At 38.8% G+C, this 237,789-nt stretch overlaps 3 protein-coding genes and 1 long non-coding RNA gene across 6 annotated transcripts; 2 read left to right on the top strand and 2 right to left on the bottom strand.

Annotated features, from left to right (window-relative positions):
* The first annotated feature begins 19,141 nt into the window (after positions 1-19,141).
* On the top strand, positions 19,142-47,106 carry GCSAM (germinal center associated signaling and motility). 2 transcript variants are annotated; one of them, XM_021007195.2, is made up of 6 exons: positions 19,143-19,412; positions 25,872-25,940; positions 31,383-31,423; positions 39,683-39,711; positions 40,290-40,591; positions 41,594-47,106. In XM_021007195.2, the coding sequence occupies exons 1-6, from the start codon at positions 19,330-19,332 to the stop codon at positions 41,595-41,597; spliced, it is 528 nt and encodes a 175-aa protein (XP_020862854.1). In that variant the 5' UTR covers positions 19,143-19,329; the 3' UTR covers positions 41,598-47,106. The 2 variants fall into 2 exon arrangements, with proteins under 2 accessions (XP_020862855.1, XP_020862854.1); XM_021007196.2 differs by lacking the exon at positions 25,872-25,940 and having other exon boundaries at positions 19,142-19,412; positions 40,290-47,106.
* A 5,580-nt stretch (positions 47,107-52,686) lies between these two features.
* CUNH3orf52 (chromosome unknown C3orf52 homolog) lies at positions 52,687-94,629 on the bottom strand. Of its 2 annotated transcripts, XM_021007105.2 has the most exons (6): positions 94,416-94,629; positions 81,880-82,009; positions 71,797-71,927; positions 65,906-65,976; positions 58,447-58,628; positions 52,687-54,711 (listed from the first exon to the last, which is right to left on the bottom strand). In XM_021007105.2, coding segments are annotated over exons 1-6 (624 nt in total). In that variant the 5' UTR covers positions 94,524-94,629; the 3' UTR covers positions 52,687-54,709. The 2 variants fall into 2 exon arrangements, with proteins under 2 accessions (XP_020862764.1, XP_020862765.1); XM_021007106.2 differs by lacking the exons at positions 52,687-54,711; positions 58,447-58,628 and adding an exon at positions 58,667-62,281.
* A 1-nt stretch (position 94,630) lies between these two features.
* Positions 94,631-103,374, top strand: LOC110222269 (uncharacterized). The gene is made up of 2 exons (XR_002328331.2): positions 94,631-95,018; positions 102,420-103,374. It is a non-coding gene; the product is annotated as an uncharacterized LOC110222269 (long non-coding RNA).
* An 8,169-nt stretch (positions 103,375-111,543) lies between these two features.
* Positions 111,544-201,182, bottom strand: TMPRSS7 (transmembrane serine protease 7). The gene is made up of 18 exons (XM_021007181.2): positions 201,135-201,182; positions 199,337-199,553; positions 184,429-184,559; positions 170,826-170,893; positions 169,491-169,678; positions 168,759-168,797; positions 168,377-168,605; positions 164,729-164,859; positions 163,122-163,234; positions 148,041-148,147; positions 139,746-139,882; positions 131,864-131,971; positions 129,351-129,461; positions 128,312-128,428; positions 126,426-126,600; positions 118,904-119,172; positions 114,109-114,245; positions 111,544-111,714 (listed from the first exon to the last, which is right to left on the bottom strand). The coding sequence occupies exons 1-18, from the start codon at positions 201,180-201,182 to the stop codon at positions 111,544-111,546; spliced, it is 2,496 nt and encodes an 831-aa protein (XP_020862840.1).
* Between the last annotated feature and the right edge of the window lie 36,607 nt (positions 201,183-237,789).

The raw sequence follows: 237,789 nt of genomic DNA, 5'->3' as shown, positions 1-237,789 counted from the left end.
CCTTTGTACATATAGGAATGTTCTATTAATGAGCTCAAATCTGAAGAAAAAGAAATACGGCATAATCGAAACCTACTTGAAAATTACCATTAAGATAGAATGTTTTCAGTTTTGTTTTCTTTACTATTTACCACAATGTGAACAGTTTATGTGTTAATTAATATAGTTTTGCCGATGTAATGTTTTAATTAATTTTCAATTGTAATTACCCATTGAAATACAAATTCTCTTAACATAATTTGATTGTTTTTTCTCCAGCAAAATGAGTTTGCCATTTGGGGGGGGGATGTCAGATGTATTGCTTTGTTTTTGAGTATTTGTTAACTACATAATTATATGAGCTATTGTATGCAAAGCAATGCATGTGATTTTAAATTGTCTTAAGTGTTCTAAAAGAAATATGAAAGGCAGTGTCATTTGAAGATAAAAGCTTATTTCTAAAATAAAAAAATAAAAATAAAGTGGAAAAAAAAAGTATGCTTCAATCTGCATTCAGACTCCATCAGTTCCTTCACTGGAGTTGCATAGCATTTTTTCTTATTACTTCTTTGGAATTGTCTTGGATCATTGTATTGCTAAGAATAGCTAAATCATTCGAAACTGATCACCTATACTGCTGTTACTGTGTACGCTATTTTGGTTCTGCTCCTTCCACTTTGCATCAGGCCATGAAAGTCCTGTTTTTTCTGGAATCTGCCTGCCTGCTCATGATTTCTTATAGCACAATAGTATTCCATCACAATCATATACCACAACTTGTTCAACCATTCCCCAATTGATGCCATCCACTCAGTTTTCAATTCTTTGCTACTGCTAAAAGAACTGCTATCAATATTTGTGTACATATGGGTCCTTTTGTTTTCTTTTTTTTTTTTATCTCTTTGAGATAGAGGCCTAGTGCCCTTTATGTGTAGTATTGAATTGCTCTCCAGAATGTTTGAATCAGTTCACAACTTTACCAATAATGCATTAATGTCTCGATTTTTCCATATTCCCTCCAACAATTGTCATTTTCCTTTTCTGTCATATTGGCCAATCTGATATGTATGTGGTGGTATGTCAGAGTTAATTTGCATTTCTTTAATCAATAGTAATTTAGAGCATTTTTTGTATGACTATAGATAGCATTGATTTCTTTGTCTGAAAACTTCCTGTTCATGTCATTTCACCACTTATCAATTGGGCAATGGCTCTTTTTTTTTATAAATTTGACCAATTCTCTATATTCTCTATATATTTGAGAAATAGGGCCTTTATTAGAGAAATCTGTTGTAAAAAATTTTATAGTTATGATTACTGTATTTCCCTCCCTCCTATTTTCTTCCTATTAATTCTACTCTCTCTCCTTTCACCCTGTCCATCATCAAAAGTGTTTTGCTTCTGACTACCACCTATCCCAATCCACCATCCCTTCTATCAGTGCCCCCACCCTTGTCTTATCCCTTTTCCCTTCTACTTTCCTGTAGAGTAAAATAAATTCTTATACCCAACTGAGTGTGTACGTTATTCTCTCTTTGAGCCAATTCCAGTGAGAGCAAGGTTCAAGAGCTAACTTCTTCCTGCTTCTCTTCCACTGTGAAAGCTCTTTCATACTTCTTTTATGTAAGATAATTTACCTTATTCTACCTCTCTCTTTCACCTTCTCCCAGGGGATTCCTCTTTCTTACCCCTTCATTATATTTTTTTTAAATAACCATCCCATCGTAGTTAACTCAAACCTGTGCCCTCTGTCTATGTGTAATCCTTCTAACTGAAACTATCTATAATCATACAAAAAATGCTATAAATCACTATTGATTAGAGAAATACAAATTAAAACAACTCTAAAGTATCACCTCATACCTATCAGATTGGCTAATATAACAGAAATGGAGAATGATAAATGTGGGGGAAGATGTGGGAAAATTGGGACACTTATGCATTGTTAGTGGAGTTGTGAAATAATCCAACCATTCTGGAGAGCAATTTGGAACTATGCCCAAAGGGCTATAAAACTGTGCATACCCTTTGATCCAACAATACCACTACTAGGTCTGTATCCCAAAGAGATCATAAAAAAGGGAAAAGGACCCACATGTACAAAAATATTTATAGCAGCTCTTTCTGTGATGGCAAAGAACTGGAAATTGAGAGCATGCCCATCAATTAGGGAATGGCTGAACAAGTTGTGGTATGTGATTGTAATGGAATACTATTGTTCCATAAGAAATGATAAGCAGGCAGATTTCAGAAAAACCTGGAAAGACTTATATGTACTGATGCTGAGTGAAGTGAGCAGAACCAGGAGACCATTGTACACAGTTAATAGCAACATTGTGCAATGACCAACTTTGATAGACTTAGGTCTTCTCAGCAACACAAAGATTTAAGAAAATTCCAAAAGGCTCGTGTTGGAAAATGCTATCCACATCTAGAGAAAGAAATGTGGAGTCTGAATGCAGATCAAAGCATACTATTTTCTCTCTCTCTTTTTCTTTCTCTAGATTTTTCCCTTTTGTTCTGATTCTTCCTTCACAACATGACTAATGTAGAAATATGTTTAATATGATTGTGCGTGTATAGCCTAAATCATATTGTATGCCATCTTGGGGAGGAGGGAAGGAAGAGAGGGGGGGAAATTTAGAACTCAAATATCATAAAAGTAAATGTTGAAAACTAAAAATTAATTAATTAATAAAAAGAAAGCAAGAACATGTGACCATGGTCTTCCATTCCCCAGCAGACATTCTGGTGTGCTGGTGCTTCTCTGGGACTGCCATGCAGGACTATGACCCAGATCTGTGTAATAGGCAATGAAACAGAATTCTACACCCAGCGCCAGCAAAAGGACCCCTGGAATCTCCTTCTGACCAGTTGTCAGACCCCTTTGCCATCTGAAGGCTAAAAAGTCCAGAAACCATTCCTACAGCCACTGATTCAGTTGCCCCCAAGGCTTGCTGCTGGTTTGCTGGGTCTTGCCCTGCAGGGGAGCAGATTTACCTGGAGTACACTCCATTGTCATTCCAGTGTAATAGACCTTTCCTGCCGACCTTCTCAGTTGTCTTGATCTGGAAAATTGTTTCAACCTTTCCTTTTGTGGGTTCTGCTACTCCAGAATTCATTCTGAAGCATTATTTAAAGTTGTTTGGAGGGGAAAATGGGAGAGCTCAGGTGATTCCTTGCCTTTTCTCCACTATCTTGACTCCACCCTCATGCCACAACTTTTTAAAAAATTAGTATTTTACTCAGAATATCTCAGCAATTCATCTTCCAAATTTTAGGAAGAACCAGAGTGTGAATTATGTAATCATTTTAATTTGCTTTGGTCTTTTGTCTCAGCTAATTTGCCACATATCACATATGTCTACCATCAATGGAACTCAACAGTATTGCTCACCAAGTTATCATTAATACCAGAAATTTGGCCCAAACAAAACTAACGTGCTATGACTGGCTGAGTGCATATCCATTGGATTCTAATCACAGTCCTTATAACAGTAAAGCATTATGGACTGCACAGCACTTATAATTTGTTTCACAGGTTTGGATCTGTACCCAGAAAGACATGTTCACATTATCCCTTTAGTCCCCTATCTGTTTTTGTAGCTAATGCATTTCTACCCTGTTTTGTTCCTGTGATCTATGCCTCAAATGGTGTCTCAGAGACATCTGTGAAACAACTCTAATCCCAACCACCACCATTTCAAAGGCTTTGTTAATCCTAGTATAGTTCTGGATTCCTTGATCGCTAAATGAATGAACTCAAGTTTTTTTTTTTTTCATCTTGGTAACAGAAAGTTACAAGATAAAGAAAATGCTGTAAGGGTCACTCTATTTCTGGACTGTTGTGGGTCCAGAGATTCCTCATCTGTTAAGTAATTAAATGGATTAGATGACCCTAGAGGTACCTTCTAGCCCAAGATCTGTGTTCCAATGATTTAATTCCTTTGAGAAAGGAGGAAATAGTTGCAGCCTAACTAAGGATCAATGTGGTGACCAGTCTGTAAGCCATTGTCCAGAAGGATTTTGAAAACAAGGGCCACAAAGAAATTAAAAGCTAAATATCCTGAGACAAAAGAAATTTGGACTTAAATTTGGGTCTGTTTGGGGTGGGGGGGAGTGGTCTTTTAAAAAAAATCTCTTTTCAGCACAGTTGTTCAAGTTAGTTTATTATTGTTCAGACTCTTCAGGAAGGGTCAAATAGGGATTTGGGGTATTCTTGGTAAAGATACTGGAATGGTTTGCCACTTCCCTCTCCAGCTCATTTGACAGATGAGGAAACTGAGGCAAACAGGATTAGTGACTTGCCCAGGGCACACAGTTAGCTTGAATTCAGACAGATGAGTCTTCCTGACTCCAAACCCAGCACTCTATCCCTGCACCACCTAGCTAACCACAAGTTAATTGTCAGGAAAAAAAATGGTGGTTGTTTTTTTCTCTTCCTGGAAGGTTTGTAAAGTTGCCACTGAAGTTTATTTTCCTTCACCCACTATAGATTAGATACTCCTATTGTCCCCTAGCACCACTGTAGTTCTTTCTCACAAATTCTAGGGTACATGCCTGACCATTAATAGCTATCATGAATTCTAGGATATCATGGACACTGTCTTCCATGATTTCTATTTCACCCTCCATTTCCTACTTTTTCATAAGAATTATATCATTGGATTGTAGATCTAGAACCAGAAATGACATCTGAACCATCTAGTCAACCCCCTCATGTTACAGATGAGAAAACTGTCAGAGAAACACAGAGTAAGAACATCCCTTATTCCTTTCTCTTCTCACTACCATCATTACCAACTATACCTTCCAGTTTCCATAAGAAGGCAACTTAGGATTCAAGAAACTGGCTCTCTGGTTTAGCAAATCCACTGACAGGTTGGTAGTCTAAGATAGGATTTGGTTTATAGACTCCTCTTTGAACTACAATACTCTGAGATATGACCCTTCTTTTCCCTTTTTTGAAAATTTCTGGGGCATCTGGGTGATACAGTGAATAGAGCACCAGCTCTGGAGTCAGGAGTATCTGAGTTCAAATCTGGCCTCAGACACATAACACTCACTAGCTGTGTGACTCTGAGCAAGTCATTTAACCCCAATTGCCTCACTGAAAAAAAAATTGCAATAGTTGACTTTTTACAATATTGTAACGTCTCTCTCCTCCATAAATTCTAAAAAATCAATGACAACAGCCCATCAAATACATATGTCAGAATCTTGCAATGTAGTTCATTCACCTTGGCCTGGTATCTTGACTCATCAAAGGCAGCTAGGCCATCTCTTGCAATTATTCTACTTATCTTGAGTTTGAATTTCATGGTGGCCATTTATGTCGTCTTTTCCCATTAGGATATCATTATTTTGGGCAAATGGAAGTAAAATAAGAGATAAAAAGTTCCATCTTCTTTCCGCCATTCATTCTAACCCACTGGTTAGACTCTCTATTGAAGATTTAAGTAAAGATATAGCCAAGAATCTCCCAGGAGAAGAAGGCCCGCGCTGAAGAAATCATGTGTCTACAAAAGTATCAAGTGCTGTCCATACTATGTGAAGCTGTAGCCCCACTACTTTTTAAGTGGCCATTAAACCTGGGCTCTGCCTAGCATCAGAGGAAAGTGGCATAGATTATAAGGATGCCTGGGTTCCAGCTGTCAATATCAGGCTGCCTCAACCCTTTGGACCTAACTTAATTTCCAGTAACTCACAGTCTTCTGAGAAAGTTCATCCAGTCTGTCCTGAGTATGTTGTGGGGCCTGTCCTTTGATGCAGGTCAGAAACAGTTCTTAGTAAGATATAGGTGAAGTCTCTATAAGACCAGAGGAATCAGCTGTGACAGGTTGGGGAAGCAGACAGGGCTGAGTTGCCTTATCATAAAAGTCAACAGAAGTTCACAAGCAGCCTCTAGAGCAAATGCTGATGCAGAGTTCTCTCTTGAGGCTAAAGCTGTTTGGCTTACTTCAAAAGTCACAGGCTTTTGAATTGTGACTCCTTGGCCCCAAATTCTGACATCTTTGGATGTTCCTTCAATGGTTACCTTGATTAACAAAGACTACCCTTTCCATATTTCATGCTTCAACTGGGAAGTCCTGTATGAACTGATGAAAGTGGAGTGAGCAGAACCAAGAGAATGACTTGCACAATAACAATATTTTAGAGAAAAACAGCTTTGAAAAACTTGAGAACTCTGATCAATGCAATGACCAGTTATGACTGCAGGAACCCAAAGATGAAGCATGCTACCCAATGACAGAGAAGTGATGGATTAAAAAATATGTAAAGTGATATAGACTTTTGGACATGGCCAATGTGGGAATTTGCTTTATGTATTTGTTACAAGGGTTTTCTCTTTTTTTTTTCCCCCAATGGAAAGGAGTGGAAGGGGAGAGAAAAAAAATTTTAAATGATAAAAAAATAAATTTAAAAATATAAGACACATCTCTTGTTTTATCCAAGAGGCAAGAGAGGGAAGTGATAGACTCAAATCTCATAGATACCCTGATGCTGTACTTAATATCTAATTCCACATAATTACTTACATGGAGACAGAATTCCAGTTTGAGCTCTAGTCCAAAAAAGTATTCAAGATATCATGAACTTTCCATTATTAGAGTCAAGAAGAAGTTGGATGACCCTCTGCCAAGAATTCTGGAGAAGAGATTGTGTGGGAGTATGGATTAGATGACCTCAAAAATGCTTTTGAACTCTGAAGGGTCTATGATTTTAAAAATATTAGTGCTTGCCAAAGCTGCGTAGGGGGTAATGGTAACAGCATAGAGGCAATTCCCATATTCCTACTCAGGAAAGTTTAAATGAAAGAATGAAAACAGAAGAGTACTATATGCTATCTCAAGAAAAGGCATTGGATCTTTGGTTTTTCCTAGCTGGAAGTTTTTCTCAGATTTTTCCCAAATTGTTCCATTTTGACTACCATCAACTTTCAGACCCATGTTATGTTTTGTCTTCCCCAATTAGATTGTAAAATCCTTGAAGGTATTTGTATCCCTAAAGTTTAACATAGTGCCTGGCACATAGTTAGCAATTAACAAATGGTTCTAGCTACCTATCATCTACTATCTATCTAACTATCTATCTATCTATCTATCTATCTATCTATCTATCTACCTATAATCAATAATCTATTAGAGTCTATTTATTTACCTATCATCTATCTACTATCTATTCATATCAATCTATCATCTATCTACCTATCATCTATCTATATATCATCTATCTATCTTTCTATCTACCATCTATTTGATGAAATCCATTTTTGTTCTGGAACATTCTTTTCTGCCTCTTGGAAGCAAAACATCTCTTTCCTGTGTGCCTTATGAGCCAAGCCTCCATCTCCACCAGATATGAAGGACATTCTGAAATTTCTGGGTTCTCTTCTCCCCAACCCTAATAGTGAAGTTGTCTTCTCTCTGGTTCCCTGAATGCTGAGAAATTGTCAAAGGCATAATGATAGAGATTCTAGGAAACTGTCCTCAGATGACACAGAGGCATAACAACCAGTTGGATGCTGATCTTGGATTTATAATCAAACTGATGTCCTTACTTCATAGGAAATCTCATTCCTTTATATATAAAAAAAAGTTTGGAAATTGTTTTTTCACCAAAAGGTTTGTTTAGGAAGAGCTTACTAGTTGAAACCTGTTTGTGCTTCGTTCTTGAGGAGGACCAATGATATCACAAGGATAAATCTAGCTGGGCTAAGGTCCTTCCACTCATCTCCTATGTCCTGTGATAATTCCTTTACCCTAGAACCACTGAAATTTAATTTTCTGAAATTGGATTGTCTAAGATCTCTATTTGATTCTTTTTTAATTTTTTAAACATTCAGTCTTTCTAGCAGATGATTATTTTTTTCTCAATTTGTTATCATTTGGGCTAGTTCATTTTAAAAATTATTATTTTTGTAACATGATTTTCCTTCTTCCTTTGATCAGCTTGGGTTTACAAATCTAGGGGTAGAATTTCAGAATTTATTGAAGTTGTTGGGAGACAGGTGGAGGTATTTGAGGTCACAAAGTCTCCTCAGCACTGCTCAAATTGCATTATGAATTTGATGCAAATCCTGCTCCATCCAATCCAATCCAGGTAAAAGGGTTAGACTGTTGGGGGTGGAGTAATGAAATGGACAGCTGGCAGAAAGAGAGAGCATCCTGTTCCCTGTGATTCCTGAGGGAGCCAAGTGGTGGTTCTAATGGATATGACTAAGGAAATATTAAGATTTTGCACTTGGAACATTCCATTTGAGATAGGGTAATGTTTTGGCCAGCCCTCGAGAATGAACAAAACCTCCTACTTCTTTCCTTCCTTCCCAGAGCAGCTTTTACTGGAAACAGCATCAGATTAGGCCATTCCCAGGATCTGTCAAGTTGGCTCCCCAAACACACAATTCTTCTCATAACCCCACTCCAAGAAACCGGATAAGACAGCCTTCTCTGCCTCAGGAAGCCAAATTCACTCTTGTGGTCTGAGAATGAACTCTCTTTATAGGACTGATTTTTTTTTTCCCTCCTCACATGTTCATTCTTGCCCTTCATCCCCAATGTGCATATCCCAGGTTGGGCCCTTTAGGTTTAAATCAGAGTAGAAGGTGTCCAAGGTTTATACTGTAGAGCCTGAAAATATGTCAGCGATAGATGTAGGCTATCTTCACCATATTTACAGACTCCATTGATCCCCCTGATAATATGTCTGTCAATTCTGGATACATGCAGTCCATTCACACCCCTCATGAATTAGTGTGCCTGTGTTTCCACAGATCTTCCAACATTGATTATTCCTACTTCCATGTATATATACATGAAAGTATATATATATAGATGCATATATACAGATGTATATATGTATAAATGTATGTATTTCTACTTTCTAATATATAGGACACTTACCAGCTGTGTAATCCTGAGTAAGTCATTTAAGGGTATTCTGTCTCAGTTTCTTCATCTGTAAAATCACATAATAATAGCACTGACCTCCTAAGGGTATGGTAAGGAAATGATATTTGTAAAGCACTTTGTAAATTTTAAAGCATTATATAAATGCAAGCTCTTGTTTTTTCAATAATTCATTGATCAGCATAGGTGAGATTTCTACACAACTTAAACTAGTTTGATAATAATATGTCTTGATTAGTGTAGAGAATATTATGTTCAGATACTCTACTGAGGCAGATCAACAACTTGTCTATGAATTTCTGATTTCAAAAGAGTTTCTTGGAACACTAAAAAGTTAAATGACTCAATTAGTACGTCTTCTGTTTAGGCCTTCCTAGTACAATGCTGGCCCACTATACACTTCAGCACACTGTCTCTGAGATCTCTACTAATGCGTAGTAATACCTGTAGTAGGATCAGAGTATTAACAGAAGGAAGAAGGACCTTCTAGATACTCTGGTACAACACCTTCATTTGACATATGAGGAAACCGAGGTCAAGAGAGATGAACTCATGTATTTGTTGTCATTCGCTTGTTTCAGTAAAGTCCAACTCTCATGTATAATGGGTATCATATTGCTTGCCTTCTCAATGGATACAGCAGCAGATAAATGCAGGGAGAGAATTGGGAACTCAAAAAAATTTTTAAATGAATGTTAAAAATTAATTAACTAATTTGCTGATTTTTTTTAAGTAGAGAGGTGAACAGACTGCCCAAAGTCACAAGGTAAGGAGCAAAGCCAAGGTCTAAACCCCTGTTTCCTGAATCCAAATCCAATATTTTACTGTATTATGCTTCATTAATAATTGTTGGATAGTATGAAATAGATTAATAAATGATAATAAAATTTGTAAGATATGTTATCACATATTCAATAACATTCTTATTCCTAACAATTGAGTGTTAAGTAGAAAAATAGCCAAAGTTCATTTCCAAATTCTTTTTAACACTTACATCCTCTACCTGAAACATTCCCAGCTCAATTTCCCCACCTAGTGACCCAATGAGGAATTTCAGCTTCTAAATTTTAACTGAATAATCTCCAGTACTGCTCTTGATTAGAAGGTAGCATCCAGAATATGCTTAGGAACGGCACTGATCTTGCACTCAAGGTACATTAGTTCAAATCCCAGCTTTGTGACCTATTGCCTGTGTGACATTGGCCAAATTACTTAACTTCTCTGGGACTTAGTTTCCTCATCTGTAAAGTAGGAATAATGTTGACATTATCTATCTCACCAGCATACAGTATGGAAAGTTATTTGAAAGATTTGAAGTGCTTTGTCAATATTGTTATTATTTCCTACTATGATCCAAGACTACTTGAGTTCAAGAACACTTCCAACAGCATGCATTGACCTTGTGAAACAATTGGCCAATCACAATGGTGAGATCCTGGGCTCCTTACCTAATTTGATATCATCTGTTGTTTCAGAACACTTGTCTGTGCTCGAGTAATAGAGACTAACCCCTTTTCTCTTCCTAGTTAGTTTTCGATGGTCACGTGGGCACGCACACAAATTCTCTCTCTTTCTCTCTCTCTCATTATTTAGTTTAACAAAAATCAATTTATTCCAACTTTGAAAAAGCATGAGCATACATACTATTATCCACATACACAGAATAGATATAGAACTTCTCAACTTTGTCCAGTTAGGAGATGTCTTCCTTAAAGCTCCTGTGGTAATTGAATGATTCTTCTGCTGGATCCCAGTCAGTTTCACAGTATGATTTTATCAGAGTCATAACTAGGGTAGGGTAGCTAGGTGGTGTGGTAAATAGAGCACTGGATCCAGAGACAGGAAGACTTGTCCTCCTGAGTTCAGATCCAGCCTCAGACGCTTATTAGCTCTGTGACCCTGGGCAAGTCACTTAATCCTGTTTGCCTCAATTCCTCATCTACAAAATGAGCTGGAGAGAGAAATGACAAACCATTCCAGTATCTTTGCCAAGAAAACCCTAAATGGGGGTCACAAAGAGTTGGACATGGCTGAAATGACTCAATAACAACAAATAACTAGGGTGAGGCAATTAGAATTTTGTTCCCTAGACTTTTAAAAGAGGGTGTCTAAATAAATATTTCAAACGATAATTTAAATATTTGGTATATTTATACTTTAACAGCATTTGTATTCTTCACGAATATAGAAACAATCTTGCTAAAGACCTAGGTAGTTAGCATATTTAATTAAAAAGTAAAGCTACCATATAGTGGGTTCTTCCTCCCAGCAGCCTCACTCCAAAAGAGCTCCTCCTCCCTCACCCAGCTTCACTCCTCAGTGGCCTTCTCTTCATCGTAAGTTTCCTATGAAGACAGAAGTCAAGGTCTCTCCTTGCCCAAAGGTTTTGGACTCTAGTGTCTCTCTTCACTGGGGAACAATTTTCTGGGGTTTTGCTTCTTGGGGTTGGTGTCCTAAGGTCTTCATTGACATTCCAGTGAATTGTCTTAATTACTTCTTGTATTATTTTTTAGCTGATTAACTTAAGAAATTGATTTGATATGTTTAATATGAATGTATATGTAGAGCCTATATCAGATTGCACACTGTCTTGGGGATGGGGAAGGGAAGGAAGGGGAAGAAAACCTAAAATTCAAAAGCTTATGGAAGTGAATGTTGAAAACTAAAATTGAGTAAGTTAATGAAATAAAAAAGAAAATAAAAAAGTAAATTATACTAAAAAATTAAAAATTTATTTGAGGGACTTGCCAAAAGCATGTTTTGTTCTGCTTGCTCTAAGAACTGAAATTTGCTGTTTATAATGATCTATTTCAGGATATTTGAGAGTTTCTCTGTCCTCAAATAATCCAAAATAATTCTCAGAATCACAGAACACCAGAATTACAGAACATAACAGATGACTCCTAGTCTTTTTTTTCTCAGTTAACAAGCATTATTTTTCTCTCTGTTACCACCCCCCTTCCTTTCTAGGAAAAAAAAAAGGCAGAAACCCCCAAACCCTTGTAATGAATAAATAATCAAGTAAAAACCATTTCCACCATAACCATGTCCAAAATTAGATGTCTCAGTATGCACCATGAATCCATCACCTCTGTTAGGAGCTAAGTGGTACCTGAGTTGAACCTTGAAGGAAGTTAAATGTTCTAGAAGGCAGAAGTGAGGAAGAGTCTAGTCCAAACCTGGGCAAAAGTACAGAGGCATGAGAAGAAACGTTGAGTTCAAGGAAATCTAAGAAGGCAGATGATAATAATAATACAGGGTTGAGGTTAGGACATTATGCAATGATGGTAGAAGAACAAGAAAATAAGAGAAGAAATTCAAGGGAGAGGACAGTGTATAGTGGAATTGATTACATAGTGCTAATTTGCCCACAGACCTGGGGAAGAGAGGGAAGGAAGAAAAGAGGTAATGAAGTAAGGGGCCCATGCACCTGTGAAGGGAGGGGGCTAGATATGGTTCAAGGACATATAGAGACCAGGGATAGAGAAGCAAGAGCAGGAGGAGGAACATACAGGCTAAAGGAAGAAGTTGGGGGAAGGCTGACACATGGGGGATGACATGGACGTAGACAGGAGAGGAGAGGTGACGTGTTGGGGCCTGGGGACAGACAGACGGTACTTGAGTGCTAAGTGACAGAAGACAGAAGAGCAAGCAGATGGGCTGGCTGAGTGGGTCAAAGATCTCCTCCCTCAGTGCTGGAAATCTCAAGCCAAGTCCCCAAATCAAGCCCCCAATCCTGTGTGGTCTGTCAGTTCTTCTGCTTTCATTTGGAGAGGTATTTTTTTAGGGTTTTGTTGGGGGGGGCGGTGGAGAGTGGGCGGTTAAGCTGAGGGAGCAAGAGCGGAGAGAGCGTAGTACTGTACAGTAATGTTAGCATAGGTGGGCTTTTCAGAATGCAAATGTCTTTCAGAATTCTTTACATAAAGTTGAATTTGTGTAATGCAAATTTATGTAAAGTGACAACTAGCTTACGCCATGCAGGTCAAACAGGCTGGTGAAGCACTTCTCTATACAGGAGGTTCCAAAGCCCTTCATAAGTAGCCTCCTCCCCACTATCTTCCAGTCTCCCTGTCTCATACTTTCAGATCCAGTGACACTGGTCTCCTGGTTGTTGCAGGAATAAGATGCTCTATCTCTTCGTTCTGAGTGTTTTCTTTGGCTGGCTCCCGTGCCTGGAATGCTCTCTCTCCTCATTTCTACCTCCTGACCTCCTCGGCTTCTTTAAGTCCCAACTAAAATCCCTCCTTCTGCAGGAAGCCTTCCCCAACTCCTCAATTCTCATGCCTTTCTTCTGTTATTTCCCATTTATCCAGTCTGTAGCTTATTTGTATATATTTACTTGCTTGTCTTCCCCATTAGATTATGAGATCCTTGAGAGTAGCAACTCTCTTTTGCCTGCTTTTATATCCCTAGAAATAGCAGAGTGCCTGGCACATACTAGGCACGTAATAAATATGTATTGACTGACATTTCTGTAATGTATTCCCGCCTCAAAGAATTCCTAGTTCTCTCCATCAAGTGACTTTTCTTTGGGGTTTAGTGGAGAAAGCATTGGACCTGAGTCAGGAAGCCCTGGGTTCAAATCCTGCCTCAGACACTGACTAGCTGTGTAAACCTGGACAAGTCACAATCTCTTTAGACTCAGTCTCTTTAACCGAAAAATGAAGGGGCTTTATTTGATGACCTCTAAAGTATGTTTCATCTCTAAATCTTCTTGTTCAGTCATTCTGGTTGTGTCCAACTCTTCATGACTCCATTTGAGGTTTTTTTGGCAAAGATACTGGAGCAGTTTGCCATTTCCTTCTCCAGCTCATTTTACAGATGAGGAAACTGAGGTAAATAGGGTTAAGTAACTTGTCCAGGGTCACACAGCTAGTAAGTGACTGAGGTCAGATTGGAACTCAGGAAGATGAGTTTTCTGAACTCCAAGACTGGCTCTCTAGCCACTATGACCCAATCTCTAAATCTATGTTCCTACAAAAGGCTTTTCCTGTTTCTTCCTCCCCTGTCCCATTATTAACCCTCTCTCCATCTTGAAATTGCTTTGTATAGAAAGAAAAAAAAAGCTTTATAGAGAAAAACAAATTTGAAAGACTTGAAACTAGAATAAAGGTGAAACACACCACTCACCTCCTGGCAGAGAAGAGATAATGAACTTAAAAGTGAATTTTAAAAACTGCATACAGACATCTTAGGACACGACCAATGTGGGAACTGGTTTTGCTGGACTATGTGCATAGGTATCAAAGGCTTTATTTTTTGTTTTGATGTTTATTTGATTTTGGAGCCTGGGTTTTCTTCTCAGTGGGAGTTAAGGGTGGTAGGGAGGACAGATTCCTAAAAGAACAAAAGCTACATTAAGAAAAAAAGAAATTACTTTATATTTGCTTGCTTCTATACATGTTCTACCCTCTAGAAGAATATAGTTCCTCGAGGTCAGGAACTTTTATTTTGTTCCAGGCATAGTGTCTTGTACATACTAGGTGCTTAATAAGGACTTGTTTAATTTATTGGATTTATTTAATATTTAAATTTGACCCCTGTGCAACCAGAAGCCAAACAAGTCATTTTTTTGTTGTTGTTCAGTCTTGTCTGGCTCTCCGTGACTCCATTTGGACTTTTCTTGGCAAAGATACTGGAGTGGTTTGCCTTTTACTTCTCCAGCTCATTTTACATATGAGAAAACTGAGGCAAACAAGGTTAAGTGACTTGCCCAGGTTCACTCATCTAGTAAGTATCTAAGGCCAGATTTGAACTCAGGAAAATGAGTCTTCCTTACTCCTAAGTCTAGTGCTCTATCCACTGTGCCACCTCACTTTCCCCTACAAATTCTGACAAATTAGTCATACTCAGGTGCTTTGATGGCCTGGTTAGACACTTGGTGAGTAAGTTACCAGACTTCTTTGCAGCTGAGTCAGTGGCTCTGAAGTCCTGACAACTGCTGACTAACAGTGTACCGCAGGAAATTATCAATAAAACCATCTTGAATACTGTGACAATGATGATGAGAGTGATATGGCCCTAGAGAAAGGTTTCCAAGATGGTAGAGAAAAAAGGGCACCAAACAGAGAAGTGGACCTAGATTCTAATCCCAGTTTTGCCATTTAACTAGCTGAGTGACCCGGACCTCGGTTTCTTTCTCTATAAAAAGGGATTGAACTAAGCCATGTGTAAAGGTCCCCCAAGTCCTATGAGCCTTTGTTTCCCATCTCATGCTTTATAATCAGCAGGATGATCATTTCTGAGAATTTGTCACTTCCTTTACCATTAGCCTCAAGGCTTTTCATGGCCCCTCCCTTTCCCATCCTCATCCCATCTTCTATCATAGGATCATAAACTTAGAGTGATGATGGATTTCCAAGGCCCTTTAGTCCCAATAGTCCAACTCTCCTCTGATGAGGACTTGAGAGGTCAAGTCAGAGAAGTAGGTAGTAAGTAAGAAAGCTAGGATTGGAACCCAACTCCTTTGACTTTGAATCCAGTGTTCTTTCCACTGAGTTTTTGATAAATTGGACCCTCTAGCGCCCCACCCCCAATTAATTAATTAATTTGGGAAATTGCATTCTTTGTCCCCACTACTGCCTATCCCCTAGGACTTAAGATGATCCAGCCAACAAAAAACAGTGCAATTTATCCCCTTTACTTTTTCGAAAGAAATATACATTTATCACGAGAACAATACACTATGATCAGGTAGGATTTATATCAGGAAAGCAGGGCTGGTTCACTATTAGGAAAACTACCAATGTAATTGATCATATCAATGACAAAACCAACAGAAACCATATGATTATCTCAATAGATGCAGAACAAATTTTTAACAAAATACAACCCCCATTCCTATTAAAAATCCTGGGGGCAGCTAGGTGGCACAGTGGTCCTGGAATCAGGAGGACCTGAGTTCAAATCTGGCCTGAGACACTTACAGTTGACCCTTACTAGCTGTGTGACCCTGGACAAGTCACTTAACCCCACTGCCTAGCCAAAAAAAAAACACTAGAGAGCACAGGAATAAATGGAGTCTTTCTTAAAATGATAAGTAGCATCTACCCAAAACCATTAGCAAGCATCCTATATAATGGAGATAAGCTAGAAGCATTTCCAATAAAATCAAAGGTGAAATAAGGATGTCCATTTTTACCATTGTTACTCAGTATGGTACTAGAAACTTTAGCTTTAGTAATAAGAGAAGAAAAAGAAATTGAAGAAATTACAATAGGCAAAGGAGAAACGAAACTATCACTCTTTGCTGATGATATGATGATAGACTTAGAGAATCCTAGAGAATCAAGTAAAAAAACTACTTGAAATAATAAACAAATTTAGCAAAGTTGCAGGATACAAAATAAACTCACATAAATTGTCAACATTTCTATATATTACCAACAAAGCCCAACAGCAAGAGATAGAAAGATAAATTCCATTTAAAGTTACTATAGACATTATAAAATATTTGGGAGTCTATCCCGCCCAAACAAACCCAGGAACTATATGAACACAGTTAGAAAACACTTCTCACACAAATAAAGTCAGATCTAAATGATTGGAAAAACATTAGTTGCTCATGGGTGGGCCGAGCTAATATAATAAAAATGACAATTCTACCTAAATTAATTTATTTATTCAGTGCCATACCAATCAAACTACCAAAAAATTAGTTCATGAAACTAGAAAAAAATAACAAAATTCATCTGGAAGAACAAAAGGTTCAGAATATCAAAGGGATTAATGAAAGGAAATGCTAGGGAAGGTGGCTTAGCCATACCAGATCTTAAATTGTCTTATAAAGCAGCAGCCATCAAAACTACTCAGTACTGGCTAAGAAACAGAGTAGTGGAGCAGTGGAATAGGTTAGGTATGCAAGACACAGTAGTCAATGACTATAGTAATCTATTGTTTGATAAACCCAAAGACTCCAGCTTCTAGGGTAAGAACTCAGTATTTGACAAAAATTGCTGGGAAAACTGGAAAAAAGTATGGCAGAAACTAGGTATAGACCAACATCTTACACTGTATACCAAAATAAAGTCAAAATGGGTTCATGATTTAGATATAAAGGCTGATACTATAAGCAAACTGGGAGAGCAAGGAATAGTTTACCTGTCAGATATATGGAGAATGGAAGAACTGATAACCAAACAAGAGATAGAGAACATTATTAAATGCAAAATGGACAATTTTGATTACATTAAATTGAAAATTTTTTGCAAAAAAAAAAAGAAAAATTTTTGCACAAACAAAGCCAATGCAACCAAGATTAGGAGTGAAGAAGAAAACTGAGAAAAAAATTTTACAACCAGTATCTCTGATAAAGGTCTCATTTCTAAAATATGTAGAGAACTGAGTCAAATTTATAAGAATACAAGCCATTCCCCAGTTGATAAATGGTCAAAGGATACGAACAGGAAGTTTTCAGATGAAGAAATTAAAGCTATCTATAGTCATATAAAAATGCTCTAAATCACTATTGATTATCAAAATAACAAAGCAAATCAAAACAACTCTGAGGTACCACATCATACCTATCTGACTGGCTATCATGATAAAACAGGAAAATTATAAATGCTGGAGAAGATGTGGGAAAATTGGAACACTAATGCATTGTCAGTGGAGTTGTGAACTGATCCAACCATTTTGGAGAGCAGTTTGGAACTATGCGCAAAGGGCTATAAAAATGTGCATACATTTTGACCCAGTAATACCACTTCTAGGTCTATATCCCAAAGAGATTATAAAAGAGGGGAAAGGACCGACATGTACAAAAATATTTATAGCAGTTCTTTCTGTGGTGGCAAAAAATTGAAAATTGAGGGGATGCCCATCAGTTGGGGAATGGCTGAATAAGTTGTCATATATGAATGTAATGGAATACTACTGTGCTTTGAGAAATTATGAAGAGGCAGACTTCAGAAAAACCTGGAAAGGCTTGAATGAACTGATTGTAAGTGGAGTGAGCAGAACCAGGAGAACACTGTTCACAATAACAGCCACAATGTGTGATGACTAACTTTGATAGATTTAGCTCTTCTTAGCAATGCAAGGATCCAAGACAATTCCAAAGGACCCATGATGGAAAATACTGTCCACATTCAGAAAAAGAACCATGGAGTCTGAATGCAGATTGAAGCATATTATTTGCTGTCTCTATTTTTTCTTTTCTTTTCTTTTTTGTTTGTTTCTTCTTCCTTGTGGTTTCTCCTACTGGTTCTAATTCTTCTTTGCAATATGACTAATGTGAAAATAAGCTCAATATGAATGTATATGTAGAGCCTATATCAAATTGCATTCCGTGTTGGAGTGGGGGAGGGGAGAGATGGAGAGAGTATTTGGAACTCAAAATCTTATGGAAGTGAATGTTGAAAACTAAAAATAAATTAATTAATTTTTAAAAAAGAAACATACAGCAAAGCTGAAAAAATAGATTTGGGATAAAGTTGTGTAGGCTCTAAAAGCTACCCAGAGGAGCCTAAATTTCATCTTAGAGGCAACAGGGAAGCACCAGAGCTTACTGAGTAGCAAATGACTTGGCCAGACCTTCCCTTAAGAAAAATCACTTTGGAGCAGAATCAGGAGAACATTGTACAACAGTAACAGCAACACCATGTGATGATCATCTCTGACAGACTTAGCTTTTCTCGGCAATCTAAGACAATTCCAAAGGATGCATGATGGAAAATGCTATCCACATCCAGAGAAAGAACTATGAAGCCTAAATGCAGATCGAAGCATACTATTTCCTTTTTTTTCTCATGGCTTTTCCCTTTTGTTCTGATTCTTTCACAGCATGATTAATGTGGAAATATGTTTAATATGATTGTACATAGCCTATATCAGCTGGCTTGCCATCTTGGGGAGGGGGGAAAGGAGGGATGAGGGAGGAGGGGCAGGGAGGGAGAAAAAATTTGGAACTCAAAAGCTTATAAAAATGAATGTTGAAAACTATCTTTACATGTAATTGGAAAAAATAAAATACTATTAAGTGGAAAAAAATAAACTGGGATTTGTCAGTGGTGGAAAAAGAAAAGAAAAATCACTTTGGTAGCCATGTGGAGGATGCACTAGAGCTGGGAAAGACTTGAGGCAGGGAGCCTAACTTGGATGTCATTGAAATCATCTAGGAGAGAGGTGATGAGGGTCTGGACTGTGAGATTTCACACTAGCTGGCACACTCTGCCTCCTCAGGGCTTACTGGAACATTGAGATGAGGACCACAAATTTCATTATCTCGCTCTCTAGCATTTCCGGAAGTCACATGTAGACCCAGGCACCCACGAAGTTGCACATGAATTCCTTTCTTCTCCTCCCTCTGTTTCCTCTTTATCATCCTCCTCCCCTTTCTAGAAAGCCGTTTTTCCTCTAGTGCCCTAGACTAGCAGTTCAATAATGATACTGCCCTCTTCACGTTAGGTTTTCCTCTGTCCTGAGGTCTGGTACAGGGCAGATGAAGAAAGAAGTGAAACAAGGAGCTGGGCTTAAGAATCCCAGCGAAAGGATGGGGAACTGTCTCCGAAGAAGAAGATTCAGGTGAGTCCAGGCAGGCTCAGGGTCTGTCCCGTGGGGGAACTGGGCAGGGAGCAACAAGGCAGCTGCCGTACAGGAAGAAACTTTGCAGATAGAAAGGCTTTACAACTTTCCATCTGGGATGGTATGAGTTGGGGATGTGGGTAGCAGAAGGAAGCCACATAGCCTAAGACAGACTTGGGCTCCCAATACGGTTCCATGTGTGGCTGAAGAACAAAAGATTGAGAGATGGAAGACACCTTATAGACCATCGAATCCAGTTTCTTCATTTTACAGAAAAGAAACATGGGGTCCCTGAAGACCAGGTGGCTTAGCCTACATCACAGAGCTAGTAAGTGTCTGAGATGAGATTACCTGTGTTTGAACCCTGAATCTGATGTTTGTATGACCTTGGGAATGTCACATAACCTCCTTGGACAGCCGCAGGCTCCTCTTTTGTAAAATGATAGGACTGGACCAGCTGACCCCTGAGGTCTCTTCCAGCTCTAGACCTATTCCCTACGATCCAAGTCTCACTGTATCCATTGCAGCAGCTATGTGGCTTAGAGGATAGAGCACTGGAGTCGAGAAGACTCATCTTCCTGAGTTCAAGTCCAGTGTCAGCTACTTATTAGCTGTGTGACCCTGGGCAAGTCACTTTTTGCCTCAATTTCTTCAACTATAAAATGGGGATAATAATAGCACCTACTTCACAAGGTTGTTGTGAAAATCAAATGAGATAATACTTTTAAAGCACTTAGGACAGTGTCTGGCACGTAGTAGGCTCTACATAAATGCTTATTCCCTCCCCTGCCTCCCCCCCCACCCACCCCTACACACACACTCCAGAAGGTACTCATTTTCTGTGGGACAAACTCACTTAAGCCTTTTTGTCTCTCAGTTTTCTTTGTTGATGCTTAGGAATTGCTGTACGTCATTTGGATGCTTGAAAAGAATAAACCCATGACTATGAAACATTCTGACGTATATGAAAACAGAATGTGCCAATTTTTCTTTTTCTTTCACAAGTGATTTCACTAGAATAAAAAAATCCCTATGTAGAACCTCCATCCACATAGGCAGGTCAGCAACTCACTTGAAATTTATCATCTTAGAGCATGGGTTCACAGATGGGCCATGAATAGACTTTAAGGGGTCTCTGAACTTGGATGGGAAAAAAATTCATCTTTATTTTCGCTAACATCTTGTCTCCTTCATAATCCTATGTCTTTTGTTTTACGTGTTTAAAAATGTAATTCTGAGAAGGGGGTTAGAAGTTTCAACAGACTGCCATAGGGTTCTATAGTATAAAAAAGGTGAGGATCCCTTGGTCTCAGAAAATTAGTTGCTTAGGAGACCGAGAAGTTTAGTGCAACTGGGGGGCAAGAGCAGAAGGCATTGGGAAGGTGGAGTGGGGTGGAGCATCACACAGATTTGTATCAGAGGCAAGACATAGAATGCCTACAGCACGTCTTGTGCCATACTAAGGATCGGGGGATACAAAAACAAAAATAAAAGAAGTCTTTTTCTAAAGTTGCTTTCATTCTATTTGGAGATCACACACACACACACACACACACACACACACACACACACACACACGCATGCACATACGTATGTGTGTGTATGTATGCACTGCAAAAGCTTTAGTACTTTGGGAAGTCTTAAGTTACTAAAACTTAATCTCTGCCACTGCCAGAGAACTTCAAGTTTAGCTTCTCTCTCTGAGGGTGAACAGAATGAGTGATGTTTCTACCCAGACACCCCCTTTTGGTGTTTGGGAGTTGAGAAAAGAAGGGTGAGGAGTAGTTCGGGGTACAGTCCAGGGCACTGAATGAGAGCTGTGTGCTTAGGAACAGTAGAGCTGCTGGAGGAACTGTTACGGTTCCAAATTTAATTAGATATCACCAGTATAGGTTTCTGGAAGAGGAGGTGAACTCACAAGAGTTCTTTCTCCAAAGTTTTGTTTTTGTTTTTTAAGTTGGCAAAAGGAAGTGGCTGGGGAGGAGCTTGAAATTATTGACCAAAACAACTGGGGACCCTGTGGGAGAACATCTGTCTCTAGTTCCTCTGAGGTCTAAGTGTCAGCAGCGAAATGATGAAAGATAGTTGGGAGACATAGATCAGAGAAGGAAGAATGGGACTAATTAAAAAGTCAGGGCTGGGAGATCCCTGGAAAGCCACATTATTGCAGGACAAAGCAAAGAAGTGATCATTTTCTCTTGAAATTCACAGCTTTTCCAGTATAGCGCTTTAGGCAAAGAATCAGCTGTTCTCTCTGCAACATTCTGCCCAATTAAAAAAAAAGAAAAAGAAGGAAAATATAATACACAGAAACCCAGTTTAAACATAGGAAATGTGTTTTTTAAATAAGACTTTTACCATCCTCAAGGGGTTTTCTGTCCTTCCCAGAATTCCATGTGTTGCCTTTATCTCAGTATTATTTTTGAAAAAAGGTAGGTCCCATGAGGCAGAATTTTGCATCTTTATTTTCTTCTAGCTAGACACTGCCCCTTCAAGCAGAGGTGGGTAGCCAAGGAAACTTTCTTCCTGAACTGGGTTTGGTTTCCAGCTCTGCTACTTAATCGCTGTGTGAACCAGGCTATGTGTGTCTCCACTTCTCTGGGTCTCCCCTTCCTTATCTGTAAAATGAGGATAAGACCTGTATTGCTTGCTTCACAGCTTTTTGAAGAATCAAATGAGATGATAAATGGAAAACAATTTGTAAATTGTAAAGCACTACATAAATGCAAGCTATTATTACCATTCTTCCCTAAATGGGAAGGTGACTTGATACAATTCAACATTCATTAAAATCTGATTATAAGCCAGGCACTGGTCTAGGCTGGGGACAAAAAGATAAAGATGGCATAGTTCTTGTCTTCAAGGAGTTTATATTGTCTTTGAGGGATAAAGGAAGTACACACATAAGTTAAACATAAAACGTGCAACATAAATACAAAGTTTATCAGTTATAAAGAGGGCTTGGGTATGTAATATGGCACTAACCCTAATTCATCTCAACTTGTATTCATGTTGGCAAGTCTGGGAATTTTCCCAGAAAGGGGGCCAGCCATAGCTGCTACAATGCTACAAGTTGCTCTTAAAACCATAGGGGTAACCCTGGGGTGGGGGAAAACACATCTACGCTCATCAATGCTAACTACTGAGCTCCCATTAATATACTTTCCACTTATACAAATCAGTCACGATGACATCATTAATTCAAGCATAAAACATTTGCTAAACAAAAAAACAAAAGCAAGAATAATACTCAACAGAAGTAACAGAAGTAAATCAAAACATGAGTCCTCCTACAAACCTGGGCCATATAATCCCACCAGTGGACAAGGGTTTTTGTTATTATTTTGTTTTGCTTTTAATTTGATGAGGAGAGGTAGAGTTGGTACTCACTTAGAAAAACCTGGCAGTGAGGAACATGAGTAGGAAAACCGATGTGTTTTAGACAACTCTTACCTCTGGACTTCAAGCCTGTGGTCTCTTTAAGGAGCTGTCTAGCTGCATGTCACCTACTTCTCTTCTGATCCTCTCTGCTCCGTTATTATTCTCAGGCTACTGAAACAGTGAAAAGCTCTTTCAGCTAGTTGCAGCTTTAAGCCTGGCATCTGCAGAGCTTCCCAGGTGCTTGTCCCTTTAGCTAGTGTGACACTCTTTCTGTGAAAAGCATTCATCTTTGATACTGGAATCTGTAAAGCTGTTTGGGTTTTGTTTTCCATTAGTTTTGAAGGCTTTCCCCTCTCCAGGGCAATAAAAGGCAAAAGAAGCATGCCTTTGAGGGGGTTTGTCCTCATGCTGTAGCTGTCACATGACAGCATGGAAGCTAGCTCTTCGTCCACAGCAGAAGATTCTCCTTTCCATACATCAGCTCTTTCAGACAGAGGAGCTTTCTTCCAAACAGATCAGCTCCTCATATAAACAGCAGACCCTCTAGTTAGCTGGGCTCTGCTTCCAACAACCTCTCAGCTTCAATAACTTCTGAGCTCTGTCTTTTCAACCTTCTGATGCTTCAACTTTTCTCATCAACTTCTCTCGTTAGTATCTCTTATCCTTTATTAAGCTTCTTCGGCTGCTGATTCCTGATTGGCCTCAAATCAGAACTGCTTAATATTCTTGTAATCCATATCTCATGGTCAGCTGAGTGGCACAACGGATAGAGTGAGGGACCTAGAGTCAGGAAGAACCTGGGCAAGGCTTAGGACAATTAAGGTTGCTTGGGCTGCTAGGTGGTGCAGTGGACAAGAGAGCTGGGCCTGGAGTTAGGAAGATTCATCTTCCTGAGTTCAAATCTGGCCTCAGACACTAGCTGTGTGACCCTGAGCAAGTCAATTAACCCTGTTTGCCTCAGTCTTCTCATCTGTAAAATAGGCTGGAGAAGGAAATGGCAAAATACTCCAGTATCTTGGGGTCATGAAGAGTCGGACGCAACTAAAAAAATGACACAGCCACAATCTCTTTCTTTCTCTCACACACACACATATACACATACACATAAACATGCACACATTCTTCAGTGAATACCTACAGATAATAATGGTGGTGATACACACAAAATATTTGTAATTTGATCACTATTACAGAATATGAATTGATATGAATTGATATGAATTGACCACCTCAGAAAGGTACCTTAGTACTCCTTAACTGGGGGTACTCCTAGACATAGACCTAAGAGGAAGCTTAGATGTTATCTTCTTCAACTCCCTCCTTTTACAAATGGGGAAACCATGGCCCATAAACATTGGGTGATTTGTCCAAGGGTACACAGACAGTAAATAAAAGAGGCAGGATTTGAACCCAGGTTGCCTCTGATTCCAGCTTAAGAACACTTTGCTTTACTATACTTTCTCAGAAGAAGGGTTTTCTCTCTAGAGATGCATTTGATTTGTGATTCATAAATAGGAAAGAAATTGGATATTTTGGTTTGGGGGGTTGTTTGTTTCTTCTTCTGTTTTGTTCTGGTTCAAGAGCTCCAAATGTAAATCCCACCTGAGGAGTTTTTTTGTTTTGTTTTGTTTCGTATTGTTTTTCTTCAAAGATCACACTAGAAGAAGGGCGGAGAAAGCTCCTTCCCTGGTTACTTGAGTCCTGTGGGCTAACATTGACCCTGCTTCATCGCTACCAGAGAATCTCCCCAGGGGTCCCTGCAAAAGTGAAGGGTCCAACTTTATCCCAGACAAGGCCCTGCATGTAACACTGTGGAGCTTTTGCAAGGAGAACATTTACTGCAAAAAGTATAGTCACAAATATACACATTTACCTCCCTGCTGGCACCACCTCAGTCTCTGGGGAGGGGATAGCTTACTTTGGTGCCCAGAGAGCACAGTCCCAGTTTCAAGTCCCCGGAGGCCTGGCTTTTCAGGGCTTCTATGGGGATCTGTCCGGCTGTACCACCTGCCTGCAGTCTGGCCCTAAGGTTGGCATGCCTCAAGCTCCCTATCCAACTGGATTACCACCCATCCCTGAAACTGAGGACAAATAGCAAAGAATAGAAACTAACATCTCTAGGACCATTTTTCAGAGCCGCAGGTATAAAAGGGAGGGGGAAGGATTTTCCTTTTCCTCCCCGGGCTTCAGCTCACAGCATCCAATATGAATCACTGGAAAAGAGCAAACTCAAAAAGATGGTGGAAAAAAGAGTTAATGGCTCAGTCTTTCCATTTTTAAAGATTCAGGCAGCCAATCAAAGGAAGCCACCCCTGCCCACAAGATAGGAGATAAAGAGTGCTCTGTCTTAGCCTGAGTTACACTTGGAACAAAGTCAGAGAGTCTCATTGGACTGCAATCCATTCTGCAGTCCTGCACTGAAGCAAACAGGGTGGGATTTATTAAGGTTTTGGTCTTTGGAATAGAGAGGAAGGCACTTTGCAAGGTTTAATGGATAAACTTCTGGACTTCACATCAGAGAGACCTAGGTTCTAAGTCATTTAATCTGTGTGTATCTCAGTTTCCTTATCTGTAAAATAGAAATAATAATAGCATCTGCCGAACAAGGCTGTGAAGATTGATCACATGAAATAATCTCATGGCAAACCTAGAGTTGGGAGGGACCTCAGAGGACATCTTGTCCCATGTCTGCATTTCACAGGTGAGAAAACTAAGGCCCAAAGAGGTTAAATGGCTTGTAATTTGTTACATTGAAAGATTTTAGTAGGGCTTGTGGGACAAAAACCAGAGTCAAGTTGGGACGACCCCAGAGCCCAACTGGAGGACGTAGAGGACAGGTTTGCTGCTGCTGAGGGCATCAATAAAAGACTAGGAGATTGGGACAGCTAGGTGGTGCAGTGGATAGAATACCAGACCTGAAGTCAGGAGGACCCAAGTTCAAATCCAGCCTCAGACATTTATTAGTTGTGTGACCCTGGGTAAGTCACCGTTAACCCTAGCTGCCTCAAAAATAAAAATTAGTGTGGGAGAGTGTAAAGAGGTGGGAAGGAGCGCTGAACCTGGTGTGTTTTATTGTAGCTGGCCAAAGGACACTCAAGAGGAACACAGGAAGCCAAGAACTGGAACCCTAGAACAGAAAAAGTTCAGGTGAGAAACAAACTGAGCAGTATTTGTTACCAAATTGAATGTCATGTTATAGAGCCAAAGTCTTGGGGCCCATTAATTCAAAGAATCCCTATGGAGGAGGCGTGGACTCCCTACCTCAAGTCTTTCCTCTCTCCAGTCCTTCCTTTACATAATTGTGAAACTAATACCTAAAGCACAGGCCTAGCCACTCACCAGCTCCCTATTGCCTACAGGATGGAATACTAAAGCCTTCATTTGGCATTTAAATCCTTTCCCAATCTAACTTCGGCTTACCCTTTCCTGATTCATCACACCTTCCTCCTCTTTAGGAACTCTCCTGGCTAGACAAGTTGGCCCTCTTGGTATTCCTGGAACGAGACATTGCATCTTCTGTGTTCTTGCCTCTGCACAGCCTGTGCCCCGTGCCTAGAATGCCCTCCTTCCTCTGCAGCTCTTAGAATCCCTGGATTTCTTTTTTTTTGGGGGGGGCAATTAGGGTTAAGTGACTTGCCCACGGTCACACAGCTGTAAGTGTCAAGAGACCAGATTTGAACTCAGGTCCTCCTGACTCCAGGGCCGGTGCTCTACCCACTGTGCCACCTACCTGTTCCCCTCCTCTCCCCAATTCCTTTGAAGCTGAGCTCAAGCGCCACTTTTTACATGAAGCCCTTTCTGATGCCTCACCCCCAACCAGTAGGCTAGTACCTAGATGGGCCTACAGTCAGGAAGATCTGAGTTCAAATCTAACCTCAGACACTTACTAGCTGTGTGACCCTGGGCAAGTCACTTAGCTACTGTTGATCTCAGTTTCCTCAATTGTAAAATAGAGATAATTGGCTATATATGTAACAAATATTATGTATTTGTTTATTATATCACAAAATGATAGTTTGTTGTAAGGATCAAATGAGATAATATTTATAAAGCGCTTAACACAGTGACTAGCATATAGTAAGTGCTTAATAAATGCTTATTCCTTTCTTCTCTTTTCCCCAAATTATCTCATATTTTCTCTCTACATTTTGTATCTACTTATGTGTTTTCTCCCCTAATTGCTTTGTTTTGTCTTTTCATTCCCCAATATACCATTTTTATCATATAGTAAGTGTTTAAGAAAAGGTTATTGATAATTGATTGTCCCCTTTGGACTCAGAAGTCACCTTCAAACAGTGACCAGCTAAAGACAAGGGAGAAAGCAAGAGAGATCTCATGTGCTTTGAGTGCTCTTCTCCTGCCAGGACCAAGTTGAACAGAAACACACACAATTAGACCAAGACACTTTAAATCTGTTGCTATTTTGCACACTCATTTCACATATCTTTGTACCCAATCTCGTCGTCAATCATTTCATCTGTAGCTCTTGGTTTCTGTTTTTTGAGGTGGCCACTTCCTTTCCCTCCTGCTTCACTGATACTATTTTGAGGTTTGTGGGAAGGGGCCTCTGATGTCAGTTACTCTGAATTGGACCAAACTCTTTCCATCCACCCCTTTCATAGTGGCCTGCATCTGAAATGCCAGAGGAGAATGGGACAACCTCCGAAGACAATACAGTCTTTGCTGACGATAGAGTCTATGGAGCAGCTTTTGCTGGTTGCTTTTTTTTAAAAAAGGAGGTGAAGGAAGAAAGGGCAATGAATCAAACATCCACAGACATTTAGCAAGCACAAATGTATGCATGGTGAGGGTTAGCCTAACAGTTTACAGACTCCCCAGGAAGATAGAACCTGTCACAGAATCAGCATTTCAGAGTTGCTAGGGACCTAGGGACCATCTAATCCAACCAATACCTGAAAAAGGATTTTCTTTACATACTTAGAGGTCATTGAGGCTTTTAAAAAGACCTACAGAGTCGCCAACACTTTCTGAGGAAGTCTACGCCACTGTTTAGACAACTGTAATTGTTCAGAGGGCTTCCTTACATGGAACCTAACCTGCTTCTACATACCATCTACTTTTTGCTCCTTAATTCTTCCTCTGGGGCCAAGTGAAGGGAGACTAATTCCTCTTCCGTATGACAATTATTCAAATGCTTTACAGGGTTGCAGTAAGAATTGAATGGGGTAATATATGTAAAGTGCTTTGCAAACATTAAACCAACTTATAAATGTTAGCTGTTATTATATGGGACCACTGGTGGATATAGTGCTGGGCTTGTAATCAAGAAGACTTGAGTTCAAATCCTGATTCAGACACTTACTAGCTGTGTCACCCTGGGTGAGTGACTTAACCTTGTTTGCCTCGGTTCCTCATTAATAAAATGAGCTGGAGAAAGAAATGGCAAACCACTCCAGTATCTTTGCCAAGAAAACCCCCAAAATGGGGTCACAAAAAGTCAGACATGATTGAGACAACTGAGTAACAATGAAAGAAAAGTCAACTTCTTCCCCTGGGCTCACTTAACTGACTCTAGCCCCTGGGGGGCGAATGCGGTATCAAGGTAACTACTGTTTGGTGAGTAATGCTCATGCAAATCCTCTATGTAGCAGGTAGTTATATAGTTATATGTCTACAAACTTTCCCACTTACTACTGGAAAAAAAAAACGGGTCTCAATTTTCTCATTTGTAAAATTAGAGAGTTGAATTAGATCACTTCCATGGCCCCTGGTTCTGCCTCTAAATCCATGTGTGATTCAGACCCCAGGTTGGGACTAAAGCCCCTAGCTCTGTCCAATAAGAGCCAGTAATCTCAAAGTAGTAAAGACCCTTCAATATCCCAGGGCCACCGTGGATTTGAACATCCCCTTCTAGGTTGGTTAATACAGTCTAACAAAAGAGGACATTCTTATGTATGTACAGCCATCTACTCTGCTTATCTGGAATGATTTCAGAGACCTAGAAAGAACTCTCCCCAAACACACACATAAAAAAACATATTTTTCATATACCAGATACCTGAAATTCCTGATTAAAATAAACCCTTTTATTCTGTAAATGGACAAAGCAAGCTTGAAATACAAATATAGTTGGAATACTAGCTCATTTGCTTAAATTCACTCTGAGGTATAAATGGTACATAATGTGTAGGTTCTTAAATGAGGACAAAAGAAATTCTTGAAGAGGAGATGTGGAAGAGCCACCATAGAGGACCTTAGAATCATAGATGCAGAGCTGGAAGGGACCTCTGAAGAAATTAGTCTAATTTATTCATTTTAAAAATGAAGAAAGCAGATCCCAGGGAGGTCAAGTGACTTTTCTCTTGTCATCAATTCAACAAGCATTTATTAAGCTCTTCCTATGTGCCAGGCACTGGAAATGCAAATACAGGCAAGAAGAAAGTTTCTGCCTTCAAGAACCTTACATTCTAATGTGAAAGACAACAGAGAAGAAAAGTAAGGGGTGGGGAGAAAATGCCCACTGGGACACGATAGAGAAAGTACATGGAGTAAGGACATCCAAAAGTGAAGTTCAAGAGTAATGAAGACATGGCTCTCCTAAGCATCCTTCACCCTTGTTGTGGTAAAAGACTAGTAGAATTTGTAGGGGGCAGCTAGGCGGCACAATGGATACAGCACTGGGCCTGCAGTCAGGGAGATTCATCTTCCTGAGTTCAAATCTAGCCTCAGACACTTACTAGCAATGTGACTCTGGGCAAGTCACTTAACCTCGTTTACCTCAGTTTCCTTATCTGTCAAATGAGCTAGAGAAGGAAATGACAAACCACTTTGGTATCTTTGCCAAGAAAATCCCAAATGGCGTCATGAAGAGTCACACATGACTGAAATGGCTGAACAAGAATTTGTAGGACAAAAGGAGACAAGTTTGTGTGGCTCCAGAACCCAACTGAAGGACAAATAAGGCCCTCCTGCTTCTGATAGTGTTGAAGAGTTCTATAAGAAGCTGGGAGCAGTGAAGGAATTATGAAGGAGCATAAGACAAGTTTAATATTAAAGAACAAAATGCACTTCTGGTATGTTTCACTGCAGATGGCCCGGGTCCCACAGAGTCTATGGAACAAGTATTTAATCTTGAAGAATAAGTGAAAGAGGTAGGAGGGTGATTCCAGATCACCTGACTCCCTGGCATGTCCTTTCTTCTAAACCACAATACATACGAAGAGAGATGCTGGAGAACTCAAGGGCAAATTTTGCATCTTTCACATTTTTTTTTCCCTTCTCTGTAAGGAAAAGGTTATCTTAAGTATCATTATGCGAGGGTGAGTTTGGGGATTCTGCTTTATGTCTGTTAAACCATAATGGTGACGCTAATAACATAACAATATAATTATATAAATATAAGTAAATAATAAAAGCACCTATCTCTCAAAGTGCTTGTGAAGGTAAAATGAGATATTTGTAAAGCACTTAGCTTTAGTGTGCCATACTAGGCACAATATAAATTATTATTATTATTATTATTTTATCAGTGGAAATTTTAGGCCAGGAAGGAGAGTTTTGCAACCCCAAGCTGAATGAATTGAGGAAGATATTTTTAGATGGTTGACAAGCTTTTTTGGCCCCTCAGCCCACATAGAAATGGCTAGCCACTTTGTCCACCAAAAATCCTGGCCCTAGAGGATAACAAAACTTTCAATTTAGGAAAGAAATTGAATAGTGTATGTAGTAACCTGACTAGTTGAGCTCTGCTAGAAGCTGGCAAAACAAAGACAAAAAGGAAATGGCCCCTTCCCTAAGGAATTTGACTTCTATAGGAAAAGTTTGTAGATTATCAGAATAATGGTGATGATGATGATGATGATGATGATGATGATGATGATGATGATGATAATTAATGTTTACCTAATGCTTTAAAGAGGCAGCAGAATATAAGGAGTAGAGAGCCAGCCTTGTAGCCAGGAATATCTGGGTTTAAGTCCTATCTTTAACACAACCTGGCTGTGTGATCCTAGTCAAGTCTCTTAACTTCTCAGCATTCTAACAAACTTTCTAAGACTCTAAGTCAAAGAAAAAGTGCTGACATGTTTTGGAAGAAAGTTTCTTCATCTGGCAGTTCACTGTTCTAGTGGAATCCAAGTCCAGGCCCTATCCATGTTTCAATGCCTTAAAAGTTTGTGAAACACGTTATTTCAATTGATGAAATCTTGTAACGTAAGCAATACAGCTATCCTCATTTCACAGATAGAGAAACAGAAGCTCCAAGAGGTAAGCTCACACACACACACACACACACACACACACACACACACACACAGAGTCCCATGGATAATAAGGTAGCATGCAAAGCCAGTTCATCTTGATTTCAAGTAGTGTTCTTTGTCCTCTCTACCATCTTGCCTCCAATGTGAAATCCATTCCATGACTTGACTTTTGCTCTGTTTGAGGGCCATGGACTCATTAATGCAGCTAGAGCTTTGGATATATTAAACAGATTGGATCCGATCTCTTACTATCATTATAAGAACCTTTTCAGATGTAGCAAATGTTGAGTTTTTCTTTCTTTTCGTACAAATAATACAAATATATATTTAGACAAATAAAATAAATAATTGTTTCTTTTCTTTTTAGGCAAGTAATAAAGAGAAGGAAGAAAGAGTTCCATGAGGAAAGTAAGTTCTTAATTCCTTTTTTGTAATATTGATACATTTCTTTTATAAAGATTAAATTAGCCTTTTTGGTGGTTCTTCCTATTGGTTCTAATTCTTACTTACAACATCACTAATGTAAAAATGTGTTTAATAGGAATGTATATGTATAGCCTATATCAGATTGTGCTCCATCTTGTGGAGGGAGATGGAAAGAGAGAGGGAGAAAAATTTAAAACTCAAAAGCTCATGGAAGTGATTGTTGATAATTCAAAATAAATTAATTTTAAAAAGATTAAATTGATAAAGGACAAATGTAAAATCCTACACATGGATCACAAAATTGACTAAATTAGTACATGATATGTCCAGACAAGCACTCAAATGCAAAAGATCTGTAGTTTTAGAGAAATTTGAGCTAAATATGAGTTAACAATCCTAAATTGCTCATCTGAACTTAGGCTACGTTTATAGAATATTTTCTAGGGCTAAGAAAGTACTCAGCACTCATCCCTGATCACACATCTGAAGCATTGTGATAAAAAAATTTAGGCATCATATTTTGTAAAGTATTTTGATAAATTAGAGTGTTTTCAAAAGAAGGTAACTAGGATGGTGAGGGGATAACAGACCATCAGAGGAGAAATTAAAGGACCTGGGAATATTTATCCTGGAAAAGTATTATGGGGGATGATGATGATGATGGTCAAAACTACAGAGATACTGACCTTTGAATAAATACAAAGAAAAACTTCTTAATAATTAGTGCTATCCAAAAATGAAATAGGTTGCCTCAGGTAGAAATATAGCTATCACTAGAGATCACCAAATAGATATTGGATGAGCACTTGTCAGGGATCTATCTATCTATCTATCTATCTATCTATCTATCTCCTTGCGATATATATAGATAGATAGATATAGATATATATATAGATATATATATATCTATATATATATCTATATATATAGATAGATAGATAGATAGATAGATATAGATATAGATATATATATAGATATATATCTATATCTATATCTATCTATCTATCTATCTATCTATCTATATATATATATAGATATATATATAGATATATATATCTATATATATATCTATATCTATCTATCTATCTATCTATCTATCTATCTCCTTGCGATATATATAGATAGATAGATAGATAGATAGATAGATAGATATAGATATATATATAGATATATCTATATATATATCTATATATATATCTATATATATATCTATATCTATCTATGTATATAAATATATATAACCTTTTCTTCTCATAAAAGAGCTCTGTAGGTAAGTAATGGACTAAATGACCTCTGAGTCCATTCCAGTGAGGAGATTTTGATTTTAAATTTCTAAGCCAGCTGAACCGTCCTGGTGTGTATCTGCATGTAGAAGGAGTTTGAAGGAACCTATTTTAGGTGCTAAGGAGAAGGTGGAATAGATCTTCAAATTAAAAAAAAAAAAAGATGCATTTGAGGGCAACGATGGAGAAAAAGGAGTATAATTGATCTTTGAGTCATCTGCATGGAGATGACAATTAAAATCATGAGAGTTGATAAAAGCATAGAGAAAGAACATGTATAGAGAAAAAAAGAGTTCTCAGTAAGGAGTCTTGGCATACATCTACAATTAAGGGGACATAATATTGATGACTCAGCAAAGTTGTCTGAGGTGTGGTTGGATAAGTAGGAGGAAAACTAAGAGAGAACAGTTTCACAAAATCCCAGAAAGGAGAGAGAATCTAGGAAGAAAAGGTGACCAACATTGTGAAATACAACAAAGAGGTCAAGAAGAATGAGGACTTTAAAAAAAGATCATTAGATTTGTCAGTTAAGAGGTCACTGATCACTTTGGAAAGAGCCAGTTCAGATGAATGATGATGCTGGAAGCCATACTGGAAAATGTTATACCATAAATTCATCACTTTGATCCACCACACATGCTCCTCACTTTTTCCTGACATCATAAAGGTACTTGTGGAATACTCTGGCTGTCCATCTACCATCATCCCTCATCCTCACCATGTGGCTAATCCATCTTGTCTTCCTCTTGTAACCCTGGTATGGCTAGCGTGGCTAAAATTCAAACCCAAGTCTTTTTACTTTAGAACCAGTATTCTTTCCACTATATGATCTATTAACTATGTGACATTGAATGTGTCATTTAACCTGAGTCTCAGTTTCCTCATCACAACTATATTAATATCAACTAAATCAATACTGTTATTACACTATGCTGCCTATAATTCTACTAAATGAAGTTTTTTCTTACAGATTCAGTTGGTATATATTTATGCTTGTATTTATATTTATGCATATGTGAATAACATGAATATGAATTCGTATATAGTAAAAAATACATATTTAATGTGTGAATATATTTATGTATATAATATGTGAATATATGTGTATAACTCAAGTTGTTCTTCAGGCCTGCATTGCCAATTGCCTATTGGACATTTTTAATTGGGTATACTACAGGCATCTAAAAATCAAAGTATCAAATAGAACTCATTATCCTTCCTCCCAACCATACCTCACCATCCCTAAACTCTCTGTCTTGAAGACAGCACAGTTCTTCTGGACTTCTAAGTTCAAAACCTCAGTGTTAACCTCAACAACTCCTTCTTTCTCACATCACATATGCAATCAATTGCCAAATTCTGTCATTTTCATTCTGAAGAATCTCTTACATCAGAGTTCTTCCTTCTCTTCACATACATACCTGATTAGCTCAAGCCCTCATCAACTCTTGACCAACTAAGAGGAACTGGTCTCTTAACTGGCCTTCCTACCTTAATCAAATTAATTCTTCACATGGATGCCAAAGTGATTTTTCTTAAGCTCAGATCTAACTATGTCACTAAGTCAATTCTGCTTCATTTAAATCCAATTCACGAATGAGTCAAGACACATCCCATGATGTCATTGGTGCTCTTTGAAAATGAAGGACAAACAACAACAACTGTGTCACTCTTTTACTCAATAAATTCTACTGGCCCCCTATTGTCTCTACAGTAAAATATAAATCCATTTTCTTCCTCCTCCTTCTCCTCCTCTTCTTCTTCTTCTTCTTCTTCTGTTCTCTACAGCATTTAGGGAGAGGGTTCTTCATTTTAATTTTTTTTCAGTTAACAAAAATATTTTTTCTCTTCCTCTCCCCATTGGACAAAAAGAATCTCATAACAAATATGCATAGCCAAGCAAAATAAATTACCAAGTTGGTCATGTCCAAAAAGTATTTCATCTGTTTGGTTTTTCAAATGCTTCACAATTTTCTCTAACTTATATTTCAAAACTTATTATACATTCTTCTCTTTCCTACATTCCATAGTCCAACTAAACTGGACTTCTTTACATTCCTTATATACAGTGCTCCACGTCTTGTATCCACGAAATTGTCCTGCCTGTACACCATGCCTAGAATGAACGAATGAATGATGAATGAATGAACACATATTATATGCAATGCACTGGGCTAAGGGCTGGAGATAGAGATAAGCAAGACAGTTCTTTGTGCTCCCAAGGAGCGCACATTCTAATAGGGAAAGCAACACAGATAGGAGGTTTCTTCTTTAAATTAGATGGAAAGGCTCTATTGTTCTTAGGGTACAGAAGCCAAATTTATGTTAACACATTTTTGTTAAACATCATTTCCATTGATAAGACCATATCTTCTCCTGATGTTGAATCATTTTATGGTGCCAAGGGCTATATTACTATGTAAAACTTCCTTTTCCAAGTCTTCATAGATGCCTCTGCTGTGGAGATAGGAACTAAAGCACCAGCAGAGAGGCATCAGATAGGTCACATTTCCACAGAGGTTGCATCTTGGGATAATACTATCTGAGCCAGGACAGAAATGGAACTGGTGGTCTTGGGGTGCAGTTATTCCTAGTCCTTCTAGGTTCTGGGTACCAGGTTGAATTAGACAGGATAGGCAGACATGTCTGGTTTGTGATCTACATTGCACAGACAAGATCACAGATCCATTAAAGTATTTGGATTTGTAGCAATGATTCCTTCCTTATCTCTTTCTTTCCTTTTTATTCTAGATTTTTTTTGTGGTTATTCATAAGTTCTTTATTTTACTCTGGACAATAATAAAATCTTTCTTTTTTTTCTCTTGTAACTAAAAATTACCCATCTCACCCCAACTGCAATATATTCTATTGGCTCACCACATTTTGTAAAATTATTTAGTTTATCAGAAGACATACAATTTTTCTTATTTCATTAGTACTAATCTCATCCCAGCCATAACACACACACAACATATACTCTTTACCCATTTCACCCTCTTTGCTCTGCTCTTTCCTTTCCTCCTTCTTTTCCTGTTCAAGTTTGTCTGTGTCATTCAATTATTTATTGAAACAACATGATTATTTTGGGTAATTTGTCGGACATGTTTCTTTTCTTCTTCTTCTTCTGTTTCTGATATTATGTACTCTAGGAAAATACTTCTGATTTTCACTAAGTCTATTGTTCTATTTATATTTCTTCCAAGGTGTTTCTTAACTACTATTTCATTATAATTTTTAATTCTTAGCACAGTGGCTGGTACATCATAGATTCTTAATAAGTATTTATTGATGGAATATTTATTGATTCTCCCTAGAATTTCTTATGAATACCCAGTTCTTTATTACATCTTATGATTTTTTTGGCTAATTTCATTTCTTCTTTTTTTTTTACATCAAGGTATTTATTATCTACTCTACTGTATCTTTAGAAAATTCTAATATTTTAGTTCTGATATTTCTGTGGTTTTTCTATGATATTTTTGTTCCAGCATTTTTGTCTCTTTTAATCCATCATTGTGTCAAAAAGCTTTTGTCTGTTAATTTTTTTAGTTTTTCTAAAAGTAGACTTCTTTTAGGGGTTTCTGCTAATTTTAGTTCTTTGGAATTCTACTCCTGCCTTTTGAGAGTGATACTCAGTAGCTATTCTGTCTTGTAACTTAAGTCTATTGTACTCCTTAAAATTCCATCTTTATTTTATATATCCTGGTAGCACAGTATTCTACACATGACAAAGAATTAATGTTTTTTTGATTTTAGTTTGGTGCCATTTAATTAAATTCATATCAACGAAAGATTGCTTTAAAGAGTATATGGCATTTTCCCACTAGTCCATGGAGATACTTCAGTTATTCAAGGGAGTAAGTAGTAGTGTTTGGCTACTCTGAAGACCATCTGCTAGTCTGGCATCTTGTGGCATTGTAAAGGCTGTCTACTAATTCAAAATCATGGTATCCTTACCTTGCCTTTATGTGTAATCCATAAAAAAAGGGGGGGGCTTTATTTGGTTCTTTATTGGATTTATTTATCCCTTATCTGATTATGTTATTACTCGATCACTGATATAAGATGAAAATAATTTTTCAAATTGGGCAGGTTAGAAAGTTCTTCATTGCCCTTCATATGTCCTTCCCCTCCCCCAATTTCTACCACTGGCATAAGGGGTTTGAAGTAATTCCCCAAATAGATCATTTGTATCTTCATCACTACATGTGCTATGCCGAGTATTAGAAACCACACCACAAATGGCTTTTAAGTAACCATATCTAACAATTGATGTCACTGGTATGGTTTGGTGTCAAACTCTAGCCACAATGCCAAACTACATCTTTAACCCTATCATTTGATGAAAAAAAAATTTCTTTCTGCTACAGTAGTATCAGAATCCTATAAACACTATATAATATAGATATATATCTATGTATAATTCTATAAATTCCTGAATAGTATATCATTTAGCTTCATTCATGATACTTTTTCTTTCCTTCTTTCCTTCCTTCTTTCCTTTCTTCCTTCCTTCTTCTTTCTTCCTTCTTTCCTTCCTTCTTTCCTTTCTTCCTTCCTTCATTCTTTTCTTCCTTCCTTGCTTGAGACTGAAGAGCTTTTCCATGATCATCTCTTAGTAAGGTTTGGTGACTGACTCTTTCAGCCAAAAGCAGTTCTCCTAAGTCTAGGTCTGCTTCTTTGGTTAATTGGTTTCCACTTCTCATGAAGTGGGGGTAGTGCCAAGAAAGGTAAAGGAAGAATGTTTTCCCTCCATTCAGATGGAAAAGCAAACTTTCCCCTCTAATCAGCTCTAATTAGCTTTTCTATCAATTTGATCTACCAAGCAGCAGATGGCAGTTCAGGTTCTGAAATGTGGATGTAACTTCTTGGACCCAGGCCCAAGGACTCTCTGATTCACTCAGAAGTCTGATCTTGACCTATCCCTGCTCTAAAGCAGGATCTATAGTAGAAATGATTTGCTTCTGTCTTGTAAGAAGCCAAAATCCACATTTCTATCTGCACTTTCAAAATCATATGCAGGATGGATTGGAGTGGACACAGAGAGACCAAATAGGAGGTCATTGCAATAGTCCAGGAAAGAAATGATCAGGACCTGAAATAAGGTGGTGGCTATACAAGAAAAGAGAAGGACTCAATGCAGAATATGTTGTGGAGGTAGAAACAATAAGATCTGGCAATTGATTGGATAGAGGATGAGGAATCACGGATAATGCAGAAATTACAGACTTGGAGACTTGGAAGGATGGTTGTACCATTAATAAAAATAAGGAAGATCAGAAGACAATTAGACTTGACTCTATTTTGGACATCATCATTAGCATCATATTAACTGGCATTTACATAGCACTTTATCTCAACTGATCTTTATAACAACCCTGTTAAGTAATTGTGGTTGTTATTATTATTCCATTTTACAGTGAGGAAACTGAGGCAAACAAAGTTCAAGGGACTTGGCCAGAGCCACACAGCTAGTAAATTTCTGATGCCTGATTTTGAACTCAGGTCTTCCTGACACCAGGTCCAGTACTCCATCTATTGTGACACCTAGCTGCCTAGGACAGTTTAAGTTTGAGGTGTTTATGGGATATTCAACTTGAAATGTCCAATAGTTATTTGGTGATTTGAAACTGGAACTTGGGAGAAACATGAGTTTGCAAAGAGATAATAATTCAAATCATGGGAACTGAGGAAGCCAAACAAGTGAAAGATTATAGAGAAATGAGAATGGACCTAGGACAGAGTCTTAGATTATGCCTTCAGTGAAGGAATGGGGTATGGATTAAGAGTCATCAAAGGACTGAGGAGTGGGCAGACAGATAGAAGGAGAGCCAAGAGAGGGCTATGTCACAAAAGAGCAGGGGGAAAAAAGATCCAGATGAAGAGAGAAAAGCCAACAATGCTAAATGTTACAGATGGGTCAAGAAGAAGGAGAACTGAGGAAAGGCCATTAGATTTGCCAGTTAAAGAAATTGAAATTCAAGTTGAGTGAGGAAACCAGACTGCAAAGGGTTGAGGAGTGAGAAGAGAGGGAATGGGGGCAATGATTGTAGACAGCCTGTTCTTGAAGTTTGTCTGAAAAGGGAGAAAAATACAACTTGAGGGCATGGAAAGGACTAGTGAAGGTTTCTTAAGGATGAAGAGGTTTGCACGTGTTTGTGGGCAGAAGGGAAGAACCAGTAGATAGGACAAGATTGGAGATGGCTGGGAGGGTGGGAAGATGAGGGAAAGGGAAATCTGTTAGAGAAGATGGGAGGGGATGGGATCAAGAATACATGGAGACAGGGCAGCTAGGTGGTGCAGTGGATAGAGCTCTGGCCTTGGAGTCAGGAGGACCTGACTTCAAATCTGGCCTCAGACACTTGACACTTACTAGCTGTGTGACTCTGGGCAAGTCACTTAACTCTGACTGCCTCAAAAAGCCAAAGGGGAAAAAAAAATATGTGGAGAGGCTTTGGCTTTGTTGAGAAGGATGGACTACCTCATTATCAGAGACTAAAGGAAGAAGGAGAGATTATGTCAATGGGGTTTTGAGATAAAGAGGAGGGGAGAAGAGGAAGTCACAGTGAATGTCCTCTGTTTTCTCAGTAAAGTAATAGAAGAGGTCATCGACTGAAAAAGTGGGGAGAGGGAGAAGGAAGTGTGGGAGCTTTGAATAGAGAAGGTTGGAACAGCTTCTACGGGGAGTGGGAATAAGAATCAATTAGGAAGTAAAAGAATTGCTTTGCCATGGTGAAGTTAAATAACATGGATTTGTAATGGACCCTGTCATGTCCATCGTGACTTCCTCCAGCTCTGTTCAGCAGCTCACGCCTGCAAAGAAATAGGGGTGGGTCCCCATAGAAGAGGCCTCTGCTCATTCTTTTCCTCATCTGTAGCTCCATGCCTGTTCCCCCCTCAATCCTGTACCCCTAGAGGCCTGACCTATATAGTGACTGCTTTACTTTTCTTCTCCTAGGTGAAGAAGTTTCACCTTCTTACTACCAGGTAAGGAGAAATTCATTTTGCTTTTCTGAAACAGACTTAGGAATGCAGACCCCACAGGCTTGTGCACCTCAGGGACACACCAGGGGATGGATATGTATATATATATTATATATATATATATATATATATATATATATATATATATATATATATATATATATAGGGTTGGCCCCCCCATGTGGCATCATCTGAAGGGCATAAAAGGAAACCCCTCTCCATTCCACCTACCAGTGAGTTTGAGAGAATTAGAAATCCACCCTTTTGCATGAAATGCTGTCCTCTCAAATTTGAGAAATGCAGAGCTTGGAAGGAGAACATCCTCAGCTGTTATCTGTCACAAATCTTCATTGAAATATTTATGGATAAAGCTTTCCTCTATAACAGCTAGCTGAGAGCAGAGCACCCTAATAAACTGGGCACCACTAGGACGGGGCAGGCCGGAGAGCTCAGCAGGGGAGGAGGAGGTGTAGTTTAGGGGGAGAAGAGGAGAAGGCATCGCCAGAGGGGGGTTGCACAGAAGCTGGAGGTGAGAGAGCACCTGAGGCAAATGTGGCCTTTTTTTTTTAACCAATTGGCAGGAAAGCCATGAAGACCACGAAAAGGAGCCACTCTATGCCCTCATCACGCACATGCCCCAACGAATGCCTTCCATAAACTCCACGGAGGATGACTATGAGAATGTTGGCCCCAAGCATAAGAGGACCAAACCGCCGGCTCCCAGGAATGAGACTGAATATGCCGTCCTGAGGGTCCCTTCTAGCCCCCAGCCTTCCCACAGCTTCCAGGACGAGGAATACGAACTTATCATGCCATTACCCATCCCACTTCAACCTGATGAATTGAAGGAACCTGAATATATAGGAATCTCTAAAAACAGAAAGTAAGGCAACTACCCATAACAATAACTATAATAACAGTAACAATCAATTCATCGAATTGGTAGAATGCTTCGTGGTTACAAAGTGCTTTCACAAACTTTCTCCTATTTGATGTTTGCAACAACTCCACATTAGGGCTGATATTGTGGGGCCCATTTTACAGATGAGGTAACAAACTCAGGGAGGCAGCATGGTGTAATATGCTATGAACCTGGAATCAGAAAAGTTTGGGTTCGTATCCCGCCTCAGACACTTATTAGCTGTGTCTGGACAAGTCTCTTAAATCTTCCTGTGCCTCAGATTCTTCATGTATAAGATGAGAAAGGTCAGATGAGATGTCCTTTAGAGTCCTTCTGGCTCTATATCTATGATGGAATGGCTGGCCCTAAAAAGCTCCCGAGGCTTGGTGCTCTTTCCACTACACCACACACTTTTGTTTGAAGCCATGAAATCCCAAGGAAGCCTTACCTGAAAGATGACATTCCCAGGCAATAACTTGGGGATCCATCTCTACAGATAGTAGAGGTCCTTCCGAACCCCTAACCTTCTTACCCAACCTTCCTCACTTGAGGGAGGGGCCTCCCTGTACAAGAAAGAGAGAGGTGGGAGGTGGGGAAGGATTCTAGGGTGATTGGTTAGTTCCGTGGTCAATCTGCCAATTTTTTTGCCTGTTTTGCCATTTTGTGGATGTGGAAACAGGAAAGAACTTTAGTAAGATTCTCAAAGATTTAATCCATTTGATGAATTCCTCCCTCTTCTCTCCCTTTCTCATTTCCTTCCTTCCTCATCAGTAATTCCTAACCCGTAATTTTAAAGCTGGAAGGATCCTTAGAGATCTACCCAGTAATTATCTTTCCAATTTATGTTTCAGTTAAGCATTTATTTTCCCTCCTTCTCAAACCCTCCCATTTAAAAGAAAAAGAAAAACAATACCCTTTAGCAAATAGATATAGTCAAGCAAAACAAATTCCTACATTGTCCATGTATAACCTTTCCTTTTACAGATGAAGAAACTGAGGCCCAGGGAATTAACATGACTTGCTTAAGCTCACACACTAGTGGAGCTGGAACTATAACTCTGTTCTCCTGACTCCTGGCCCAGCACTTTCTACACCCCATCTAGAGAATGTCTGAAGTGTGATGATATCCAAGAACCAAAAGAAAATCATGTACAGGAAAGTTTTTTAAAAACACTAATGAAAATGCTTGTATAGCTCCTGCCTACCTGATTAATCTTCTTTTATGGTAACTTAAGGTAAAATCTTCTGCCCTTAAGGTGTTTTGGAATTATGCTTGTTCTATTAATAGCAGCATCTTAGGTCAGCTTGGGATGAGAATGGAAGTATCTTGTGATATTTGCTCACATAGGCTGCTCTGAGGGTAGGAGTTGAAAGCTAGAGCAATGATAGAGATAAAATCCAATGCATCAGATGATTAAGTCCACTAACCAGAGCTTAAGGAAGAAGTAGAAAGATTCTCAGTCCTGTTGTTACACCAAACTGTCATTGAGCTGACTGACCAATTTAGGGATGATATATAGCCTGAAGGCTTTTTTTTTTTAACAAATTGGGTCATTCAGGAAGGTAGAAGGTGTGCTAGGGCCAAGTCTAACTGGTCAGCAGAGCAATTGTTAAAATTTTCAGTGTGAGCATTTACACCTCAGAAATCAGAAAATGCTAAAAATTATGGCTGATTTATTGTTTTGTCTGTTTTTAGACTTAAGTAAGTGATGGAGAAAATGTTATTAATGTCAATTAAACTTAAAAGTGTGTCATACTTATGTTTTTGTCAGAGAGGCAGTTATTAATCATTTACTAGCACACCAATAGTCCTGCTTATATTTATGTTTTTGTTGCAAAATGTAATTCATTTAAAATAATGCGCTGACTGGTAGGTCTATGTCCTAAAGATATCAAAAAGAAAAAAAAAGGAACAGTACCTATTTGTACAAAAATGTTTATGGAAGCTCTTTTTGTGGTGGCTAAGAAGTGGAAATTGAGGGGATGCCCATCAATTGAGGAATGGCTAAACAAACTGTGGCATATGATTGTGATGGAATAGTATTTTGCTATAAGAAATGACAAGCAGGATGGTTTCAGAAAAACCTGTAAAGACTCACATGAACTGATGCAAAGTGAAGTGAGCAGAAATAGGAGAACATTGTACACAGTAACAGCAATATTGTATGATGATCAGTTATTAATAACTTAGCTATTCTCAGCAATACAATAATCAAAGAGAATCCCAAAGGACTAATGATGAAGCTTACTGTCCACCTCCAGAGAAAGAATTGATATTGCTTGAACATAGACTGAAGCATGCTATTTTTCACTTTCTTTTGTTCTTTTTCTTTGAGTTTTGACAAATATGGAAATGTTTTACACGATTGCACATGTATAACATATCAGATTGCTTGCCATTTCAGGAAGGGGAAAGAGGAGGGGGGAGAAGAAGGGATACAATTTAGAACTCAAACTTTAAAAAACAAAAACAAATGTTTGGAGCCAAGATGGCAGAGTAAAGGCAGGAATTTACCTGACTTCTCCACCAAAACCCCTCCAAATACCTTTAAATAATGACTCTAAACAAATTCTATAGTGGCAGAACCCACAAAAAGATGGAGTGAAACAGTTTTCCAGCCCAAGACAATTTAGAAGGTTGGTAGGAAAGGTCTGCTGCACCAGGGTGCGAGAGGAGCGTAGTCCAGTGCAGGCCATGTCAGTGCAGACCAAGGCCCCAGCAAACCAGGAGCTGGCCTCAGGATAACTGAGTCAGTGGCAGCAGTAGTGGGTTCCAGACCTTTATGCCTACCGATGGTAAGGGAACTGGACAATGGGTCAGAAGGAGATTTACAGTTTTCTTTGCTGGGCCCAGGGGCAGGACTCTGTTGCATTGCTTCGACTTGGATCTGGGTCACAGTCCTGGGTCTTAGTCCCAGTGAGAGGAGGAGCATTAGCAGAACAAAGCTTTCAACCACAGGGGATCAGGGACCTGGTCACAGCTCCTGGGTAGAAAAGAGTGCTTATGGTTGCTCACAAACCAGTGTAACATACAAGGGAGTAGTAAATATACCTCTCCCTAAATCAAACCACCTTGGAGAAGCCACAAACTCACAGGTGCCCAGAATTACCTTTGAAAACAGCTGCACAAAAAACCTGAAGCTTGGGACAGTGCCCCCTGCACTTGGAAAGCAGAGCCCTGCTTTATCATAGAATTAAAAATCAAGAAATAGGCTAGAAAATGAGCAAATAATAGAAAAAAATTCTGACCATAGAAGGTTACTATGGTTACAAGGAAGATCAAAGCACACTCAGAAGAAGACAACAAAGTCAAAATTCTTGCATCCTAAACCTCAAAGGAAAATATGAATTGGTCTTAGGCCATGGAAGAGCTCAAAAAGAATTTTAAAAATCAAATAAGAGAAGTAGAGGAAAAACTGGGAAGAGAAATGAGAGTGATGAAAGAAAATCATGAAAAAAGAGTCAACAGATTGGTAAAAGAGACACACAAAATACTGAAAAGAACACCTTAAAAATAGAATAAACCAAATGGTAAGAGAGGCACAGAAATCCACTGAAGAGAAGAATGCCTTGAAAAGCAGAATTGAACAAATGGAAAAAGGTATACAAAAATTCACTGATAAGAACTCCTTAAAAAGTAGAATTGGCCGATTGGAAAAGAGATACAAAAGCTCACTGAAGAAAATAATTCCTTAAAAGTTAGAATTGGACAAATGAAAGCTAATGACTTTATGAGACTTCTAGAAACAAACAAAACTAAAAGAAAGAAAAAATACAAGACAATGTGAAATGTTTCATTGGAAAAACAACTGACTTGGAAAATACATTCAAGAAAGGTAATTTAAGAATTATTGGATTACCTGAAAGTCATGATCAAAAAAAAAGAGCCTAGATATCATCTTTCAACAAATTATCAAGGAAAACTGCCCTGATACTCTAGAACCAGAGGGTAAAATAGAAATTGAAAGAATCCACTAATCACCTTCTGAAAGAGATCCCAAAATGAAAACTACCAGAAATATTATAGCAACATTCCAGACTTCCCTGATCAAGGACAAAATACTGTAAGCAGTTAAAAAAAAAAACTTTTCCAATGTCATACAGCCACAGTCAGGATAACACAAGATTTATTAGCAGCTTCTACATTAAAGGGAAAGAAGGTTTACAATATGATATTCCAGAGAGCAAATGAGCTAGGGTTACAACCAAAAATCACCTACCCAGCAAAACTGAGTATAATCTTTCAGGGGGGAAATGGTTATTTGATGAAATAGAAGACTGTCAAGCATTCCTGATGAAAAGACCAGAGCTGAATAGAAAATTTGATTTTCAAATACAAGATGCAAAAGAAGCACAAAAAGGCAAGAGAAATCATAAGGGATTTGATAAGGTATAAACTGTTTACATTCCTACATGAGAAAATGATATTTATAACTTCTAAAAACTCTTATTATTAGGGCAGTTAGAAGTATATATAGATAGAAAGCAGAGATGTGAGTTGAATATGATGGTATAATTATCTAAAAAGTAAAATTAAGGAATGAGAAAGAAGAATGTACTAGGAGAAGGTGAAATGGAGAGGTAGAATGGGATAAATTATCTGACATAAAAGAGGCTTGAAAGAGATTTTACAATGGAAGGGAAAATGGGGGAAGTGGGGAGGGGAGCTCGTTTGAACTGACTCAAAGAGGGAAGAATGCACACATTCAATTGGGTGTGGAAATCTATCTTACCATACAGGAAGCTAGGAAGGGAAGGGGCTAAGAGAAGTGAGGAAAGGGGGAGAGCTGATGGAAGGGAGAGCAGTTTGGAGGAGGTAAAAGTCAGAAGCAAGACACTTTTGAGAATGGACAGGATAAAAGGAGAGTGAGAGACTAGGATAAATGGGAAAATAGGATGGAGGGAAATACGTAGTTGGTAATCACTGCTGTGAAAAAAATTACAGTAAGTTTCTCTAAGACTTCATTTCTCAAAAATATAGAAAACGGAATAAAATTTATAGAAATAAGAGACATTCCTCAATTGATAAGTGGTCAAAGGATATGAACAGGCAGTTTTCAGACAAGGTAATCAAAGCTGTCTGTAATCATATGAAAAAAGACTCTAAATCACTATTGATGAGAGAAATGCAAATTAAAACAACTCTGATTTACTACCTCACACCTGTCAGACTGGCAAACATGACAGAAAAGGAAAATAACAAATGTTGGAGGGGCGATGAGAAAATTAAAACACTAATTCACTATTGATGAAGTTGTATACTTATTCATCCATTCTGGAAAGCAATTTGGAACTATGCCCAAAGGGCCATAAAACCATGCATACCCTTTGATCTAACAATATCACTACTAGGTCTGTATCCCAAAGAGATCAAAAAACAAAAAGGAAAAGGACCTATCTGTGGAAAAATATTTGTAGCAGCTCTTTTAGTAATGGCAAAGAATTGGAAATTAAGGGGATGCCTATCAATTGGGGAATGGCTGAACAAGTTATGGTATATGAATGTAATGGAATACTATTGTGTTATAAGAAATGATGAGCAGGATGATCTCAGAAAAACATGGAAGAACTTGCATAACCTGATGCAAAGTGAAGTGAATAGAAACAGGAGAACATTGTACAGAGTAAACGTAATATTGTATGATGATCTACTATGAATAACTTAGCTATTCTCAGCAATACAATGATCCAAGACAATTCTGTAGGATTTATGATGAAAGGTGGTATCCATCTCCAGAGAAAGAACTGGTAGAGCCTGATTGCAGATCAAAAATACTTTTTCTTTATTTTCTTTCTTTTTCTTGTTTTTTTTTGTCTGTGCTTCCTTTCACAGAATGACTTACAAAATGGAAATGTGTTTTGCCTGACTTCACATGTGTAACCTATATTAAATTGCTTGCTTTCTCAGTGACAGAGGAGGGGAGGAAGGAAGAGAATTTGGAACTCAAAATATGAAAAAAAGAATGTTAAAATTGTTTTTGTGTGCAAATGGGAAAATAAAATATTAAACAAGATTAAAATAAATAAATAAAGCCAAATGTTTTAAAAAATTGTTTCAACATGTAATTGGGGGAAAATAAAATATAGATTTTTCAAAAATAAAATAATGTGCTGAACCCCCAGATAGGACCTTCAATAATTTATTAAATAGAAGAAAGTATTGAGTTAGGAATAGAACTATCAGCAGAATTACACTTCACTAAACACTAATGGACTTTGGACGGTTGGTTTATGGGCTTCAGCTGGAACCTGGGAATTTTGTGAACACAAAGGCTTGGAATCTTGTTCCTCATTCTTTTAACAACTCTTCCTAATTGATGTATGCCTTGCTTCTTTTTTAAAAATTTTATTTATTTTATTCTGAATTTAGGAAATAAAACAAACATTTCCATAAGTAGAATACAGAAAAAAAAGATGATTGTTCTTGAAACTGCAAATCTATTATGCACAACTTGATTTTCCTTTTAAATATATAGTAAAGTTATCATGTAACTTTCTTTTCTTTTTTCTTCCTTCTCCCAAGATGGCCACCATTAGGCACAAATATGTGTGTGTGTGTGTGTGTGGGGGGGTGTATGTGCGGCACTGTCTTTTGCCTGTCTTTGTATTCCCAGTGATTTAGCACAGTGCCTGACACTAAAGTGACTTCCTCAGAGGTAGTGTCAGAGCCAGGATCTAAACCTGACTGGGACTCAAGGCTTTCTTCGCTACAAAATGCTACCTCCCTTGTACTTCCATTAACACAGCCTTATTGTTGGCTCATGTTTAACTCGTAACCCGCTAAGACTCATCCAGGTACTGCGTAAATATTTGTCTAATTGAACCTGGGAGGCTCTGGGAAAGCTGTACTTTTCACACTTCTACAGCAGAGGGCAACTGAGACTGTACCATCTTGATCTTAGATTTCAAGCTAGAAGAGACCTTAGAAGCCATTTGGTCCAAGCCCCTCATTTTACAGATGTTCTCACACAGACATATATGTATGTGTAAAACCATTCTGCACATAATTCTATTTATCAATTCTTTCTCTGGACGAAGATAATGCCTTCCTTCATACGCTACATGCCTCACTTCTTGCCGGATAGGGATGAGCCCTGGGTAGAAGGTCAGCAAGGCAAATAAGGGCACTGCCCTGCAGAGGTAACGTACCATATTTACATTGTTCTCTTTTTTTCTGGCCTCTACTATTTACTCCCTCTGTGAGCTTAGGCAAGTAACGTTTCTGAGCCTCAGCTTGCTGATCTGCAATGAGGGAGTCGAACCAGATGCTGGTTAAAGTCACTTCCAACTCTCAGTCCTGAGAGCCCTTACTTACCCACTGAATTCCAACTACTCTTTAAAACTCAAATGCCACCTTCTCTAAGGAAGCCTGTCCTCTCCTTCCCTCATCCCTCAGCACTCCAATCATTGCTGATAACTTTTCTAATCAGATCTTATGTAACACTGTTCCGTAACTCTCTGATGCATTTTATTATCTATTATGACAGCTGTGTATGCTGAGGTCTCACCCCCTGCAGTGCTGTTATCTCCTTGGTGTCAGAGACTGTCTCTTGTTTAAACTTTCTGTCTTCACCAGTACTCAATGCAATGCTGTGCATACCATAGGTGTTTAATAAATATCTGTTGCATTGGACCATTCTACATGAATCAATGTCAACATATTGCCCACCTGCTCACTCACCTCTCTGTTCTGATTCAGTGGGGCAAAATCTCCACCAGTCCCTAAGCCTTTACCCAAGGCCACACCATGAAACTGATGGGGTACTTGGGTGCTTGTGTTTGGGCCCCAATTTCTCCCTGGCCTCAGAAACACTATCTCTGGCAGTTTTCCCCCAGCCCAAGGACGCTGTGCCTAGCAATTACTCATGAGCAGGCCTAGGCAAAACACTTATCTCTCTCCCTGGTGCAGTTACACAAAGCTGGGTGAGAGAGTGCTAGGTTGCTCCCAGCCCTAAGATCATGTCTCTGGAAGCCTCCCTATTCCTTAGTAAGCTCCTATCTTGTGAGAAAATTTTCCCTTGTCGCAGAGCATTTTCTAATCAGGACAGAGAGAAAGGGGTGTCTTGTCTGGCCCAAAGAGTTTTGTCCCTGGCTGGACCAGGGCCTCTTCCTCCCTCCAGATTCCTGAGATCCATGCCTCTGACATCTCCCTCCCTGTCTGGTCTCCTCTCCGCACTTTCTCATCCATAGCTCCCAAAGACACCTGGACCTTTAGATGACCTAATTAGTATCTCTGGCATTCCTTTCCCATATAAATCCCAGCTCCATCCTCAGTCTCTCACAGGTTCCTTAAGAATACTTGCCCACTGAACAGTGTAACAATAAATCTTCACCAACTTGACTGAAAGAATGCTTGGGTTCATGAATTCATTCCAGATGACCCTGTCCTCTACTCTGGTCTTTGAGGGGGTCTCAGCCTCTCAGACTGCAACAAAACTACTGTCTTTGCTGTTATTGGGGAACATCCCAGGACTGAGTTGCCTGTCTTTAATGTCTCAAGAGCCAAAAGTAAGATACATTTTTTGAAAGTTTCACTCTGTTTATACATTAGAGTTTTGGGGAGAAAGGGAACCAGCGATCGCACTCTTGACATTTATTTCCTATGTGATCTTGAGCAAGTTACTATTGCTAAATAGTAAATTTATTAATTTCCATAAAATGTGACCTAATTTACTGATAAGAACTTTTTTACTAAAATTTTATCAAATTTTAAATTGCTAAATAGTAAATTTACTAATTTGCATAAAATTAGACCTAATTTACTGATATGAAGACTTTCAAGATTGGCAGCCTCTATAATCCCTTCCTGCCCTACATCTAGGTCTGTGATCTTATGAATGATTGTTCCGCTCAAATATATGTTAGATCCAGTTCTACTGGCTTGGAAACCTGATTGGTAAATTCTCAGTGTAAGCATTTACACCTCAGAAATTGGCAAAATGCTACAAATCAGGGCTTGATTTTATTGTTTTGCCATCTAGAGAAAGTATAATGTAGATTAAAGCTCAAAGTGTGTACCTTGTATTTTGTTTTGTCTTGTTTTAAGAACTGGTTGTTAAACATTTGTCAACATACCACTGGTCATACCACAATATAACAAATATTGATTGTCCTCTTCAAAAATGAAGTACAAACAACAACCCATAGATAACATTTTCATTCTATTTATTGGTGACGTCTGAGAGATGATGGTTTAACCATGGAAAAATACCAAGTATCACAAGATGGTAGAGAAAGGTACAGGGGCCCAGGGAGAGAAATGATTTGCACAAGGTCACACAGTTAGTTGTTGGCCAAACTGGAACTAGAACTTGGCCCTCCCATTTTCCAATCCAATGCACTTTCCCTAGCAGGGTTTTAAGCACCATGGCTAACAAGTAAGGTAGTTAATTTTGGATAAGGAAAATCTTCCTAGTATCCTCCAAACCACATTTTTAACCATTAAAATTGGTTCATTTTTATCAGCTGAGAATAGTCTTATTATACAAATATGTAAAAAGTTTAAAAAACACACAAAATATTACAAAATAAAAGTACAGACTTCATTACCTAATAAATATGACAAAAAAAATAGTTGAAATTGGAAACAAGACAGCTTTTAAGTTGGAAACACATGACCCAGCAAATCATACAAGCTCTTTTCAGATATCTTTACCTAATCCATGACCATTCTATTTTACCCTTGAAGTAGTACCTCGTACTCTGCACAGAATATCAGTTCTGTTCTCTGCTCCACCTTCCAGATGAATAAAATGGAAGCTGAGTTTAAATGACTTTCTCAAGGTCATAAATATACCCCATACTGGCTTTTCATTTGGTTAGCAGCATGGTAAGTTGAAATAGCCTTGCATGTAGCTTTTCAAATTCCAACTCTCTTACTTGCTACCTATGTGGCCTTGACTAAGTTGCCCCTTCTCTGTGTCTCAGTTTCTTCATCTCCAGAATGATGGGCTGGACTAGATTAATCTCTAACTTTGGCTCTAGACCCTATAATCTCCACGCTAGGGTTCTTTCCCCAAGTTCTTATAAATGCAGCTATATGGCACACAGGCCTTCTTGTGGTTTCCTTTCTGGTCTCATACACCTATAGGTAACCACATGTTCACAAATAAATAAATCTTTGTTTTAAACAAAGTACAAAGAAAAGAACCGAAGCTAAGTGAAAACAAGGGAACCTACTGCCAATTTTAAAGTTTGGTCTAACATTTCCAAGCCCAGTTGGCTTGGGGGAAACCTACTATGTGCCAGAAGAGACCACTGAAGGTGAATCACAGAGACTGTACTGGCTTCCTAAGAAAATGAGGACCAGTGTATGTTGGTGTTCGTTTGATGGTGGAATTATTCCATTCCTGGCTCAATGTGAGAACCTAAGCTGATCACAAGATCCGTCTTGGGTTTTAATAATTTATTAAGAGAATGAGCACAACCCACACTTCTCTTCCTAAATTTGCTCCCAAGAATTCTCCAGACTCTTTGTACAACTATAGATTTAGCATCTCCATGCCACAAAGAGCAGCGGTTACTCTGCTGACCACTTACTCTCAGTCACTCTTGTCATAGGGGACCAAGTTTAAAGCCTTCATAACCTTGACATTTCTGGGCCGGGATGTTACTGTTGGGACATTTGGTTCCTTAATACCTACATTAACTGGCTTTTATTTAACTCTCTAAGGTTTTCAAAGCATTTTACAAATATCTCATTTTATCCTCCCAAGAACCCTGGAAGATACTGGCTATTATTATTCTCATTCTACAGGTGAAGACACTAAGGCAAACAGAGGTTAAATGCCTTGCCCAGGGTCACTTAGCTAGTAAGTATCTACAACTGTATTTGAACCTGGATCTTCCTGACTCCAAGTCCAGTGCTCTATTTACCTTACCACCTAAAGAGCCTTCACACTTGATTTTCAACCACTGGCCTGGGAGTCATGAGATCTGGGTTCTGCTTCTGGCTCTCCTACTAATTTGTTTTATAATCTAGGGCAAAGCCCTTGAACTTGGCTCTTCCTGAATCCAAGTCTGGTCTTGTTTTATTTGTTTGTTTGTTTGTTTGCTTGTTTGTTTTTAAGGCAATCAGGGTTAAGTGACTTGCTCAGGGTCACACAGCTAGTAAGTGTCTGAGGACAGATTTGAACTGAGGTCCTCCTGACTCCAGTCAGTGCTCTATCCATTGCACTACCCAGCCACTCCCCTTATTCTAATTGTGTGGGCATAAGACTGGGACAAAGCTCTAGGAGTCCCTCTCTTGATGAATGTGGTGGGGGTAATAAAGAGAATATCGCCTTCCCCTCTTCACAAAGGTGCTATCTATCTTACAGCCCAGTTTCTTTTGTGCCAGGCTTCAAGGACATGACTCCCAAAGGGGGCATAGATCAATGCGAGTAGCTTGCCAGTTCCGTTGCTCGTCCTGTGAGTGAGGAGAGGAGAAAATTGTGTATACTTGCTGAGCACAGCTCAGCAAGAAAGCCCTCAAATACTGCCACTGAATCAGAGATCTAAGCCTATTGCACCTTTACCATATTCTTAGAGGAATATGTTGTTGTTATTGAGTTGTTTTTCATTTGCGGCTAACTCTTTGTGACTTCATCGAGGGTTTTCTTGGCAAAGATACAGGAGTAGTTTGTTATTTCTTTCTTCTGCTCATTTTACAGATGAAGAAACTGCAGTGAACCAGGTTAAATGACTTGCCCAGGGTCACACAGCTACTCAGCGTCTGAGGCCACATTTGAACTGAGGAAGATTAGTCTTCATGACTCCATGTCTGGCGTTCTATTCACTACATCACCTAGCTGCCCCTAGAGGAATTTACCTGGCAGGGCCTTTGGTTCTAACATGTTCTTTGTAGCATGAGTATTCTCTTTCTCTGTGTCTCTGTTTCTATTTTTCCCTACCCTAATTCCAAACCTTCAAGAGCTAAAAAGAAAAAAAAAAGAGAGAACTGGGAATATCACATAGAATAATTTACTGCAAGAAATACTTTCTTAAATCATCCTCCCTTTAAAAAAACAAGTTTCATCTTCTAAAATTCACAAACTTTGCATTTTACATGTAAAACATACAAAAATATGACAAAGAAGAAAAATCCCATATAATTTAATTAAGGTGCTGTCCCTGAAATGACAACTCCAAATTAAAGTAATCATCTTCTTATGGATGAAAAAGAACATTCATATCCACACAATCTTGCAACGTATATAAATAGGGATAAGAGCTGGACCTGTGGTTTCATTGGTGTCGGTAAGTTCTGCTGTGAGTAAACTTCCTCCACCAGTGTATACTGGCACCTTGTCTGCAATTATAATCCTAGAGAATTGCCTACAGCACCATGAGGTTAAGTGACTTGCCCAGGGTTACTCAGCTAGTGTGTGTCAGGGTGGGACTTGAACCCAAATCTTACTGACTCCGAGGCCAGCCATCTATCCATCACACAATGCTGCTTTTAACATACATAAAAAGCTGCCCAAATTTGGCCTCAGTTTTGCAGACACTTCTAATTCAGGGAGAGTAGAGAAGAAATATACAAGCAAATAGTGAGATACACAAACTCTCATCCATCTCACTGACTTCTGCCTAAGGTTCAGTTAACTCTAAGACAATCAAGACCAGGTATCCTTCATTTTTTAACCATGAAACATTTCTTTATGGAAAACACTAAAGGAATCTCCTCAACAATATGAAATCACAGCATGATAAACTGGAGACCCTGTTTCTAGTGACAACCACCAGGTGGTGCTGCTGAGTCACAGATTAATAAGCTTATAAAGTGAATCTAGTGCAATAGAAGAATGCCTCTATTTTACAATGGTGGCAGTTTAACTTCTCAGGCCAATGCCAATGCCTCAGTATCTGGAGGTATTGAATAATCAATCATATGATGTATTTATGAGAGCCTTCAATCAACAATAGAAGATCTCATTTATCAAATCAAGTTTTTCGAAGCACTTTGCATACATTTGCCCGTGTGATCCCCACCACAACTCAGTATTGTTATTGTTCATTCATTTCCGTTGTGTCTGACTCTCCGTGACCCCATTTGGGGTTTTCTTGGCAGAGATACTGAAATAGTTTGCCATTTCCTTCTCCAGCTCATTTTACAGATGAAGGAACTCAGGCAAACAGGGTTAAGTGACTTGCCCAGGGTCACAGATCTAGTAAGTATCTGAGGCTGCATTTGAACTTAGGAAGAGGAGTCTTCCTGACTCTAGGCCCAACACTCTATCCACTGCACCACCTTACTGCCCTCAGTTCCCAAACAGGGTAAGCCATATACCAGAATCAATATATTGACATACAGTAGCAAAAGAAGGCTGTGTTTTAGAAAAAACAAACAACAAAAAAAGATACCATAAATTAGCATGGCAAACAGTGTACTAGGGCCTCCAATCTCACTTATGCTATCATAGCTTTATTACTCAGTGCTTTGCACTACCCCAAAGTAAAGCACACCTGTACTAGGAGGTAGAGCATATCATCCTCATCTGCTGTTCAGAAACCTACAGATAAGTAATTGATTCAGTTCTTCTCTTCATCACTAGGAAATTTCAAGCCTTCTTTCCACTATCAGGGGCCTGGTGGAGGAATGAGCTACCAATTGCCTACAAGGGTTGTTTCAAATGACAATTGGAAATGCAGCTGCCACACACTAGGGGAAAAAATGTGCATGAGAAATGCTCCTATTTGGTGAGGAGACAGGCCACTGAATACATGCACAAGTGTCTCCTTCCACTTCCACCCGCCTTTACAAGCTTGTACAGCCGGGGCTACTCAGGCGCTATTCTGCTATTCACCGGCACGCAACGTCCTGCTAGCTTCAGAAGATGACGTTTCCTTTATCCTCCATACAGCGGAAAGGGTATCTCTGTGGCTGTAATAATAGCCTATTCTTCTGCCCCAGAACAGGAAGAGTCAAGTGGACTGCTCAACTATGGTAGGATAAGGATTCCAAAGGACAATGTCAGAGTCTCTAGTTAATGCCATCTTCAGAATGATGGTGTTAGCAGATTTCTATCTCTAAAATGAAATGAGTTTTCTCTTTCCAGAAAAGTAACAGATACTTAGAAGACTATGGCCTTCAGAAACCAAGGGTCTGACTCCATTTCACTCTGAAAAAGAAAAAAAGTTCCATTATTAAAGTTCCACTATTATTTTTTTTAAAAGGAGTCAGGTTTTTAAAGGTATTTTCATTTTTTATTTACTCAGTTTTTCCTAACCTCAAATCTTGAACAAAAATTAAAAATTTCTTCTCCAATCCACACCCACACCTCTAGTATGCTGGGTGTCCCAAAAGTTTTAATGCTATTTTAAGATTTTTTTTTCAATGACAGAAAACTGCACTAAGACTTTTGGGACACCCTACGTATGTATATAGGAAACACAAGGAAATGGAGAACCAAACAATTCCCATGGACAATATTGGCTTGATCCACAGGGTCATGAAGAATCTGATATGACTGAACCACAACAACTATACACACACACACACACACACACACACACACACACACACACACACATACATACATACATACATATATATATATATATGTATGTATGTATGTATACATACACCTGTATAGTAATTTTCCTCAATAAAAAATATTTCATATTTATACAGTGCTTTGCACCTTATAAGGTATATTTGCAATAAAGCTGAGGTGGGTAGTGCAAGTATTAGCTCATTTTACAGATGAGAAAAGTAAAGTTAAGGGAAGTTGAGGAGCTTACCATTACCAGACTCTTAGTAAATTGTCAGAGGTGGGACACAACCCAAGTCTCCTTACTCCCAGCTCTGCCCTTCTTTCCACCAGGCTATATTGCCTCCTATAACCCTCATCATAATTTTTTTTCACCAAACTTCAGAGATACCCTTAATAACTTCTTTTTTTGTTACCCTAGAATTTTGTATTTCTTTTGCATAAGGCTTTCCAGACCTCCCCCAATTTTTTCTTTCCCCTCTGCTCCCATACATAAAATCTTAATTCATCTTTAATGCATAAATCTTTTGTCTCCTCAATAAGGCAATCACAAAATACTGCTCTTACATCCATAAATAACAATTAAATGGATTTTCTTCCTCTCAATGATCTCTCATGATTAAGCTCCAAATCACCTCATTTTTGGCTAAGAAGATTCACTACTCTGTGGACCAAGTAGGCTTTTTGCTGGCCAGCATCATGATGCTTGAATGTTGATCAAATTAACATGTTTGAGCATCTGCTACATGCAATCCGCTCTACTGGGCACTAGAATACAAATATGGATATAATGAGGAACCTACCCCTCAAGAAGCTTGCCATCTAAGATAAGGCACATACTCAGATCAATTACAAAAGAGAAAAAGAAATACCAAGGGTTTGATTATAAGCTCCTTGAGAGCAAGGGCTGTCATTTACCTTTCTTTGTGTGTCCAAATGTTAGTATAGTGCTGGGTACATAGTAGATGCTTGATAAGTGTTTGTTGACTGACTACTGACTGAAGATAGGTTCATAGGACCAAGGATTTAAAGCCAAGAATTTTTCTTATAGCCAGAGAAGTTTTGGTTAATGTATAATCCTAATAGGCCTGAATTATCAGGCTTTCCAATATATAATCAAAAGCCCCTGTTTCAATAATATATAAGTAGAAGATAGGAGTCATGCATCCATTTAGAAAAAAAAAAATTTTGACAAAATGGCAGTCGAAATTCAAGTTAGGGTGGAAGAGTCATGTGTTTATACGAGGAAGACGAATTTTAAATTTGTGGTAGAATAACCAGAGGAGAGGGTTGTAGGAAGAACTAGAAAAGGATTGTATAGAGTGATAAGAAAAAAAAAGTTTAATAGAATTATTGGAATGCAAAGAAAGAGGGACAGCTAGGTAGCCCAGTGGATAGAGTACTGGGACTGAAATCAGTCCTAGGTTCAAATCCTGCCTCAGACACTTATTAGCCAAGAAGACCCCAAAAAGGGTCATGAAGAGTTGGGCAAAATGAAAAACCAACTAAAAAACAAAGAGGTTGAAAGGCTTTGTTGTTCAGTCGTGTCTGACTCTTCATGACCCCATTTGGGGTTTTCTTGGCAAATATACTGAAGTGGTTTGCCATTTCCTTCTCCAGCTCATTTTACAGATGAGAAAACTGAGGCAAACAAGGTTAAGTGACTTGCCCAGGGTCATACAGCTAATAAGCATTACCCCTAGGCCTGGCACTCTATTCACTTCACCAACTAACTGCCCAAGTGAAAGGTCTACAGGTTATTAGAGCTGAAAGTAGCCTTCACCACCACCTCTCTTTCACATATGTAGGGACTAAGGACTAAAGGGGTTAAGTGACTAGCCCAAGATCACAAAGTTCATTAATCACAGAGCAAGAGCTTCATACCCTGGTCTCTTAGATCTCTGCACTCAGCTCTGTTAACTTTAAACACTGTCTAGAAGAGAAAGTCTATTTATGATTAATCAACTTGATTACTCACAGATGTGAGATTGTGTTAGTGTTTGGATTACTGAAGAATAAATTAAGTTTTTCTGTTCTTTTGTTTTTTGGCTAGGCAATGGAGTTAAGTGACTTGCCCAGGGTCACACAGCTAGTAAGTGTTTTATGTCTGAGGCTGGATTTGAACTCAGGTCCTCCTGAATCCAGGGCCCGTGCTCTATCCACTGCACCACCTAGCTGCCCTCAAATTAAGTTTTTCTGGTGCTGAGTTAATCCAAACCAGCTGGATTCTAGTGGTCTGACTGTGCATAGTGGCTTAATTTAAAGCACAGATACAACAAATTTTTGCCATGATATGATGACATTTCCACTTGGATGGCCTACTAGCACCTCAAAGATGATTTTGTCCAAAGCTGAATTCTTCACCCTTTTTAGAAAATAAAACATCTAACCCTCATCCTAACATTTGTATTTAAAGTACCACCATCTCTGCAGTCATCCAGGCTCCTAACTTTTCATTTCTTTCCTTCTCCCTCATCCCCGCACACCTAATCAGTGACAAATTTTGTATATTCTGTCTCTAAAATGTTTCTTACAACTGCTCCCTCTTTGCAACTAAGTCTAGTTCAAGTTCTCATTTCTTCATATCTTGTTGTTATTCATTCATTTTTCAGTGATCCCATTTGGGGTTTTCTTGGTAAAGATACTAGAGTGGTTTGCCATTTCCTTCTCCAACTCACTTTACAGAGGAGGAAACTGAGGCAAGCAGGGTTAAGTGACTTGCCCAGGATTACTAACATAGTAAGTGTCTGAGGCCAGATTTGAACTTAGGAAGATGATTCTTCCTGACTCCAGGCCTGGTACTCTGTGTACTATGGCACTCCCTTGCTGCTCATCTTCATATCTAGATTCACAACTTCATATCTAGATGACTATTATCATAACCTCCTGATTGGTTTTCCTATCTCTAGTTTCTTCTCTTTCCTCTTCCCACTGTTTGCTTAGAAAAGTTACTGAAGTTTTTAATCATAATGTAAGTGGCTTAACATAACATAAGTGGATAACATAAGTGGCTTGGTTCATGCCTTAGAATGTAGGACTAATTGAATAGAATGCAGGTCTCTGTGAGGCAGTCAGCTAGTCCAGCCCCTAGACAACTGGTCAGGAATACCCAAGTTCAAATATGACCTCAGATACTTACTAGCTGTGTGACCCTGGGTAAGTCACTTAACCTCTGCCTGCTTCAGCTATTTCATCTGTAAAGTGAGGATAATGATTATATCTATGCCCTATGGTTGTTGTGGGATAAAATGAGATATTTGTAAAGCTCTTTGCAAATCTTAAATCTTAATATTTAGGCCCAGCATCCATGTTTTTTCTCTGTATTTTTCCACACTTCTACTCTGTGATGCCTACTATACTTACAGGAGAGTGACAGAGAAGCTGGGTCAGTTCCCAGAGTTTCACAGCCTGATACACTCTGATCATGAAAATTTTGACGTAAAATGCCCAGCACCAACTCCTCACTCATCATATACTTCATGAAGATGTCATCCTCCAATGGAACTGCAAAGTGCAGGTGGTATGCCATAGTGGAATTGTCACTGCTGAACAACATTTCAAATACAGAGACAGTAAACACACAGAAAACACAACTCGACGATAAAAGAAAGGCCTTTTAATTTTTCTTATTTCTAAAAAGTTTTAAAGTTGAAAAAGTACTTTATAAACATAATGTCATTAGATTCCTCCCTGATTCCCCAATAAACCTTGTGAAATACATATTATAGCTATGAGTTTCCCCATTTTAAAGATGGGGAAACTAAGGTTTGGGGAGTAACTGACATTCTCATGATTATATAAACTGGAAAACTGTCCCAGGTTTCTCCCGATCCAAAGTCCAAAGCTTTCTCTACTACTCCATGATGCCTTCTAAGTAGCATATGCATGTGTGAAAGGAGATGTCAAAAATGCCTTTTCTTGAGAAGAAACCACATTCATTAGGGTATGAGCTGTATTATCCACGCTCCATCTCTGCCCTAGCTGGGTTGGAGTAGATGTGAAGTGACTTAGCTTACATCTCTATAATAAGTAAAATATATTGAGAGAAATTATTATTATACTGTTATATCAATAACCAATTATTAATTTGTGATTGAGGCTTTTCTCCTATTTCCTCATTAAGGCCCAGCTCTTATTAAAGTCAGTCTCTGAAGGACAGATTGATGAAATTATTCCTAACCCTCAAGAAAGAAGCTAGTCAGTCTCGGGCAGGACCCCACCTAATTAGAAGACCTAATTTCTGTTTAGAGTATAAACAAAATCCAGTCAGGGCAAGCCCTTCCCCCTGAGGGAAGGAATCCTTGTCCATGGCCCTCTCCACTAGAGTTTTGGGTAACCCAGCTCATAAAGAGAAAAAACTAATCAGAGAAGTCCAGATGGATATGGCTACCCCTTCCCTAGATTTCTGGAGGCTGCTGAGTCTCATGATCTAGTCCACCTCCTCATTAAATGTCTACCAATCAAGACTGATTTTCACTTGTCAGAAGTCACTTCCAGAAGGTATTTAAGGCATCTGTAGGTGTCCCTTGGTGTCTTTGGTTACCAGAGAAACCACTGACCATCAACTTATTGATTGCCAAATAGACTAATTAATAAATTGATTATTAATTATCCAGAAACTGTTTCTCAGAGTTTTTTGTTCATGTCAATATCACTCATACATATAATTAGCCACAATACCGCCAACTACAATCTCTTTCCCTCTCCATTTTTCCCTTAATGTACCTTTTTGAAAAACTTTTTAAAAATTATTTTTAGCATTGATTTTTTTAAATTTTGAGTTTTAAATTCTCTTCCTCTCTCCAGGCATTCCCCCACCCATTGGAAAGGCAAGCAATACGATATCAATCATACACTTTAACTTAATGTACCTTTTAACCTGATTCATAGTTAGAGTAAGTGTGCTGGAGGCAGGGCCCACAATGTGAGCCAATCCAGGCTAAACTAGGTCCATGTTACTGTAGGGTAATTCTTCCTTCTCCCCTGACAGATGTTGGAGGGGTATGGCTTGAGGATAGGGAGAAGGAAGTCCTCCAGAGGAAACGTATACTCTCAACTCAAAACAGTATGGCAGCACCCAACATACTGAGTAGTTTGTTTCAAAATAGGGAACTCCTTGCCAGTGTAATAATAGATTCCTATAGTTTTTCATATACTTTTCAGACTGGACTGGAGGCAAATAGGCAGTGCAGTACATTGGGAAGAGCTTTGGATTTGGAGTCAAAGGATCTGAGTTCTGACTCCCCAACTCTGCTACTTACCTGCCTATGTGACCTCTTAAAAGTTACTTAATTTCTCTGGGCTTCAGCCTCAACCTATAAAATAAGTGGGTTGACACCTTTACAGCCCCTTCTAGCTCTCAATCTATGGCCCTCTCACCTTGAACCAAGCTCAGCTTTGTAAGTGTTGGCCATATGCCTTAAGGCAAGCTTCTCACCCTTTCTTCAACTTATTTCCCTTGACTCTAAAATAAGAATACATGTATTAAAGTGCTCTGAGAGATACCGTGGGGATGAGCTAATTAATGGTTTGAAATCCTAGTTAAATGTGGCCTAAATATTTAACCTTAGCTGCGACTCCTCTCTTGTTCCATTGGTTCAAGTTGACTCAAACAGAATATTAGCAATAACAATTAAGAAAAGTACAGATACTCCCACTTGGGAGTATCCTCTCAGGGAAATATTTTGCAGAAATGCAAGCAATATCTAAATTCCTATTGGAAGGATTGGAGGCTTAAGATGAATAGGTAAATGGCATCCTCTAATGGTCACATTCCCATTGGCCTTTTACAAACAATGAGGGAGGCCTAAGAATCACAGCTTTAGGAGAAATAGTCCTCCAGCTCTTTTTTGTTGGGAGAGCTGGAAGCAGAAAACAGTATTTTACCTTGCTTTGTATCCTTGCTGCTTAGTATATAGTGCCTGTCACGTTGTGGGTGCTTAATCAATTTTTATTGACTCAAAAGCTTCAATTTGCATCTTTGTACTTTCTCACCCACTGCTCCTAAACTTTACTTTGCTTTGGACTTTGGAATCCAATTACTTGAGTTTCATATCTCATGAAACCTCTTCCTTCCTCTAATTAGTTTTAATAATAGTCAACCCTTTAAGAGGAGCTACCAGGACAATCATTCTTGGCTCATTTACCTCAAGGGCTGCCTGTAGGATCAGATGCAATAATGGTTGTGACATGATAAAGCAATGGGAACTGATGATACTGTTCTCTTTGTCAGGGGCTTGGCCAGCTGGGAGAGTCTTGTAGGCTGTGGAGTGGCTAGTTAACTAAAGAAATGGGAATAAGAAGCAACTCAAGACAGCCTGTTCAAACCTCCACCATCACCACGTGGCACCACCACCTCCACCTCCTTATCATCGTTCAGCTCCCTGGCCTTATCTTTAATTCTCCCAGTGGACAACAAATGTCCTATTGGAGAAGACTGGCATAATCAGAAAAGAGATCTAGATTCTAGTTTCAGCTCTGCTGCTAATTTGGCCCAACTTTGAGGAAGTCCCCTCCTTTCTCTGGGCCTCATTTCCTCATCTGGCCTTGGACTTGAGCTTTCACCCACTAAAGGTACAGGCTGAGTTATGAATAGGGTTGGGCAGTAACCAAGCAAAGCTATTACAAAGCAAGGCTTTCTACTTTGAAGATCCCTGCAGAAGCAAAAGGGGAAGATATAGCTGGGAGTGTCAGAGTACCTACTACTTTGGCATAATTCAAATTCCCCTAAGGCAAGGCCATTGGGTAGAGTTTCAGGAGGGCAGGACTGGCCAGAGAAGATGGAGGGCTTAAATACCAATGGTGATGGAGGATCAGAGATCAGAGATTTAAAGGCATAAGGGATCTTTGAGGTTATTTAATACCACACTCTCATTTTACAGATGAAGAATTAAGTCCAAGTGAGGTTACATGATTTCCCCAAAGTCACATAGGTAGTAAGCAAGTCAACAAGCATTTATCAAGGGTCTACTATGCACCAAGCAAACACTGGGGATACTAAGAAAAGCAAAGAGTCACAAAGGATGGACAGGCTTGGCGTGGGTTTTGATCTTCATCACTGGTGAGCACTTGAGTACTTGAGTTAGTGCGAATGAATTTACAGAAAATGAAGGTTTAACTTCCTTCTGCTTGAGTAGTAAAGGTACCATTTGGAGAGGTGGTGACTTTTTTCTTCCTCCATTTTCTTCTCTGAGAAAACCTAAAAATTGGGCAATTTATTCCAAAAAGCTTTCTTAACCAAAATGTATAAAATACTCTCATTCTTTTTTTTCCAACTCTAGTCCAATTCTTCTTCCCACCTACTCTAAATGTTGCCAGGAGAGATCTACAGCAGTATCTTCTATTCATTTTCATTCAGCACTGAAATCCATCCTCAGTTATCACCCAAAGCCCAGATAAGAAAAGAGCTTGGACCAGGGAATATCTGTGTACTTAAGTGACTCAGCTTTCTCAAGTCTTTCAGATGAAGGGTTTATAGGCACACCTACCCTTCATCCTCAAGTGGTTCTGGGGGGAAAAAATGCTGGGAATTAGCTAAGATTTTCACCAATTATGCAATTTGCATTTCAGACAACAGGGAGAATGTCACAGTAGAGTTTTGCAAAGCTAAAGTAGGGCTTGTTTTTGGGTTGTTTTAGGTCCAGACCCAGATGGGAAACTCCCACCTTTCACCCTTCAAGCTGATTAAAACCAGTAGGTTACATATAGTCTCAGAATTGCCTGAGGCAATAAAAGTTGACCAGTACATTGAGTCACACATCATTTGTCAAAGTCAGAACCTGAACACATCTTCCTAACTTTAGGACAGCCCTCTATCCACTGAATCATATTATAATGTACTAATAATGCTGGGTAGCTAGGTGGCAAAGTGGAAGGAGTTCTGGGCCTAGAGTTAGGTCTAATCTCCTAAATTCAAATCTGGTCTAAACACTTACTAGTCATGTGACCCTGGGCAAGTCACTTAACCCTGTTTGCCACATTTCCTTATCTGTAAAATGAGCTGGAGAAGGAAACGGCAAACCACTCCAGTATCCTTACCAAGAAAATTCTAAATGGGGTTACAAAGAGTGGGACATGACTGAACTTGACTGAACAACAACAATGCTGTGAAACCACATTGCTGAAGAAATGATCCAGTGTTGAGAACAATTGATTTGGAATCAGAGGACCTGGGTTTGAATCCTAGCTCTGCTACTCACCACCCATGTGACCTTAGACAAGTCATTTAACCTCATGAGGTCCTTTCCAGCTCTGAAACCTACACTAATCCTATGAAACATTATATGGAACAATCTGTCCTAGGAAGAGAACATCAGTGTAAAATCATCCTACACCATTTTGGTATAGATGTTATCTGGTCAAAATGAACATCAAGGGCAACCTTAGAGGGGAAAATAATAGAAGGAGAAATGATTAAAAAGTGCAGCATTTCAGGCTCAGAAGTTAAATGACTTGCCTATATTTGAACTACTAATAAATGTAGGAGGTGAAATTTGAATTCAGGTCTTTCAGGGTTCCCAAGTCAATTCTCTTCCCAACCTACCACAGTCTTTTCTATTGTAATCATTTGTGTATATTCCTCTACCCATCCCTGGACTGGAAAGTCCTGGAGAACAAGGACTATGTTGTTTATTATCAGCATGTCCTTAGCACCAAGCAAAGCGATTTTATTGTAAGTGCTGAATAAATGCCAGGGGGTATTTTTGGTGTTTTTTGGAAATTCCACTTATAAAAATTCTGAAGGACCCATGATGAAAAACGCTATCCACTTCCAGAGAAAGAACTGATGAAATCTGAATGCAGATTGAAGCATGCTGGGTTTTTTTTAACTTTTCTTTTTCTTTTTTTTTGGTTTGTGTTTTCTTTCACAACATGACTAATATGGAAATATTTGTGCATGAATGCACATGTGTAATTTTTATCAAATTGCTTGCCTTGTCAATGAAGGAGGAGGAGAAAATAAGGGGGAATTTAGAACTCAAAATTATAAAAAATGAAGGTTAAAATTGTTTTTACATGTAATTAGAAAAAGTAAAATATTAAAATTGAAGAAGAAATTCTACTTACAGGTGAAGGAACAAAATATTTTCCCAAGGTGACAGGAGATAAATGAAGTTTGGGTAAAAAAAAACCCAATAAGACAAAACAAGCATTTACTAAGCCCCTAGCATGTGCCATGCACTGTGCTCAGTGCTTTACAAATATAACTAACTTCATTTGATCTTCACAACAACCATAGGAAGTAGGTGCTATTATTACCCCTATTTTATAGTTGAGGAAACTGAGGCAGACCGAGGTTAAGTGACAGGGTCACCCAGCTAGTATGTGTCTATGGTCAGACTTGAACTTGAGTCTTCCTGACTTTAGACCCAGAACTCCATCTACTTCACTTCTTAGCCGTCTCTTATTATTTTTCAAAAAAGACAATATTTCACCTTGTAAGATAATATGAAAATGGGAATGGGGATTATAGCGGGTAGAACACTGATTTTTTATGCATAAGTGCCTCAGCTCCTATGTAGCTTCCCCTAGTAATACAATCCTTTTCTTCCAAAGTCCCTAGCAAAGTCTAGCAAAATAACAACAGTAGCAATATTTTTTCAGTATTCAAAGATTTACAAAGTGTTTTTTCTCTTGATCACATTATGAAGTACAGATGAGGAAACTGAGGTACAGAGAGATGACAGCTAGTGTGTGCCAGAGCTAGGTTTTAAAAATACTCCTTTGGGAATATCACATTGTCTCAATGCAATTGCCCATTCTGCCCATTTGGATTAGATTCTCAAGAAGGTTCTTTTCTGCCTTAAAAATCTTCTTTTCTTTTTCTCCTATGTCTTTATTTGTCATACCTTAGAGAAGGTCACAATTAGGGGCTATTGAAATATTGAGAAACTAGGACTTTTGCTAGTAAACTTTTTTGGGTCTCCATTAGTCCTCCAGGAAAGTGGAACGTCATTCCTATCCCTTCACGTAGGTCCCAGGTATGTTGAATATATTGGGTAAAGAAATGCCTGAGTTCCTCAAAAGCACATATAATTTCCAGAATTACATCATTATTATACTGCCTCCCCAGGGGTATTACTATTTCTGCCCTTCATAAGCACTTACATCTATTAGATGTGAATGATGAATGATCGTTCACATCCATCCCTTAACCAATGACGTTTCCAAAACACTTGGGCAATCGCATCAGTTTTGGACTGCAAGGGACCTCATAGTCTACCTTCCTGCCAAAGCATCATCTCAGATAATCTAGTACCTATTTCATATTTTTAAATTTCCCAGGAAAAACTCAAGAGTCTAGTCACAAGACCCTTGCAAAGAGGAAAACCTTCCTTTGGTTGAACTTTGAGGAAAAATAAACAATGCCACAGGGAGTAAGAAATAGGGACTAAATCTGTGATTTTTTTTTTTATTTTGGGTGAGGCAATCAGAGTTAAGGGAGTTGCCCAGGGTCACACAGATAATAAGTGTCAAGTGTCTGAGGCCAGATTTGAACTCAGGTCCTTCTGACTCTAAGACCAGAGCTCTATCCATTCCATCACCTAGCTGCCCCTATATCTGTAATTTTTATTGGTATAGGAAACTTCTAGATTTGGAACTCCTACCCATGTCAGTCTTCAAATTCTATTCATCTTCTTAAATTGCCTGGGGGCACTGAAAGTTTGGTTAAATGACTTGCGTAGGGTCACAGAACCAACATGTTTCAGAGGAAAATAGTTCTTCCTGACTCCAAGGCCAGGTCTTTATCTACTATGCCACCATGCCTTTATAGAAAGTCATTATGAGCCCAAAATTTCTAAAGACTTCTCCACATTCTTACCTGGAGTCAGCTATTTCAACTGATGCAAAATATCGACTCAGAGCTGGAGATGAACTGTATAGATTTGTGAGCTGTGGAGGGAAGAGAAATGTTGGATTATTTCCTCAACCTAAAATGCAAAACTATTTCTTCCCAAAGAAATTCTACTTTAGTCATGTATCCATGTATTTACAAATTTGTAAGCTAGGTGATACAGTGGACAGAGCAATGGATCTGAAATCAGGAAGATCCAAATTCAAATCCAGCCTCAGACACTTAGCTGTTTGACCCTGGGCAAGTCACTTAACCTTTCTCTGCTTTAGCTTCCTCATCTGTAAAAATAGGGATGATAATAATAGCTCTTACCTTTTACAAATCTTAAAGCACTATACAAATGCTAATATTGCTATTATTGTTATTCTACTATTATTGTTGTTATTGATATTATATAAGGTCAGAAAAAGATGTGACCCAAAAAGCAATTTTTAAAAAAATTTCATTTCCTACTGAATCCAATGGGATCAAATAATCAACCTGACATCCTTTATACAGCACAATGACATCTTATCAGAGTAGTCGTGTTGTTGATTAGAATTGAGAACATCCCATGACCGCAGGAAAAACAGAAATACAGAGATAGGGTGGAAAGTCACAAAAGGGTAGTGACACAGCTAACAAAAGACTTTAGTCTACCTCATTCTCCAGAACCTGAGTTACACTGCTTCTCTGGGGCCAGAAAAGGAGACAAGCCTTTGGATCAAATAATATTTTTTACTCTATTAGAAAAATTCCCTAAAATTTGAAGGAAAAGAACTGCATTATTTATATTTCCATCTTTTTTTTAGCACCAGAGCATTTTATAGATCACTACTTCAAAAAAAAAAGAAAAAAGAAAAAAACTGAGCTCAGTGTTTTTCAATACTTGCAGGCAAATCATTCATTCACATTTTATTTGGTCTAAATTTGCACTTAAGCCCATCCTGCTTGGTTCCTGGATCCAGCCTAAGCATTCCCTTAAACCTTAAACTTACTCTATGGCTATCCCCAAGTTTCTCCTGAATATTCTGCCTCTCAGACTTAAGTGGACCCATAGCCAAACCCTGGGAGCAATCATGATAAGACCAGCTTATGTTTATCTGGCCCTCTTAAGTACTTTCCTATACAGTCTGTCTCTTCTCTATCTCTATGAGGGACCAGGTTAGCTCCTAGACTTGCCCCAGCCTGCATCCATATCTCTGAGCTTTTCCTGGAATCATCATCCTAGATCCATAGAGGTACCTGTGGTTGAGATAGGGATAGCTGGATGAGATGGCCCTTATCACCACATGCTATAGATGCTCAGGGAGAACCTTGAAGAAACTACTTGGGGTGATAGAGCCCAAGGAGAAGAATCTGCCTCATACTCCATTCCCAGCCCAATACAGAATATACCAGGACGTTCCACTAACTTCCCAGAATAAGAGATCATCACAGTACCTGGAATTATTAAGGTCCTTTAGCTATCATATTTATAGCTGAAATCCAAGCATATTGGTTTCTTGGGAGGGGAGTAGTTGATAAACAGACATATAGGATAGGGGTAGGGTCTAGATGCATGATTTCACTGACCTAGGGAACTCCCAGATAAGGAAACTCTCTACCAATGAAGACTGGCAACTTTTCTGCAACTTATAGTGTTAGAAAGTTGCCCAGAACACCTAGACATTAAATGACTTGCCCAGGGTCACATAGCTAGTACACATGTCAGAGGCGGGTCTTGAACCCAGGTCTTCCTGGCTCTGAGGACAGCTCTCTAATACACAAGGCTAGTTCTCAAACATATACACATGTGTATGCAAATCAAACAAAACTCAGATACTAACTGAGAGTGTGAAGCAAGGAGAGTATTATTCACTCTGACTCAAAGGATAATTAGAAAACAACCCCAGGACTCTGGCTATCAGAGATTTCATCACCAGCTTTCCACTCAAGGCAGAAACAGGTTGGACTTTGCCTTAATACAGGGAGCACAAAGAAATGGTGGGGAAATTAAGTGGAACTAATTTTTTAATGTCTTATCTTTAAAATGGTGTACGTACCCGGTTGCATGTTTAGAATAGTGTCCAAAATGATATAAGAATCTTAGACCAAATCACTAATAGCAGAGGGAATAAAAACCTGGCAGGTAATTGGGAGAAAGTTAAGGAATATTGCATCTTGCAAAGCATATTAAACCATGAAGGAGGATACCTCCTATATTCCCCCCAAACTCCCATTAATCATCTGTCTCCAAGACTACCTAGACACTGGCATAAGAAGGGAAAGAAGGCAAATAATAATAATAATAATAACAATAATAATAATAATAATAATAATAATAATAATAATAATAATAAAAGCTCACTTAGAACTTTGCCCAAAGAGCTATAAAGCTGTGTATAACCTTTGACCCAGCGATACCAGTATGATTAGGTCTACATCCCAAGGAGGAAAGAAAGAAAGAAAGAAAGAAAGAAAGAGAGAGAGAGAGAGAGAGAGAGAGGGAGAGAGAGAGAGAGAGAGAAAGAAAGAAAGAAAGAAAGAAAGAAAGAAAGAAAGAAAGAAAGAAAGAAAGAAAGAAAGAAAGAAAGAAAGAAAGAAAGGAGGAAAGAAAGAAGGAAGAAAGAGAAAGAGGAAAAGAAGTAAAGAAAGAAAGAAAAAGGAAAAGAAAGAAACAAAAAAAGCTCTACATAGTTCTTTTTGTGGTAGCAAAGAATTGGAAATTGAGGGGATGTCCATCAATTGGGGAGTGGCTGAACAAGTTGTGGTATATGAATGTAATGGAATACTATTGTGGTGTAAGAAAGGATGAGCAGGATGCTCTCAAAGAAACCTGGAAGACCTTACAAAGCAAAGTGACCAGAACCAGGAGAAGAGTACCCACAATAACAGTAATATTGAACGACCTAGCTATTCTCAGCAATACAATGATCCAAGACAATTCTAAAGTACTTATGTTGAAAAATGCTATCCACCTCCAGAGAAAGAACTATGGAATCTGAATGCAGATTGAAGCAACCTTTTTTTAATTTTCTTTTTCTTTTTCTTTTTTTTTTGGGGGGGTCTGGGTTTTCTTTTGCAACGTGACTAATATGAAAATATGTTTTGCATGACTGCATATGTATAACCTATATCAAATTTCTAGCCTTTTCAATGAGGGAGAATAGGAAGGAGGGAGGGAGAGAATTTGAAACTCAAAAATTTTTTTAAATGAGTGTTAAAAATTGTTTTTACAAGTAATTGGGGAAAAAAAATTTTAAAGGAAAAAGCAGACATGGAATCATAGGTTAAAAGCTGAAAGGGACTTCAGAAGTCATCTAGTTCAACTTCCTTCATTTTACAGAAGAACAATGTGAGGCCCAGAGATGCAAAATAACTAGTCCAACATCACACAGCTAGTAAGTGGTAGGGCCAAGATTTGGTGCCCTCCACCCCCCACCCCGCCACCTCTGTCTTTGCCCCCTGACTCCAAATCTATAAAGCTTCCAACTCTACTGTTTTTACCTCTGAGGCTGGGTCTATAATGATTTCCCTAGATGTTCAGAAAAGTGAACAGGATCTAGTTCCCCTCTCTGCTCCTATTTCACTGTTGGGATGAAGAGACAAGTCTCTGGGTCTCAGATTTGTTTTCTTTTCCCATCTATAAACTAAGAATGATGATGAAACACCCCACCCATCATGCCCTTCACAGGGATGTGATGGTAATATGCCAGTTTTCTAGATCAGTGAGACAAGGTGTGACACATATTCATGTTTCTTTTGCCTTTAACCTGGAGGGTTATCAGTCCAGGGCAGGATTTTACTCTTAGAAGGTAAATACCATGGGTGTGTTTCCAGATTCAGTTCCTGCCTAGATTTTTTAGATAATACAAGCTTAAACTAAAGGAGTTAAGAATAGACAACACAAGGAGCATTTCATAGTAAAGACTATTAACAGAAAATATAAAATAATGAGAAAGAAAAACAAATTACTCAAAGACACAAATATTACTACAAAAGGAGCCGTGAAATGTCATCATTAGGAGCACAAGGGGGTTGGTCTATAGGGTAATCTAAAAGAAACCACCCTTTAAAGGAAGCCTCACATGGAGCCAAATGGAAGTCAAATGATAATTCAGTCTCACTACATTGCCAAATCCAGTCCAGTTTTTGTTTAATTTCTTAAATGACTATTCAGAAGTGGATAGTGGCCAAAACCATAGCTTCCAGGTAGACTCGATTCTCATAGAAGTGATGCATAAGGTACCTGATCCAATTCTGGAAATTCCTCAACTTAAGGGGACTAAATCGATATCTGTTTGAGTATTAGGTTAGATCAAGAGTGGGGAACCTTCGGCCTCCAGGCCACATGTGGCCCTCTAGGTCCTTAAGTGCGATCCTTTGACTGAATCTCAACTTTACAGAACAAATCCCCTTAATAAAAGGATTTGTTCTGTAAAACTTGGACTCAGTCAAAAGTTACATCCAACGACACAGAAAGCCCCCGAGGCCACAGGTTCCCTGTGAATGGGATGTCCCAGTGAAGACTTCTCAGTGTAATTAAGGTAATGAGTTCAGAAGGTAGTGTGAGAAATGAACTCTCAGAAGTGAAGGCTCCTCAAAGGGTCAAATAATTCTTGATTACTATTTTCAAAATCCTCCCCCACTCAGACCCTGGTTTTAAGCACTTAACAGAAAGAATAAGCCCTGCCCCACCCCCAACCTGAGCCCTTTGTCCTTGGCTTTGAATTTCTCGCCTTGAATGTAAGCCCCACCTCCTGGTTAAGGGGATAGGAAGAAACTCTGGAGCTTAGAATGTAAGCCCCACCTCCCGGTTAAGGGGATAGGAAGAAACTTTCAAGCTTACAATGTAAGCCCCACCTCCCAGTTAGAATGTAAGCCCACCCCCCAGTTAAGGGAGTAAGGGATAGTGGTGGGTGGAGACTTGTTTTCATGGTGGGCGGAGATTTGCTTTTATAAGGCGGGCCCTGTTAGGCGGTCTCTCTCTCCACATGTATCTGAGGAGCAGACAGCCATCTTGGGAGATTGTAATAAAGGTAACCTTTGCTTTCCACTTTGAGAAGTCTCTGAGTTTAATTTGGGTTGGGGTCGCTGTCCCACACACCTGCCTGTGGGTTAGATCAACAGATTAGAACTTCCAAATTATTATCAAGGAAGAAAGTAGTTGGATTGTAGAGTCTAAAATCCAATCGGCCCCCCACTGACCTCTGTGTAATTATAATAACCAAACCTGGCTCTAGAGAAGAGATAAGAAAATATACTTCCTCCTTTTTTCATAGAGGTGATGGTGGAGGGGGAAGGTTTATGGGTGGGAAAAATCACAAATATCATCAAACTCAGTTCCTATGTTATTTAATTTTACTGAACTGATTTTTTTTTCTTCTTTTGATCTTTAATTACAAGAGATGGCTTGCTGAGTAAGGAAGGGGAGGTGATATAAAAACAAAAGATATCAATACATTTTGTAAAAATCTGATTTCCCTCAGATGTTTAGACCTAGGCATTTTCTGGAATTGGTCCAGAAGTAGCAAGGGTTCTACGAGAACAAACTCTAGGCCAGTCCAATATCAGTCCCAATCCCAACCTACCAAGGCATCTGGCCAGTCTTGATGCATTTGTCTACAAGTCAATCACTATCATTCAGTATTCATCTAGTACTGAACAAAGGGGAGAGGAAAGAATGAAGAGAGATTATTGTGGGTGTTCATTACAATAATGACAAACATACTTAAATGGTATTTAAAAATCTATAAAAAGCACTTCCAAACTTTGATTTCTGCCAAATCAAAAGGAAACATGCAAGGCTAAAGCCAGTTTCAGAGTTACGCAGTTATGGAGCTGCTTCCTGTTAACTATTAACAACTAAATTACAGAGTATGAAAAGGTACAATTACCCTTTTACTGAGCTCATTAGATAATGTGTCCTCTTCAGCCATACACTCTTCTGGAATCTTCAGTGTGACCAAGAATGTTTTATTAGATGCTAATTCAAGTATTTCATTTTCATCCTCATCTATGTAGTTTGCTGAAATGGAAAAACAAAAAGAAAATCAAATCAAAATTGACATTGAAAATAAATTAAAAGAACCTGTATATTCTTATGGCTGTTGTGAAGAAGGAAGGTAAAGTACTGTGTTATGATGAAGGAACACTAAGCTAGGCCAGAGTTTGTATATAGAAAGGCTACCTAGAAACACAAGTAACAGAAATAGGCTTAAATCAAATGAATGACCCTAAAGGCCGCCAGGAAGGCTCACCTGTAAGTTCTCTTTGTAAATGTTAAGCCTTATCCATTTTGATTCTCAGATACCCCACACAACAGATTCTGGGATGAAAGGTATTAATTCAGCTTAGCTAATGGATGCCCACAGCACAGGCTGAATCAAAAAACTGTTCAAAGACATGGCAAAATCAGAGTAGAGTATCATAGGGCCAGGAGAGGAGAACCTGTATCTAAATGTTAAATGTCACTAAGATACTGGAGATATGAATTGGGCCAACCATTCTGAAAAATAATTCAGAACTTCACCCAAAAAGTCACTAAATTGTTCAAATCACTAAACTTTAAACAAGTGATACTACTAGTAGGCTTAGATTTTCCAAAAGATCAAATAAATAGGGAAATTAGGAAAAGACCTATATGTAAAAAACAAACAAGCAAACAAACAAACAAAAAAAGAAAACCCAAAACTTTTATATCAGCACTTTTTTGTTGCAGGAAAGAAATGGATGCCCATCAATGGGGGAATGATTGAGCAAACTAGGTTATAGGAATGTAATGGAATGTTACTGTGTCATATGAAAATAAAAGAGGTGGATTTAGAGAAACATGAGAAGATATCAGAGCAAAGTAAACTGAACCAGAAAAATAATTCACACAATAACTGCACTGTCAAGAAAAAATAGGGCAGCTAGCTTGGCACAGTGGATAGAGTGCCAGGTCTGGAGTCAGAAAGACTCATCTTCTTGAGTTCAAATCTGGCTCAGACACTTAGTAGCAGTGTGACCCCGGGCAACTATTTGCCTCAGTTCCTCATCTGTAAAATGATCTGGAGAAGGAAATGGCAAACCCGGTACCTCTGCCAAGAAAACCCCAAACAGGTTCATGAAGAGTCAGACACAACTGAAACAAGTTAACAACAAAGAAAAACAACTTTTAAAGATTTAAGAATTCGGATCAATTCAGTAAATCATCATGACTCTATAAGACTGATAATACATGAATCATACTTCCCACATGTTAACAGAGAAGTGATGGACTAAAAGTGCAGAATGAGACATACATTTTCTGACACAGCTAAGGTGTGGATCAGTTTTGCTGGAATATACTTATTTTTTACAAAAGAAGGCTTTTGGGTTTTTTCTGTGTTTTTGTTTTTTGTTGTTTCTTTTTTTGTGTTTTGCTTAGGGCAGCAGAGCTATGAGGGGAGAGGATAGTGATGGTGATTTAAAAAAAGAAAAAGAAAAGAAAGAAAAGAATCTTAATTAAATATTTGTAAATATATATAGTAGAGAAAGGAAAGTTCTGAAAGTGACAGGAACAGGCAGAATAGTATAGGAACTACAGTGGTAAATTTATTATGTACATAAAACAAGTTAGATATAATTCAGCCTCACAGTTTCATATGCAAAGCTCTTTTCTGTTGTTTGTATGTGGAAATGATCATATTTCTTAAAGGCTGTATATATTTATCATAAAAAAATTAATGTTATATGACTCACTTTTGTATCATTTGGGAGTCAGGATAAAGAAGTTACTTTGACCAACAAAATTAAAACTAGAATGTAGATGAAAGACTTTTATAAAATCTGTCCACTCCACTCCATCTCCCAACATACCTTTAAAAATGGAGAGGGTTGTTTGTTTGTTTGTTTTTAAACCAGTCTTTTCCTTGGACTGATACATGGAATTAGAATGTTGACAAAATACTTGCCAAACAGAAAAAAGACTTTGAACTTGGCCTCTGGCTCTGCAGTGTTTAGGAATTATATTCTTGTAGACAATGAGTTCTGTGTTTCTATTTATGTTCTAATGAGCTCTTGCTATTATCTAATTGTTTTTTAATCTGTTCAATTTAAAGGAAAAACAAACCTTAAATCTGGGAGCTGCCACTATGGTTGAATAACCAGTTATTCATCTTTAGCTCAACATTACCCTAGTGGAATAGGATACTATGGGGCACTGTCTCTTGGACAATGGGAAATAAATGGGTAATAGGAACTCAGCTTTTGCTTATAGGTGACCCCATGTAACAAAACCTAGCCATTAAACCTGGCAGTGAAGGCCTGAAGTGGCCATTAAAAAGGCAAGCTGCCCATAGTAGAATAAACCTCCGTGTAACAGAAATCTAGTAAAAAAAACCCCAAAAGAATATTTTATCTGTTCCTTAGGAAAATGGCAAATAGGAGACATAAAAAGGAAGAATGATAACTTTGTATCTTTCTTGAGTCACATTGCTCCTATAGGAAATGTAATGAACGTAGACTATGTGCAGGATTCTAATGGATTCCAAGGCAGTGTGATAGAATACACAGCATGCTGAACTTGGAGTCAGGAAGGCCTGTGTTCCAATCCCATCTCTGACCTTGGGCAACTTCATCTCTCTAAAACTCAATCTTCTGGGCATTAGACTCAAGGATACCTAAGGTCCTTTCCACTTCTAAGTCTACGAACCTTGAATGCTATGACTTCAAAGGTCAAATGCAAGCCCAAGGTTAAGGAGGAATCTCAAATAGGCCCTGATTACATGTCTTCTACACTGAGTGGACCACATTTATAGCACTTCATGCATTCATTCAGCAAATATTTATTAAATGTCTCCTATGTATTGGGAAATGTGCTAGACATCAGCACAAAGAATACAAGTTGGAAGACGTAATCCCTATCCTGTACGGACTCAAAATCTAGTAGACAAGATAGGCCACATGCACAAAAAGATGTTCAGTGCTAAGTGCCCAGAGAATGCTGTAATCAATAAATGCCACAGTAGTAAAGAGAAGAGGAAATGGGTGATTGGCAAAGATTTCATGGAGGAAAGGGAACCCCAGATAACAACAACAATAATGATGATGATGACAATGATAATAACAATAATAAAGCAGCTAGCATTTATATGGCACTTTAAGGCTTGCAAAGTACTTTACTTAAATTATCTCATTTGATAAGATGGACCTTAAAGGAAAGTTAGGCCTTAAACAAGCTGGGAGTAGAAAGGAGAGAGGGAGAAGGAATGGAGGGGAATGACATTCCAGAAAGGAGAAAGTTTGTGCAAAGGTATAAAGGCACTATTTCAAGACCAAAAAAAAAAAGACCAGTTTGTCTAAAGTAAGGATTCGTAGTGTCCTTAGTAGTGAGAAGTAGTAGTAATGGGAAATAAGATTAAAGACTTAGGTAGGGGCCAGACCAAGTAGTTTATCCTCTAGGCAATGAGGAAGTGCTAACAATTCATGAGCAGCAGGGTAAAATGTGCCAAGTGAAAATTACCTGGCAGGGGCATGTAGAATCCATTGAAAGGGGGGAAAGATTAGAGGTAGAGATAGATGCCATTTTGGAGTCCATTGCAAAAGTACAAACATGAGGTAATGAGAATCTCAACTAGTGTGCAGCAGAAATGGAAAAATAAGAATGGACATGATGAACCTTGCCAAGGAAGGAATGACAGGACTTGGCAACTGGCAGAATGTGGAGATGCTTAAAGAGGAGCCAAGGAAGATAAGAATGATGGCACCATGGACAGAAATTTAGAGACAGCAATTTTTAGAGTTGGAAGGAAGCTTGGAGATCGTCTGGTCCAATGCTTTCATTTTGTAGATGAAACTAAGATCTCAAGAAGTTAGAGGATTTATCCATGGTCACTCAGCTGAGATCAGAACCCAGGTCTCCATATTTAATGAGAGGGAAGGGTGGGGAATGGAAGAAGCCTAGGTTTGGGAGGAAAAAATGATGAATTTGGTTTTATACATGTTCATCTTTAAATGGTGATGGGAGTTCAAAGCTCAGATGTTTAGCAGACACTTGGAGATTGGGAACTAAAGTGCTTGGGAGCTAGATATATCTATATGGATACTATCTGTAGAGAGGTGTTAGTTGAAGGTGTAAGCATAGATGACATTTATGAGGAAGATAAGAGTGAAAAGAGCTGAGGAATGAGTCCAAAAGAAGACCAATGTTCTTGGTAGGTCGTGTCCTATGGAGGAAACAACATTGGATCTGGAGTTAGAGGATCCAAGTTCAAATCTAGCCTCTGATGCTTACCATGGGTGACCATATAAGATCCAGGATTCATATAGTACTATACGATCTCCTTTGATCCTAACAATAACAACAACAAAATTTAAGAAACCAAACTCTGAGGGATAAATGTTGCTATTATCCCCCATTTACAGATGAAGAAACTGAGGCTGAGTGAGGTTAAATGACTTGTCCAAGGTCATGATGCTAGACGGTATTGAACAAAGTATAAACTTCTTCACCTAACATTCAAAGCCTTCCCTTATCTAGTTCCAACATTACTTTCCAGGCTTATCTCACATGGCTCTTCTTCACATTCTATATAATACCTATAAACTTAATGTTGGTGCTGGTTTTGTGTATAGTCCCTTTTTTCTGTTCTTCCATGTCTTTATAAATGCTTATTTTATTTGGTATTTGTTAAAATCAGAATTTTTAAAAATGATTATAAAAGTGACCACCTGCTATCTCTTATTTTTATCCTGCTCTCTCCCATCTCTGCCTTGCTCATGCCAATCCCCATGATTGGCAGGACTCACTCCATCACCACAGAGACACATAAAATATATATTGAAATCTTTCATCTCCTGGGATGACATATTTAGAGTTGGAAGGAACTCCAGAGACAATATATACCTAACTCCTTATTTTACAAATGAGGAAACTGAGACCCAAAGATAACATTAGTTATCCAAGGTTCATCAAGGCTCAACTCAGGTAAGTTTTTAGCTGGAATTGTGTTTTATTTATACTTGTACTTACATATTTATAATTATATATATATATATATATGTATGTGTGTGTGTGTATGTATGTATATATGCATATATACATATATGTGTATGTGTTTTTTATCTGTCCCAAAAGCAGTTTTAATGTTAAAATTACACTAAGACTTTTGGGACACCCTGTATTCAAACTAGTAATACAGTTATTTGAATATATCTTATGTCTTCCACTATAATAATAAGATTTTTCAGGACAAAAACTGTGTCTTGTTGCATCTTTATATCCATAGTATCAGTGTGTCCAGTATATGACAGATGTTTCATAAATGTTTGCTGAATTTGATTTATAAAACTGTTGAAAGTGGCTGGGCACGATGGCACATGACTGCTACTATAGAGGCTGACACTGGTAGATCCCCTAGGCTCAGGAGTTCTGAGCCACAATAGGGTTAAGACAATCAAGTATCCACATATATCCAGCATTAAAGACTGGAGGACCACCAGATTGCCCAAGGAGGGGAAACTGGGTCAAAGCTCCCATGATGATCAGCAGTGAGATCAGGCCCATAAGTAGTTCCAGCACTTCCAGGATGGCTGAGCTTAGGAGAGCCAAGGAGACCGGAAAGAGACTATGTTCTCCCCTCAGTGCCTCACACATTGCCCTATACAGCAGGTGTTCGATAAATGTTTGTTGAAGAAAGGAAGGAAGGAAAGAAGGAGGGAGGGAGGGAAGGAAAAAAGGAGGGAAGAAAGGAAAGAAGGGAGGGAAAGAAGAGAGGGAGAGAAGGAAGGAAGGAAGGAAGGAAGGAAGGAAGGAAGGAAGGAAGGAAGGAAGGAAGGAAGGAAGGGAGAGAGGGAGGAAGGAATGGAGTAGTGAGAGGGGGGATAACTGGTAGGATGGTAGAACATGGTCCAAGAGAAGTTGGGGTAAGGATTAGCCTTGGAAAGGAGACCCAGCTTCCTGCAATAGAAGGGAAAGAAGAAAGTTGCATAATATTATTGGATGGAGAGGATGAGTAAAAATCATTACTCATTTATATAGCACTAAGATTTACAAAGGCCCTCAGAGGAAGATAACCTGATTCCCTTAGGTAATGTGATAGGCATGACTACAGAAACATCTACAATATGTGAGGCATTGTGCTGGGGGCTATGGAAGCAACAAAGATATATAGGACCTGGTCCCTGTTATCCAACATCTTAGCAATTTGGCATCAACCTCTGCCAACAGATTTTTCCCATGAGTCACCTTATACTAAGAACTTTAGACTTGTGAAACTTGTCTGTCTACTAATAAAGTGTGATGTCATAAGCTATCTTCTGAGACTCACTCCCTCTTCAGAAAGAAAACAGATCTATTTCTCATAGTATCACTTAAACGCGTCATAGAAAATAAAATCCCCAAACCATTCTTTGGGGTGAGGAAGGAAGCAAAGGTTGGGACATGTGACATCATCAAATCATTTTTATTCAACATCTGCCTACACTTTGAATTATATAGTGTTAATTCTCTGCAGTGATATGATCGATTCTATCCCTTATATAGACTGGGGAGGATTTATTTTGAGGCAATAAAACAATTGTCTCTTACATAAAGTAGAGATATGCTACACAGATGTTTCTCTAAATAGACTGAACATTCAACCATATGAAAATAAATGGATCTTCAAAACAAGAGGCCAGTGAGACTTTGCAGGCACCATTCCAAGACTACTATGTTTCCTCTCTTTATTTTCTCATGCTTTATAGGAGTATCTGACAGAAGAGAAGCAAGTGCCTCACATCTCTGCCTACTCCAATTTATCCTCTACATGCTCCAAAGTAAGTTTCCTAAAGCACAAATCTGACCATATTATTCCTATCATTTCCTCACTCAGTTAACTCCAGTGGCTCCCTATTACTTCTAGGATTAAAAAACAAAACAAAACAAAACCAACTACTCTGTTTGACATTTAAGGCTTTGCAGAATTGCCCCCTTCTTATCTTTCTAGTCTTCTTACATAGGATATTCCAAAAATCCTGGTACAGTTTTTTGTTGTTGTTGTTTTGTTTTTTGGTGAGGCAATTGGGGTTAAGTGACTTGCCCAGAGTCACACAGTTAGTAAATGTCATGTGGCTGAGGCTGGATTTGAACTCAAGTCCTCCGGACTCCAGAGCTGGTGCTCTATCCACTGTGCCACCTAGCTGCCCCTTGGTACAGTTTTAACTTCAAACTTCAATTGCTGAAAACTACACTAAGACTTTTGGAACACTCTGCACATTACTCACCTCCACATGCTCTTGGGTCCAGCTATACTAGCCTACATGCCATTCTTCATACATGGAGCTCTTCCTAAACCTCTATGCTGTTGCACCCTCTCGGTGATGCCTAGGAATGCTCTTCTTCCTCACGTCCAGTATCTTAGAATTCCCTACCTTCCTTCAAGACTTAGCTCACAGGGAATCTTCTGCAGAAGGTCTTTCCCAGTTCCCCAACTACTAAATACCTTCCCCTCTAGGATACAAAGTATATATGCAGGCATGTGTTATTCAGTGTTTGGCAACCATCTCTCAAAAGGGGGGGAAGTGTGTGAGTGAGAGTGTATGTGTGTGTGTGTGTGTGTGTGTATGTGTGTACACAACACACTTTTAAGTTTAAACAGCATTGCTAACATTTTCTCCATCACTTTTTTCAGGCTAGACAATCAATAAAACAATAAATCAAGTCCTGATTTCTAGCAGTGATTTTTGAGGTGTAAATCATTGCACTGAAAATGTAAAGACTGGCTGTCTAGATTCAGTGCATCCCTATCTATTTGGATCTTGTTTACTTACATAGGCATACATAGACTCTCCCATTAGAATGCAGGGTCCTTGAGGGCAGGGACTGTTTTTGCTTTTTCTTTGTACTCCTAGCACTTAGCATGATACCTAATACAAAATAAAGAGGACCAATGACATCAGCATGGTGATGTATTGACTTGCAAGTGAGTTGGATTTAAATGAGGCAGAACAGTGCAGACATCAGACTCGCTCTCTCCTCTGGAGTCATTGGAGTCCAGTGGCAAGATATAAGTCAAGATGACTGGAGATGGGGTCAGAATGCAGTGGAAGACCTTGGTCTTTTTAAACTAAGGTCTTTCCCAGGTCTCAGTTTGTCTGAGGCAACACCCATTCAGTGATTGAAGGCTAGGTTAGAATTGAGACAAAAGATGGCCTCGTTTGCTTTCCCAAAAGAAACAACAATCTGGGAGGAGAAGACCCTTAGAGATTCTGGCCTGAACAGAAAACAATTGCTATTTGACTCACTCTGAGACATCCAAAGAGTAAGCAAGTGAGGCTTGGGCTGGGACCTATTATTGGCCAATTAGGGAGAGCCAGAGTGATTTGGATTTAAAGCCATGGTAGTAGCTCCATTTGAATTACAATGGGCTCTTTCAAAGCCTTTTTTTTTTTCCAGAGCTGTAGTTCACCTACAGGAGGCAAAACAGTACATAGTAAACACTTTTTTAAAAAAATGCTGATTGATTGATTGAAATGCATCATGATTCCTAGGGAACGTCAGTGATTCTTAGGAAATCACAACACTTATTTTGAGTTGGAATAGAACTCAGCAACCATCCAACCATCCAACCAGCTTTACCATAACATGCCTAACCAGTAGCTAGCTACCTAGCTTCAGCTTGAAGATTCCTGGAAGGGGGATCCCATTCTAGGTACATCCCATTCTACTTTCAGACAGCTTCAATTGTTAGGAGGTTTTTCCTGAAATCAAGCCAAAATTTGCCTTTCTGCAACTTTTGTTCATTCCTCTAGCTCTGACCTCTGGGGCTAAACATAACAAATTAGATCATCTTCCTCATGAGGACCCTTTGAATGTCTGAAAACAGCTATTAGATCCCTAAGGAAAAACAGAATGTTTTTGTTACTCTCTCCAAAAAGTCTTTATTCCTTTCTACATTGATATTAAATTGATTAATGATTTAATATGTATTTATTCATCCTTCTTGTCTTTTTAATTCCTTGGTTTTTATAGTTTTGAAGTTTTCAAAATGGTTTCACCTATTACATAATCTTAACCTCTCAACCACCCTGTGAAGAAGGCAGGACAGATGTTATCATCCCGATTGTACAGATGAGGAAATAATTTCAGAAAGCTTAAGTGACATTTTCCAGGTTACACAAAGGTTGCAACAGGAGAATTTCTAACTCTTTCTCTGGTGCTCAAATAAATCAATCGCTCAAACGTATTCTCCATGATGATGCCAAGTCCCTAATTTCCTTTCTCCCCACTGTTCCCTCCCCATGGCATACTTTGCTTTGTTCTTCATTTTAAAATTTTATTTCCAGTTCTAAATTCTCTTCTTTCCTCTAGTCCCTTCCCCACCTATTGAGAACAGAAGAAATACCATACCCACTATACAAATGAAATCATGTAAAACATATTTTCACAAAAAAAATAGAAAGAAAAATAAAGTGGAAAAATTGTGCTTCAATCTTCATTCACAGTTCATCAGTTACCTCTCTAGAGATGGATAACGTTTTTCACAGTCGTTTGGATTTGTTGTGGGTTATTATGTTGATCAATGTTGCTAAGTCTTTCATAGCTGGTCATCATTACAATATTGCTATTACCATATATGCATTCGCCTAGTTCTACTCACTTCATTTTGCATTAATTCATATAAGTCTTTCCAAGTTTTTCCTGAAACCGATCCCTTTGCCATTTCTCACAGCACAATAGTATTCCATGAATATTCATGTACTATATCTTGTTCAATCATCCTCCATTTGACAGGTATCCTTTCACTTTCCCATTTCTTTGTCACCATAGAAAGAGCTGCTATAAATATTTTTGTATATATGAGTCCTTTTCCTTTTTTTTTTTTATCTCTTTGGGGGTAAAAACCTAGTTGTGGTATTTCTATGTCAAAAGCTATACATGAGCTCACGAATACACATACACATAGTGTGTGTATGGATATAGATACATCTCTACACATATATGAATCAAATTATCTTTTTTTTAAGATTCTTACCTTCATGGATAATCACGCTTATAAAAATTACTAGAATGAGGCCTATGAAGATAGAAACAATTGCCATCCACAGTTTATACTTCCCCTTTACAGGTTCATTACAGAATTTCCAGGGTTTTTGTCGTCTAGCCTAGAAAACAGAAGGGCATTATCAGCTAAGATTGAAGTAAACTTTTAAGAGTCTTCCAAAAATGTACCTATCTGCAAAAATGTTTATCAGACTTTCCCATAGTTTACACTTACCTAACAGAAAATTTTCACACATAGAATTTACATACTGCAGAATAAACTTATCTCTGATGAAGAGTACCAGGAGCCATAAGCACCATGCCAATACTAGGATTACCACCATCTCTCAGGCTCTTTATCCTTTGGGGATCATTCTTGCAGCCAAAGTCATAACTACAGCTAGGTAACCTGTGCTTTACCCTAGGACCCTGAAATATTGAGAGTACACAAATGTATACCAAGTGAGCTCCCTAACTCAACCTGCTGATAACTTGGGATCTTCAATCTTCCCCAACATGGATGTGTCGGGATACATGTCTCCCCACCTCCACCAGTTGATTTGAGGATACATTTAGTATTTCTTGCTTTGGGTACCAGTGTTGTTAGTTATGATTCTGCCGTAATCAAGAATGGAAAATGTTGGAGGACAGCAGCAACTTTAGGCTTGAACTATTTCCCTTGACTGAAAAACCCTCTCTTCTCTCCTGACTATCCAAATTCTATCTAAACTTCAAGGCTCAGCTCAAATTCCACCACCTTAAGGGCACATCCTTAACCACTCAGTCCTAAGAAAGCATCCCTTCTGAATTCCTACATCACAGAGCTGACTAGCTGTCCCCCACCTCTTTGAAGGTAGACTGTAGGCCATATTTCTTTGTATTCTTGCCTCACCTTCTCCTGAAGCCTAATGGAGTAGACATTTAATATTTCTTGACTCTTTAATAGAATATCAGAGGACCACCCCACCAGTGGCCTCTAAAATCCCTCTACAAGAAACTATCCACTGAGTTTACCTCATCTTGGCCTTTAGTCCCGAAGTGTAGCCTGAAGTATCATAAGGAATAAGAATGCTGGAACAGGGGACTAGAGTGGAATGGACACAGGGAAACTCTTCTGTACTAAGAATACTCCTTGGAGGTTAGTGTTATACCCCTGCTGTATAGGATTGCATAGAGGTCCTGTCATAGAAATCATTTTCTGAAGACATAAAGTGGTAGATTAGGTACATAATACACAATAGTAAATGACCATAGTAACCCAGTGTTTGGTAAGCCCTAAGAGCCAAGCTCTTGGGACAAGAACTCACTATTTCCCAAAAAGTTCCGGGAAAACTGGAAAACAGTATGGAAGAAAGTAGGTATAGACCAACATCTCATACAGTGTACCAAGATAAGGTCAAAATGGGTACGTGATTTAGACGTAAATGGTGATACCATAAGAAAATTAGGGGAGCTTGGAATAACTTACCTGTCAGATCTATGGAGAAGGAAAGAATTTATAACCAAACAAGATAGAGAGTATTACAAGATGTAAAATTTATATTTTTGATTATATTAAATCTAAAGGTTTTTGTACAAACAAAACCAATGTAATCATGATTAGAAGGAAAGCAGAAAGCCAGGGAAAATTTTTTCATATCAACTGTCTCCAATAAAGGCCTCATTTCTCAAATATATAGAGTCAAATTTATAAGAGTATAAGTCTGTCCCCAAATGACAAAGTGTCAAATGCTATAATCAGGCAGTTTTCAGATGAAGAAATCAAAGCTTTATATAGTCATATGAAAAATGCTCTAAATCACTATCGACTGGAGAAATGCAAATTAAAACAACTCTTGAGGTATCACCTCACACCTATCAGATTGGCTAATATGACAGAAAAGGAAAATGATAAATGTTAGAGGGTATGTCAGAAAATTGGGACACTATTGCTCTGTTGGTGGAGTTGTGAACTAATCCAACCACTCTAAAAAGCAATTTTGAACTATGCTCACAGGGCTATAAAACCATGAATACTCTTTGATTCAGAAATACTGCTACTAGGTTTATATTCCAAAGAGATCAAAAAAAGGGAAAAGGACTTATTTGTATAATATTTATAACGGCTCTTTTTGTGGTGGCAAAAAAAAATGGAAATTAAAGGTATGTCCATCAATTGGGGAATGACTGAACAAGTTGTGGTATATGATTGTAAATGAACACTATTGTGCTATAAGAAATGACAAAGGGAATGGTTTCAGGAAAAACCTGAAAAGACATGAACTGATACAGAGTGAAGTAAGCAGAGCCAGAAGAACATTGTATATAGTAACATCAACATTGTAAGATGATCAACTGCGAATGACTTGGCTATTCTCAGCAACACAAAAATCCAAGACAATTCCAAAGAACTCAATGGTGAAAAATGCTATCCACTTCCAGAGAAAGAACTGATGGAGTCTGAATGCAGATGGAAGCATACTATTTTTCACTTTCTTTATTTTTTTTGTGGATTTTTTTTGGTCTGTGCTTTCTTCCGCAACATGACTAATATAGAAATATGATTTGCATGATTGCACACATATGACCAATATCAAATTGCTTACCATCACAGAGAGGGGAGAGGGGAGGGTGGGAAAAAATTTGGAACTCAAAATTTAAAAAAAAAATGAATGCTAAAAATTGTTTTTATATATTTGGGAAAAATATTATTCAAAAAAAGAAATCACCTTCTAGATCAACACTACCTAAAACTATGGACAATTTGCTAGACAAGAGACCTCTCATAGTGGAAATTTTTGTGCCTGAGCCCTCATATCTTGTAGAATACATAGGAAGTCAGAATCTCAGATGTGGGAAGATGTTATTATTTTTCATACTTTAATAAGAAAGGCCTGGGGTCATTAAAATCAGAATAGACCCATAAGATCTTGGGCCGGGGAAGACCAAGATATTGAAGGTTATTTAGTTCATTTCTTTGATTCCAAATAATAACATACCTTCATTCTCTCAAGTACAGAAGAACCTCTATATATCTCTTTCAATTCTCCTGCAGAAATAACTAAGGGATTCACAAGTGTAGAACATTACACATCAAGTCAGATGTGTTTAGAAGTATCACCTGGTTTTGCTGATTTTTTTCCCTTCCTCTTTTTTCTTAAAAAAATATTTTACAAGAGATGGTTCTCTGTGAGGAAAGCAAAGAAGGAGGGAGATAGGTAGAAATCTAGGAGATATTAAAAATGTTAACAATAAAATTTATTTTTAATTGAAGAGTTTGTCTGGTTTTAAAGACATTCACTTAATAATTTCTGTTAGAAACCTTATTTTCTTTTGTCTTATTTTGTTTTACCTTGGTTTCTTTGATTGGGTTAGAGGCATAGCAGCTAGGTAGTATAGTGGATAGAGTGCTGAGCCTAAAGTCAGGAAGGCTCATATTATGAGCTCAAATTGGGCCTCAGACGCTTATTAGTGTGTGACCCTGGGAAAGTCAAAGTCAAACCCTGTTTGTTTCAGTTCCTTATCTGTAAAATGAGCTGGAGAAGGAAATGGTAAACCACTTCGGTATCTTTGCCAAGAACCCTAAATGATTTCACAAAGAGTCAAACATGAGTGAAAGGACACAGCAACAGATGTATGGACCTCAGATTTAATCAGTATAGGGAATTTCCATCGTGGAAACTCCCTTCACCAATATATGTCTATACTCCTGGCTAAATTAGTTTTAGACAGTTGCTAAGGGCACTAATGACTTGCCTAGAAATATATGACTAATATATGTCAGAGGTGGTACTTCAATCTGGGTCTTTTTGTAACTCTTACCAGACCTTACCCTTACCAACAGTAACTCTTCCTTATATTCAACTTAAATCCCTGATAATATAGCTTAAATTGTATGTTGCCCTCAGTTGTAACAGAGAAGAGCTGATAACTTGCTTTAATTTCATGATATTTTCAAATCTAGGAAGGTTTATTATTCAGTCTTTAAAGCCTTCACTTAACTAAATAAGCCTGTTGCTATTATTTTCAATTCTCTTTAAGTCACTCAACCTCTCTCTCCACACTGGAGATTGCACAGTCCTGGAACATGCAGAGGAGAAATAGCACTTCCTTCTTCCCTCTCACCCGGACTTTTTCTGTCTTAGCTTGCATTCTAAGCCAATGCAGTGGCCACAAGATGGTTTCCATTTTATTGGATTGAGGTGATGAGAAACAAGAAACCCTCCACCAAACTCACAAACTTTCAAAGTATTTCCCTCTACAAATTTGTGTAGACGTGTAGACTGGGTGTGCACCCTGTTGCTGGGAGAGTCATGTTTTATCATCTTGTCCTCTGAATGCCCCACAAAAGCCTTTAGTTAGACTCAAGTCTCAGAGAGCCCTGGATAGTCTAACAAAGGCTGACTAGGGAGGTAGGATTACCTTTTGGCTCAAACAAGCTATCCTGTTCTGTATGTACCACCTCAGGAGCAGACATTAAATGAGTGAGAGTTTCCTGACACATAGGAAAATATCTTCATTTCCACGTCAATCTTTCCGGGTTTCAACTGATTAGCCACTTCATTTCTTGTCCCCAGTATACAGTATTGTCTCCAGGTTTGACTCACTCTCTCAAGTTCTCCATCTCCTTCCCAACCATTTCTCTAGCCCTGGAGAAACCTCTACCCTAAGGTCCATTCTCCTGATTGGTGACTTCCTAGCCCAGACCACCATTTCATGAAGGGTACTAGCCATGGTCACATCACTCCTGGCTTGACTGTCTCTGGACTTCTCTACCTCTTCCCCATCCACCTTGCCTCCTCTGAGGTTCCCTCCTACCTACCATAGCTCCTCCCCCCTTCCAGCTCTGTTTATATGCTGTCTTTCCCCATTGGAATGTAAATCCTCTGAGGGTAGAGATTATCTTGTTTGCTTGTATCTATATCCCAGAACATACCATAGTGTCTGGCACAGACTAAGCATTTAATAAATGCTCTATCTATTCATTGATAAATCTATCTATAAATTTACAAATTCTGACATTTATGTGATGTGTGACTGTGACATTATATGATGATTTTTTAATATCAAAGACATTAGAATATCTATTTAAAAATGAATGCAGAACAGAGGGTTTTATTTCAGAGGATTTGGAATTAAGTGTATGTAAGGTGAGTTTTTGTTATTCTTTGAGTCTTCTTTCCCAGGATCCATAGCCATAATAATCCCTAGTTTCCAGTTGTTAGATATGAGTTTTCAAGATCATGGTTGAAAACAGTTTTTACTGCACAGTCGTGGTAGATATAGGGATGAAGTAATGTAAAATTGTGAGGCTGTTGGTGGCAATATGCCTTCTTTGTCTGTTGCCCTATAAAGCAAGTGGGCACTGGTCAGTGAGTGGGGACACCCTTAGGACTGAGTGCACAAGCTGGAATGCCGTGAGTGCCTTGATCTGTCCACATCAAGGATTGGGAGGGGGAATCTGTATGTTTGCCTCAACTGGCTCCATGGAGGCTTGAGGGGATTTAGGAGAGTGCACAAATGGTGCTGGTCTCGATTGACCCCATTGAGACAGAGGGGTTGTTGCCCCCCCCTTCATGCTGGCCCCTGCAAGAAGGGTTGCTAGGGAATGCTGTAGGAATTGGTGCTAGCATTATCAGCAAACTCCCTTTAAGAAGACTAGACTAGACTAAAGTAAGTTTATTTAACCCCTTATTATGACTCCATTCCTGTCTTCCTGTCTGACCAGATCAAAAGCAAACCTGCTAGTGAGAGAGGTGCTAGAAGCCTTCCTGTGTCTCCTACCTAAGAAATGGCATGGTGGGTGTGTTTACATGTCCAACAGTTTGATACAACTAGTCTAGATGAGAGAAAATAAGGGCCAAGATGATTATGGCATGGTTAGGGAACAGATTAATGCTAGAGATGTCATGATAAAATCAAGAAGAAATTGTAATTAAATGGATATTTGTCTGAGAGTGGAAAGGGATAAAAAATTAAATAAAAATTACAGTAACATTAGGCATACAGATGAACAGGAGAATAGTTGATGGTACCCTCAATAGGGTGAAGAAAATTTGGAAAATGAATGGGTTAGCAAAGAAGTTGAGTTGAGTTTTAGACATGTTGAGGCTGAGGTATCAATAGGAAACTGAAATGGAAGTCTCTAGGAGGAATGTTCAAATGTAAAACTGGGATTCAGACGAGAGATCAGGGCTAGCTACACACACACACACACACACACACACACACACACACACACACATACACGCACACACACACACACACATACATCGATTATGGAAAGATACTCACAAGAGCAGATGAGTAGAGAGAAGAGAGCCCTGGATGGAACTGTGGAATAGGAACGAGGTAATAATTTAAAAAAGGAGATACTGAAAAGGAGTGGTCAGACAGATGGGAAAACTAGAACAGAACAATGCAACAGAAAAAATAAAGGATGGAATAGAGCAGATGACAAAGTCAAAAAACTGCAGAAAGTTCAAGAAGATAAGAGTTGAGAAAAGACTGCCAGATTTGATAATTAGGGCAGTGAGGTGGAGTCATGAAGACTCATCTTCCTGAGTTTGATCCAGCCTGACACACTAGCTGTGTAACCCGTGGGCAAGTCACTTTAACTCTGCCTCAGTTTCCTCATCTGTAAAATGAGCTGGCAAAGGAAATGACAAACCACCCCAGTATCTCTGCAAAGAAAACCCCAAATGGGGTCACAAAGAGTTAGACAGGACTGCAAAATGATTGAATAATAACAATAAACTGAGAGAACCATATCAATAGCATGGTGGAGTCTGAAGCCAGGTTGCTTGAATATTGTCAGTGAAGAAAAACCCACTATTTCCTTTGGAAACCCCTTCCATTTTTAGACTGCTCTAAATGTTAGAATGCTTTTCCTGACACCAAGCCAAAATTTATCTTTGCGAAGCATTTGAGGAACTAAATGGAGGCCACGAATTAAGATATCTGTAAGAGTTTAACAGTGAGAGAGAAGAGACATCAGTCAATGGCTGGAGGAGAGGGCTGTGACAGAGGAAACAACCATATTTGCAAGCAATACAGAAGGGGCTGGTACATAAAAAGGGACTGAAAATGACAGTGGGTTGGACTACAGCAGGGGTGAGGAACCTGCAGCCTTGAGGCCCCATGTAGCCCTCTAGGTACTCAAGTGCAGCCCTTTGACTGAATATAAACTTCACAGAACAAAATTTGTTCTAGACTACATTAGAGAATCTTTGAAGAATCATCCAAGTCTAAATCTATGATTCTGTGGTTTTAGGAAGTTATAAACTTACTCATTCCAGCTATTCTGCCATTGTTCCAAAACCTTTTGGGAATTCCTCTTTTGGAATGGCCTTAAGAGGCAGTTTGAACACTCCATGAGACCAGCCAGACTCATCACTTTTTAATCATACCCTACTCTTGACCCAAAGCCATATTTCTTAGGGAAATCACCCACTTGTTTCATTAGCTCTATGTCTGCCTTTGGGTTGCCTAGAATACATCAAATCCACCCCTCAAAGACTGAAGATTTTGTACCATTGAGGTTATTCCAAAAGATATACTAAAGGCTTTTGGAACAGAATCAGAGAATTCTGGATCTGCATGGTTTCAGCAGTCATGAAATCCAACCCAAGGAAAGTCCACTGAAAGGGAATGCCCCCAGTAAGGCTTTGTCCAGCCTCTGGACTCCAATGAAGTAGGAACCATTGCTTCTTGGGGAAATCACTTCCATTTTTTGACCTAAGTATTAGGAAGTTCTTACCAACATCAGACCTCAATGGACTACTTTGCAGCTTTCACCCCTCACTCCTGGTTCTGCCCTCTGAGCCAGACAGATCAAATCTAACCCCTCATTACAAGACAGGCTTTCAAATACTTGGATAGAGTTATCATTTAAATCATCTCCAAAGAATTCCCAAAATACTTTGTGTCATGCGGATCTCAGAGGAGTGAACACATAACCTCTTAAGGTAAATAGTTTGGTGAATTTACTTACTTGGAAATAAAAGTTCACATATAAAAAGAAAAAAGGAAACCAGTCTCATGCCCTAAAAGTCATACTTCTTGCAGAGGTAGCTCAGAGGGTTGACTAGAAAAAGGAAATTACATATTTTATATCCCCTTAAGGCAGTGTTTCTTAAATAGTGTACCCTAAAGGAAATGAAGAAAAGTTCTAAGATGGTTAGTGGGATGGTCCTTGCAGTATAAACAAGTTGAAAGAGCATATCAGGACAGATAAGTAATGTACTCAGACTGGAAGCAAAAACATTAGCTCTCATGCCTACCTGAAAATACCAAGAATTACTATTTGGGATGGTAAACAGCAGGATATGCATTGCTTATTCAAAAGCTTCCCCCCCCCCCAATTAAATAAAAATACTAAAACTTTTATTGGTCTCTGTGTAACAGTCTAGAACATAGTAGGCATTTAGTAAATCTTTCCTTCCTTACTCTTTAATCTCCTTGCATTTAATTTTGATCATTTTGTATGTACATGTACATACACGCTTTCATACATACATATATACATACACGTATACACATGTTTTCTTCTCCGAAAGAATGCAAGGTGCCTTAGGGCAGTTATTGTCTTGCTTTTGTATTTGTATTCATTCCCAGCACCTAGCATGGTGCCTGGTATATAGTTGTTCAGTTGTTTGCATTGAGTCTGACTCTTTGTGACCCCATTTGGGGTTTTCTTGGAAAACATACTACAGTGGTTTGCCATTTCCTTCTCCAGTTCATTTTACAGACAAGGAAACTGAGGCAAACAGGGTTAAGTGACTTGCATATGGTCACAGAGCTATAAGTGTCTGAGATTGGATTTGAATTTGGAACATGAGTCTTCCTAACTCCAGGCCTGGCACTCTATGCACTGCGCCACCTACACTTCCCCACCTGACATATAGGCGCTTATAAATATTTGTTGATTGACAGAGGAAAGAGAGCCAGTGCTTACTGATAGCTAATATTTATTAACTACTTTAAATTTTGCAAAGCACATATGTGTATATATGTGTGTGTATATATATATATATATATATATATATATATATATATAATACATGTATATTATAATCTCATTTGAGCCTCACAATCTGGTAAAGAAAGGGCAATTATGCCTATTCTACAGATACTAAATCTGAGGCTGAAAGTGGTTAAATGACTTTCCAAGGATCATACATCTAGTAAGTGTCTGAGGTAAGATTCAATCTCGGGTCATCCTGACTCTTGAGTGTAACGCTCTTTCCATTTTGCCATGCTGCTTCTTTGGAGCCATAACGATAACAACAACAACAATAAACAATAATTTTAATAACAATAATGATATCAGCTGGTGTGTATAAAGTGCTTTGAGGTTTGCAGAGCACTTAACAAATTTTATTTTTTTGATCCTCATGACAACCCTAGGAGGTAGGTGCCATCCCATTTTACAGACTGAGAAATTCAATGACTTGCCCAAGATCACATAGCTAGTCACTGTCTGAAGTCACATTTGAATTCAGGCCTTCCTAAAACCAAGTCTAGCACTAATTGAGTCTCATGAGTTGCAGACTTTAATATTTATGACTTCAGGGTATGCAACAGGCTTATCCAACCAGGAGAGACTTGTCATTATTTGAGAAAACCCAGAACTGGATGATACAGTACTTCACCTTTTGTTGTTATTTACTCCTATTGTAATCTCACTAGAGGAAGAAATGTCCAGGAGTGTATCTAGTCTAAATTTCTTGTTGAAATGGTGATAGGTCAGTTTAAAAAACAATTGTTTGTTATATGAGATGGTTCTCTGTCGGAGTGGAGGGGTGTGGGAAAAGGATATTGGATGAAATACTGGTGATGTTGCAAAGATATCAATAATTTGTTTAAAAAAAAGAAAATGCTAAAAGGCAACGTCCTTAAAATTACATTATTATTATTTGCATTGTTGTCATCCTTAGGGTGACAGCATTTCAGAAAAAATGCCAGCTGAGAGGGTATGCTTGGCATATGGTAGACACTTGCTAAATATTTATTGATTGGTGTATTGATTGCTTGATTACAGACAGAATAGCTTTCAGTCATGGTTTCCTCTTTCAATTACACCAGGGCGTTCTTAACCTTTTTTTTTCTGTCTAGCAAAGCTTATGGACTTTCTTAGAATAATGCTTTTAAATAAAATATACAGGATTACAAAGGAAATAAATCAGTATATACTGAAATACAGTTACCAAAACATTGAAAAAAATAGTTTATAAGCCCCATGAAATCTACCCATGTATGTCTTTGGGACCTATAGACCCTAGATGAAGAATTCTTGCCGTCCTAGACCCACATAAGGAAAGGGACAGGAAGATCTTCTTTCCTTTCCCAATGTGATTTTCCAATCATAGGAATTATGATGGCTGTCACTGTTTTTTGCCATCACAGATTCCAGACTTCTCAGCTGCACCTGTAGGCAGTTATCGTGGAATCTTAAAGTTGGAAGGGGCATTGGAGGTACTCAGTCCAATATTATACATAAATCAGTTCTATAACATCTCTGGTAATTATTATTCCTAATTTTTAAAATGTGGGAAATAGGGGCAGCTAGGTGGCGAAGTGGATAGAGCACCGGCCCTGAAATCAGAAGGACCTGAGTTCAAATTCAGCCTCAGACCAAACACGTGACACTAGCTGTGTGACCCTGGGCATGTCACTTAACCCCTATTGCCTTAACAAAAAAATTGAAAAAAAAATTTTTTTAAGGGGGGAAATAGATACAAAGAAGTTAAGTGGCTTGTCCAAGCTCAAATACAGACAATAAATGTAGGTAAGCTAAATAAGAGCTATTTTAATTTAAGTGATTACAGCTTCTTAGATATTCTAGGACTGAAACTCATATCTCTGGAACACACACACACACACACACACACACACACCCATAAGACAAGAGAGAAAAAGAGAGAACACAAGTTTATATAGTGTTTGACATATACAGACACTCAGTAAATATTAGACTGAAGTTCCAGACAATCTTTTTTTCTAAGATCCAGAGTCCCAGTCCCAGTCACTGGCTTAGATTACTGAGATACCAAGGGCGTACTTGTAGCCACATGTAGTAATAGCTAGAACATTCTTAGAATTCCCATTATTTCAAATTCAAGAGGGAAGCCAATTTGTTCTTACACAAACTTTTTAACAGAATTATGTGTTCCTGGAAATATAAGCACCAGGGCATTAAATATATATATTGCTAAGGGAACTTCCACATTTGAACTCCCTACTTGAGGGTTCAGGAGTGGGGGTGGGGCAAGAATCAATGAAACAAAAAGTGATTCTTAGACCTATACGTGGAGAGCTCTCTAACAGCTCTATTTTTTGTCCTGTTTAAGAAGGCACTTGGCACAAAATTCCGTCACAGTTGTCTTATAACCAGTTATTGAAAACTAATGATGTATGAGACACAATTAAGATTGAACTCAAGAGAAATACAATTGCTGACTGAAAATTGCCAAGGACTAAGGTTAAAATGGTATACTTCAAATTCATTTCAATTCTTCTAAGCAAGTGAAAACTGCGTAGTAATCCCCTTCATAACTCTTACTCTTCCTCCCATCTCATCTTCTCTCCCTCTCTTCTTCTGGGAGATTGCGTGGGGAAGGAGATGTGGATTGGTCCAAGAATAGAAAGTGTTGACTGTCCTGCTCTAAGTGCTTTTACTAAAAGGTTGCTGACTGAAAGCTGGGGTAGGAGTCAAAGTAGGGGGATAGAATAGAAAAAAGAATCAACTCTTATCCCACAACCCTCTAGCTTCCCTTTTGGTTGTGGTTACTGGGTTATTTCTTGCAGTTGTTCAGTGTAAAAGATGATGATTTATTGTCTACTCTATTTACCATACTTACTTCTACTTACCATAGAAACGAAAATGTCATTTTCCAATCAAAGCCCAGAGAAATTTCCATGGTTTACTGATCCTGTTACAAACAATTATACTAAAATGGCAATTATCTGGCACCCATAGTTTCAAATACCCATTAAAAAAAAATCTGGTAGCTCTAACAGAGCATTGCAATAAAAGGAAAACATGTGTTTTAGTAACTGTGGACAGCTACATTTCAAAGCACATCTAATATATATCAGATCTGCCCTGTGGCATCGCCTTTATAGCCAAATAGACAATTATTCAACAGCTTTGAAGAAACATTAAAAATGTTCCAGGATGCTACCCCGAACACAATTCAACTACAGTATTGAGGAAGAAAAGGGTTTCCAAACATCAGAGCTCTGGTTCTTAAAACCTATTCTCCCTCTGTCTACTTAGGGAGATCAGCGGAGAAGAAGCCACTTCCTTGTCAATTTAAACCTGGAGGCTGTGGGACGGGTTAGATGTGGTCCCTGTTTAAAGAGTTCAAACTTTCTTTCTTGGGATTTCCAGTGGCACTATTCGAATACGCAAGATACTTTATATTCGTTTGTTTTTGGTCAACTTAGTAAGGTTAAACTTTTTTTTTAAGTACTTTATAGGAAATCTAGCCCTGAGTCTGTTACCTCCACAGCTTCATATAGCCGCGTTAGGCAAGGTCTTCCTACCTGGGCTGGCTCGGGGTACTCCACCTGCAGACTGGTCTCTAGAGGAACCGTCCCGTTCAGAGGCACTGCCTCATCGGGGTTTCGTTGGAGCCTGGAGAGTTCAATCATAGCATCAGCCGGGCGCCGGCAGTCTCCTCCACCCAGTGAGAGAGCAAAGGAAAGCTAAGGCCAGGCGGCGGCAGAGCAAGAGACCCCAAGAAAACTGAAGTCTCCGGCCGGAGGTCCGGCACTCACCTGTGCAGGTTCCCTCCCACCCCGCCCATGAAGAGTGACGTGTTGGAGGACGGGTGTGAGCAAGGCTGGGAGGGGCGAGTCATACAGACGAAACCTGGGGCCAAAGTCTCTGTCTTGGGAACTAAACCCGGGGCCACAGTCTCTGTCTCGGGAACTTTTACTGTGCCCATCCTGGTGAAGGGAGAGCTTGAAGATGTCGCCTCCTCCCGAGGACTATTTTTCTGGTTTTCTCAATGTGCCCCTAGCTCCAACCTAAGCCTGGACAGTCAGATTACCCGCCTGAACAGGCAGAGGGAAAGGCCTGGCGATGCTGAAAGAACCAGAAAAACTGCCCTGAGCAGAAGGAATCTGAATGTTTGTCTTCCTAAGGTAGGGTCACGGCATTCTGTAACTATGGACTTTGGCTTCATTTTGTCCCGTTGACAGTCTTTGTCAAGCAGTAATCAACAAGCACTTATGAAGCACCTACTATATGCCCAGAACTGGGCTAGGTGTTAGAGATAACAAAGATAAAATTCTCGATTACGTTTATCAGGCTTAACAACATACACACGTGTAACCATATGAGAGATAGGAACTGGATCTGCGATTTAATTGGCACAGGGAACTTCTATTTGAGGAAAGTCTTGCAACTAATGCAGGTTAGCGTCTTCTCAGCAACATACGGGTCTGAGAGAGTTAGGTAGGACAGACACTGAGCATTTAAGTGACTTGTAGTCACACAACCAATTTGTATTAAGTGGAACTTGAACTCAGGACTTTTTGAGGCTGAGGTTTATGCTTTCTATTCACTAAGGTACACTGCCTTTGCGAAGCATATATAAAGTTAGGTTTTGAAGAGAAGGCACCAACAGCAGCTGGGGTGATCAGAAAGGGCTTTATGTAGAAGCTAGCATTTCAGTCGGCCTTTAAAGGAAAGGAGGGATTCCAAGAGGCAGAGAAATGAGAAGGGAGTGACTACCTGGTGTGGGGAGGCAGTGTGTGCAAAGACATGGAAATAGCGTTGCAGTGTATAAGGAACTGATAAAAGGTCATTTTGATCCCAGTCTATAAAGGGGAATAATGTATATTGAAGCTGGAAAGGTCTGTTGAGGCAGATTATGAAGGGCTTTAAATGCCAAAAAGAGGAGTAGAGACAGTAGGGATTCACATAGTGACTGACATAGTGCAATCTATACTTTAGGAAAATCACTGACAGCCATATGAAGGATAAATTAGAATGGGGAAAGGCTTGAGGCAAGGCCACGGATTAGGAGACTATTGAAATAGTGTAGGCCAGCTATGATGAGGATTTGAACTGGAGAGACTGTCTTATGGGTGGAGAGAAGGGGACTAATGTGAGAGTTGTTATGTAGAAATGGTTTGGGTATGTGGGACCAGGGAGATCCAGGAATCAAGTATGACTCCAAGGGGGTCAACCTGGATGACCCTTGACTGCATGCTTATGTGGTAACCCTGATATGTATATAGTAATGTTCAAAAGATCTCACTTAGAGATCATCCAATTTAAGGGAGAAGGTAATGAGTTCTGCTTTGGATGTAGTTGAACAGGACAACCAGTTTGAAATGTCTAATAAGTAGTTTGTGATGCAGAATGGGACTTTAAGAGAGATTGGGACTAAATATATATAGAACTAGAGTCATCTACATAAAAGTAATTATTTTACTATGGGAGGTGGTGGTGCCACTGAAAGAGAGTGCTATATTTACACATAGAGAGAAAAGGGCCCAGGACAGAGCCTTGGGGTACACCCTCAGTTCGATGTGAAGCTCAAATTCTACTTTAGATGGTATGCTCAGTAAGTGGGTAGGGCAGCCTGGCACAGATACTGCCCTGCCTTGCTCTCTACCCACTCAGTACTTCTGCTCCAGACAGGAATGCTTTTATCTCCAGCAGTGGGGTAAGGTCCACCTATATTCTGACTTCACTTCTGTCCCTGGGTGGGTGGCATAGGAAGCCTGGATGATGAAGCCACGGCCATATCAATAAATCCAAAATCAATAAATTCCAGTCCCCTCACCAATGCCTTACACTCAGTTCCCCAATCTCGACTCTTCCTCACCTTGGTTTAAGGTCGTTGTTAAGTCAAGGGAATGTTTTTTTCTTTTTTTCCAAATTTCTTGAAGCTTAAGGTATTGATAGATTAAGCAATACTCCAACAAGTCAGTCTGAGTTCAAATCTGGCCTCAGACACTGAAACACTGCTGTACTTTAGTCAGATCATTTGTATCCTATCACTGAGGATGGGAGTTTAATGTCATAGATGTGGGTCTCATAGAGAAAAAAAAGGGCGGCGCTAGAAAAATGGGAAAAGGTCAAATTTCTTCTGGCTATCTTCTAGCTAGGATGTGATGCCACAGGCCTACTACAGGCCTACAGGTTTTCTGATGCTACTACCTCTCCCAATTTGGATTCTTTGATTCTCAACTTTGCCTGCAACCTTTCCCTTCTCATTTGTTAAAGATGCCTAAGCATTCCTTAATACTTGGGTATCATTGATATGTCAGGCTACCCAGGAGTCTAAATTTCCTCTTTCACCCTCAGTTTCGATCACCATGAGCCTATTTAAAGTCCTTTCCTTGCTCTGGCTCCCTGGTAAATACCCTTCTCTATCCGATTGCTATATATTCTTTTCCCAGGCTTCAGTCCATCTGGAAACTGACCAGCTTTGAGCTCAATATAAATAACTCTGATAGGATATACCAAATGCCAACAATGGAAGATGATTTTAAGAATAGTATGGTTACAGCCAGTTGTCATATTAGGGAATTCCATGTATTAAAAACCATTGTCAGAGACTAAGAATTTATAGTACTTAAGATACAGGATAGCCCTTCTAGATACCAGGTTTAAAAAGAAATTTTTGCCTCAACAGTAAATGATTCTATAGTGTTCTTCATTAACACTCATATTTATATAATGGCTTAAGTTGAAATTAACAGAACAATTTAAAATAAGCATGGTAAAGTGAAACAAGGTCTAGATTGAAGGTCAGGAGATGTGCCTTTTCCCTTTTCCCCTTCTAAGGCATTGTGTGACCTTGGACAATTCACTCTGAGGCCCTCTCTGAGCTTTACTTTCCTCATTGGAAAAATGAGGAGTTAGATCATATGACTCAAGATCCGGAGGGCACCACCCTTAGAAAGTCTCTCTGTATGCTTTCTTATTTGCCATATTCTACTTTTCTAGGTATATTCTTTGGGATCATTTCTTACTTACCTTTCTATCTGCCCTGGCACCCAATATAATACATTTGTTCTTGCTCAGTAGTGTCCAGCTCTTTATGACTCCATTTGGAATTTTCTTGACAAAGATACTGGAGTGGTTTGCCATTTCCTTCGCTAGCTCATTTGACAGATGAGGAAACCAAGAAAAATAGTATTAAGTGACTTGCCCAGGGTTGCATAGCTAGTTAGTGTCTGAGGCCAGATTTGAACTCAGGTTTTCGTGACTCCAGGGCACTTTATCCACTGTACCACCTAGCTACCCCATTCTATACATAGTAGGTATTTAATAAAATATCTGCTGAATGAACAAATAGATGAATCTTGTTGCTGCCCAAGCCCCAGCAATGAAAGATCCTATTAATGACTGTGCCTAATGAAAGATCCAATTAAGAACACCAGAGGCTCTTTTCCTTAAGCCAGCTGACCAAGATACCCATCTTAAGAATTTAGTTACACACCTGTAATTTAGAGAAAGAAGCCTTGTTCCTGTCCTGATTTCATCTTTGGTGGTTCCTTAGCTAAACCTAGTAACCTAGTCTGAGGAGTATTGCCCTGGACAATAAGACTCACCCCATTTGCATACCTTTTCCCTTAGATGTATGCCAAATCTATTCCCCATGAGTCATGGGGACTTTGTGGAAACCCCCCAGAATCCCCTAACCCTTTCCATGCAACCCCCTCTCCGTGCCACATGAGCTCCATAAACCAGATCCATAAATGCTTCCAGAGTTCTATAAACAAAGCCTTTCTGTCTTCTCTGAGCTCTGTAAACCAGGCCCTGAAATGTACCCACAACTCCATAAATACAACCCAACAATATCAGATTTACATCTCTTTGTTTTGATTACTGATGCTAAATGGAGCTGGTCTATAAACCTGGATTCCTAATCTCTTTCTTGTTCCTAATCACTAGCATTTATTTGATTTTCCCAATTTTTCTTGCCTTGTCACTAGTGAAGAAATCCATATCCAGCTACCATTCTCAAGCTCAGTGTGATGGGGCAGAGGAGGAGGGGAATCTAACTCCAAGAAAAAGATCCAGAGTGAATTAGAAGGAAGCATTCTACACTAGCATAGAGAAACACCAGTGTTAAGAGCAGGCAGTCAGATTATTTACTAATGTCAGTGACAATCTAATCTAATCCTGCCTTTTCTCCACATTAGAAAAGGATTATTTGCTAAAATCAATGACTACCTAATCCATCTCTGGTTTTTCTCCATGCTAGAACTGAATACTTCTTTTAAAAATTATATTTATATATATATGTATATGTGTGTGTATACATATGGCATATGTATATTCGTTTTTTGTTTAGATATTTATTAATTTATCTATTTTTCACCCACCCATTATTCTTTTATTTATTTGTTTGTTTATTAATAAAACTGAGTCTCCTCATTTTGCCCAGGCTGGAAATTCAAAGGCAATTCATAGGCTTTATACTACTCTGGCTGGCATGGAAGTTTTGACCTCTCCATTTCCAACCTGAGGTTAACAACCTTGTGGAATCACGTTCCAGAAGGCTCACCATATTAATGCCAAATTGAGCTCAGAAACTTGATTTTTCTTTTATAGGGTACCTTATTGTAAAATTTGGATTAAGTATTTGGCCATAGGCCATATGTAGTTAAGCTAATGTTAAGTTAAAAAAAAATACTGTGTGAAAAGGAAATAAAGAAATACAAAATAATATGAACATTTTAAAAAAAGAAACAAATTTGAGAATACTGAACATACTACATGTATAACAAAAGATATTTTAAAAACATAACCTTTGAAATTCCCTACTGGTATTCACCATCAGCCTGTGGTACATCTCTATCATCTAACTTGAAATGAAGAAGCTGAATGCTGGTTGATGATGGTGATGACAAAAGCTCATGACCACATACATTCATGTGTCAGACATACAATTCTTGCTGTATAGTTAAGACACACATATACAGGCATAACACACCTCTAACTTATTTGTCATACTGTATACTATATATGACACCTTATATACTATGACTAACCTATTATTAATATCATCACTAAATTAATATGAATTTATTAACTGTACAGCATTCTTGTCACGGAGGTGGATCATCATAGAGCTCTTCATCATCGTCTTCTGTGGCCGGAAAGAAAGAGAATGGGCAGGAGTGGTAGGGGTTGATGGAGTGGGTGGAGTGACACCAGAGGTGGAAGGAGTGGGTTCCAAAGGGATACTGGGTTTTAACTTCAGGAAATACTGCATATCAGGGCTGTCTTTATTATGAACCCCATGACATTGGCACAAAAGAGCGGGTTATCTCTATCCCTTGTGTTTTTAAAACCTGGGGTTCACTTCTCTTCTTGGTTGATGTATGTCCTCTGAGGCATTTTTTTCCTCCAATTATAGAACAGGTTCTTTAGCACTGAATATCTATCTATTCCATAGATATTCCCTAACCTTTCTTTTCAATTACTTTGTTCAGGGTTTCAGGAAACTCCCTAGCTGCCTTTTGATAGGCAGATGCTGCCTCTCCCAATTACTTTTGCATTGTGTAGAGTAAACCACTGTAAAAAAATTTTCAAACCAGCCTTTGCTGTCCTGAATAGCTGTAGGTATAGACTCTTCACCTTCATTTTCCTTGAGGAAATGAAATAAAAATGTAGCCTTTTCTCATATAATGCCAGAGTCTATCAGAATGCCTTATTTATAACAATCCTGCACCCAAAAGAATGTTACACTTTCTATATGAGAGAGAAATGTGGATCTCATGGTTCATGCAAATGTTTTGCAAATGTTGGCGTTGCTGCAGTACAGATTTTCTTCTCTTTTTTATCTTAATATGCCTTATGGTCAACTCTTTAATTCCTTAAATAAGGCGGTGACCACAGCAGTTGTTTTGCCTGAAAGAAGCACATCTAACAATTCTACTTTTTTCCTTCAAGTTCATCTCTTTCCTCTGTTTCTTGGGAGCAGTTTCCAAACCATTAGGAATATTATACTTGGGACCCATGATTTTAATAGACATTTAATTTAATAGTTGTTTAAATGATGCAAGATACAAGAAACTCAAGATACAAAGATCACCACCAGATCACCATAAGATGCCGCATGAGAGATTGCCACAAACAGGCTTGGCATCCCCAAATCAGTGCATAGAACCATACAAATTTAATTTTAAGGGAAAAAATGCATAGCTGTTCATTTATGTTATTAAACAGTAAAATACATACTGTATAGATAATATTATATATAACAGTATATACATTTCATGCATTTATGAGTTAATAAACTTTTTGAGATATCTGTACATTTTTAGCCTTTGTCATCTTCTGGCTTTTACATTCTTTTCATAAACTTTAACTTTTATTTTAACTCTGAAAAAGAAATTGTGTATATTTATATGATTAAAAGATAAAATATGTTGACATTATACAATGCTATACATGTATTTTATGCATTTCTGAGTTTCTAAACTTTTTCTGTTGGCCTTCTCGTGTCATCTGCAGCTTTCATACAACTCCCCCCCAAATTCCCATTTAATTTCTTATGCCTACGTTTTATATTGAAACCATGATGGGGAAAGTCACAATGTGGAAGGGATAATTGTAATTGTATTGGGATTCACAGGTTGGTAAGTAAGCAGAGGGCATTTGAGAGAATACCCCATGGCCCAGTGTGGCCATTTGGGGGGGGGCTAGTCAATGGGGTAAAGTGAGTGTGGACATTTTTTCAGTGTTTGAAGTAGGAGGGGAAATAATAGGGTCATAGATTTAGAGCTGGAAGAGATTTTAGAGGTGCTGGTCTTATAAACAATAAGACCTTGGTTCAGGTTCCACTTCTGGTACTAGCTTTGTGATCATGGGCGAATCGTATAACTTTTCTGAGTGTCAGTCTTCTCTTCTGTATGATGGGGTAATTTCTCTATTACCTCACAAGGCTATTTTGAGGCTCTAAAGAGTGTTTTATACGTACAAAATGCATGTGCGTATGTATGTGTTATTGTTGTTCAGTCATGTATGACTCTTTGTGACCCCATTTGGGATTTTTCTTGGCAAAGATCTTGGAATGGTTTGCCATTTTGTTCTACAACTCATTTGACAGATGAGGAACTGAGGCAAACAGGGTTAAGTGACTTGCCAAGGGGGCAGCTAGATGGCGGCCCTGAAGTCAGGAGGACCTGAGTTCAAATCCAGCCCCAGACACTTGACACTTACTAGCTGTGTGACCCTGGGCAAGTCACTTAACCCCAATGCCTAGCCAAAAAAAAAGTGACTTGCCCAGGGTCACATAGCTATTAGATATCTGAGGCTGGATTTGAACTCAGGTCTTCCTGACTCCAGGCCCAGCACTTTAACCTCTGTACCACCTAGCTGCCCTATGTATGTATACATATACATACACATGTAAGTATACATATGCCTAAGCATATACATATTTATATGTGTTGTTTGTCCTTCCTTTATAAGAGGACCAATGACATCATGTGGTGATATTGACTTGTGCATGAATTGGATTTAAGTGAGATAGATTTCTACAAAGTCCTCCCCCTTAATCTCTCCTTCAGAGTCATCAAAGACCAGTGGCAAGACAAAAGTCAAGATGACTGGCGATGGCCAAGATACAGTGGATGACCTTGGCATCTCTGATGTCTAACCAAATTCTAAGTGCTCTGCAGCACTTACTTCGGCTGCCTTCATGGACATTGGAACAAATTACTATCTGCCCATTCCACTGGGGGAGTCTTCACTTGCTTGGGATAGACATCCCCCTAACTCACCAATGGATTTGAGACCTGTCAGTCACCCTCTACGTGGTTTAGCCCATCTGTCATGACGATTTTACTGGGGTGTGGCTGCTGCACATGCTCCAGCTCTTGGAGCCACAGGTAAAAGTTAGATGAAGGTGGACACCGAAGGTGGATAAGCAACCCTGAAAAGGCTCGGCAGCCTTCATCCCAGAGGTGCTTGTCCTCCCTGAATATCCCATACAACCCTATGTATATATACATGACTATGTATGACATATGTGTATGTACATATACATGTGCATTTTATGTACAGCACTTTGGTAAGTTAAAAGTGCCATGTAAATGTTAGTTACCATCATTATTTTGACACGTGAGGAAACTCAAGCTAAGAGAGGTTAAGTGACATGGTCATGAGGCAGTAAATGGCAGAGCTAAGACTCAAACCCCAGTCCTCTAGTTCTAAATTCAACAATCACCATGTTAGGCCTAGAGAACTTCTAGTTGCCTGATATCATAGGAATGTCCAGTGTGCTCCAGTTTTGTCCTTGGCTTAGTCCACAAAATGATCCAGACCATATCAAGATTTTCTTTGACTTCTCTGGATAGTCGTCCTAACAATCCAGTTATTCTACATGCATTTATGTGTATGGGGATGACTGTAGAAATAGTCTTAAAATAGCAAATGGACAACATGATAACATTAAGACTCTTAAGTTCAATGAATGAACCTTAGACTATATCTACTACACATTATAGGTAAAAATGATCCAGAGTCATTGATCTGTGTCAGACCAGTTTTTCAAGGTTTGTCTATATAGTGAAAGTTTATATCTACATGTTGGAAATACCGGTTTTTCCCATTTGTGGAGTAAGTGGCTCATTTGCCTGACTGATTCATGCTGTGATACAGTCACTTTCATAGATATATGGAGTTTATCATTAAGATGTATTGCTCTCAATAGTGGGAAGCGTATAAAATAGTAAACTAGAAAATGCCCCATGAATATAGCAGGCACTTAATAATAAGTACTTATTGAATGATAAGGAAACTGAGCCCTAAAGAGGTCAACTGAGTTCTCTAAAGTGGTGAAGTGAGTTTACTAGAAGAATGAAGACTAGAATACAGCTACCCCACCTCCCAGTTTAATGGTATTTTGGCTCACTACCCACACCAGAGACTATGTACCAGAGGCATTTTTACCCTCAGGCCCCAGCTCACCTGTTTGGTGACTGCCTCTCACAGAACATTATTTCAGCCTAGCCCCAACCATATTTCACTTCCTCCTCTCCAACCACTTTCTCCACAACCTCCTTTACCAAGCCAAGGCTCTTCCTCTAGCGCTGGGATTCACACTTTTAAAGTATCATGCACCCCTCCGGCCTTACTCTCTTATTGGATGGTTCCACCCACAACCTTTATTTAAGGAGGGCTCCCAGGACAACTATCTCTTCATTTCTCACCAGGCTACACCCTAGGCTTTCCCTACCACACTCCCTTTACCTGGTAACTTTCTTTCCCCCTACTCCAACCCCTTTTCAGTTTCCTTTTTTATACTGTCTTCCCCCATTAGAATATTAAGCCCTTTGAGGGTAAGGATTGACTTTCTATTTATATTCATATTACCAGCACTCAGTACATGCCTGGAATTCACTAAGAACTTGGCACAATACCTAGAACATAGTAAGCACTTAATAAATGCTTGTTAACTGACTGACTTCCTGACAAGTTACTGCCCCTTACCCATTCACCTACCCACTCACTCCCTAGGTCAGAAACCATGAACTGTGGTCAAATCAACTATATTATTGTTCCTGAAGGGGATGTGCAACTATTTTGACTAGTTCTACTATAAATTTATGTTACATAACATCAATGGGCCCTCTATGCTGTTCTACACCTCCTTAATGAGGAGTAGAACTCACCATAGCAGGACTTCCAAACCTTTTCATTACTCCTCAAACCTTCCATCACTTTTCTTCTCCTCACCCTCTCAACTGAATACCTTGCTGCATATTTTACTGAAAGAATTAAAGCTTTTCACCAAGAACTCCTTCTTCTCTCCTCCCCCTCATCTCATATCACACAGATGCTTTCTGCTATTACCTCCTCCTTCACCTTAGTCTCACATGAAGAGGTAGCTTTACTCCTTACCAAGGCCAAGCTCCTTATCCTGTGCGTGAGATCTCATTCTATCCCATCTCTTCCAGCAAATTGCACTCTCTCTTACTCTCACCCTATTACTTAACTTCAGTCTCTCACTGTCTATTAGCTGTTTTATAATGCCTACATATATGCCAATGTGTCCCTCATCCTCAAAAAACCTTTACTTGATCTTTCCATCCCCACTAGATATCATGCCATCTCTCTCCCTCCTTTTGTGGCTAAACTCCTTGAAAAGGCTTTCTATAATAGGTGCCTTTACTTCATCTTCTTTCACCTTTTCCTAACTTTATACAATTTGGCTTCTGACCTTATCATTCAGCAAAACAAGACAGAGGGAACAAAACATGTGTAAGGGGCTATGCAGCACAACACTAAGCCTGAGGGAAAGAATTCAGAATCCAGCTGAGGCCAATTATGTACCCACAAAAGTTATTGGGGGCAGAACAGTGGGTTGGTGAACAATGGATTGCCCATTATGGGTGGAGGTAGAGATACCCTGAGATCCAGTCTCAAGGGGAAACATCATGAGAGTGGAAGGAGTCAGAATGTGAGCAGTAGGGTGAGGGAGAGAATAGAATTTCCAAAGATCTCTAGAGGAAGAAAAATCAAAGAGCTTGAGCATAACTAGATGATAAACAAATGCTAAGGGAAAACACTAAGAGCAGGGGGGAAAATGGCCTCCATATCTAGTAAACAAGGCCTCTATGAATAAATATAGCAAAACAAAGGAAAATGAATCAACATTTGATGAGACAGAGGACCCTGTGGAACATGAGGAGAACATGGAACCACAACCCACTAATTATGAGTGGTCTAAACAAGAAATGAGAATTATTAGAGCAGAATTTATGGCTTTCATAGCAGAAATAATGGCAGAAAAATAGACTTAAATTTGTAATGGCATACACAAAAGAAACAAAAAGGAACAACTGATTAGGAATGCACGTACACAGAAGTGAAGGATAATCTAGGAGAAGAGCGAAAAACAATAATGTGGAAAAGAAAATATACTCCCTATTGAAGCAAAACATATTGTTTTTAAAGAAAAGATATATAAACCTCATTTAAGGATTATCGGTCTCCCAGAAGAACATAAGAAGTCCAAAAGCCTGGATGACAGATTGCTAGAAATAATAGAAGAAAACTGCCCAGAACTTGTGAACACAGAAATGGAAATAGCAATTGAAAGAAAGCATAGATTTCCTCCAGAAAAAAAGCCCAAGTCTGCAAACACTAAGATATATGGTGGTGAAATTTAACAATTCAGTTCAGAAACAACAAATTCTACAAGTGAGCAGAAGAAAGACCTTTAAATACAAAGGAAAGGAAATTAGAATGATACAAAATTTATTCTGCATCCACCAGAAAACATGGGAGGCAATGGAATAATACATTCCAAAGAACAGTGGAACTGAGGGTGTAGGTTGAGAGTGGGGAACCTGCAGCCTTGAGGCCACTTGTGGCCTTCTAGGTCCTTGGGTGTGACCTTTTGACTGATTCCAAGTTTTACAGAACAAATCCTTTTATTAAGGGAATTTGTTCTGTGAAGTTTGGATTCAGGCAAAGGGCCACACTTGAGGATCTAGAGGTCCGTATGTGGCTCCAAGCCATAGATTCCCCACCCCTGGTATAGGCCATGGTGAACTACCCTATAAATCTGAGTTTAACCATAAATGAAAAAAGATGAATGTTCAGTAATATGGAGATATTCAAAATATTTTTAGAAAGAAAAGCCAGCCTAAAGAGATTATTTGCTTTTTTGGACATCTCAGACAACAGAAATTCAGGAGAGATAAATGAATGCAGCAGCCAAGAACAGCAGCAGTAACAGATTGACAGCAGAGAAATTAGTAAGAGACTTCTTTCTAAATGTATACAAAGAGAGAGGGTGAAGGCTGAAGTCAGGTGGAGGTAGGTGGCCCTAGGGCATGATGGGAAGAATGTCACAATACTTCACCCACAGATGAATCAATGTCTTTTGTCTGCATTACTCAATGGGAGGGTGCATGGAAGCAGGGAGGAGAGAAGGGTGATGGAAGGGAGTCTGTGATGTGCCTAGGTCAAATCGAGGGCTAGCAGCCAGGGGAGTGTGATCCCTGTGGACTTCCAGGAGAAGAAGAACCTACAGGTGAGAAAGAGGGGTGCGGGAGAAATTAGAAAGGCAAAAGAGGGAGGCCTTGTTTTGATGGTGAAAGGGAGCTCCACAGTTGAACGCTCCTGTGGGTAAAGAGATGTTCTGTGAAGGGAGATGGGGACTATATACTGGGTATTGTCTGTGGGGGTTTGGCGCTTGGAAAGGCCATTTGATCTGCCTCCAGAGGGAGGGAGCTAGAACTCCTGGGGGCAACTGGAGCCTGGGAGAGCAGGAGGAGAAGGCCCAAATAGTAAATTTTGAGGAAAATAAGGAAGAATTTACCAAGGGGAGGGTATAGGTCAGAGGTAGGCCGCATAATCAGAGGTATGGGGTGGAGAGGTCCTGAACAGTGCCCTCTCTGTCATCTGCAGGAATTGATATTTTTCTGGGAGGGAGTCACAATGAAAAAGAGAAATTAATGGGACAAGCTCTACAAGGCCTGAGAAAGAACTGCTTAAAATTTATTATGTATCAAGTAATGGATGCCTCAGAAGTTTGTACTCCATAAGAAATGTAGAGAATATAGAAAGACTAAATAAGTATGGGGTCATGAACCAGAGAAGGAGAGTCCAGAGTAGACAGAGATGATGGAAAAGAAACAGAGTAAAGGAGAGAAATCCTGGCTGAAAAGATGTACAAATTTAAAATTTAGAATTTAAAAATAATGAATAGGACTAGTTAAAGGGAAGGAGAGGAAGGGCACATCTACCTGACCAAGAGGAAAGGGGGTTGGGTAGAATCAAATAATAAGATAAAATCAGGAAAGGCAAAGGGGCTGATAATCAACTCCGAAGAGAAAGGATAACAAATGGGTAGGAAGGATTGAGGATAAGGAAAAGAGAGCCAGTGGGAATAGGGAGAAAGAAAAAAGAAGAAAGAAAGAAAGAAAGAAAGAAAGAAAGAAAGAAAGAAAGAAAGAAAGAAAGAAAGAAAGAAAGAAAGAAAGAAAGAAAGAAAGAAAGAAAGAAAGAAAGAAAGAAAGAAGAAAGAAGGAAGGAAGAAAGAAAGAAAGAAAGAAAGAAAGATTAAAATATATTAACTGAAGAGATATAGTGCTTTATTTACAGCAAATGAGAGGAAAACTGTAACTTGAAAAAATATTCAACAAATGGAAGAAAATAAAGCCTAATTCTCATAACTTTAAATGTGAAAGGATTAAATAATCTAATAAAATGAAAAAAGTGATAGGATGAAAAACCTCTATAATCCATTGTTTACAAAAAAAACATTTAAAAAGCAAAGACATATAAAAAATAAAACTGAAGGGATAGAAAAAAAGTTTACTATGCATGAAGAAAATCCAAAAAATTAGGAGATGCAATCATGCTAATGTGAAAAATTAAACATAAACATTAAAAAAAAAAGGTGCCAACAAGGAAATTATGTTATGCTGAAAGGAACCTTAGACGGCAAACCAGTATCAGTTATACGTTTATACACTTTAAATGCCTTAGCGTCCAAGTTCATAAAGGAATTATTAACTGAGCTGCAGGAAGACATAGAAACAAAATAGTAACAGAAGACTTCAATGTCCCTCTCTCAGTTTTGGCTAAATCAAACAGAAAGATAAACAAAGCAGAAAATATGAAACTGAACAAATTGATGGAGAAACTACAGCTAAAAGCCTTATGGTGTTTTTGAAATAAGACAGCAAAAAAACCCCAGACATATTTCTCAACACCACATGGAATTGTTACAAAAACTGGCCATGTATTAGGGCACAGAGATATTACAAACAAATGCAAAAAAGCCAAAATGGTTAATACAGCTCTTACAGACTGTAACACAACAAAAATAGCCATTGGTTCAGGGACCACAAACAAAAGACACAAACTCAGATGGAACTTAACAGTGAATCCTAAATAATGAGTCAAAAAATGAATATTGAAACAACTAATAATTAAGTGAAATAAAATTATAATGTTGAAACAACATACCAACATTTCTGGGATGCAGCTAAAGCATTCCTCAGTGGAAAAATCATATCCCTACAAATACACATTAACAAAATAGGAAAAAGTAAGAATTAATGAACTGTATAGCATTAAAAAAAATAGAAAACCAATAAATAAACATAAAATCAGCACAAAAGAGGAGATATTGAAAATCAGGAGAGAAATAAATTGGAAACAAAAAATAGAAATGATACATAAAACTAATAGCTGGTTCTTTGAAAAGACTAATAAAATGAATAAATCTTTAGCTAATGTGAAATAAGAAAAGAGCAAATCAGATCAATGAAATAGGAAATGAGCAAGGTGAAATCTAAACAAAGCCAGTAGAAATAAAAAAAGAACAATAAAAACATATTATACATAATTATATGCCAACAAAACTAAGAACACACAAAAAAATAGTGGAATACTTTATTTTTTAGGCAATTGGGGTTAAGTGACTTGCCCAGGGTGACACAGCTAGTGTCAAGTGTTTTGTCTGAGGCTGGATTTGAACTCAGGTCCTCCTGACTTCAGGGCTGGTGCTCTATCCACTGCACCACCTAGCTGCCCCATGTGGAATACTTTCAAAAATTGAAAATACACACTATGAAAAGACCATATTATTTGTTTCAGTCTCTTCCTGACCCTATTTGGGATTTTCTTGACAAAGATACTGTCATGGTCTGCTATTTCCTTCTCCAGGTCATTTTACAGATGAGGAAACTGAGGCAAATAAGGTTAAGTGGCTTGTCCAGGGTCACATAGCTAATAAGTGTCTGAGGTCTGATTTGAACTCAGGAAGACCAGTCTTCCAGACTCCATGCCCAGCATTCTATCCACTGTGCCACCTAACTGCCCTCTTCCAGTTCTGTGACCGTTAAATGATCCATCCTATCTGCCTACAAACATGCACAGGCCTCCTCCCATCCTAATGATGATAATGATGATGATGATAATGATAATAATTAGCATTTACATAGTACTTTGTTTCCAAAATGCTCCAGATACCACATCTCATTTAATCCACACAACCCAAAGAGACAGGTGCTATTATTATCCCCATTAAGATGAGGAAATGGAGGATGAGGGAGGTTGAATGACTTGCGCAAAGCTAGCATGTGTCTCACGCAGGATTTGAACTTGGGTTTTCCTGACTCTAAGTTTAGCATTCTACCCATTGCACTACCCAGCTGCCTAAAAAAAGGAGAAAGTTCCTTTGACCTTGCTACTCTCAAGTTATCATGCCAAATCTCTCTTCTCCATTTCAGAATGAACTTCTAGTGAGAATAATTTAGACTTAACTGTCTTTACTTCCTCACTACCCACTTACTCCTCAAAACTCATCTCCTTATAATCTGATTTCCATCCTCTCCCTTTCCCACAATGAAATAGCTCTCTTGAAGGTCCCTGGAAAGCTTATCATTGACCCCAATAGCTCCTTTTCTGTGGTCATCATCCTTGATCTATGTAAAAGCATTTGACACAGTGAACCATGTCTTCTTTTTCCTGATACCCCTTCCTTCCTTGGTTCCTGATGGTCTCATGACTTTCCTCTTATCTTTGTGACCACTTTTCTGTCTCCTTTGGTAATTTCCTTTTGTCCTTGGTCGTGTGTGTGTGTGTGTGTGTGTGTGCGTGTGTGTGTCTGTGTGTCTTCTCTGTCTTTCTCTCTCTGTCTCCTCTGTCTCTGTCTCTGTGTGTCTTCTCTGTCTTTCTGTCTCTTGTCTCTCTCTCTCTTTCTGTATCTTTAGCTCTGTCTTTCCACACCTCTCACCTCCCATATATCTAATCAGTTACAAAGTTCTATTGATTCTACCTCAGAAATATCTTTCATGCCCAAAGGGCTATAAAATAGTACATACCCTTTGACCCATCAATACTACTACTAGATCTATACCCCAAAGAGATCAAAGAAAAGGAAAAAGGACTTATTTGTACATAAATATTCATAGCAGCTCTTTTTGTAATAGCAAACACTTGGAAATTGAGCATATGCCCATCAATTGGAGAATGGCTGAAAAACTTGTGGTGTATTATTGTGATGGAATACTGTTGTGCTATAAGAAATACCTCACAGGGTAGCTAGATGGTACAGCTAGATGGTAGAGCACCAACCCTGGAATGAGGAGGTCTGAGTTCAAATCCAGCCTCAAACACATGATACTTACTAGCAGTGTGACCCTAGGCAAGTCACTTAATCCCAATTGCCACACACAGACACACACAAAACCTCAGTTCAAGTAGCACTTCTTCCATGAAGGCTTCCCTGGTGCCTCCTGGTGAAAGTGAAAAGTGACCTTTTCTGATAGCACTTTGCCTAAACTGCTCCTTGCCACTTATCTTGAGCTCTCATGTCATAATTACTTGTGTATCTGTACACAAGGAGGTGATAGATTCCTTGACAATAAGATCTGTGTCCTACTTATCATTTTAGTCCTAGCATCTACCATAGTGCCTCATACACAATAAGCACTAAATATATGTTTACTGAATGAATGAGTTAGTGAATAAATGAATGCTGACAGGAAAATCCTATCTGAATAAATTGCATATTACTCCACCCTCTATCTGCAACCCAGCAATGTGCATGTGATCCATTACATTTTCTGAAGAAAAATGGACATGTGCCATTAGTAATTACTAAATCGTTTTAATGATATTCTCACATAACGCACATTCAAAATTCCAGGGCAATCATACCCAGACTTATAAAAGAGAAGGTACGTATCTGTGAATCCAGGGAATAAAATTTGACACCCTTGTATAAACACCAGGAAAGTCTGCTCTTCCACATCCACGTCCCCAACTAACAATGCCAGTCAAAATCCATTTTCCATCACTTTTTCTTTGACATGATAAAGGTCCACCCGAATCTCCCTACGATAAGATCACATTGCATCAGTCACATTTGTCCCACAAGCAATTGTTAATTGTTTTATTAATGTTTTAAGAGCATTTATTTCAAAATTAATCTAGTTTAGGCATTATTATGACCACATTCCTCTTGGCTAGTACAGTTTCTTGATGTATTGCTGAAATATTGGGAAGGAAAATGAACCTTTAAATGTCAACATTTGTTTGGGAAATTGATGGCAGGCTTCATTCAACTGAAGATACTTGGTGTTTAGGAGACCTGAGTTTCCATCTCCCCAGTATTAAGGCTCAGGTGATTATGAATATACAAACTCCTTGCTCTCAGAAGCATCATGAAATAGTGGATAGAGAACTGACCTCAAAGCCGGAATGGCCCTTGGCAAGACACCTAACCTTTCAGTGCTGGGGACAGCTCCTTGAGATTATGAACTGTAGAGAAAATGCTGACCTACATTGGTAGGGGGAGTTCCCTATCCCAATGAAATCACAGGTTCATAACTTATTCTGGAATGTTTGTTCTAATACTGTTTTCTTTGAAACATAATTGCATTTGATTCTTTTTATGACAATTGGGTTATTGTAACTCTGTGGGATCCCAAGGTTGTGAAAACTCAGAAATTAAACCTGTCTCGATAGCATAAGGTAAATTTTCCTCCCTTCATTAATGTACCTGATTTATGGTCATTGTGGATAGTGAGAAAAATAGGCTCAGATTAGCTTCAGGTATTTTCATCACACCAAATATACTTATTCAATCTAGTCTGCCATCTGAATCAATATCACCTTAAAGTCAAAAGGTAGAAGGATTTTAGAATTTTGAGAGAAAATCTAATTTTTTTTACAGATGAAGAAACTAAGAATCAGAGTAGTTAAGGGACTTGCCCAAATTTTCAGCAATAGTAACTGGTAGAACCCAAATTTGAACCCAGGTTGTCTGATCCTGTGTCCTTTCTCCTAGACTGAGACCCCGAGATCTAGTGTTGGCAGCCCATTCTTTGCATGCCAATAGAATTATCTGAGGTGAGTTTTAAGAGTATGGGAAGAAATGTAGATAAATGAGTTAAGACACTGTGAAACATTCCCCTTGCCTTCTGACAACTACCAGCTAGGTCTTCTTTTCTCTCTCCAAGTCTCCTTGGAACTAGCCTGCACGAGTGAGAAAGGTAAGGCTCAGGGGGACTATTCTTCTGATGTGTCCCCAATAGCATCAGTGCCTATGGGCTTAGCCAGGGTGTCCTTTTATTCCCAGAAACAACTACTCCTATCTAGTTGTAATAAATTGGATGAATGAATGAACACCTGGGGAATCACTTTGGTCCTGTCTATCCCTAGGGGAGGGGACCATAATTTACCAATGGGAGTAACATTTATAGAATCATGGAATATTAAAGGTGGAAGGAATCTTATCTAGATATAATTCATTCACCTCGTTGTACAAAGGAAGTAAACTGAGGACCAGAGAAATGAAATGACTTGCCTAAGGTCACACATCTATTTAGTTTTGAAAAGTTAGCATACAGCTACCTGCATTCACCATGATTCAGAGTTGATACAGAACTATGTTCTTTAGTATAAAGGGCACTCCAGCTCTAAGCAGTTTCTAATAAAGGAACAGACAGATTTCTTAAGAAAAGTGCTAGCATGTATAGATGCTATGTAATTTCTAGCCTTTTTCCATCCTTAGACTGATAGTGAGAAAATCAAAGTCTAATGCTGCCAACATAATGCTGCCAAAGTCTAATCTCTCCCAACACATCCTAGCACCCAATGTCTGGTACATAGTAGGTACTTAATAAATATTTGTCGATTGATTGATCAGAAACAATGCAGCATAAAAGAAAAAAGAAGTGTCTCTGAACTAGAAGTTAAGAGACAAGAATTCTAGTCCCAGTTCACTACTAAGTTGTATGACATCAAGCAAATCATTTGATCTCTGTCTCTTTGCTTTCTCATGTCACCTAGGAACAGAAAAAACAGTAAGGTATAAAGGAGAGCTAAGTGGTTCCGTGGGGAGAGCACCAGGCCAGGAGGATCTGAATTTAAATCTGGCCTCAGACACTAGCTGTGTGACCTTGGGCAAGTCACTTAACCCTGTTTGGCTCAGTTTCTTCATCTGTAAAGTTCAGCTGGAGAAGGAAACGGCAAACCACTTTAGTATCCTTGCCAAGAAAATCCCAAATGACGTCACAAAGAATTGGACATGACTAATCAACTAAACAGCAAAACAAAAAAAGGAAAACACATTGAACTAGAAGAAGGAAAATGAAATTCTAGTCCCCAGTAACAAGGGTCACTCTTGCCCAAGTCACTTCATAGTCTTCTGAAGGAGGTTAGAATATGCTAATATGCCTCAGGAAGTACAGTGTACTCTGAGACAGAGGAGCTTTCATTACTTACTTTGCAAGCATCTCTCTTCCCAGACATTACACCTGCACAAAGCATTCGGGCAGTCACAATTCCATATGTGGAAACACATACAGTTTGGTCTATAAGTTCGACTTCAGCTTGCTGCAGAATCGTGGAGCCTTTGCTATCTGAGGGAAAAAAAGTAGAAAGTAGAAGACAAGAATAAAATACACACACACACACACACACAACACACACACACACACACATGCCTCTCTTTTTTCATCTTAGAATTATTAGTTAGAATCACTTGTTGACCTAAAAGTTAAGAGGGCAGTTATGTGGTCCAGTGGTTAGAACACTAGACTTGGAGTCAGGAAAACCTGAGTTCAAATCTGGCCTCAGACACTTACTAGCTGTGTGACCTTGGGCAAATCACTAAACCTGTTTGCCTTACTGGAGAAGAAAACAGCAAATTATTCCAGTATCTTTGCCACAAAAAACCTATACACAGTATGGTCCACAGGAACATGAGGAATCAGACACAACTGAATAAAAAAAATTAAGAAGGGCCCATAAACACAATGTCTTCGTGTAATGACTGATTAGAGTTGTGAGCATGCAGCAGCATGGACTCAACGGAGATGAAAGAGGGTTCGGGGGCAGGAGTTTGAGGTCTCGTTTTTAAAGTGATATATAAGAGCTGCTGTTGAGTTGTTTCAGTCATGTCCAACTCTTCATGACGCATTTGGGGTTTTCTTGGCAAAGACACTGGAGTAGCTTGCCATTTCCTTTTCTAGCTCATTTTACAGATGAGGAAACTGAGGCAAACAGCATTAAGCAACTTGCTCAAGGTCACATAGCTAGTAGGCTGGATTTGAACTGAGATCTTCCCGATTCCAGACCTGGCACTTTATCCACTGTGCCACCTAGGTATCTTTGTCTCTATTTAGCAACTGGGAAAAGTGCCTGCTGCCTGTGTCTAAAGAGTATCAAACAGTGAAACACCAGAACAAGGTTCCAGGCCCACATCTCACAGGACGTTCGTCCTGAAGCCTTTGAAAATTACAACAAAGTGAACTGGTGCATCTGGGAGATCAAAGGGGATGTGGCATGGTATGTTGCAAAGAATGCTGGCTTTGAAATCAGAGGACCTGTATTGAAATCCTGCATCTGTCACTCACTACCTGGGAACCTCTCTGGGCCTCAAGTTTCTCATGCATAAATGAAGTGCGTGGACTAGGTTACCTTTGAGATCCCTTCTGCTCTAATCCTATGTTCCTACAAGAGCTTTCAGTAACCTCTATGTTCAGTGCTTACAAGTTCACATTTATACGGTACTTTAAAAGTTTGTAAGTTGCTTTTCAGATATTCTTTCATTTGATCCTCAGGAAAACCTTGTAAGGTAGGTGTTATTATCATACCCATTTTACAGATGAGGAAATGTAGACTCAAAAAGGTAAAGTGACTTGACCAGTGTCACACAGCTAGTAAATATCAGAGGTACAGGTCATCCTGATTTCAAGTCCATCACTTCATTATACCACACTTCTTAAGAAGCTTACATTCTACTGGTGGGAAATAAGAATGTACATTTTCTGGCAAATACAGGACCAGATTTAAGCAGTAGAGATTATGCCCCACGTGCTGAAATTGTGTTTGGGGTATGGGGGAGGGATGGAATGATGTACAGACTCCTGGCAGATTAGTCCCAAATTAAGGAGCAGACAGAGATGGGGATTGTTAGAGAGGCTATACTAAGCCTCTATACCAAGTGAAATCACGGGTGGAGGTGCAACTTTGGGCATCCCAGGATTGAGTGTCAGATGGAGGCATAGGAGACCTTTCAGAGACCTCTCTTTATGTTATTTTTTTTTATTCCAACCCAGAGATGGGAAATGGTGAGTAAGGATGGTCCTCCTAGAAAAAGCCAGAGCTTTGGGGGCAAAGGTTGTTGTTATTTAGTATTTTAGTCATGTCTGACTCTTTGTGATCCCATTTGGGGTTTTCTTGGCAAGGATACTGGAGTGGTTTGCCATTTCCTTCTCCAGCTCATTTTACTGTTGAGTGAACTCAGGCAGACAGGGATAAGTGACTTGCTTAGGGCCACACAGGTAGTAAATGTCTGGGGCCAGATTTGAAGTCAGGCCCTGACTCCAGGGCCAGTGATCTACCAACTGCACCACCTAGCTGCCCCTTCTCATTGTTTTTTGCTCAGGGAAAGGGGACATGATTGATATGTCTTATGTGTAGAATGAAAGTATGGGTTATGGGAATGAAGAGATTGGTAAACAGATGTTTGAAGGGACATCACTGGTTACACGTTATCTGTATGCCCCCTCATGTATAATCTCTATTATGGGCATTCTCCTAATGTACATTTATGCAAATATGTGTCCTAGGTTGACGGAACAAATGTTCTATTGAGATTATCTCTGATTTATTCTCTGTATATCTTTTTGCACATAGATTTTTCACGTTGTCTCCTCCATTAGACTGAGCTTCTTGAAAGCAGGCATTGTGGTTTGCCTCTCTTTGCATCCCCAGCATTTAGTATAGCATAGGTGCTCAATAAACACTTCCTAAATTGGGGGGAAAAAAAGCAAAGGAAGAGCAAAAACAACTGGGAGGAGCAGGGAAGTAACATGATTAAATATGTGTCTTAAGATAATTGTTTTAGCAACCATATGAAGGATGGATTGGAGAGTAAAGAGACTAAAAACAGGTCTATTCGCAATATCGCAACAGGCTCTTGCAATATTCCAGACAAAAATAGAAATAGAATGCCTGGAACACTTTATCTCTTCTGTTCAGATGTGGACCTGACCTGACCTGACCTCCCAACTAAAATCCCACCTTCTAGCCTTCCCTAATCCCTCTTAATGCTGGTGCATTTCCCCTTTTAATTATTTCCTATTTAGCCCATACATAGACTGCTTGAATAAATTTGTTTGCATGTTGTCTCCACCCCTCCCCCATTACATTGTAAGCTTATTGAGGGCAGCGACTGTCGGCCTTTTTTGGTATCCCCAGCTCAGTTAAGATTAGATAACACAAATTTAGAGTAGATAAGGTGGCATTGTTGAATGAATTTAGGATCAAAGATTTAAAACTGAAAGGGACCTAAAAAGCTACTTCGTCCAAACTCCTTATTTTACAAATGAGAGATTGAGGTCAAAAGAGGTTATATAACTTGCCCAAGGTCATACAGACAGTTTCTAAAGTGAGATTTGAGCCTGGGTCTTCCTCACTCCAAGTCTAGCATTCCATTCAACTACAACTACTATCTGTATTGAACAGCATGTAATAACAGAGAAGGTGAATAGTGGAGAACTATACCTGGAACACAGCACTTAGTAAATGCTTTATCTGTCTGTCTATCTGCCTGTCTATCTATCTATCCATCTGACTGTCTGTCTATCCATCCATCCGTCCATCCATCCATCCATCCATCCATCCATCTATCCATCCATCCATCCATCTGTTTGTCCATCTGTCTATTAATCTATCTGTCTGCCTCTCTTTCTATCCATCTATCCATCTACCTATTTATCTCTCTATCTCTCTGTCTGTCTATCTATCCATCTGTCCTTCTGTCTTTCTGTCTGTCTGTCTACTAGAAGTAATCCAAGATTGAGGTTTGGGAAAACAGGAATAGTGATAGAACAAAGGGGCCAAAGACTCAAGTATAAAAGACTGTATAACTAACTACAGGGTCCAAACTGTAAAGAAAAGACTGCGCAGGAGTGATGACCCAGGAAAACAAGGATGAGTGAAAGGAATTAGGGTTGTGGTGATGATGGAGAATAAGTTTAGGAGGAGTGATTTGATAATTAAATTATCAAATTATGAAATAGGGGCAGGCACACCCAGTTCTTTGGGTACTGGCCAGGAAAGACTATGATTGACAGCAGGAAACAGGCAGCAATTACATTTTAACAAGGCAAAGACAAGCAACAGAAATGGTACAGAAGCAGAAGGCAGCTCGGGAACAGGGGAATGGGATAATGAAGGCAGGCAGTGTGGGGAGTAGGATTGGGGGGAAGAGGCAGAGAGTATTACTCACATAACTATGGATTAGAATTGGGAGCTTGGGGTGGGGGAGAGCAGCAGTTTGAGGTCTCATTTTCACAGTTTTTTTGGGGGGAAAACAGACCAGCTCCTATCTGTGCCACCTTGGAGTAAGTTCATTAACATATCTGAATCTTCTCAAAGTCACCAATAAAACTTCAAAGTCATCATCTCAAAATAATCAGCATTTTTTCTTGTTCTGCTGGTCTGGAGCTATGGAGGTCTGGATTTTGTATGGAATTTATATATCACAGGACCAGAAGCTTTAACAAGCAGCATCTAGATGGTTTCCCCTGATTCAGCACATATTACCAGGATATGAATTTTAGTTGATATATAATGCAATTTGTAAATTATGCTCTTTTGGGATGGTTTATACATGACTTCCAGATTTCCCTTTGCAAATCTCATGTCTTGCTATAGCTTACTGACTAGAAGGAGAAGGAGTGGTCAGGGGGATCTGAACAAAATATGTTTTTAACACAATGAGTAAAGGAGAAGAAGAGTAGGAAGATAAGTCATTATGAGAGAAGGAACTTCAGAGTTGATCAAGGGGGTGGAAGTTATGCAAGATGGCAATATCTAATGTATAATCATCATTGTGGGAGGCAGAAATGGAATAGAGATGTAGGTCATGGGATCTGAGTAGGCTGATGAACTGGGAGGCTAAGGTATTGGAAGGGCTATCAGTGTGTACATTGGATCATCCTGCTCAGGGTGCTGAAGAAGAACAGCTTTGGGTGGGGGAGGGGGCAATGAATGAGTGCTTGCTCACCTGCTTCATTCCTTCTTCCCCAGCCTGTTATCCAGCACTTCTCCCCACTGTGCACTTTCTGTCCAACGGGAGGAATACATATTGGCTGAACTAACTGCTTCATGGTTTCAGGCCAAGCAGTGCTCAGCTGCAGCAGGGCAATATCATAGTCAAAGGTTTGGCTATTATAGTACTCATGAACCACAATTCTTCTCACTGGAGAGACAAACTTGGCATTACCTTGTATATACATCCCTAAGTGAGCAGTCCATGGCCTGGGGTCAGATAACCTGGCAGAAAAGGAGCAGGGTGCAAGGACATTAATTTCTGGAAGCAAAAAACAAGTATGATATGGGATATTGAGAACTATGTCAAAATGAAGCCCAAAGGATAGCGCACTAGATATAGTTATTGCTACTGATGTTGGATAAGGAATAAGACATCTTTGGGTCTATCCCTGCTTATAAAATGGTGGTGATCATAACTGTGATGTATCCTTACTTCCCGTACAACAACAACAAAAAAAGGACATTTACTTCAATACTTTAATAAGTCTGTGATCTAATCCATTTGGTCACTCCCTTCCATGATACAAATCACATCCTAAGGTAGTTGAATCAGACCAGATCCCTTCCCCCAGAAAGAAGTAGAGAGATACCGTTGGAATAACTGATGAGCCCTTAAGTGAACCAAAGCAATTTTACCAACTTCTATGATCTCCTTTAACTAGCTTATACGTGACTGGTATATTCAAAGCGAGTCTACTAAATGTCCATGGATACAGCCATAAAGGGTTCCAATTCCCCTTGTCTTCCTTCTTTCATTGCACAAAACGTTATAAGCTCCAACATTCAGGAGATGCTCAGATGAATCTGTAAATCACTAGTAGTCATATCCTGCTCCCTGATATGTAGCTCTTCATTGCCCATTGGTTTCCTATTCTACGGATACTATGGTATTCTACAATTCATAGCCACATAACATCCCTTTAAAAGAAGATGGAAAAATATGGGGTCTGTGTTAGGAAAACAGCATGGGATTCTAAAGTTTGTGTAATTTTCTCAAATGCAATCCACCCCACTTTTTCTCTTCTTTAATTCTAGTCCTGGCTAATTGTCTGTCTATAGTATCTATCAGAGACAGATGTTTTGAGAATAATTTTGATATTCCTACTCAATTAATCAGTATTTACTCAGTTCATCATGATTTATTGGTACCAGTGATTGTGTGTAAGGAAGATAAATAGGATAGAATTGATTGTTAGGATAAGAATTACCTAGGTTGGAATTAATTGACTCTCTATGTACAGATCATAATATTGCTTTTAACTGACAGATTTATATTACATAGATTTATAGTTTGTTATTTGGGCCTGTATTAATCTGTGTTAGGAATAAAGATAGAGACTTGTCCTTCCCCGACTCCTGTGAATGTGCTTTGAGAGCTTCTGTGTTTCAGAAAACTAGTTTCCCCTATTACTTGATTCTTTTATGCCCAATGTTCATAAAATGCTAGTGGAAAGTCTCAGAATCCTGTTGCCTAATCACTGACTGAACGCTCATAATTGATTCATGTGGAAAGCTTGATGATTCAATTTTGGTGACTGAGGGACATTTCCCTTTGGACAATCATGTGGATTTCCCCTTTTGGAATCGGCCAATTAAAAAATCTATTTTGGGTATCCCCTTAAGTTTCTATGAAAGAAGCAAACCGTGGGGTAGAGGGGTCCATGACTGCAGAGCAGAATCTTGGATCCAATTTCTTAGGGACCACTACTTTTCCTAATAAATTGAAATTGCTCCAAGTCCTGCCTCAGTTTCTGTTCAATGGGAGGAATACATATTGACTGGATTAACTGCTTCATGGTTTCAGGCTAAGCAGTGCTCAGCTGCAGCAGGGCAGTATCATAGTCAAAGGTTTGGCTATTATAGTACTCATGAACCACAATTCTTCTCACTGGAGAGACAAACTTGGCATTACCTTGTATATACATCCCTAAGTGAGTAGTCCATGGCCTGGGGTCACATTGGATTGGAATTTTGGGGTCACAATGTACTGATGGCCTAAATTAAAACACTGCCTATCTCACAGCATACCACAATCTGAACAAAAAAGTATTTTTCATCCATTTGATTTCTCTGTGTAGACTGTTAAGCTAAATTCTTTTGCCAGGTCAGGGATCTCACTGAAGAGGCACCATAGGACCCTAAGGTTTTAAACAGTTGGCACAATATAATCTGCAACTAGGATCATCAGGAAGACTTCACCATCTGTAGGGAACCCCTTTTCAGTTAGGTACTCTGTATGTATGATGTATGTTCAGGAAGATTAGCACCTCTGATGTGAGGGCTTGCTGAGCCCTTTTCATGGATGCTCATCCATCTTTGGTGCCAACCTGGTTCACCCAACTCTCAACTGTGGTTCCAAGAAGTTGTAGCATGTTCAGTGGTCACACCCTGACAAACCATCTTAGCAGATGGGCTAAACCAGGTTAAGGGTAACCAACAGGCCCGAAACACAATAGTGAGTTAGCAGAAGTGGGGAACCTGGAGCCCGTCAAGGCCACATGTGGCCCTCTAGGTCCTTGGGTGTAGCCCTTTGACTGAATCTAAACTTCATAGAACAAATACCCTTAATAAAAAAATTTCTGCTGTAAAACTTGGACTCAGTCAAAAGGCTGCACCCAAGGACCTAGAAGGCTACATGTGGCCTTGAGGCTATAGGTTCCCCACCCCTGATAGAGGGATGTCTACCCCAACCACATAAAGACTTTCCGCAGTGGAATGGGTGGATGAGAACCATTTTCTCCATGGCCATGAAGGTAGGTGAAACAGGTTCTGTGGAGCCCCTAGAGCTTGGTCAGGCATCAGACATCAAGATCATCCACCGCATCCCAGGCCATTGCCAATCAGCCTGACTTTTGTCTTGCCACTGGACTCAGAAGGAGAAAGTGAAGCTGATGACTTTGTGCAACTGTGCCTCACTTAAATCCGATTCATACACAAGACATCACTCATGATGTCATTGGTGCTCTTCAAAAACAAAGGGCAATGTACATATACATGCATGTATGCATGCATGTACATATGCGTGAATGTACAACCAACACACAAATTTAACAGGATCTTGTATTCTTTGTACCTTTCAGGCAGTTGTGAAGATGAGACAACATGTTAAGAAAATCAAAGAATCGGGGCAACTAGGTGGCACAGTGGGTAGAGCTCTGCCCTTGGAGTCAGGAGGACCTAAGTTCAAATCTGGTCTCAGACTAGCTGTGTGACCTGGGCAAGTCACTTAACCCCAATTGCAAAAGAAAGAAAGAAAGAAAGAAAGAAAGAAAGAAAGAAAGAAAGAAAGAAAGAAAGAAAGAAAGAAAGAAAGAAGGAAGGAAAGACAGACAGAAAGAAAGACAGACAGACAGACAGACAGAAAGAAAGAAAGAAAGAAAGAAAGAAAGAAAGAAAGAAGAAAATCACAGAATCTCAGAGTTGGACAGGATATTAAAAGTCATCTAGTCCATTTCATATCTGAAGAGGAATTCTCTACGACTACTCATTATTAATGATGATCCAGTTTTTATCTGAAGACATTCAGTGATGGGGAAGTTAATTCCTCCTGAGCTAGTTCATTCCAACCTGGACAATTCTAATGGTTAGAAAGTTTGTCCTTAAGTTGAGTAAAAAAATCTACCTCCTCCTTTGTATCCAAACAAAATGAGTCATCCATTTACATAAGAGTTCTTCAAATATTTGAAAGTAGCTATCATGTCTCTTTATATTTTTCTTCACCAGGTTTAATATGCTCGTGTCCTTTAAGTGATCATTTTATGGCATGGTTTTAAATCCTCTCACCATGCTGGATGACTCCCTCTGTACATATTGTAGCTTGTAATGAAAATTTCCAGTCACTCGTACTCACAAGAAATATGCTCTATGGTAGAAGAGATACAATTTAGAAATTTGGTTCCTGACAGGAATTCATAACTTACTTACGATATTTAACCAAAAAAATGGCATCATCTCATTGATAATTCACATAAAATGCTGCCAGTCTTCCCATTCGTTCTGTCAAGATTGTTTCATGGTGACAAGCAGAAACAAGTGGAGTCAATAGTTTTCAGGGGCTTTGGCCCTGCTCAAGTGATCAAGGGATATTGCGAGCTAAAATATAAACATTATTATATTATATAAAGAAATGTTTAAGAGGCAGCATAGGGTGGTGAAATCAACACTGAACAAGGAGGTGGGACGTGAGTTCAAGCGTACCAGATCCCACTTTGCAAATCAGAAATCATCATTCTGAAGCCAGAGTACTACAGTTGTCTTTTGTGAGCCAAGGGGTGGAAACTTCTTGTCAGAACCTGCTGAATCCTAAGTCCCAACACACTAAGGCCTTGAGCAGGTCATTGAATCACAATATTAAATGAAGTGTGCAAGACAGCCATGGGAACTATCTTAGCAGCCTCACTCTAGATGTTAGCAGAAAAGCATTTTCTAGACAGTTTGGCAACTGTCTAGCACAATGCCTTGCCCCACTCCCTTTTTTCAGTCTGACTTGTTATTTCATAAGTATGCAGAGCTCCTGATATAAAAGTTCTCTGCAATGCTACAGATCAGACACTGGAATGTAACTCATAGTCTTAAAGAGTCACCTGAGGCCTGAGAAGCTAATAGTCTTGCCCATGATACATGCTATATACTGTTGGTGCCTCTCATGCCTTGCCTGATTAATAAATATTTGTTGAACTGAATTGTCAGCAAAAATGCTTACACAAACCAAAAATGTATGATTAATCATTTACTTAACCGACTGGCAGGCATCTGCTTAGAAGATATGACTTGGAGAATTTGTCTGAGGGAAACTTGGGGTTTAAAGAATGAATCATTATACAGAAAGACACTTGTTTCAAAATAAATTTAGACTACAATGAGGCAGGGTATCTGCATGACTCTTCTGAGACTGTTCTACTAGGCTGAATGTTCTTAATCTTGAGTATGTGTCATAGACCACTTTGGAAATCTGGGGAAGCCTATGGACCTCTTCTCAAAATCTTTTTAAACGTATATAATAAAATATACGAGTAAAATAAAAAAAAAAGATGTAATTTTTCCTCCATCCAAGTTCATGGACCACCTAAAATCTTTCAAGTAACCTCTTGGTCATCTGGACACCAGCTAAGAATCCCTATACTAGGGCCAGCAAGTAGTTAGGGTTTTTGATTGTTTATTTTGTTTTGTTCTGAGATTGAGCTTCCTATCTCACCCAGGCTGGAATTGTAGTAGCTTCAGTCTCACTACTAATTAGCATGGAAGGTTTTTTTTTTTTGCTTTTAGGCAATTGGGGTTAAGTGACTTGCCCAGGGTCACACAGCTAGTAAATGTCAAGTGTTTGGTCTGAGGCCAGATTTGAACTCAGGTCCTCCTGACTTCAGGGCTGGTACTCTATCCACTGCAGCACCTAGCTGCCCCTAGCATGGAAGCTTTTGACCTGCTCTTTTTTCACCCCTCCTTAGGCAGCCTGGTGGCCCTCCACTCCCAGGGGATCAATGATGTCAGACGGTATGAACATCTGATCAGATTTAGTCCTACTACAACTCAGAACTCCTGAACGCAAGTGATCTTTGAGGCCTTACCTCTCCCGTTATAGACCACAAGTGTATGCTACCATGCCTGACCATTAACATATTATTAATTGGTTGAAAGCCCTCTTCTGACAAAACTATTCCAATTTGATAAAGATGTGACCATTTACTTAGAAAATCCCAGCAAAGAAACTAATTGAGACTATTGCTTCAGTAAAGTAGCAGTTTACAAAATAAACACACGTAAATCAGTCAGTTAAGCAACTTAGTAGATCGAGTCCCAGACCTGGAGTCAGGAAGGCTCATCTTCTTGAGTTCAAATTTGGCCTCAGATACTTACTAGCTGTGTGACCCTGGACAGCTTGCTTAACCCCATTTGCCTAAGTTCTTCATCTGTGAAATCAGCTGAAGAAGGAAATGGCAAGCCATTCCAGTTTCTTTGTAAAACAAACAAATAAGCAAAAAACAACTAAATAACAAAAATAACTACAAATTAATATAATTTCCATCTAGCAGGAACAAAATCTAGGGAAGTTCCATTCAAAATAACTACAAAATGCATACAGTAACTAGGAGTTACATTATTTATCTGTATAGATACAACTACAAAATGTTACTTAAAGAAGCAAAGTATAACTTAAATAATTGGATTTACATTAAGTGCTCATGACCAGGTTATGTCAACATAATGAACTTTACAAAGATCAATGTACAAGTTTAGTGCTATACCAATATAAATACAATAGAACTAGACAAAATAATAACAAAATTCTTTTTTTGGGGGGAGGGGGCTTAGGCAATGGGGTCAAGTGACTCATCCAGGGTCGCACAGCTAATAAGTGTTGTGTGTCTGAGTCCAGGCTTGAACTCAGGTCCTCCTGACTTTAGGGTCTGTGCTCTATCCACTGCATGACCTAGCTGTCCCATAACAAAATTCATTTAGAAATAAAAGCTCCAAGGGCAGCTAGGTGGCTCAGTGAATAAAGCACTGGCCCTATAGTCTAGAGTTCAAATCCGGTCTTAGACACACAACACTTACTAGCTGTGTGACTCTGGACCAGTCACTTAACCCCAGTTGCCTCAATCAATCAATAAAAGCTCCACATAAGAAAGTTAATACAACCTTGGGTTGCATTCAGAAAGATATATTATCTCAAATGAGAAACATGATAGATCTACCATACTCTGACCAGATCACATACAGAGTATTATGTTTGGTTCTATGCACATCATTTTAGGGAAAGTATTGATAACCTGGAGAACATTCAAAAGAGGATGACTAAAATGGTGAAGGGGCTTAAGATCATTCCATATGACAATCAGTTAAAAGAACTGGGAGCAGCTATGTGACACAGAGGATAGAGCACCAGTCCTGGAGTCAGGAAGGACCTGAGTTCAAATACTGCTTTAGATACTAGCTGTGTGATGAGAGAAAGGAGGAAGGAAGGAAGGAAGGAAGGAAGGAAGGAAGGAAGGAAGGAAGGAAGGAAGGAAGGAAGGAAGGAAGGAAGGAAGGAAGGAAGGAAGGAAGGAAAGAAGGAAGGAAGGAAGGAAGGAAGGGACTGGGGTTATCTGGCCTCAAAAAGAAAAGACTAGCTAGGAGAGACATTACAGCAGCCTTCAAGTATTTGAAAGACTGGCAAGTGGAAGAGGCATGAGGCTACTTTGGCTTGGGGCCTAAAGTGCAGAATTATGCATGGAAATTGAAAAGAAGCCAATTTAGTCTTGATAAAAGGAAAACATAATGCTATATAAAATTAAGGTAATGCATTCTCTGCTCACTAGTTGGCTGGATGATGCTCTAGTTGGGAATTTTTAGAGGAAAGTTCTCTTCAGACATGGACTGCACTAGGTGACCTCCGAGGCCCTTTCAAATCTGGGATTCTGAGATTCTTTCACCTGGGGAGACATGAAGGCAGAAAGCCTTGCCACAGCAGGTTAGGAAAGGAGTTTCCATCTTACCTGCTTCCTTGGAAACAGTGGGCTGCAGAGAGGAGCCACTCCCTGGAGATGACTGAGGCACCACAGTAAGCAGACCCAACAAAATGTAGGCTGACTTGCCATGGCCACCCACCCTCCAGAGTATCAGAACCACCAATGATGCGGTGGAGAATGGAGGAGGAAGTCCTGCTGCAACCTTCAACAGAGAAGAGAAATGAAATCAGATCTGTCCTGGAACTGGGACGCTACCACTGCTGTGAACTAGTGTTTGCTTCTTCTAGAGGAGAGTGACCATCCGGGCTTTCCCCAAGACTGGTGCTACTTCCCTTTGGCTCACTTCTACACAGATTCTTTCTTTCTGTGTATATAAATTATATTCCATCTATATGGGACAGGGCTTGGGGAAGAGGAGGAAGGCAGCAGAGATAAGTTGAGAGGGATCAACCTGAGGGAAGGGCCTGGCGGCTAGAGCTGGCCAAATGACAAGAGAAGCCCAAAGAGTTTTAGAATGTATGGGTAGGAAGTCAAGATAAGATCCAAACAGAACAAAAGCTGAAAGAGTTTCAAAATTGAAGTCATTGTAAGCCTGAAGGGGAATGGGGGGTGGAGAAAAAGACATGTAACCACAAAGTAATTATTAAAATACCACAAGGAGATTACTATTATAAACAATGTTTATTCCAGATATGAGAATGATACAACACAATAATGGTTGAATCCACTTAGAGCCTTTAGCTACTCTGATGAGTTTCAGTAGAATGAAATTTGATGAACGTACCTATGCAGGGTGTCCCAAAAGTCTTAGTGCACTTTTAAGCTGTTGAAGTTTATGTAATTATAGCCATAGACCTAGAGTTGGAACAAACCTCAGAAACTTCTTTCCCCAGGGAAGTTAGGTGACTTCTCCAAGGTCACATAGGTAGTAAGCATGAGGAGTGTGTGGATATACAACATGTATGTATGTATGTATGTATGTATGTATGTATGTATGTATATTGTATGTTGTATGTATAATGTTGGTGACTACAAATGCCACTCTTGGGTTAACAATTACATAATGAGGACACATATATTAATACACATATACATACATGTGCAAATGCATATATATATATATATATATATATATAAATACATCTTGTGTATATACACACAGTAGGGATACACACAAACATATATGTGTTTATGTGTATTTATCTCTACACTGTGTACCTGCTATCCCAAGAGTGATATTTGTAGACACAGGTGTGCATGTATATATATATGTATATGTATATGTATGTGTGTGCATGTATATATACATACACGTATACACAACATATACGTATACATGTATGTGTATATATGTACACACATGTGTACATATAGTGAGATTCCATTAAACTCATTTACATTCATGCAAGGTATATGTATGTATGTGTGTACATTATTATTACTATTATTAATAATTATTATTATTGCATTTTAGTCACTATTTCTTAGCTAATGACTCAGCATTGGCTGAGTCTAGGCGTGGAGGGAGGAAGGAAATCCATTCATTGTGTTTCAAGTGAAACTTCTATTCTCCAGGCTGTTTATTTGCAATGCCTTCATCTGGAGCATTAGCCAGCGCAAGCTCATGAAACAGAGTTTTATTGATCAGTGACTTATCAAGGTAAAGGTCACCTCTCACTTCTATTTACAAAAGATAGCTCCTTTTTATTTTTGATTTACATTTGTTCTTGGTTTTGTTCTTTTTTTTCATTTTCTCCCAATAAAAATCATTGATTTTCTACCTGTTCCTGCTTGCTTTCCATTTAACATTTTGGCTCAGTGCAGCTTAGCTTAGATGGAAATTAAAATTTAAAATCTAATAAGCTGAAGAAATAAAGATATCATTGGTTGAGAAGATCCTTTTTTGTACTTACTACAGCCTTTCTCATCACTCCCATCTGGGCAGTCTGCTGTCCCATCACACCTAGCATTTTTTTTTCTAAAGCAAACATCATTGCCACACTTAAAAGTTTGGTTGTTGCATGGAATTCCTAAAAGAAAACAAAAGGAGACGATTATTCTGTTGTTACCTCACCAGGGAATGATAAACATGAGTCATCACAAACATCATTACTCAGTGTACTTTTTGCAGAATGCTATGTTTACTGCTTCAGGGAAAAAAAAAAGGATGGTGGAAATGAAATTATCTCACCAGAATCAGCTCTCAGGCCTCATTTAAGACAATGGTGCAATTAGGGGAGGCCTGTGGAAAATAGGTGATGCTCAGTTTGGTGACCTCTCCAATCAGTGTATGACAAAAAGCAATTGGGCATCAAAGGCTTGAATCATATTCTCTGGGAGGAAAAGTAATAATATCACATTTACATAGTGCTTTAAGATTTTCAACGCACTTTGCAGGGGTTGTATTTTCTCAACCGCTTAGGTGGTCGATACTATTATCATCCCCATTTTACAGATGGGGAAAGTGAGGTTCAGAGAGGTGATTTGCCCAGGATCACACAGCTGGTAAATGTTTGTGGCAGGTTTCAGATTTAGATCTTCCTCATTCTAAGTCCAGCTTTCTATCTACTACAGTATACCACTTGGCTGGCCCTAAAAAAAAAAAAGCCAGTCAGAAGCAATCATTAAAAGCATTTGCTTTTTGTCAGAAGTAAACCAATAAAAATGAGGTTCTTGGAAAACCGCATTTCATTTGGCTCTGAAGAGGCCAGATTTGCATAACCTTAGAGGGTGCATGGTGTTGTGCGGCATATAGTAGTGCCTTATGCCATTGCCACTGACAGGGGAGGGGTTTTGTCAGTCAAATGACCTCAGGGCCTTAGTTTTGCTACACTTCTGAGCTACAAGAAAAGCTAAAGGATAAATAGCATTACACACTTAACAGGCACACATGCCCCAGAAAGATATTTAGAGAGAGGTCTGCAGAAAAGACGCAGACTGAAGATTCCTTACTCTCAGTACAGTTCTGTTCATCCTGGCCATCTTCGCAGTCCTTAAAGCCATCACAGACCAGGGGGGCCTGTGATTTGAAGGCACTGACATTACAAGCAGGCTTAAGCATGCCTAGAACAAGAAGCAGAAAGCAAGGAGTGAGTCTGAGTCAGTGTTTGGAGACTTGGCGATGAGAAATGCCACGTTTAAGGCCACAGCTGCACACTGGGCTTGCAAACTTTCTGAAATTAAAAAAAACCCTCACCCCACTGCTCCAAAAACAGTACCCTCCTGGTGCCGAGGCCCAACCCAAATGAAGGCTGGCAAGCTGCAGATGCATAGTTTGTAGGGGAGGAATTAAACAACAGGAGTCCATTCTTAAGTATTTCTTCTTATTAAAAAAAATTATTCTGCATTCATAGATGCTAGAGCACACATTTACCTCAGTACTCCCATCCTAGTAATACTCCCATGAAGCTCCTTTGGACAAAGACAATGCTTTTTGTAGTCAAAACAGTGTCTACCTTGAACCAAGTGGCCAAGCTAACTGAATTAATTCTTTTAGGCATTCAATCCAGTGCATAGTGGTGGGTCATCTTTGGTGTCCTGGAATGTCACCATCTCTTAACAGATTCAATTCAGTAAACATTTATTAAGCACCTGTTATGTGCCAGGTGCTATACTAAGGGGTTAGGATACAAATTTTTAAAAAAATTCAGTCCCCGGGATCAGGAGGTACCTAGTGTGGACCCTGGAGTAGAAACCTACGGAGCTGCCAATGGAAGATGGAGAGTTACCTTGAAAATTCTAAGCCCTTTGGGAAAGTTGATTTCTTCACCCTTTAGCTGTTCAATAACAGGGGGGAGGCAAATGTGGGAGCTGAGAAGGCATTGAGTATCAGAACAGCTCTCTTTTGAGTGTGGTGCCTATAGTCCTTAAAGATTTCATTCAGGTCCTGATTTGCTCCCGAGGAGTAGCTCAAGACAAGTGGGTAGATGCTCACTTACTGAATGGAAAAATTAGCAATAGCCGCAGAGATGATAATAACATAATTAATCACTTTGCTGTAAAACATTGCAGCAATAAAGCAAAAGAAGTGCATGTCTCAATCACCAGATAATGATCAGTAGTGGGAAGTTATACCAATTCATTAAAATGATCAACATTGTATATCTATGCATTGGGATATTGATTCATATAAAATGATTTTAATTTTTCTAGGGGTATGTATTATATTAAGAGGCCTAACTCCAAGTAACGTTTATAGCAGGCCTACACAACACGTAGCCTGCAGGCCACTTGTGGCCTACCAAAGGATTTCTGGTGGCCTGAAAAATATAGGGTTGCTCCTGTGCACTGGCTCCTGTTTGTCACATGACCCGGGGCAACCACCACTGTCAGTCTGTCTCTAGTCCAACCTATCTTCAGCCCAAAGAAGTTTAGCCTATTTAAATTTTGGCCCCTACCTACTGCCAAGTTGTGCATGGTATGTGGAGCAGGGGGTCTAAATCTCTAGTTTCCACAGCGTGGGGAATTCCCATAGCACATACCCCCTCTACAAAAGCAGATTATTCTCTACTCCAAAAATTATAGTCACTGAGAGGTTATGTGATTTGTTTAGGATTACATAGCCAACTTGTGTCAGCTGCACTTGAACCCAGATCTTTCTGATTCTTAGGCCTGAATCCTGTTCAATAAACATCATGCCATTGCTGCCTCAACTATGTGTTAATGAAAGAAAATAATTACAGCAAGCTATAGCAATTTTATGCAAACTCAACATCTAGGACATTTGGTAAAGGGTGGAACCAACATTAATTTATGGATTAGTTTCTCAAGACTTCTTCCTTAAACCATAAACATAATGTTGCCAGCAACAAAAATACCAAAAAATAAAACTGTTCTCAGAAAGGGGGCACTTCTGGTGATCTTTTTCAATATGTTTTAATGGCAACCTTTCAGTTATGAAATTAAGTCTTTTCTCATTGAGAATATATGTGGAGTTAAATGTTTTATAGCTTCTGAATAACAACAGAAAGCTTATAGCCCCCTCTAACTCTTCTACCCACAGTCTCCCAGTCTCTTGATATCTGTGTGTGTTTTCCTAGGTCATTTTTCTTTGGTGAAAGAATGCCCTCCCTTGCCTTTACAAGTCAGCAAACCAAATTCCAATTGTGGAGCTTGAAGAGGCTGGTGGTGGGCCAGTGAGGAAATTAAGGTAGATACATAAGAGATCAGTAACCATTAACAGCCCAGGGGTGAGAGGCCATAGTGAGGAGGGGGCAAAGGGAAGAGTTGGTCCAAACTGATATGCAAGGGGCTGAACAGGAAGTTAGGCAGATAGGAAATCAAAGTCAGAAAGTGACCAAGGCAATTGGCCAAGAGGACTAGGCAGGAAGTCGGAAACTGAGTTTGAGTATCACTATGTAATGTAGCTAAAAGATAGATTAGACTATTCTAAGGTTAAAAATACAAGAGGGTGTATTCAAGGAGCTTTTGTTGACAAGAGTCAGGTTGAAAACTCAAATACCAACCACAGTAAAGTTCATCACTTTCATCAAAGCAGTCATTGCTGCCATCACAGCGCTGAGCCTGGGGAACACATAAGCCAGTGGAACATCTGAAGTGATTTGTTGGACAAGCTAGAGATACAACAAAAGAAAGCAGAGAAGTGAAGCACATCTCAAGTGGTGTAAGATGGCATAAGTCAAATGCTCAAAGGGTGGTTGTCAAGATAATTATTTCTATTTCCTTAGCAAGCTGTGGTTATAAGAAGCCTATGATATAGGAATTTAAAATTCCTGTCTCCATAATTTCTCCCCAGCATCACTGGTAGAAATTTTATTGTAACATTCTTATTCTTAGAAATTAATCAAAAAAGGCAGTGTTGAAGGAAGGGGGAAGAAAACAGATGGACAGGAATTTTGTATTAATATTCTATCTAGACTCTAGGGACAGCTAGAGTAGGTGGCACAGTGGATAGAGTGCTGGATCTAGAGTCTGGAAGACTCATCTGCTTGAGTTCAAATTTGTCTTCAGACACTTACTAGCTGTGTGACCCTGGGCAAGTCACTTAACTCTATTTGCCTCAGATTTCTATTCTGTAAAATGAGCTGAAGAAGGAAAAGGCAAACCACTCCAATAACTTTGCCAAGAAAACCCTAATGTTCTCATGAAGAGTGAGATATGAGGGCAGCCAGGTGGTGCAGTGTATAGAGCAATGGCCCTGGAGTCAGGAGGACGTGAGTTCAAATCCAGCCTCACAAAAATAATACTTCGTAGCTGTGTGACTCTGGGCAAGTCACTTACCTCCAATTCTCTCACTGAAAAAATAAAAATAAATAAAAATTTTTAAAAAGAGTCAGATATGACTGAAATGACTAAACAATACAGTCATGTGGCAATAAAGAATAACAGGAAGTACTGACTCTACCTACTACTAGCAAAGCTGTGTGGCCTTGGTTACTTAAGTTACTTAAACTTTTTGGGCTTCAGTTTCCTCATCTGTAAAAATAAATAAAAATAGGTCGAATAAAATGGTCTCTGAGGTCCTGTTGTTGTTCATTTGTTTCAGTCATGTTTGACTCTTTGTGAGCCCATTTGGGGTTTTCTTGGCAGATACTGGAGTGGTTTGCCATTTCCTTCTCCAGTTCATTTTACAGATAAGGAAACTGAGGCAAGAAGTGTTAGGTTACATGCCTAGAGTCACACAGGTTAGTGTCTGAGGTGGAATTTGAACTCAGGAAGCTGAGTCTTCCTGATTCCAAGCCCAATGCTCTATCCATTGCACCATCTAGTGGTCATGTTCAGTTCTAAATGTTATAAGGGCATGATTTGAGGTCCCTGCCACTTTCTAGGATTCTAAGTCCACACTGCCCACTGCCACCACATTAATGACTCAGCTCTCTGATCCTAATCATGACTCTCAGGATTGAGATTAGAACATGTAATTATGAAGCCCAGGGGTTGGCAACCTATACACCCAATAGCAAATCCAACAGGTGCTGCCTATGAGCAAAGGATAGTTTTTACATTTTAAAAGATAACAAAACCTTATTTTAAAATGTAAAAATCATTCTTTGCATCCTAGGCTGGATTTTTTGGGGGGAATATACTTTCTTGACCACTGATCTAGTCCAATAGACTTATAAGTCATCATATTAACTATCTAGTCCAATTCCCTCATTTTATAAATAGGGAGATCGGGGGTCCAGAGAAATAAAGTGACCCCAACCAATGTCACACAGCTATTTGGTGGCAGAGATGGTATTTGAACCCTGGTTTCTTGACTCCCAATCCAAGACTCCTTGAACTACACTACTCCTACAGGTGGTCATTTCTCTACATTAGCCCAAATTGCCACCTCCTTAATTTACAATCAAACATACCAACAAATGCATTGTAGAGGGGCCTCTCTGCTCTTGTACATGGAAAACAGGTATAAGGCACAGCAGACACATCAGGTGAACTCTCAGACAAATGTGACTTATACTGGAGCCAGCTTGTGAGAGATGATTGTTAAATTTTCAGCCTAAGTATTTACACCTTGGAAACTGGCAAATATTACAAATCAGGGTTTGAATTATTGCTTTGTTAATTGCCCAGAGTTAAGCAAGCAATGGAAAATACTGATAATAATGCAGATAAAACCTAAAAGTGTGTCACACATACATTTTCCCCTCTGATAAGTCAGTTGTTAAACATTTACCTATATCCCTGAAACCTATTCTTAATAAAAACCCATATTTATGGCATAGGTATATCAGGGAGTGGAACTGAACATCTATTGGCTGACTACCTCTTTTGTTAATGGTGAACATGAGGTCCTAGTGTTCAGGAGTCAAAAGGAATTAGTGCAGGCTTCTACACTATTAGGATCATAGAGCTAGAGCTAGAAGCAAACTTAAAGGTCACCTACACCAACACCTTCACTTTACAGATGAGGAAGCTAGGCCGGGAGGGTGTTAGGTGACTTGCCCATGGTTGCACAGCTGGTAAGTGGCAGAGATAGGATTTGAACTCAGGTCCCAGGATTCCAAGATCAGCATTACAATTTCAATACTTTCTCCCCCAAATGCTTAGAAGGAGCTTGGTGAAGAAAGGGTTGTGATTAAAGGAACTTTCTGTTTCTGGACAAAATCTAAATAGGTAAGATAAATTTTAATGTCAAATATCTATGATTTTTAAAAGTCTGTCACAGATATAATCATAGCATTATAGAGTTAGAACCAGAAGGGATCTTCCAAGTCATCTCATTTAACTACCTCATTTTTAAATAAGGAAAACAAGAATCTGAGAGATGAAATAACTTGCCCAAAGTCATACAGTTATCAAGTAATAGGGCCAGTATTAAACCCAGGTCGTCTGACTCCAAATCCACCACTGATTCTACTGCACCAAAATTGCACATTTAGATTGGAATGAACCTCTAAGGTCATCCAGACCAATCTCTCATTTTTACAAATGGGGAAACCGAGACCCAGAAGAGGTAAGGGACCTAGCCAAGGTCACACAAGTACTAAGTGGCATAGCCAAAGTACAAGCTCATGACTTCTGCTCCAAATCCAATGTTTTTCAATTGTTTTAATTTTTTTTCAGTTTCTAATTCTTTTCTTCCAGCCCCTCCCCTACTCATTGAGAAGGCAAAAAATATAATATATCCATTACACAAATCAAGTCATGCAAAACATATTTCCATATTAACCGTGTTGGCACGGGTGGGGAGGAGAAAGAAAAAAAAAGAAAGTGAAAGAAAATATGTTTCAATCTGCATTGAGTTATTCAATTTTCTTTCTAGAGGTGGATAGTATTTTTCATCATAAATCCTTTGGAATTGTCTTGGATCATTGTATTTGATCAGAATGGCCAAGTCTTTCACAACTGATTATCATTACAATATTGCTGTTACTGTGTACAATGTTCTCCTAGTTCTGCTCACTTCACTTTGCATCAGCTCATACGTTTTCTCAGGTTTTTCTGAAGCGATCCCTCTTGTCATTTCTTATAGTACAATAGTATTCCATCACAATCAAAAAACACAACTTGTTCAGCCATTCCCCAATCGATATGCTTCCCCTTAGTTTCCGACTCTTTGCCGCTATATAAAGAGTTGCTATAAATATTATTATACATGTAGGTCCTTTCCTTTTTCCTTTGATCTCTTTGAGGTACAGACCTAGTAGCTGTATTGCTAAGTCGAGGGGTATGCACTGTTTTATAGCCCTTTGGGCATAGTTCCAAATTGTTTTCCAGAATGTTTGGGACCAGTTCACAACTCCACCAACAATGCATTATTGTTCCAATTTTCCCACATCCCCTCCAATGTTTATCATATTCCTTTTCTGTCATATTAGCCAATCTGACATGTGTCAGTTGGTACTTCAGAGGTTTTTTATCATTTGCGTTTCTCTAATCTAATCTAAGTCATTTAGAGCATTTTTTATATGACCATTCATAGCTTTGATTTATTCTTCTAAAAACTGCTTGTTCATATCCTTTGACCATTTATCAATTGGGAAATGGCTCTTCCTTTGATAAATTTGACTCAGTTTCCTATATATTTGAGAAATGAGGCTTTTACCAGAGAAATTTGCTGTAACTTTTTTCTAGTGTCCTTCTTTCCTCCTTTTTTTGGCTGTATTTGTTTCATTTATGCAAACTTTTTATTTTAAAGTAATCAACAGTATCCATTTTGCCTCCCATGATCCTCTATTTCTTATTTGTTTGTAAATTCTTCCCTTATTCATACATCTGACAGGTAAATTTTTCCACGTTCCTTTAATTTGCTGATATCACCCTTTATGTCTAAATCATGTAGCTATTTTGAGCTCTTCTTGGTACATAGTATGAGATGTTGGTCTATGCCTAGTTTCTGCCAGAATGCTTTCCAGTTTTGCCAATGGTTTGTGTAAAATAGTGAGTTTTTGTCCTCAAAGCTTGGATCTTTGGGTTTATCAAATTTGAGATAACTGTGGTCATTTACTTCTATATGTTGTATGCCTAATTTGTTTCACTGATCCAACTCTCTATTCCTTCTCGACTACCAGATTATTTTGACAATTACCTCTTTGTAGTATAGTTTCCAATTTAGTAATTTGCTATTGTTAGGCCATCTTCCTTCATGTTTTTTCTTGATTTCCTTGTTATTCTTGACCTTTTGTTCCTCCAGATGAATTTGTTATTATTTTTTCTAGCTCTAAAAATAATTATTTGGTAATTTGATTTGTATGGTACTGAATAAGTAAATTAATTTAGGTAGTCTTATTATTTTTATTATATTGGCTTGACATACCCATGAGCAATTAATATTTCTCCAGTTACTTAGATTTGTCTTTATCTGTGTGAAAAGTATAATTGTATTCATATAGCCCTAGTGTGTGTGTCTTAGCAGGTAAGCTCCCAAATCTACTATCTGCAGTTCTTTCAAATGGAATTTCTCTTTCCATTTCTTCCTTCTGGGTTCATTGTTCTTTCTTAATCACAAAAAAAGATAACGAAAAAAAGTCACTTGCTCCATACTTATCTAATGAGGCAGGCTGACAACAAGAGCATCTGGGAAGCCAGGTCAAGGTGGCAAGTGGCCCAATTGTTAGACAACAGAGTAAAGAGCTTTGGGCTGTGGTTCAGGAACATGAAGCCAAGACTTTGACATCAAACGTGTATTGCCTTCCCTCCTTTGCTTCAAGACCCTCAAGGCCATTGGACCTAAGAGACGGTCAATCAGGACAACCCAATATGGGCCAGGCAAGGGGAGAAGTATGCCAATGGAGTCATGCCTAACAGTGATTACTGGGTCTTGAATGTATCCATCAGGAATGGCTAGTTTAAGATCCAATCAGTAGTTACAGCTGTGTTAGCATTGGAATAATTGCCAACTAGGGTTCTGCTCCAGGGAGACAGCAAAGGGGAGTGCTGATGGTATTTCAGATGAAGTACAAGTCTGACCTAGGTCCAGAGACTTCTCTCCACCCAGCCGGAATACTTACAGGGGTGACAGACAGTTGAACACTAGGGATTGTCAGCCTCAAAAATGCACTGAATTCTCTCTCTCCAGCTTCAACAATTTTCCTTAAGAAGGTTCGAAGTTAATGTGACTCTGTATTTCTTGCCACTATACTCATTTCCTGGAACACAGGTAAGTCACTTAGGGCCTTCCTGTAACAACGTCTATTCTGTGAGTTTTAAGTTCCAGCAAATTTAAGACAAAAGGGACTGATCTGATCTTTCTTTGTCCAGATCTCTATAGTTAATCTAGGCCAAAATGAACCATAAAGACCTAATCTGAAGTCCAGCCTAACTGTACACAGAAAACTCATCACCAGGTCAGGACTTCATAAACAAATTTTAGTAGATTTGTAATTTGAGGTTTCACTTCTGTTTAATACCACATCTCAAATACTGGCCCTGAAGTCGAAAGGACCTGAGTTCAAATGTGACCTCATATACTTATCAGCTGTGTGACACTGGGCAAGTCACTTAACCCTGTTTGCTTCAAAAAAAAAAAATCTATTACATATTTCAGAGGCCCAAATGTGTGTGTGAGTGTGCTGGGGTGGTTGTAGAGAAAGCAAGCAATTCTTTTGGTAAGTCTTTCTAAAATCCATTTGCAGTTTTCTTCCTGATTGCCTTTAAGAATATGCTGAACTTTAAGAATAGACTGAAAATATTATGGGGAAAAAAAGAATCTATTAAGTACCTACTATGTTTGAGGAACCGTGCTGGTCCCTGCATAAAACACAAAACTGTCAAAACAGTCTCTGTTTATGAGAAGCTCCTATTTTACAGGAATGCTTTCCTAGTGGGTTAACAGCCTGAGCTGGGCCTCAAGGAAGAAAAGTATTTCAACAAGTAGAGATAAGAAGAGAATGCATTACAGGCATGGAGCTGAGTAGCAAACTTCAAGACTGTGGAATTTTCAGGGTGATAATTTTATCCTACTTATTAAGAATAACATGAGAAGTAATTAATTGACTGTAAAACACCACCACCAGCATGGGGCACTTATGATGTAAAGATAATAAATAAACAATAAAAGCTCAATAATTTTTAAAATGCTACTTTAAAAAACAAAATGGTAACTATGTAACTTGCATTAAAATTCATGCTAGCAATTGCAGTAGCTACCCCATTTGATTATGTTATTGAGGTTTTAAAAATAGGTTTGAGGCAACATCCTGGTGGATAGAGAGAGGGCCTTGAAGCCTATGATACGTGCTGTCTGTATGACGCTGGGCAAGTCTTTAACCTTTTCACTGGGCAGAGGAGTCAAACACTCAGCCTGCCAAGCTGCCCATGCCAGAGCCAGATTATAATGTAATTGAGAAATATTTAGCAAAACAAAATTTTAAAATACCAGAGCAGGGGCAGCTAGGTGGCACAGTGGATAGAGCACCAGCCCTGGAGTCAGTAGGACCTGAGTTCAAATCTGCCCTCAGACATTTGACACTTACTAGCTACGTGACCCTAGGCAAGTCACTGAATCCCATTGCCTAGCCAAAAAAAAAAAAAAACATACCAGAGCATTTAGGTGGTGAAGTGGATAGAGTGCCTGGCCTGAAGAGGAATGAAATCAAATCCAGACACAGACTCTCACTAGCTATGTGACCCTGTGCAAGTAGCTTAACTCTGTTTGCCTCAGTTTCCTCATCTGTAAAATGAGGACACACTGGAGAAGGAAATGGCAAACCACTCTAGTATCTTTGCCAAGAAAACCCCATGGACAAAGTCCAGGGGGTCAGGTAGAGTCGACTGAATGACCTAACAAAAACCACATAAAAATAATCAAATTCAAATTCAAAAATAACAAAATAAAATAGAAAGAAAACATAATATTACTTTTAAAAAACTAAATCAATATGGCACCTACAGGGATCCTTACCCAGGGATGAGTGGCCTATTTCTACTTGAGTTTGACATTGCTGTTCTGAGCAAATCTCTAGGACTCTTAACTTGCCCGAAAAGTGCAGGCCTGCATAGATAGAGGGCATTTCCCTACTGACATAGCTCCCTATGCTAAAGAAATCACAGGTGCAGTTTTTTCCCCCCTATCCCTTTCAGCATACTGCATGGAATCATGGATAACCACCATCTCAGAAGGATCAGATTTGCAAGAGACTCAAGGGCAAACAGAAAGCAATCTTATGGGTTGGAGTAGGCTGCAGCACCTTAACGACAATAATTTGTATGCAAGATGTGTCATAAAATATCATTAAGCTGGTGAGAGTGAAAAATGACAGGATAGCCTGATTGCTACACTGGTAACCACAAAAATGTTTATAAAAAAGATCCAGCGAGTGACCTGTAGCACAATGGATATATTTTTTGTGAAGGATGGATGAGATTCACATGGGATGAAAAGGCATCCATAGAGTGCAACTGGATCTATGAAGGGTAGGGGGAAAAAAATCTCATTCTTACGTTGGCTGATGTTGTAACTACCATATTCCACCAAAAGCGGTTTGTCTGAAAGTCTTGAGCTGCACTGAAGTTGAATGTGAACTACAGAGCTGGCTATTCGGAAAATTGTCTGGTGATCAACGTAAGAACCACAGTACCTGAGGAGAAAAGATTGACAAAAAGGAAAGACAAAGGAGAGAGATGACTAGGTCATTTTCTAGGGCACTTGATTTAGCCTCTCTCCTGGACTATTATAACGGCCTCCCAATTGGCCCCCCTGTTCAGTTCTTCTTCCCTCTCCAATCCATCTTTCCCACAGCTTCCAAATTGATTTTCCTGAAGTATAAGTCTGTCCTTGTAACTCCCCTATAGCCTGTAGGATCAAATCTGAAGATCTCTGTTTGGCTTTCAAAGTTCTTCACAGCCCAGCCCCAACCTACCTTTCCAATCTGATTATGCATTTCTCTCTTTCCCACGTTCCGACGTCCAAACAAACTTGCTTTCTTGCTGTTCTTCGCAGGTTAGATCACATCTCATCTCTTACTGTTTGCACTGGCTTCGCCTTTCCCAGGAATGAATTCCCTCCTCAACACACCTTCATAGAATCCTTTGTTTCAAAATTCTGCTCCAGGACTACGTTCTACAGGAAGCCTTTCTGGCTCCTCCCCAGCTGCTGGTGTTCTTCCTCACCCCCTACACATATTTATTTTGCATATGCTTGTTTGTGTATGGGTTGTCTCCCTGACTGACTGTGAGCTTCTAGAGAGCTGGGACTGCTTTATTCATTAGGTCAGACAAGTATGTGCATTGAATTCACCCATATGATAGAGTTCAGATAAATTAAGATGTAATTTAAAACTGAACATAAACATTTAAGGGCCTATTTTCTTTTGCTTCTCAGTTGATTAGTACTGACCAAGGAGCTTGGAAGTTTTTGTTTTTATTTCACCAGAATTTAGCACAGTACTGGGCATATATAAATACTTGTGGATTGATTAAATGTTTGGAAATGTACTGGGTTTTATGCGTCAGGCTTTGGTATAATCAGGTTCACTTATATTTTGGCCACTGTTATCCTTCCTATTCCTCCTGCTATAAATAATGAGGCTTTTTTTCCCCTTCTGAATAGCAGAGTGGAAAGAACACTGGATCTGGAATTAGAGAACATGGATTCAAATCTCATATCTATGTGAATGGGGGCAAGTTATTTCTCTGGGCCTGAATTTTCAGATTTTTTAAATGATGTGACTGGACAAATGATCTCTAAGGTACCTTCTGGCTCTGAGTTAGTTTTTTAATATTTTGATTTATATTTAATATTTAATTTAATATTAAACACTAATATTTAATTAATTAATAATGAGATTTATATATTTGCTATTAATGAATAGACTAATATTTAATTTTTTAGTATCCAGGATTGATTTAATTTCCCTATGACTCTGTTTTTTTCCTCTGTAGTATAGAGACTGGACCTAAGATTTCATTGTCACATTGAGAAACTCTGTCAATGCCAGCCACCACATTATTCTTAGAGAGCTGTCCAGAGATCTGAAAGGTTAAGTGATAACCAATATATGGCAGGGACAGGTATTGAACCCAGGACTTGCAGAGACTCCAAAGTTTGTCTTTCAGTGATATTGATGGGGTGTGGCCCAAGCCCCTCATCTCCCTTTGAAAGCCTTAGCCTACCTTTTAATCTCATTCAGATACCTTTCAGTTCCTTCATTATCTATTCCCATTGTCTATTCAATCCCTTAGACATTCCAATCATAATTCTCACCCAGACCATTTTCCGGGGTCACCCAAAGTATATAAGATCTACTGTGGCCCCCATTCGAGGCTGAGACCTTCTCATGCCCGCTCGTCCTCACGGGTGTCACCTGGCCTATGTGTTTTATCACTAATAAACTTTTCCTCTGGCTGAAAGATTTGAGTTGAATTCATTCAGGCATGGCCCGGTACCACGATCTTGGGGTTCCAGCAGCACCCCAAAAGTCCTAGACCTCTTCAATATCTCTGCTCTTTCTGATCAACTCTGTTCAGGGAATTCACCCACATGGTGGAATTAAGACACATTCATAGGGTGTAACTTTAAACTGAATCCTCACTCAGTTTCAGTCAGTCAGTAAACATTGAAGTGCCTAGTGTGTGCCAGGTACTGTGCTAAGAGCTGGAGATACAAAGAAAGGTAAAAAAAACAGTCCCTGCTTTAAAGAAACTCACAATCTAATGGTAGAGACAACACAAAAATAATTATTTGAAAACAAGCTCTATACAAGATAAACAGGAAATAATTAGTAGAGGAGAAGCACTAGAATTAAGAGGTATCATGAACCGCTTCCTATAGGAGGTGGGATTTTAGCTGGGACTCGAAGGAAGCCAGGAGGAAGAGATGAGGAGGAAGAGCATTCCATGTATGGGGGAATAGCTAGTGAAAATGGGGTGGGGGGTAAGGAGCGTCAGATAACTAGGTGGTGCAATGGAGACCTCAGACATTTAGTGGATGTGTGACCCTGTGCAGGTCATTTGTCCCTGTTTGATTCAGTTTCCTCATCTGTAAGAAGGAGATGGCAAACCACTCCAGTATCTTTGCTAAGAAAACCCCAAACAGGGTCACCAAGAGTCAGACATGATTGAAACAACTGAACAACAAAAAAGTAGAGGACTGTGATATAAGGTGCAAGAAGACTGGAAATGTGGCAGGAAGCAAGTTATGAAGTGCTTGTATATTTGCTCCTGGAGGTGATAGGGAGCCAGTGGAGTTTAATTACGTAAGAAGAGGCAGGCCTGCTTTTTTAGAAGATCCTTTAGACAGCTGAGAGGAGGATGGACCAGTGAGGAAGCTTTTGGCAGGCAGACTAATCAACACACTGCCATAGTCCAGATGGGAAGTGATGAGGGAGTGCTTGAAGGCGGTGGCAGTATCAGAGGAGACAAGAGGGCCTATATAGGAGTTAAAATTGATAGGGCTCAGAAACAGACTGGCCATGGAAGATGAAGAAGAGTGAGGAGTTGAAGATGACCTCTATGTTGTGAGCCTGACGGACTGCAAAGATGGCGGTGCCCTATTAATACATAAGCTTGAGGGGCAGCTAGGTGGTGCAGTGGATAGAGCACAGGCCCTGGAGTCAGGAGGACCTGAGTTCAAATCCGGTTTCAGACAAGACACTTGGCACTTACTAGCTGTGTGACCCTGGACAAGTCACTTAACCCCAATTGCTTCACCCAAAAATAAATAAATAAATTAATTAATTAATTAAAAAAGAAGAAGAAGCTTGGAAGGGAAAGGTTGGGAGGGGGAGGGAAGGGCAAAATTTCAGAGTAGGTGAAATTTGTCTTTCTCTTGATGTCTCTGCTCTTTCTGAGCTCTTCTCTCACGTATCTCCAGGCAGCTATTTTTTTTAAATGACTCACCAAGCTCAGAATGCTCCTTATGGGAGGACATAGCTATCCCAAGTCCTGTACTACAGGGCATTAGTTCAAGACCTGCCCAATCCTTCCAACAACAAACCTTCTAAAACCCCTCACCCTTCTACAATAAATACTTGTATTCAAGGCAGCTTCACTCTTGTACTGAGGAAGAAAGGCTCTATTTAAAAGAATTCCCTCTAACGTGTGAATGACCCAGCTTTCCCAAGTCCATTTGCATTTTAAAAGATGTTTTTTAACTCTGAAGACTCACAGGAAGAAAGGAATTTAAGGTTCCTGTAGAGATGAAAACTATGGGCCAAAGACCTTCAATTCAATAGACAGCAGACTACTCCACTGACCACTGAGACAGGCCTTTGTGCAATTAGCAACAAATATGTTCTGGACTTTAAAAATAAATAAATAACATGCAGGTAACAAAATAAAAAATCACTGCTTGGAAAACACCACTTAACAAAAAGGTTCTTCTCCCCAACCCCCCACAGGCCAGCTACTAAAGCCTTTGTGTTTAGGTAGATTTTAAGCCTGTTAAGGGGAAGGCTATTTTGTCTCTTATTTTCTATCTCCAGTTCTTGGTCAGTTCCTTGAACACAATATACAATTAGTAAATAATTGTCCAACTGAATTTACAAAGAAGCCCCAAAGTAATGCCAGAAGGTATAACCTAGGTGATATTCTACATCCAGCACAGATAAAAGCAGTTCTGATCCAAGATCCAGAGTTGGAGGGCATCTCAGACACATCTAGTCCCAGTCCCTCATTTTATAGATGAGGAAACTGAAGTCTGTGAAGGTTAAGTGACTGGGAGTAAGCCTCAGAGGTGGGATTTTTAACTTAGGTCTCCGGCAAAGACGGGACAGCGAGGTGGCGAAGTGGATAGGGTGCTGGAAGACTCAACTGCTTGAGGTCAAATCTGGCCTTAGATACAGCTGTGTGACCCTGGACAAGTCACTTAAACCTGTTTGCCTGTTTCCTCATCTATAAAATGATCTGGAGAAGGAAATGGCAAACCACATCAGTCTCTTTGCCAAGAAATGGGGTCAAGAGTCAGATGTGACTGAAAAATAACTGAATGACAACCTGGCTCCAGAGCTAAGGGTCTTTCCACTGAATTGTGTTCTTTCCCAACATGGTTCATCACAGGATCAGAGACTGTGGCATCATAAATTGTAAGGGGCCAAAGAAATAATCTAGTCCAACTTCATTTTACAGGAGATGACTGAGGCCCATAGAGGTCTGGTGACTTGTCTAAGGTCACACAAGTGGCAGGGTCAGAATTTGAACCCAGTATCTCAGGCTCCAGATGCAGCATTCTTTCCATTGTACCCTGCTGCATGGGCCATAGCCAAGGAAAATGCCTGGAGCTGGGAAATAAAGTGTCTTGTTCAATGAACAGCAAGTCAGCTGGTGTCACTGGATTGACGAGTACATGAAGGTGAATAAGGTGTAAGCAGACTGGAAAGTTAGGAAGGGTCTAGGATAGGAAGGATTATGGATGGTGGGAATCACCATTTGTGAGTGATGGCAAGATCCAGCATATGACCCATCTATGTATGTAGATGGGAAGGGTTGGGGGGAGGGGAAGTAAGTCATGGTGAAGAGGTCTAGGACTTTTGGGGTGCTGCTGGAACCCCAAAATTGTGGTACTGGGACCTGCCTGAAGGAATTCAACTCAAATCTTCTTCAGCCAGAGGAAAAGTTTATTAATGATAAAAACACATAGGCCAGGTGACACCACGGGCAAGAGAAAGTCTCAGCCTTTTGAGCGTGAGATTCTCAGCCCCAGTGAGGGCCAGGGAAGATCTTATATACTTTGGGTGACCAGGGAAGGGTCTGGGAAAATGGTCTGGGAAAAAGGTCTGGGAAAAGGGCCTGGGTGAGAATTCTCAGAGATTGTAATGTCTAAGGGATTAAATAGACAATGGGAATAGATAATGAAGGAACTGAAAGGCACTTGAATGACATTAAAAGGTAAGCTAAGGCTTTCAAAAGGAGATGAAGGGCTGGGGCTTATAGAGAAAGGGAAGTCAGATTCCCTTTGGACAAGGGGCAAAGACCTCAGCTTGGGCCATACCCCATCAATGAGAATAAAGTCATGGGAATAATGTCTTTCTTGATAGAAAAAGAAATTAAAGTACAATTTAAAATATGGGAACTATAGAATACTTGGTCTGGCTCAGGCTGCCAAGACAATCTGGATTTCTCTGGTCCCCCTGAAGGCAAAAGAGAGCCTTGAGAGTTGATTGGCTAGGGGAATAACACTGTCAGACTTGTACTTTAGGGCGATCAGCTCAAGGCAGGGAGAACCAATCAGCAAACTATTGCAATAGTCCAGGTTTTGAGGTGATGGGGACCTGGGCCTGGGTGGTGGCAACATTAGAGAAGAGTAAGCATATAGGAGAGATGTCACAAATATAGAAAAGACAGGACTTGGTAACTGATTGGCCTTAGGGGGAGGAGGAGTTAAGGATGACACCTATTTTGCAAACCTTAGTGGCTAGGATGCCGGTATTCCCCTCAATGGTAAGAGGGAAGTTAAGAAGAAGAAATGATTGGGGTGGGGGGGGGGAAGATAATGAAGATAATAAAGATAATAGAGGTAGCTGTTGGCTCAGTGGATTGAGTATTTTGAAGACCTGAGTTCAAACCCAGCCTCAGACACTTTTTAGCTGTGTCCCTAGGCAAATCACTTAACCTCTGTTTGACTGATAAAAGGATCCCCTGGAAGAGGAAATGGCAAACCACTCCAGTATTGTTGCTGAGAAAACCTCATGGATAATTGGTCCATGGGGTCGTGAAGAGTCGGTACAGGACTGATCAACTGAACAACAACAAAAATAATGAGTTCAGTTTTGGGTATGTTGAATCTATGTGTTATCCAGTTTGAGATGTCCAGTAGGCAGTTGGAGAAGTGAGACTAAAGGCCAGGAGACAAGGTAGGGATGGACAAAGAGATCTGAGAATAATCTGCCTAAAGTTCATAGTTGAATCCGTGAGAGCCAATGAGGTCACTAAGTGAAACAACATGGAGAGAGAGAAGAGGACCCAGGACAGAGCTTTGGAGAACATCCCTAATTAACAGCTTAACCTGGATGAAGATCCAATAAAGGAGACAGAAGGAGTGGTCAGGCTGGTAAGAGAAGAACTCGGAGAAAGCAGTATCTGGAAAACCTAGAGAGAAGAGGTCTAGGAGAAGAGAGTGATTAATGATATCGAAGTGATTGTAATTGGCCTCAAGGAGTTTATCCATAAATGAGAGCAATAGCTAGGGGGGATAGTTGGATCAGTGAAAAGCTTTTGAAGCTGAAAGGGGACATGGGACTATTTATAGGCAGTAGGGAAACATCCAGTAGACTGGGAAAGATTGAAGCTAAGTGAGAAAGTGGACATGATAAAGGAGGCAATCTACTGGCAGAAGGAGACATAGAATAACTATGATCAAATAAAAGAATGTTAGTGTTCATTAACACGGAAGCAGAGCACTTGTGGATCATGACAAGATCAAGAGTATAACCATCTATGTGTGTAGCTGAGGTGAGAGGAAAGAGATAACTAGGTCTTGGGAAATAAGTAAATGTCTTTTTTGATAGAAAAAAAGAAACTAAAGTACATTTTAAAATATGGGATCTCGGTGATGGGGTGCTTGGGTGCTTGTGTTTGGGTGCTTGTACTTGGACCCCAATTTCTCCCTAGCCTCAGAAACACTATCCCTGACAGTTTCTCCCCAGCCCAAGGACACTGTGCCTAGCAATTACTCATGAGTGGGCCCCAGCAAGCCCCTTATCTCTCTCCTTGGTGCAGTTACAAACAGAACCTGAAGGAATTATTAGTTTGAACTGGCTTTGCACTGGGTCATAAAGACATTCTTACCCACTGGACTATCTATACTATTGTCCTACCTCATTATCTACATCCTAGGCTCCTCATTAACTGTATTCTCTACTTATGACATATATATATTCCCTACATCTATCTTGTCAAACGAGACATTGATTGGTGGCAGACTGGACAACTCTTAGTTACCCTTGAACTCTTGTTAACTTAGTGACATAGCAGGCCTAAAACCACACCTCCATGTGGCTCCCCTTGTGGGCTTTTCCCAGTGAACTCTGGGTAAAATGCCTGCATGGTAGGTACAAGAAGTGCATGTTTCTTTAAGAACTGACCAACCCTCAACCACTCCCTAATCCCACCCTGAATCACCTATTAGCATATTTGGCACATGTTTCATTATATTTTATCCTATATAAACTTTAACTGTACCACTCTAAGGTTGCAGGATCCTTAAGAATCCTTGCCCACTGAAAAGCATAACAATAAACTTTTCCTCTGGCTGGAAGATTTGAGTTGAATTCATTTGGACAGGGCCCGGTGCCACAATCTCGGGGTTCCCAGCAGCACCCTAAAAAGCTCTAGACCTCTTCATTGGGACTGCTTAGTGTGGCTCAGGATGCCAAAACAATCTAGATTCCCCTTGTCCCCTTTGAAATAGTCCCAATCTACATATCCTAGCCCAGTGATATGAAGAACGCTACTAGATGGCTGCTCTGCATCACCAGTCATTCGTATATCAAAGAAGATCATATGTGTAAAGAGTTTTGTAAAACTTAAAGCACTTTATCAATGTTCACTAATAGCTATCTTTTATATGGCACTAGCTTTGGAAGGCACTTTATATGTTAATTCATTCAACTTATTGTTGTTGTAGGGTGCAGCTAGGTGGCACAGTGGATAAAGCATAGGCCCTGAAGTCAGGAGGACCTGAGTTCAAATTTGGCCTCAGACACTTATTAGCTGTGTGACCCTGGGCAAGTCACTTAACCCCAATTGCCAAAAAAAGAAAAAAAGAATTATTGTTGTTGTTATTGTATGAAAATCACTTACATGTACTCATTGATTTCCCACCATCCATGATCACAGCCTTTCACATTCTTCTTGGTTATTGTGTAGTTATGAAATTTCAGTGCTATTCCTAGAGTTGGCAGGGGAGTCTGTGGAGAACAAACAGAAGGTCAGAAAATGTCTTCTGATCTGAGTGCACATTTAGGTCTCCATTCATTATTGCCCAAATGCCCAATAATGCTTTACTACTATTTTTCTGAGATGGCCCTTGGAGGAGTGTGATGTCATTTCCTGTCCCCATCACTTTTTCTTTTAGAAGATTCAGTAACAATACCTATTTGCAAGGGATCATTTTTTCTTGCTTTCTCAAAGGGGTAGGAGAACAGAGGAGAATGAAGAAGAAAGAAAACGTAGACATGAAAACAAAATAAAATTGAATTTCAAAAAATTGAAGCTGCAATAATAGCCAGTGTAGAATGATTTGAGGTTTTGTAAATAACAATTAGAAATGAGCAGAACAAATTAAAAAACTGAGTCAATAACAAGCTGTAGAAGACACAGTGGTCTGCAAATCAGGAGAACGGGATCTTGTTCTTCCTCTGCACCAGTCACTGTCACTTTCAACCATGCCATGTTTGAGCTTCAACTCACTAAAGGAAAGAGAAAACAACCTTTTCTGAACTCCTTATTTAGGTTCAGGGGGCCATCTGCAGTCTTCCTGATCTTTATCTGGCCACTGGCTCTGGAGGAAAAAGTGAGGCTGGTGACTTTGCACAGCCCTCCCTCACTTAAATCTCATTCACTTTTAAGTCATGGCATCACCTTCTGGGTGTCATGGTCCTCTTTGAGAACAAGGGACAAACCATACACACAATAACAATTCAGGTTCAACTGGGGCCTAGAAGCCAAGAATTTACATTTACCTTGAAGGAAGAAGCTCAATCTCCCTTCAAAACTTAGCTTAGATGCTACCTCCTCTGGGAAGCCTACCTTGATCTCCCTGAGTTCTTAACTCTCTCTTTTCACGTTATCTTGAATGTCTATGTTGTGTCCTCCTGGTAGAATGTAGGCTCCTGGAGGAGAGGGAGGCTTTCTTTCTGTTTGTATCCCCAGCACCTTGCTCAGTACTTTTCATTTATGGATGCTTCTTAAAGTCAATTTATAACGAGAGGAATGATTATTTCTTTCATATTAATAACTAATTATTGAATTTGGACTAAAGTTTTTCTCCTTCCTATTTCCTCATTCAGAAATCAGCCCTTGTAGGTTATCCAGCCAACCTGCAATCAGTGCAGGACTGATAATGAGATGAAATCTCAGGCAAAACCCAGAAAACTTATATTTGATCAAAAGATAAAGAAATTCTAATTTAGGTGAATTGGTGGATTCTGGCTCATTGTGTTTTAGTCAGATAGGTCAGGAGACAGGATGGCATAGGTATAGATAAGTCTCTTTGTCCAAGACCAAGTGATCAGAGTCACATCCCAAGGACACTTATTAGAATAAGCCCACCTATTACTATAATATTCTCTCATTACTTGTTAACCAATCAGAGTTGATTTCCACCCTCAAGAACACCAAAGGCTTGAGTGGGTTCATGAGGGGTCTTTGGTTTAGGAGAGATAGCCAAATGACCCATCCTTTTATTAATTACTTGCTAGCATAATTATTAAAGTGATTAATTACCCAGAAATTGTCTCTTGAACTTTTTTATATGTCACAATATACTCTTTCCAGAGTAATGTACAAAGCTAAAGGATCAATCAATCATTCTGCCATTTGATATAGAGAAACCATGATAGATTTGGAGTCAAAGAACTTAGGTTCAAATATCAACCCTGCTGCTTACTACCTAAATGACCTTGGGCAAGATAAAGCATCTTTGTTGACTCAGTTTCCTCATCTGTAAAGTGAGAGGACCAAGCTAGTTACTTCCAGCTCTAAATCTATGATCCAAAGAATAACTCCCCCATTTCAATGTTCTTCTAGATGCTTTGGGAGATAAAGAAGTCTAAAATGTGGTCCCTGACCTCAAGGGGTTAAGACCTAGTTGGGAAAAATAGAACACATTTTATATGTAACAGCAATGAATGCAAGACAGAATGTAATTAAATGTGAGATCACATAATCTAGTCTCAGGTGGATTGTAAGAAAAAAACAATGAAAATCAATAAAGTCTAGAAATGATCTTCATGGAAGAGGTGAGACTGGAGGGGAATCTTGAAGGATATAACATGAAGTTTTCTCCAGGCAGAGACAGAGGATGAGTATTAATGGGACACTGGTCATATTGATGTGACAATGATGAGAGTGACTTTCTTAGAGCAAGGGTACATGGTAGTCAGTAATGGAAATAATAATAAAAAGGTAGAATGGGGCTAGACCATGGAAGGTTCAAAAAAACTGGGATTACAGATAACAGGAATCTATTTATTTATAGGTTGTATGATGAAGGGAAAGGGGCTTCTTGGGAAGAGATGATTGAATGAGAATAGTGTTTTAGGAAGAATCATCTGCAAGGAAATCTACCAAAGTAAACAATAGTAAATGTGAATAAAAGTTTATATTTGTAAAGGAGGACAGCTTTCTCTTTTTATCCAAAAATGTCCAAAGTTTCCATTACTCTTTAAGGCACCAGGAAAACACAAAGTTATGAGCATTCTCTAACAATGGCTGGAGTTACAATTCTAAGCTCTTACATAAATCTTGGAATCTGAAGAAATATCAGAGAGATCATTCCAACCTCATATACACCTGAGCTCTCTCTACAGCATCCCTAACAAGTGGTCATCCAGCTTTTGCTTAACAATGAACAGTGATGGACAATCTGTCACTTGCTGAGGAAGCTAATTCCACTTTGGGACAGCTCTGATCTTAACTTTTTCCTTTCATGAAACCTATACCCTAGGTCTGTCTTCTGAGGCCAAGCATAGGTCTAGTGTTTCTTCTACACGCTGTTGTCATTCAGTCATTTTTCAGCATGTCCAATTCTTCATGACTTCTTTTTGTCATTATCTTGGCAAAGATACTGGAGTGGTTTGCCATTTCCTTCTCCAGCTCATTTTACAGATGAAGAAACTGAGGCAAACAGGGTGAAGTGACTTGCCAGTCAGTAAGTGTCTGAGGACAGAGTTGAATTCAGGTCTTCCTGATTCCAGGCCCAGTGTTCTATCCACTGTGCCATCTAGCTGCCCTATGGCAGTTCTTCTACATAACAACTCTTCAAACCTTGGGAGATATCTATCAAATCCACACTCTAAACATCTCTGGCTTTCATAAGAATCTCACTTCTTGAAAGATTATTGTCATAACATGGCCCTTATTGGCTAAGACAGAGATAAGGAATTTGTGAGTCTTAAGATTGGAAAATTCTTCCCCTCTCCTTCCATATGCCCATTTTAAAGTTGGGTTTCCTGTGTTACCTTCTGCTCTCTACTTACCTTCTTAGAGGCAATTGTGTGGCACACTGGGCCTGCCCGGAGTCAGGAAGTTCAAATCTAGGTGCAGATACTTCCTAGCTATGTTACTCTGGGTAGTATCCTCGACCACAAAATGGGGTTATAGAAGCACCTACCTCTCGGAGTTGTTCCGAGGATGAATTGAGATAAATTTGTAAAGGGCTTAGCACAGTGCGTGGCATTTTTTTTTCCAGCATATTTTAGTCATTTTTCCATCATGTCCTACTCTTCATGACCCCAGTTGGGATTTTCTTGGCAAGAGTGGTTTGCTATTTCCTTCTCCAGCTCGTTTTATAGATGAGGAAACTAAGGCAAACATGGTTAAGCGACTTGCTCAGGGTCACACAGCTAGTAAATGTCTGAGGTCAAATTTGAACTCAGATCATCCTGACTCTAGGCCTGGTGCTTTACCCATTGTGCCACCTAATTGCCTATCTGGTATATTAACAAATGCTCATTAATTTCACTTCTATCTCAAAATAAATAAAATTTACAAGCCATGTTGAATATAATTTTCCAGCCTTAACTATGTTTTTAAAAAATGATATTAAAACATGTGCTATTTTCCACTACCCTCCATGAATATTATGTTCTAGTCAATTACCTGTTTTGCCTATGCTTAGTTCTGGTTCAGTTATGGTTAGTAGCCTGGTGAGATAGTAGTGATCAGAAAACCAAGTCAAATTAATATAGAACTAGAAAGAGTAGCTATGTATCTTTAAAACTTGCCACTGTTTGCCTAAACTTCTCTGACTCTCTCTGTGTTACAGGTGGGTAATCTTCATCCAAATCCAGTATCCTTCCCAAACCAAACTCACCTATTATTTTTATTTCCAGTTTTCTTCAAGCCTGTCTTGGTTCACTACAAACATAACTTTTTTTGTTTTTTGGCAATTGGGGGTTAAGTGCAAACAAAACTTCCAAGACAAAAACTCTATAGTCACTGAGAACCCTATCTCCAAAAGCAAATAGAAGTGAAATGGACTGACCCACAAAAGTCCTGAAGCACTTCCTCTTCTCTCTCTTCCTTGAGCTGGGTAACCCTCAAATCAGGGTCAAGATCTAAACACTACAGTTAAAACTCTGGGTGCACAACTGATGAGGATTCATTTCATCACTTACCCTTAACGCTCAGTGTCTGAAGGGATCTGCAGGAATCTGAAGAATTGGAAAGAGGGAGAGATGCAGAAGAGGAAAAAGTGCCTTAGAAATATCTGAGATCTGTTCCAGGCATGGCTAAAGAGTGAATTTAAGAAGACACTAAGGCTGTGTTTTACAAGAAGAGACAGGATACCTTCCCTGTCAGTATGATATAGTATATAAAGAATTACACACAGTTCTGTATTTATACCTGATGATGATAACAATAATAATAATAAATAGCTCACATTTATATGGTGCTTTGAGATTTGCAAAGCCTTTGTATTATCTCATTTGATGCTCACAACAACCCTCAGAGGTAGGTTCTACTATTACCCCCATTTTGTAGATGAAGAAACTGAGGCAGGCAGCACTTAAAATGACTTGCCAGGGTCACACAGCTATTAAGTCTCTGAAGTTGGATTTGAACTCAGGTCTTCCTGATTCCAGGCCCAGCCTTTTATGCACTGTTCTACCTTGCTGCCCAGGTGGCTTTCAGATTGTCAAGATGCTGGGGATAGAGCCCAGATCTGTGACTTCCTTGGTATAGAAAATTCTTGGTGAGGAAACTCCTATCCACATAGGTTGGAAACTCCTCTGTGACTTATACTCTTACTGAGTTGCTGGGATCATTAAGAATTTGATTGACTTGCCCAGGTCATAGATCCGGGGTACAAAGCTAGCTCTCTACCCATTATAAGAGTAATAGGTCACATTTAAATAGTGCTTTAGAGGTTCTAAGCACTTCATATATGTTATCTCACTTGATCTTCATGATAACCCTGGGAGGCAGGTGCTATTTTCATCCACATTTTACCGATGGGTAAACCAAAACTAAGAGAGGTTGAGAATTGTCTAGAAACCTAGATGGGGTCAAACACAGTCAGACACAACTAACATGATTGAACACCAACAACAAAAATTCTAAGATTTTAGGAACCCTTTTCCCACTCCCCACACAGGCCAGGACAACTCTTTAATACCCCACAACTACATTCCACTCAGGCTGTGAAATCTTAATGAAACACCCCCAATATTGATATGAGCCTGCTTAACCTGGGAAGAGCTAAAGAAATATTGCTTTAAAGTTCTCTGTAAATAGACAAAGCAATAAATATGTTAAGTAGGTTTTTAGTTGCTCATGTGATGTCCCTCAGCTTTTGCTTAAAGGAAATCCAGGACGTATACTGATGTAGGGCTGCTGTACTTTCAATGCTGGCGACTTAACTCTAGGACAATTAAAAGGACAATTCAATTCAACAGATATTTATAAAATACTGAACTGGGTGGTGGGTGCTAGGGAACCAAAGATGAGAAACGGTGCAAGAGTTTATAATAGTATTTGGAACCAGAAATTTAAACCTAAAAAGAAGTTGGACAGGATATATATTACTCTTTAAATTTAAAAATCTAATTTTTCTCACCTTACTCCCACTATATAAAATCATGGAATCTAAGTTAAAAAGGGCGTTAGAGGCATTTTGTCTAACTTCCCACACAGTTCATTACATGAGGGAGATGACTTGTGACTGGCCAGTCTCTGCTTGAAGAAAGCCAGTGAGGAAAACTCAAAGGTAGCCTGTTTCATTTTTGAACAGTCCTAATTGTCAGGAGAGGGCAGCTTTGTGGCTCAGTGGATAGAGCACCAGGCTAGAAGTCAGGAACTCTCATCCTCCTAAGTTCAAATCTTGCCTCAGACACTAGCTGTGTGACCCTGGGCAAGTCACTTAACCATGTTTGCCTCAGTTTCCTCGTCTCTAAAATGAGCTGGAGAAGAAAATGACAAAGTACCATATAAATGCCAATTATTATCTTCTTTTGTATCCTTTCTATTTTTCAATTTTAAATATATATTTATTATTTAAGATTTAAAATATCATGATAATATCAAAATTAATATTTCAGTTTCCCCCAATTACACTTAAAAACAATTTTTAACATGCATTTAAAAATTTTTTTTGAGTTCCTAATTCTCTCCCACTCTTCCCTCACCATCTCATTAAAAAGGCAAGCAATTTCATATAGGCTATTATGTAATTTCATGCCAGTGTCTGATTTTGAACCACTTCACAGTGCCGAGGCAGGTGACACTTTCTTTTCTGGATTTTGAGTATATGTGGCTGCTGGAGTTTTGGGGCTCCAGTGCTCGCTTGTGGAAGCACTTTCTATGATGAAACTCCACACGGCTTCGCTTGCCTGGCTAATCACTTCTAGGTCCAATTCTGAAGCTGGGCCAGTGGTCTGGAGAACTTGGCTAATACTTGGACGACTGAGTATACCTTGCCCACCGGTATTCACTGGTGTGAATTGCTTACCATTTATATCTGCCCAAAGGGCAGCACAATAATACTTAGCCACCCCTTTACAGATGACTGTATGGGCTGAGTTTTAAGGAGTGCTTGATAACAACAGTACATTTAATTTTACTCACTTTTTCCTCCCAGTTTGAAGCAGAGACAATTTTTGTTTTGTGTCTCTACCACCACCTAGTGGCAATGTATGCCATCTGTAGTAATGATACCAAAGGGAACTAATCAATTCAAATTTCAGATGCTGAACATACAATGCATTGTATAAGAGCAACTAGAAACTCAGAAGCCCGAGAAACCAGCTCCAAAATGAAGATATGTAGAGGGCAACAGAACTATTTAGTAAAGGGTGACGTCAGGATTTCTATGTGAATATTGTTATCTTAGTATATTTGAAAGATCCATCAACCAATTAGCAAGCATCTATTAAATGCCTGCTATTCACCAGGGGAAACAAAAAACAAATAAGCCTCAAAGAATCATTAAATCGTAGGATGTTAAAGCCAGAAGAGACATTAGTGATCGTCTTGTACATTGCCATTCTACAAAGAAAAGAGAGATTTGCAGAATCCAAGTGACAGCAGTCAGGACTAGAATTCATAACCATCTAGTCTTGTCTTGTTCCTCAATTATATCTGACCAGCCCCTACCCCCTTATTTTCAGTTCCTTGGGCAAAGGTATTTGTTTGGTATGATGATAATTTTGATACCACCTACTCAAATTAATCTGCATTTACTCAGTTCATTATGATTTGATGGATATCATGATTGTATCAGCGAATTAAGCAGAATTGGATTAAATTTAAGTTAGGGGATAAGGATTATATATGTTAAGATCAAAAACCCTCTTATATTAGTGATATTGATATTACTTATTGGTAATATCCTTGTAGATTATAGGATAAAATAGTATGACTGTCTGTTATGGAGAATCGTATTACATTAACCATGGAGCTTGTTATAGCAGCATCCGTACTCCCACCCCTATGAATCATGATCACTGCTACCTGTTGACATCTCTTCTCACCCACCGCTTCCTTAACTCCTATGAAACTGCTGACCAAAACACCAGATATTTGACTTCCTAGGAAAACCCCAGCTGAGGTGGCAGGTAGAATGCTTTTACTATGGAAAAACCTGCAGTGAATGACTCAAAAGGCCTTCAACCAATCATAGAGTTTTCCCCTCTTCTGCTGTTAGGCAATCGTGAAATTTTATTCTGTTATGTCTATTTTTAGTGCTTTCCCAAGTGTGTAAGAGTAGCTAACACCCAAGGGGAGGGGTCATCGATCAGGAGGAAGATCTTGGACCCAAAGGATTAGTGGCCTCGGACTCTAATTAATTGAAAATGCTTAGGTGCTTCCATATCCTTTTGTTGCACATTGGATTGAAATTTTGGGGTCACGTTGGGCAGAGAAGAAAGATAAGGAGAATAAGTCAAAATACTTCAGGGCCCCAGGGCCTTGACTGTCTGGTCTCCCCTTCCCTGAAGATGCTGTCTACTGCCAACAGATCAAGAACCTAGCTCCAGGAACTTTGAAAGAGTGAGGCTGTACTAATCTTATATGGGGTTCTTGTCTCATCCTTTCCTCCATTGCCACCAAATAAGAGGTCATACCAGAGGGAGGAAGTGCTGGATAGTGATTTCATTGCTTTAGGAAATTCACAATAAAGAAAGTCCTCCCAATGCAATTTCTCTGAAATTAACAATTTTAGAGAATTGGCTGAGGTACTAGGAAGTTAAATAATTTGCCCAGGGTCATGCAACCAGTATATGTCAGAAGTAGGATTTGAATCAGCATTTTCTGTGCCTATAATTATCTCCTTCCTCCTGGCTTTCCTGGCTTCCCTGAAGTCCCAAATAAAATCCCCCCTTCTACAGGAAGCCTTTCCTAATCCCTCTCCATTCTAGAGCCTTCCCTTTGTTGATTATTTCCAATTTGTCCAATATATATACCTTGTCTGTACATTGTGGTTTACCGGTTGCCTCCTCCTCAAGAGTGGAGACTTTTACCCAGCTCTTAGCGTGATGCCAGCACTTAGTAGGGTTTTTTTTTTGTCAAGGCAATTGTGGTTAAGTGATTTGCCCAAGGTCACACTGCTAATTACTATGGTGTCTGAGGCTGAATTTGAACTCAGGTCCTCCTGACTTCAGGGTCAGTGCTTTATCTGGTGCTCTATCCACTGTGCCATCTAGCTGCCCCACTTAGTAGGTTCTTAATAAATGTTTGTTGATTGACAACAAGCCTATAGCTTCTTGTTTCTGAGGCCAGCTTTCTGTCTACACTAATAAAAATATTGACTCAATGATTTGCCTTCCTCTGATAGTGTAAACTGAACCCAGAGAATCATGACTGAATACTTTTGCTTAAAAACAAAATGTTAAAACTCTTTCTTTGTAAACATCTCCACCATAGGCCTCCTTTGACAGCTCATCATGGAGTGGAACTAACACTAGATTCTGGGTTTTTTTGTTTGTTTTTTTAGGCAATTGTGGTTAAGTGACTTGCCCTGGGTCGCACAGCTAGTGAGTGACAAGTGTTTGGTCTGAGGCTGAATTTGAACTCAGATCCTCCTGACTTTAGGGCCGGTGCTCTATCCAATTCACCACCTCGCTGCCCCGCTAACACTAGATTCTGAAGGAGCATGGTTGTGGCTATACCATTTGTTTCATATTTACATAGCATAACCCATAAGCCACCCCCAAGTGATTTTTTACTTAACAACCATGTATTAAACCCAAATCACTCTGACTGTCATTGATTGGATAACAATAGGCTCCAGGCCAAGCTCCATTGGGCTTTGATTAGCTCAGAATGAATGTAAATAGCAATTGTTTCTGTCTGGGCCAGAAACCCAGAAGGTCTTCCCCTCCCAGATATTTTTTTACTAAGTAAAAGAGGCCATTCTCTGCCTCATTTCTTACCTAGGCTTAATAATCCCTGAATGGGCATTGCCTCAAACTGAGGCCTCTTAAAGACCCTAGCTTGAAAGAAGTTCCCCCACTGCATCCTGGGCCATCTCCAGTTGTCCTGATCTATATCTGGCCTCTGGACCCTGATGGCTCAGAAGAGAAAGTGAGGCTGGTGACTTTGCACAGCCCTCCCTCACTTAAATCCAATTCACTTGCATGTCATGACATCACCTCCTTGATGTCACAGTCCTCTTCAAGAACAAAGAATAAACAACAATATGGCCTAACATCCCCAAACCATTAAGCCAACATTATCACCTAATACTTTATCTCAGTGAGGATCATAAAATCACAGATTTAGAGTTGGAAAGAATCTAAGAGGCCAGCTTGTCTAACCTCTCATTTGATAGATAAGGAAGGTGAGTCCCAGAAAGACTGACTTCCTGCAAGGTGGGCCTTGAACCCTGATCTTCTGACTTTAAATCAGTGTACCACAATGGAGGTCATCATCCTCTCACAGGAGGGACCAGCCACCTCAACACCATGGCCCTATATGAATTTTGCTACAAGCTGACCTTACAGAGAAGGCATACTATTTGGACAAAAGAGCTGCTCATAGTAAAGGACATTTTTGAGACACAGGGACACAGTCTGGGATGTAGGTTCTTAACCATTTTTGTGTCCTGGATCCCTTTGGCAGTCTGGTGAAGCCTGTAAACCCCCTTCTGAGGATAGTTTTTAAATGTATAAAATAAAATACATAGGACCACAAAGGGAACCAATTATATCGAAGTAGCAGTTATCAAAAATACATGTGCACGCATGCATATATAGTGTAAGCATATGCAGGTGTGTATGCATATTTATGTGCATACACATGTGTAGCATGTGCATATGTACACATATAACATATATAGCTACCTGTATATGCCTACTTGTATGTATATATGCACATGTGCATATATGCTCAAGTGTGCGGATACACATGCATACATGTGTACAAACACACATGTACAATACATACATGTACAAGTTAATATAAATAGATACTTGTATTTCAATATAATTTTGTCCTTTCCAATCATATGTGTTTTGTTTTATGCATTTTAAAACATTATTCTCAGAAGGGGGTCCACAGGCTTCACCAGATTGCCAAAAGTGTCTGTGACATCAAAAGTTATTTATATATTAATTATTAATTATATATATATAATTATATATTAAGAACCCTTGATCTAGGAGAAATTTGCCACCATCTCATTGTCAACACCAACCATTAAGGAACTAGGACACCTTCAGATGACCCATCATCTACAAATTTAGATTATCTGAGTAGTGTTTTTAGTAGTCTTAATTTTTCTTACTATCTTATACATTTTAGAATCACACATACGTACCGTGGTGGAAGCTAGAATTTGAACACCTGGGATATAAGCCACCTCAGCAGGCCCTCCTACAGACTATAGATGTCAGAGCCACTTAGGCTTGGTTAGGCTTACTAAGTTTGATTCGCTTGCAGCAGGTGCAGGAACCCTACACTCAAGGCTAAATACTCTCTAAACTGAGGGTTTGGAGACCAATACCCAACACGTAAATCCAAAGGAAGTGTCTCCAATGGGTTCTTTCACTTTTGGTAGCACTTCTAAACCATTTCATCTCCCTGCTGCCAACCCCTTGGTAAGTAAGGCTCCACGTCTGGTGGTGAGTCACACGAGACCATTCAAAATCTTATATATTATCACTTGAAAATTTTGGTATTTCTCTCTCTCTCTCTCTCTCTCTCTCTCTCTCTCTCTCTCTCTCTCTCTCTCTCTCTCTCTCTCTCTCTCTTTCTGTCCCTTGCTTTCTCTCTGTCTGTCTCTGTCTCTCTCTCTCTCAACCAAGGAATGTGGGGAAATCAGCTTATCATCTCCTTTGCCAACTTCCTTCCACCTCAAACAGTTGTCACACTAGACTTAATCACAGATTTGCCTCTTGCCAAGGATTTTGATGTCATAGTGTGAGGTAAGTATCAAGTAGTAGGTACTTTGACTAAGATGGCCCATTTCTTTCCCCTTTGATGAACTTCCTATCATAACCAAAATTACTGACCTAATACTGAAAGAAATGTTTTGTCTTCCAGCTATATCTCCTCCAATGAGAATTTCCAGTTTCTCTTTCATCTTTGGTCTATATTCACAAATCTCTAGACAAAGAATCACTTTTTCCTTGAGATATCACCCCAAGTCCACTGCAAAGATAGAACCTTAAAGTGAAGTGGAACCTTAAACTGTATCATAGGTGTTATTGTTATTCAGTAGTTTTCAGTTACATCTGACTCTTTGTGCCCCATTTGGGGTTTTCTTGGCAAAGATACTGGAGTGGTTTGCAATTTCCTTCTCTAGCTCATTTTACAGATGAGGAAACTGAGGCAAACAGGGTGAAGTGACTTGTCCAGGGTCACACAGCTAGTAGCTAACCATACAGCAGTGAAGGTAAAGTTTGTCCTATGCAGAAGGTAGTATCCTGGGGTTTCTTCTCCTCTGTCCTATCTTACTGCCTCCTCTTCACAAAGCTGGCCTGATGATCCATTCCCAGGTTCTCCCCAACCAAAAATACACCCCAGAATTCCTATTTATGGCTCTTCTGTGATCTTAGGGCAGACTGCAGGTTGTAAACTAGTTCCAAAGAAGCAGCTTTGGTGCTACTATAAAAGATTAACTGCTACCCCAAACTGTCCCTCTCTACCAAGCAATGAGGTTGGACTTGTATGTATGTCAGTGTCAAAGATCACCTGGGAGCTTCGTGATTCCAACTCTCCATTTCCAAACAGTTGGGTGTTCATTACTGTAGAGTGGTGAAAGTGAGTATAAACAGAGACCTCATAGCTCAATGAAAACAACTCTTCCTTTTTTTTTTTAAGGTTTATTAAAGATCTTCCATATTAGCCAGAGTATTAAGGAATCTGAGCATCTATGAGCTATTGGCTAGATTGTAAAAATCTGAGCAGTGGCTAGATTACAAGAATCCGAGCGAAAACAACTCTTCCTTAAAGTCATAGACCAATTCAAATATAATCCAGATGCTCAATATTTTGGCCTACTGGGGTAGCCCAACCAAGATTGTTTAGTTGCTATTAAGTATCACTTTCCACAACAATAAAAATTACATAATATTTTTACTATCTTTCTCAGAGAGTTGTTCTGATTAATGCATTGTTTAACTTTAAGACACTACGTAATTTTGGACTATTATTGTGGAATGAAGAGGCCTCAGATTTTCTTCTTGGAAGGGTCTGGGCAACAGAGACTTCCTACTCCTTCCCTTAGCTGGATTCCAAACCCCCTTCCTGTAGGCATTTCCTCCAAGAGAATTTCCAGAAATTGGAGGTCTACACTTTCCCTTCCTGGACTTCTGAATGAGTGTGAATAAAAGGATCTAGGAGACCATGAGGAGCAAAGCTGCAGAGCCCTAGATCAGGGAGTTCTGAACTCTCAGACACAAATCTCCTTTATCCCACCCTCTACCAGCTCTTTTTACCAGCCCCAAAAGTCCTAGGGGCAGCTAGGTGGTACAATGGATAAAGCTAGGCCTGTAGTCAGGAAGATCTGAGTTCAAATATAGTCTCAGACACTTACTAGCTGTGTGACCTTGAGCAAGTCACTTAAGTCCTATTTTGCCTCAGTGTCCCTTCTATAAAATGGGGACACACTGGAGAAGGAAATGGCTAACCACTCTAGTATCTTTGCAAAGAAAACCTCATGGACAATGTCATGGGGTCACCTAGAGTTGGATGTGACTGAACAACAATTGTCCTAAGATTTCCATCAGGTCTTCTACCAGAGCTGCTGGCCCATCCAGAAGTCACCATCGGGATGCTGAATTCTTGTGTGCAGATACTATGCAAGAGATTCACCTTAAAGGCATCACTAAAGTGTAGAATTCAGAGGTGGGGAACCTGTGGACACATATGTGTGGCCCTCTAGGTCCTCAAGTATGGCCATTGACTGAATCCAAACTTCACAGAACAAATACTTTTATTAAATATTTAGTGAACAAGGTGAGGAGATCAGTGCCCCAGGGATGAAGTCATATTTACTTTGAAGAAGAAGAATGCTGTGTGACTCTGGCAGGTCACTTAACCCCAATTACCTCCCCCCCCAAAAAAAATTAAAATATAAAGAAGAAGAATGAAATCAGTCTCGATCCAGAGGCCCCTTGGGTCAAGAAATTTATCCATAGGCATTTGGCCAATGGACCTAAGAAAGCTCACTAAGTTTCAGAGGAAAGATTACTAAACTTGGAGAGCTCAATTTGGAATTATAGGACCTGAGTTCAAATCTCAGCTCTACCTGTGGGATCATGACCTAGTCCCTTAATGGCAGCTAGGTGCTGGCTTTGGAGTCAGGAGGACCTGAGTTCAAATGTGACCTCAGCTACTTACTAGCTGTGTGACCCTGGGAAAGTCACTTAACCCAGATTGCCAATAACAACAAGATGACCTAGTCACTTAACCTCTCTAAGCCTCACTTTCCTTGTCTAAAAATGAGGATGTTGGAATGGAGAGGCTCTAAATGAGGGTATTGGAGTAGATGGCCTCTGAATGCAGCCTGAGCCAGATTAAAATGTGATTGGGAAATTTTTAATGAAATTAATTAAAATACAATAAAACAGATAATGTTAATATGTTTAAGTAAGATATAATGACCCTCTTTTCTATTTGAGTTTGATACCACTGCTTTAGAAGAATATCAGGATTTCTTAGAAAATTTTCCAAGTTCTTTGGAGTAAAGTAAATACAAGAAAATAAGTGCCATTCCTATAGTGATTCCTCGATTTGTTCTTCATAAAGCACTAATTTCAAGGAGAATTGATCTAAATTAATAAAAATGTTTCTGGAAGGTTTGTGAAACTACAGCCCACAGACAAAAGGCCTGGTTTTGTGTGCAACCTCCTCCACCTAGATAGGAATGATTTTTAAATTTTAAAATAAAGTTTTCTTACATTTGAAAATGTCAAAATCATTTTTAGTTCACAGGACATGCAAAAATAGGTGTCAGATGGGATTGGTCCTCTGCAGTTGTTCACCTAGCCCTGACATAGAGTACTGATTTTTCTTCCTCATTTTTCAACGTATTACTATTAATACAGAATGATACCTCAAACATTGAAATAAACAATAGAAGTAGGTAAAATAATTAGTATTTAGAAATATAGACTTGGTTGGCATTGGTTAGCATTATTTGCTGTTGACTGATATTAAATAGCAGGATTTTTGCTGTTGTTGTTTCTAAGAAATAATGAAAAGTCAAGGTACCTGTACCTGAAATTTCCATGTGCACTTGCATTTTGGAGGATAGTAGCTTGGGTAATATGGACTTGAAAATTTCCCTTCAAATCCAATGTTCTCCTTGGCTAATATTGTGCTCCCACACTCTGCCAAAAAAAAATCCACAGAAATTAGATTTTTTTATAAAGACAAAACACAACAAATACTTTCAAGGCCAAAGTATTTATCATAGTACACACTAAATTTAATCAGTTCAGGCTTGAATTCTAATTTTGCTTGTATAAGTTTATGGTATCTTAAGGACATAACATTTTGAGCTCACAGCCTCAGTATTGATTTCTTACAAAGCAGGAGAGATAGAAGGAGTCTTAGACATCATCTATTATAATATCCTCTATTTTGCTGTTGTTATTTAGTCATTTCAGTTATGTCCAACTCTTCGTGACCTCATTTGGGTTTTCTTAGCAAACATACTAGAGTAGTTTGCCATTTCCTTTCCCAGCTCATTTGATAGATGAGGAAACTGAGGCAAACAGGGTTAAGTGACTTGTCCAGGGTCACACAGCTAGTAAGTGTCTGAGGCCAGATTTGAACTCGGGAAGATGAGTCCAGTGGATAGAATACCAGGCCTGAAGTCGGAAAGACTTATCTATATCTGTATATCCATATACACACATGTATGTATATATACATATATATATACTCATGTATCACATATGTGTATATATGTGTATATATACATGTGTATGTATGTGTATATACACACACATATATGTATATGCGCACATATACACATTTAGATATAGATATACATCCAGGATATATAGGCTCATTTTAGTTAAATAAAACTATTGAGATGTCCCTCATTTTTGTTGCAATCATTGTCCTTGTACATAATAGAAAAAAAATCCTCTGAATCAACCTTTTATATGTGTGATCTTGGTGAGGAAATGAGCCTAGTTCATTGAAGCAGGTCAGAACAAGAGTGAGCCATTAGCCTTTTTAGATTCATTCCATCTCCTGCCTGCCCCAGAAAAATGATCAAAATTTCTCTATGCATTTTACCCAGAGCACTTGAGAAACATGGTTAAAGTGACTGTGATTAAATAGCTAAACCATGCTTTTTTAGACCTGATTATCCAAAGTCTTCTGTAAATTGGATTAACTGGAAAACATGCATACTGATTGGTTGTGACTAAGGATTCAGGAAAGTTCAATGATCATCTTTATACTTGCTTGTAGTATTGTACACAAAGGGTATTAAAAAAAAGACACACTCCTCCCTTCCTACCATAATTCATCATCCTAAGAGCTTTATTTAGATACAGAGATTGCACTTCTGATTTCCTCAGTAGAGGGGGAAATGTCCCTGGTGAGGACATTCCTTTTTCTCATTCAAGTGGGTACTTTCTTTGCAACTTAGAAAGATGCCTGGAGCACTGAGAGGTTAAGTGACTTGCTGGAGTCACACAGCCAGTATGTATCAGAGGCAGAATGTGAACCCAGGTCTTTTTAGTTTCCAGGCAAACTCTTGATCCAGTGCACCAGGCTGCCTCTCTTGTATGTGGTTATGCATACATTTACATTTTACATACGCTTATATGTGATTCACATTTTTAAACATTTGTCAAGAAACTTACTTTCTTCTGGAATGACCTCGAAATATCCCCGAATTCCTGACAGCCTCTTCACTCGTGGTGATTTAAAGGTCACCAACATGAGATTGTTTGTCGAAACAAATGACATTAATGATCTGGTAGGTTCACAAATTCTGAAACCAGATAAAGAGCAAAGACACAAATAGCAGATTATTGGATGATTAGGAGTTCAAAAACCAATCACTTATTGTACAGGCTGTTCCAAAGTCTTAGGGAGAGATACTGAAATAGTTTGCCATTTCCTTCTCCAGCTCATTTTACAGATAAGGAACTGAGGCAAACAGGGTTAAGTGACTTGCCCAGGGTCATATAGCTATTAAATGTCTGAGAACGGATTGGAACTCAAGAAGATGAGTCTTCCTGACTCCAGTCCTGAAGCTTTATCTACTGCCCCACGTAGCTGCCCCAGATCAAAACTACCCTAAGACTTTTTTTTGGCTAGGCAATGGGGTTAAGTGACTTGCCCAGGGTCACACAACTAGTAAGTGTTATGTGTCTGAGGCCGGATTTGAACTCAGGTCCTTCTGAATCCAGGGCTGGTGCTCTATCCATTATACCACCTAGCTGCACGTACCCTGAGACTTTTAAGACACCCTGTATAAATTCTGTCATCTCCAAAATGGATATAACAGTACCTTCCCTGCTTATCTCATAGGTTTGCTGTGAAAATAAATGAGTACTTAAGTTTTGGGGTTAAGAATTCATTATTTGGTCAAAATTGTTGGGAAAGCTGGAAAGCAGTCTGGAAGAAATTGGTCATAGACCAATATCTTACACCATTTACAAAGGTGAGGTCAAATGGCTATATGACCTAGATATGAAGGGAGATATTACCAGAAAATTTGAAGACCATGGCACATGTTATCTATCAGACTAATGGATAGATGAATAATTTATGAATAAATAAGAGATAGAGAGCAGTGTGAGGTATAAAATGGATAATTTCAATGACATTAAATTAAAAAGTCCAAATAAAACCAATGCAGCCAAGCTCAGAAGGAAAGCAGAAAATTGGGGAAAAATTTTTATAGACAGCTTCTCAGATAAAGGTCTCTAATCTCAGATATATAAAGAACTTTGTCGAATCTATAAGAATATGAGTCATTCCCTAATTGATAAATGTCAAAAGATATGAATAAGCAGTTTTCTGATGAAAAAAATCAAAACAATTTATAGCCACATGAAAAATGCCTAAATCATTATTGATTAGAGAAATATAAATTAAAATAACCTTGAGATATCATTTTACACCTATCACATTAGCTAAAGTGATAGAAGAGGAAAGAGACAAATGTTGGATGGGATATGGAAAAATTAGGAGACTTTTGGTGGAACTGTGAACTAATCAAAACATTTTGGAGAGCAATCTGGAATTATGCCCAAAGTTATTAAACTGCCCATACCCTTTGACTCAGCAATACCACTATTAGGTCTGTTTTCCAAGATGATTAGGCAAAAAAGAAAAGAATCTGTGTGTTCTAAAATATTTATAGCAGCTCTCTTTGTAGTGGCAAAGAATTGGAAATTGCGAGGATGCCCATCACTTGGGAAATAGCTGAAAAAAGTTGTCATATATGATTGTGATGGGATATTACTGTGCTATAAGAAATGATGAACTTGATGATCTTAGAAAAACATGGATAGACTGGCATGAAATAATAAAGAGTGAAATGAGCAGAAAAAAGAAAACATTGTATACAGTAACAGCAATATTGTTTTAAGAATAACTTTGAGTGACTAAGTCATTTGGACTATTATAAATGCCCAAATTAACTACAGAGGACCTACAAAGGAAGACACCATCTGAATCCAGAGAAAGAACTGATAAATAGAAGTATGTATAGAATGGCTTTACATATGTATGTGTGTATAAATAAATAAAATATCATATTTTATTATATATACACATTGGTATGACATAATAGTATAATTACATAGCACATAATTTTTTTTAAAACATCTCAAAATGATTTCTAGTTAACCTTAAACCCTGGATTCATTATTTCTGCCTTCATTTTGCTAACTCAACAGGTTTTTCTTAGCCCCCCTTCCTCAAGGGTTTTTAAATTGGACATACAATGTCCCTCTAAACCAGATCTAACCCTTCTAATCCTAACTTCTTCCAGTCCCACTCCCCTAAGGGACATAAATTAATTTAACCTCAGAAAGATGGGGAGGTTGGTTCACAGTACCTTATAGTCTATTGTGGAACACTTGAATGTTTTTCATAATGAATTTATTTTTCTTTTTTTGGTGAGACAAATGGGGTTAAATGACTTGTCCAGGGTCACACAGCTGGTAAGTGTCAAGCATCTGAGGTCAGCTTTGAACTCACATCCTCTTGACTCCAGGGTCAGTGCTCTATCCACTGCACTTCATAGCTGCCCCTTATAATGAATTTCACTGGACTATGAAGCATCGCTATAAAGTCACCCATCCATTGGGCATTCCTTGGAATTATATTCTACTGTACAGATTTTTTGACTGATGTATAATATTATCATATTATAATCAGACCATTATAATAAATAATTCATCCATTATGAGGATACTTTGTGATATAGGAGAAATTTTACCTAGATTTAGATGAAAACAAAAATTAGAAAAGAAAACTATTGGATCTATCTGCATCCCTGCACTTGGCAAAATGTCTGTCACAAAGCAGTCACTTAATAAATTCTTGTTGACTTGAATTGAATTGATTTTAGATATGGCAAACTGTAGCCTAGTTCTTGGGCATATCCCACAAGTACTGCCAGTAAAAATTGTCATTGCCTCTGACTGGTGCCTACTAATAGCATTTATGAGTGTCACAGAAGACAGAATATTAGACTTGGAGCCAGGAAGACCTGGATTCTTATCCTGCCACTGGCACTTGGAAGCTGTGTGACACAGAGCAGGCCATTTTACTTGTCACTGCCACAGTCTTCTCCTCTGTCCAACGGGAGTAACCATACTTGCTCTATCACCTCACAGGGCTATTGTGAGCATCAAATAAGAAAATGTACAAAAAGCACTTCATAATTTTTCAACCACCATATAAATATCAGAAAATCAACTTTGTGTGGTGGCCAGAGGATAGGCCTTGGAATTAGAAGGCTGGGTTCAAATTCTGCCACTGGCACTTACTAGTTGTGTGACACTGAGCAAGTCATTTAATCTGCCTGAGTCTCAGTTTTCTCATCTACAGATGGGGTCAATAATGCCTGTTGTGCTACTTCACGAGGCTGTTGTGGGCATCAAATTAGATAATATATGCAAAGCGTGTTGCAAATTTCCATCTGGGTTCAAATCTTATCTCTGACATATACCAGTTGTGTGACCCTAGGCAGGTCACTTAACACCTCAAATGTGTTGGAAACTCTAAGATTAAGTGACAGACCAGGAAGAAGTTTATTCCCCTGGAATTTCCTTATGCCAGTAAAACCACAGGTCTGTACATAAATATCGGTTATAATGATGGTGATAATGCTGATGCCAGGATGTCTTATCCTTTCACATAGAAAGATGTCCCTGCCCCTGACTCCCACCAAAAATAAATCCCAAGAGAATTAGTAAATAATAAAACAAAGGACATTTCATGAAAACATCTGTCAAATCAACAAATGTGGCTCCAAACTGTGTCCCTACCGGTATAAGACGGTGCTCTTGATAGGCATAAGGGAGTCATAGATGGTCAGGGAGTCAGTGATGCAGTTGTCAGCTTCAATTTGTAAGGACACAACAGAGAGGCGAATGAGATAGCCGACTGAGGCAATCAGTTTGAAGTGGCACATCAGGTGTCCCGAGGTGGCAGAAATCTCCAGGGGAAAATGCTGAAAGGGATGATCTGCATATAAGTCCTGAGCACAGCCTTTATCTGTGAAGACAGTACAGATTACTTGAACACCAAAAAGTGAATTTTCTGGTGGTCTGTGAACAGAATGGGTCAATAACAAAAGGAATTATTATTCAAGAAAGGAAAGGATATAATGAAAAAGAAATTTGGGGAATCAAGCATGAAGCCATTTACCTATTCCAATAGCTGAAGAGTAGTCAGACCTGAGCCCAGCTGCACCAAGAAAACAAACAGAAAACAATCCTTTAGAGTCAACATTTCCATTCAGGGAAATCTTTCTAGTCCTTTAGAAAAAGAAGCACCAAACAAATATGATAATCAAAGGTAATGCAATAATCAATGCTGTTCTGTATAAATACCTACAAATTGAGTTTAAGAATTTTCCACTGTAGATTTTAATCCCCAAGTCATGAGGAAGTGGAGTGCGCAAGTTTCTGTAGAAACTAAATTGGCCTCTTGAAGGAGTTTGGAATCTAATAGAGATACTGTCAGTTGTCAAATTGATAAGGATAATTGGGGTGTATGGTGGAAGGAAGAGGGAAATGTTGTAATACTAGATAATTTGAGGCGGTAAGGAGGAGGTAAATGTTGTCTTGACTTCTCTCTACAGGATTCTCAGATTGTCCTCTAAAATGAATGGCCTGAGAAAACATTGAGCCATAATGAATGCAGGAAGAAGAAAAATAGGCTTCAGTACATTAGATGTTGGCCTGGGGCTTCTATGCTTGCACTCTGGTCCAGTCAATGCTGTTCAATCGTTACATGCATTTAGGCCAGTTGCTTCACTAGCTTATGCCCCATTGTTCTTATATCTGCACTTTCTTTATTGAGAGTGGGGAACATTAAGTTCATTAAGATGTTGCTGTAACAAGAGCAAACAGCAAAGCTTAAAGGAGAAGGACTCACCGTTTAGTACCACAGAATCCATATCGATAGCCAAGCCTTGCAGGCTCCCCACCGAGGTCCGGTTCACGATGCTCGTCTGAATAGAGTCCTTCAAGATGGCGGCTACACATTCTTCACAGAAGACCTTGGCATGTGGCACCACAAACACGAGCCAAAAGTGGACAAGGAGGCCACCCTCATTATTGTTGCTGAAGCAAGAAATAGAGATGTTCAGGGAAACCCCTAGGGAGACAGCATTTCAGAGGGAAGCTGGGGCACACACTAATAGTATCCAGACATGAATATGGGACGTCTTTTAAATAGGACCGGCTTCCCAAAAGGAGATCATAAAATGAGGAAAGATTCTTGTTTTGTGCATTATGTCCTCTGTGGGGGTGGGGAAGACATCATGATATTTCAACAGATGGTGCCCAATTTGGCAGCCAAATGAGTAAGATCATAGGAGCCAGAAGGGACCTTAGAAGCCATCAAATACAATCTCTTTGTTATACGGCTGAGGAAATTGAGGCTTAAAAAAAAAAGGTGACTTGTCTAGGGTCACACAGTTATTATGTGTGCAAGATTCAAACTCAAGTCTCCCTGCCTCCAAGTCTAACACTCTGTATTTCAACAAACATTCATTAAACACTTAATATGTTCAGGAAACCATTTTAGGAAAAAGGAAGTGTGGAGAAAAGAGTGAAATAATCTTTACCCTTAAGGAGCCAACATTCTTTGAGAGGAAATGCTACATATACTTGGCTAAGTAAAAGCAAAGTGTGTATATACATATATGCACATATGTGTGTGTATGTATGTATGTGTGCATATATTTGTATATACATACATATATATACATATATAGAGAGAGAAAGAGAGAGAGCTAACAACTGGTAGGGAGTGGTTATTATGAAAGCTTCATGCTGTATGTGGCACATACTCTATACTTTGAAGGAAGTCAGGGATACTACAGGGCAATTAGATGGCATAGTGCATAGATATGTGCTGGACTTGGAGTCAGGAAGACCTGAGCTCAAATCCAGCCTCAGGCACTTACTAGGTGTGTGATGCTGGGCAAGTCACTCAATCCTCTTTGCCTCAGTTTCCTCATCTGTAAAATGATCTGGAGAAGAAAATGGCAAACCACTGCAGTATCTTTGCCAAGAAAACCTCAGATGGAGTCACAGAGAATTGCAACACTACTGAAACAATTCAACAACATTCTGACATCAGCCCATTATGCAATTTCATAATTCACATAGCTTTAGGGCACATAGGTTACTGCAACAAGCTGAGACACACCGAGGCAGAAAGAACCTGTGAATGATGCAAATTTTGACCAGCTTAAGATGTTACCTGACGTCTGCAACCACAGACTTCTTATAAAATTTTGAGAAAGCAGATGTTGTGTATACCAGGTTCATCTGAAAAAGAAAAGTCAGGATACCAAATTAGGTAGATTCACATTCAAGTGTAGTTGATGAGCACAAAGCCTTTTAAATTTGGTTGCCTGCAGAAAAGTGGTTAAAAAAAATCTCTGAGTGAACAAGTGTTCGCTCATTTAATAGGTCTGGATTTTGTATTTTCAGTCAAACTGGTATCTATAAATTATGTAACAAATGCCCTAGAATCCTTTCTCATTAATTCATTTCTTTGTTTTTTCAACTAATCAATAAATATCCATGGAACATCTGTTATGTATGTGTAAGGTATGCAGCTAGATGCAGGAAAGGAGGATGTACAACCTTTAGGAAAACCAGTAGCATTTCCCTCCTACCTCTATGTCTCTTTGTATTTCACAAGTGGTATGAAAGCTAATGGGAAATGTCTAAAACACACTGAGGTCCTTGGAGAAGGGTCATATGAAACCAATCATTTCTTTATAAAGGTCTTCACACTACTATGAGTCAAATATCCTGCATCCTAGAGCTCCTTGGCTCCCTTCACTTGCCACTGATTAGTACTGGTGTTTAGTAGAGGACAAACATAGGTCACATCTCAAATTTCAGTCCTGGTTCAATCTCTCTATGTGTGACATGAGGTACACTTGTAAAAATAGCCTCTTCACATGCCGCCCTGTTTTTGTAATGTTTCAGAGTCAGCAAGAGAATCAGTCATTGTTTTCAGGAGAGTAGAAAGTCAAACAGAAGAAGAAAGAGAGGAAGGAAATAAACATTCAATAATGCTTACTTTCCAGGGCAGGTAGGTGGTACAGTGTATAAAGTGCTTGTGCTGGAGTCAGGAAGACTCATCTTTCTGAGTTTAAATCTGGCCTCAGATACTTACTAGTTGCATGACCCTGGGCAAATCACTTATCCTTGTTTGCCTCAGTTTTCTCATCTGTAAAATGAGCTAGAGGAGGAAATGGCAAACCACCCCAGTATTTTTGCCAAGAAACTCCAAATGGGGTCATGAAGAGTCAGAAACAACTGAACAACAAAAATACCTACTGTGTGCCAGGCACTGTGCTGAATGTTTTTTAAAATAAATTTTATCTCATTTGATACTTATAACAATCCTTTGAGGTAGGTGCTAGTATTGCTACTATTTTACAGTCAAGGATACTGAGGCAAGCAGAGGTTAAGTGACTTGCATAGGATCACACAGCTAGTAAGTGTCTGAGGCCAGATTTGAACTCAGGCTTTTCCTGATGCCAGAACCAGTGCTCTATCCACTGCAGCTGCGCTTAAGAAAACAGTGGGTAGAAAGAAGAAATAGAGCCCTGTGTGCCATCTTCCCATGTTTCCAGGATTTGACAATTATTTATAAATTCACTGGCCCCCAACGCATCCTATTCTGCTAGACTTGGAAGACTGATGGGGTGAAACTTTAGCACACCTGTAAGATTGACCCTATCTTTTCCAGGAAGGTTACAGCCAGGGGAGAGAGAGAGGAGGAGGAGAGAGGAGGAGGAGAAGGAGAAGGAGAAGAAGAAGAAGAAGAAGAAGAAGAAGAAGAAGAAGAAGAAGAAGAAGAAGAAGAAGAAGAAGAAGAAGAAGAAGAAGAAGAAATAGCCCCAGTAGGAGGAGAGGAGAGGATAGAGGGGGAAGAAAATGGGGAGGAGAGAGAGAGACAGACAGACAGACAGACAGATGGACAGACAGAGACAGAGAGACAGAGACAGAGAGACAGAGAGGGAGGATTAGTTATTTAGTTAGTCAAGAATTTCCAGGACCAAGGAGGAAACTTTAAGTTAGAAAAAGAAACTGGACAAAGAGATTGTTGTTATTGTTTGTCCTTCATTCTCAAAGAGGAAACATGATATCAGGGAGGTGATGTCATGACATGAAACAAATTGGACTGAAGTGAGGGAGGGCTGTGCAAAGTCACCAGCCTCACTTTCTCTTCTGGAGCCATCTGGGTCCAATGGGCAGATATAGATCAGGATGACGAGGTGGTAGATAAGGAAGAGACAGCCTTAACAAAGGATGATAGGATTATAGCTCTAGAGCTGGTAGGTACCTCAGAGACCATCTAGTCCAATCCCCTCATTTTATAGATGAGGAAACTGAGGCCCATGGAGAGAAAGTGACCTGTCTAAGGCCATGCCAGTAGCAGGCTTTAAGAAGCAGAACAGGAATCCAGCTCCCCTGACTCCAGAGCCAGTCTTTTGCTTTGGTTTTTCCCATGGTACCATGATGTCACCATCCTCTTCACACAATTGTTGAATCACAAGAAAATAACTAAGCTTTCTACAATGCTTGGCAGTTCCTCTGCTGACACCCAGGAAAGAGGGCCTTCATCCTGTTGTGTTGTGCTGTGCTGACACCTACCAATGTGCATAGAGGAGGTAATTTTACTTTGTGGATGTTGGGAGTTTTTTCAGCCACTGCATTTCTCTGGTACTTGCTTCACATTTTATTTTAAGTAAGTTTCTCTTCTTGCACAAGATATGAAATCATTAGTACAATTATTTGACATCAGATCACCTGGTTCAAATGCTTGCTTTACCTCGATACTTACCTATGTGACTTTGGACAAGTCATTTAGTGTCTCTGGGCCTCAGTTTTCTCAGATGTAAAATGAAGAGATTAAATTCAATGACTTCTGAGGTCCTTTCCAGTTTAGTTGCTAGAGCACCAAAAGGTTAAGTGACTTACTCAGGGTCACATAGTCCATATTCATTAGAGGCAGGACCTAAACCCAGGTCATCTTGGCCTCTAGACCAGCTCTCTATCCACAACACCATGCTGCCTTTCATTCCACTTTAAGATAAAATCAAGTTTAGAGTAAATAAGGATGGATAAAAGTTGGCAATTTAGTGAGGTAACTAATTTTGTGTCATCATATTCCTTTTTTTATATACATTTATTTATTTTTAGTTTTCAACATATACTTCCACAAGATTTTGAGTTCCAAATTTTCACCCCATCTCACCCCTCTCCCCACCTCAAGATGGCATGCATTCTGAATACCCCTTTCCCTTAGTCTGCCCTCTCTTCTATCTCTACCCCTCTTCTCTTATCCCCTTCCACTTCTATTTTCCTGTAGGGCAGGATAGACTTCTGTACCCCATTTCCTGTATTTCTTATTTCCCAGTTGCATGTGAAAACTTTTTTTATAACATGTGTTTTTAAAACTTTGGGTTCCAAATTTTCTCCCTTCCTCCCTCCCCACCCACCCTCATTGAAAAGGCAAGCAACTCAATATAGGTTATACATGTGTAGTTATGCAAAACACTTCCATAGTAGACATGCTGTGAAAAACTAACTCTATTTCCCTTAATCCCATCTTGCCCCCCATTTATTCTATTCTTTCTTTTGACCCTGTCCTCCTCAGAAGTATTTGCTTCTGATTACCCCTTTCCCAATCTGCCCTCTCTTATCATCCCCCTGTTCTTGTCCCCTTCCCCCCTATTTTCCTGTAGGGTAAGACAGATTTCCATACCCAATTGAATGTGTATGTTATTCCCTCCTTAAGCCAAATCCTATGAGAATAAGATTCATCATTCCCTCTCACCTTCCCATTTCCCCTCCACTGTAAGAGCCTTTTCTTTTCTGTTTTTTTGTGAGATAATTTACCCTTCTACCTCTCCCTTTCTTCTTCTCTAGTATAATCCTTCTCATCCCTTAATTTTATTCTCCAGATATGACCCTTAATCTTCAACTCACCCTGTGCTCTATCTATCTATCTATCTATCTATCTATCTATCTATCTATATACATACATTAATTTTCCCCTCCAACTACCCTAATACTGACAAAGGTCTCATGAGTTATAAATATCTTTCCATGCAGGAATGTAACAGTTCAATCTTAATAAGTCTCTTATGATTTCTCTTTCCTGTTTACCTCTTCATGTTCCACTTGAGTCTTGTATTTGAAAGTCAAATTTCTATTCAGCTCTGGTCTTTTCATCAAGAATGCTTGAAAGTCCTCTATTTCACTGAATGACCATTTTTTCCCTGGAGGATTATACTTAGTTTTGCTGGGTAGGTGATTCTTGGTTGTAATCCTATCTCCTTTGCCCTCTGGAATATTATATTCCATGCCCTGCAGTCCTTTAATGTAGAAGCTGCTAAATCTTGTGTTATCCTGATTGTGTTTCCACAGTACTTGAATTGTTTCTTTCTGGCAGCTTGTAATATTTTCTCCTTGACCTGGGAACTCTGGAATTTGGCTACAGTATTCCTAGGAGTTTTCCTTTGGGGATCTCTTTCAGGAGGAGATCAGTGGATTCTTTCAATTTCTATTTTGCTCTCTGGTTCTAAAATATCAGGGCAGTTTTCCTTGATAATTTCTTGAAAGATGATGTCTAGGCTCTTTTTTTGATCATGGCTTTCAGATAGTCCAATAAGTTTGAAATTCTCTCTCCTGGATCTATTTTTCAGGTCAGTTGTTTTTCCAATGAGATATTTCACGTTGTTTTCTAATTTTTCATTCTTTTGGATTTGTTTTACAGTGTCTTGATTTCTCAAGTCACTAGCTTCCAATTGCTCTATTCTAATTTTTAAGGAAGTATTTTCTTCAATAATCTTTTGGCCTTCCTTTTCCATTTGGCCAATTTTACTTTTTAGAGCATTCTTCTCCTCATTGGCTTTTTGGACCTCTTTTGCCATTTGGGTTAGGCTGTTTTTTAAGGTGTTATTTTCTTCAGTATTTTTTTGGGTCTCCTTTAGCAAGCTGTTGACTTGTTTTTCATGATTTTCTTGCATCCCTCTCATTTCTCTTCCCAGTTTTTCCTGTACTTCTCTTACTTGCTTCTCTCTTGAGCTCTTCCAAGGCCTGGGACTGATTCATATTTTTCTTGGAGGCTTTGGATGTAGGAGCTTTGACTTTGTTGTCTTCTGGTTGTATATTTTGATCTTCTTTGTCACCAAAGTAAGATAATATAGTCTGACTCTTTTTGCACTGCTTGCTCATGATCCCAGCCAATTACTTGAGTTTTAAACTCTTTGTTAAGGTAAGAGTCTCCTTCCACTGTGGAGAATGTGCTGTTCCAAGCTTTGGGGGTTTATACAGCTGTTTTCAGAGATACTTGTAGAGACCTGTAAATTTTCAGTTCTTGCAAGGTGGTATGATAAGGGGCAAGGTGTTTACTCCTTTCCTGGCCTGTGCTCTGGTCTATTAGTGACCACAAGCACTCCTTTCTGTCCTGGAACTGTGAAGAAAGTTTCTTCTTCACTGATACTACAAGCTCCACCATGCCAGCACTCCTGCTCACCCCAGGACGGCTGCCAAAAGCTGTGACCCAGATTCAAGCACAGGCAAAGCAAGAGATTCCTGCCTCAGCACTGGCAAAGAGATCCCTGCAGTCCCCTTCTGGTCAGCCACTCAATTCCCCCTCAGTCTGTGGGCCAGAAACTCAGGATGCAGCCACCACCCTGGTGCCCATGCTGTGTGCTCTTCACTCTGGAGCTGGCTCTGACCTAGCTCCTCTCTCAGCACTGCAGAAACAGACTTTTCCCACTGACCTTCTAAGTTGTCTTTGGTGTTTGTGGGTTGAGAGGTCTGGAAGCTGCCACAGCTGCCCAAGATTCAGTCCTCTGAGGCCTGCTCCAGGTTCACTGCGTCCTGCACGCCCACACCACACTGAGCTCCTCTCTCGCCCAGCCGATATACCTTTCTGATCAACCATCCGGGTTGTCTTGGGCAGGAAATTTGCTTCACTCTATCTTTTTGTGGGTTCAGTTGCTTTAGAATCTATTTAGAGCATTTTTTATAGGCATTTGGAGGGGTTTGGGGGAGAGCTCAAGCAAGTCACTGCTTTCACTCTGCCATCTTGGCTCCACCCCTTGTCATCATATTCCTTAAAATCTTGATACGGATTACATTAATAGCTCATATTTATATAGTGCTTTACAACTTATGAATGCTTTTCCTTACAATGATCTTCTGAGATAGATAGCTCAAATGTCATTATTACTGTTTGACACATGGAGAAGTCTAAGCTTCAGAGGGGTTTGGTGATTTACCCAGAATCATACGAACAGTGGATGGCAGAATTAAGACTGAAATCCATTTTTTTTTTACTGTGAAACCCTATGATTCTGCTATTTTACCTGGACATAGCTATATTTTTATTAAGCTATCTATTTTAATAGTAAAAGGGCACAATTAAATACAACAGTATACAAAAGGGACTTCTAGCACATTGGATGACAGTATCCAAAACAATCTTAATTAGCTAGAGTTCATTTAGCTAATAAAATTAGCTAAAATTTCATTAAGATGAAATTTTAAAGGAAAAATGCATAGTTCTTCCCAGGTTTAAAAATCAACTACAGAAGTGTAGATTGCAGAAGGCATAGCTATATTATAGATAATAAATATATGATAGTTCCCTGACCACATCACACTCCTATTCAATAAACTACAGTGGCTCCTTTTTACCTCAAGTCAAATATAAAACCCTCTGTTTGACTTCCTACCTTGGCCCCTTCCTACCTTTCTAGACTTCTTACACCTTACTCTCCTCCACATATTCTACAATCTAGTGACCCTGGCCTCTTTCCTGATCCTCATACATGATACTCCATGTACCAATTCAGTGCATTTCTCCCGGCTGTTCCCCTAACCTGTAATTCTCTACCTCTTGGCTTCCCTGGCTTTCCTCCAGTTTTGGCTAAAATCCTCCTTCAGTCGGAAGCCATTTCTGATCCTACCTTTCCTGAGACTACCTCCGTTTCAACCTGTATATATCTTTTTACACAAAATTGTTTGTGTATTGTTTCTCTCTGTTGGGTTATGAGCTCTCTCAGGACAACCAGTGGTTTTTTTTTGCTTTTTTGTGTCTCTAACACTTAGTGTGATGCCTGGTAGTAGTAGTAGGAACTTTAAAAAATGCTTATTGACAACTTGATATGAACAAGATATACAGGTTCTAGTGGTCTACAAACTTGATATGATAAAAGAGTGTAACATGGTAGATAAATATAATTTTAGGTTGAATGGATGGCAGCACAGTCTCTGTAAAAGCCTTAATCAGACTATAATAGAAATATTGTATTCAGTTCTGGGCACCACACTTTGAGAAGACTAATTAGATTGTGTCAGGCAGGATGTTAGAATGGTGGGGCAACCAGAGAGCATGCAAGATTCATTTGAAGGAGCTCAGGATATGATTCCAGAAGAGAAAATTCTGGGGGAGGCAGGAGAAAATTTAACACCTGTCTTCACATATTTGAAATGGTGTCACATGGAAAATGGGTTCCACTCATCCTGCTTAGCCTCAAAGAATAGACAACATGAAATAGTGGAAAGGGTGTTGGGCTTGGATCCAAAAGGCCAGGATTTGAATCACAGTTCCATTACATGATATCTTTGACCTTGGGCAAGTCATTTAACCATTCTAACTCTCAGTTTACTCATCTGTGAAAAGAGGCGTTGGATAGGATAGGATGATCTCTATTGTTCTCTTCACCTCTATCATCCTATGAATGAGGAGTAATGGCTACAAGTTGAAGAGAGTCAAATTTTAATTCGATTTTGTTAGGAAAAGATTCCTCACAATCAGAATTGTCTAAAAGCAGAATTGGCTGTCTAAAGATGCAGGGGATATTACTAGAAGATTTTTGGTTGGAGACTGGATGACTACTTGTCAGGGATATTGGAAAATAGTTTCTTGTTTAGATATATGTTATATTAGAAGGTCTCTGAGATCCCTTCCAACTTAGAGATTCTATGATTCTGTGACAATAAGTCAATGTGAAATAGGACAGATCCATTAACATTTTTATAGTTACTTTCTCAGCTGACATGATAATAAAGTCACCACACCTGGACAAAACCACCTCACTACCCAATCCACTTTATAAATAAATTGTTGTCATGTAAGATGAATTTAGGACCAACAGTTGGATATGATCAAACACATGCAAAAGAATTTGGCTATAAAATCTTTAAATCATTCAGGATCCATTTTCATTAATCTTCAACTTTAGATGGAAAGATTCCCCAAAAATGGAAAAGATAAAAGGTGGTACCTTTATAAAAATAAATAAATTGAGGATGGAGGTATTGACTTAAAGACTTTCTTTCTTATCTTTATAAAATTTTTGGAGTTAAAGACTAGTTTCAGAACTTCATAGTTCTTCATAGTACTGCTCTACAACTGGAAATCATAGAACCCTGTGATCTCAGAAAAATACAAATTTTCAGTTGAGCCAAAAGGCAATAGATAATTATATTGTGGATGTAAATAGCTTGCAATATATTACCAGTGATAAATTTGGGTGTCAAGAGTGACATGCTTTACCAAAAAAGAAGGTGAGCCAGTCAGATAGTGAGAAGGAGGGATAACAGATGGACAATATGAATGTTGTACTAGTGCCTACAATATATTAAAATAATGAAAGGAAGGCCTAAAGCTTAATGAATAATTTATAGACACACATGGACAAAAATCACACTAGATGAGAAATCATAGAATGGTTGTGATCTACTCTGGTGGAAGGAAAACTCACCCTGATGAGGTTTCAGGCTCCTTTAAGAATTCAAGAATTATGATTATCATTCTTGTCAAGGTCTCTGAGGCTCCCTATCATAAGATTCTCTATTATTCTTATGAAAAGCTGGGAAAAGCTCTTTTGAAAAAAGTGAATCCATCTCTCTGCATCTAAGTAGGACTACAAATAAACCACCATCAGAATTGATCGGGAAGTAGGTTTTACAATCTCCCTTCCTAATATGTCCTAGTTCTTAACCACAGTCCCTGTGAAGACGTGCTCCCTTGGATCTGTTAGTTCTCACTCCATGTGGCATCTTTTCAGACTATTTGCTTTCTTTCTGTCTCCAAAGGAAGATAGCCAATAATCAGTCATCTCTTCCACATGATAATAACTTCTTATCACATTAAAGCTTTACTTCTCCTTCCAAGGTTACCTTCTTCAGAGATGAATATGCCAGGCTCTATTAACCCATCCTCACAGTCCTTTTTACCAGCCTCCAAGCATAAAAGTAGCAGTGAAATGAGGGGCCTGACTATAATTTGTCTGGTAAAATGGTCAATGAGACTGACATTCCAATATTGACCATTAGGTGGCAGATAGCATCCATAGTTCAGACTCCAAAGGCCATCTAACTTCTCTTATTAAGGAGAAGTTGGTTGTTGTCCATTTTTTTCCCCTACAAGAATAAAGATTTGACCTTTAGGTCCATTGTTATAGAGAACTCCCAGGTGAGGAAACTCCCTTTCTCCATGCAAATTGACACCCTTTCTGCAACTTATTGCCTTGGAGACTTACCTGGAGCACTGAGAGATTAAGTGACTTTCCCAGGGTCACAAAACTAGAATGTGTCAGAAACAGAACTTGAATCCAGGGCTTCCTGGCTTTGTTATCAGCTCCCTGTTCAAATCCAGCCTGAGATGCTTACTAGCTGTGTGACCCTGAGCAAGTCACTCAACCCTGTTTTTCTCATCTGTAAAGTGAGCTGGAGAAGCAAATGGCAAACTACCCCAGTATCCTTGCCAAGAAACCACAAATGGGATCACAGAGAGTCAGACTTAACTGAAAAACAGCTGAACAATAAGCAACAATAATAATTTGTCTCAAGGATTGTTATGAAAAGAATATTTTTAAACCACTATCGAAATGTGAGGTATTAGTGTTCCATATAGGAGAGGCATCCAGTTCCTTGTTGGATATCCTGCTGCAATTTTATCCATCCTTTTACCTCATTCTACATAGTTAGAATAGACAGAGAAGGCTGGTGTCAAATAGAAGATGAGATACAATGGCAGCAAAAATGATAGCACAAACATGCTTTTTCAAAGGTTTCCAGAGCACTCTACTTCCAATTCCAATGTAGGCCACTAGTTTTGTGGTAAGTTTTACTTTACTGTGAGACTGCTTTACTGGGGAGCGGGAAGTATACATAACACAAGGCACTAAATTTCTGGATTAGCTATCTCATTTCTGATCTGCAGCTGAGAGGCTGAAGAGGGAAGAACCAGTGGGAAAGGAGGGATTTTGTCTAGAAGGTGGAAATGGAGAAAGAATGGTGTTTCATGAGAAATGTGTACATTGGTTTTAGTTTGACCATGCTTGCAGGTAATCTTGAGGATGGTAATTAGCAGTTTGCTGGATTTGTAAAGGAGGGGATGTGGCCAATAGGTAAAGGCAGAGACATAAAAGTGACACATCATGATTCAATCAATCCATCAACCAACAAGCATTTACTAAATGTCTATTATATGCTAGAAACATACTTCCAGATAAAGAGTTTTGGTACATAGAAATAGAGGCACAGTGCTGGGTGATTAACAGCCACCTGGCACAAGGCCCAGATTACTCACAGCTCCTATACATCAACACCATTACAGAGATAAGTAAATTGAGATTCAGAGATGTTAAGTTATTTAACTAAAATCACATACTAATTCATACCAAAGCTACAACTAGGAAAAAAAAAAGGTGTTGTGACTTACCATCCAATATTTTTTCCACGATATCTTGTACATGATATGATGTCTCTATCAGCTTCCTATTATACTTCCCATCTTTTTCCATCATTATATCTATTCGTATCCTCCACATAAGGTTACATCAACTGAGAGGGGGCTTGTAGTGGCAACTAATGTTTCCTAGTCCCATGTGTACCTTAGGCAGCAAACTAGATTAACCATATTCTAAACATGGAAAATACTTACTTTCTGCCCCTCTAAAGATGAGTGACAGTTATTAAATCTATGTTAATAAAAATTTTAATGATCTAGAAAGGAAGATACAAAGTAATTCAATTCAATTTAGCACTATTAAATATCTACTATATACAGTTAGCTTGAATTGATGAATGGATTATCCACAGTATGTTTCCTGTCTATATTTAATTGCCAGTGCTTGCTGCTGGTAATAAGCTCACCAACATGGGGAAAGAAGAGAGAGTAAGGATGGCTGACTTAAAAATTACTAGTAGCTCATTAATGACTCAGACCAATGGCTCCAAAGTTTTTGCTGGGAAGAGATATGTGAAGTCCCTCCATTACAGTGATAAGCAATTCTGAACTTTTCCTTGCGAATTAAGGTGCTATCTTTTGTGTATTTGTCTTTGAATTACAATTTACTGACTCCTATGATTTAGATATGGAAAGGACTTTTTTGTTGTTCAGTCATTTGTGACCTTATTTGGGGTATTCTTAGCAAAGATACTGGAGTCGTTTGTAATTTCCTTCTTCAGCTCATTTTACAGATGAGGAAACTGAAGCAAACAAGGTTAAATGACTTGACCAGCATCCCACTTCTAGCAAATGTCTGAGGCCAGATTTGAACTCAGGAAGAGGAGTCTTCCTGACTCCAGGCACGATATTCTATCCTCTGCACCACTTAGCTACCCCAGAAAGGGCCTTAGAGATCATCTAATCTGACTCCCTCATTTCACAGATAAGAAAACTAAATGACTTGCCCAAAGTCTCACAGGTAGTGACAACTGTCAGTTAAACTCAGGTTAAAATACAATATACTTTCTATTGCATCACTCTGCTTTCATCCATTAAATCTACATACATTTTTTCTTGAATATTCACAAAATTCCTGTCTCTGCCATTTCTTGGGGTTAGAGAAGCACGTATATGTGTATATTTACATATATCTGTGCATGTATATTATATATGTTTATATAATTTTCTACTACATCAAATGGTGTTTGCTTTTATTTGTATTAAGAGGATTTTTTTAAAAAAGAACTCCAAGGTCTTCCTCTTACTTACAGCATCCTAAGAACTAGTTAGTGTCTCCCTATAACATACCTTTCGTGATTATACATATTTTTATTATATCTTCTTTCAATATTCATCTTTATGATGGAAGAGCCCTATTCATGTTTGTGTTCTTCAGAAATAGACAACTTAACCCTGGGCAGCACTTGACTCTATCACTTCCCCACCATTTGTACCCCTTTCTTTCTCTTTTCCATTCTTTCCTTTCCCTTTTCTCTCTTTTTTAATCCTTCCTATGATTTCAGAGTATACTTCACATCCTGTGCTGTGTATATTCTTATGGAAATGTCCCCTTGACCATTTTAACTGACCTGCTCTGACATTTTTCTAGCCAAAAATCTGCCTTTTAGGGAGTGTCATTAGGTACTCCTAATGCCTTAGGGACATGCCCAAAAGTAGAAAAATTGTATCAAAGGAGATTTCTTCTGCAATAGTCTATAAAATGAGGAGATTTAAGTGCATAGTTTAAAGGTCTCTTCCAGTTCTGATGTGCTTAGATTTTTATTTTAACAACCCATATTTCTCCTGCTCCCAGATTTAAGTGGTACATCCATTTTGGTTACACTCATTTCTGGGACAAAGCATTTTCATTTCACTTGTATTCAGTGCTCCTAAAGACATCATTATAACTTGAGTATCAAAACCTAGCTTTAGGAGAATGGAACAGAGCTCTGAACAAGGTCTGTAACAAAAATGCAACCAAAACTGTTTCTAAAAGATCTCAGCACAGACTCCTCCTTTAAGAGAATGCATATGCTTTGCCACTCAGTGGTAGTATCAGGTACTGCCACAAGATACTGGACACCGGTGGAGAGAGACATACAAACACAGACACTCTCCCCCAGCCATCTCCCTGATGGTTAATACCTAGAGAAAGAGATGCTAACACAAGACCTGTTACAATACATTTCTCCTATAGAAATTCAGATAATACGGCAGTTTTCTCACACCCCAGAGGCTCACCCAGATCTTACTCTTTTACTGTGAGCAATATAAACCACCAAACCCATGAAGGTTATCTGATATATTTCTTCTTAAATATTCCTAATGCCTTCCCCACTCTCTCTGTAGCAACAGGGACAATGGTGCTATCCGTAGTCGCAAGTGCTGAAATAGAACATTGCTTTTAGCTGACCATGGTGCTGACATTCTGATTGTGCTACAGTTTGATCCACTTGTTCTGTAGAAGCAGTTCCTTTATTTATTTCTATTTCTCTTTTTGGCTATTTAGCTTTAGAAGTTCAATTTTTCATTCATTCTTAACATAAGCACAAGTCAATCCACTATTTTTCACCCTATTACCTCACTCCCTGAAGCCAGCTTGATGCTGGCTCCAGATTCTTCTGATGTTGATGGGGAAAGGGAATAATAGTTATTTGTGTTATTACTCACCTCAACCATACATCTCTGGTTCAGTATAGAATGTCTGCATGTTAAATAACCATTACACGATGCAAGAAGAGAAAAGTGCATGTTCTAATTCATTGTTTGTTTGTTTTGCTTTTTTGAGGGGAAGGAGGGGCAATTGGGATTAAGTGACTTGCCCAAGGTCACATAGCTTGTAAGTGTCAAGTGTCTGAGGCTGGATTTGAACTCAGGTCCTCCTGACTCCAAGGCCAGTGCTCTATCCACTGAGCTACCTAGCTGCCCCTCTAATTCATGTTTGATAGGAAAAGAAATGTTTATTTCTAGTTAGTAGAGAGTATATATAAATCCAACTTTTTATTGGTGCTACCTTAATCCTACAAACCTTCTTTACTTCCTGAGATATAGGAATTCCATAAGCTCTTCTGTATTTTCTTACCACTTGCTGCACATTTTGTGCTACTGAAAGGAATTCCCTTGATTCCTTCTGGCGATATTCTGGGAGAAATTCGATGTTGGCGATACGGAACAGCCCGACAAAGTAAAAAGCATCCTTGCTTTCAGCCTGGCCTGTGAAACAAAAAGAAGAAAATTAGGTAGCTGCATGACACCAAAGTAGGTCTGATTTATGCCAGCATTGTGCTTATGAATTCATTTTTTTAATGGCAAATAAATACTTCAGTGGTTCATGAAATGTGTTGTGCTCTAGGTAGTTCATAGCATCTCTTTCATGAGTAGTAAATGATGGCACCCCTGGGAATATCCTTTTCTCTTTTGACAGATCTATTTAGAATAAGGTAAAAATATAAATTTTGCAATTCATGGACCCCCTGAGGTTGAGGTTGTTGGGGAGTAAACAACATATGTGGTACACTCAAAAGGAAAGCCAAGTGGGTGGAGAGTGAGAGGTTTATAGTGTTAGATATCTTGTGATGGGATCAAAGTAAAAGAAGAAGAGGACCGCAAATCCCTGGCCTTTGGTCAGAGTGATATGCCCAGCCTTCAGGTTCAAAGGCTTGTCCCCATGCCATTTGCAAAAGTACTGCATAAGGGATAACAGAATAAGTAATTTAGAAGACCTAAATCTGAGTCCTAGATCTACTGCTGGCTAGCTATGACCTTGGAAAGGTCACTTTACATTTCTGGGACTCAGTTTCCTTATATGTAATATAACAGACTTGGACTTCATGACCACTAAGATACTTGCAGGTCTAATGATTTACAGTTCTAAACTGACCATCCTCCAGAAAGAAATGTGGCAGAGTAACAGGAACAGTAACAGCCAGTGGTCTATTTTTCAAAATACCACATTCCATGTAAGTGGTCATCTATTCTGCCTACCTGTAAGTCTGACTTTGCCCAAATTTTCCTAAAAAAAATGTGGTCAGTATAACTTAGAAGCAGAGTAACAGGACAAACTCCAACTTTATGTAAAGATTGCTCATTGAAAAAAAAAGATTGCTCGTTGTATTCCCTGATATGTCAAGGGAAAGAGATTCTGGGTTTAATGAAATCTTCTGAAGTAGCTTTCAGAAGTTTATTTGGTGGCAACATTCTTCAATGCGGGTGTCACAGTGGGAAAACCAGCAAGGGCCCAGATACCAGGTTACTTGGACTGACCCCTTTTTCCAAGTCATATTTCCTCCAAGATCATCCTTGGATCAGAAATTTATGCCATTCTCAACTCTTGCCCAGAGGATGATAATTAAATTGAGATCTGAACTGGTACCTGGGGAAAAGCTGTCCTTGATGAAAAGGAACTACAAATAAAACAACTTCCTCAATGTTAACTATCCTTAGACACCAGATGTCTCCTCAACTGGCCACCCAGCATTGCTCTGTACCACCAGATCACATGATCATCCAGACTAGCCCCATCAACAGTCTTTTTTTTTTTCCATCCACAGTCTTGTTCATTCTAACAAGAATCAAATCACCCTCCTAGCTGAGGTCTAAGGCACAGCCCTCCCCACCTCCATCCCCACCCTGTACAGAAAACAGTGTATTGTCAACTCATATTACCTCCATTTTCTTACCTCTGCCTCACTTCTCAACCCATTAAAATGTGGTTTCTGATCCCACTACTCAATTGAAACTATTCTTTCCAAAGTTACCAATATTCTTTTAATTGCTAAATCTAATTGCCTAGTAGGCAGCCAGATGTTAAAGTGAATCAAGCACTAGACTTGGAGTTAGGAAGTCCTGAGAACAAATCCTGCTTCAGATGCTTACTAGCAGTGACCCTGAAATGGGTACCTTACAACACTATGAAAATGTTAGTTATTATTATTATTATCTGTCTTTGCTTTTTCTCAGTCTTCATCACTCTTGACCTCTCTACAGCATTTGACATAGATGACAACTCCTTCTTTCTGGACACTTTCTTCTCCCTAGGTTTTTATAACATTGCCCTTTCCTGGTTCTCCTACCTGTCTGACCACTCCTGATTCTCCTTTGCAAAATCATTTTCCGTATCTTAATTTCTGTGCATAAGTGTATCTCAGGACTTCATTCCTGGTTCTTTATTTCTTATTTCTCTCTAAATTTTCTCTTGGAGATCTCATCAGTGACTATGGATCTCATCATCTCTAAACAGATCCCAGATCTGTATTAGAAACCTTCATCTCTCCCATGAGTTTTTTTTCCAAGTAGTGCTTTATCCACTATACCACATTAGTTCTCTAATACTTTAATACCTTGTCTCTATTAAATGTTCTAATAATCCTTTTGTTGCCACTGCCTTTGAATCCCTAAGTCAAAATTTAATCTTTATTCCCTAAGCCCCATAAGATAGACTAGAAGCAGAAAAACAAAAACAAAAACACAGAACCATGAGAAACAAGACTTTATTCGTATATGAGAGGAAAGCTGGTGAGTCTTTTTCTTCATGCATCCTATAAACTGGGCTTATACACTGTGCTTCACTGGGTCTGGGTCACCAATTGACATAAAATTTTGAAACCCTACAGGCCAGATTAGGACTTTTTGTTGTTGTTGGTCCAGGGAAGCATTTGATAGAAATAGCAGCTGTTCTTAATTTCACTGTTGATAATTCTGTCATTTATAACTCCAAATACCCTTCAATAAACTGGGTTCTACAAGGCAAGTTTGGTGTGGGAGCTCTTCTACCTCTTTTGTTATAGTGGACACTGGTTTACCTAAAAAAAAAAAAAACCTTTCACCCCTTTGCTACTAAATGGTGGAAAAATTAGACAGGAGAGCTTGATTCCCTCTCCTGCCTCCCAATAAGCCGTTGTGAAGCACTAATTGTCACACATCCCCCAATAGAAACTACTTTGCATTCACTTCATATATAGTGTCTCCAAAGCCGGTGTAGTTTAGTTTTAGCATATGGGAAGCTTAATTCTACACTAAGATTTTGGGGCCACTCTGTATGTTTTTTTAATATTCATCTATGTCTATGTTGTTTCCCTAGCTCCACCTTGATGCAATCTAAACTTCTTTAGAGCAGGGACTGTTTAGTCTTTGTTCTTATTGTACTAGTGCTTACTGTAATGCCTAGCACATGCTATTACAGGTGAACTGCACACTAGGAGCTTAATAAATGCTAGCTTAATTAAATTGAATTGAAAACTTTGAGGGACTTGGAACAACTAACTGATTAGATGGAGAAATGATAGATTTTTTTCCTACTTTAACTTTCTCCAACTTGTCTTTGTATCTCTAATGCTTAGCATGATTTTTGGCACAAAAATTGTTTTCTTTAAAAAAATTATTGATAATATTTGTTGTTTTTAACATCACTGTAATTTCTCCTGATATCTCCTCTTTTGTCCTTCCCAGCGAGTCATTCTATATAACAAATGGTATTTTAAAGAGAAAAAAGAAGAGGAAAAAATCAGTTTAACTGATTAATACAGCAAAAAGGTCTGAAAATATATGCCATAACAATCATGGACCTCCAACTTCTGTAAAAGGGTGAGGTGGGGGTATCTTCTCATACCTGATTTTTCAAACCATGCTTGTTCTTAGTAATTTTGTAACAATCACTTTTAATTTTTTTGTGTGTGATTGTTCGTTCTGCTTACATTATTGTACTCATTGTCTGTCTCATTTTCTTGGCTATATTTACTTCATTCTGCATCTTCATGTAGATCTTTCTGCACTTCCCTGTATTCATCATATTTGTCATTTCTTACAGCATAGTAATATTGCATTACATTCCTGTTCCACCATTTGTTTATCCATTACCCTATTAATGGACACCCTCTCAGCGAACATAGATATATAATAGATTATGTAATTGTAAGGAGAAGAGACAGGCAGGATGTGAGAGTGATGAAGGTAATGTGGGGTGCAGATTGCTGGACCAATCATAGACATCCTCTTCAAGCTAAACATTCACATTCAACAAAAGTGACAGCCCCAAGCCATGATGATTATTAGAAGATACATTGCCATCAGATTACGACTCTTCTCTGTGTGTGAACAACTTATAACTTACTTGGAGGGAAAGTTGAGCCCACACACTGTGGGTAATAGTGGAGCAGGAAAAAAGTGAGCAACTTTCAGAGATTTAGTGTAGAACACCATATTTACTCATTGGGGCTAGAACAGTTGCAAACATCAGAATTGATGTGATGAAAATTAAGGGGAAATTTAGAAGCTACTAAATGAAAAATGGGTACTCTACAGAGTCATAGGCAAGATAGTTCATCCATGTCTAAAAACAGAAGTGTTTAAGTCCATTGAAAGTAAAGTACACACAAAACTTAGAGAGATGCAGGATTCATGGCTCAGTAAGAAGGCAGACAAAATTCAGTTTTTTGCTGATTGTAACAATCCAAAACATTTTTACAATGCCCTGAAGACTATTTTTTTTTTTGGGCCAAAGACATTTGGTGCATCTCTACATAGTGCCGGCAGAGCCACATCGATCAAAGATTAAGGACATGATCCTGGAGTGATGGGCTGAATACTTCTATAGTGTTCTCAACAGACCATCATCAACCAATGCTGATGACATTGACTATTTCCCTCAGGTTGACGTTAATCCCTCACTAGTTAAACTTCCAAATGAAGAAGAGGTTTTGAATGCCATTAGGCACCTCTTGTGTGGCAAAGCACCTGGGCCTGCTTCCATTCCAGCAGAGATTTACAAGGCAAAGGTCCACTGCTCATACAAAAGTTGATGGAAATCTGGGTTATATGGCAAGAGAAGGTTATTTCCCCAGGAGTTCAAGGATGCCTTCATTATCCATCTCAATAAAGGAAATAGGTTGTCCTGTGACAGCCACGGGGGAGGTCTCTTTCTTGTTCATTGCTGGCAAGATTCTTGCCAGAGTCCTCTTTAATAGGTTGAACCTTCACCTGGAAGATGGTCATCTACTTGAGAATCAGTGTGGCTTCAGAAAGGGCCAAGGAATGACTGACGTGGTGTTTGCTGCCCAATAACTCCAGGGGAAATACCAGGAGCAGGAAAAAGGTCTGTACACAATATTTGTTCATCAAACCAATGCCTTTGATATTATCAGTCATGAGGTCATGTGGAAGATCAAGGTGATATTTGGTTACCTAAAAAAAGTTCATCACTGTTGTTATGCCAGTTTCATAATGGCATGTTTGCATGGGTTCTGGATAATGAACAATGATCTTGAGCTTTCCCAGTCACTGGTGGAGTGAAGCAGGTCTGTGTACTTGCTCCCATATTTTTTAGCATGACATTTTCAGCAATGTTGTCAGATGCCTTCAATGAGGATGAAAATGGCATTAACGTCAACTACCACACTGACGGTAAATTATTTAACTTGAAAATTATTAAACTACAAGCCAAGACTAAAGTGGAGGGAAAGTTGGTACATGACTTTTTGTTCACAGATGATCATTTCACTCAATGTAGCCTCTGAGGCTGAGATACCATACAGTATGGATAGATTCTCTGCTGCTTGTACTGATTTTAGCTTAACAATTAACACCAAGAAAACAGAGGCTCTCCACCAGCCAGCACCACACCATCCATACATAGAACCACTGGTTACAACAAATGGAGAAATTTTGAATGGTATGGATAAGTTCACTTACCTTGGCAGCATACTTTTCAAGGATGTACATTTTGATGACGAGGTTGATGCACACATTGCTAGAGCTAGCTCTGTGTTTGGGTGAGAAGAGGTATTTAGGCTGCATACCAAACTGAAGGTCCACAGAGGCATTGTGCTAACCTTATTGTTGTATGCCTGTGAAACCTGGACAGTCTACCAGTGCCATGCCAGAAAACTGAACTGTTTCCATTTGAATTGTCTCAGAAAGATTCTGAAGATCACTTGGCAAGATAAGGTACAAGACACTGAGGTCTTTTCTCAAGCTAAACTGCCAACCATTCAAACTGCAATTCCCATGGGCTGCCCATGTTGTTTGAATGTCAAACATATGTTTGCCTAAAACACTATTTTATAGAGAACTCATATGAGGAAAGCACTCACGTGGTGGTTAGAAGAAGCGATATAAGGACACTCTCAAATTCTCTCTGAAGAACTTGAGTCTTATGAGACTTAGGAGACACTAGCACAAGATCATCCAGCATGGCATGCCCACATCAAAGAAGGTGCTGTGCTCTATGACCAAAGAATTTTGGTAGCTTAAAAGAAATGTGAGATGAGCAGATTTAGAGACATCTCCCTTCTAAATGTTCATATGGACTATTTGTGCCTGACCTGTGGTATAGCCTTAAATTCACACTAGCTCATTGTTGGTAATACTCCAAGGAATTAATTGATTACAAGTCTCCCTATATGCCTCACTGGACTGGGGACAGTGAGGCATATAGAGAGATTTGGGGTACAAGCTTGGGTCAAAGAGTATGAATATTTTACTCTCTCTATTTGCATAATTTTAAATTGTTTTCCAAAATGCTTGTACTGATTCATAGCACCACCAACCGTGCACTAGTGTGCCTATCTTGACCCATTCCTCCAAAATTGACTATTCTCATCTTTTGTCATGGTTTTTTTTTTTTGGTTTTGTGTTTTGGCAAGGCAGTCAGGGTTAAGTGACTTGCCTCAGGTCACACAGCTAGTAAGCATCAAGTGTCTGAGACTAGATTTGAACTCAGGTCCTCCTGACTCCAAGGCTGGAGTCCTATCCACTGCATCACCTAGCTGCCCCATCTTTTGTCATGTTTGACAATTTTTAGGTGCAAGGTAAAAACTCAGGGTTATTTTGTTTGCATTTCTCTTATTAGCAGTGAGTTGGAGCATTCTTTCCTATGAGTGTTAATAGTTTGTAGTTTTTCCTTTGAGAACTGATTGTGCAATTCATTACTACCCTTTACCCTCTTCCATGATTATTGTTTCTATTTTGTACTGTTCTCCTCATTTCAGGTTCCAGTCCAATGTAGAAACCTTGAGAAGCCAGGATATCTGAGACTCAAGTCTAAGGCAGGTTTTGGACTTGAAACTGGAACTATGAAACAGGCCTAAACTATGAACCTAATCCGCTTTCCCTCCCCAGAGACTGAGGGGGTGCAGGAGAGAAGGAAGATTAGGTATATAGTTTGCTCATTTCCCATAGAGCACAAGTCCCAATTCTAAGACCAAAATTCCCTTAGGGTTCTAGCCACTCTGACTTCTTAAGGCTTCCATGCAGACCTGGCTTGCTGCACCAGGCCACTGTCAATACTGGTTCCATCACAGTCATGGTTCCAACTCCCAGTTCCATGAAAATCACCTCCAGCAATTTAAACTGAAGACAAAAAAAAAATAAAACACAGAATAGAAACAAAGACCCCCAGACCCATTCCTCCAAGCTGGGGTAAAAGAGGGAGAGCAGGGGAAAGATACTTTTTAATCTGTTGTTTATGAGCACAGCAGATAAAAGTTACTTACAAGAGCACAGTAGAAAGAGGGTGGTAGAAAAGAGCATAGCTATAAAGGTGATTGGCTCAAGTCTTACCAGTTCTAACGATGCAAGCAGCCAATCAAAAGAGGCTACTACCATGCACGTGGTGGGACACATGCCTCAATGTTACCTGAAATGGGGATGCCCAGACCAGATCAAGTTACAATGTATTGCAAGATCTTCATCTCCATTTATGAAATATCTCTCTTCATTCATTGAGACCTTCTCCAACCACTGAAAGATTTTATCTTTCCTCCTCCCTCCCCCCACCCCCCTGACATTTCACTGAGTTAGGTGGTGCAGTGAATAGAGTGCTGGGCCTGGAATCAGGAAGGCTCATCTGCCTAAGTTCAAATGTGGCTTCAGATACTTATTAGCTGTGTGTTCCTGGGCAAGTCTCTTAACTCTGTTTGCCTCAGTTTCCTCATTTGTAAAATGAGCTAAAGAAGGGAAGGGCAAACCAATATCTGCAATATTGATATGCAATATCTTTGTCAAGAAAACCCCAAATGGGGTCATGAAGAGGCAGGCATGACTGAAATGATTGAACAACAAAAATTCAAACCCTCCTTTTCCCTCTTCATTTATTTGCTGTTAGGCACTCTTCTTTCCTAGAGTTATTTTCCCTTCATTTTAAACCTTTTACTTGATTAGGGTAGATCACATATTCCCTTAGGCAGCTAGATGTCTCAGTGGAAAGAGAGCTGACCCTGAAGTCAGGAAGACCTGAATTCAAATTCAGCCTCAGACATTTACTAACTGTGTGACCCTGGGCAAATTACTTAACCTTAATCCTTTGTTTACCTTAATCCACTGAAGAAGGAAATGGCAAACCATTCCAGTACCTTTGCCAAGAAAATCCCCATGGACAGTATGGTCCATGGGGTCACAAAGAATCGAACTTGACTAAGCTACAATAATTATTCATATCTTCTTCCTTCTCCCTCCCTGTTTATGTACCCTACTATTTTGCCATTTAGTATCCCTTCCCCTCCCCCCCCCCAAAAAAACATTGGTTCGACTGTAGGTCTAATGCTGTGAGTTAATCCATGATGTTTCAGTCCTATTTTCAGCACTTCTATTTGACTTCTGTTGTTATTTTCAGTGGTGTCTGACTCTTCATGACCCCATTTGGGGTTTTCTTGGGAAAGATACTGTAGTGGTTTGGCATTTCCTTTTTCAGCTCATTTTACAAATGAAGAAACTAAAAGAAACAGGGTTAAGTGATTTGCCCAGGGTCACACAGCTAGTAAGTGTTTGAGGCCAGATCTGAACTCAGGAAGGTGAGTCTTCCCAACTCCAGGCTGGGCACTCTATCTACTGGGCTACCTAACTCCTTGTATACTTTTACAAAGAAATCTCTTAATGATCTTTCTGTTGTTAATTTCTTATTGTTGCTCTTGTTCTTATTAACCTCATAGGTGACTTTCTCATTTTAGTTTTATTTTTAACTTTTTTTTGGGGGGGGAGGTGGAAGGGATAATTTATTTCATTATATGTGCCTTCTTTAGTTTCTCTATTTACTTTTCTTGTATTTCTGTCATCTGCAAAGGAAACAATTTATTCGGTTCTGGCTTCCTTGGCAGGAATGTTTCAATTACCATTATTTTATTGAACTTCCAATTTTAATTGATAGGCTCAAGTTTTCAGAGCATGTCATCTTGGAATGCATCTTGACCTCCTTTGTTCTTTGGAACACACCAATCCACTTCCACCTGCAGTTTCAGATGGGTACAAAATAGTCTGCATTACTTTAATTTCCTTTCCTTTATATTTTAAGGTATTTCTCCTGGTTGATTGAAGAATTTGTTGATTATCATTGGAATTGTTAAATTTAACCACCGTATATCTTGGAATTTGTAGCACAGGGTTTTGTTTTATTTTACTTTACTTTTTCCCTTCAGGAAGTGACTTTTTGAGTTTTGAATTATGAATTGAATTTTGATATTTGAATATTCTTTTGAATGACACTTTGCTTTCTATGTTCAGAAGTTCTGGGCAGTTTTCTTGTATTATTTTTTGCATTGTTGTGCTCAGTTTAGTATTTTTTTTCTTGTTATGTTCTTCTAGGAGACATAAGCTTTAAATTGTCTCTATGTATTTTATCTTTAAAATCAGTTTAATTTGCTTGGATAGAGATCATGGTTTTTAACATTATTGTTTTTTCTTCTTTTTTCTTCCATATTGTCTTTCATGTCAGCAGATTTGCATTCCCAATCCGTTGGGTTTTTTTTTCCTTGATGAGGTCTTCACTATGATTTCAAGTTTTTCCATTCTGTCAATTTTTGCCACATTAACCATAAATTCTGTTTTCAAAATTCTTATTTCTCTTTTAAACCTATTGGAAATATTCTACTGCAGTTCCATGATCTCTTGGGAATCCACAGGATCCTTTGCTTTATCAGGTGTTACTTCATTTTTCTTTGTCTTACAATATTTATTCATAGGTGTCTGGACTCATTCACAGACTTAGAGACAAATTCCATTCTTTTATTACTGTCTTTCACTTTCTTCCGTCACTGGGGAATTCACACTTCATAATTATTGAGTTGTTGCCCAAATGACTTCTGGGGCTACAGAAATGCCCCCAGATCAATGTCAATTTTCTTTCACTCAGGTTTGATGGATATACACACATGTGGGCATCTTGCCTCAGTTTCTTATGTTTCTCTGTTGTCAAGATGAGTTCTATCATAGCACAAAGCTCTGCCACACTGTAGTCCTAGCCAAAACAACATTCTGCCTTTTGGTTTTCCTTCACATAGAAGAATAAAGGTGGGGTGGGGAGGAGTTAAGTTCTGTTGCAAGCCTATGACTTGACTTGGGCAGCCCTGTAGGAACATGATGGCTGGTGGGGAAAGAGGAACTAAGTGAACACATTAAGGGTTAGGGATTAGCTTTCCCTGCTGTTAGTTCATTTAGTTGATACTTTTTTAGAGTTCTTGGTGTCTTAGATTGTGGAGACAGCTGAAATGTATTTACCTCTTGTGCATAATTCCTCTTTTTGCAGAAGTTTGAGAGATCATGAAGATTGAAAAAGGTATCTAGTCCTCCACTCTGTTGGTCACATAACATAGTAAGTTCTTATAAATGCTTGATGACTGACAGTTATTTAAAAAGTGCAGAGAATACAAATTTCCATTGAACATATCTTTTGTTGACTATTAAAAAACAACCACCTGTGATTCAGTAGAGCAAAATTTCACTCTAAAGGCTTTGCGTCTCTCAAACATATAACAAAATCATACAAGATTGGAGGTACTAGTTACAAGAGCAGAACTGTGAGACAAGTGACCTGAGGTTACCTGAGTAAAACTTACAGCTAAGGGGAATATTAAATTTAGCTTGATTAAGTCTTAACAAGATGGAATTAAAAATCAATTTTCCATTTCACAACAGCTAGTAAGTATTTGAGATTGGATTTGAACTCAGGTCTTCCTGGCTCTGGGTCCAGGAGAACAAAGAAATAATGATGATTCAGGAAGGGAAACATTAGGGGATGTAAGGAGAGAGTCAGGAAAAGCTTCATGTAGAAGGTGGTAACTTGAGCTGTCTTGAAAGAAGAGAGAAATTTTCTAAAGTGGAGGTGAGGAAGGAGTATATTTGAAATGTGGGAGATAACTAAGGCAAAGACATGGAGACAGGAGATGGACTGCATTATGTATGTGAGGAACAGAGAGAAGGTAAGTTTGGCTGGACCTCAGCACAGCATAGGAAGAAATGCAGAATAAGGCAGGAGAGAGATTGGGGACAGGTTGTGTAGAGCTTTAAAAGATACTTGTATGCATGCTGTCTCTCATAGAGTGCAAGCTCTTTGAGGGTAGAGATTATTTAACTTATTTTTTCTTTGTGTCTCTGGCACATAGCAGACAATTTATTGAAATGTTTCTTGATTGATTGCTACTATATAATTATATAATTCATATGCCATGTTTCTGTAGGTGACCATATATTTGATTACTGCACACAACTCTTTTATAAGTTCTACGTGTCATTTATTACACAAGGGTCATATTTTTGGCTTTTTATGTGCAACATTGTCATTTATACTATGATTGTGTATGGTGAATTATAGTTCTTTTGGGTACTATGGTTAGCTACATGAGATTCTAATGTAAATGATGTAGATTAATGCATGTCTGCGATTGCATTGTTTTAACATATGTTAAGAAGATTAGCTGTATTAACTGTATTGAATATGTTTTCCATAAATTTCTTTAATTATTGATATGCTAAGATCTTTATGTTGTGCTACATATGCACAGATATCTTGGTGGATCCCAGTGTGATTTTCAGAGATTTCAAATTCTTCTCTAGGGGAGGATGTAAGGTAGCACTTAGTAGAGTGCCTGGAATCCAGCTAAGTGCTTAATAAATCCTTGTTGGCTTGATTTATATGTTTTCCCATTATTACTACAAGAATCTTTCTAATTCTTAGTCTAGAGGGATAGCAATATGAATTTGTAAAACACTTGAGTTGCAGAATGTTCTTTTTTTTAAAGAAAATATATGTCTATATGTATTATATATACATATACATACGTACATATATACATACATACATATACACATACATACATATATACATATACATATACATTTATGTAGGTATTTGCCTATTTATATACTATATGTCACCCACTGCATCCCAGGCCATTGCCAGTTGTCTTCACTTTTCTCTTGCCACTGGACTTTGATGACTCTGGAAGAGAGAGTGAGGTTGACAACTTCGTGCAATTCTGCTTCATTTAAATCCAATTCACGCACAAGTCAAGACATCACCCTGTGATGTCATTGGTCCTTTCTTCAAAAAGGAAGGATGAACAACAACAAGATTTCTTGAAAGATGTGACATAGACATTTTGTTCAATGACCCTCTGATTAGTGATCAAGTGAGTTATTAGAGATACGTGTTAACCAAAGATATATGCCACTGTCATGGAAAATATCCAGCAGAGAGTCCAAACAGAAGATGGATTCCCTATAATGTAAGGTCTTCCAGATGTTTCTGTTGTATATAACAACATGCTAATTACACAAACCCCAGTAACATTGCAAAACCTCCTAAATGAGATGCATATTCATTTAAAAGCATCTGGCCTAACTGTCCACAGGGAAAAATAATGTGGATGAAGAATAAGCACTGTCAGATTATGCTATGGGTAGCTAGGTGGTACAGTGGATAGAGTACTAGTGCTGGAGTCAGGAAAATCTGAGTTCAAATCTGGCCACAGATACTACCTGTGTGACCCTGGGTAAGTCACTTAACCCTGTTTGCCTCAGTTTCCTCATCTGTAAAAGGAGCTGGAAAGAAATGACAAACCACTCCAATGTCTTTGCAAAGAAAACTCTAAATGGGGTCATGAGGAGTTGGACATGACTGAAAAAAATGACTGACTGAAAATGTGTGAGGTACTGTCCTTGGCCCTGCTGGTTTAAAGACAAAATGAAATATTGCCTACTTACTTGAAACATCCTACTTATGGGTAACATAATTTGTCTTTTTGCTTTTTTTTTTGAGGCAATGTGTTAAGGTGGTTAGTTAATGGAGTTCTGGACTTGGAATCAGAAACTCAGGTTCACGCGCCACCTCTGACACTTAACTAGGGGTATGATCCTACGATTCTGAGCATGTCAGGTAGCTATTCTGAGTCTCGGGTTTTTTTATCTGTAAAATGGAGATAATTATAAATGTCATGCCTACCTCACAGTGTTCTTGTGAGGCTCAAATAAGATAATATATATAAAATGCTTTGCAAACCTTGAAGAGCTATATTAGTGTCAGCCATTATTGTCAATATTACTTTGTTTCATGGTTGAACATCTTATCATACCCAGAAAGAAATGAACTGTAATGAGAAGAAATAGATTCAAAAGTAATACCCTTATAAAACTTGAAACATTTTTTCAAAATTAGTCATTAAAAAAAATAACAAAGTCCACCTCCATTTGCAAAATTCTTCCTTTTGTCCCAAATCCTGAGCATCCACTGAAACTCTAAGGAAGCCTAATGAGGCCATTTTTAAAACACTGCTCCAGACAAACATATAGACTGCTTGGGGGTTAGTTTTACTCACAGAGAGTCCTGTATTCCCACCACTGGGGAAGGAATTAAAAGCGCATCCTCTGGCACTCCCCATCTAAGGTTGGTAATGTCTAAGTAGACATGTGGTAAGAGGAGGTAGGGGGTTGGGCTGTTCCTTTCATCCATCTCTCATAACTCTGCTGTAATTTATTAAATCAGAGCCCCAGTATTCAGCATCTAGTGGCAAAAGGGATTTACTGAGCAACAGCTGCTGCTATACTGAGCAAAGCAGCATGGAATTCTGGGAACAGAGCAGATATAGAGTCTCTGTGCTCCTGAGCTTTGAATGAAGTTTCTCTTTAAATATCAACAGCCTCAAGGGTACTTCTTGCTCTGCTTGTTGACTTCTTGCCACTAAAACACCTGTCTAATGGAAAACAGTAATCAAATTCACTGGGTACCAACCAGTCCCACTTTCTATTCCATTTCAGCCAACTTTAACTCTCCCGTTTACCAAAGTGATCAAATTTCAATGACCAAGCAAAATTCCAAAACATCTCAAGTTGAGTAAACCTAACATCTCCTCCTGTCAATTAACTTGTTGCGAGATTGTTAATGATTAAAAATATTAAAGTACCTTTCATCCTAGTTGATTCAAACTAGAATAGGTCCAACACCAAAACTCCATTTGCTTCTTAGGAAACTAAGACCCTTCTCTGGCAATAACTGCAAAATTATCCGGAAACTTGAGTTCTTTCCCCTCCTCACTAGTTATTCTTCTACAACTTGCTGTTTTCCACCCCTCCATGTACCCAGCATTCTCAGGTTCTCCTCCCTCCTTACTTTTGACTCCTCCTTCTTTCCCAGAAAAAACTCCTAAAACTTACACAATAAGGTAGAAATAACTGAGATTCAAGATATTTGAACCACCCCTAACAGGGTTTTTTGCACTTTAACAAGTACAGGACCTGAAATTCAAGGGATGATATTCTAACTAAGTAACCTTTCAGGAATCAGCCAAGGTGACAGGGGAGATATAATTAGTTGGTGGTCCTTCTTCAGATGTGTTTACAAAGCAACCAGTAAGGCCTCCCATGATAATGGTATTTCGACAAATGAAAAGGTGAAATTATGAGTGAGTGAGGCAAAGAAGCTTTTTTTTTTCCTGAAGGACTTCAAATTCATTCAATTTATCTGAGCAGGTAAAAACACTCAAGAATTTTCTTTCTCCTGCCCTCACTCCCACATTTCCCCCTCCTTTCTCCTATCCCTTTAAAGTTGAGGTGGAATGGGGTCCAGACTATTCCAATTCCTTCTCTATCTCACGCCATGGTCTGCTTAGGAGATAAAGGAATACTATAAGGAAAACACATAGAATTTTACAGAATGCGTAAAGGAGCCTACATTTATAATGTATTATTAATCCCAATGCATTCAACTTCCATGAGCACACATTTTAACTCACTGATATGGAGCCATAGTAACGTCCAGGTGATTACTGCTAGGATGACTAAAAATGCTGTGAAAAGAATGATTTTATTCTGGATGTTCCAAAAGGGGGTTTTCTTGGCTTTCTTCTTGGATTTGACTTTTCCAATTGGTTTTCTGTGTGGCTTTCTGGGTGTTTTCCTGACTGGTAGCTTCTCTGGTCGGGTTACCATTTGGACAGAGATATTAGATACCTTAAAGAAAGGGGAAAAAATATAGACAGAGAGATACATATAAGCAATTATGCATCAGCAGCAGCTGAAATAATAAAAGGAAATACCTATGCAAGGAAATTTGGCACAAAATTTCCAAAGTAAAGGGCCAAAAGGTGAAAAATAATAGTGGCATATTTATTTTCTTTAGGTAAGTTATCCTAGGATCATATATAGAGCTAGAAAGTGTCCTTGAAGACAAGTTAGTCCAAGCTGACAATTTTATACATGAGGAAACTGAGATCCAGAGAGGTGAAATCTTTTGCTCAATATCACCTAGGTAGTAGGTAAGAGAGCTGGTATATAAACCCAGGCTTTCTATAGGGCTCTTTATATGGTGCCGGGTGATATTTGGTCTGTCCATGGATGCATAACCTTGTCTCAGTCCAGAAAATTAACAGCAACAAAAAAGTTCAAATCTTATTCTTCAGTGGAATGGGTAATTTTTATTCCTAGTTATGACATAATTCTTTGCCATTAGAAAAAATAATTTACAGATTATGTTTTGTTTTGGGAAGAAGACACATGCATCCTTCTCACAACTCTGTTACTGACTATGTACTTTTGAGTGATTGCATTGCCTTGGTTTCCCAATCAATAAAATGGGGACAAACACAGAACTGGCTAAGATTACCTTGGCAAAAACCATTAGGTAAAATAAAAATATTCTGTTTGCAAACAAAAAAAATTGCAAATCATCACTTAGTGTTGCCCTTCATCTTAGCTTGCTTCCCTCTTCCTTCCCTACCTGACAATGTGAGAATTATAGAATAATGTATAGAAGGGGCTTTGAGCTCCTTGGACAAAGAGATTTATATAGGTCAGTATAAATAAAGACAAGGTAATTTCTAACTGCAACACTTTTAATGGTAAATGAGTGAAATGCAACAGCCTAGAACAAAGGCTAAACCAAACGAGAATGAGGATTCTAAAGAAATAATGCATTTTGTCCTACTAATAAGCCAAGTTCTTATAATATATATTCATACCAATTAATGGGCTAATTTGCAGCTCAGTATGCTCTAAATTATTCACTGGTTTCTCATTCTTCCTGCCAAAAACCTTGTCCAGTGGAATGTGGACTATAGTCATCCAGCTGAAATTTAACAAGAGTAGACTTAATCTAATGACGTGCCTTCGAGGAGGTGAAGATAGTATTTCTAAAGAGAAAAATAGCCACTGTAGGATATGGAGTGGGTGTGTTAAAATAAAAATTCCCTTCCAAACATCTTCTAAATGATCCAGAGAAGAAATTTTCCCAAAATATATACTTATGATGCTTTCAACATGAAGGCTGAGTCTCACTGTTGATATTCAGTGGAATCGCATCAAAGACAGGCTTCGCCCCCAACCATTTACCCTGGCATTTATTAAATGCAGTTTGCTTAAAGATCAGCACACATTCAGTGACATTTTCAACGCACAGCTGTTGAACAAATTGCCACTGACAAAGCTTTGGCACAAGCTAACAGCCATTCAGAAGGGTGGTGCAGCCCTCACTGATGAGCAGAGAGAAACAGACCCTAAACAGCTAAGAGAGCAAGGTTCTCAAATACTACTTACATTCAAGTCAGCAGGTTTGGCTGAATCATCACTGTTGGGTTTCTCCATTTTAGGGGAACTCTTTTCGAATTTGCAGGTATGGTTGTTCTAAAGTCAAATTTGCCCCTAACTCTTGTACAATGTCCCCAGACTCCTGTCCTGGGGAGAATTAGCAACAGCGTTCAAGAGATCACTCAGGGCAGGGCATCAATTTACATCCAGCAGTTTCCAGTTCTGTAATTGCATCTGTCTCACTGTTCCACAGGGGGTGTTAAAGGGACCTGGCAAATTGTGTCCCAAATTGAAGTTGGGTAGGCAGGTTTCCATATATGATCTGGTGTCTGTGTCAATTGCTCCCTTTTGGAAGCCGAGGCATGGTGCCATCAGCTTGGGGGGGAAAAGAACATAATGTTATTTGGGTACTGTGCATGAGAAAAGAAGCATGAAATTGACAAATTGAGTCCTGGAACTCTTTGCATTTAATTTAGCTTTAGAGCTGCATCAACCAATTATGCTATTTTTTAAAAGTATACTTTCTGAGTTTAGGTATGGTACAATAAATTTAATGAGATTTCCAACATTGCTCCAAACTTTAAAATCAGAATTAGAAAATGTAAAAAAGAAATAACTTTTCCTACTGTCTCATCCATACAGAATACCTTGTAATAAGAGCCTTCTTTGGAAGATTGAGAGGCAGCATGCGTTAGTAGATAGAAAGCTGATCTTGAGCCAAGAATATCTGGGTTCAAGTTCCTTCACTGACTACACTGGCTGTATGACCCCAGGCATGTTAACAACCTCTCAGGAAGGAGTTTAATGAACACCATAGTTTCAATCTCTCCTTCCCTTAACAGATTCATCCAGAGACTGGATCCTATGGTGCATTACAAGAACCATCCATAATCCACTTCCAATCTCTCATTCAGATCTTGGTTCCCTTTCTTTCCATTATAACCACATTGATCTAATACTATACTTACTATGTCCATAGTATGCACATGATAATTATTTGTTTTATGATTTGATTAATTAATCTGTTGTGATGGAGGGGTGGAGATTCTCAACATAATAAAAGGCAATGGTTTTATCCATAGACTAAGAAATAATTATTTGACTTTGGTTACATTTTATTAAGGCTACTAGATCCCAGAGGACAATAAAAGCCAACATTTAAAAGTCAAGTTGAAAAGCTCAGGAGACAAAATAGAAGTCATGATGAAAAGATGAGAACAATGACCACAGAATAGATGAGGTGAAAGAAGTTAGTCAAGATTAACCCAGTATTGTGAGCCTAGGAGAAAAAGAAGAGGAGAAAAAGGAAGAGTAAAAGAGAGAGGAATAAGAAATCTTTTAATATAACCATATCCTTTCATACTTCTTTTACAGCTTAAATTGGCCTGTGGGATCATTTAATTTCTTGGCAGCTAGAAATATACTTTACACTGGGGAGGTACAACTCATAGGCTTCTGTCTGTCTTCCGAGCCCAACCCCTTCATGTGCTGTTGTCCAACTGTCTTAGCTCTATGACTTCCTCATATTAGTAAGACATATGGTATGTAGAAGAAAGAACACTGAACTTGGAGTTAAAAGGCCTAGTTGCAAGCAAATCTAAGCACTGTGGCTTACTGGTTGTCAGACAATGGGCAAGTCACTCTACTATTGTGAACCTATTTCCTTATCTGTAAAATTATATTTATATTACATTTATTATATTATATTTTATATTTATATTATAATTATACTGTCTATTTTGAAGGACTCTAATGAGGATTTGTAACCTATAAAGTGCTGTATAAATGTGAATTTTCACTAAATTTTTGAGCTAAATCCTATTAATTTAGGTTGCTTTCTTCCCAAGGCACTATATAGCTACAGATATATACACACATAAGCATACATACACATATGTATCTATGTACATATATATATACACACACACACACATACACATATGTATGTATATATGCATTGTGGAGATTATACTTGCCCAATCTGCAAGAAAAACCACTGAGGCAGAGCTCTGAGCCAATGACACTTTATTAAAGGGTCCATGGCCCTCTCTAATGAAGAGGACCTCAGATCTTCTTCATGATCTGAGATGCCCACTTTCTTCAGGGACTTAGTTTTATAGTGCTTGATATCTGCACAATACAGGTGAAGCAGACCAAACATACAGAATCTCATTGGTTGATAGACCTTGCCCTTGGTTCTCTAGGAGGGTCTACACAAAATACAGGATCCCATTGGTTGACAAGTGGGCTAATGAGCACACCTTAATAGACTTATCTTGACCTTTCTGGAGGTCTTACCAAGCTGATGAGCAGGCTCATGGGGTTGGACTGATAAGTGCATGTCAAAACATATACATGGGCCAATAGGCCAGTAGAAGGGCAGGCTGTAGTCCAGCAGCAATGGTAGTTCTTTGGCACTCATAGCCATCTACCCATGTTGGGCAATAGAGGGGTGACAAGGGACAGAGGGGCAACAAAAATAGCTGGGGGGCTCTCCATGTATTTGAGTCACCTCTGTCACACTGGGCTTGGTCACCCTAACAAGAAAAACAAGGGTGGAAATTCTCTAGTTAGCTTCCAATGGTTAAGCAAGTGTATTTACAATCTGCACTTCACAGCTCCAAGGCCTACCATGAGAACTTATAATCACCACCCCTTTGGAATCATATCAAACTGATTAATACTGATTGGAATAAAATAGGGATCCAATTAATCATCTATCACATTATGTATGTATGTATATATTATATATGTTATATTTTTATAAACACATTCTTAACTATAGAATAGCATCATTCATTGCTTTGATTCGTTTTGTCCTGCATAGTCAGAAAATTTTGGTGCTGGAAGATGCCTTAGACATCCAATATATCTAAACCTCATTTTACAGATGATGTTGTTGTTTTTTCTTTGTTCTTGAAGAGGACAAACGACATCACAAGGGTGATGCTGTAATGCAGAACATTATTTTACCATTTAGGTAGTAGGACCCTTTAGGCCATGGAAAGCAGAAGTTTCTGCTTAATCTTGCCCTAGAACTCTTTCTTTCTAATGATTTAAAATCCCCTTAAAACCCGTACATATCTCATTCCTTTCTAATTCTGACCTGACACTTCAAAAATCCTTCCCAACTTGCCCTCTACCAACCATATAACCTAAATAATAAAGTACTCTTCTCTCTTTCCCTCTCCCATCCACACACTGCTTTGAAGCTGCTGTTACCTGGGGAGGGAGAGGGGGAAAAGAAGGCAACTTTTCAGAGTCCTGCTGCAGCCTTTGGCTGTCTGGCTGCAAACAACCCAAAAGGGAGGGAAATGATGTACTAGCCATATCCCCCCATTATTGCAGAACGCAAACACAGACAAACAATAAAAGCCTGAACACAAACACATCCTCCCAATGGAAGTTGAAGGAACTGCCCTGGAGAAAACTGTCTGCAATCCAGTCTGACACCTGTCTTTCAGTATGAAACAGAGGTGGCTTCAGGCAGATGATTGCAAAACAGAATCTCTTAAAAACACAATCTCTACACATATAAACTAATAGACCAACACTGAGACAGAAACCAGGAACGAGACATGGGCCCAACAGAACTAAGACAGAAACCAGGAACCAGAAACTGGGTACCAGGAACCAGATACAGGCATAGTCCCGATGTCTCAGGGTGCCTGGGGGCACTAAGTGCTCTGCCATGTCTGGCACTCGTTCCCTACCAGAAAACAGGTCTGCAGACATTTACCTCCGGAGGGTTACCAGGTCCACGAGGGCCGAAATGAGGTACAGTCGGAGTCGGGGAGGGAGGCTTCTCCTAGTCCTGAGTCCTGGGGCCCTGGAACATCATCAGGGGCCAGCTCCCCTAGAAGTCAGAACAGAACAATCCCCCCCTCCCGAGGCTGATGTCCTCTCCAGGTGGGTCTCTGCAGCGACAGGGTATGCTGCTATCTCGCTGGGGCCTCCAAAATGTTATACCGAGAAATTAGCAAGTTAGACCCAGACTAATTTAAATTGTGGACTTTATTAGTGCACGCGGCTGCCAGGGGTATTCACATCTAAATCAAGCGGCCCCCACCAGGGGTCGAGCTAGGGTTTATATAGGGAGTATACAGTACAGGGAGTGGGATGGATCTTTGAAGTCTGGCAAGAGGAAGAGTTTTTGGGCTGGTCAAGGACACCCCTCTCCCTCTGTCTAGACATGATAATGCTCTGCAACAAAGGAAAAAACTTTCTCACAATGGAGGCTTCCAGAGACATGATCTGAGGGCTGGGGCCTGAGCAGCCAGATAAGGGTCGTGCTGAGGCTCATGCATGAATACTGCTAGGCACAGTGTCCTTGGGCTGGGGAGTGGTTGTCACAGATAGTGTTTCTGAGACTAGGGAGCATTTTGGGGCAAAAGTATAAGCACAAGCAACTGAGCACCCCATCATTACAGGTCAGGGATCACACAAATCAGACCAGGTGTCCTGGTTTCTGGTATAAACATAATTATCTAAAGCCATTATATTGCAAGTTTTCTTATCCATTTGCTTTGGAGGTATGGGCTGTGCTTAAGCTATGCAAGAGTACATTTCACTATTGTTTAGATTTAGGAGGAAAGAGGTCTAGGGCAAGATTAAGCAGCAACTTCTGCTTTCCATGGCCTAAAGGGTCCTACTACCTAAATGGTAAAATAATGTTCTGCATTACAATGCCTTGACTTGCCCCTGAATTTAATTGAAGTTAGGCAGAGCTGTGCAAAGTCATCAGTCTCTCCTCCCAAATCATTGAAGTCAAGTGGCAAGATGAAAGTCAAGATGACTGGCGATGGCCTGGGATGCATTGGGTGACCTTGGCCTTTCTAAATTAAGGTCTTTCCCAGGTCTCAGTTTGATTGAGGCAATGCACATTCAATGACTAAGGACTAGGTAAGAATTGAGACAACAGAAAGCCTAATTTACTATCACAAAATTATCAACCTGGGAGGAGAAGACCCTCAAAGTTTATGGCCAGAATAGAAAACAATTGCTATTAATATTCATTCTAAGCTATCAAAACTAAACCATGAGAGACTTGGGCTGGGGGTTATTATTGGCCATTCAATGAAAGCCAGTGTGATTTGGGTTTAAAGGCACAGTCAAGTACCTCCATTTGAAACACAATGGACTTTTTTAAAGCCTGTTTTTTTCAGAGCTATATTTCAAGATATCATAAATAAAAACTGCAAGAGACAGAAAGTAAATTGTCCCAGCTTCTGGGGGGGAAAATAATAAATGAGTGCATGAATAGAAAAGAAAAAAACTGAAACTTTTATAAAGGCATATTTGCTTCAGAAGGCATAATCACAAATATACAAATTAACTCCTCCCAATAAGTAGGATGCATAATCATTTTCCCCCTGCTCTACCTCAATTTCTGGGGAGGAAGAGGATATTAATTTCATAGTTCTAACTCAATTCCCTTAGAGCAAAATCCCAGCCCCCCCCTTCCATGTGTTTAAGTCCCAAGCACTCTGATTTCTCCTGGTTTTTGTGATGGCCTGGCTGTCTGAACCATGTTACCTGTACAGAATCCTTGCTCTAAGCCCAAACTTCCACTCCTGTGGAGATTACTTCTAACACCTGAAACCTAGGACAAGTAACACAAACCAGAAACAACTTAGGCCCATTTTTTGAGATAAAAGAGGGAGAACAAGGGACAGGCAAGTCTTTTCATCCTCTTACTAGTTGAATTCATGGCATCCACCCTGGGTACAGAAGCTAGGAGCATAGCTAAAAAGATGGAAAGAGTAAGGATATCTCAGGTCCACACTATTTTTAAAGATGTTGACAGCAATCAAGGAAGTTACCCCACTCATGTGCTAGGAGATGCAGTGGACTCCATGTTAACCACACTGAGCATGCTCAAAGCCGGGTTACAAATAAAAAGGGAGGCCCAGAGAAGTGAAGGAATATTCATCTCTAGGACTTTGTTCTCTAGACTTCTCCATCATTCTTCAGAGGCCTCTTCATCATGGAACAATTGGAAACTCTGAAGTACTTTCTCCCCTGGGGCTTTCCCTTTGATTGGATCGCTCCCCCAGACCAACCATGTGTTAGTTCTCTTTAGGCTGGATTCTGAACTTTCTTTACCATGTCCCCACTCTGGGTGCCTACAGCTCCTCTCCTCATCCTATTTTAGCTTTTCCTTTTATGTGGTGTCTTCCTTCATTAGAATGGAAGCTTCTTGAAAGTGTTTCCTGTCTTTTTGTTTGCATTTGCATTCCCAGCACTTAGCATCACATCTGGCATATAGAAAGCATTTAATAAATGTTTTTTGATTGACTAACCATCACAAAACATTAATCCAAGTCTGCAACCCAGGTTTACTGTCTTCTGGCCCACTACTTTTTCTACCACACCATGTTTTCATCATCAAAGCCAGCTTATCTTCCTATAATTCATGAAAGTAGCACAAGGAAGCTTAAAGGCATTTTCTTCTATGATGGTTTAAATCTCTATGATGAGCCCAAATGAAATTCTTTTTTAAAAAATTTATTTTATTTTATTCTGAACCTAAGAAATAAAATAAGCATTTCTATAACATGGTAAAATAGGGGGGGAAAAGAGATGATTGTACATGAAACTGCAAATCTATTATGTACAAGTTGTTATTCCTTTTAAATATATAATAAAGTTTTTTTCTTCTCTCTCTACCCCTGCCCTAGAGATGGCTACCATTAGACACAAATACACACAAACACACACACACACACACACACACACACAATATATGTACGTATGTATATATATGAATATATATGTATGTGTATTTATGTATGTATAATATGTATATATATATATGTATACATATATATGTAAAACCATTTTATACGTATTTATACTTACCAGTTCTTTTTCTGAATGCAGAGAGCACCTTCCATCATAGGTCCTTTGTAGTTAATTTGGGTATTTATAATAGTCAAAATGACTTACGTGCTCAAAGTTGTTCTAAAAACAATATTGCTGTTACTGTATACAACACTCTTTTGGTTCTGCTCATTTCACTCCACTATTTTGTGCAAATCTATCTGTGTTTTTCTCAGATCATTGAGATCATCATTTCTTATAGCACAGTAGTGCTATCACACCTCATGATCACATATCGCAACTTATTTAGGCAATCCTCAATTGACAGGAAATTTCCAGTTCTTTACCACCAAAAAGAGAGTTACTATAAATATTTTAGAACATATAGGTTCTTTTCCTTTATCCTTAATGAGTCAAAGTGTATAGGCAGTTTAAGAATTCTTTGGACATAATTACAGGTTGCTCTCCAAAATGGTTGGATCAGTTCGCAGTTCCCCCAGTGGAAGAATATTTACAAAAATATAGACTGCCTAGATTAGCAGAAGAAGAAATAGAATATTTAAATAGACTTATTTTTTAAAAAGCAATTGAACAGACCATAAATGAACTTCCTAAGAAAAAAGCACCAGGACTAGATGGATTTACAAGTGAATTCTACCAAACATTTAAAGATCAACTAATTCCAATATTAAGTAAATTATTTGGAATAATAGACAAAGAAGGGATCCTACCAAACCCCTTTTTATAAATCAAATATGATACTGATATCTAAACCAGGAAGAGTAAAGACAGAGAAAGAAAATTATAGACCAATTTCATTAATGAATATGGACGCAAAAATCCTAAATAAAATACTTACTAGGAGATTACAATAATATATTACAAAAATTATACATTACCAACAAGCAGGATTTATACAAGGAATGCAGGGATGGTTTAACATAATGAAAACTATTAATATAATTGATTATATCAACAATCAAAGTAACAAACTAAAATTCTAAGAAAAAATTTAATGATTTTTCTGAGATAGGAGAATTCCTATCTAAGACCTAACCAAGAATTTAAAAGGCAACAAAGTCTACTCATCTTATTCCCCCCAAGAAAATCAAATTAGATGATCTGTAGGATAACATAGCTAGAATTGGAAGTCATCTCAGAAGTCAGATATTCCAAATTCCTCATTCTCTGAGAAAACTAAGACCCAGAAAAGTTAATACACTTATCCAAAAACAGAAAGGGCCACTATTCAAACCCACTTTTTCCTCCTCATCAGAATTCTTTCTTTTTTTTGTCTTTAGAATCCCTCCTAATTTTTGTTCTCTGGTGAATTTTTGTCCATAGTACTCTTCTCTCAACCAATCCAATCTGCATTTCAGGCTTTTTTTCCCCCTCCTTCTCTATTTACAAAGTCTAAGGCGGAATTTTTTCTCATTTTAATTTTCCCATTTCTCCCTCACGGTATCACTCCTTTCCATCCCAGTGACCAGTTTCTCCTTTTGGTGAGAATCGGGGCTAAAATAAAATTTCCTTGTGTTCTTTACTCCACCTTTTAAATGATGAAATTATCATTAAAACAAGCTAAGAAATTATTATTACTATTGACAGAGACAGCATGAACAAAAAGTATGGACAAATGAAGTTCCCTATTACCACTATATCATGCCCCCATGTCCAATTTGTGATCCCAAACTTCCTTTTTTGCTCTATGATATAATATGATAACAAGCTTCCTTGTTTCTTCCTCCATTGATTTTCAATCAAATGCTCTGTATACTGTAGTACTTTTACTTCCTTATATGAGCATATCTCATTAACATACATTTTTCCCCCTCACCTAACCCAGTTACCCATCTAATTTCTTTCTTTTTAAGCAAAGAAACTCCATTTATCCAAGTAAACAGCAAAAAACAGAAATCAGAGAACATATACATAGGAGAATATATTTCAGACAATTTGAAAGTAAGGAGCTCTCCCATTAGTAGTAAAGTAACTCAGCTCACCCAACGCACAATTCTAGATCTCATTCAAAGGGCAGCTACCTGAAGTCTCTAGAGTAGCAAGCTGGGGATAGTGACATGATGGAGACTGCCAGCTCTCTTCATGCTGATTTCTTCCTAGAGTCTTGTTCTCCCTTCAACAACCTGAAGAGAGGTTGGCATTTTCTCTCTCAAAGCAGGAAGCCTTGAAGCACCCAAAGCAACTGCAGAGACTGAAAGGATTCCTTTCTTTTCAATAAATCTGCCCTTCCAGAGCTGTTTTCTAGTCGTGGGTATTATATTACCAAGTCTTAACAATATCTAAAAGGTCAAATATGCTTCCTTGCATTAAGATCTCTGGTGCATCTTGTTTGTTACCTGTACTGCTACATAAAGGCTATAAAAATAACTTGGGTTACTTTCTATATCTTTGTGTAAAGACATCCAAGATCATAAGTTTTACTGCTGATTCATTTAATTTTGTTGCCTGTAAACTTTTGGCTTTCTTTACTGCTCTTATTCTTCTTACACTGTAGGGACCTTTTATTGTGTCTAGCTTGGTCAAGAGATATATAAACAGATTTCTTCCTTCCCTTTTCTTTTGAGTTTAAAGCCCTTTTGATATATAGCACTGTGGTGCAAGGTGGGACATCCCCACTCTCAACTCACAAATGTTTTTACCTAGATAAGCTTTCTTGGATTCCAAGCCATGTGTAGGTTTGTATAAACTCAAAACAATAGCTCATTCCTAATATGTTTAGTTTTGTTATTCAGCTGGATGGTGCAATTAATTCAAAACAAAGTCGTTTACTAAAATAGCATAGTTAAAAAAAAAAAGCAACAATATTTCCTCTCTAAACCTGTGGCACACACTTCCACAAACATGCTCATTATCAGTGGGAAGAATCGACACTTAGAAGAGCATACTCAGGGAATCCATGTTACCAGGGCAAATGTTGGAGGGGTAAATTCTGTCTGTATCACTGACGAGCTACCAATGTCTTCTGGTGATAACATTCTGATGCTTTTATTGCACCTGGTTCCCCTGGTCTTCCTTGGCAAACGGTCTCTGCTGGGCTTGTTGGCATCTTCCAGTTTCTGACTTCAGCTGGAACACTCAGCTAAATCCTTCCTCTCTGCTTTAACAGAAAGGATGGGCTTTGCCATCTCCCTTTGAGCTTAAATTCTTCAACTCTACCTCTTTTCGCAACATAGGGCCCTCACAATTTCAGTCATTGAACCAGGCAAAAAGACTTAGCTTTGTTTTTCTCCATAATGAAGACTCTTTCAGTCCTTGGCTATGATAGGCTTTTTCCCCATTAAAAGAAGAGACATCAACTCTTGGAGCCAAGGTCTTTTGAACACACAACAGCGAGGAAAATAAGTCTTTCCCATTGGCATTGTTTATATCTGCTAACATAGGGGGAGTGTCTCTATCTGAAATCTCTAACTTAAGATTAGAAAGCCTTTTAACTCCTTGCTTAATGCTTGATTTCCAAATTGCACCCAATCAGAATTTTAAGGCTACCCTTCCAATAAACCACAAAAGATTGTCTGCATCTGAGGCCCCCTGTTTTTTTTGGTTTCGTAGATATGTATTCAGTCATTTTCAGTCATGTCTGACTCTTTGTGACCTCATTTGGGGTTTTCTTGGCAGAGATACTGGAGTGGTTTGCCATTTCTTTCTCCAGTTCATTTTATAGATGAAGAAACTGAAGCAAACAGGGTTAAGTGACTTGCCCAGACTCACACAGCTGGTAAGTGTTTGAGGTCAGATTTGAATTCAGGAAGATGAGCTAAATTCTAAATACTAAATTCTATATACTAATATAATAAAAACAAGATGACTCTAACTCTAAAGGAGATTATGTTCCAATAGTGGAGTATAAAACATAAAAGGGAGCTTGAAAGCAGGGGGTGAAGGAAGTAAGGTTGTTGGTAAGGCGGCATAGCAGTCTGAAGAGTGAATTGAACTAGGAATGAAGTGAACATGACTACCCACTCCCCTCTTCTACATTTCCCTCCACCACCTATACTCCACCTCCATGGGAATCAATGGAAAGGAGAAAGGCAAGAAAAAAAACTCTGAGGTTCAGCTCTTCCCTCAACCCTTTGTTTCAAATACCTACTTTTATCACATGTATGCGGCCAGCCTTGTAACTTTCCAGGTTTTGAGCAATATCCTAATACAATTAGATCTGCAAAGCTGCATTTGACCTCAGTTCAAATCTAGACACTGTCGTTTACAGATATGTAAATATACAGTACTTGCACACTATGGGCAAGTACTTCTACTATTTAATGTAACTATTATGATGAAAGCATTTTGTGAAACAATGCATCATAGAAATCTGTCATCCTCAATGTTACCTGTTATCATTATCATTTGTATTTTCATTCAGCATAACCAAGAAATCTGATTTGGAGGATTCTGGGGCAGGTTTTCCCTTATACTGTCTCTGTGGGTGACAATTTTAAGCATAAGTGAGTCCGTGGCATCGTGACTTATTTCAATCTCCCAGAGGATACTAATGCTTTTATGGAAAGAAAATTGTACTTGGAAGTCAAGAAGCATGAATTTTAATTTAGATTCTACCCCTGACTAGATATATGACCTTGGCCAAGTTACTTTAACCTCTCTTGGGCCTCAGTTTCCTCATATGTAAGAGAAAGGGAGGGGGACAGTATGATTTGAGTCCTTTCAGTTCTAAAATTCTAAAATTCTGCAAGGTAGTTCTTGCTAATACTGTTTCAAGATCTCACCTTGTTTGGAGAAGCTAAGTGGCTCAGTGTATGGAGCACTGGGCTTGGAATCAGGGAGATTCATTTTCCTGAGTTCAGATCTGAACTCACTAGATGTATGACCCTGGGCAAGTCACCTCACCCTGTTCACCTCAGTTTCCTCATCTGTAAAATGAGCAGGAGAAGGAAATGGCTAATCTTTGCCAAGAAAATGAAGAGTTGGACATGACTGAAACTACCCAAATATATACACATACACACATATGTGTCTGTACAATATATGCACACACACACACAAAATACATATATGTTTACATGTAATACATTTACATATATACATGTATGTGTATACATACATATATCCTTGTTAGGGAAATGGTAATTTGAGGAACATTGCATGTAGTGTCAGGGTTGGTTGGTACATTGGTAGTTTTCCTGAAGTGTTTTTTTATTTCTTTTTCTTTCTTAACTTTTGTTACCAATGAGGTAGTGTGATATTGTGAACAGAGAACTGACCTCAGAGCCACAAGGATCTGGGTTCACATCTGACACATACTGGCTATGTGACCTTGGGCAAGTCACTTAACCTCTTGATGCTCCAGGCATCACCCTAAGACCATAAATTGCAGAGAAGTTGGTAATCTGCATTGACAAAAGTGTCCCATGGGAACTCTATAAAACCACAATTATAGGTCCAGTCTCTATACTTACCCTTATAATAGCTGGCTCCTTGGGTGAAAGGGGGGCTCTATTCAGAAATGAATGTTATTAGAAACAACATACATCAATAAAATTTAAAATTAAAAAAATTAGGGTATGAAACTAGATGACCCCTAAAGTCTCTTTCAATTTTAAATTCATGATCCCATGATTTCTCATGGATCTGAAGCAAGCATTCTCTCTTGACTATGTCCATTTTTTCCTCCAAAGCCTATACAATATCACTGCAGCTGGATCTCTGGGATGATGATATCTTTCACTGATTTCCATAGGTTCTGGTTTTGGCATCTATAACTGACTGAGCCACTAATTTGTGCTTGCCCAAAGCCTCAGCTTATTAAACATACTGTAAGACAGGAAACTTACTGGGGAAATGGTCTTCTGGCATTACAGCAGCTATTGATCTTATTAGAATATTTTAAAATGTGCTAGGTCATTCTGACAGACTCAGCACAGGCTCTAAAATACAGTAAGCAGGGTGAACTTTCCTGCTATTTCCCAAATCTTAGCATGGCATTTTTTATTTGCTTCTTGCCCAGTGATTCCTGCTGATCTCTCATTTTTACTTGAAGCGTAAAGGGCAAATGAGTGAATGAATCAGAAAAGCATCTATTCATTTCCCCAGCATGCACCAATGACCCAGAAAAAAGTAATATCTCTATCCCAAATGGTTCTCTCCTATCTCTTGTCACCAGTATGGTGTTATTCTAGAATCTATAGTCTCTCTAACTGGCAGTCAAGCATATCTACCAAGGTTCTGTTTTTCAAAAGCTTAGAGTGTCCTGACTCTTTAATATTCCTCACGAAGATAAAATAAATCAGAATAGTCAAAACAAAGTGGTGGCAGATCAGGGAGCAAGGCTAGAATAAGCAGGGATAGATAAGGTGAAGTTTTAATTCCTCTCTCTTCTCCACACTCCTTAGGCTGAGCCCCATGTATACAAAGACAGAGTAACATCACTAACATCAACCCAGGAAGTCCCTTTTTTCTTTTCCCAAGGCACGGTTTCCTAGGCCCCAAGCTATGGGCAAAGTGCTAAGTACCACAAATAATTTTGGAAAGTGTCGTAGGTTGTTTTGTTGCCTGTCATATCACTATTTAGTTCTATATCTATAGAAATGTATAACTTGTTTCTATTTATATTCAAGATCCCTTTGGCATTTAGTCAGAGTGGTTTCTTCTGGAATTCTCCACGCCAATGAAATCACAGGACCATACAGAATCAAAAACAAAACACAAAATTCTTCATGTAAAGTCTGTTTCTTATGCTTCACAATGCCATGAGGTGACCCTGAATTCACAATGGCTATGCCAGATTGTTCAGGCAGATCAAACCAATCTAGTAAACTTGAAGTATGGCTCCAGTGACCTCTGTATTCTGAGGAACAGTATAGCTAAGTGTGAAGAAGTTGTCACCAGAAAGTTGGCCAACAGGGGATAAATTTCTGGGCCATATCATTTGATAAAGACTATCTTCTAAGATGTTGTGAGGCCACACAGACTGTGAGAGCAAGAACCATTCATTCAGCTAAAGTCCATGATATTTGTTAACTCTTAGCAAGTCTTTGTCAAACTTTGCAGTTTTCTTGCACTTCTCTACATTGCTATTTGCTTCTGCTGTCATCTTGAACCTTATTCTTGATAACTTTAAGCTCTTTCTTCACATCTGAACTCTGAGACAGAGAAAGAGAGAGATTGCCATCAACATGAAAGAGTCTATTCCCTGCTTACAATGGCTCCTAAGAAGAGCTGAGCATGGAGTAGCATCGTGCCTCTTTTCTCTAGTCTCACACTTGCCACCCTATCACAGGTCCTCATTACCACCAGCCTTGATTATGATAATTGCCTCTACTAAGCATTCTCACTTCTGTTCTCTCTCCTACTCCAATATCCTTCACAACATTGCCAGACTTCTTCCTGAATGCCACATTTCTCATTCTTCTGCTAAAAACCCTCAAAGTCGAAGAGAATTTAAGAGTTAAGACTATGGAAGCCACTTCATCTAAGCCATGCATGACCCAGTATCTCTTCTACATTATTTTCTCATTAGTGGTCATCCAGACTCTTCTTGATTTCTTCTAATGAAGGAGAAATACTGAGTCTGTCTATCTTATTTTGGGCTAGCTGTAGTTGTTAGGAAGTTGTTGTGGGTTGTTTTTCATAGAAAATCAAAATCTGCCTCTCTGGGATGTTCACTGCTCCTAGTTTCATACTTTCTCCATAACAACTTTTCACATACTTGAAAAGTAATTATCATTCCCTCAACAAGTTATTTTTTTCTCTGAGTTAAACACTCTCACTTCTTTCCATGTATCCTCAGGATCTTGAGACAAGAGTAATATCATTTTTACTATATTGGTGTAGCCCAGTCATAGACATTGACTATCTCTATAGATTACTTAGATTTTCCTTTATTTTAGAAAAATTGCTTTATAGTTATATTTATATAAATCTAGTGTGGATTGACAGATTAACTCAAATATTTAATGTATTTTGTTATTATTTTCAATGGAATTTCTCTATTTCTTTTTGGTTCTTGTTATAGAAATGCTGCTGATTTTTAGATTTATTTGTAACCTACTATTTTATTGAGAATGCCATCATGTCATTCTAAAATAGAATAAGTTTTGCCTTGGTATATTTGCTTTTCCCCCCCTTTATTGCCATCATTTACATTTCTAATACTCTGTCAATCACTCATTGAAAGCAGTGCTACACCCTTGATCTTATTAGGAAAGCTGCCATTTTTCCATAATGAATGATTCTTATTCTTGGTTATAAAGACTTTTAATCATATTAAAGAATGTAATTTCATTCCTATGACTTTTAGTGGTTTTTTTAATAATAAAAGGGGTATTTTGTTGAATGCTTTCACTCAACCTATTGAAATATTCATTGATTATTTTGTGTAATAGCTCTTCCAAAGTTATATTATTGTAGTTGAAGTCCAGCTCAGTCAAAATTGATGTTTTTATACATTTCTTTAGTCTCATTGCTACTTTTTTCAATATTCATTCATGATATCGGTCTACTATGTTTTCTTTCTCTGCTTTATCCCTCTCTGGTTTCAGAATCAGGACCATATTTGTCACATAGAAGGAGCCTCATAAAAGATATTTTTTTAAGACTAACAAAATCCATAAATTATTTGTTGATTTGATCTTATGTATTTATGTAATACTGTGCAATGTATTTTCTTTATTTGCATATTCTTCCTCTCTAACTTTGAGGGTAAGGACTATATCTTATCTAAACTTTGTATCTCTCTTCCCCTGGCAATTAGGATAAGGTTCTATACAGTGTAGGAACTTGATAAAATGTAAATGAAATGGAGAAAATGCCCCAACTCATTCTAAATAAGGTCTTCAGTCCTTCATTACTTTGTATGAAGTGAATGTTCAGAATTATCAGCCACACCCATATTCAAATACTAATAGAGAAACTTATTCTTAAGCTATTGTGGATTTCCTCATCTTTCTCTCTCTATTACTATAAATACTTAAGATTTAATTGTATGATCTCATCTCTATTGTATAGCAAACCCTTTTATTTGTGTGCCTTTGTCAGTGTTGTCTATTCTATAGTATATTTTTTGGGGAACAAAGACAATGTACTTACTTCGAACAGAAACACACATAAAGCCAAATTTACAATTGTGTCAGAATAGGCAGCCACTACTATGGTGTGATCTAAAGGGCAGAGTGGAGAAACTCTAATCCTTCCTTCCTTATGCTCTACATTATTTCCCTTACTATTCTTTAATGACTTGGAGGGTATAGAAATTCAGTTGATAAAGATTTTGAGACCATGGGAAGTCAAGCCTAAATGGAGTATCCCAGAAAGCCAGTAGGCAGTGTTAAGTGCTTGAGGGACCTCATATGAGAGCACTCAGCTTGAAGAGGGTGGTGAGATTCACACTGACAGAGTCAAGATCCCTTAAGACATTCAAGTGCATGGGGCCACCATGTTAGCTCATTCCCCATCAAAAGGGACCATTCTACCCCATCACTTTATAATTTATCTCTGCGGTGACTCATGTTCATCTTCTGAATCTAGTTTCACCATGATTCTCATTCAAGCTACTTTTCATTCTCAGTTTTCATTTCTCTGTGTCCTACTTGCAATAATTATATCAGCTCAGACTTCAGTATTTGGTTTTGCTCATCCCTCTGTTCCAATCTGATGCTGTATTACAGTGCCTTCTATTATCCAGACATTCAGCTAGGCAACATTGTATCAACGTACACTAGTAAATTGTATTCCCCTTTGGGTTCAGCACTGTCCCCAGTGGTCTGTGCCATTTCCCCAGCTCAGGGAATTAGCATCTTGAAGCAGCACCTACTCTGTTGTTGTTTTTAATTACAGATGACATTAATCTGACCCCATTCTTAACTCAGTGTTCTGATTGGTGGAGCCACTAAAGACAAATGACAATGTCACAATCCTGCCTTGGCACTGGACCTGCTAGCCTAACAGTAAGAACTTTGGAACACTAATTAAGTACAGTATTTTGCCTTTGGGATGATGGTAAAGTTGATTACTGATCATGAACAATTCCTCCTTTATCCTACCTGTTACACTTTGGAGAGCAGGCAAAAGCACAAGTTTGGTCCTCAAAAACAAGAAGCTTGCCTTTTTTTTTTTGCTCCAAATTTGAAACCATCCCAGGAGATGATAGCATGCCCAATTTTATATATGTTAACTGTGTTGTTCACAGGGCATTGGGGACTTGTGGAAAAGGCCACAAAATTTAGGAATGGAATTAGAGATAGTTTCTAAGAGTTTTAACTGTTTCCAGTTTAAGGAGCAGACCTCACCAACCTCTTCATATATAGGTCTGAATATAATTGATTTATTTTTTAACCTTCTTTTGCTCATGAAATGCCTTGATCTAGGTGCTGCAGTGGATAGAGTGTTGGACCTTGAGTCAGGGAATCCTGAGTTCAAATCCTGCCTCAGACATTACTAGCTATGTGACCCTGGGAAAATCATTTAATCTCTATCTGTCTCAGTTTCCTCTACTGTAAAACAGAGATAATTTTTAGACCTTAAAGTGTTGGCTATTATTATTGATCTACTTTTCCTTAGATACCCATACCAGTCATTTTCAAAGAGACTTTCAGCGATGTCTTGAAAAGGCTTCAGAAAGTCCACAAGTTTCTCTTTGGTATTAGTTTAGGTCTATAACATGAATTGACTGATTAATGCCTGAAACAAATATAGGTAATTACTTATATGTACTGAAAATCATGACAGAAATGTGAATAGTAGAAAGAGGACCAAACTTGGTCCTCTGAGAGAAAGACTTCTCAAGGTTTATCTCCATCACAAACTAGTCATGTGACCATGGGTAAGTCATTTAATTTTTGGTGAAAAAAGTACCAACTCTGGATTCAGAAGACCTGATTCAAGTCTTACCTCTGATTTTCTATTCGTGTGATCTTGGGCAAGTTACTTAACCTCTCTGGGCCTCAGTTTCCTCATCTCTAAAATGATGGGGTTGGATGAGAAGATCTCTTTTAGCTCAAGATCAAAGATCTTATGATACTATAAATGGCAGAGTTGCTAATCTGCACCCATGAAGGAATTTCCATAGTGAAAGTTCCCCGTACTAATGAGATCACAGGTCTAGACCAAAAATAAAAAGAAATAAAAAGCAATCCTACCCAATGGTATCTCAATCACAACAGGTCCATTTTCCATTTTCATTGTAGTAAGGTTAGCTTAGTGTATGTAGCTCGGTGGTGAAGTGGATAGTGCACTGGGCCAGGAGTCAGGAAGACTGACCTTCCTGAGCTTGGTTCTGGCCTCAGATACTTACTAGCTGTGTGACCCTGGGCAAGTCACTTAACCCTGTTTGCCTCCTTTTCCTTGTCTGTAAAATGAGCTAGAGAAGGAAATGACAAATCATTCTAGGATCTTCGCTAAAAAAGCAAAACAAACAAACAAACCCAACTTGGTTCACAAAGAGTTGGATACGACTGAACAAAAACAACAAACTTAGCATAATAAGCCAAACCAGGCAGGCTGAATGATCCCTGGGTCCTTTTGCCCTTCTGAAGGGCAAAGAAGTTTAAGTGTCACTGCTAAAGAAAACAGAAAAAAAGAAACAGTCCCTCATTGAAAAATATCTCCTAAAATGATATTCAAAGCAAATCTGTTTGTTTGTTTTTCTAGATATATTATGAGACAAAGGATAGTCATTTATTCCTCAATGGCTGTTCCTGAAAACATGCTGGTACCTTGCTGCCACTTTGAGAATACTGCCTCTATAGGGTCGTGCAGTGGTTACCTATGTATGCTCTGCACTTTGTTATTTATAGAGGGAAAATAGCTTACAAATGCAATCTAGATGGGAAAATTATGGCTGCAGATCCATTAGCTTGTTTACCCATCTGAACAAAATACCTTTTTTCACTCTATTCAAAAGCAAACATTCTCCTTTCAACCCAAATTCTATACGCACTGACCTTGCAGACAAAATCTTTCCAACACAGAGTCATAAAATCCTCTCAGGAAAAAAAAGGGGGCGGGTTAGCATTGAAATGGAGGAAAAGAAAAATCTATAAAAAAACTAAAATGAAGCAATCTTACCAGCAAATGTTTATATCAGGGTAAGGCCTAAGAGTAATTATTTAATAAGATGCTACTAATGTGATTGCCTTTAGCATTTGCTAAGGAATTCTGTTTTGTTTGACTTGGTTCATTTCTAAAGGAGGTAAAGGCAAGTCTAGGCTGCAGCATCTGTTTTTCATGCTTAGTGTCCCTGGAGGCTTTAGGCATCTGTGCAATGGAAGAGAAAACTATGATTATGTCGGTTTAGGTCTATAGGGCCAGATGAGACCAGCCTGCCACACAAGCAGCCTTGTACCCAAATTTTCAAACAAGCTTTATCCATTTTATTTTCCCCAAGTCTTTTGAGTAACACCGTATTTAGATCTAACTCAAACAGCTTTTGCTTTTTTAATTAGGTAAAACAAGAAATAAAAGGAGATTAAAATAGATAAATCAATTCAGTGTCATTAGATGCTAAAAGTAGCAGATCAGCAGCTACTGAAAGAAAGAGTACATTTGGAAAGATTGATGCAATTTACTCAACCCCTCAGAAACAGCCCAGCCATATGAATGATCTTAACATTTCAAATTGGGGAAAAATATAGTTTACAGGATAATAATGCCTATTTACATGTATTTTCACCCCCCTCCTTCCACTTCCCACTTTAGGGCCAACTTTTTTTTTTCCTAGTGGAATTCCATCATTCTGTGGTGCAATGGTTAACACTTTCATTTCTGAATTCAATGATGTAAATTCAAATATTGATGACATTCCCCTATACTATTCCACAATTGCACTAAGTAGGCACTCTGTAAGGGCAGCTAGGTGTGTAATTTTCTTCTCAAGAGAGTCCACTTATATATGTTTCATTAATGATGAAGCTCAGAAAGATGATATTCTTCAAAATCCATTTGCTCTATATCAAGATTTATATTTGCCATTTAAGACAGCTTTTCATTCTCAGATTAATGACATGAAAATCGGCATTATTATTTTAAGGGAAAAGGAATATAACAAGAAAATAATGTCATAGAATTATTATCTGGCTTCCTCCAGCCAGCCATTGTCAATTAACATAATTTTAGCCCATGTCTCATCTCTGTGTTCTTACACAGTCCTCCACACTGTGCCATGAATACATTCCCTCTTCACTCCTGCCTCCTAGAATCACTGGCTTCCTTCTGAGGCCAACTTAAGGGACACCTCTGGTAGGAAGGCTATCCTTATCCCCTTGCCTCCTTATTATATATGTATAAATTTTATATTTGATTTTCCATGTGTATGTGGTATTTCTCCTAAAACAGTATAAGTTCCTTAAAGGCATTGTCTATTTCATTTTTGTCTCTTCATTTCAAGTACCTAACACAGTACTTGTCACATAGTATATGCTTAATAAATGCTTGTTGAATTTAATTTAATCAAATCACTGCATTTGGAAAGGGTTTTTTTTGGGGGGGGAACAAGAAAAACTAACATTTTTGGAAATCAGATAAGCCTGCTCTATTAGACACTCCAATGTTAAAATGTTGGTCACACACTAAATTTGGAAAGACAGGCAATTTGTGAATATAAAAAAAGTAAAGGAATAGATGGTGACAAATGTAACACCTAGAGTCACCCGTATCCCCTTAGTAGGAGGGAACAAATCAGATAGTAGAGGTTACAAATTAAGAATTTACTTACTGATTGATTTATGAACATAGCATCAATTACTGTTGTTCAGTTGTGTCTGACTCTTCATGACCCAGTTTGGGGTTTTCTTGGCAAAGATACTGGAGTGGTCTGCCATTTCTTTCTTTCTTTCTTTTTTAAAATTTTCCTCCTTAACTTTAATAAAAAGTCACATTGAACAATGATTTATCCTAAAGGACCCATGGGCCCCTATTTGTCTGCCTTGCCCATCCATATATCATGGGAGACCCTACAATGTATCAGGTAGGCATGTAGAGATTATTAGCAGTCCCTTACAACTTTACTTATGTTGCAAAGGCACAAAAATATAAATAAATGAAACAGATAATTATTTTCATTGAAATGTGAGAACAATTTAACAGTGTACTCATCTCCAGAGTGTTTTATGAATTATTGACCTCCTACAATAAGTTTGTCATGTAATGAGAATGCAAGACAACAGATAAATAGGCCCAGTAATATACTGGCACTCCTGGGCTACCCAACAAATAAAACAGGAGGTAGGCCTACTGTTTTCACTATGCCTTCTGGTTCAAATGGATCTGGACAGTTTTCTTTTATGATTTCTTGAAATACAGATTTTATTTCTTGGTTATGGTTTTGAGGGAGTCCAGTGATTCTTAAATTATTTCCCCTCAGCCTATTTCTAGTTGACTAGTTTTTGATAGTAGGTGAGAGCCAGGTATGGAGTAGATATAGAATCAGAATGATCTGAGTTCAAATTCTGCCTCAGGCTCTTAATAGTTGCATGAACCCAGGCAAGTAACTTTACTTCTCTCAGTTTTCTCATCTGTGGGGATAAGAAGAACACCACCCTCAGGATTTCTGTAAGGATCAAATCAAATGAAATAAAATACGCGAAGATCTTTGCAAACCTCAAAGTGCCATATAAATGGCAGTGTGACCCAGTGCTGAATGATTTGGGCACTCTGTGATGATGCAGCAAGCCCCTGGGGTCCCTTGGTCCTCCACCCAATGATTGCTGAAGGGTGGAAAGGGCACAAAGCCCAGAATCAAAGCTGCATCACAGAGGATTGGTCACTATGCCAGGGATAGTTAACTCAGTAGATCTTAGAAGATTGTCCTTTTGCTCTTTCCCCATCTACTAAGTCAGGACTCTTGGAGCTTCTTTCTAGAAAGTAAAAAAGGAGTGCTAATGTCTGTCTCCTACCCCAGGAATGTGGTAATTGAGGACACAGCAGCTAGGGACATGTCCTGGCTGGGCATCCCTGCAGCTGGGGTAGCTGAGAGCTCAAGACTTCTGGGTTAGAGTTGGGCTAAAACCAGTCGGTTGTCCACATTATGTCTGGCACCAATATGGCACGACTCTAGATGCTGAGGTCTTCTAGATCCTTAAGGTCCTGGGCAACCATAGTTGTTCTGTATATGCTGAAGTTAACTTTGCTTTCTGTTTTTATTTTATCTTTTTTTTTCTTTTTTGAATTATCCATTCCTTAATTTTATGTCATATAGTGCTTGCTTTGAAGTTGCAGTCAAATTATATCAGTCTCTTGAATTAAATGAATCTCAAAGAACGTCATTTCGCAGGTAAAAGTGACCTCTCTGTCCCCTTCTCTCCTTTCACTTTGGCACTCTGACAGTCCAAGCAGTTGCCTAAAGTAGATATTTTATGGTAGGTGGAACAAGACATGGAAAGCCTGCTTTGCCTGCTTCCAGACAACTGGGGTTTTTACTACAGTTTTTAGCTGCTTTGGGATTTTGAATCTCCCCTTGCCATTTCTTTCTTCAGCTCATTTTACAGATGAAGAAACTGAGGCAAACAGGGTTAAGTGACTTAGCCAGGTTCGCAGAGCTAGTAAGTGTCTTAGGCTGGATTTAAACTCTGGTCTACCTGACTCCAGGCCCAGCACTCTATCAACTGTCACTTAGCAGCCCATAACATCAATAATGTAGCTTTGACCTTAAACCTTTTTAAGATAAAGAACAAACAAGCATTCATTAAATGCCAGCTATATTCCAGGAACTGTGCTATGCACTTTACAAATATTAACATTTGATCCTCACAACAACATTATCCCATTTTATAGATGAGGAAACTGAGGCAGACAGAGATTAAGTAACTTGCTGAAGATCACACAGTTAATAAATGTCAGAGGCCAGATTTGTCTTCCTGACTCCAGGTCCAGTGCTCTATCCACTAAACCACCTAACCACAAGTATATGAATCATAACTTGGACTATATCAATACTTAACTGATTGAACCAAATTCCTTTGAAAGTCTAGTTGTGTTTAGTGAGAGAACATTTTCTTTTTTAATTTCAGTAATAAAGCATAATGTGGTTGTCTCATGTAACTGGTTTGACTGATTTTTTTCATATTTCAACTATTTTCAGTTTTGGACATCGTGTTAGAAGTGGCTTTGGAATCACAGATACGGAAGGAATAATTTAGTCTGGGTCCCTGCCTATACACAGCCTTTTTCTTAAATCATCCCTTTGTGCTCGACAAATATCTAGACTGGATATGGTACTCAATATATCTTTTTGGATTAACTTAATGTATCACATGAAACAGTAACACTAGAGAACTAATACTATTTGGTAGCCTATCCATGCAATAAATGCTTCTCCTTAAGTAATCTGTAGGCATCTGAATCTTAGTCTTTGGGCTGAGGCAACAAGGTGACTGTAGCCAAGAAAGAGAAGAGTACATGGTTAGACAATGTATTTTTCTGCACTGATCTCAGTTCTATGGTCTTAAGCTCTTTGAGGACACAATTAACCTAAATTTTCCCTTAGATGCATAATAAGAAGTTTACTATAGAATGATGATAATAATAACACTTACCTTGCAGAGTTGTGAGGATCGAATGAGATAATGTTTGCCAAAGCTCTTAGCACAGTCTCTGGCACATAGTATATATATAAATATTCATTCCTTTCCCTTCCTCCTTCCATTTGCCCCACATTTCTGTACTCTTTTACAACCCAGACTAAAATTCCACAAAGTACTACCAATTGGTTGTGTACTCTAAGTGGGCCCAATGAATTATAAAAACTAAATTTGTACCCTAAGAAACTGAAGCATCTACCGGCAAAGAATATTCCTTAGCATGCTAATAAATCTTTTATTTCTTCTCAGTTTGGCTACTTGTGTCGTTTGAATTCCAGTCAGTAGATCCAGCTGGTGGGTGAGATTTTCCCTAGGCCCTCCAGGAAGCCACACTGAGAAATTCCTCACCAAAATAAAGTTCTTATCTTTGAAAATCTTATATTTATTTAATCTGTCCTCCACCACCTCCATCCCTCTATCTCTCTATTACCCAAATGAGACAGTATATGTAAATTCCAAACCTTAAAATGCTATATGAATTTTAGTCATTATTGTTATCATCCTCAACAAAATATCTGATCAAAGATCTGACTACAAACAAACAAATGGGGCTAGTACATTTCTTTAAAAGTAATGTCCTTGGAAGAAGTTCAGGGAGTTACAGGAAGAAATAGACAGCAAAACTATACTAGTGGGGGACCTCAGCCTCTCTCTCTCTCGGAACTAGATAAATCTAACCATAAAATAAGCAGGAAAGAAGTTAAAGAGGTGAATAGAGCATTAGAAAAGTTAGGTATGATAGACCTCTGGAGAAAACTGAACGGGGATAGAAAGGAATATGTTTTTTTCTGAGCAGTACATGGCACATACACAAAAATTGACCATGTACTAGTGCATAAAAACCTCACAATCCAATGCAGAAAGGCAGAAATATTAAATGCACCCTTTTCAGATCATGATGCAATAAAAATTATATGTAATAAAGGGCCATGGAAAGATAGACTAAAAAATAATTGGAAACTAAATAATCTAATCCTAAAAAATGATGGTCAAGCAACAAATCATAGAAACAATCAATAATTTCATTCAAGAGAATGACAATAATGAGACAACATACCAAAACTTATGGGATGCAGCGAAAGCAGTTCTTAGGGGAAGTTTTATATCTCTAAATGCTTACATAAATAAAATAGAAAAAGAGGAGATCAATGAATTGGGCATACAACTAAAAAAACTAGAAAAAGAACAAATTAAAAATCTCCTATTAAACACCAAATTAGAAATATTGAAAACAAAGGAAAAATTAAGAAAATTGAAATTAAGAAAACTATTGAACTAATAAATAAAACTAAGAGCTGGTTTTATGAAAAAACCAATAAAATAGATAAACCTTTGGTTAATTTAATTAAAAAAAGAAAGAAGAAAACCAAATTACTAGTATCAAGAATGAAAAGGGTGAAGCGCCACCAAGGAAGAGGAAATTAAAACAATAATTAAATTATTTTGCCCAACTATATGCCAACAAATTTGGCAATCTTAGTGAAATGGATACATATTTACAAAAATATAAATTGCCCAGATTAACAGAAGAGGAAGTAAAATACTTAAATAACCCCATCTCAGAAAAAGAAATTGAACAAGCCATTGATGAACTCCCTAGGAAAAAATCTCCAGGGCCAGATGGATTTACATGCAAATTCTATCAAACATTTAAAGAGCAATTAATTCCAATACTATATAGACTATTTGGGAAAAAGGTGAAGAAGGAGTCTTACCAAATTCTTTTTATGATACAAATATGGTGCTGATACCCAAACCAGGAAGAGTCAAAACAGAGAAAGAAAATTATAGACCAATTTCTCTAATGAATATAGATGCAAAAATTTTAAACAAAATACTAGCAAATAGATTATAGCAACTTATCACAAGAATAATACACTATGACCAGGTAGGATTTATACCAGGAATGCAGGGTTGGTTCAATATTAGGAAAACTATCAGCATAATTGAGCATATCAACACCAAAACCAACAGAAACCACATGATCATCTCAATAGATGCAGAAAAAGCTTTTGACAAATACAACACCCATTCCTATTAAAAACACTAGAAAGCATAGGTATAAATGGAGTCTTCCTTAAAATAATAAATAGCATATATCTAAAACCTTCAGCAAGCATTATATGTAATGGGGACAGCTAGAAGCATTTCCAATAAGATTGGGGGTGAAACAAGGATGTCCATTATCACCACTGTTATTCAATATTGTACTGGAAATGTTAGCTTTAGCAATATGAGAAGAAAAAGAAATTGAAGGTATTAGAATAGGCAAAGAAGAAACAAAGCTATCACTCTTTGCAGATGACATGATGATATACTTAGAGAATCCTAGAGAATCAAGTAAAAAACTACTTGAAATAATAAACAACTTTAGCAAAGTTGCAGGCTATAAAATAAACCCACATAAATCATCAGCATTTCTATATATTACCAACAAAGCCCAACAGCAAGAGATAGAAAGAGAAATCCCATTTAAACTTACTGTAGACATTATGAAATATTTAGGAGTCTACCTCCCGAGACAAACCCAGGAACTCTATGATCACAATTACAAAACACTTTCCACACAAACAAAATCAGATCTAAATAATTGGAAAAACATCAGCTGCTCATGGGTAGGCTGAGCTAACATAATAAAAATGACAATCCTACCTAAGCTAATTTACTTATTCAGTGCCATACCAATCAAACTACCAAAAACTTGTTTTATAGAGTTAGAAAAAATAATAACAAGATTCATTTGGAAGAACAAAAGCTCCAGAATATCAAAGGAACTAATGAAAAGAAATGCAGGGGAAGGTGGCCTAGCACCTTAAATTATATTATAAAGCAGCAATCATCAAAACTGCTTGGTACTGGCTATGAAATAGAGTGGTGGATCAGTGAAATAGGTTAAATATGCAAGACACAGTAGTCAATGACTATAGTAATCTATTATTTGATAAACCCAAAGACCCAGCTTCTGGGATAAGAACCCACTCTTTGAAAAAAACTGCTGGGAAAACTGGAAAAGAGTATGGCAGAAACTAGGCATAGACCCAAATCTCACACCATATACCAAAATAAAGTCAAAATGGGTTCATGACTTAGATATAAAGGCTGATACTATAAGCAAACTGGGAGAACAAGGAATAGTTTACCTATCAGATCTATGGAGAACAGAAGAATTCATGACCAAACAGGAGATAGAGAACATTATGAAAAGCAAAATGGATAATTTTGATTACATTAAATTGAAAAGTTTTTGCACAAACAAAGCCAATGCAACTAAGATTAGAAAATTGGGAAAGAATTTTTACAACCAGTCTCTCTGATAAAAGCCTCATTTCTAAAATACATGGAGAATTAAGGCAAATTTATAAGACTACAAGCCATTCTCCAATTGATAAATTGTCAAAGGATATGAACAGACAGTTCTCAGATGAAGAAATTAAAGCCATCTATAGTGATATGAAAAAATGCTCTAAATCATTATTGATTAGAGAAATGCAAATCAAAACAACTCTGAGGTACCACATCACACCTATCAGATTGGCCAACATGACAAAACAGGAAAATGATAAATGTTGGAGAAGATGTGGGAAAATTGGAACACTAATACATTGTTGGTGGAGTTGCGAAATCATCCAACCATTCTGGAGAACAATTCGGAACTATGCCCAAAGGGCTATAGAAATGTGCATGCCCTTTGACCCAGCAATAGCACTTCTAGGGCTATATCCCAAAGAGATCATGCAAATGGGAAAAGGACCCACCTGTACAAAAATATCCATAGCAGCTCTTTTTGTGGTGGCAAAGAATTGGAAATCGAGAGGATACCCATCAATTGGGGAATGGCTGAGCAAGTTGTGGTATATGAATGTAATGGAATACTATTGTGCCATAAGAAATGCTGAACAGGCTGACTTCAGAAAAACCTGGAAAGACTTGTATGGTCTGATGCTGAGTGAAATGTGCAGAACCAAGAGAACTTTGCATACAATAACAGCCACGTTGTGTGATGACTAATATTGATAAACTTAACCCTTCTCAGCAATACAAGGACCTAAGACATCCCCAGAGGCCTCGTGGTGGAAAATGCTATCCACATCCAAAGAAAGAACTATGGAAGTTGAATTGCTATCATTTTTTTTCTCTTCTGTTGAGTTTTGTTTCCTCTTTCTAATGGTTCCTCCTATTGGTTTTAATTTTTACTTAAAATTTAAATTTTACTTTAATTTTACTTTAATTTAATTTCACTAATGTGAAAATATGTTTAATAGGAATATAAATGTATAGCCTATATGAGATTGTGTGCCGTCTTGGGGAGAGGGCTGGGGAGGAAGGGGGAGACAATTTTTAAGCTCAAAAGTATATGGAAGTGATTGTTGATAAATCAAAATAAATTAATAAAATTTAAAAAATAGATAGTACTTTCAAAACAAAATAAAATGTGGTACTCAGAACTGGAAAAAAAAGAGTAATCTCCTTGGGAAGCTATGTACTTTTTTCCAGCGACACTGCCATTGATCAAAATATTTCTGGAACTCTTTTCAAGATTTGCCTTCAAGTCCAGTTTACCAGCCATGGAAGAAATTGAGTATCAGCATTTTCAAATCACACCTTATATTACACAATGCCTTATCACACAAAAGGCCCTTATTTGACATTCTTTTAAGATGAGGCTGAGGATGAACAAATCATCCATAACCTATGACCTTGCTGATCTGAATCAAGGTCACTAGGCAGGCTCTCCAAAGATCCTATTAGAGTACAATTGTGATCTTTGTGTGCATTATTCAGGCACCTGGCTTTCAGTTCCAATAAAAGCCCACAGTGTATTTAATCAATAACACCACCTGTTCTGACAATCTCAAATAGTTTGGGCTAAGACCAGGATGCATTTACAAATACCTGGCTTTGATTTTCAGGAGACCTCAGCAAGATTTGATTGAAACACTTTACAAGATAAGCACAATCTATAAGATATAACTAAGATACACAAACAAGCCTGTTTCTATGCCATAGCTAAAAAAAGTTCGCTGCATTATCTATTCCTTCTCATCTCCTACTTTATCCACCAGCCTCTATCTAGTATTTCTAAAGCGATATCATCATGATTCAGAAACTTAAAGTTTCCACTATATCTGGGATCACCTGTCCACTTTCTGAACCTGATAATGGCACCAATAGGCAAGTCATTTTGCTTTTCTGTCTCTCAGTATCTTTATGTTGGAATAAGGAATGGGGACGACATCATTGATTCAATTCTTATACTTTATTCCCTTTCAAGTATTCAAGCACACTGGCCTTATTACTGTCCCTTACACACGATGTTCCATCTCTCAACTCCATAGCTTTTTATTGGCTATCTTCCATGCTTAGAATGTTTTCTCTCCTCACCTCTATCTTTTGACAGACCTGGCTTTCTTCATGATTAAGCTCAAATTTCACCTTCTATAAGAGACCTTCACTGCCCCATTGATCTCAATTCCTTGTCCCATGCCTTCCCTCTGAGTTTATCTTCCATCTATAATGTATATACAGAATGTATAGGGGTTTTTTTCATGTTGTTCCCCATTAGAATGTCAGTTCCTTGAGGTTGATGAGTTGGGGTTTTTTTTATCTTTCTTTCATTGTATCCCCAGCATTTAATGTAGTGCCTGGCACATAGTAAGCATTTAACAAATATTTATTGGCTGACTGAATCTATCATGAGGATAGAAACCTAGGGAACCAAAGAGAATCCCCTCATAAATGAAGAGTAGTGGTATTGTCCCACGCCACAGATATGATTTTGAAATACTGAAACAGATTTTTTGAGTAGTTGATAAACTTTGACCCATGATTGATAGTAGATTGTTCGGTGTAATGTATGGAAAAAAATAACTCTAAGGATTCATAAAACTTATACATCCATTGTGCAATAACACATGCTAACAAGACCTAAGAAAGGTTGGAAACACTAAGCTGTTACATGTGTGCTACTTGCCTTCTCTAAAATAGAATTTTAGTTTCTTGTAACCATTATGCCTATAATTCATGCAACTACCAGAAGTTGAACAAAAGTACCTTATAGCAGAGTTTTTCAAATTATATTGCACCAGAAATTTCATAAACAGAATTTCACTTTAGTTGTCTTGTGAAATTATTGATATTCCCCATCTATTAAGCTTCAAAAAAAAATCTGACTCTGTAATTGACCCCTTTATACCTTATCCTTGATAGTACAAAAGACTTCATGACCTCCAAAATCCTTAACTTCAAAATTCCATTGTCAGGTCGGGGAATCCTATCCTTTCAATTCTCCCAATTTTCACTCACACTAAACTTTTTCTTCATCTTTATGATTATGATCATCATTCTTCCAGTCTATACTCTCAACTTGAGCTTCACTTGCTTTCCATCAGGCCTGTACCTCAAGGTTGCCACTTCAATGACTCAAGAACTATCATCCTAGAAACTCTCCTCCCCAACTACTCTGGCCCTAACCCAGCTTCAGACTGGCAAATTCTCAACTCTAGGGAACTCCACCATCTGATTTCTCCCTTCCTGCTCCAAAATGGTTAAACATCTCTGGAGAAATTTATACATTTGAGCTGATCAAATTGGCCTTTGCTAACACTAACCCTTACCCAGTGGAATGCCCTTCTCTGCCTTACCCATTGGAATACCATCTCTGCCTTTATTCCCCCTGTTAATTCCTATCCACTCTTTAAATCTCAGTCTAATAGCCAACTGCCCCAGGTAATTGCCCATCCCCAGTTCCCATAACATTTTTTTAATTCTCTTATGCATTTATGCTATGTTAATTTTTATTTTACTTATTTGTGTTCTATGTTCCTCCTAATAGAATAGACCCCCACGCTATCTCTCCTAGGCCCAGATGGGGCTGAAATAGTTGATGTTTAATGAATGTTGATTGAATGAATTAATTCAAATTCTCCAAAGTAACACAGCTGCTTTGTGAACAGTTTAATATATCTCAGCAAGTAATCATCTTCCTCTTCTACAGTTGTGGTTGTTTTGTCATTTTTCAGTTGTGTCCAACTCTTCATGACCTCATTTGAGCTTTTCTTAGCAGAGACAGTAAAATGGTTTGCCAATTCGTTTTCAACTCCTTTTACAAGTGAGGAAACTGAGGCAAACAGGGATATGTAACTTGTCCAGGGTCGCACAGCTAGCAAGTGTCTGTTTTAGCCAGATTTGAACTCAGGTCTTCCTGACTTTAAGCCCGGCACTCCTTCTACTGCACCACTTTGCTGCCCCAGAGTCAAAGGAACACTAGTGCATTGGAGTGACGTAGTACCTAGGTGAGACCCGCTGCCACTAGCCTCCTCTTCTGCAGCACAGAATCATTTCTCTCCATTTGGACCCAAGACTTGACTTACTAGTTCTCCTTCAGAGAGACAATGTTAACTGTCATCTCCTTTCTTCTTTTTCTGGCATTCTCAACGCCAGTCATAGTAAAAGGGAGAGATGCAAATTGTTTTCTTATGCCTATATTCCCTGAAAAGAGCAGTTGCTACAAAAACCTAAAGGAAAATATAGAACAAAGTGGGAGTAGGGAAAGCTGGGTCAATAACAAAAGCCAGAAAATCATTACCACATAATATACGTATTCAATACCAGGCTCCATGCATAACTCACCAGGGAAAGTCTCAACACTCTTGGGCCATGGGAACACTTACAACAAGTCTGTCAGCAATATCAGGCAGTAATATAGCAGACTGAAGGACACACACACTACACACACGTGCTGTTCCAAGGCATTCATCATTCTAAAGATGTGTATCATAGTATCATAGAATTGGAGCTGGAAACAACCTCATGATGGAGCCAATTCAAATTGGCTCTGGAGAGGCCACTGTCAAACTTTCAATCTGAGTATTTACATCTAGGAAATTGGTAAAGCTCAGAAATCACCAAAGGATACAAATCAAGATTTGACTGATTGTTTCATTGAGTATCTATACTTAAGAAAGTGATGGAAAAAATGGTAATAATGTTATTTTAAACTTAAAAGTCCAGGGTGAGTTTTTTTTCCCCACCTGGAGAACAGTTGTTAAATATTTACAAGCAGACCACTGGCAGAGGCCATCTAATCCATCTCCTTCCTTTTACAGTAGGGAAAATAGAGTCTAAGGGAGGTTACATGTCTTGTCCAGAGTTATATGGGTAGCAGACAGAGGAGACAAAATTTCAACCCAAGTACTCTGACTCCATAGTCAGTTTTTATTCCACTGTCTTGTGGTCCCAAACCATGACATCATGATATGAAGTAATGTCTGGAGAAAATACAGCACATGAGCGAAGTGAGCAGAACCAGGAGAACATTGTACACAGTAACAGCCACATTGTGTGATGATTGATAGACTTAGTCCTTCTCAGCAATGCAAGGATCTAAGACATCTCCATAAGTCTCATGATGGAAAATGCTATCCACATCCAGAGAAAGAGCTATGGAGTTTGAATGCAGACCAAAGCATACTATTTGATCTCTTTTTTCTTCTGTTTTGTTTTGTTTCCTTTTTCTTGTGGTTCCTTCTATTGGTTCTAATTCTTCCTTACAACATGACTAATGTGAAAATATGTTTAATAGGAATGTATATGTATAGCCTATATCAGATTGCATGCCATCTTAAGGAGGGAGATGGGGAAGGAGGGGCAGAAAAATTTAAAACTCAAAAGTTTATGGAAATGATCACTGATAAATCAAAATAAACCAATAAAAAAAGAAAATACAGCATAGAGGAGATCTGATAAGAGTCTCTTAACCCTCAAAGCCCTCTTGGTTCTCCAACTCTTTTCAGGACAGAATATTAGTAGTAGTGTGTATTTCTCTTCCTGTGTTGATCCTCCCTATGCCTCTCCCTCAAAAAAATAAAAACAACAAATACAAATCCAGCCAATGTCTCCTGCCAACACTGGGGATTTTGTTGTTGTCAGGCTTCATTTTTACTCCTCAGTCCCAATGGAATTTCTGTCCTTACCCCTCTAGTGCTTGGACCACATCTCCTATTAGTCCCTACCATTAGCTGGAGCCTGATACTAAAAAATAAATATAAATAGAAGAATAAAAGCAACTTACAAAGACTTAACTCACATGCTTCTTAAGGTTTCAAGGTCAGTGATATTCAGTTGGAGTGGAGGCTACTACAAAGACTTTGATCTCTATATGACTTAATAAATGACCTTCAAGGGTTGATGTGGACAAAAATATCCATCACCCTGCAAGCAGCCAGCCTGGTTCTGGGCCTTTCCAAAATTAGCTGGGCCTTTCTTCAGACATCAGACATACAATTCATCACCAGGACTGTCCTTGATGCCTTTCCAATTTGGTAGGACTACCAGAGCTTGTGCTCTGGCACAGCCTGTGAGAACCCAGGGTCACCTCCACAAAATGATGATGAGAAATTTAGTGAAGGATTTTAAGAGAAACAGAGACAGCAACAGAGAAGGACAGAGACAGAGATTCAAATCATCTTCTTAAGTCCTCAGTACCCTCAGAAAGTTAAGAAAAAGATAATTATTAAGATGTATGTATATATGTATATATTTACATGCATTTTACATACATACACCTATAAACATACACCTATACACATACACACACAAAATGTAAAACAGAGCTTAACAACTGAAGAATTTTAATTAGATAGATGGCTGGATGGATATAGATATATTTTCAAGAGTAAAATGTAATATACATATATTCATACGTGTCTCTATACCTTTTATTTATATCTCTATGTCTATCAATATCTCTATGTCACCGCCAAGGACTTTAATGAAGGATTTCTCTCTCTCTCTCTCCATATATAATATATACATATATATGTACACATAATGTGTATATATATATATATATATATATATATATATATATATATATATATATATATACATATTGTGCGTGTGTGTGTATGATACACTTATCTCACCTTCTTGAAGGTAAAAGGAGGATCTTCCTAGAGGATTTTAAACTCTCTGTACACACACACCAAGCACATAATGGGGGTACTCAGGGGAGCAGCCCACCTCTCCCAGTAGCTCTACTGGAACACACCCCATGGAGCATGTGTGGAGCTGAACTCAGTTTCCCAAAGAGCTCTGGGATGAAGGACTTTAGAATGACACAGTTCCCCATGATGAGAGCTCGGGGGAAGGAGATGAGTCAAAGAGTATTGACAGGTTACTGAGCCAGGAAGAGTGACACACTCAGTGGACCTTAAAAGGAGTGGCTCTACCATCTGGCACTATCTCTCCTCCCCATCTATTGATCTTGTTGGGACTCTTCAAGTCTCTTCTTTAATATCAACATCATAAAGATAACCAATAACCAATTCTGAAACCTTCTAACTCTGATCAACACAATGACCACCCACAATTCCAAAGGGCTCATGATGAAATATATTCTCTACCTTCAAATAAAAAGCTGATGGACTCAGAGTAGAGATTAAAGCATTTTTTTTCCTCTTTCTTTTCTTTGGAAATAGCTAATGCTGGAATTTGTTTTACATGATTATTCATATTTGTAATATGTTTTTGCTTTTCTTGCCTTCTCAATAGGTAGCATAGGAAGAGGGGAAGGGAGAGAATTCTGAATTAAAATTAAAATTAAAATGAACTAGAAAAAGACTATTCCAATAATTCAGAGAAACCTGGGAAGACTTTTTATGAACTGATACAGAATGCAGTGAGTTAATAAAAAAGTGATAGAGATGCTAAAAAATGAAAAAGATTATCATAAAATGTCTTGACATATACATAAAAGAAAACAAAAAGAACTCAAAAGAGGATTTTCTTTTGTGTTTCATTTATTTTAATACACAGTTTAAAAAACCTTTATGTAATAGAAAAGTTCACCTCACTCCAGGTCTTCAAGAAAAGGCTGGGTCACCACTTCTTGGGGTCACTGTAGAGGGGATTCTTAGACAGGTTTGGGTTATACAGATGGATTCTGATAAGAAATCTGAGATTCTGTGGTTGTACGAAGTCCTGAATACTTGATTCATTGAAGTATAGAAACCTCTCCTTAAACTAATCATCCTTCTGCCTTAAATGGCATCTTCCTTCTCTTCCATCTATAAAAATCTTACCCTGTCTTCTTTCAAAGCCCAGATCAAATCCTATCCCTCCCCTAATCAATCTAATCCCAAATAATCTCCCTCTCTCCTCTAATCCCTGTGAAACTAATTGTTTATCCCATTCACTTGGCATTATATAAACAATGCTGTGACCTCCCTTGTGTTGTTGTCTTGCATTATTAGCTGTTTAAATTCTCTTTATGTCTGTTACCCATCTCTTCCACTGGATTGTAAGTGCCTTGAGTTTAGTCTATCTTTCTGTGTCCACCACAGGGCTACATGTAGTATGTAATACACACTAGTTGCTCAGAAATGCCTTATGGTTTGATCGATTGCCTGATAAGACTGTTAAAATGCATTATCTTGCAACTATTTACAATCTAGAAGGAAATTTGTCACCAGAAGAGCCAGGCCCTCGGTAAATAGGATGCAGAGTAGGGGAGGTCTTGAGTAGGGCAGGGAGGTGAGAATGATTTGGAGCATAGGCCTCCTCATAGAAAGTCTTTGTGGAACCTGGTGGGGCAGGGTAATTGGGAATAGAATATCCCTCAGCTGCATAGGTCAATGGGTAACTGAGACCCAGGAAGATTAAGTAGGCAGCTAGGTGGCCCAATGGATAGAGTGTTGTGTCTGGAGTTAAGAGAAACCTGAGTTCAATCTAACCTCAGATATTTGCTAGCTGTATAACTCTGGGCAAATCACTTAATATTTTTCTGCATTAGTTTTCTCACCTGTAAAATGGGGATAATAATAGCCTCTACTTCCCAGGGTTGCTTTGAGGATAAGACGAGATAATATTTGTAAACTGCTAGGGTTGCTTTGAGGATAAGACGAGATAATATTTGTAAAGTGCTTAGCAGTCATAAAAGAATTATATAAATGTCAGCTATTAAGTGACTTGCTACTCAAATTCTTTTCATAATTCATAGAGAGATAGAAATTGTAGGCTTCACTTAGTGGAGGTACTTAGATCTGTGAATTCTGTGAATAAATCTATAGCTCAGAGATCAAAGGGGAAAGAACACAGAGCCATGAGTAAAGAAATCTGGTTCTAGTCTGGTCTATGCTAGTATCTAGCTGTGTGATCTTGGGCAACATTTTATGTCTCTGCAGGCCTTAGTTTCTTTACTTACAAAATATGAGAGTTGAACTAAATGACCTCTGAAAGTCTCTCAAGTTCTAACATTCTCTTTTTTTGTGGCTTTCCAAGGATGTCACTCTGAATGAATTCCAAACAGGAATCTGATCAACCTGACAGCATTGATCCTTTTAAAAAGAATAGAGTGTTACATGTTGAGAGGAATGAGCAGATCCCATCTAATCTGGTAGACAGGATCATCCTTCACTGTCTGAACAGTTTGTTTTGTTTTTCAAATGCTTCAAGTGCATCTGACAGTGACTGTAGTTTTGTCTTGGACACAAATTAGTGATTCATTTCAAACATTTACAAATCAGTTATCACCTCATAGGTCTTTCAACCAAAGCAGCGTCCTTCTTCTCACTCATCCTAAAGAGATTATTTTTAGTTGCTATTTTTATTGGAAGTGAGGAAAAACAGGTGCATAGGTGGTCCCTTGGGTCTTTCCTCCAGAGGAGTGTTTGAGGGTGGAAGATATTTGAAAATCACACTTTCCTGGGTTTTGTGGTGTTTTTTTAAAAAATTAACTCTCCAGGGAATCAGACTTTCATAGGATCACATGACCAGAGATCTAAAGATGAAAAGGACCCAGACCCTACATAACATCTAATCCAGCGGTTCTCAAAATCTAGTCTGAGGACTGACCCCTGAGAATCGGCAAGACTCTTTTAGGAGGTCAAAATTAATTTCATAATACCATTAAGATGTTATTTGCCTATTAAAATTCTTCTCCCTCTTATATATCAATGTGAACTTGGATTTCTTTCATATACTTCAACCAAAACAATAACTCACCTAAACAAAAGCTTTTTGGGAATCCTCAATAATTTTTAAGAGTATAAAAGGGTCATGAGACCAAAAAATTTGAGATTTACAGCCTAGTGCAACCCCTTAATTTTGCAAATGAGAAAAGTGAGGCCCAGATCAGTTAAGGGACTTCCCAAGGTAACACAGGTAGTATGATTCTAAGCCAGGTTTTGTTTTTGAGGCAATTGAGGTTAGATGACTTGCACTAAGTCACACAGCTGGTAAGTGTCTGAGGCTGGATTTAAACTCGTGTCCTCCTGACTCCAGGACCGCTGCTCTTTCCC

The sequence above is a fragment of the Phascolarctos cinereus genome, unplaced genomic scaffold (assembly GCF_003287225.1).
Source record: "Phascolarctos cinereus isolate Bilbo 61053 unplaced genomic scaffold, phaCin_HiC Scaffold_726;HRSCAF=1367, whole genome shotgun sequence".
In the NCBI taxonomy this organism is placed as follows: domain Eukaryota; kingdom Metazoa; phylum Chordata; class Mammalia; order Diprotodontia; family Phascolarctidae; genus Phascolarctos; species Phascolarctos cinereus.
This window is presented reverse-complemented; position numbering and strand designations above follow the sequence as displayed.

Excerpts from the sequence above, each read along its gene's own strand:
- GCSAM (XM_021007195.2), top strand. The coding sequence starts at position 19,330 with ATGAAGAAAGAAGTGAAACAAGGAGCTGGGCTTAAGAATCCCAGCGAA. Across the intron at positions 25,941-31,382 it reads CTAGAACAGAAAAAGTTCAG|GCAAGTAATAAAGAGAAGGA; the intron begins GTGAGAAACAAA and ends TTTTCTTTTTAG. Across the intron at positions 31,424-39,682 it reads GAAAGAGTTCCATGAGGAAA|GTGAAGAAGTTTCACCTTCT; the intron begins GTAAGTTCTTAA and ends TTCTTCTCCTAG.
- CUNH3orf52 (XM_021007105.2), bottom strand. The coding sequence starts at position 94,523 with ATGATTGAACTCTCCAGGCTCCAACGAAACCCCGATGAGGCAGTGCCT. Across the intron at positions 71,928-81,879 it reads AAGCGTGATTATCCATGAAG|CAAACTACATAGATGAGGAT; the intron begins GTAAGAATCTTA and ends TTTCCATTTCAG. Across the intron at positions 65,977-71,796 it reads CTAATGAGCTCAGTAAAAGG|CTCACAAATCTATACAGTTC; the intron begins GTAATTGTACCT and ends TTCCCTCCACAG.
- TMPRSS7 (XM_021007181.2), bottom strand. The coding sequence starts at position 201,182 with ATGGAGAAACCCAACAGTGATGATTCAGCCAAACCTGCTGACTTGAAT. Across the intron at positions 170,894-184,428 it reads CACAAAATGTGCAGCAAGTG|ATGAACCTGGTATACACAAC; the intron begins GTAAGAAAATAC and ends TTTCTTTTTCAG. Across the intron at positions 164,860-168,376 it reads AAGAGCACCGTCTTATACCG|AATTTGTGAACCTACCAGAT; the intron begins GTAGGGACACAG and ends ATCTGGTTTCAG.